General features: G+C 46.9%; 5 protein-coding genes and 3 long non-coding RNA genes across 17 annotated transcripts; 7 read left to right on the plus strand and 1 right to left on the minus strand.

Moving 5' to 3' along the window:
- Positions 1–1,900: 1,900 nt before the first annotated feature.
- On the plus strand, positions 1,901–39,336 carry LOC142070164 (EF-hand calcium-binding domain-containing protein 13-like). The gene is made up of 25 exons (XM_075123521.1): positions 1,901–1,996; positions 2,098–2,161; positions 3,187–3,202; positions 4,687–4,884; positions 5,853–5,931; positions 6,992–7,143; positions 7,759–7,844; positions 9,778–9,921; positions 9,996–10,067; positions 13,651–13,794; positions 15,059–15,130; positions 15,945–16,364; positions 17,416–17,481; positions 24,981–25,124; positions 27,687–27,758; positions 28,937–29,080; positions 29,993–30,064; positions 32,078–32,221; positions 32,552–32,623; positions 32,792–32,848; positions 33,731–33,874; positions 34,547–34,618; positions 36,767–36,910; positions 38,518–38,589; positions 39,152–39,336. The coding sequence occupies exons 1-25, from the start codon at positions 1,901–1,903 to the stop codon at positions 39,334–39,336; spliced, it is 2,931 nt and encodes a 976-aa protein (XP_074979622.1).
- A 3,846-nt stretch (positions 39,337–43,182) lies between these two features.
- LOC142070201 (uncharacterized) lies at positions 43,183–46,222 on the plus strand. Its single transcript, XR_012666208.1, has 3 exons — positions 43,183–43,255; positions 44,087–44,230; positions 45,430–46,222. It is a non-coding gene; the product is annotated as an uncharacterized LOC142070201 (long non-coding RNA).
- A 1,043-nt stretch (positions 46,223–47,265) lies between these two features.
- On the plus strand, positions 47,266–62,872 carry LOC125626572 (uncharacterized). The gene is made up of 12 exons (XM_048829661.2): positions 47,266–47,371; positions 47,470–47,613; positions 48,137–48,208; positions 50,397–50,540; positions 51,381–51,452; positions 52,193–52,336; positions 53,765–53,836; positions 54,913–55,056; positions 55,850–55,921; positions 57,804–57,947; positions 60,111–60,182; positions 62,694–62,872. The coding sequence occupies exons 1-12, from the start codon at positions 47,266–47,268 to the stop codon at positions 62,870–62,872; spliced, it is 1,365 nt and encodes a 454-aa protein (XP_048685618.2).
- A 722-nt stretch (positions 62,873–63,594) lies between these two features.
- Positions 63,595–125,526, plus strand: EFCAB3 (EF-hand calcium binding domain 3). Its single transcript, XM_048830419.2, has 35 exons — positions 63,595–63,659; positions 65,764–65,868; positions 71,389–71,460; positions 77,149–77,253; positions 77,723–77,794; positions 78,682–78,786; positions 80,125–80,187; positions 82,564–82,668; positions 84,238–84,309; positions 84,846–84,950; positions 85,606–85,677; positions 87,368–87,472; positions 87,989–88,060; positions 88,263–88,367; positions 88,621–88,692; positions 89,495–89,599; positions 90,143–90,214; positions 90,429–90,533; positions 91,174–91,245; positions 93,989–94,060; positions 95,339–95,443; positions 96,295–96,366; positions 97,888–97,992; positions 98,501–98,572; positions 101,528–101,632; positions 101,725–101,796; positions 103,872–103,974; positions 110,692–110,765; positions 113,724–113,867; positions 115,745–115,816; positions 116,553–116,679; positions 118,083–118,294; positions 120,338–120,522; positions 121,915–122,037; positions 125,044–125,526. The coding sequence occupies exons 1-35, from the start codon at positions 63,617–63,619 to the stop codon at positions 125,332–125,334; spliced, it is 3,561 nt and encodes a 1,186-aa protein (XP_048686376.2). The 5' UTR covers positions 63,595–63,616; the 3' UTR covers positions 125,335–125,526.
- A 1,405-nt stretch (positions 125,527–126,931) lies between these two features.
- Positions 126,932–160,437, plus strand: METTL2A (methyltransferase 2A, tRNA N3-cytidine). Of its 6 annotated transcripts, none has more exons than XR_007353806.2 (10): positions 126,934–127,099; positions 129,019–129,110; positions 134,240–134,619; positions 136,857–136,906; positions 139,778–139,838; positions 141,559–141,698; positions 144,917–145,023; positions 145,240–145,305; positions 155,355–158,840; positions 159,815–159,953. XR_007353806.2 is itself a non-coding variant. In XM_048829681.2 (10 exons), exons 1-9 carry the CDS (start codon positions 126,981–126,983, stop codon positions 147,910–147,912), a joined length of 1,188 nt encoding a protein of 395 aa, XP_048685638.2. In that variant the 5' UTR covers positions 126,934–126,980; the 3' UTR covers positions 147,913–147,916; positions 159,815–159,945. The 6 variants fall into 6 exon arrangements, 5 of the variants coding, with proteins under 5 accessions (XP_048685635.2, XP_048685638.2, XP_048685636.2 ...); XM_048829681.2 differs by lacking the exon at positions 155,355–158,840 and adding an exon at positions 147,740–147,916 and having other exon boundaries at positions 159,815–159,945; XM_048829679.2 differs by lacking the exons at positions 155,355–158,840; positions 159,815–159,953 and adding exons at positions 147,740–147,916; positions 149,250–152,091.
- Positions 160,424–162,959, minus strand: LOC142070205 (uncharacterized). Its single transcript, XR_012666215.1, has 2 exons — positions 162,900–162,959; positions 160,424–162,172 (listed from the first exon to the last, which is right to left on the minus strand). It is a non-coding gene; the product is annotated as an uncharacterized LOC142070205 (long non-coding RNA).
- On the plus strand, positions 162,060–164,070 carry LOC142070204 (uncharacterized). The gene is made up of 2 exons (XR_012666214.1): positions 162,060–162,187; positions 163,418–164,070. It is a non-coding gene; the product is annotated as an uncharacterized LOC142070204 (long non-coding RNA).
- Positions 164,071–165,684: 1,614 nt separating this feature from the next.
- TLK2 (tousled like kinase 2) lies at positions 165,685–224,189 on the plus strand. 5 transcript variants are annotated; one of them, XM_048829667.2, is made up of 22 exons: positions 165,685–166,226; positions 168,177–168,265; positions 180,622–180,693; positions 183,118–183,187; positions 184,355–184,398; positions 185,716–185,811; positions 189,474–189,641; positions 192,308–192,403; positions 193,929–194,021; positions 198,584–198,694; positions 199,679–199,815; positions 202,014–202,166; positions 208,440–208,506; positions 209,861–209,958; positions 210,355–210,436; positions 211,911–212,002; positions 213,526–213,615; positions 214,667–214,836; positions 216,398–216,536; positions 218,570–218,681; positions 219,708–219,815; positions 221,510–224,189. In XM_048829667.2, exons 2-22 carry the CDS (start codon positions 168,185–168,187, stop codon positions 221,681–221,683), a joined length of 2,253 nt encoding a protein of 750 aa, XP_048685624.1. In that variant the 5' UTR covers positions 165,685–166,226; positions 168,177–168,184; the 3' UTR covers positions 221,684–224,189. The 5 variants fall into 5 exon arrangements, with proteins under 5 accessions (XP_048685624.1, XP_048685625.1, XP_074979618.1 ...); XM_048829668.2 differs by having other exon boundaries at positions 168,180–168,265; XM_075123517.1 differs by lacking the exons at positions 165,685–166,226; positions 189,474–189,641.
- Positions 224,190–228,884: the final 4,695 nt, after the last annotated feature.

Consider the following 228,884-nt stretch of genomic DNA (forward strand, 5'->3'; position numbering starts at 1 on the left):
CCTGGCTGGGATGATTTAACTGGGAATTGGTCCTGCTTCGAGCAGGGGGTTGGACTAGATGACCTTCAGGGGTCCCTTCCAACCCTGATATTCTATGATTCTATGATTCTTCCCCTTAGCTCCTGTTTGCTCAGTGGGAGTTTCCCATTCAGACATACACACTCGGTTGGGCTGCGGTTAAAGAAAGCAGCCAGTGCCCAGCCTGCAGTCCTGTGAGTGGATTTCTCTTTGGTGAGCTGCCTGGTCTCTTTACAAAACTGGCACTAAGGAAAAACCTGAGAATTGCAACAGCTGGAGGCGGTTCACGCAGAGAATGAGGAGCGGCAGCAATCTAGCTAGAGATTGGGCCACTATTGTTTTGCAAATGAGACTTTAGATAAGGAAAATTGTGCTCTGATTGTCCTTAGGGGCCATGGCAGTAAAACCTGAGGCATGTGTCACCCCCTCACAAACCAGAAGATAACAGGTTAGAAGAGGTGCAAAGCGTCTTGCATGCCACAGCCAAGCATTCCTGTGTGGCCTGTCTCAGATCAGGGTGGAGCTGTGAAATGCCCTCCAGGGTGTGCTGCCAGGGAGATTAGCTGGGGCTCTGCACAATGAGAGAAGTCAGGCCCCAGTGCTGGCGAAAGGAAATTGAACCCGGCTCCAGGCAATGTAGAATTAGCAACATGGAAGCAGCAGTGAGACCCTGCCACAATTTGCAGGGATAATAACACTGTCTTGAGCAACCAGCTGCAGGGGACTGGTGGTGCTCCCCAGGGGTGTTTCCGCTGTGGAGGACTTTCTTCTGCAGCCGTTTGTACGTTTCCAGCGGCCCAGTGTCATAAACGCCCCCAAGACTTAGCCAGAAAAGGCAGCAGTGACTATGAAACAGCATCTCACGGCCAGGAGGGGAGAGCCCAAAGGCGCAGAGGCCAGGGAAGAAAGCAGAGAGCATTTTGGCTGGCGCGGGGGCGGCCCTGCATACCGTCTGCAGGGAAAGAGAGTGGGACCTTGTGAAATGCCACCAGCAGAGTTCAATAATCTGCCAGTGCCCATAGAAGTAGCTACAGAGCCTTCAGCCGCTGTGATCAGTGGGCATGTGGCTTGCTGGTGTCACAGCTGTTGTTTTGACTGGCGGGGGTGGGTAATCAGGATTCTGGGCCAGCTGGGAGTCCTGTGTGTTCACAGAAGGGGGCCGAGGGAATAGCCAGGAGGCCAGAGCGGGACAGGGACACCCACCCATCCACAGATGATGAGCCCTTGTCCTTGTCCCACAAAGGAGAGCTGCCCCTTTCAACGCTTTCTGGGCACCACCCAGGTCCTTTCGTTGGCGTGTTACCGGGGGCCTCCCACCTCGCTCCTCGTGCGGGGATGGATCCGCCACATACCTCATTGCCTGCTGGGGGAGACTGAGTGGGGAGCTGCTGAGCTAGGAAGCATTCGCCATGATCGCCCTGGCAGCTCCAGGCCGGATCCGAGCCCCACTCCGGCTGCTTTGGGGCACCCTGGCCATGCAAAGCTGGCCAGCTTCCAGACGTCTCCCCAGGAATGACACACAAGGCTCTGCTCTAGCGCCCAGCCCGGCCCCTGGCGTATGGGGTGTTTTGGGGTGAGCATGGGGACGAGGGGGAGTGGCCACAACTTCCAACAGATCTTGTCTGTTGGAAAGGCCCCTGGGGGCCATGGTGTAGCTAGGACAGCCCTGAAGCTGCACTCCATTGCTCCCAGGCTCCGGCCAGCGAGAAGAAGGCAGAGCCCTAGAGCCCTGCTGGATACAACCTGGCCCTGGCCCCTCCAGCTTCTCTCTGTCACCTGGCACACTGTGACATCAGGCCGGAACAGTGACATCAGGGAGCCAGGAGCGAGCTCGGGGCTGCACGTTCATCTCTTTCACGCTCACGAGGGGCATGGACTGGGAATGTTACAAGGCTCCTCTGTACCCTGCCCTGGTCCAGAGCCCCCAGGGCCCCTGCACGGAGCCAAAGCTGATGTCCTTTTCATGATCTTGTGGCAGGTGAGTAGGCCTTGGGGCATCCGCCCAGCCCTGCCGCATGGTGCCAGCCGTGCCCCCTCTCCCCGCCTGGCCAGTGCCACCCTCCAATATTCTGCTTTCAGCCACCCAGCCTAAGGCAGGCTGTTGCTCAGGAGTGTGAGTGCCAGGCAAAGAAGCTCCTGGAAGGTAAGTTGGGTTCTCGCTCGTAAACCCAGGGTGAGTTTAGCGCTAAAGGTTTAACGTGGACCTGTGGATTTGGGTAGCAGGGCCTTGTCCATTCTCCCACGGAGAGCTGAGGATCTCAGTTCAATCAGGAATGAGGGACCTGGTGTGCTGTGCGTGATGACTCCGCATTGGAACAGTTTGGGAGCAGCGGGTCAGGAGTGAGGGGCACCGGCAGAGCTGGGTGTGGGGAGACCAGGGCTGGGGTAACGGGGGGCTGCGGGTCAGGATTGAGGGGCACCGGCAGAGTTGCGTGTGAGGAGCCCAGGACTGGAATAGCAGGGGGCTTCAGGTCGGGATTGAGGGGCACCAGCAGAGCTGGGTGTGGGGAGCCCAAGGCTGGGGTAACGGGGGGCTGCGGGTCGGGATTGAGGGGCACCGGCAGAGCTGGGTGTGGGGAGCCCAGGGCTAGGATAGCACGGGGCTGCGGGTCGAGATTGAGGGGCACCAGCAGAGCTGGGTGTGGGGAGCCCAGGGCTGGGATAGCAGGGGGCTCCATCCCTCTAGCACATATGAGCCCCCTGATTGGCCACCTGCCCCACCTGCCTGCTTCCTTGGGTTGAACAGCCTGCTGCCAGCAGAGCTCTCACCCCATCTCCCTCCCCTCAGCAGCCGGAAGCCGCTTTCACAGGAGCAGAAGGGAGGAGCTAAGGAGCCCAGCAGCTCAGGGCATCCTGGCCCACTCCCTCCTGTGAGCAATGGGGTCAGGACGGTAGCTCTGCTCCTTGCCCTCCCTGCAACACCCAGCCTGGGAACTGGGGGTAAGAGCCCCTGGAGTTGCCTCCCCCAGCACAGAAGGGACATCCCAGTACAGCCCCCTGGAGCTGGGAGAGGGGTGTGAAGAGCCCCAGGGGATGCAGTGGGGAGACTGTGGAGCTGAACTTCTGGGCGCTGGGGGGGTTCTTTGGAAAACGTTGCCCGTTATCCTTACAATTGGTTCAGGCTCATTATGAAGAACTCTGACCGCTGTGTGCTTACCCCTGTCCCAGCTCTGTACATGCCGGGGTAAGTGCTATGGAACATAGACTTACAGCGAACTAACAGCTGGGTCAGGACAGCTTGTCACACCCCCGGGGGTGTTTATTACCACACACAGTCATTCCTGAAGCTGCAGGACCCTTTTCAGAACGCCCCTCCTAAAGCCACACAGGAATTAAACCAAACAAAAGTTTCCTCAACTTTAAAGATCGCTTTATAGGCTTGGTTGAAGCCCCAAGAAGCTACCGCAATGCAAACTAATTGCAGTAACCCCTAGCTCCGATCTAGCGCCTTTCATTTGCCAATCTCAACATGCTTTACACAGGACGGGGGCAGTATCATTGTCCCCATTTTACAGATGGGGAAACTGAGGCACAAAGTGGGGCTGTGAATTGCCCAACATCACCCAGAAGCTATTGGCAAAGCTGGGCATGGAAACCAGGTCTCCTGAGTGCCAGTCCAGAGCTTTATCCCCTAGGCCACATAATCTATGCAGGCGGCACCTTGCTGATTTAAGGGTCCACCCGTGCAGAGCATTATGGTACGAGCTGTGACTTTTCCAGCTGGCCACTAGATGGAGCCATTACACCTCAAGCACCCAGCCAGCAGGAGCCTTTACTTAGCAGCAGTTCAGGGACCGAATTCTGGCAGGTGGATGGCGGCCTTTGCAACATTGTTGAGGGATGGCGTTTCACAAAGAGGTTGGCTGTCAGTGGCCTGACTTCTGCTTTGTCGCACTAGCTCGTGGAGGAGCCCTTTGGGAACAGCCTCCTCCCTGCGTCAGGACTACACTGAAGCTCCAAGCACCCGTTAGCCTGACTCGCAGAACAAAGAGCCCCCGAGACATTGCAACCCAGAGGCGAATGGGCTCGCAATCCCTTTTTGTTTAGAAACCGAAGCCGATTAGACTGAGAGAAAGGTTTTAAAAAAAGGTCAAAATTGGAACAAAACATTTCAAACGTATCAAAACCAAATGCTTTGATCGGCCCACCACAAAACAACAACTTGGTTTTCTGCTTCGCAATCAGACTTGGACATTTTGTCCTGATTTGAGATGGGGGGGAAAAGTGTGTCCCACTCTCGCAAATACAGACGGGACGGGAAATCTGGTCCCCCCCATGCACTGGGGTGTGCATGTGCGTGTGTGCGTGCGCAGGATGGGCACACACATGTATGTGTGTGCACACAAGCCACCACTGGCCCCTACAGGATGGAGTCGGAACAGCTCAGCTGTGAGCAATGGACCGCACCCTGCCGTCAGCTAATGGAGATTTGTAGGTGACCGTCCATGAATACAGAGGCTCCTGTATCAGCCTGTCTCCCTCGGGTGGCTCCTAATCAGCTCCGGGGCAGGCTGACCTCCCCTGGGTGTGTGGGTGAGGAGGCTGCCTGGGGAATCCCCCATCGAGGCACTTCGCCCTGGGCCTCACTGAGGCTGCCGTGTGTCGGGCTGACGTGGGAGTGCGGCTGGCCATGGTTAGGGGATGTTTGGTTCTTGCCCCTTTGCTCAGATTTAAAGGGGCCGAGGAGGAGATGGAGCTCTGGGAGCCGCCAGACCAGCAGACCCTGCCGCAGCCACCCCGCTCCTCCGTCGTGCAGGCTTGGCAGCAGAACTCCGGCCATGGAGCAGCCAAGGGGAAGGCCGAGCCGCCGTTCTCCCCAGCTGCCAAGGCATGGCAGCAGCCCAGAGGCTCTCGCCCGAAAGCAAAGTAAGCGGGAGCAGCGCAGTGCGCCTTGTGGCCTCGGTCCATCCCTTCCAGGGCCTGGAGTCGTGCCTGGTGCTGGGTCCTTTCTCTTGCACCCAGCCTCAGTGATGTGTGGCTGTCAGCAGCCGAGCCCCCAGCACGGGGACCTTAATGTTAAACTCCAGGCCTGGGAGGGGAATGGCCAGACCCCTCCTTCCATTGAAGCCAGGGGGGCTTTCCCGTCCTTGAGGCCTGGAGGCCCCAAGCAGAGGTAACTGGGCTTCCCACCCACCTTCAGGTCTCCCGTGTGCGGGCAGGCTGACACTGGCTCTGTGGGGCTGTGATGGCCGTTCTGGAGATGTGCAGTGAGCCGGGACTGCATCCGCACAGCTATCCCGGCCACCCGTGGAGGGAACCAGGGCACCCCGAAGCCGAATGCATGGGTCCCTCCTGCTGCAGCCACAGGCCCGACGCCGTGGAGCATACACAGCAGGCCAGAGTCCCACATTGTCCGGCTGCAACTCTCAATCAGTCTGGCCTCCTGAGTCGGCCATCACTTAGCTCAGGGTGATCCTGTTGGCTTTTCCCCAGTGTGAGTTAGAGGGCTTGGGTTTCTGCCTGCATGATAGTCCACAGCTTCCCCTGCGAAGATGCAGCTGGAGGAACGCGCGTTCTCCTGGCCTGGTCAGGGAATGGCTCGCTGAGCCCAGGCTGCAATGTTCAGGTCCAGAGCGGGATCCCTCATGAAGTTTCCCCACAGCTCAGGCTCTTTGGAGTTGGGTTGTGGTTCGGCCCATGGTACAGACAGTCCCAAGCCAGGATCTGGTAGCTTGGCTGGGACCCAAACTTGCCCAAGATTTGACAAGGCCAGATCCAGCGTCCCTGCATGGGCTCCTCTTGGGTAAAACACAGCTGGCCTGAAAGACAAGGAGACACAAAGAGGCAGAAAATAATGCCCTGGCCCTAATCCCTGGGGTTTCTCGGTAATTCAGGCAAGATTCTGTACCAGCGACGCTGACGAGGCACGTGAGACGCAGGGAGTGTGTACCAAAGGCAGAAAAAGCAACTGAGGTGAGAACCAGCACGGCTGGTCCGTGTGCACACACGCACAAAAACACACACCTGCATGTACACAGACGGAGACGCAGGGGCACACACGCGTTCACGCAGTGATGCTCGCATGCTCACACAGACACGCCCCCCAGCTCACACTGGCGTGCACGCACAAACTGCCGTGAGCACATTTGACACCTCTGCTCCCATGTGGCCCCATGCACAGACAGATAGGCATTCGTGCTCCCAGGCGTGCTTACACGGTGAACGTGGCCCCCAAAAGGCTAGAAATGATTTTCCCTCACGGTGCTCAGGGGTCCCACCCTGCTCATGTTGCTCCCCCCTTTGTATTCCCTTCCCTGCTAGACTCTCCCCACCTCCCCTGTCACCACAGTCCTAGGCTACATGCTGGTTTTGTACCGGGATCGCTATGGCAGGTCGGGTGGGGTTGTTGTTTTGGTTTTTTTACTGATATCCTTATACCAGCACAAGCCCTCGTGTGGATGCAGTTATACTGGTGAATGTTGTACTGTGCAAGCTGCTGGCCTGTCCCTATGGCCCATGATGGGCTCCCTGCCACACCCAGAGTCTATTTCCAGTTTTATTCTCCTAACGCTTGGTTCTCGGGGGCTTTTCCCCTTTGCCCCTCTCAGTTCATTCTACCCTCCTCCTGAACCTCCTCCAGGCCATTGGCCTGGACGTTACCCTTCTCCGGGGCCTGCCAGAGGAGCCAGCCGCCTCTCTGCCGCTGCTCCTGCTAACGGAGCGCTCTCACATTTGGGAGGGCAGTCCAGGACCCTTTCCCAGCTGGGCCTAATCATGGAACCGGGCCAGCCAACCCCCCAGCCGATGGGGTCAGCTGGGAGGGTAGCCGGTCCACCAAAGGCAAGGCTGGACTTGACTCCCCTTAAAGGGCCATGCTGGTCTAGCTTATTCCCCCATTAGCTATGCTGGTCTAGGGCACTTTTCCCCTGTATGCTGGCGTCATAGGTCCAGCCACTCCCCAGGGAAGCTGCTCCACACCAGGGGCCTCTGCATGAGCCGCTGACTGGTGCAGAACCTCTGTTGTTGGCCCTAGATCACCCCCTCCTTTGAGGCGATGCTGAAGCAGAGAGCAGCGAGCAGGAGGAAGAAGAAAAGTGCGGACAAGGGGTACGGCCGGACTAGGCCACAGAGGAGCACGGCCCCCTCGCCCAGCTATCCCAAGCAGCACTTCTCCCAGGCGTCCAGGTACCGAACGGCAGGTGTCTGGCGTCCCTCCGGGAGCAGGAGACACTCCCTCCCCCTCTGTGCCTGGCATGAAGCGTCTCTGGCCGGCCCGCAGCCTGTTCCTCAGCGTTCAATGGCTGGGTGGGCTGAGCCGGAGCGTCCCATGCGAGATCGGGTGGGTGGCTCGGGGAAATGAGAGGTGGCCTTTTGCCCAGGGCCAGTGGTTCAAAGGCAGTCTAGCAACCAGCCAGCTCAGCTGCCGTGGTACTGGGGGACAGAGACAGGGAGACCCCACGGCCGTTTGCTGGCCTCTCTGCTCAGCTGGTGAGTCTCCATCCAGACAGATATCCACATATCTCCCTGCTCCTGGCCCTGTTCGGGGCCGTCTGGGGGGCGCCATGGAGCGGGAATTCCTGGCGGTCTCCTTCCCGCCAGACCCCTTTGGCAGCGGTCGCCACCGGCAGAGCACGGAGCAGGGCGGCTCAGCGTGATGCTGCTGCCCATGCTGGGCTTGTCCCCACCAGGCTGTGAGCCTTTCACAGTGACAAGGGGGTCTGAGATCTGCATCCCCAGAACCATTTGCGGTCAGTGACTCGGCCAACACCGAGACTCCGTGTGCATCTGCTTCTTTGACAGGAGGAGTAAAGTCTTAAATAACCTCTACATGAATCTGTATGAGGAGGTGGGGGAAGACGAGCCCTGGGCAGTGCAGAGAGTTGAAGGTAACCTGGACTTGTGGGTCGCACGTGTACTCCCTCATACCCCAGAAATTGAATCAGTTCAGAGAGGCCGATTGCAGCTGGCTGGGAAATGATTTCTTTGGTCCCTTCCACCAAAAAAAATGCTTGACAGAAATGAACAGGGTTTTTCATGTGCGGTGAAATTTTTCAGGTATTTGTTGAAAAACTAAATTTTTGTGGGGGGTGGAGAGGGCAGGAGGGGGGGGGGGGTTTCACCATTTTAAATTGTAACAGATCTGTGTCCCCTGTTCACAGGCTGTCCGTGCACTCAGACATGCTCAGGAAGATGATCTGAATCATGTCCAAGTTTCTGAGGGGCGGGGTAATTGGGAACAGTAAATGCTTTAAGAAAAACCCACGATTTTTGGAAGGGATGGTTCACTCTAGCTTCGGAGGCCGGGTGGCCTAAGAGATGGAGGCCTGGGTTCCATTCCCTGGTCTGCTGGGTGACTTGAGCAAGTCACTTCCCTGCTCGGTGCCTCAGTTTTCCCATCTATCAAATGTAAGGCTTTGTAAAGCTCTTGGAGCTGGTCAGAGGAAAAGCCAGCAGGCCCTAGGCAAGCGGCAGGTATTAACTGTTGGGGGGTCGGGAGGAGACTTTACCTGAGGACAGGTATCCATAGCTTCCTGTTGCAGGGGGTCTTATACCTTCCTCAGAAGTAGCTGGCACTAGCCATTGTGGGGGGCAGGATTCGGGGTTAGCTGGGCCTTGGGTCTGACCCAATCTGGCCATTCCTGTGTTCCTAAAAGGGCTGAATTGAAGTAAATTATGGACAACAAAGAGATGGCATTTTCCTGTTCCCTCTGTTTTCTTGGGTTCGTTTAGGCTGTTCACAGGGCCGCAGGCTTGTCTTCACTGAGAATTAGTTTGGGTCCACACATACAGACCCTTAACTGGAGTGCGGACTGCTGGGGCTGGCCCATCGTGGGGACAGGCTACAGCTGGATTTAGCACAACTTGTCAGCAGCTACCATAACTGCTCTGTGCAGCGTGAATGTTATTTGTCAGTGTGGCCACTGTCACTCAAGCCAGAGGAGTGAACTCGAGTGGAGGGAACTCACGGTGACTCTGCAGTGAACTCTGCATCAGGATGGGGCCCCAGGGTATTTGCTTGTCTCTGCAGCAGTCTGAATCATCGCTCAGAAGTAAAGATTTCCCTCTCGCTCCTCCCCATTGGCTTTTCCAAGCAGCCCCTTGGTTCTGGTATGAACAGCCTATTCGCATACTGCTGGGGAATCTTTTGGCATTGCAGGCTGGTTTGAATCTCGGGTCTGAGTCCACAGAAATCAGTAACATGAGTCTGTGTTTACCCTGGCTGATGAGATCAGGAGTTGATTCTGCATTGCATCTGGTGGGACCCGTGCTAACACCGTGTGCTCTTTGTCCCCATCTAGTGGCTAGAGGCTTATGAGGCTGCTACTTTCAGTGGCTAACGATAGTCAGTGAGTTAGCTCAGTGAGTCAGTAGAGGCTCCGACTTTTGTATCCAAGGGCCCAGGCAGCTCCCTGAAGGATCGTGCTTCGTGCTATCATTCACACCCTGTACATAGCGGGTGAGAAATGTGACCAGTCAGATTTGGTGGCTTGTGCACCTGCTGGGCGTAAACGGGAGGCCAGAGGGAATCAGTTCCCAGAATCTGGTCTGGAATTTCGAAGTGTGGTGTTAATGATCTCTGCTGATAGCCTGGGTTGTAGCCTCCTTGGTAAGGCACATCGGTTCCTAGAGCGAGCCTTGTGCAGATCCATGGCCTGCCCTTCTCATTGCCAGGCTCCTGGGAGCAGACTCTGAGTCCCTGTGGCTAGCTCCAGAGCCTGCATTCTGGCCAAGAGCAGGAAGATGCCCTCTGCCTTGGGCGTGTGCCCCCAGCCTTGGGCGCATGCCCTGACCCGCTATCCCCCGGCTTGCCTGCTCTAGGATTGCCGAAGGCCCGCTTTGTCTTCAACACCATCCGAAACGGGAGAATTCAAGTCAACGACCTGCTCCTGACCCTTCACATGCTGGGGATCCTCGTGACCAGCACTGAGATGCGGAACGTGCTGAAGACCATTGACATTGACGGTGAGTGGTCCCGCTTGGTGTCTTGCTGGCTTTTCCCAGCCCCTCCCCCTCTGACCCGCTCTTCTCTGTTGCAGCAAATGGGAACCTAAGCTTCACCGATTTCCTGGAAGCTTTGGATGAGACCTCGCCCTTTGCCCAGACTGAGGGTGAGTGAGGGGAAAGGAGGGGGAGACAGTGAGGCCAGAGATAGAGAGAAAGCAGTGGGACAGAGCATTGCATTGCTTCTCTGTAATTATCCATCCATCCATCCATCCATCCACCACAATAACCTAGCTGAATGTCATTGATTTTTTTCCCCAATACACCTAGTTATATTTCCTAGGGTAATCTGAACACCGTACAAGGCCCGGACCTCATTAGGGTGAAAATACAGTTGATACCAGCTGGATTCTACCCTGGTCTCTGTGCCAGTGTCCTGGGTGATGTTTCTCCAGATACAAAGAGCAAAGAGACTTGCAAACCAACAGAACCAAATGAGGAAGAACTCGAGTTCACCTTGAAGGTCCCATGAAAGAACACACTGTGATTATATGTGTGTGCTCATGCACGCATGAGTGTGTACATGGCCCTTCCAACAGTCTGCACTGAAATTTAAATGCACAGTATGTGAAAATAAACTACTCTGGTACGTAACTCGACCAGAGCTGGGCAGATACCGGATTTTTTATTTTGCAGGAAAATGCACAGTTTTGAAATGTTGTTTCCATTCTGAAACAGAACAAACATATAAAATGATGGGGTCTAAATTAGCTGTTACCACTCAAGAAAGAGATCTTGGAGTCATCTTGGACAGTTCTCTGAAAACATGTTTTCTCTGAAACCATCCACTCAATGGATGGAAAAAATTTTGAAGGAGAAAGTAGTTAAGGACATTGAGGTCAGTGGTAAATGGGACAAAATGCAACATGGTTTTACAAAAGGTAGATCGTGCCAAACCAACCTGATCTCCTTCTTTGAGAAAGTAACAGATTTTTTAGACAAAGGAAATGCAGTGGATCTAATTTACCTAGATTTCAGTAAGGCGTTTGATACCGTGCCACATGGGGAATTATTAGTTAAATTGGAAAAGATGGGGATCAATATGAAAATTGAAAGGTGGATAAGGAATTGGTTAAAGGGCAGACTACAATGGGTCCTACTGAAAGGTGAACTGTCAGGCTGGAGGGAGGTTACCAGTGGAGTTCCTCAGGGATCGTTTTTGGGACCAATCTTATTTAATCTTTTTATTACTGACCTCGGCACAAAAAGTGGGAGTGTGCTAATAAAGTCTGCGGATGATACAAAGCTGGGAGGTATTGCCAATTTAGAGAGAGACCGGGAAATCATACAGGAAGATCTGGATGACCTTGTAAACTGGAGTAATAGTAATAAGATGAAATTTAACAGTGAGAAGTGTAAGGTCATGCATTTAGGGATTAATAACAAGAATTTTAGTTATAAGCTGGGGATGCATCAATTAGAAGTAACGGAGGAGAAGAAGGACCTTGGAGTATTGGTTGATCACAGGATGACTATGAGCCGCCAATGTGATATGGCTGTGAAAAAAGTTAATGCGGTCTTGGGATGCATCAGGCGAGGTATTTCCAGTAGAGATAAGGAGGTTTTAGTACTGTTTTACAAGGCACTGGTGAGACCTCACCTGGAATACTGTGTGCAGTTCTGGTCTCCCATGTTTAAGAAGGATGAATTCAAACTGGAACAGGTACAGAAAAGGGCTACTAGGATGATCCAAGGAATGGAAAATCTGTTTTATGAAAGGAGATTCAAGGAGCTTGGCTTGTTTAGCCTAACCAAAAGAAGGTTGAGGGGAGATATGATTGCTCTCTATAAATCTATCAAAGGGATAAAGACCAGAGAGGCAGAGGAATTATTTAAGCTCAGTACCAATGTGGACACAAGAACAAATGGATATAAACTGGCCATTGGGAAGTTTAGACTTGAAATTAGACGAAGGTTTCTAACCATCAGAGGAGTGAAGTTTTGGAATAGCCTTCCAAGGGAAGCAGTGGGGGCAAAAGACCTATCTGGCTTTAAGATTAAATTCGATAAGTTTATGGAGGAGATGGTATGATGGGATAACGTGATTTTGGCAATTAATTGATATTTAAATATTCATGGTAAATAGGCCAATGGCCTGTGATGGGATGTTGGATGGGGTGCGATCTGAGTTACTACAGAGAATTCTTTCCTGGGTATCTGGCTGGTGAATCTTGCCCATATGCTCTGGGTTCAGCTGATCGCTATATTTGGGGTCAGGAAGGAATTTTCCTCCAGGGCAGATTGGAAGAGGCCCTGGAAGTTTTTTGCCTTCCTCTGTAGCATGGGGCATGGGTCACTTGCTGAAGGATTCTCCGCTCCTTGAAGTCTTTAAACCCTGATTTGAGGACTTTAATAGCTCAGACATAGGTGAGAGGTTTATCGCAGGAATGGGTGGGTGAGATTCTGTGGCCTGCATTGTGCAGGAGGTCAGACTAGATAATCATAATGGTCTCTTCTGACCTTAATATCTATGACTCTATGAGCAGCAGCAGTCAAAAAATTGAACAGAATGCTGGGAATCATTAAGAAAGGGATAGATAATAGGATAGAAAATATCATGTTGCCTCTATACACATCCATGGTACGCCCACATCTTGAATACTGTGTGCTGATATGGTTGCCCCATCTCAAAAAAGATATATTGGAATTGGAAAAGGATCAGAAAAGGGCAACAAAAATGATGAGGGGTATGGAACGGCTTCCGTATGAGGAGAGATTAATAAGACTGGGACTTTTCAGCTTGGAAAAGAGACGGCTAAGGGGAGATATGCTTGAGGTCTATAAAATCATGACTTGTGTAGAGAAAGTAGATAAGGAAGTGTTGTTTACTCCTTCTCATAACACAAGAACTAGGGGTCACCACATGAAATTAATAGGCAGCAGGCTGAAAACAAATAAAAGGAAGTATTTTTTCACAGAACGCACAGTCAACCTGTGGAACTCCTAGCCAGAGGATGTTGTGAAGGCCAAGACTATAACAGGGTTCAAAAAAGAATGAGATAAATTCATGGAGGATAGGTCCATCAATGGCTATTAGCCAGGATGGGCAGGAATGGTGTCCCTAGCCTCTGTTTGCCAGAAGCTGGGAATGAGCGACAGGGGATGGATCACTTGATGATTTCCTGGTCTGTGCATTCCCTCTGGGGCACCTGGCACTGGCCACTGTTGGAAGACAGGAGACTGGGGTAGATGGACCTTTGGTCTGACCCAGTAGGGCCATTCTTATGTTCTTAACAAGAACAAACATTCTCAACATTTCCTGTGCAATGAAATTCTGGAAAAGAAAAATCCATTTCAGGCCAATCGAAAAGTTTTGTTTTGCTAAAATAGAAATGTTTTGTACTGATTCTGATTTTGATTTAATTGGACATATTACATATCATTTAAAAAGGGAAACAAAAAGTCTTTTCGGAGCAGGAAATCAAACCGCTTCATCCCTGAAGGAAGCAGAGTGTTCAGATTTTCTTTCTAAATCAAATCATGTCAAAATTGACACACATCCCCAAACCATTTGGCTTTCAACGGCTCGGCATTTTCCTTCAGAGAATTTCTGACCCGCTCTAAACTAGACGCAGCTCAGCAAGCTCCTCGGGAAGAGGAGCAGCTGGCGGTTGTGTCCTGCTGCTGCACCATCTTCCTGGACCTCTCTGGGGCTCAGTAAGCTGCTGTTGTTCCCTGCATTGCCTGCAGCCTTCCAGAACACCTACCAAGCCTTCAGGAAGATGAGGAAGGGCCTGATCGCCGTCGACGACCTGCAGCCTGCTCTGAGCAGCCTGGGCATTGGGTTAAGCTTTGAGACGCTGCAGGAGGCAGTGAAACACGTTTACGTGAACAGTGAGTCTCTCACCTGTTGGTGCGTGGACACGGTCCCTGTGTGGAAGAACGTGTGATCCCTTCAAAGTAAAATGCCAGCGCCTAAGGCCAAATCCTGCCTTGGGCTGGAAGAGCCTTTTGCCTCCTGACCCCATGCAGGTAGCAAAGCAAGATCTTCCCTTAGTGCTCTCAACAGGTCCTGCTGTCATGATCCCTGGTGCTACCTGCTGGAGGGGTGAGTGAGACATGCACACTGCAGCTGGAATCATGCATGGTTCCTGTTCCAGGGAGCAGTCACGCACTGCGTGGGCAGGGTGGCTTTCATAGCCCCATTGCAGAGGTAGAGAATCCCAAAGCACATGGAGTTGCTAGGAGGCTGCTGGAAGGAGACAGCATTACAGGGCTAAATCCTGACCTGGTTTTCACCAGTGCAAACTGGGAATGACTCCACTGAAAAACATGGCGCTGCCCTGGTCTGAAACCAGCGTAAGCGAGAAAAGAAGCAGATACGTAAAGTCCTCTGTGTGTAGGAGGCTCTGGGATGGGAGGGAGATGCCCCTTCCCCTTCCCAGCGGCTGATGGGACTGGAAGTAACCTCCAAAGGACAGAATCTTGGCCCTCCCTGCTCCCAGCAGATGTGGCTGGGGAGGAGCCAGAGTCCAGTGCTTAAATGATCTGATAAAATTGAGCGTGGGGGGAGTGGGGACCTGTTGTAATCCGGGAGCAGCAGGTGTGGTAAAACAGTGCCGGACGGGCATCCCTCAGCCACCCAGCTCGGGTTTTCATTTTTGTGAGTATATATTTTTGGCAGGGTCTGTGACCCCTTGCGCCCTCTCCACACACCACTTGGAGTACTGGCAAAGCTCCCCACCCAGGTATGGCTCCTGGACCTCATCTGCAATCTTTTTAGGAGCCGCTGGCCGGTAGGCATCTGGTAAACGTGCCATGTCCCGTTAGGGTGACCAGATGTCCTGATTTTATAGGGACAGCCCCGATATTTGGGGCTTTGTCTTACACAGGGTGCCTATTACCCCCCACCCCCGTCCTGATTTTTCACACTTGCTGTCTGGTCACCCTACGTCCGGTCTAGCCATTTGCCTTACACTCCTGCCCTAGGTTTCTCTGGCTGAAATACTCTGTTGCTTGTGCCCCCGTATACCACCCAGCCCATACTTTCGGAGCTAGCTACCCCTCTGCCGTGTAGTGTCACTTCCCAGGAGGGAGGTGGATGGGGCCATCATGCAGAGATCCCGGCTCCAAACCTGGCTGGCTCTTTTCCTTGCAGAGGACAGGCAGCTGAACATCTTGGATTTTCTCATGGCCATGAGCGACCTCGAGCATCACTACGAGGATGTGGGTGAGTGAGAGGCCAAGGCTGGCCCAACCCTGGAGCGCTGCATAGGGTGGCTGCCATCTGGAGGCTTGAACCTGGGACCTCCTGAGCTGCTACAAGCTGAGCTGTCAAGCTTAGAACTGTCGTCGACTCTCGGCATCCGTGGATCTGGCGCAGAGAGGGACTGGGGCGTCGCACGGCGCCGAAGTCCCTGCGAGGCCCACTGGTCCTGGCTGCGGGTGTCAAACCTAGGTCCAGATTCACCCAATCCAGGCACCAATTTTATGCCACAGCACCGGGCTCGATGCACCTTTCCACGAGGTTTCAGTGCAGACCCAAGTGAGGCTCATTGGCTGTCACTCAGCTTCACGGTGGCACTTAGGCATCAAACTCAGAGCAAACCGGGGCAGGCGTGACCCTCAGCAGCTCAGGCTCAAAGCAGTTGCCTGCCTGTGCCCCTGCAGAGTGACCGTGACCCCCTTTCAAAGCTCATGCTGCCTGGATTTCACACCAGCCTGTTGATTTAGTTTCCTCACCAGTCCTACTCCATATCCTGGCTCAGGTCTCAAACTCCCTCCCTGCCAGTCCCCAACCAAGGCCTCCCCTCCCGCACAAAGACCCAATGGGAGAACGCCATCTGCCAATCAGCAAGCTGTCCGGAGTGTTCTCCGGTGTTTTGATTCCCGTCCCCCAGCCTCCTGGAGCTGTGTCTGTGCTGTGGGTGAGGCCCGCCTGTTGTCATGGGGTCCCTTCAAATAGCTAGGCCTTAAGCAATGTCCTCCCTTTGCCAGTGATGCAGATGGACTCAGGTGAGTGCCCCTGCCCTGTATCTCCACAGAATCCCCGGGCCTTTATGACACTTTGAAGCCCAGGAAGTCTTGGCGTGAATCTGACTTTGATGCAAAGCCCAGGGTTAGGAGGCGGACGCGGTTGTCCTTTGACGTCAAGTACCTGCAGAAAGGTGATGTGTCTCAGCCGGATTCCTCCTTAGCTCGTCAGCAGAAACCACCCAGGGCTGGTAAGCAGCCTTCATCCCCGCGACCAAGGTTCCTTTCCTTCCAAGAAAAGCTCCCAACTAGATTTGATGTGGAAGACAGGCTGGAGGAATCGCCTAAAACCACCAAGAGGCGTTTGACCCAACAGAAGCCTGCTTGGAGCACTAGTATTGATGAAGACCTAGAGGAATCTCTGGAAGAAGCGGAGAGCCCTTTCTGCCAGGAGAGGATCCAGAAGTCACTGCGATTCACTGGAGCCAGGGGTGAGCCTTTCAGCAAGTGTGCCCTGGTAGAGCACAGGTGGGCAGTCCGGCATGCACAAGCGTGTCCACGTGCATGGCTGGCGTCCGCTTGTGCGTCCGAGTGCGAAACAAAGTCGGCTCATTCGGAAACAAAATATTGTGTGTGAGCCCTAAAGTAGCCAGCTGGTTGGCTTGGAAGGAGAATTGACTAGTGGTTAGGGCATAGAGCGGGAGTCAGGGCTTCTGAGAACCATTCCCAGTGCTGCTACTGCCTTGTTTCATGAACTTGGGTGAGCCACCTCCCAGGATCTCAAACCCCTCTGGCCCCAATCCGGCTGAACGCTTAAGCATGTGCATAACTTTAAGCATGCGAGCTGTGCCGGTGAAGTCAGGGGGTCTATTCATGTTTGGCAGGGGGGGCAGCACAGAATCCTAGACGTGGCCCAGGGCGCTTGCGAGCTAGGAACCATCCCAACTGCCCTGGTAAAGGTCGTGCACTTTTTGCTTGGCTAGGCACAATGTTTATTTACAAATAGTACCCAGCTGGGCAAAAATTATAGGCAGACAGGGAAGAGGCCCGTAAGGATGTTCCCTGTGGCCCGTGCTTGGAACAGAGCATCCCATTCAGTTCACCTCTGGCGTTAGTGCTGGAAACGCCTGCTGGATTGGCTCGTCCATCTCCCTGCCAGGACCCGACAGTTCCCTGCAATACGTGTCCTAGGGACTGCATCCAGCCCCCATCCTGGATAGGGACCCCGTTGTGCTAGGGGCTGTACAAACATAGCCCAAAGAGATGGCCCCTGCCCCACAGAGCTTCCAATCCAACTCCACCTTCGAGTCCATTTGCCTCTCACTCCAATCCCCTGCGCTGGTACGTGACCGTGCATCTGGAACAGACGCCTTCTCCTGGCTTTTTGCCAGCGGGATGGGCTTTCAGGACAGGGCACAGAATGCATTCTGCTCAGCATGCCTTTGTTACTCCTAGTTGTACGCACAGTCACTTCATCCGCATTTCAGCTGGGAGGGAGCCGTCGCAGGTCTCCCCAGAACTGACCTGTTCTTTACTCTGCAGGGCCAGCGGGGATGGAAGAGCCAGGGATGGCTTCTGCTGGTGGCGAGTGTGTCAGCGATTATGAAGGTAACTGAAGGAGCAAAGGCTGAGAGAATTCACATGGATCTGATTTAAATCTACGGGTGGGGGGGGAGCATTTCTTTAAAGGGGCCTCAACTCAGCCTCCAATTTATGTGAGCAGTTTTATACCCACCAGGAAGTTAATTTCAAACACACTGTCTAGTTGATGGCAATGTCTAACAGCTAGATGGCCGTGTTGCCTGAGATAAAGCGCTGGACTGGGCCGTGGGTGACCTGGTTTCTGTTCCCAGTTCTGCCACTGGCCTGCTGGGTGACCTGGGGCAAGTCACTTCCCCGCTCCGTGCCTCTGTTTCCCCATCTGTACAACGAGGATCATGATCGTGACCTCCTTTGTCAAGTGCATTGGGATCTACTGCTGAGCTCCATACGTGGGTGTCGTTATGACCCAATGTGCAGGCCCAGTAAAGCAGCTAGATGGTTCCAATCTGCCACCTGCCTAGATGGAGGTAGGAGATCCGAACCTGAGCACCTGTGACATGACAGAGGATCTGGCCTAATCTCTCTATGCATACCTCCATACACCCATCTAGCTATCTTCAGTATTTAGGTGACCGGAGTACCTGAGCACATCCCATCTTTAATTTACGTGCAATACGTCTGTGATGGAGGGCAGGCCAGGGGTGAAAGTAAGAGGACTTACCGGTCCGCCGGAGTCCTGAGCAGGGGGCGTGGCCTCAACCGGAAGAGGCGTGGCCTCAACTGGAAGAGGCAGGGCCTTAAATCCCCGGGCCCTTTAAATCAAGATTTAAAGGGCCAGGGCTCCAGCTGTGGTAGTGGCGGCTGGGAGCCCGGGGCCCTTTAAATCACCCCTGAGCTACCAGCTGCAGAGGCGGCTGGGAACCCCGCGGTTCGGGGGCGATTTAAAGGGCCCAGGGCTCCAGCTGCCGCTACCGCAGCAGAGCCTGGGCCCTTTAAATCACTGAGGAGCCCTGGGGGCTCCCGGCTGCCATTGCTACCCCGGGGCTATGGGCTCTGGCAGAGCTTTAAAGGGCCTGGGGTTCCGCTGTGGTAGTGACTGCCGGAGCCCCGAGCCCTTTAAATCCCCGGCTGAGCCCTGCTGCCTGAGCCCTGGGGTAGCGGCGGCCGGGCTCCGTGGGGGATTTAAAGGGCCCCGGGGCTCCAGCCACCGCTACCGCTCCGACCCTTTAAATCCCCTCTGGAGCCCCGCCGCCGCTACCCCAGGGCTTCGCAGCAGGGCTCCGGTGGGGATTTAAAGGGCCAGGGCGGTAGCAGCGGCTGGAGCTCCGGGGCCCTTTAAATCCCTGCCGCAGCCCCGCCTCCGCTACCCCAGGGCTTTAAATTGCCATCTGGGAAAGCCGGTCCCAGTATGGCGCACCTGCTCTTATCGGTACTGTACTGGGGTGTACCGGCTCACTTTCACCTCTGGGGCAGGCCCATTACCCCATTGTACAGATCTCAAGGGGTCTCAGGCAAAGAGAAGCTCGGGGACTAGTCCGCGGTCATGCGGGAGTCTGAGGCAGAGCATGGAACTGACTGAGCTGAGGTCTCCTGACTCCCAGACAGTGTCACATTGCACCATCCCACCTCTCATCTCAGTGGGCATCGGCTTTGTCATTTTTTTTTTGCTAGAGGTTTGACAAGTCCAAGATGGCCTCACAATCCTAGTGTAGTCTACACTGCAATGCAAGCCCAAGGTTTGAACACAGGCTCAAGCCTAACTCCCTTCCATCTACACGCAAATTGCATTAACCGAAGGATCGGGAGTGGAGCCTCCAAGCCTGAGTCAAGCCCTCTTGCTTTGCAATGTAGATGCAGCCTCCTAGAATCATAGAATATCAGGGTTGGAAGGGACCTCAGGACATAGGCGCCGACTTCTGCTGGCGCCGGTGGGTGCTCGACCCCCCTTTGTCTCCGATGCTGTCCCGCCCTCTTCCACCCCTGTCCTGCCCCCATTCCAACCCCTTCCCCAAAGTCCCCCCCCAACTCCGCTCCCTCCCTGCCCCTGTTCGACTCTTTCCCCAAATTCCCACCCTGGCCCTGCCTCTTCCCATGAGCATGTCACATTCCCACTCCTCCGCCTTCCCTCCCGGAGCTTGTTACGCCGCGAAACAGCTGTTTTGCGGCGGCAAGCACTGGGAGGTAGGCAGAGGAGCAGGGACGTGGCGTGCTCCGGGGAGGAGGCAGAGGTGAGGTGAGGTGAGGTGGTGGGGCGGGGAGCTTGGCTGCCAGTGGGTGCAGAGCACTCACTAATTAATTTTTCCCCGTGGGTGCTCCAGCACCCCATGGAGTTGGCACCTATGCCTCAGGAGGTCATCTAGTCCAACCCCCTGCTCAAAGCAGGACCAATCCCCAACTAAATCATCCCAGCCATGGCTTTGTCAAGCCTGACCTTAAAAAGCCTCACTGAATTCGTGCTCTGGGAGGCCACCAAAAAGTATCCCGCAATCCCAGGAGCCAAAGAACCGTCTGAACAGTCAAGTTTGGTGGACAGTCAAGTTTTCCTACATTGCACCATGAACAAAGGGCTATAGCGTTTTGGGAGGGCGCTAGGAAGTCTGGGATATGGGTGGACTTGGGTTCGCATAATGCAGTGTGGTCATTGGAGCACCAGTTGGACCCAGGGTTCAGTAATTCCTAACCTGGGTTTACAAACCAGTGTAGACCCTCAAACCCTAGGGCAACAAACCGAGGGCCTGCTCACTCAAGTTGTACTGACTCTGGGCTTCCACTGCAGTGTAGCAAAACCCACAGATTTAAAGGCCGGGAGGAACCATGCTGATCCGCTAGCCTGGCCCCCTGCAAAACACAGGCCAGAAAATCCAGAGCCATGTCTCTGCCATGAGTAGGGGGCTCGCGCCCCATCAGGGCAATGGTGAGCGCACACAGAGTGTTCCAAGGGAGAGTGGTCGCTATGGTGAGAACAGAATGCTGGGCTGTCACATGGAATGCGGCTCCCCCGCGGCCGGCATCAGCAGCAGTCTCAGGGCCCCGGGTGCTCCCCTCTGATGGCAGCGAGCCGGCCAGCAGCTCAGGATGGAAAAGGCGCAGGAGAAGCGTGGCAGGGCACGAAAGCAGCTCAGCATGGCAGCCTCAAAGAGGAAACGGTCATGAGTGTGATAGCGAGCCCGACTGGCAGGACTCCTAAACTTCAGGGTGAGCAGGACCTGCCCAGCCTGGCTCGCATGGGACTCTTGGTTTAAAAGCTTGTGGAACCCAGGGGAGGAGAGTCAAAGGTGTCTCTTGGGTACGATTCTGGCTCTCTTACCATAGTATCTGCTGCTCTTTTAACAGATTTCTCCTCACTGCCACCCTGTGTGATTAGCCCCATTGGAGCTGGGGCACACAGAGACTAGGGGACGTGTCCGAGGTCACACAGCAAGCCTGTGACAGAGCCAGCAATTGTACTGGGGTCTGCTAAGTTCCAGGCAAGCTGCCTAGCCACGGGTCATCCTTCCTCACTCACTTCTTGTGCCAGGACTTGAACCTGAGTTCCGCTGAGTGTACAAAGCGAGTGAGACTCTTGGGGCCAAAGCGTTAGCAGATGCAAATGCCATAGAGAAAGGACCGAAGTCTGCTCTCATTCACAGTGGTGTAAATCTAGGGTAACTCCATTCACTGCAGTAAATGATGGCAGGATTTGGCCCCAGGAGTCCTGGGGTTGATGCTGGGATAAATGTGGGGAAAATGCAGTGTGGGGCTGCACTAGCTTATGCCCTCCTGTTAATTGCTTTTCACGCTTCCCCAATGCTGAGCCTGATTCCCCTACCCCTGCCCTGCACCTGGTGTCGTTGCTCACTTCTCTGCACAGGGGGTGCCACATGATACCAGTGCAAAACAGTTGTGTTTCATGCTCATTCTAAATCGGTGTGAATGGCATCCCAAGATGCAAGGAATCAGACACACTTAGTCTGAGATGAATTGGGCACGAGCATTTTGGTAGACACCTTTTGCCTTTGCTGCATTTGAAAGGACACATAGTGAACCCTGGTGCCCTGGCATAGCGGTATGGTGCCTCCTGAAAGTCGTCCTGCTGTTTCAGTTAAATACAGCATTGCTTTTCACTTCCTGTCCAGAACCATTGCATAGTGTATCTGTACACTGTCATGCAGCTGTTGCAGTCCACTCCAGAGATGCTCCATTTCAGTGGTGGATGATGTGTTTTATTTATTCTCACACACACACACACACACACACAAATCCTCTAAGATAAAAGACTCTATAAATATAAGTTTATTATTACTCAATAATGAAATTGGTAACTTCACTGGGCCCAACTAATGCCGACTGGGAAATGTCTGGGTTTTGTTCTCATGGAAAATTTCAGCTGCTCAGCAAAAAGTAAAATGCTGAACTATTTCACCCCAAACGTTTTGACTCTAAAACCCAGCCATGATGCCTCATGGGAGCTGTAGTTCCGGAGCTTCATTCTCCTCTTATAGTCCAGGCTCCTTGATCAGACTACCTCTCCTGTGTTGCACCACAGTCTCCCCTCATGCTGAGGGGAGGCGGTGCATCATGGGAGCCCCTGGCTTTGGTGTATCATGGGAGATGTAGTCTAGCCCATAGACAAGAATATGGGCATGAGACAACTGAACTACAACTCCCAAGAGGCACTGAGGTGGGCTAGCTGAGTAGACGTTCGCAAAAGAAAAGGAGTACTTGGGGCACCTTTTCTTTTGTGAATACAGACTAACACAGCTGCTACTCTGAAACCTGAGTAGACATTACTTGGTTTGGGGATATTCGCCTTTTGATGAAAACAGTCATTTTTCAGAAAAAATACAATGTAATCAACAATCCGATTTTTCTGTCACAAAACAGTTTAGATATGTAACCCTTCTGCCCGTCAGAGTTGGCAGCAACAAGGGCCGGGTTCAATATCTAGGGGATTCATTCTAATAACACAATGCAAACCAGCTCGAGCCCCCACCCAGTGACCTGGGACAAATATATACCACCCCCGCCAGGCGCCTCCAAGAGGCAATACTTCCCCTCTCGCAAGCACCTAGTCTGAGTGTAGCAAAAAGCCTTTTAATAACAGAGAGAAACAATGTGCCATTATGTTGGGGAAACACCACCAACAGGGTTCATAACACAACCCATGAGCAAAAACCCACCCCAAGCAAATTGGGGCATGCCCTTTCCCTTTGGTTCTTGAGTCCAGCAACCCCAAATCACCCAAAGTCCCAAAAGTCCAATGACCCAAAAGTCTCTGTTCCTGGTCAGGGCAGCCCCAGAGTTCAAAAGTTTATCTGCAGAGCTTTACCTCCCAACCTGGGTGGAGATGGGGGCGGGGGTAAAAGGCACCTGACATGATCTGAAGCTGACTGCCCCACAGCTCCATAGGCCTTCGCTCCGCTCCGCCAGCCGCCCCACGAACTGCTTTGCTCAGCTCCGCTCCGCGGCCCACAAGCAGCTCCCGCCGTCCCACAAACTGCTCCATCAGCCGGTCCGCAAACTGCTCCGCGTCCCACCAGCAGCTCCCACCGTCCTACGCACTGCTCTACCAACCTGTCCACAAGGCACTCCAGCCGTCCCACAAACTTCTCCACAATATGTCTTCAGACTCCCCCACTACTTAACACAACACTCAGTGATTTCAGCTCTTAGTCAGTTCAGCTCTTTGGTGAATTCAGCTTGTAGTAGGGGAGCCTCAGTGCTGGTGCACCCTTAGCCCAAAGTGAGCTCAGCAGCCTGTAACTAGACTCCTAACGGAATCAAAATTAGCTCTGATAGTCCACAGTAGAGAGAGGAGGAAGCGCAATTAGCATGTAAGGCCCTCACCAAGGGGCCCATACCACCAAGTATTAATACTTGTCCCCAACCTCTCTCAATTCACAGAGTTTTGGAACCCATGACCCTTGCCTAGCGAGTGCTACTTAGTTGATGGTGAGTCCCTCCATCATAACAAAAGGCCAAGCACAGTTCCCATAATCAGGGTAATAACTGTAAGCAGTGTCAGGATGAGCTCCACCCTGACATCTGGTGGTGAGGTGTGGCAAGTTGTGGAAAAGAACTTCAGGGGCCGATCTCATTTGCATAGGCACACCCACCCCACCTAGAATGAGGCCATAGCTGCCCAAATGGTCACTTTGGCTGCTGTGGGATCCCCAGTGTCTCTGTTATTGGGGCAGGAAGAATAAATTGTTATTACCCTGATTATGGGAACTGTGCTTGGAACTGTACTTGGCCTTTTGTTATGATGCAGGGATTCACCAGCAACTAAGTAGCACTCGCTAGGCAAGGGTCATGGGTTCCAAAACTCTGTGAATTGAGAGAGGCTGGGGACAAGTATTAATACTTGGTGGTATGGGCCCCTTGGTGAGGGCCTTACATGCTAATTGCGCTTCCTCCTCTCTCCACTGTGGACTATCAGAGCTAATTTTGATTCCATTAGGAGTCTAGTTACAGGCTGCTGAGCTCACTTTGGGCTAATGGTGTACTAGCACTGAGGCTCCCCTACTATAAGCTGAATTCACCAAAGAGCTGAACTGATTAAGAGCTGAAATCACTGAGTGTTGTGTTAAGTAGTGGGGGAGCCTGAAGATATATTGTGGAGCAGTTTGCCAGATGGCTGGAGTGCCTTGTGGACAGGCTGGTGGAGCAGTTTGTGGGACGGCGGGAGCCGCTTGTGAGCAGCAGAGCCGAGCCGAGCGAAGCAGTTCGTGGGGCAGCTGGTGGAGTGGAGCGAAGGCCTATGGAGCTGTGGGGTGGTCAGCTTCAGATCATGTAAGGTGCCCCTTACCTCTCTTCCCCACCCCCATCTCCACTCAGGTTGGGAGGTAAAGCTCTGCAGATAAACTTTTGAACTCTGGGGCTCCCCTGACCAGGGAAAGAGACTTTTGGGTCATTGGACTTTTGGGACTTTGGGTGATTTGGGGTTGCTGGACTCAAGAACCAAAGGGAAAGAGCATGCCCCAATTTGCTTGGGGTGGGTTTTTGCTCATGGGTTGTGTTACAAATCCTGTTGGTGGTGTTTCCCCAACATAATGGCACAGTGTTTCTCTCTGTTATTAAAAGGCTTTTGCTACACTCAGACTATGTGCTTGCGAGAGGGGAAGTATTGCCTCTTGGAGGCGCCCAGCGGGGGTGGTATTGTCCCAGGTCACTGGGTGGGGGCTCGAGCCGGTTTGCATTGTGTTATTAGAATGAATCCCCTAGATATTGAACCTGGCCCTTGTTGCTGCTAACTCTGATGGGCAGAAGGGTTACATAACAATTTATTCTTCCTGCCCCAATAACAGAGACACTGGGGATCCCGCAGCAGCCAAAGTGACCATTTGGGCAGCTATGGCCTCATTCTAGGCGGGGTGGGCGTGCCTATGCAAATGAGATCGGCCCTTGAAGTTCTTTTCCACAACTTGCCACACCTCACCACCAGATGTGAGGGTGGAGCTCATCCTGACACTGCTTACAGATGGAAAAATTTTGAGCCGCCAAGGAAGCAGCTAGTATCATGGGCACAGACATAAATAAATAACAACAGCGATTGAATAACCTGCTGTGTGTTCTCTGCCTTGCAGCCTTACAGGACGCCTTTGAGATCGTCAGCAAGATCAAAGCGGATAACATTGAGGTTGGTGAACTGCGCTGTACGCTGCAAACCATGGGCATCCCTTTCAGTGACGAAGAGTTCCAGGAAGCTCTGCAGAAAGTGGAACTGGAAAGTGAGCTGTCTGTCTGTCTTTCTGTTTTAGTAGAGCATGTGTGAGGGGAGGCGTGCACACAGGTCAGAATACAGCCAGCTGGTGCGTGCAACCATTCCAACCACCATGAGACCCCTTTGACATAAAGTGCCAGGGCTGGATTCTAATCTCAGTTACACCAGGGTGCAGGCTAGCCGCAGGGGTTTTCAGGACAAATATTTTGGTGGCTTCAGAGGATTGGTGGCCGCTCTCACACTTTTTCCTAAAATACTTAATTAACTTTAGGAAAAACAAATCAATATGCACATATACATGTCCAAATCATTGTAATTTTTTTATCACTAGCTAGTAAGTCTGTTGTGAAAAGTGATATTAACAAACACACAAGTATTGCTTTTCACAGCAGACTTACTCAGCCCTGTCAAGCCTCGGGACAAATTAAGCCCTGGATTTTGTGGGGGAAGGGGTCGGGGGAGGCAGCAGGGGCCAGGAGCAATGGGGGGGGGCAGGGAGGGGCTGGAGCCCGAAGCCCTGTGGCCAGAGCCTGCTGCCTCACCACTCCAAGGCTGAAGTCGGAAGCCTGAGCCCAACCGCTCCTGGGAAGGTGGGGAACTCACCAGCAGCCTGGTTCTCCAGCATTGTGCCCCAGGTTTCTCCAAAGGCGAGGGAGCAGGGCCCAACCCCTGCTGGTGCCCCAGCAATCAACACCAAGACAGAGCATCCAGGAGCAACAGGGAGGGAGAGGGGCCACTTGCCACTCCCCCTCCACCACCACCCCTCCCCATAACAGCTAAGGAGGCTGTTACCACAAGAAAAGCCTTTGGTTCTGGAGCTTGAGTTACTCCAAATCTGCACCAGGGTTGCTGAGAGCAGGACTGGCCCCCTGGACTGCAAAGCAGAGGATCCAGAGTCCCCATTCACTGCAAGCTGTAATTGCTCTCTTTGACCAGACTAACACATTGTCTCTATGTAACACATGTTCCACATGTGGACAGAATGCCTTAGCAGACAGAAATGCAAAAGTCCTATGTAGTGGAATTAAGCTCTGGCAATCGTGACCTGGGTTGACTCCGCTGGTGTAAATTGGAATAGCTCCACTGAAGTCAATGCAGTGACACCTCTTTACACCAGCTCAGCATCTGGCCCGTTGCTGGGTTTGCCCTTTGCTTGTGTTGATCAGGAGCTGCCGTATGTTACGGTGAGGCCTTGTCCACGTGTGAAAAGTTGCACTTTATTATCAAAATTGGTTTTAAATCAGTCTAGTAAAACCTTACAAACCTATAATGTTGACTCACTTAATCCAGTTTAACGCTTGTTTAAATTGGTTCAGCTTAATTCAGTAATTTACTGATGCAAGATAGGTTTAAACTGGGTTAAGTGCATTCAAGATGTGTTTTTAAAATCAATGCAGCTAGCCCACTGCAGCTTTTCTGAGATAGACCAGCCCTAAATTCTCCTCTCACAGCACTTTGATCCCAGTGTAACTCTGTCGACTTCAGTGGAGTGACTCCGGATTCACGCCAATTTGTGAACACATCCAGGTCCAGAGATCTGGCTTCTAGGCACATGGCTGAGCTGAATCATAGAATCATAGAATATCAGGGTTGGAAGGGACCCCTGAAGGTCATCTAGTCCAACCCCCTGCTCGAAGCAGGACCAATTCCCAGTTAAATCATCCCAGCCAGGGCTTTGTCAAGCCTGACCTTAAAAACCTCTAAGGAAGGAGATTCTACCACCTCCCTAGGTAACGCATTCCAGTGTTTCACCACCCTCTTAGTGAAAAAGTTTTTCCTAATATCCAATCTAAACCTCCCCCACTGCAACTTGAGACCATTACTCCTCGTTCTGTCATCTGCTACCATTGAGAACAGTCTAGAGCCATCCTCTTTGGAACCCCCTTTCAGGTAGTTGAAAGCAGCTATCAAATCCCCCCTCATTCTTCTCTTCTGCAGGCTAAACAATCCCAGCTCCCTCAGCCTCTCCTCATAAGTCATGTGTTCTAGACCCCTAATCATTTTTGTTGCCCTTCGTTGGACTCTCTCCAATTTATCCACATCCTTCTTGTAGTGTGGGGCCCAAAACTGGACACAGTACTCCAGATGAGGCCTCACCAATGTCGAATAGAGGGGAACGATCACGTCCCTCGATCTGCTCGCTATGCCCCTACTTATACATCCCAAAATGCCATTGGCCTTCTTGGCAACAAGGGCACACTGCTGACTCACAACAAACAACCCAGTTTATAGAGCCTGGGTCACCATTCAGTATGGTGATCCAAACAGGTATATCCTGTCCATCGTTAGAGCACGTGCCTGCTGTTGATCATACAATAAGACTGCTGGAGAAAATGGTCAGACAATCAATAAAAGGCCAGATCCTCTGCTGGCATAAATCAGTATAGCTCCACTGAAGTCTATGCAGTGACACTGATTTACAGCTTCTGAGAATCTGGCCCAAAATGTCTATTTTAGATGCTAGCCTGATTCCAGTGTGTTCCACAATCAACTCCTCTGTTTGTCTCTCTCCTCCTGTCTCTGTGTCTTCCCCATCACCTTGCATTTTGAACCGTTCTGTACACGGCAGAAGATGGGATGGTGAACTTCAATCGCTTTATGATGGCTTTGGCCAACACCCGGCGCTTCTCTGAATTTTCAGGTGAGTGGGGACCTGATAGGGCGGGATGATGGAGAGTCAAACTGTGCTGTGCTCCATAGTCCTGCCCTGCCCTGCCCCTTGTACACTCACTCGTACTGGTGCAAAGTGGGTCCATCAGCTCAGAATGGGTGTGTTTCACATTCACTTTGCACTGGTGTAAATGACGACACACTGTGCAGGGGGTCGGCGATCACTCAATACTTAAAGTGCTTACAAGAGCTCTGCCTTATTTGGAGTCTGGTTCCAACCGGCTGTGCATAACAAGATCTTCACAGGGCCCTGCCCAGACTCTGGCTGGGATGCTCAGCCCTTAATGGCACAGCCCTTGACACTATGCAGGGTAATGGAGAATCTGGTTCCATGTGATTTTCATTCTCTCTGTATAGAGTGGAGGGTCCCCACACACAAGTGCTGGCAGGGAATGGGTTAAGTCCCCCTGCCTGGATAGCGAAGGGACTCTGCTAACAGGGCGAGGGGTGGGGGCGGGGGAATGATTCACTGGCAGCAGACAGCTGATTGCCTAACGGCAGGGTGCACAAGCTGGAGCAGGGAGGAGATGGCGGGAACCCAGAGGAAGAGGAGCTGCTTAGGGATAGCTCCAGCAAACGACTGTTCTCTCTTTGCTTCTCCTGTCAATGAGCCCTAAGAAACGGGGCATTTTGCAATCACTCCTGTCGGTGCATAAACCGCACCACTGGGATGCTTGAATTCAGGTGAGGGGTGCAGATGCTGGAGTATTATTTATTATCCGCCTTGTAGTCATGGACCGGGACCCCATCTCACCAGGTGCCGTACAGACATGGAACAAAGAAACAGTCCCTACCCTAAGTCCCAGTGTAGACAGCGTTAGGTCAGATTCTGCCCTCGAGCTAGCTACTGCCTCCCGGGGAGGTGTCTACACTGAAGCGCTGCAGCCGCGTCACTGTAGCGTTTTAAGCGTAGATACGCCTGCAGTTAGAATGTATACACTACCCTAGTGCTTCCCTTGCATTGCACACCCAGAAGGACGTAGTCCCCATTTAGGCACCCAAACAAGTGGCCAGATTTTGCAGAGTTCGGTACATCAGGTACCCTAGAAAACTGGGCCTCATTTAAATGCTTAAATGGGAGCTGAGACCTCTGGAAAACCAGGCCCCTCCTGAACATCTGGGCCGCTTGTTCCCTCTGCATGTCCGCAGTGCTGAAAGACGCCATTGCCGCCCTCAGCAAGATCGAAGGTGACAAGGTGGCTGTGAGTGAGGTACTGTCCTATGTGAAGAACATGGGGATCCATTTATCCGACAGAGAATTCCAGCAAGCGTTGAAGCTGGTTTCTGTGGATGGTGAGTGCTTGGGGTCAGACAAGAAATTGACTTAGGACCACAGTCCCAAGTCAGTGTTGGCAACTCTAGCAATATTCAGTGGCTTTCTTAAAGCCCCAGCTCCTTGAGTCATGTGATTGTGAGAAGCCTGGCTTTCGTTCTTTAAAAAAGTAAGTTGCTAGCTCTTGCGGTTGCAGGGAAAAGCTTGAAAATGTGGCCTGAGTGCAACCTAGAGGCTTAGAACCCAGAAAGGAAATTAAAACCACCTACCGTTTCACCGGCTGTTCTGTGGAAAGCCAGCGTAGGAAGCCGAGGACAGGAGTGATGTGTTGGTCGGTGGTAGCCTATGTTGCTGTGGAGAAATGCTTCAGTGTTCTGTACTGGCGGGAGTGTACTAAGCACTGAAACTCCTCATGCCGCTCTTCAGACCACTTCTGGGATGCTCTGCCTGCTGGCTCCTGAGTGAGGCATCCTGGCCCAGGAGACGGCACTAGGCTAGGATGTGGTACAGGCTGGTTCTGTTCCCAGCTCTGCCACTCTCCTGCGACGTGGCCTTCCATGAGACACTCCTTTGCCTCTGTTTCTCCTCCCACCCTTCGCTAGACTGTAGGGGACTCTCTCTCTCTCACTGTGTGTTGGTCCAGGGGTGCCAGAACGGGGGGGTCAGGCCCCCCCCTTGCTTTTTACTGACTGTAAGGACGAGCGATGGGGGGAGAGGAGAAAGCAGGGGGCAGGGTCTTGTGGAGAAGGGCAGTGTGAGAGCAGGGCCTCGGTGGGAATGGGCAGTGTGGGGGTTCAGGGATGGGGCAGGTGGGGCCATGTTTCGGGCACCTGTGGCCCCCCCACTTTTAGCGCGCTTCCGCTACTCCTGTGTTGGTCCAACGCCTTGGAGGCGCTGTTGATTCGTAATCTGAGCTCTTCTCTCTATTGCAGCTAACGGGAAGGTGTATATTAAAGATTTTATTGAAGTCCTGACCAAAAGCCCACGGTTCTCCGAGCTGTTAGGTGAGTGGGAGCTCGGGCGGATGGGAAGGAACGCATGACATGGGCGTGGGCTCTTTCTGAGTGGGCTCAGATGCTCGTTTGATTCAGCAAATCTATTTCCAGCATTTGGTGACATTTGAAACCAGCTCCATTAGATGCTTTTAATAAAAGGGGCCTGAATTTCCCCTGCTGTACGCTCCAGGCAGTGAGGTGGGAAACAGGGCTGAATTTGGCCGTAAAAACCAGGTAGATTTTCAAGCTGTTGCATGCAATCTGGATGTACAGTCCTGATTCCAGATCCTCAGCTGGGGTAAATCAGCCATAGCTCCACTGAGGTCAGTGGGCCAGATCCCCAGCTGGTGGAAATTGATGTCGCTCCAGTCAGGTCAATAGAGCTACACCGATTTATGCATGGTTGACATCTGACCCCTGGGGTCTTAAAATGACTCCTTTCTTGCAGGTTAAGGGGTTAGCAAAAACTCAGTGTTAGCCAGCAAAACTCTTCCTGCGGATCAGCAATCCCCCATCAGGACAAGAGGGATTTTAAGGCTCTGGGACTGCACAAGAAATGGGAATTGGGCGAGCAGGGGCACATAATCGACCAGACTGTGCTCTAAGTCACACTGCTGCAAACCAGGCCTGACATTCACAGAATTATCCCTGATTTACGCCAGTGTGAAATCCCAAACAGGCCCTTGATTTTGAAGAGCATGATGTGGTGGAAACTTTTATTGCTCTTCAATTAAATATCCAAGCAGGGAAGGTAAAAAGGTGGATTTGCTTGTCAGAGGAACCTGTTATGCGTTTACTTGTCACCGAAGACGAGCCGAGAGCTTTGATCCGAATATAAAAACAGTCTCTGAACATTCCTAGCTACCTGCTCCCAGGGTGAGGGAGGTACTGCAGTGTGCATGTGTCGTGTACACGTCATCACTCACCTTCTGCCAAATGGGATGTCGGAGCTGCTCAAGTGTGTGTGTGTGTGAGTTTGATTATGTCACCCTCTAGCGGCTGCAGCCTACAGAGGCGGCTGGGTCTAATATCAGTTGCAGCACGAGAGATTCTTCTTCGCTGGAGTGTTCGAGGCTTGTGCTGTTGGAGCAGGCGGCTCTCAGTTCTCCGTCCAGTCCCACTCAGGAATTCGATGTCCTTTTCTTGACTAGCAAAGGCGGTCATGTTGGCTAACTCAAATTGGAGAGAGTCCAGCAGAGGGCAACGAAAATTATCAGGGGGCTGGGGCACATGACTTACGAGGAGAGGCTGAGGGAACTGGGCTTATTTAGTCTGCAGAAGAGAAGAGTGAGGGGGGATTTGATAGCAGCCTTCAACTAACTGAAGAGGGGTTCCAAAGAGGATGGAGCTCGGCTGTTCTCAGTGGTGGCAGTTGACAGAACAAGGAGTAATGGTCTCAAGTTGCAGTGGGGGAGGTCTAGGTTGGACATTAGGAAAAACTATTTCACTAGGAGGGTGGTGAAGCACTGGAATGGGTTACCTAGGGAGGTGGTGGAATCTCCTTCCTTAGAGGTTTTTAAGGCCTGGCTTGACAAAGCCCTGGCTGGGCTGATTTAGTGGGTTTTGGTCCTGCTTTGAGTAGTGGGTTGGACTAGACAACCTCCTGAGGTCCCTTCCAACCCTAATCTTCTATGATTCTATATTATCTACCTTGACTTCAACCTCATTTCCCCTAGCAAACATGTTCAAAAGTGTTAACCTCTGTCTACCCTAGAGGCAAAATCACAGTCGCTTACATGATGCCAACCACAACTTCTTTCCCTCATTCAAGACAAGGCCAGTGCAATGCAGCTGATGACAGTAAAGCCTGTATCGAGGGGTCAGATAAGAGCAGAGAACAAACTGGTCAATTTCCCATAAGCTAGTCAGCTCAGTGTGCAGAGTTCCCTGGTCTGGACCCGACACTGGGTGTCCCACTAGGGTATTGACCCTGGATTGGCTGCCATGTTCTAGCTCCCATTCCTACGGGCGCTAGTTTCCTACAAGCGGCCCGGCTGCTGTGTGCTCTCTCCATGTCTGTAGTGATGCGGGACACCATTAAAGCCATGAGCCGGATTCGGGGGGATCTGATTGATGTGCAGGACCTGGAGAGAACCCTGACCAACATGGGCATCCATTTAAGCAAGACAGAGTTCCGGGAGATGCTGGAGTCTGTGACTGTTGACAGTGAGCATTGCTGGGGCTGCCCTCTTTGCCTGGGGGAACCAGGTGCTCCTGCTCCTCGGCCTCGCATCCCCAGGCAGCACGGAGCCATGGAGCATCTTGACCCCCCCGCTGCATGTGCTGACACACTCGCCACCAGCACTCTGGAGGCAGAGGGGTCCCTAAATCACAGCCCTGGGTGTTTATCAGTTTAAGGGACTAATTACCCATCTGGGACCTCGTAAGCACCAATCAGAAGCCCCAATGTGCCCTACGTATGGCCGTTTTTGGAAGTCAGTCCCCGTGTGTCCAGGGCCACATCTGCCCCACGGCTGAACCTCCTTTGCCTTGCAGAAGATGGGAGAGTGAAGTTGGAACAGTTCATGGCATTGATGTCCAAGATGCGGCGCTTCTCTGACCTAGGAGGTGAGTGAGGGCCTGGATGGGAGAGAACATCGAGCTGGGGAATAGGGGATCCCACAGTGCCTGGCAATAGGGTGTGCATGGGCTGACAGCCAGGACATCTGGGTTCTAGTCCCAACTCTGCCACTGACCTGCTGTGTGCCTCGGTTTCCCCTCTGTCTGTCTTGTCAGGTCTTCAGGGCAAAGAGTGTCTGTTCAATGCCCAGCGTGATGGGGTCCCGATCTCAGGTGGGGCCTCTAGGCCACTGAAATGCCAATAACTGAGCCTGTGCTTCACAGAAAGGTCCTTCCCTGGCTCCGCCCATGCCTGCACAGCTGAAATGCTGGCAGAGTTTTGTAGCTGGAACCTACTTCTTCTCATGGCTTTCTGGGGCTGGCAGCACATGAGTTCTGCAGGCCTGGTCTCTATCTGCCCCAGGAGCCCTGTTCTTGGGGAGCGAAGCTGGGTTCCTACCAGCTGGAGCAGCCAGCATGTTCACCCTGTGGGGACTGCCTTCTGTGGCTAGCTTCGCCTGCTCCATTTCTTCACTTTCAGGTAACAGAGCTGCTGGCCTCAGACGGACAGTGGGTCAGTGGTTAAGGTCGTAGACTGTGACTTGGAATTGAACCTGGCTCTTCCCTCCTCTGCCCCAAACTTCCTGTGTGCCCATGGTCATGTCACTTCACCTCTCTGTGCCATAGGGGAGCTGGAAGGGTAAATACATTAAAGATTGCCAGGTGATCAGGCACTAGGTTGATGGGGGGGCATGGACTAATCCATTTTGCCAACACACATGGCTCCAGGCTATATAACACGGCTCTACCCGCCCCTGCTGGCCGGACCTTACCTTTATTTTCTATAGAGGGATGAGCCTGTTCTGCTTCCCCTGGGTACCGCTGTAGCCATCCTGTTCTAATCTGAGGAAAAAATGGAGCCCTCTCTTCTCATCTGGCATCAGGGCTGCAGGCAGGGCTTCCTAAGTGAGCGCTCTGGGCTGGAGTCACTGGCCTCCTTACACCAGTGCAGAGCTTCCTCGGCACGGGGGTAATTGGCTGTGTGCAGCATCAGGCAATGGAGAAGCACCCCCGGCGCTAGGCCCCAATCCCAACGCCACCTCTCCCTGTCCGCAGCCCTGAACAACGCCATCAAAGCCTTCGGTCAGATCGAGGGGGACCAGGTGAAGATCTCAGAGCTGGAGTCATTTCTGAGCCACATGGGGGTCCACCTAACCAAAGAGGAGATAGAGGAGGTGGCCAAGTCCCTTTCTGTTTCCAGTGAGTATTTCAATGACCTCAGTCAGAGGGTTCCGTGAGTCCCAGCATGTGCTTCGGTTTCCCTGCATTTGGCTGTCTGAACACACGGGGGCTTTCTCTTTGCGGGGCCGTCGTATGTGTTGGAAAGGACAAACTGACTCCTTAAAGACAGATGTCTGAACAGGCAGCATTTAACTCTTGCTGTGCCTTTAGCTATGACCTTGTGTTTCCCCGGTTAAATTTCCTTGCCGGCTGGAGTAGGAAATGGTCTGAGTTCTTGAAGCCTACCTCTGCTGCTTGTGGGATTCCTTCTCCTCCAGACAAATGGAAATTGATGTGAAGAACAGAGGAGGCCACAGAAGAAAATTCTGAGGCTTAAATCACCCTGGCTTGTGCCCCACCCCCTTGGGTAACCCAGGCCTGCTTGGTTTTGGGAGCAAGCTACCCCACTTTACATGACATGAGATGCAGCCTGCTAAGATCAAACCCATATTCATACACCAGATTGGATGATGTCACTCATCACTCTGGGCCTGATTCTGGTCCAACACTGGTGTAAACCCTAGATTAACCCCATTGGCTCCAGCAGATTTACTCTGGCTTGACTCCTGTCAGAGGTCAGAATCAGGCCCTTTGTCTTCCCTCTGTTGCCACTCCTCTCTCTGAACATCTGAACTGTGCTTTCCCCTGCAGAAGATGGGACCGTGGATATTAAAGAACTGATGTCAGCCTTGACGGGTACCAGGCGGTTCTCCAACTTCGTAGGTAAGAACTTCCCAGTGCAGAGTGGTGTGTGGAAGGCCATCCAGAGGATTGGGTTCTCTGTTTTCATATGGGTTTATATGCTGCAGTTCACCTGTTGCTATGGGATGTTGTGGTATCCGGGGCCTCACCCTGTCTGACCCTTACATCAGTGTAAGTTAGGAATAGCTGCATTGAAGCCAAAGCAAACCTGGTGGGAGATCAGAATCTGGCCCTGTTTGTCGTCTTTGTATGCCAGCTGCAGCCTAGCGTGCAGTTTAATCTCTGTGTTATTAGGAGCATTGAACACGTAGGGCCTGATTCTCCACTAGCCAGCCCCTTGGGTGGCCACTGACGCCAGTGCAAAATGGAGGGGTCAAAGGCCACACTCGCTTTGCACTAGTGTACATGACGGGACAAGGAAGGAGCAGGCCCGAAGTGGGTCCCAGGACTGCGGCACAGACTAAGGCCCTTTGTACCCCTCTGGCAAGTTAGCAAAGGGACCTTAAAGTGAGGGTATCTGACCCCCCACTCCAAGGCCTCTTGCACTGCCAACTAGGTGCCAAGCGGCCTGAGTGTTAACGGGAATGAGGCGTGCGAGGAAGTGCGGGGCCTGTTGGATCTGTGCTGATTTGGAGGCAGGGGCTCTTCTCTTCTCCCCAGCCCCCACCGTCCATGTTTCCGTGCAGTGCCTTGCGTCAGAAAGGCACTCGCTGAGTGTGCTATCCCACTGGCACGTCCCTAGGCAAGTCGGCATCTTTGGTGCTGGAGCCCAGCAAGCCAAGGCGGGCACCTCGTGACTGGTGACATCTCTGAGTGCCGAGTCACAGCCAGGAAGGCGTCTCTAGCTGTCACAGCTGAGCTGCCTTGGATCAAACAGAGCTTTATGCATGTGGGGCAGGGACTTACGCCCACAGAGCTTTGGGCATATGGGGCATACGGGTGCGGAGTGTCACACACAGCCACTACAGCTGGAAATCGGCATAGCTACGCTGACTTCCATGGCCCTCTGGGGGTTTTCACCAGCTGGGATCTGGCTCGGGTCTATGCACCCAGCTGAGCTCCATTGAGCACGACGGGGCATGCAGGGGACTCCTGTCCTGCAGCCCCGAAAGCACTGGCCAGTAAGGGCTGAGGAATTTTGCACATGCTCAGCACCCACAGCCAAAGGCAGATCTTCAGTGGAGCTCAGCATATCCAGGGCATGTTGTGGACTGAGCTCCTGTGAAAATCTCCCCAGCTTATGGGTTCTGAGCCCTTGGGAACCTAGTCCAATGAGGGGCATCCCCCAGGGGCATGATGAGGCTCACACTTGGCCTGAGTCCAATCTCCTCTACCCCAGTGTGTCTGGGGGCAGAATCCAGCCTCACGTCCTGTGACATGCCCGTCCTCCACCCCTTCCCCCATGCTCATGTGTGAGCTCTGGAGCAGGTGCGCAGGGCGCTAGAGACTGACTCCATCTCGGGCAGAGTGCATGACCATATCCATGTCCACGGGGCATCTCCTCCCACCGCGACCTGCCCTCTGCAGGGTGCCATGCTGGGCCAAGGCCCCTGAAGTGTTACCCTCCCACCTCTGACTTCTGGGGACAGGTCTGCTCCTGCAGGGGCAGGGAGTGCTTCCCGGTCAGTGGCGGATTACTTACTGGGCCAAGGGACGGCCAGGGAGCATGGTAAGCCCTCCATGCCCCAGCCCCGCTCCATGGCAGGAGCACCAGACAGGCAAGGGAAGCCCCCTGTGCGTCAACCCCGCTGCTCAGCAGGCACGCCAGGGGGAGGGGACTGCAGGTGGAAAGGGTAGGGAGGGGTCCCCACTTGCTCTGGCCCAGGGCTCCACAACCCCCTAATCCACCTCTGTTCCCAGTGATCCGCTGGGACCCTCTGGGGGGTGGAAAGTGGCTGCAGTCTCAGAATGGCTGTGAGAATGTGCTGATTCAGCATTCTCCAGGAAGGCTTCTTCAGAGCCCCATCCCCAGCTGCTGGCTGCCCTTCCGGGGCGAAAGCAGCAAGGTGGGGACAAGTGGCCAGGACCAGCCTCCGGGCAGATCTCGCTCCGGGACATAGGAGTGCAGCCTGGGAGGTGTGACTGGCACCAGCTAGGGGGCCTAGATCTGAAGTCCCTGGTTTTGGAACATGAGCACTCACGTGCCTCCTGTTCTGTGACCCTCTGCAGCGGTGCAGGAGGCCATCAGGGCCGTCAAGCATGTCAAAGAGGACGAGGTTGAGGTGAGCCACCTGGCGACCAGCCTGAGCACCTTCGGATTGCGCCTAGCCAATGAAGTGATCGGGCAAGTGCTGAAGTCGGCTCACGTGAACGGTAAGCAGAGCGGGGTGCGGCATGCGCTTTACTAATGCTTTGCCGGTGTGCACAGACCACCTCTCGAGGTTTGCAACCCTCTGAGATGCAAATCTCAAGTGTTGCCATCCCAGCATTACAGCTGAGGGGGTTGCCAAGGGGACAGTGGCAGAGTTCGGCCTGGAACCCAGGAGTCCTGACTCCCAGTCCTGTTCTTTCGCACTGAACAACCCTCCCGCTGCACCATGCTTCCAGGAGTTCAGTTGAAGACACCAATAAAACCTCTCTGAATCCTTGCTGTTTGCAGTCCAAATGGAATGTTCCTTTTGCTAAATTTGCCAACTCACCTTCCAGGACAAATCCGCTGCTGCATGAAGGCAGCCAGCCAGTTTGGTAGAGTCATAGACTGATATCGGGTAAACAGAATCAGGAATATCTGACGTCTTCACACCAGATTTCACTTCTCAGTGACAGCTTTTTGTGATTTCAAAATGTGAGGAGTAATGGGGGAATGAATTTGGGGAAGGGGGGATTGTTCCAGTTTTTGGATATAAGCCAGGAAAGGAATCCGATTAAGAGCACTGTACATGTCCGGATGTTTCCTAGCTACTTGTGACACAGTTATTGGGAATGTTCTGAGGACAGAACTGCAGATTAGGACTCCTGGGTTCTGTTTCTAGTTTCCCCACTGACTCCTTGTGTGATCCCAGGCTACGCACTTAGCCCCAGATCCTCAAAGGTATTTAGGCACCTAGCTCCCAGTTGAAATTAATGGGAATTAAGCACCTAAATACCTTAGAATCTAGGCCTTTATCTCTCTATGCCTCATCTTCTCTATCCTTAAAATGGATGTGATGACATTGGCTGACCCCACAGAGAGTCAGTATATAAAGTGTTACACGCCAAGTGTCCGAAGAGCTGTGTGTTACTGTTACGGGTTCCCCTAGAATGTGTGGGGGGAGCGTCAGATGGGTTAGGATTTTGTTACTTCCTCTGGTGGTGTGAGTTGGAGCTGAAAGTGTTACCAGATGAGAGAGCACAAGAGACAAAAATGGGGTTTGCCTGCTGAAGAGCAGCATGAAGCAGATAAAACGGGGTGCCTGGGGGAAGGCTTTGACTTCATGGGATAACTTGAATGGCAGGACATTGTAAGAGACCACCCAGGCTTGTTCTCTGGCTGATCTCCTGGGCCCAATCTCCCAGCTTTATATCCAGATCTGCATTCAAACTTTCCCAGATTCCAGCGGTGTTGAGATCAGGGGCCATGGTGCTCTGTGCAAGGCCAGGCAGGACAATGCCTTCTCCCCAGACACCCACCTTAAGTGCTAGTTTGCTGCGCTGCCAGGGTTCAGCCAAGGTTCTTCAGCTGGCAGCCACTTCTGTGAGGTTCTAAATTAAGTTCCGAGGGAGGCACGATAAGACTCAGAATGATGTGAGTTCAAAGCAGAGGCGATTCCAGCTTCCCCGTGCTGTGCACTCTTGAGATACCATAATTCCGAATGGTCCCTAGTTCCTCTTGCCAGGCGGGATGAGAAGACGTGTGCCAGCATTCTGGGCACTCCTGGGTCGCATCTGATGTTTGTTGGGAGCCTGTTCCCTTCCCAGCTGTCCTGCCTTTCTCCTTGCAGAGGCCGGGAGGGTCAAATTCACCGATTTTATGAGAGCTCTGTCCAGGAGTCAGCATTTCATCACATCACCAGGTAAGAGCCAGTCTCCTAATGAAGGGTGGACGATGGGCAGGGAGGCTAAACGGGCCATGGGTGTCCTTGGAACAGCCCCGTTCTTTCCGTGTGCAAATATACCCCACAATTCTTCACTTTGCTGCTCCATGAGTGTGAGGACTCCCAAGACATCCAGCATGCCAGGCAGAGAAAGACAGGAGCCTGAAGCTCATCCCACAATGCCCTGCAGCTTTGGGTCCTGTCTGGGGTGAGTCTTGCGTTGCTCACATCAACTAGGTCATTTGGGCTCAGCGATCCTGCTACCTCAGCTGTCCCGCCTGCTTTTCGTCTTCAGTGCTGGTAACGAACGTATCCAGAGCCTTTTCTCTGTAGTTACGTTGCTGTGCATTGGCATTCAGAGACAGGCCAGAAGGGATCAGCTAATCGGACCTCCTGCCCAATGCTGACCATAGAATTTCAGGATGGCACCTGTGGCCCATCCTCCTCCTCTCCCTGTAGCTAACCCAGTAGCCCTTGTTTGCAAGAGGTAAGTCCTGGCCGCTTGCTGACTGCATCTGGCCTGTTGTCTGTGCGCCCGCAGCCCTGCAGGAGGCCTTTAGCATCATCAGCAAGCTGGAGGACGAGAAGATTGGCATTCAGGACCTGAAGTCCATGCTGAACAACTTGGACATCAGTTTGTCCAGCGAAGAGCTCTCCGATGCACTCCAGTTATGTCCTGTTGACGGTGAGCATTTACCTCAGGGGGACGCCGTTTCTACTCACTGACATGCATCCATGGTCTGTGTAACAGAAGATCCTTGACAGTCTATAATCCCGCCGCTGTGGCCAATCACCTCCCACCATGCCGTGTGCTTCCTGATGTTATCATTCCTCTTTCCCCAGTGTTATGTCCTGGCTGGCGGGTAGGGGTCACGGTCACCTTCTTCCGGGGAGGAGCAGCGCTGCTCTGTAATGCTTCATAGACTCTGTACTGCTAAGGAGACTCTCCCGTAGTTCCAGTGGCTAGGCTTTGGGCTTATGGCAACAGGGAGCATCTGATTTCGGTCGTTGCTATGACGTTCCGAGCTGATGTGGCTGCAGGCGTGTTGCAGCAGGCAGAGATGGTAACGTTAGAGCGTTAGCTCGTCACTAATCAGTCTCCATGCGTGTTCTTTATCCCACAGACAGCGGGAAGGTGGATCTGAAAGATTTCATCAGGGGAGTGACCTACACCAGGCGCTTTGCAGAATCTGTGGGTGAGTGAGTGCTATGCTGGGCAGAGAAAGGAGCTTTGGTAGGAGGACAGGTTTGCTGATGCGCTCTGGCAATGCAAAGCAGCCATGCAGTTGCTCCAGCCAAGGTCCCGGCTGCTTTGCATGGGAGCAGTCACCCAGAACAGCTGGAGCACACTGGGGAATTTAGCCCCTAGACTGCAGCTGACGTGTCGTCTAATTGTCACTCTTTCTGGTGAGTTCATGCAGGCAGGCCCTGCTGCGGTCTTCAGGAATGTTTGTAATTCGGGCTGAGCTTGGCAGGGTTTCCAGAACCAGACTGAACAGCTGCCTTCTGATCCTGTGGCAAAGCCTTTGCTCCCCTGGAGGCCTGAATCTGCATCTTTCCCTTTGAGGCTCCTAAATCTCTCTACTGCGCAAAGCATTTTCCAGGTGCAACACTGCAAAGATGGAGCCAGCCCCAATCCCACCCTCTCTTACCCTTTGACTGTTGAGCAGCCATTGATCTAAGGCCCTGATCCAGCACTCGTTGAAGTCAGTGGGAATCTTTCCATTGACTTTTTAATGCAGCTGGCTCAAGCTGTGGTGAGGGGAAAGCGCACGGGGGTCATGCGCTCTAGCTGGGCCCACAGCAGCCCTGGGAGGCCTGGGGCTGGCATTGATTTCCGTGGGGTGATAATGTTTGAACTACAGGTTTCTGGAAGATTTTTAAGCCTTTGGAGCAAACGTACTCTGTTACGTGCTGTTGAAGTATCAAGAAGAGGCGTCATGAACCAGCCAATTACAAAACTCCCAGCAACTTCAGGGAGGCAGAGGCTATGGGGGAAATTCTGTCCTGTGCAGAGGGCCCAACATGAGGTCCGTGCATCACTTAAGTCCCACTGAAGTCCTCCAAAGGGAATGGCAATGGTGCAGAGGCCTGTGCATAGGGTGAATTTCACCCTGTAATAGCAAGATCCCCTCTTGGCCCCCATTTAGCAGCACACTTGGGCATGTGCTTGGCTTTCAGCATGGGTCTCGAGTGCATGCTTAAGCACTTTGCTTGAGCACTGCCACAGTGTCCCCGGGTTGATGACGTCAAGGACTGGTTCGATCATGGAGTCTGAGTCGTGTCCCCCCCACCGCCCCACCCCGAAGTAGTCCTCCCAGTGTGGGCGCAGAGACTTTCTCAGGACAGTGTATAGGAAGCTTCCTCTGCCATTGCTTTGGCCGTACCAGCCTCCAAGACTGTCTGGCCACCCACTTCTCTTTGCTGTCCCTGATGCCGTAGCAGTTATGTTTCATGGGTGCCCCGCCATGCGTTGGCTGTGTCCCCGCAGGGCTGCAGCTCACCTGCCTGGCCATCAGCAAGCTCAAGGATGACCAGATTGACCTCCACGACCTTGAGTCCACCCTGAGCAGCATGGGGCTCCATCTAGCAAAGGAGACACTGAAGGAGGTGATGAAGACAGCCAGTGCTGACGGTGAGCATTTCAACCCTCAGCGTGGGCTTCAGTGGGGCATGTCTTGCTTAAAGGTATGTGGACTTATGTCCTATCCCCTAGGGCTGGCGTGCACATGAACAGGCTCAGGCGGGGCATACCTCTGCAATGGATGTATGGTACCAGGGTGAATTTCAGCTATACCTACGTCCCTGTACATGTTTGGTCCCGTCTAGCAGGAGAAGGCCTCTTGTGAGGTCTGCCCATTTGAACCCATTGGTTTGTGATGGTCTAGCTGTGTTCCTCAAACGTTCATAGATGCTAAGGACAGAAGGGACTGCCTTGATCACCTGGTCTGACCTTCTGCGTAACGCAGGCTGGAGAAGAATTTCACCCACTGCTTCTTGAGTGAGCCCTTATCCGTCCAGAAAGAAGAGTGTCTTTGATCTCAGGAACTCAGTGTTAATCAGTGGGAGCCACCCTGCAGGCCAGCTTGAACTTAAGGCTAGAGGACTGTGTAGTTTAGGGGAATATTTTCAAAGGGATCAGGAGCAGTGAGGGGTGCAATTTCTATTGGAAAGAGAATGGGAGCCAGACACCTAACTCCCGTTTGTACGTTGGAGAATCTCCCCCACGCTCTTTAACATCCCTCCTTGTTCTCCCTTTTCCCCTCTCTCCATTGCTCCAGTTTCTGTGGGCAGTTCTTTGGGACAGGGACCTTGCCTTCCTACCCATCTGTAGGGCAACTAGCGTGACTGCTACTGCTGTGTAAATAGGGATGCACAATTAATAATAGTGCTCTATGTGCCTGGGACACGCATTCCCGATGGCAGCCTTTGATTGCCTTACCTTGATACAGATTGTCATAAATATAAAGGGAAGGGTAAACACCTTTAAAATCCCTCCTGGCCAAAGGAAAAGCCCTTTCACCTGTAAAGGGTTAAGAAGCTAGGATAACCTCGCTGGCACCTGACCAAAATGACCAATGAGGAGACAAGATACTTTCAAAGCTGGAGTGGGGGAGAAACAAAGGGTCTGGGTCATGCTTTTGGCGGGGACAGAACAGGAATGGAGTCTTAGAACTTAGTAAGTAATCTAGCTAGATATGTGTTAGATTCTGATTTCTTATAATGGCTGAGAAAATAAGCTGTGCTGAACGGAATGGATATTCCTGTCTTTGTGTCTTTTGGTAGCTTAAGGTTTTGCCTAGAGGGATTCTCTATGTTTTGAATCTAATTACCCTGTAAGGTATTTACCATCCTGATTTTACAGAGGTGATTCTTTTTACTTTTTCTTCTATTAAAATTCTTCTTGTAAGAAACTGAACGCTTTTTTTCATTGTTCTGAAGATCCAAGGGTTTGGGTCTGTGGTCACCTATGCAAATTGGTGAGGATTTTTATCAAACCTTCCCCAGGAAGGGGGGTGCAAGGTTTTGGTGAGGATTTTGGGGGGAAAGATGTTTCCAAATGACTCTTTCCCAATAATAAACCCGGTTAGACGTTTGGTGGTGGCAGCGAAAGTCCAAGGGCAAAAGGTAAAATAGTTTGTACCTTGGGGAAGTTTTAACCTAAGCTGGTAAAAGTAAGCTTAGGAGGTTTTCATGCAGATTCCCATATCTGTACCCTAGCGTTCACAATGGGGAAGGAACCTTGACACAGATACATTCCTCTTTCATTCAGAGCGTCCCTTGGAACGGCAGGGAAATTCTAAAACAGCATTTGTAATAGCAGTTCACATGCTGTAATATTGATACCATGGTGCTGTGGTTCTCAGCCTTTTCCATCACAACACCCCTCTCATGCAGCTGTGATTTTCCAATCTGAGCAGAGCTGGGTGACTGCAAACCCTTGACTCCTCTCCATCACCGGGGGGTCCAGGCTGAGAACCCCAAGATACTGCACAAAGGTTTTGTCTGTCTTTCTGTCTGCTAGTTTCTGTCCATCATTCTTTCCGCATCTGAACTTTGCTTTACCTTGCAGACAACGGGAAGGTGGATTTCAGAGAATTCATAACAGTTTTAACCCAGCTACCTCATTTTCCTGAAGCTACTGGTGAGTGCAGCTTGCAAGGAAATAAGAAGCGGGGGGATCAGATGTGGAATTTCATTTCAATCATTTGGGGCCAAATTCTGCTCTGTGACACCAGTCTAGATCTGGAGTTATTCCACCAACAGCAGTGCAGTTATACAGTGCAACAGTTGATTGCCCAGAACTTTCCCATCTACCCTGTCAGCAGGTGTTGATCCTGCTGGGAAAGGGTTAAGCAGAACTTACTCTGAGGCAGGTAGCGCCCGGATATAAGGGAGGTGGGAGTGGCTCTCTGCGGAAGGAAAGGATCAAGGGTATGGGCTGAGCAGTCCTCTGGGAGGAACCCTAGAAGCATCCAAACATGATGAGAAGGCTTGAGCAGAACTTTATGGGTCTGACCCAAAGCCATGAAGTCCTTCCCTTGGCTTCAATGGGCTTCACATCAGGCCCTTTGTTGTTTTATGGTTGGTTTCTTTGGGTGAGGCTCTCAAAAGGGGCCAGTGCCCAGCAGGAGACACCATAAAGGTTCCTGATGTTCAGAAAGTGCCCCGCACCCACCCTCTGAAAATCACTCCCCTTCTGTGGGTGTCTCAAAATGGAAGCCCCAAAAATCACTGGTTTCTTTTGAAAACCTCACCCGAAAACCAGACCTCAGGACGGGGAGGTGAGTTCGGATTCAGTGCAGTATATGGGCTGTAATTCTGGGGGAGGGCACCTGTGCATGTGGGGGAATGGGGAGGGGCGGGATTGTTTGGCGCCTGTCTTCCCCAATCCTCTCAAGAGTTAAGCAAGACAAATTTTGCACTGAAGCTCTTTTGTGGACAGAACTCTTTGTGTTCCCCACGCATGTTGCAGTACTGAAGGACACCTTCGATGCAATGAGCAACATCAAGGACAATAACATCTGTGTGGACGTGCTGGACTCCACCCTGGCGAGCATGGGAATCATTTTAACAGAGGAGGAACTACGTGAATTACTGGCGTCGGTTACAATTGCTGGTGAGCATGCCAGCTTGCTTTCCACTGGTGAACTGTGTGCTTAGGCAGGCCAGAAGTGAGCACGTAGGGCCTTTCCAGATGTCTGTGTGTACGAGAGCACGTGCCAGCCTGTAAAAGAGAAACATGATCTGTCATAAGCCTTCTGTTGTGCAGTTAGAATTCCTGATTCGCTAGTATATGAGATTGTAATAATAATACCCAGCTCTTCTATAGCTCTTTTCCTCCATAGATTTTAGAGTGCTTTACAAGGGAAGTCAGTAGCATTATCCCCATGTTACAGATGGGGAAACTGTGGCACAAAGCGATAAAGTGACTTACCTAAGGTCAGTAGCAGAGGTGGGACTAGCACTCAGCTCTCCTGAGGCCCAAGCTTGTGCTCTGTCCATTAGCCCAAACTTCTCTCTGAAGGTCGGGCAATACACATCTCCTGCTTATGGAGGTCTTCACCATAGCTGTGACTGTAAATTCATACAGATAAAACCAGCCAGAATTCTGGGCCTGATTCCCTCTCGCCTTGTGCCAACATTTATACCGGTACGAAAGGCGGCCGTTCCGATCTGATAACATTGTACACCCCCAGCGCTGGCTGTCTGCGTCACCTCATTCACCCCCTGTGCTCACTGTGTTCAGCAGAGCAGGTGACCACGCAAGGTGCTGGGCGATGGAGTATTGGGCCCAGAGTGAGCTTCAGTGGACTGACTCATCGCGCTGGAGTCTCATTGATACGAAGGTCCCTTTAGATCTCCCTGGCAGGAGTGAAGGGTATTTTACTAAAAAGAAAAGGAGTACTTGTGGCACCTTAGAGACTAACCAATTTATTTGAGCATAAGCTTTCGTGAGCTACATCGTTGCATCCGATGAAGTGAGCTGTAGCTCACGAAAGCTTATGCTCAAATAAATTGGTTAGTCTCTAAGGTGCCACACGTACTCCTTTTCTTTTTGCGAATACAGACTAACATGGCTGTTACTCTGAAACCGGGTATTTTACTGGCATTTTCAGCTCCCTTTGCACTGCCAGAGTGGGGTAAAGGGACCTTCATGTCGCTGAGAAGTGAGCTCTAAGAGAGAAGTGTCCCACTGAATCTGGACCTTTTGCAGGGCCCCTCCCCCTGAAACTAGTTGTGATGATGATAGCGCTGTGCGACCCACACGTCTCTGCATCCCCCCCCATAATGTCTCCACTACTCTGTGCCTTGCAGAAGACAGGACGGTGAACTTTAAAGACGTCATGATGTGCATGACCGGGACCCGGCGGTTCACTGAGTTTGAAGGTGAGCGGGAGCTTTACAGTAGCTGAAAATGGATGGAAGGTCAACACTGAGCTGTGAACGCTCCCTGGAGAAGCACCGGAAAACTCCAGCTTGGGGAGAGCACTGGTGTTTTTCACACACTCGACTAGTCTGAGCAAGATTAGATTTCTTCCTTGTGGGCCGGTTGTCGGCCATGTGCTGGCCTCAGTCCAGGCTGGGATTTCCAAAGCCGCTTAGAGGACTTTGGTGCCCAATTCCCGTTAGAAACCCATGGAAATGGGGAGTCCAAATCCCACTCCAACTCCTCCGCCGTCAGGATGGTGGGGTGCATGCGAGAACACCACGACAGCCCGGGGGCGCCAGAAAAACCATGTGCTGCTACAAAGCCCCTAGGTGAGGCTGCAACGGACACAGTGGCCCTGGCGCGAGGCGGCTCCCGCATGCATTCAGCTCGGTGGCAGAGACGCACCGGGCATGGTTTGCAGCCATCAGGGCCCTCAGTGACAAGACAGGTTTCGATGACTCTGTGGCTGGTTATGGAGCCTCGTTTAAAAAAAAAAAAAATAAGGGAAGAACAGAAAAAAAAAAAAAGACAAAAGTAAAGAAACGAGAAGGGAGGGGGAGAAGAGGCAAAAGGAGAGCAATGTCTCCATTTCCAGCTGCTAGGAATTCATCTCTTCCTGTGAGTCTGAGGTGCCTCTTCTCTGACACAATATTCGCTCTTTAGCTGCCTGGCAGCTGTGCCAAGCCGCTGTCCCTGGAGGCAGTCTGCTCTTCCAGCTAAGCTATCTGAGCCCTTTGGCTGCAAGCACAGGTATAGAGAACCAAGCTCTCTGTGTGCTGGGGAGTTCCCAGGAGGATGGGCTATAGCCCAGCCCACAGCTCTGGGAAGTCATCTTTAAGGAGGTATTTGGAATCGTAGCGGTTCTGTTGCCTGGCCCAAATCACTCTCTGTTGATGTAACAGCAGAGGAATTGCCGGACTGGATTCGACCAAGGGTCCGTCTAACCCAGTATCCTGTCTCTTTCAGGAACTAGTATCTGATGCTTCAGGGAAAGATTGGGACGGGGGGAACAACCCATCATGAGTTTACATAAGCTATTACCAGCAGGAGAGTGGGGTGGGGGGAGAGAAAACCTTTTGTAGTGATAAACACCCATTTTTTCATGATTTGTGTGTATAAAAACAAACATCTTCTGTATTTTCCACAGTATGCATCCGATGAAGTGAACTGTAGCTCACGAAAGCTTATGCTCAAATAAATTGGTTAATCTCTAAGGTGCCACAAGTACTCCTTTTCTTTTTGAAAATAATCCAGGAAGTTCCTTCCTAGCCCACTCACCCAGTGGCTGCCTTCTGCCCTGCAGCAGGAGGGGATTTAGTGCTGAGAATCTGTTATCCAGTTTAATGGAGGAATCGATGTTCTCATCCATACACCTCTCATCAAGGAAGGTTCTCATGTGGCTCGTTAGTTTTCTCAAATGCTCGTCCGTGCAGGGACTGATTCCTGAATATCTATTCTGGATTAAGTCCATATTCTGGAATAAGAGCGTCCACACATGGAGTTAATCAGGAATAGTCAATCCGCTTTAAAATCACACCCTACTTTATTCCAGATTAAGTTTCAGATGTAGACACACCCTTACCGTTGCCTCTGCATTTAGAAACCAGGGCTCCCCTTCCATAATTGATTACTTCGTTTCTACAGCAACCTTATATCCACAGTTAACCGTCCATTATTTGATTCTGGGGCTCCCCTTAAAGTGATACCCCTCTAATTTGGTGATGGGAGCGTGGATAGGAGACTTCCAGACTGAAGGGGCTCAATTCTCCATTGCCCTGTACTTTATGGAGTCGTTTGCACCTTGTGCCAAGCTGCCCTTCGGATCAAGTGACGTTCCACACCTGCTGTACCCCAGCGACTGCACCTGGCTACTTTAACAGAGAGCCAGGCTCAGAGATGCCTCTCTGCTCTCCCTGTCCCTGCAGCTTTGCAGGATGCTTTCAACGCGCTCAGCAAAATCAGCGGAGACAAGATCGAGGTGAGCAACTTGCCGTCGGCTCTGAAGGCCATGGGGATCCATTTGACCCCCAAGGAGTTGCAAGAAGCTCTAACGTCCTGCCCTGCTGACGGTGAGTGTCTGAAGGGTTCGTCTCTTGGGGTTTGGCAGGGCAAGTATGCTTGTTCTGCCCAGCCTGGGTGTATGTGGTTACTGGCTGTGTGAGAGTCTGAGGTGAAAGATGTGGGATCCTCTCTTCTTCTGGAATTGCCAGGGGGAGGGCTAGGGTTCCTGGGACCGTCTGAGGAGAAGGAAAACCAGTGGGAGGGTTAGGCAGCTGGGTGGTGCATCATCTCTGGTTTGCTGGAGACAGGCTGGTATCAATGCAGGACTGTGGGAGGCTTGGGGAAGGGAGTTAGGACCATGCTTGGAGGAAGGGGTCATAGGAAAATTTGCAGTTGAGACGCTCTGGGCCCAATTCCCGCCCTTGTAACACCAGGCCATTTCTGCAGTAACTCCCCCGAAGTCACTGCAGTTACTCCAAGTTTCCACCGGCGTAACTCATTTCCAGACTTGCCCTTCCGCCTGGCAGTCTCTTTGCCCAGTGTTGTCTGTTTGCCGTGCCTTTCCTTTCTGAGCCATTCTCTGCCTTGCAGAATCGGGGAGGGTGAATGTGAAGGAATTCATGAAGGTTTTGACCAACATCCCATGCTTCTCTGAATATGTAGGTGAGTAGCAGAGAAATCGGAGAAACAGCTTGGTCTGGGGTGTTGATAGATTGTATAGTCAGTTTCTTGACCCCACTTTGGTTTGTTATGATGGAACATATTCAAGAGACCAAATTAATAACAAGTGTCAGTCAGGTTTATTAATGGTGTACAGGAAAAAGGTTCTGTGGAATACTAGTCTCTGAGGAGCCATCCCATGTAGCGATGTTACATTCACCTTACACAGAAGCTGTGTCCCCAGCTGACTCATTTCAGCTGGTATTAGTTATCTGATGATTTTACAAGTTACACATCTCCTTACACATCACTAAAATCCAACCCACCAGTTTGTCCCAGTTCCCTAATTTGTTGTTTTGTGTTAGAGGGCTTATTCCTTCACCCACTTACTTCCCTGGTCCTTCTCGCATGAACAGAGAGCAACAATACCCAAAGTCCAAAGGTGCAAACAATTCGATGTTTATTGGGGTGAACTTCCAGCAAGCATGATTCCAGTTTCCTTCCTTAGTGTCCTCCTTCCCAGCTCTGACACCACAGAGCCTTACACCTGTGTCCCTGTTCCCATTCCTACCCTTAGCCAAACATGATTCCAACTTCCTTACTCCCATTCCCATTTCCCCCTTTAGCAAAACATGATTCCAATTTTCTTACCCCCATTCCCTGTTCCCATCTCCCCCTTTAGCAAAACATGATTCCAATTTTCTTACCCCCATTCCCTGTTCCCATCTCACACACCCACATGCCCACCCCACCCCCACCCACACCCAGTCACTTCCTCATTGACTACAGATTATATAGTAAAACTTGAGTTCTGCTTAGCTATACCTTAACCAATCATTTTCCTGAAATTTAACTAACCAATCCTAACATATTGTAACATGATTATGTAACCAATTATATCCCACCACCTTAATTAGTTTACCCCCAGCAAAATTAATTATACAGCAGACAGGAACAATCACAGAACCAGACAGAGATTATACAGACAAACAATAGCAAAGTGGGAACTACAATGATAAGACAACACAGAAGTGAGGATTTCACATCCCAGCTATTGATAAGTGAGTTCTTGCCAGACAGGATGCTATCAAACTAAGTTTCCTTTTACATTTTCTAGGCACTTCCCTTTCTCTGGAGGTGATAGGAATACAATCCTGTCCTGATAGTGCCTAACAGCCCAATAGCACCTTATTTCAATGTGACTAGTTTGGAAGGTGAGGATGTGACCGTTCGCTTCCCAGCTTATGGCTGCCTCTGCTGCTTAGCCAAAGGCCTGAGCCTAAGCACAGGGCCACAAACTGTCACAGTAAGAGAAGGCCCTTACACTGGCAGACAGTGGTTTTGATTCTTTCTTTTATACCTCTGGAACTAGCCAAGTGATAAGAATACACCTAAATTCTTAAAGTACAGGCCTTTGCAGACAGGCCTGAATATCTATATCCTAACATTTTGTTCCTGCCGTCTCTTTGTTCTGAATACCGGCATTCCAGGTACTGCTCCCTGAAAATCCTTCCCTAGCTTGTACTAAGACATAGAATGAATATATCTGTATTTTGACATGTTTCCTATATGCTTATTATGCCTAATGCCTTATGCAAATGCAAGGAGTTATGGGATAGTTAGCATAAGTGAACAGGATTATGGTATAGGCCAATTTAGGCTTTATCATTAATGCAATATTTGTGCTTAAGGTTATTGGTGCTTGATTCATATTTATATATGGTGCAGATAATACATATTATTAATATGAGATATATTTATGTGCTAGCCAGCATATGTTATTCGGGGGATAGGGCACTGGAGTGGGACTCCGGAGACTGGGGTTCTATTCCCAGCTCTGCCACTGGCCTGCTGGGGGACCTTAGTCAAGTCAGTGCCCTGCTCTGTGCCTCAGTTTCCCCTTTGTTCTGTCTTTTAGAGTGTAAGCTGCTCAGGGGAGGGACTCGCTTACTACTCAGGGCCGTGAGGCTCTGAATCTCTAGGCAAAACCGAAATATGAATTTCTATGGAGCTGTAGCTCATCTAGTCAAGATTGAAGGCTCTGTTTTATACATATGGCCCTATAAGTCTGTTGTTGTTTCCTCCACTATTAACAGACCCCTTTTGACAGCACTACTGAGGCTGCAGCCATTGCTTTAATCAGCCACCCCCTCTCTGTAACTTGCTTTTTACCATGGCTGTGTGTCTGCAGCACTGCAGGATGCCTTGGAGACCATCAGCAAGATCAAAGAGGATAAGGTCCCTGTTTCTCAGCTGGAGCAAATCCTGAACAGCATGGGCATTCATCTGACCAAAGAGTCACTCCAGGAAGGGCTAAAGACCGCTACTGTTGATGGTGAGCATCTCCCATATCGGCCCTTCTGCTGGAGGGGAACGTGGGCTTGGAGGTTCCACGTTCGTATGCCGCTCAGCGCCCGTGTTCTCTGCTGTGCATTAGATCCCACCAGAAGCCGAGCACGCTGGCCCTGATCCAGCAAAGCACTTATGCACTTGCTTGATGTTCAGCACATGAGCATGAGTCCCACCAATATCATCCAGTCAGGAAACAGAAATATACCACGTGACCTAGGGATCCAGTCACGCCTGCGTGACAGTCAGATGCCAGATATTCCCAACTAACTTACGAAGATCAAGAATTGCTTGTAGAAAATAATCAGCAAATAATCTATGACTTATTTGCCCAGCAATAGTAGGGAGTAGTGTCTGCCTGGGGCTTTCTCAAATGCTTCCTATGCATCTCCCAGACAAAAATTGTAAATAAATAAATGAGGAGGAAAGCACGGGGGGAATTCTATAATTAATGTGTGGGGAAAAGAGGCAATACGGTCCAATGGGCAGCACACTAGACTTGGAGTCAGGAGAGGTGGGATTGAACCTATTTGAGCAATTGGCCTGCTGGGTAACCAGGGGCAAGTCCAGACCCGTATCAGCTATATGCCTCAGTTTCCCCATCTGTAAATTGGAGGTAATTGTATGTACCTCCTTTGTAAAGTTCTTGGAGATCTCCCCATGAAAAGTACTATCTAAGGAGCTATTATTAAACTGTCTCTCTCATATGCCAATTTCCACAAATGCTGTGTTTCTGTAAGTCTCTATGAGACGCACTATATAAGAGCTAGGTATTCTAACAACAACAATAATATCCATCCATTGATGTTTAATTTGTATTTTACAGGGGATGGAAAGGTGAATTTCAAAGACTTTCTCACCTCCTTGGGTGATACCCAGAACTTCTCTGAGCTGGAAGGTAAGTGCGGGGTTTAGAAGAAAGGAAATAAAAGAGGCAAATTGTATAAATAGAAAATGATCCAGTCCATTAGCTCTGTCCAAGAACAACTTCCACAATCACCCATCTGCTACCAGCAGTGTACACCGGCAAAACTGTCTCCACGGTCAGCTGCAGGAGCAAAATGGGAGCCTGTTCTTAAAAATCAGGCCCGTTTGGTGAAATTCACCCTGAGCCAAGGCCAGCGCTCCACTAAAATCCCACTTAAGTTCTTGAAATGGCACTTAAGTGGTGCATGGATCCCATATATGGGGATGAATTTCACCTACAATGAATCACTCAGCAAATAGCACAAGGTCTCTAATGTCAGTAGCATTGAAATTCTCACCCGGCTTTTACAAGTCCTTCAGATCTGTCACTCCCAGTGCTGTGGCTCCCAGAGTCTGCTCTTTATTGCTATGGAAAATGAATCACCAGCACGTGCTTTATCTGTGTGTGCTAATGCACGAGCATACCTTTGTGTCTGCAAAAAGCCAAGTTTGCATGTCCCGTGGGAACACGTGAATAATTTGCGGGTAACACTGGATTGTCTTTGGCAATTTTTGCCTAAGAATCCAGGCGGATTTAAGAGATCTCTAGAGAAAAAGATTTGTAAATTTGTCTTCTTAGAGGTCAGTAATCTGGTCAGCCTGTCTTTAGTGCTATTTAACTGGTGACTCGTGGCCCGTCTAACACCCTGCCCCTTCCCTGTGTGTTTTCAGCATTGCAGAATGCCACCAAAGTTGTCAGCGGGATGCAAGGAGGTAAGATTCACGTGGATGACCTGAAATCCACCCTGGAAAATCTGGACATCTCGCTAAAGGAGGAGGAGCTCCAGGAGACACTGAAGGCCGTTGCTGTTGATGGTGAGCATTGTAGTCCTCACTCTGCAGACACCAGGTGCAGCCGGTGTTGGTGTTCGCATGCATTGCTGCAGACGTGGTGCCCGGTACTCATTATACAACAAGGAGGGCGCGTGGGCTAAAGGATGGAGCACTTCTGTGTGAATCAGGACTCCTGGGTTCTGTTGCTGCCTCGGACACTAGCTCCCTTGATGAGCTGGGGCTTGTCACTTTGCCTCTGTCTCTCTGTAAAACTGGGAGAATGATATTTACTTGCCACCCCGTGGAGTCCTGGAACGTCCTCAATTAATGTTTCTAAAGGGCTTTTGAGACCATCTGTGGGGAGGTCCTTCATCAGCACAAATAAATACCTGTCTCAGCAACTCCACAGCCCTCGGCACTGTAGTATCTGAGTGCCTCACAATCAGCCATGGCCTTTTGTCCTCACAGCACCCCTGTGAACAAGGCAGGGACCATTCCCCTTTTACTGAAGGGGAAATGAGACCCAGGGCATAGGCTCTGAGGTTTTTTCTTTTCCCCAGAGGTGCTCCAGAGACCCTGCCTTCACGCCACCTCTTCCGGCCCCCAAGCCCTTCCCACAGTGGCCAATCAGCTGATTGGGGGTGCCGCCAAACAGCTGCGGTTGGTGGCTGCTAAGCACCCACTTTTTTTTTTCCTATAGCCCAGGGTAGACTAAGCGACATGCCCAAGGAGACACCAGGAATCTGTGGCTGAGCTGGAAGTTGACTCCAGTTCTCTTCAGTCCTGGGGCTTGTCTACATGGCGCTGCAGTCCAGTTTACGGGGGGGGAGGGGGGTGAACTGCAGAGCACTCAAACTTGTTGCACTGTCCCTGCCCCATAAAAACCCCGCTGGCACGAACTGAAAGGTACCTAGTTCACGTTGATGTAGTCCTGTTGGAGAGCAACACATTCCACACCCCCGCAGCCTGGACTGCGCCGTGTAGACAAGCCCCAAGTCCTAGGCACTAGACCAGGGGTGGGCAAACTTTTTGGCCCGAGGGCCACACCGGGCTTGCGAAACTGTATGGAGGGCCGGGTAGGGAAGGCTGTGCCTCCCCAAACAGCCTGGCCTCCACCCCCTATCCGCCCCCTCCCACTTTCTGCCCCCCTCAGAACCCCCGACCCATCCAACCTGCCCTGCTCCTTGTCCCATGACTGCCCCCTCCCGGGAACCCCCCCACACTCCCTGTCCCCTGACTGCCCCAACCCCTATCCACCCCCTCGCCCCCTGACAGGCTCCCTGGGACTCCCATGCCTATCCAACCCCCACATTCCCTGTCCCCTGACTGACTCCACCCCATCCAACTACCCCCTGCTCCCTGTCCCATGACTGGCCCTTGGGACCCCCTTCCCTTTATCTAAACCCCCCCCGCCCCCTTACCATTCCCCTCATCCCTCTCCGCCCATCTCAGCTGTTCTGTCCCTTGCAGAGCGCGGGACCGTGAACCTGAAGGAGTTCCTGACGGCTCTCACCAGCATCCCGCACTTCTTGGACTCCGCGGGTGAGCAAATCACAGTTACAGGAGCGAGGGCCCCTTAGAAAATCCTGATCGCGCTCGCCAGCCTTGGACTGTCCCCGGATCTGAGCTCACCACAGAGCACCCACACAAAGCAATCTCCTGCGTTGCCCAAGCAAAGCCCTGAGCATCCCTCTTAACACGCGGTCCTCCTGAAGGGAAAAGCCGGAACGAAGAAGGAGGCGCTGGCAAACTGGAAGGGAAGCCAAGCTCTAGGACGGAAGTTTTAACACCTCTCCATTAGCGCAGCTCTATGTTGTATTTGCGAGAGGCAGCAAAGGGCAAATTTGCTCATTCCATTGGCCTACGTGGAACGTCCCCCACCCCATCATACCCCAGTGCCACTGAGAGCAGAACTTGCCCCGTGACAGGAAAGATTTTCAAATGAGCTTGGCCCCTCGGGTGCACGTTGGTTGCTGGGCCCTTTGGAACAGCTGGTCCCAACTGAGGCCACTGAGCACTTGGAAATCTGACCCTCCGTGTAAACTGCTTGTGGTGCTGACAGTCCTTGCCAGCCCACAGGCAAATCCTTTGCAGGGGCCGTTTCTCCTCTCACATCTTGTGAAGATTATTTTCCATAAGAGACAAAGATTCTGTGGCCCATTTCTAGGTCGATTTTTCCCTCCAAGGGATGCAAACACAGGGCCTGATCCTGGTCTTCCTGAGGGTGGTGTAAATCAGGAGTGACTCCCATCAGAATCAGTGGTGTTCCACCCCGAAAGTACATGTGTAAGCCCTGGCATGTGTCTGGTAGAGGGGCTTCATGGGACCTTTTTAACTCATTCTTCAGCGAGTAAATTCCCGAGCACATCGAGTCTCCTTGTTCTGCCCTTCCACACACCGGGGCTGTCCCTTACACCTGAGAGAAGTGAGCATATAGCATTTTATACCCACTTTGCATCAGTAGAAAAGGTGGACCCTCTGCTAGTGTAAATCAGCATTGGCTTGAGTGGAGCTGCTCTGATTTACACCTGCATAGATATTTAGGGCTAGATCCTATGCAAGGTATGCCAGGCTGTGGAGAATTGAGCCCCCCATAGCTGTCCGATCTTGACCGGCAGTGCTGCAGGACGCCATCAAGGCCTTCAGCAGGATCAAAGAAGACAAAGTTGATCTGCAGGACATGGGTTCCATTCTGGCCAGCTTGGGGATCAGCGTATCCAGTGAGGAGCTGCAGGAGGCTTTGCAGAAGATTTCCCCGGACGGTGAGCATTACCGCCAGCTGCCTGTTTTCCCTGGGTGCCACCTTCCCTGATGAGTCACCTGGGGAGCTGACACACAGAGGGAGCTTGGAAGATGGAGTGAGTTACACCAGCTTGGCCATTGCTTGATTCATTTAGACTCCCCTACGAATTTGGCCCTGTGTCTGTGTTGCCATGTTAAGGGCCGTGTCCATGTTAGAATACGTGGAGTCTGTGTGGTGACAGATCTGTGGTGGAGAGTCTTAAAAGAACAGTATCCCAACCCTGTCCAGGAGCCTTTGTCCCTTGCTTGTGGGTTGGGTCAAACATCGCTTGTTGGCTAATGCTAATCTCCACGGGCTGAAAACTTAATAAGGTTTGGGTGGGGGAGGAAAGAATTTCGGTGGAGTTGCAGAGAGCAGAATTTGGCCTGATATGTTTAAGACACAATGGCATCCTGCCAGTATTACATGTGCACTAAATGCACCTGCAAAATCTAGCACCGTTGTTGCCGGCTGATACAGAAATTGTACGTGTCTGCTTGTGTGTGTCAGCGTCACAATAACCTGGTTCTCGTGTTTTACACAATCCCATGTATTTATTTTTAGGCACATTTTCATCCCTTATTTATAGAAACTTTCTTAAAGTCACAACAGTCTTGCATCTAGGGAGATTTACTGCCATATCTGCTGTCCTGACTATCCATCATACTGGGTGTTAACTTTAAGGCGTTTTCTAAGTTAAACAAGAGGGTCTGTCTTCACGCTGGGTGTTTTGCCCAATGTCCATTCTGTCTGCTGTGTCCTCTACCTTGCAGAAGATGGGAAGGTGAACTTCAAAGAAGTTCTGATGAATTTGATAGACACCCAGCACTTCTCAGAAACTTCAGGTGAGTGAGAACAGGTATCCTTCAAAAGTAGATCTCCCTAGGCACATTTGTGGAAATCAAAAGGGCAGGTTCTGGTCTCATGACTTGGGTTTAAATCCAGACTAACTCTATAGACTTCAATGCACATAGTCTAGATTTATATCAATATAAATGAAAGGAGAATCTGGTGCCAAATATACTTATTATTTAGCTCCAGTGATCCAAGCAGATGTTCATTTCGGCTTCCTTTATATCTCATGGGAAGTTGATACTTTTCACCTTGTTCTCTAGCTTCATCTCCTGTTTAGAATGTTAGCAATACAGGTTACAGGTTAGCAATACAGGGTAGAGTTGATCTCAGCAGAAGTCCATGGACCAAATTCTCTGTACGGTTTGTAGCTACCAAATGCTGAAGCCTAAATTTTATGAACAGGAGTACTTGTGGCACCTTAGAGACTAACACATTTATTTGCACATAAGTTTTCGTGGGCTACAGCCCACTTCATCAGATGCATACAGTGGAAAATACAGTAGGACAATTTTATATACACAGAGAACATGAAACAATGGGTGTTACCATACACACTGTAACGAGAGTGATCAGGAAAGGTGAGCTATTACCAGCAGGAGAGGGAAAAAAAACAAACAAACCAAAAAAAAAAAAAACCTTTTGTAGTGATAATCAAGGAGGGCCATTTCCAGCAGTTGACAAGAACATGTGAGGAACAGTGGGGGGGGGGGGAATAAACATGGGGAAATAGTTTTACTTTGTGTAATGACACATCCACTCCCAGTCTTTATTCAAACCTAAGTTAATGGTGTCCAGTTTGCAAATTAATTCCAATTCAGCAGTCTCTCGTTGGAGTCCGTTTTTGAAGTTTTTTTGTTGTAATATTGCGACTTTTAGGTCTGTAATCAAGTGACCAGAGAGGTTGAAGTGTTCTCCAACTGGTTTTTGAGTGTTATAATTCTTGATGTCTGATTTGTGTCCATTTATTCTTTTGTGTAGAGACTGTTCGGTTTGGCCAATATACAGGGCAGAGGGGCATTGCTGGCACATGATGGCATATATCACATTGGTAGACGTGCAGATGAACGAGCCTCTGATAGTGTGGCTGATGTGATTAGGCCCTATGATGGTGTCCCCTGAATAGATATGTGGACACAGTTGGCAACGGGCTTTGTTGCAAGGATAGGTTCCTGGGTTAGTGTTTTTGTTGTGTGGTTGCTGGTGAGTATTTGCTTCAGGTTGGGGGGCTGTCCGTAAGCAAGGACTGGCCTGCCTCCCAAGATCTGTGAGTGATGGGTCACATAAACACCACCCTATCCCAGAAACCTACTGACTGCTGTACTTACCTACATGCCTCCAGCTTTCATCCAGACCACACCACACAATCCATTGTCTACAGCCAAGCTCTACGATACAACGGCATTTGCTCCAACCCCTCAGACAGAGACAAACACCTACAAGATCTCTATCAAGCATTCTTAAAACTACAATACCCACCTGCTGAAGTGAAGAAACAGATTGACAGAGCCAGAAGAGTACCCAGAAGTCACCTACTACAGGACAGGCCCAACAAAGAAAGTAACAGAACACCACTAGCTATCACCTTCAGCCCCCAACTAAAACCTCTCCAGCGCATCATCAGGATAGGTTGTAGATCCTTGAAGGATGACCCATCACTCTCACAGATCTTGGGAGACGGGCCAGTCCTTGCTTACAGACAGCCCTGGTGACTTGAAGACATCTAATTTGTTTAAGTAATTTTTAACTCGTTCTTTCCCTGTCTTAGCCTCTGATCCTCCCTCATTTTCACTGGCACATTAGGACACCACCCTGCGCTGATGCAGAGAGATGACCCAGTTAATGCTTTGCTTTATATTCTCTGCACATTTGCAGCCATGCAGGAGGCCTTGGATGTCATCAGCAAGGTTGAGGGTGACAAAATTGCTGTTTCTCACCTGGAGTCGGCTCTGGCCAACATAGGGATCACTTTATCCAAGGGAGAGCTGGAGGAAGCACTGAAGCATGCTACAGTGGATGGTAAGCAACCTTAGCAGGGCGGGTGCATCACCACATTTGTTTATAGGTGGCTAATCATGTGTATGGCACAATACGTGGGGTTGGTGAATACTCAAGCATCAATGCTGGCAAATGCAGGTGATCCTTTTAATGCAACATTTTCCACAGCAGCAAGGGAGATCCTTGCTCTGTCCAGTGGTCTGGTGCCGTTTCTCTTTGGCTGGGGAATTTAATTGTTCAGGTCTAGGTATCACCCAGCATCTGGAAACACATGGGGCATGTTCTGATGGGACCCTTTGTAGCTGTGGGGAGAGCAGAGGAACAAAGAGTCTCCCCTGTGTGTATGGCCAGCTCAGAGGCCTCTCTCTAATGCAGTCACTGTGTTCTGGGGTGCAAGGCACCCTGAGGAGGAAGGGCCATGGCCCTGGCCAAGCAGGGTGTTCGTCACATGTGCAAATACAGCTCTGCTTGCTTACGTGTGGCCGGGTCGGCCCCTCCATGTGGACTTGGAGCATTGGCCTGGGGCCAAGTGTCTCCTCTCGGCCAAGCTGACTTTGTGCTGTTGACACAGTGGTCAGTGGAGGAGGCAGGAAGCAGCTGGAGCGACGTGCCAGAGAATCCCCTCATGCAGGGTGACCCTGTGATGGCACGCAGCTGGCAGAGGCAGCGTCGCCCCCTCCTGCACATGCGCCGTCGCTGCTTCCTGCCCCAGACTCGCCCTCACTGCAGCAATAGATGTGGCCGGGGAGCAGAGGTGAAAGTAAGCCAGTACGCCCCGGTACGGCCTACCGGTTAGAGCAATTTAAAGCCCTGGGGTAGCGGCGGCGGGGCTCTGGCGAGGATTTAAAGGGCCCCGGAGTTCCAGGCCCTGCTACCCCCCGGCCCTTTAAATCCCCAACGGAGCCTGGCCGCCGCTACCCCAGGGCTCGGGCAGCAGGGCTCAGCCGGGGATTTAAAGGGCTCGGGGCTCCGGCAGCCGCTACCACAGCAGAGCCCCAGGCCCTTTAAAGTTCTGCCAGCGCCCAGAGCCCCGGGGTAGCAATGGCAGCCGGGAGTCCCCAGGGCTCCTCAGTGATTTAAAGCGTCCAGGGCTCCGCTGCGGTAGCGGCAGCTGGAGCCCTGGGCCCTTTAAATCACTCCCAAGCCCCGGGGTTCCCAGCCGCCTCTGCAGCTGGTAACTCGGGGGTGATTTAAAGGGCCCCGGGCTCCCAGCCGCCACTACCGCAGCTGGAGTCCTGGCCCTTTAAATCTTGATTTAAAGGGCCCGGGGATTTAAGGTCCTGCCTCTTCTGGTTGAGGCCAAACCCCCTAATCAGGACTCTGGCATACCAGTGAGTCCTCTAACTTACTTTCACGCCCGCCGGGGAGGGGATGTGCCCAGGGATCAAAGGGAGCAGTGGGTGGCTGAGAACCAGGGAGCCCCGCTCAACCTATGGCCTGCCCCTCTGTGCCCGCACTGTGCCCAGACCCAGTGGAGAATTGTGCCCTGGTTCCTAGGGTCCACTGCTGCTGCCATGAACGTGCATGCAAGTCCCACTGAACTCCATGGCACTCATGGGGCAGTCTGCCAAGCCCGAAGGGCATTGCAGGTCAGCTGGTGATCTAGTTGCTTCGGAGCCAGGAAACCTGCCTTCTAGCCCTGTTCTGTTATTCCAGGGCATGGGACCTTGGCTGCATGTGACTTGCCCATTCTTTCAAAGGTGGCCAGTGATTTTGGGCTGCGGGCATCTGACTGGAGACAGTTTGGGCCTGTGTTTCAGAGGTGTTTCAGGGCACCTCCGAGCCCAGCACTCTGGTACAGGTATCAGAGGGGGGGGGGTCCCTTTGGGGGGGGGTCCTCAGAACTGAGTCCCCCCCAGGTGGAACCCGCTGGTGAGGGTGTGTTACAGGATCTTCTCTGTTGCCAATCCACAGAGGATCTGAGTCTGTTACAGCCCCAGCTAGGGCTTTATGGCTCCCTAGTTCAAGCAGTAGTAGTTGAGACTTCCCTCTGGAGGTCTCCGGACTGGTTCAATCCCAGGTATCTTGGCTCAGATGGCGGCCTCCCACAAAGTCAATCGCTGCGTCAGAGAATGACCTTCCCTTCCCTGAGCCTCTGTTTTCCCACCCCTGTAACCGACGGTACAGCTGGGCGCTCTGCCTTTCTGCCTCCTCTCTACATCTGAACTGTGCGTTATCTTGCAGGAGATGGGAAGGTGAATTTTAAAGAATTTCTGAAGGGTTTGACCAGCACCAAACGTTTTTCCAGAACCTTAGGTGAGTGAGGAGCTGCGGTGGATGGAAGATGCTTTGCATCATGGAATTCTGGCTGTGTTTGCAAGGGTACCACAGTTCTCTATGGCATTTTAGGCATCTCTTTGGCATGCCCAGCTATCATCGTCTGTATCATTTGGGGCCAGATGAGAGACCAATCACGGATTCCTGTACCCAGTAGATCCTCAAGTGGTCAGTGCAGCTGGTTTATGGCCCGTTGGTGGCACAACACAGCTGAGGCTTCCTGGTAAATGGTATTTGCTTCATGACTGACAAAGAGCTTAGGACATGAAACACAAGAATCGCTTGACTGACAGTGCCACACTCTTAGAATAGTCCAAACTGTGATCTTCCAACGGGGTCTTAGCACCAGGGAGGGAGAATACAGAGCGTCCTGTCTCATCCCTAGTTTTATGTCTAGCTCTTTTCTCCCATAGCTTGCATTTGGCCCTACGGTGAATTCCGCTCCCCCACAGAAGCACGTTGCAAACATCCAGTGTAGACAGAGCCACCCAGTGTCTGACTACCATCAACAGATTGTAACAGCAATCAATGCCAGGAAGATCTTGGTGGTGGGCCCTTCTTAACCCAAGAGACGCTCTCTGTCCAGCAGAATGAGTCCAGCTGTCCATGGCTGAGCTGTTCCATGGAGCTCCTTTTCGTGCGAAGATTATCACCCAGACTTATCAGCTAGGACAGACCTACGACAGGATGTTCTGATTAGGCAGGAAGAAAAGGAGTACTTGTGGCACCTTAGAGACTAACCAATTTATTTGAGCATGAGCTTTCGTGAGCTACAGCTCACTTCATCGGATGCATAGCGTGGAAACTGCAGAAGACATTATATACACACAGAGACCATGAAACAATACCTCCTCCCGCCCCACTGTCCTGCTGGTAATAGCTTATCTAAAGTGATCATCAAGTTGGGCCATTTCCAGCACAAATCCAGGTTTTCTCACCCTCCGCCCCCCCCCCCACACACAAACTCACTCTCCTGCTGGTAATAGCCCATCCAAAGTGACCACTCTCTTCACAATGTGTATGATAATCAAGGTGGGCCATTTCCTGCACAAATCCAGGTTCTCTTACTCCCTCACCCCCCTCCAAAAATCACACACACAAACTCACTCTCCTGCTGGTAATAGCTTATCCAAAGTGACCACTCTATATAATATTATAACATTCATAAACCCGTCGGAGAACACTTCAATCTCTCTGGTCACGCAATCACAGACATGAAGGTCGCTATCTTACAACAAAAAAACTTCAAATCCAGACTCCAGCGAGAAACTGCTGAATTGGAATTCATTTGCAAATTGGATACTATTAATTTAGGCTTAAATAGAGACTGGGAGTGGCTAAGTCATTATGCAAGGTAGCCTATTTCCCCTTGTTTTTTCCTACCCCCCCCAAACGTTCTGGTTAAACTTGGATTTAATCTTGGAGAGTGGTCAGTTTGGATGAGCTATTGCCAGTAGGAGAGTGAGTTTGTGTGTGTGTGTGTGTCCCCGGGGCGGGGGGGGTGAGAGAGCCTGGATTTGTGCTGGAAATGGCCCACCTTGATTATCATGCACATTGTAGGGAGAGTGGTCACTTTGGATAGGCTATTACCAGCAGGAGAGTGAGTTTGCGTGTGTGGTTTTTGGAGGGGGGTGAGGGAGTGAGAGAACCTGGATTTGTGCAGGAAATGGCCCAACTTGATTATCATACACATTATTACCTATTACCAGCAGGACAGTGGGGCGGGAGGAGGTATTGTTTCATGGTCTCTGTGTGTATATAATGTCTTCTGCAGTTTCCACGGTATGCATCCGATGAAGTGAGCTGTAGCTCACGAAAGCTCATGCTCAAATAAATTGGTTAGTCTCTAAGGTGCCACAAGTACTCCTTTTCTTTTTGCGAATACAGACTAACACGGCTGTTACTCTGAAACCTGATTAGGCAGGGTGGCCTTAACTCATTTCCCCTTGTGACTCTTCTTCCCATTCTCCATGAGAAGGGGACCCAGAGAAGAGAGACTTAGTGAAGGAGAAAAGCAGGATATTACCATTGAGCTGAGTTACTCTGAGCTTTCCTACATCCCAGAGTTCACCCATCAATTCACCACCCCACTCCTCCTTCAGGGAGGGCAGACAGGGGTTACAGAGAGAGGAAACAAAGGGCTGAAAATGGGCCATAAATAAACTCCATGCGGGATGTGGCTGTCTCCATTAGGGACGTCTCTAAAGGAGACAGAACTCCAGTTACACTTAAGTAGACAGGTCTGCTTCCAGGGCCTGAACCAATGTCCATCTGGAAGTATTTCCATTGCCTTGGCTGGGCTTTGGATCAGACCTCTAGCTTTTGGTGCTGCTAAGAGTTCCCATTGAGTTCTCTTTCAAAGCTAAGAATTAGGGTCACATTTTCTTCTTCTCCAAGCAGCGTTCCCAACTAATCCCCTCCTCCCCCTGTCAGGAGTGGGCTGACTCTGCCGACTGGAGGCCTCACTACACCTTCTCTTCATGCTTGCAGAGATGGAAGGGGCCGTGAAAGCCATTGGCGTGATCAAAGAGGACACAGTGGACGTTCATCACCTGGAATCCATCATGCGCAACATGGGGATTCATTTAACCCCGGAGGAGATTCAGAAGGCGCTGAAGCATGTTATCTATGAGGGTGAGCGTTTCAAACAGCCTCCTGTTCTTTGGTGAGGCCTGTACTTTTTCTGGGGATGGGGAGGTGCTGTTTTTACACCTGTGAGGATACCTGGGGTGGGGTTCGGGTGTGTAGGGGCTACTCATTCCGTTTAAAACCAACTCCTGTGCTGTCATGAGCAAAATCCCTTCTCTGATCATTAACCTTTGACCTCATGCCCATCGTTCTAGTGGTCAGACAAAGTCTGCAATTAGTGGTCTATGACACAGTTGTCCTGTCCCTGGCTCGAGGATTTTAACAGACCTGCAGACACATCAGAAGGAGGCCTTGTCTTCTTCAGGGTCAAATCTGGGCTTTGGACATGGAGAAAGGCCCTTTCGTATCTCAGCCCCTCCGAGCTCCAGGCTGGGGGGAACCCCGAGAAGGTTTGAACGCTAATGAGCTGATTCACCACTGTGTTACTCCAAGGTGATGTGGGCACAACTCCATTGATCGCAATGGACCTATCCTGGTGTAAAACCAGCGTAATGCAATGGTGAATCCAGCCCTAAATATTCACTATGTCTGCCTCTCTGTTAGCGTTCAGGGGCTAAACTCATCCCTGGTGTAATGCTGTCAAGGTCAATGACAGTTTTAGGACTTTCAACAATTTGTCTGGAATTTTCCATCCAAAACCCTTTGGCAGCTTTGAACTTTCCCCCGTCCTCCTTTTTGACTTCGTATCTGTTCATCATTTTTTCCTTCTCCCTGACATGGATCATCTCATTGCAGAAGATGGGAAGGTGAATTTGAAAGATTTCATGATGGGTTTGACCAAGACCCGGCGATTTTCCCAAGCTGAAAGTAAGTGGAAACTGTAGTGAACAGTAGAGCCCTGCAGCGGGCCTGGGATCCCACAGGGCCTGCTGCCATAATAGCAGGAGCACGTAAAACATATTTTGTTGGGTGGATAAAAAAAAATCCTGTGGGAATTTGTGGGAAAACATTAAATCTCTTGGCTGTTTGTCCTAAATAGAATTTCAGCAACACAAAGCAAGTTTTTCTTTTTTTATTAAATAAAGATTTTAATACTTAAATTTAAGTGAGGAATAGAAAGAGATTTGATGTCTGTTCTAACAGGAGTTAAAGTATTTTTTTTACGTAGTTTGAACAAGATTTGTTTTATTCTTTTAGTGGTAAAAATTGTGTCTGAATTCCATTTATATATATGTATATACTATGTTAACTGCCTTTTTTTTTCCTAACGAGCACAGTGGAATCTGTGTCTCATGCGGAATTTGTGGGATCTAAGGTGTGAGCAGGTTACAAATGCAAGAAATGATGCAGGAGCGGGTGGGAGTGGGTATTGAGAGGCAGGATGAAAAAAATAGACCCGCACAGGGCTCTAGTTTAGTGTACTGGTATAAGGAAGAATAGATGGGGAGCCCTCTAGTGGCGCTCGCCATGTTCTGTGATGCTGCTAGGACAGCAGGATGTGTGTAGCTAGGTCTTGTGTGTTTGTGTGCAGTTAGGAAACACAGTTATTAAAGACCCAACAATGCCTTTGTGGTTTCTTCATGGTATTGGAGCTCTAGGCCTTATTCTGAGGCAGTTCTCTGGCCTGTGTTCTACACGGGGCAGACTACATGATCACACTAGTGCCTTCTGGCCAGTCTATGAATCTGTTGTGGTGTAAAAAGCAAAAGTCTCAGCAGAAACTTTACTGCAAACAGAGCTGCTGGAAAAACACATTTCAGGGGGAAATTTCCTCCCCCGCTTTTGTTGGTTTGCTTTTGCTTTTGTTTTTCATCAGAGTTTGGACATTTTCGGAACAGCTGCTAGAGCTGGTTGAAAAACAGGGGGAACAATTTCAAGAAAAGGGGGATGGGAATTTGTTTAGGCCATCTATTGAAATTTTGACATATTCAGAAGTTTTCCAAAGAGAGGGTCTGCAGGGTGGAAGCTGATAGACGGAGCCACGTCTCTGCATTTCAAGTGGTGCTCTCAGCGTTGGAGCTGTGTTTTCTCAAGATTATGTATTTATTTGCGTTACCTGGAGGCTGCAGTCATGATCAGGGCTGCTGTAGAGTGAGGGTGCCATCCAGACGCATAGCGAGAAATGGTCCCTGCCAGCAAAGTGTCTGAATAGACAAAGAGTGTAGGAGAAACAGAGGTGCAGAGAGAGCACAGAACAGAACTCGGGTCTCCTGAGTCCCAGTTCATTGTCCAACTGCTGGACAATACTGACTCTCCTCCTGCTTTGACTTCACTGGTGTGATGCAGGCTGATCTGGATCCCTGAGCTCAGAGCATTAAAAATTGCACAGACTCATGGGCTACCAGGCCAAATCCCAGCTCACTAGCCACAAAGGAAAAGAAAATCTGGCCCAATTAGTCTCTTCATGCCAGTTCCCCAAGTGCCAGGCTTCCAGGTATTTCCTTCTACAGAGTCTACCCCAGTTTAATTTACCTCTGCCAATTCTCTTGCTGTATACCCAGCCTGCCCTGCTCTTAAAGGGGCAGGCCTGTTACACAAACAAAGCCACTTCTCTGCATGTTGCCAGGCTGTTGGATGGCTTCAGGGCCAGCAGCAATATCCAACAGATTTTATTTGAAGAGAAGTTTTGGGCCTGGTTCTCCCCTCGTTTATGCCGGTGTCACTGCATATACTCCTGTAGCATTACTCCTATCTACACCAGGTGCACCTGAGGTCATAATCGGGCCCTTGGATTAAATCCAGCACCTTCATAGGGCGATGCAAAATGGAACAATCCACCGAAAAGGACAGAACAATCCCATGCAGCCTGTGTGAGGTGGTGTTTCAGAAGAAAGAACTCTGTTTTCCAGCCAAGGTTTCAGGACAAATCCTGCATTGTGGCAGGGAGTTAGAGTAGATGATCCTTGCAGTCCCTTCTGACCCTATGGTTCTATGATAGTCACAGAAACTGTTTTTCCTTCCCCTATTCAAGAGGACAGAGTTGATGTCCGGAACCTGGACTCCATTCTGGACAACATGGGGATCTACCTGACGAACGAGGAGCTGCAGGAGGCCCTGAAGAACGTTACAGTTGATGGTGAGCGTTGGAAACACTGTGTATTTTGGTGCAATGCAGACTCCTGTGGGGGAGCCCGCAACCGTATGTGCATTATGCCTCGTGCATGCCTTTGGCAGCAGTGAAGAAGAGCAGTTCTGGCTGCCCCGGGGCCCCTCCATCATGATGGAGGAGCTGCAAGGCCAAACATGAGCGCACGGCAGCCCCCGTGTAGCATGTCACAATGCCGCTCACGATGGAGGGGTGGTGGGGCCAAACCTGCGTGGTCTGTGGGGCACCCAGTACTGCTCCTCCTCGCTACAGGCCATAGGCCTGGCTTCTGCACCAGGGTTCCCACCCAGGGGCCTGCCTGGCATTAACCCACTTCCAGCAGCCCGAGTTCCCTCTTAGGGATGGGGAGAGACTGCACTTGGACGGACCAGGCTGGAAGGTGGGGGCTGAGCAGGTGAGGCCCTGGGGTCAGCAGCTGCAGTGAGGATGGCTCCATGGGGATTGATGGTAAATACTGGGGTGAAAAATTCTGGGGATGCCCCTGGGCTCCTGTAGGGTGTGAGTGTGGGTGGGTGGGTGGGTGGGTGAATACACAAGATTGTTGAAAGAAAATATGTGATCCATTTAAAACAACCCCCTAAAATGTAACTGGTAGAATCACCTCTCCAGTCCTCAGCGCCTGTCCTCTGGAAATTTAGGTAAGTCAGTTGGAGCAGTGGGATAGGTGCTCACAGGCCATTCTAGTCTGCAGCTCAAGAGGCAGATGAATTACACCTGATTGGAACAGGAATGGGGGGTTGAGAAATAGCACCACCCTGTTTATAGTTAGTAATCATAGAATCATAGAATATCAGGGTTGGAAGGGACCCCAGAAGGTCATCTAGTCCAACCCCCTGCTCGAAGCAGGACCAATTCCCAGTTAAATCATCCCAGCCAGGGCTTTGTCAAGCCTGACCTTAAAAACCTCTAAGGAAGGAGATTCTACCACCTCCCTAGGTAACGCATTCCAGTGTTTCACCACCCTCTTAGTGAAAAAGTTTTTCCTAATATCCAATCTAAACCTCCCCCACTGCAACTTGAGACCATTACTCCTCGTTCTGTCATCTGCTACCATTGAGAACAGTCTAGAGCCATCTTCTTTGGAACCCCCTTTCAGGTAGTTGAAAGCAGCTGTCAAATCCCCCCTCATTCTTCTCTTCTGCAGGCTAAACAATCCCAGCTCCCTCAGCCTCTCCTCATAACTCATGTGTTCTGGACCGCTAATCATTTTTGTTGCCCTTCGCTGGACCCTCTCCAATTTATCCACATCCTTCTTGTAGTGTGGGGCCCAAAACTGGACACAGTACTCCAGATGAGGCCTCACCAATGTCGAATAGAGGGGAACGATCACGTCCCTCGATCTGCTCGCTATGCCCCTACTTATACATCCCAAAATGCCATTGGCCTTCTTGGCAACAAGGGCACACTGCTGACTCATATCCAGCTTCTCGTCCACTGTCACCCCTAGGTCCTTTTCCGCAGAACTGCTGCCTAGCCATTCGGTCCCTAGTCTGTAGCTGTGCATTGGGTTCTTCCGTCCTAAGTGCAGGACCCTGAACTTATCCTTATTGAACCTCATCAGATTTCTTTTGGCCCAATCCTCCAATTTGTCTAGGTCCTTCTGTATCCTATCCCCCCCCTCCAGCGTATCTACCACTCCTCCCAGTTTAGTATCATCCGCAAATTTGCTGAGAGTGCAATCCACACCATCCTCCAGATCATTTATGAAGATATTGAACAAAACCGGCCCCAGGACCGACCCTTGGGGCACTCCACTTGATACCGGCTGCCAACTAGACATGGAGCCATTGATCACTACCCGTTGAGCCCGACAATCTAGCCAGCTTTCTACCCACCTTATAGTGCATTCATCCAGCCCATACTTCCTTAACTTGCTGACAAGAATACTGTGGGAGACCGTGTCAAAAGCTTTGCTAAAGTCAAGAAACAATACATCCACTGCTTTCCCTTCATCCACAGAACCAGTAATCTCATCATAAAAGGCGATTAGATTAGTCAGGCATGACCTTCCCTTGGTGAATCCATGCTGGCTGTTCCTGATCACTTTCCTCTCATGCAAGTGCATCAGGATTGATTCTTTGAGGACCTGCTCCATGATTTTTCCAGGGACTGAGGTGAGGCTGACTGGCCTGTAGTTCCCAGGATCCTCCTTCTTCCCTTTTTTAAAGATTGGCACTACATTAGCCTTTTTCCAGTCATCCGGGACTTCCCCGGTTCGCCACGAGTTTTCAAAGATAATGGCCAATGGCTCTGCAATCACAGCCGCCAATTCCTTCAGCACTCTCGGATGCAACTCGTCCGGCCCCATGGACTTGTGCACGTCCAGCTTTTCTAAATAGTCCCTAACCACCTCTTTCTCCACAGAGGGCTGGCCATCTCTTCCCCATTTTGTGATGCCCAGCGCAGCAGTCTGGGAGCTGACCTTGTTCGTGAAGACAGAGGCAAAAAAAGCATTGAGTACATTAGCTTTTTCCACATCCTCTGTCACTAGGTTGCCTCCCTCATTCAGTAAGGGGCCCACACTTTCCTTGGCTTTCTTCTTGTTGCCAACATACCTGAAGAAACCCTTCTTGTTACTCTTGACATCTCTTGCTAGCTGCAGCTCCAGGTGCGATTTGGCCCTCCTGATATCATTCCTACATGCCCGAGCAATATTTTTATACTTTTCCCTGGTCATATGTCCAACCTTCCACTTCTTGTAAGCTTCTTTTTTATGTTTAAGATCCGCTAGGATTTCACCGTTAAGCCAAGCTGGTCGCCTGCCATATTTACGTTCCTTTCGACTCATCGGGATGGTTTGTCCCTGTAACCTCAACAGGGATTCCTTGAAATACAGCCAGCTCTCCTGGACTCCTTTCCCCTTCAATTTAGTCCCCCAGGGGATCCTGGCCATCCGTTCCCTGAGGAAGTCGAAGCCTGCTTTCCTGAAGTCCAGGGTCCGTATCCTGCTGCTTAACTTTCTTCCCTGCGTCAGGATCCTGAACTCAACCAACTCATGGTCACTGCCTCCCAGATTCCCATCCACTTTTGCTTCCCCCACTAATTCTACCCGGTTTGTGAGCAGCAGGTCAAGAAAAGCGCCCCCCCTAGTTGGCTCCTCTAGCACTTGCGCCAGGAAATTGTCCCCTACACTTTCCAAAAACTTCCTGGATTGTCTATGCACCGCTGTATTGCTCTCCCAGCAGATATCAGGAAAATTAAAGTCACCCATGAGAATCAGGGCATGCGATCTAGTAGCTTCCGTGAGCTGCCGGAAGAAAGCCTCATCTACCTCATTCCCCTGGTCCGGTGGTCTATAACAGACTCCCACCACTACATCACTCTCTTGTTGCACACACTTCTAAACTTAATCCAGAGACACTCAGGTTTTTCTACAGTTTCGTACCGGAGCTCTGAGCAGTCATACTGCTCCCTTACATACAGTGCTACTCCCCCACCTTTTCTGCCCTGCCTGTCCTTCCTGAACAGTTTATAACCATCCATGACAGTATTCCAGTCATGTGAGTTATCCCACCAAGTCTCTGTTATTCCAATCACGTCATAGTTCCTTGACATCACCAGGACCTCCAGTTCTCCCTGCTTGTTTCCAAGGCTTTGTGCATTTGTATATAAGCACTTGAGATAACCTGTTGATTGCCCCTCATTCCCAGTATGAGGCAGGAGCCCTCCCCTCACAGACATTCCTGCCTGTGCTTCCTCCCAGTATCCCGCTTTCCCACTTACCTCAGGGCTTTGGTCTCCTTCCCCCGGTGAACCTAGTTTAAAGCCCTCCTCAATAGGTTAGCCAGCCTGCTGGCAAAGATGCTCTTCCCTCTCTTCGTAAGATGGAGCCCGTCTCTGCCCAGCACTCCTCCTTCATGGAACACCATGCCATGGTCAAAGAATCCAAAGTCTTCTCTCCGACACCACCTGCGTAGCCATTCGTTGACTTCCACGATTCGACGGTCCCTACCCAGGCCTTTTCCTTCCACGGGGAGGATGGACGAGAACACCACTTGCGCCTCAAACTCCTTTATCCTTCTTCCCAGAGCCATGTAGTCCGCAGTGATCCGCTCAAGGTCATTCTTGGCAGTATCATTGGTGCCCACATGGAGAAGCAGGAAGGGGTAGCGATCCGAGGGCTTGATGAGTCTCGGCAGTCTCTCTGTCACATCGCGAATCTTAGCCCCTGGCAAGCAGCAGACTTCTCGGTTTTCCCGGTCAGGGCGGCAGATAGATGACTCAGTCCCCCGGAGGAGAGAGTCCCCGACCACCACCACCCGCCTTCTCCTCTTGGGAGTGGTGGTCGTGGAACCCCCAACCTCAGGACATCGCAATTTTGAATATCTGTTGTTTTTGCTGTTTTTGTCAATAGCTACAGAAGTGATGTGAGAAAAATGGGAGCTGCCCCTTTAAGAGTCGGGGAGCACACTGGGAGTGAGCTTCTGCTGCAGGGCTCGAATGTGCGGGGGGGGGGCAGGTGCTGCTGCCGGCCCATAGCTGTGCCCTGGGGAGTTCTCAGCCTGCAAGAAGCTTCTCAAGAAAAGGTTTGGAGTCCCAGAATAAACAAAGTTTTCCTTGACAAGCTGAATCTTGGGATTAAGAGTCATAGAATATCAGGGTTGGAAGGGACCTCAGGAGATCATCTAGTCCAACCCCCTGCTCAAAAGCAGGACCAATCCCCAATTAAATCATCCCAGCCAGGGCTTTGTCAAGCCTGACCTTAAAAACTTCTATGGATGGAGATTCCACCACCTCCCTAGGCAACGCATTCCAGTGTTTCACCACCCTCCTAGTGAAAAAGTTTTTCCTAATATCCAACCTAAACCTCCCCCACTGCAACTTGAGACCATTGAGTCTAGCCCCCACAGCCTCATGACTCGGGTTTAGGGCCATCTGGGCCTCTGGGCACACCACGATACAGGCCTGCACCCCACAGCCCCACCAAAGAGATGACTAGGGCAGTTCAAACTTCTCTGAGCCATTGTTTCAGGCTCTCTACACACTCAGGCAGACTTCACTGCATCGGTTACACTCGGGTCACGTTTTTGAGGTTTTTTGCTTAACCTTTTTTCTAGGAACATACTTTTTTAATGAAGCTGAGAATCTAATGTAATCACATGACTCCAGGAGCTGGGGCTGCAGACATGGGTCTACAATGTCTGTGACTTAATCTGACTTTGTTCAAGTTTAGTGGAGGGCGGGTTATATTTCACTGTAACCCCCTTTCTGAGACCAGCAATACTCAAAATGCAATGAGAGGCATTATGTCAATGGGCACACCCCCAGCCTTGCCCACTTCTCCTTTGAGCTCTGATTGGCACATGCAATGGGCCTGCCTCTCTTAAGCACCATCTGTTGGCAACAAGGGCAAAATGCAGGTGCAAATGCCTTATTTGCATGCACAATTGAATGGTTTTCCATGTGCCGTTTAGAAGCACTTATTTTAAAATGCCAGCCACAGGGCCTGTATCTCCTCTCTTTTAACCCTGAACTCTCTTTCTTGCACAGTGGATGGGAAGGTGTATCTGAGCAAATTTCTGCAGGGCGTGAGAGCCCTCCGGAGATTCTCCCACAGTGAAGGTGAGCAGTGAGGAGTTCCTGTCAAAGAGGGCTGGACCATGATAAACAAAGCATGCTGCAGATATATTTATTGTGAATTCTCACAGTCCTGGCCAGTCCTGCAAGGTGCGGGGCACCCTTAACTTCGCTTGACTTCAGTGGCAGCTGATGGCATTCAACATCTCACAGGATCAGGCCCACGGACTGATGGCACAAAGATTCAATAGAGGTGGCACTAGGCTTGCCACCTTTCTAATGGCTGATAACTGGACCCCAAAGGCCCCTGCCCCACCTCTTCCCCCAAGGCCTGTCCCCTGCCCCGCCTCTTCCTCCAAGGCCCCAATCCTGTAAGCCGCATGCCACTGCGAGCCACACAAGCAGTCTGGCCTCAGAGGCAGCAGCGGCTCCTTCCTTCCATTTATGGTTGCCACCTTTTCCACAGATCAAAAAACCCAGATATCAGTGTGATGGGCAGCCCCCAGCATGCCACCTGGAACTGGGGTACCACTGAGCCCTCTGACCCACCAGCCTGGGCTCCCCCTCACACTGTGCTGCTCTGACAAGCTGCAAAGCCCTCCAAGCTTGCACTTCCACCAGCATTCACACAGGAAGGGACACACCAGCTGCAGTTACACACAGGCTCTCTAACCACCAGCTTCCCAGCCTTGGACCCCAGAGCAGTACCATCCTGCCCTGGTCAAATCTGGCCAGTATATGGGTTTAACACCCAGTCTGTCTCTCCCTCAGTGTGAAGAGAACAATGCACACTTGTGGTAACCAAGCAGAGATTTTCCCCAGGCACTCCAGTCAAAGCTCACTGGTTTGGATTAAAACATAAAATAAGTTTATTAACTACAAAAGGTCAATTTTAAGTGACTATAAGTGATAGCAAATGGATCAAAGCAGATTACCTAGCAAATACACAAAAAACGCAAACTGAGCTTTACACACTAGATAGGTAGGATATGAATTAGCAAATTCTCACCCTGAGTGATAAACAAACTGGCAGATTTTTAAGGCACAAGCTGCCTTTGCTTTGCAGCTTGGGTTTCCCAGGTTTTCATACACAGGCTAAAAATCCCTTTAGCCTGGCACCATCACTTCCCCCAGTTCAGTCTTTGTTCCTCAGGTGTTTACAGGTGTGTTGTTGTAGGGAAAGTGAGGTACCATCACAATGTCATTTTCCCCCTTTTATATCTTCTTCCCACTCGCTGGAAAGCTCTTTTGCTGTGACCTGGGTCAAACAGTTCCCACTGTGTGGCGCTATCTCTGAGAGGTTTCTGTTGCACACAGTTCCTGGGGTAATCCTGGTGCTTGTGTGCATTTCCTCAATGAGCCGTTAACATTGTTTGGCCTTTTTACTGTTGTACCCGAAAGGCTACTTGTGTGTCTTTTCAACCTCACAACATGCTTCAGCAACACCTACATAGCCAAACTTCCTAACTTCACATATGACGATAGCACATACAATCCAATGAGATATTAATATCTAGCAGATCAAGACTTTTAGAATGATACCTCACAAGACATACTTTGTGCAAAACATATCCTAATTACATGACAGTGGTGAATAACAGGGTGCCAGGGTGTCACACTAAGGGCTTGTCAAATGACACTGCAAGCCAACACCCAGACTGTCCAGGTGAAAACCGGATGGGTGACAACCCTCGGAGGCACTCTACCCTCTGAGTCAATATCCTACCGTGGCGCCGGATCAGGAGGGGCCAGGTGCTGCCAGAAGTGCCACCTTTGAAAGAAGACATAAATCCAAGGTCCTGATTGGTTAGAACTCCTTGCTGGCAGCTATTTGATGTGCATACTAACAGTTTTATTGAGCCTGTAAACTTAACAGAGTCTATTTTTCTTACATGCCACTAGATGATGATATTTATATATACAAATTGTATGCATCCTGTTATATATTCTAGATTTGATTTTGACAAATAGAGAGGAACTGGTTGAGATTTTGAAAGTGGAAGGCAGCTTGGGTGAAAATGATCATGGAATAGTAGAGTTCATAAGCTAAGGAATGGTAGGAGGGAGAACAGCAAAATAAAGACAATGGATTTCAAGAAGGCAGACTTTAGCAAACTCAGGGAGTTGGCAGGTAAGATCTCATGGGAAACAAGTCTAAGGGGAAAAACAACTGAAGATAGTTGGCAGTTTTTCAGAGACATTAAGGGCACAAGAACAAACACTTCCTATCTTTCCTACACAGTGGAATAATGGCAAGAGACCACCCTGGCTTAACCAGGAGATCTTCAATGATTTGAAACTCAAAAAAGAGTCCTACAAAAAGTGGAAACTAGGTCAAATTACAAAGGATGAATATAAACAAATAACACAAGTATGTAGGGACAAAACTCTACAAATACATTAGAAGCAGGAAGATGACCAATGACAGGGTAGTCCATTACTCAGTGGGGGAGCGGGGGGAAATAATAGAAAATGTGGACATGGCAGAGGTGCTTAATAGCTTCTTTGTTTCAGTTTTCACCAAGAAGATTGGTGGTGATTGGATGTCTAACATAGTGAATGTCTATGAAAATGATGTAGGATCGAGGCTAAAATAGGGAAAGAACTAGTTAAAAATTACTTAGACAAGTTAGATGTCTTCAAGTCACCAGGGCCTGATGAAATGCATCCTAGAATACTCAAGGAGCTGACTGAGGAGACATCTGAGCCATTAGCGATTATCTTTTAAAAGTCATGGAAGATGGGAAAGATTCCAGAAGACTGGAAAAGGGCAAATGTAGTGTCAATCTATAAAAAGGGAAATAAGGACAACCCGGAGAATTACAAACCAGTCTTAACTTCTGTACCCAGAAAGATAATGGAGCAAATAATTAAGCAATCAATTTGCAAACATCTAGAAGATAAGAAAATGGAGATTAGTGATAAGTAAGAGTTGGCATGGATTTCTCAAGAACAAATCGTGTCAAACCAATCTGATAGCTTTCTTTGACATGATAACAAGGGTGGTGGCTAAGCAGGAAGCAGTAGATGTGGTATATCTTGACTTTAGCAAAGTCTCTGATAGTGTCTCGAATGACCTTCTCATAAACAAACCAGGGAAATACAACCTAGATGGAGCTACTATAAGGTGGGTGCAAAACTGGTTGGAAAACCGTTCCCAGAGAGTAGTTATCAGTGGTTCACAGTCATGCTGGAAGGGCATAATGTGGAGTCCCGCAGGGATCAGTTCTGGGTCTGGTTCTGTTCAATATCTTCATCAATGATTTAGATAATGGCACAGAGAGTACACTTATAGAGTTTGTGGAAGATACCAAATTTGGAGGGGTTGCAAGTGCTTTGGAGGATAGGATTAAAATTCAAAATGATCTGGACAAATTGGAGAAATGGTCTGAAGTAAATAAGATGAAATTAAATAAGGACATATGCAAAGGATGGTACTCCATTTGGGAAGGAACAATCAGTTGCACACATACAGAATGGGAAATGACTGCCTAGGAAGAAGTACTGTGGAAAGGGATCTGGGGGTCGTAGTGCACCACAAGCTAACTATGAGTCAACCGTGTAACAGTGTTGCAAAAAAAGCAAACATCCTTCTGGGATGTATTAGCAGGAGTGTTGTAAGTAAGACACAAGAAGTAATTCTTCTGCTCTACTCTGCACTGATTAGTCCTCAGCTGGAGTATTGTGTCCAGTTCTGGGCACCACATTTCAAGAAAGATGTGGAGAAATTGGAGAGAGTCCAGATAAGAGCAACAAAAATGATTAAAGGTCTAGAAAACATGACCTATAAGGGAAGACTGAAAAAATTGGGTTTGTTTAGTCTGGAGAAGAGAAGACTGAGAGGGGACACGATAAGAGTTTTCAAGTATGTAAAAGATTGTTACAAGGAGGAGGAAGAAAAATAGTTTTTCTTAACTTCTGAGGCTAGGACAAGAAGCAATCGGCTTAAAATGCAGCAAGGGTGGTTTAGATTGGACATCAGGAAAAACTTCCTTTCAGGGTGGTTAAACCCTGGAATAAATTCCCTAGGGAGGTTGTGGAATCTCCATCACTGGAGATTTTTTAAGAGCAGGTTAGATAAACAACTGTCAGGGATGGTCTAGATAAAACTTAGTCCTGCCTTGAGTGCAGGGACTGGACTAAATGTCCTCTCAAAGTCCCTTCCAGTCCTATGATTCTATATAAAGATACCATTTTCCATAGACAGCTCTTGTAACACTGATGATTTACAGCATTTTAAAAAATGGCACGTATTGGAAGTATTACCCAAATGCTCTGGCTAAATTACATTCTAACAATCTACAATTCCCTTCTGGTTGTATCTGGATATAGTATTCCTCATTCCATGAGCAGAATTCGGCTTTCCCTTAGACCTTGCAACTTCCTGGCTGCAGTAGACTTGCATGCTATAAATGAAAGCAGAATTGGGCTGTCCAACTTTTGTGCAAGATTGGTACAGCTGCAAAGGACTTTCAGTTCTTGCCCCATGTTTGCACCTGGTCATCTCTTTCTCAAACTTTCAGCCCCCAAGGAGAATATTTTAGAAAGTTTGAGCAAACTCCTTTTAGCCATGTTTGAACATGGAAAGTAATACCAATGCAAAGTGACTGACTGCAAAATGCAAGTAGAGCTTCCTCTTTAAAATGAATACTGAGCAGGTTTAGTTTAATCTATAGTAAAACCAGCGCAAGTTTAGAAGTTGAAATGTTGTCTGTAAACAGCCCTTAATGAGGACTAATCAACCTTGCTAGGTTTGTGGGGGTGAGTTATACGTGATTGTAAAATCATTTCTGAGTATGCTTAAGTAGCATCAGCAAAGAATTTTTGCAGAGGTCGGTTAAACCTTAACCCTTTGGTGACATTGCGGTTCCTTATCTCTGCCCATCTGACTGGAACAGTCCTGCTGCTTGGACCCCTGACATGATAGAGATTATAAATATCTCGGTGAAACTGACATGGCAAAAAAAGATACCTTTTATCCAGGACACACAAAGAAATGAAGACCATTGCAGATTCTAGGACTCGATATCCACAGCTAGTGCAGCAAGCTGAGACATCTTGCAAACTCAATGGCTCTGAAATTGGTTTTAAATTAAGTTTTTGGGCTTGAGTTTTACTTACACTAAACATGCCCCATACCATTGGCAATCTGCAGTTTTGGCAATATAAAGGGACATTAAAGTTACAGAGCCTGATTCTGTACTGCCCTGCACCTTACACTGTCATGTACACCAGTGCAAAGTGGAAGGAAACTGCTATCAGGCTGATGTGGTAGCATTTCCCCACCTTTGCATGGGTGTAGATGACAGCACAAGATGCAGGGCAATGGGGAACCAGACACAGAATGTAAAGGAGCCCTGGTGTATATGAGAATCAGGCCCTGTGACTCCATTTGTCCCTTTAACTGCATGGCCTGATTGCTGTCTTCATGTAGTTTTGTGCCTTCTGCTCTTATTATTGCAAAGTCTTCAGACACTGGTGTTGCCAAAATCTGTCAATGCACCTGCAGGCAAGTGGAGATGTTTTTGGAGAAAGGCTGCAGGATTTGGCTTCACATTAGGTGGATGCAGGGTGACGTTATTTCTAAACTCTTGGTGATTAAAGCCGATGTCAAGCAAACCCCTTCCCAGAGTGGTACAAGCCAGAGCAGTAACCAGTGAATTTCCAGCCAACGTGCTATGAAAAGTCAGGCATTTTGCTATTATTTGATATATTTCTCTCCATCTATCCCAGGGGGAAAGGTTGATATCCAAGACCTGGACTCTCTTCTGGCTGAAATGGGGATGCACTTAACACAGGAGGAGCTCCAAGAAGTACTGAAGCATGCCATTGTGGATGGTGAGCAGCTTGGCATAGCGCTGTGTTGTCTGTAGACCTAAACAATCCGTGAGATCAAAGATTTTGGGGGGGGAATGTGTTCAAAGTCAGAACAAGAAGCTGAAATTTTAAAGTTTCCCACAAAATGAAAATTCAGAACAATTTCTGTTCAGGACCATTGAAACATTTCATCTCAACGTTCTCATTTTGGTTCACTTCATTTTTACTTCTGTATGGTATTAACATCATAGCCATAATATAGAAAACTGTAAAATAATATTTAAAATCATACTTTAATATCCTAGAAGTCAAACAAAAGGTTTCAGCGTTGTCCAAACAAAACACGACAACTTTTTCCCATCAAACTTCCATCAAAATTGACCCGTTCCCACGAAATGTTTTGATTTCAACAGAACAACATTTTTCAGTGGACAACTGTTCGGAACAGACCGCTGTCTCTTTCTGCCTCCCTGGCACTTTCTCTTTGCAGGAGACGGGAAGGTAAATGTGAGTGACTTTACGAAGAGTGTGATCAGCACACGGAGGGCTTCCCAAGCTGAGAGTGAGTCAAGACCTAGTGATAAAGTTGGATGAAATGTTGTAGACCTATGCCTGATTCTCATTTCTGACTCAACAGAGGCCCTGCCTATGAGCCACAGTTCAATAGTACATTTGTAACCCAGGCTCACTTGGGCTGTGTCCAGAGGTTTAGGATCTGCTACTGCCTGGTAGCTAACAGATCTGGTCCTTCAGCTCAAGTAGTGGAGGATTTATGCTTTGAAATTGAACATTTCAATTGTCACTAGTGACGATCTAGCCATCAAGAAAGGAGTTTTCATTTTCCTGGGTGCCCCGAATGTGAAACCTATCCCAGTGCCCAGCACAAGGTCTGAGCAACGCATACGTCCTACTTAAACGCTCCACATAGGATGTAAGTAGTGTCCAGACCCTCTGCACCTGGCAGAATTTCACCCAAATCCTCTGCTGCTTTGAGGGGAAGCCCAGGGACAAACCAGCCAAGAGAGTTTATTTATTAGGCCCATTGCTAATAAATTTACTGAGCAACACATCAAGCAGATCCAATAGCAGTCTGTCCACACTGAAGTCAGAGGTGTGACTGCAGCACATACACACCAAGCCAAGGATAGCGCTCATCTTTCTCGCCCCAATAACAATCGCAGTGAAGCCGCTGCAGTACAGGCTAGTCACTCGAGTACATACCCAGCATCCTGGCTGGGCTCGTACAGCCCAAGTGGCTGCAGCTTCACGGCTATTGTTATTCACGCTAGCTAGATGAGAGCTAGTGTGGGTCTGTCTACACGTGCTGCAATCACACCTTGGCTTGCAGAGCGGGCGTACCCTTCTGTCCAGTGTCCAGTCAATGTTTTCCAGCCATGTGAAACCTTGCTAGGATTTTAGCATTTAATCCTTTGTCTCTCGCCGTCCAAGGGGACAGGGTTGCTACGAGTCACCTGGACTTCATTCTGGGCAACATGGGGATCTTTTTAACTGAAGAGGAGCTCCAGGAGGCGCTGAAGCACACAGAAATAGATGGTGAGCATTACAAACATCTCTGGAGACGCATGTGCTTTCGTACTGATGCTCGTCCCAAGAGGGAGTTGGGTACATCTGTATAAAGGGATCTACTTCCCCTTGCTAGTGCAAACCAGGAGCCTCTCGTTGCTCAGTGCACTCTCACCCCATTCCTGTGGCACCATCAGCCAGATTTCCCTTTCCACGTGTATCCTCTGCACTTGAGTGGTTCTCAAAGCCTCCTGCATGCTCCTTCTCTCACCAGGGCAGGAGTGGGTGTGTCTGAGGACACACGGGCTTGTGTATGGTCCTCGTCACTTAGCAACATGTTCCCCTGTCAGGCTTCTCGCCACCTACTAGGCTGTAGTAAATAGGGCAGCTGCATAGTAGCACTCTCAGTAACACAGGATTTGTCCTTTGCGTGTTTAACCCGCAGGACTCTGTGCCAGTCTGTCCCAGAATGCCCATCTTCCAGAACGTCTTCTGGCGATGGAAATGCAGATAAATCCGTTACAGCCACTTGCAGGGCTCAGAAGAGCCTTTTCCCTCCCCTGCCTCTCATTTCCTTTCCCCTCCCGCTCACCCAGGGTTGGAGGGGAAAGAGAGGAGAAAATTTTGTACCACATGAAGTTAAAATATCTAATGCTAATTTCACTGGGCCCAGCCATCCCTTGCATTTCACCATGTGTAGCCATTCACGCCAGTGCAAATTGGGTGTGAAATGCTACCGGAATGACTTACTTTGCATCACAAGGGGCAAAGGAGAATTGGGCTCAGTAACTTTCATTATTTGCACAAATTTAGGCCAAAATTTTCCATTTGACAAGAAATTCCAGCATTTCAGAAACATGGGTTTGTTCCAAACTGGAATGAAAAGTTGAAATTTGTTGCAGAACGGAAAATCCAAATGAATTCTATTCAGAAACATCGGAAGATTTTGTTTCTCTAATGACAAATCACTTGGTTTTGACAATGCGAAAATGTTTTGGTTTTGATATGGTAAAAATATCCCTTTCAATAATGTCAAAACATATACTGTATTTTATTATATTTAATATTATATATACAATTAAATGAATATTTACTATAATAAAAAGTCTAAACAAAATGAAATGATAAAGTTGAAGCAAATGGGTTTACCTTATTGCTCTGAAATGTTTTGACATTATTGAAACAAAATGAGAGTCAGAATTATTCATTTAGATGGTTTCCAATGACAAATGTCTTTGAAATTGACATGTTCCCATGAGCTGTTTTGATTTTGACAAAAGTGCCTTTTCCATTGGGAAAACTGTTCCCTGCGCTTGTGCCAACCAGCTCTCCTGTTCTGCCTTTCTCTCTGCCTGTTCTCCCCTGCAGTGGAGGGGAAGGTGAATTTGAGTGAATTCATGAAGAGTGTCCAGCGATTGTCCGAAGCTGAAGGTGAGTGACGACTGTCAAACGAAGATGGATGGTGGATGATGACCGGAAGGTGTCACATGCTGTTCAGTTTTAGTTGCCTTTCTCTGGGTGTATGTAAGACAGTTCTACAGCATGCAATCTCCTGGATCTTTTCTCTGTACATAGCTGGAGACTGTGATATGATTCGATGTGCTGAAGAGTTTTGAGTCACTGGACTGATTGATGGTGCAAAGATTGACTGGGCTGCATTCTTCCCTCTTAAGGGTATGTCTCCACTGCAAGCCAAAGGGTGGTTGCCGCCCTGGTAGACGCACCCAAACTAGCATGGCTTAAAAACAGCAGTGTAGAAGCAGCAGCCTAGGCTTCAGCCAAGGCTGTACAAGCCCATCCAGGGTGCTGAAGCCCTTGCTGTTGTATCTACACTGCTATTTTTAGCCATGAATGCAGGTAAAGCTAGCACGGGTATGTCTACCCACGCCACTATCACCCCACTGATTGCAGTGTAGACACACCCACAGACTGGCCTGTCCTGATGTCTGAGCACAGGGTTAGAAAGAGATGCTGGGGAATCAGTAGGTGTCGCTCTCCCGTGGATCTCGGCTTTTGTACTGCATGCGTCACCGTGGTATCTGCTTCACCACAGCCCCGGCGTGGTGTTAAAGGGTTGCTGGAGGTGCTGCCTTTCTGACCAGAACTAAAATCGAGGTCCTGCTGGAGCTGTGCAGTTCCCCCTCCCCCCCGGATTTCAGTTTGTGAGCTCTGGGCATGTCAGGGCCAGTCGTACAGTCACTACCCACAGAGCAGGGAACTCTGGTCCAGGGAGGCTTCGTAGGATCATTAGCTGAGATTTTCAAAGCGGCCTAAGGGACTTAGAGGCACAGCTCCTATTGCAGTGAATGGCAGAACTGAAAACCTCAGCCATCACCTCTATGGGCACACCTCGGGGCCAAAACCTGCAAGGGACAGGGTGAGGCCTCAGAGGGATGAGAACCAGAGCAGTCGGAGTCAGGAATGCTGAGCGCCCGCCACTCCAGTTGACATCATTGGTGGGAACCTTTGGGCTTGATTCCTGTTTACACTGAGGTGGTTTTACACCACTGTGGTAGGGCAGAGGGGCCTTGAAATGAGTGTAAATAAAATGAACACCCACCTGGATGCCCTTTTACACCACCAGCAAGGTGGAAAGTGGCCTGAGGTCTCGTCTGCACACACTTCATGCACTGAATTAACCGGTTTGGAAACTGATTAAGTTAAATCAATACAGCCTCCTTGAGTGGACACTCTGAAATCCAACTGAGAGCCTTACACTGGTTTCCTTAAATGGGTATTATTTTTTTTTTACTGACTTGTGCCCTGTTTCTGTATAGCTCTCTTAATCCGAAATAAAAGCGTCCACACACAGGAGTTGCATCAGTTTAGAACAGGGGTCTCAAACACACGGCCCACAGGCCACATGCAGCCCATGGGGTTATTTCCTGCGACCTGCCCTAGGCACCGATTCCCCCGCCCCCCCTTTCCTCCCCCCAAGCATGCCGCGTCCCTGCTCCTCTGCCTACCTCCCAGCACTTCCCACTGCCAAACAGCTGTTTGGCGGCACTTAGGACTTTCCCTGAGGGAGCAGGGAGAAGCAGGGCATGCTCAGGGGAGGAGGTGGAGAAGAGGCGGGGCTGGGGCGGGGATTTGGGGAAGGGGTTGGAATGGGGCAGAGAGGGGGCAGAATTGGGGGGGGGACTTTGGGGAAGGTGTTGGAATGGGGGTGGGGAAGAGGTGGGGCAGGGGCAGGGCCTCATGGAAGGGGTGGAGTGGGGGCGGGGCCAGGGGCAGGGATGGAGCTTTAACCGAAGTAATTCTAAAAGTAAATGCATGTTTTGTTGTTTGAGTGAGGTACATTACTGAGTGTTTATATTTTATTACAGTTTTTAAAAAGTTAATACATTGACTTTTCATAGCATATTATATTACTCTTCATTTTTTTCATTTTTAACTATACTTTTGCATCATTGTATGAAAAGGTGTCAGTGATGCGGCCCTCAGGCCAATGTACTAGTCCTCATGTGGCCCTCATGGTGATTTGAGTTTGAGATCCCTGGTTTAGAAGCTGACTTTGCTCCATCAGTGCACAGATTGTGTGTATGCCAGCCCTTGGATCTGTTATGTTTTGCACACCTCTACTCCTGACTTTACACGGCCATAAAAAAAATCTCATGCCAGAATAGGAGCATTCAGTGACCTGGCTAACTCTGTGCTGGATAAAGGCCTTCCGAGCCCCCGGATTTCCCACCTAGTGTCAGATGGATAACGCTTCCAGCATTTACTGTCGTGAACCGGTGCACAGAATGACGTCTTCCTCAGAGACATGACACCATGTTATGCATTCTTTCCCCCCTCTATCCAAAGGGGAAAAGGTTGATGTCGATAACCTGGACTCCATTCTAGCCAACATGGGGATCCATTTAACTGATGAGGAGTTTCAGAAGGCGCTGGGGAGTGTTACTCGTGGTGGTGAGTAATGTGGCATGTCCCCCTCTGTTCTTCAGTGGAGTCTCTGCTGGAGCTGGGAGGGGAGGGGTGTGCACACACAGGTTGTCAGTGACCGGGACTTGGGCAGTCGGGCTTAGCCCTGGTCTACACTGGGGGGGATTGAGCTAAATTACGTAATCTAAACTAGACACGATAAATCGATCCCTGCTGGATTGCTCGCTGCCCGCTGATCCGGCGGGTAGTGAAGACATACCCTTAGTGGTTGGGTAGGAGTCAGTCGTCAGGAATCGGAGCCCAGCGTCAGAGCCGGAATCAGAAGTCAGGAATCGGCGCGAAGGGGCAGGACCAGGTCACCTGGATGATGTATCCCAGCAGATTAGGAGCTGCTGCAATGAATCACACAGACACAGTGTATCATTTTAAAGTAAGATTCCCTGGACGGCTGGTTTAATAGTGTAGCTTGCAGAACACGGCCTGCAGTGTAGCTAACGGCAGTCTCTAGACCCAGCCGAAACTGGAGTGGACTGACGTGAGCCGGCTGCTGGACTCCAGACTCTCCAAGACCAGCACGGCCCCCAGAGTGGATTCTCCACAAACGCTACGGCACAGGGAGGCCAGGCTGGGGCCACGGCAGGAGCAGGGGCAATCACAGTCCTCAGCAAATGCTTTGGAGCCGCTGTTGAGCTGCTGCTGCTGGGCTTTGGAGCTTGGTTGCCCGGAACCTGGCTCTGCTGCAGGCCCTGATTCCAGGGTTGCGCATGTGCACCAGTGTTCTGACAAGCGCACGTGCGTGTGTACAGGGTGTACACGCACACGCACACACGTGTCAGAACACGCAGGTCTGGAGTCGGTCTGCCTAAGGGATAGCTGATCCATTTCAGCTCAAACTCTCCACTGTGTGGGGGATGATCCCCTCTGGGATTGTTCATTTTTAGTCCCTTTCCCATGTTCCCATAAGTCCCATTTCCTCTTCTCCTAGCATGTATTGTTGGCACATTTCCTGCTTTTCAATACGGAGGGACAGCAGCGTGAATAAATCACTGAACCCCCTGCGTCGAGACGCAGAGAACTCGCCCCCTTTCCCAGCTCCACCTCGCTGTCAGGTGAAATGAACTGGGAAAATCCCGATTTCCCTTTGCAAATTTTCATGGGTTTTAGTTCTAAATACACAATAAATACACTTTAAAGCTTTCCTTATGCTGCCAGAGCAATGTAAATAGGCCACAGCCTTTGGGCATGTCTGCCCTTGGAGCTGGGGGTTTGATTCCTGGCTGGAAGAGAAATACTCACAATAGCTCTCATGGAATGTGAGAGAAATACTCTTACTCATGCTAAAAATAGAGTGTAGCCGTGGTAGCACAAGGGGTGGGAGGAGCTAGTGACCCGGAGTACTGGCCTGGGGTCTCAGACAGGTACGTACTCAGGGGGCTAGCCTCTCCTGCTGGTTGTGCCGCCGTGGTCACACCCAGTTCTTAGCACGCTAGCTCAGTCAGCGCTGGCATGAGTCTGTCTGCTCCAGCCAGGAATCTCTCAGGTGCAGACGTAGCCTCTACCTTGCCGTCTGTCTCTGATCTGCATTTCGTCTTGCAGCGGACGGAAAGGTGGATTTGAAACACTTTATGGAGAGCATGATGGGCACCCAGCGGCCTTCCTGGTGTGAAAGTAAGTCAGGGCTACTGCAACCCAAGTGGCTAAGGACGGGCGGGTGGACAAAGCTGCGTGTCAATGGAACAGTCACTACACCTGTCAGCATGACATTCCACGCATGTGGGTGGCACTGGATTCCTGCTTTATGATTGGCCGGAAATGTTGCCTTAGTACTGAGACCCATGTGGCTGATGGCACAAAGATTCACACATGCTGGGATTTTCAAAGGGACCTCAAGGAGTTAGGGTTCGACCTGGGAGTCGATGGGCATTGGCATCTAACGCCCTGGGGCACATTTGAAAATCCAGGCCCAAATGGCAGCCTCCCCTGAGATGCCATTACCCTCTGGGCACTTGTTGGGAGCTGGGGACATTCAGCACTTTGCAGGATGTGGTCCGAAGACAGCCCAGAACCAGTGCACCTGCATGGTTTCATCTTTGGGAAGAGTCATTTAAAGCCGAGCCCCAGCCCCTGAGGTCCGTACACCATTATTACTTTCTTCTTACTCTGGCAAACCTCCCCAATGATTAAATCTTCCCCACCTATCCTAGGGGATACAGTGGATCTCCAGAACCTGGACTCCATCCTGGACAGCATGGGGGTCCATTTAACCAATGGGGAGCTGCAGGAGGTGCTGAAACATGTTACTCTTGATGGTTGGTCTTTCAAAACTCACTCTGTGTTCTTTGCAGGAGGGGGGGACCCTAAAATCAGCAGAATTGACAGGGAGGGTTTGAAATCCTGCTCATGCATTGTGCTTGTCAAAACCCAGTGGTGTGATGTGTGCACAATAGGCAACAGGGACAATCAATCTGTTTAAAATAAATCCTGGGCCCAGATTCTGCTCCCACTTACGAAGGGGTAAATCTAAGTCATGCCACTGCCACCAGCGGACCGACTGACCGATTCCCATTTACATTAAGGCAGCTTTACCCCACCTTGGCAGTTTAAAGGAGCCTTAAAGTTGGATTAAATTTATATCTGCACCCACAATTAGAAGAGTTTAAAGTGACCACAGTGTAAATGAGAATTTGACTTAGGGGGGTTCATCTGGATTGACATGCCTGGAAAGGGGATCATGATCTGACCTTTTAAATGTCATACCCTCCCTTTTCCGATCTTAGAACTCTGACCCTTTCAAGAATGCCAGCCATTTTTCTTTTAGAAAGAAGTTCTTAGTCACTTATGTCAAAGTGTCTCCGTCCAGTGCTAACCGACCTGAACTACAGCAATCGGGTCAATTCCCATCTGTCTCTGTGTTCTTCCGTGTGTGTTGCTTCCTTTGACTCTGAGCTGTGTTTTGTCTTGCAGCCAACGGGAAGGTGAATTTGTGTGAATTTATGAAAGGAGTGAAGACTATCCAGAAATTGTCCCCAGGTGCGGGTAAGTGAGAAGCTAAAAATACAGATGGATAGATGGAACTGCACTGAATGAGGCAGGAGACACATGGTGGGGGGAAGTGCTATGTGATCAGGTAATTAAAGGCTATCTCCTAATGAATCCACATAAGGGGGCAGAGTTAAGGTTACTTAAGCAACCTTAGTTGCTGCTTTCCTCACTCTAGAGTATCTGACTTAGTAACCTTAGGCTTTGATCTTGTAAATATGCACAGGTCCGACTCACTCGCATGAAGTCTCAGTGAAGTCACGGGGTGAAGTTAAGCAGAAGCTTTAGTGTTTGTGGGATTGGGGGCTTAATAGTGTACCTTTAACTGAAGTTTTTGAATGTAGCAATAATAATCCGTGTGATACATTAGTGAGCTCTCCAGGATACAAACCTAAGAGAAACTGTGCTCGCAGATAACTACTTATCTAAAATGTAGGGGCTGTGCCGTGTGAAACAACGGAGTCAGTTAACTATCTTGGAATAATTAGCCAGAAGGGCAGGATTTTTAATGGATGGATTCTTTCCACTTCAGGTTTTTTCTTGATCATGTTGAGAGTTCTTGATTTATTCAGTGCCCAACTTGAATAGCATATGATAAGTTCTCTGTAGATTTGCAAAGAGGCCGAACGATTTCAATGCCAGTCTAAGGACACCAGAGAAACACTACCATGTTGTCAAACATAATGAATAACCAGCACCGAGAGCCAAATTCCGTGCAGGTTTCAGAGTAGCAGCCGTGTTAGTCTGTATTCGCAAAAAGAACAGGAGTACTTGTGGCACCTTAGAGACCAACAAATTTATTTGAGCATAAGCTTTCGTGAGCTACAGCTCACTTCATCGGATGCATTCAGTGGAAAATACAGTGGGGAGATTTATATACACAGAGAACATGAAACAATGGGTGTTACCATACACACTGTAAGGAGAGTGATCACTTAAGATGAGCTAATACCAGCAGGAGCTCCTCAGAGGTTCTTGTCAACTGCTGGAAATGGCCCACCTTGATTATCACTACAAAAGGTTTTCTTCCCCCCTTCCCCCCCCCCCCCCGCGTCTCCTGCTGGTATTAGCTCATCTTAAGTGATCACTCTCCTTACAGTGTGTATGGTAACACCCACTGTTTCATGTTCTCTGTGTATATAAATCTCCCCACTGTATTTTCCACTGAATGCATCCGATGAAGTGAGCTGTAGCTCACGAAAGCAAATTCCCTGCAGAAACTCCCTTAGACTTCAGTGGAATTGCACCACCAGCTCATAGACATTTAAGGTTTCAGTATCACTTACCACGTAGCACAGACAGGAAGGATGGTTTGGTGGCTGAAGGATAGATCTGGAAGCCAAAACACCAGGCCTGCATTCCCCACCTCTGCTGCAAACTTTGAGCCAATCGTCTAATGATGTGTGACCTTGAACAAACCACTTAAACGTGCTGTGCCTCAGTTTCCCTTCCCAGGGGGAGAGTGAGATTTATTTGACAACTGTGTGGAAAGGGCTTTGAGATCCTCACATAGAAGGTGCTAGAGAAAGACAAAGGATTATTGATATTATTTCTATATCATCAAATCTCTTGCGCGTCCTGGCTGCCCAAAGGGGAATAGGGCCTAGCTTAGTTGTGCGGGATGACTGTTAAATGTACAAGTCATGAACCAGTACGGATTCCAGTGTTATTTCCTCTCCGTTCCCAGAGGACAAAGTGGATGTGGGGCACCTGGACTCCATCCTGGCCGGCATGGGGATCCATTTAACCCAGGAGGAGCTGCAGGAAGCACTGAAGTACAGCCCCGTTGACAGTGAGCATGTCCACTCCCACTCTGGCTCCGTTTGTGTTGTCAGAGGCCCTTATGTGGGTCGAGGCTTTCTGCTGCCAACATGGTGGTGGGGGTGGCTGCTCCTTCCTAGAACTACCTGGGCATGTCAAAGGTGCTAACTCCACCCTCGCCTCACCCGTCTTCCCCCTTACACCCTCAGGCTGCTCTCTCTTGCAGCCAGCTCTTATGGCCTCAGCTGGGTAACTGGGAACAACCAGAGCATTGAGGTTCCCAGGCCATGGCCCTTCCCCTCCAGTTATTCCCCCCATATGCCTTCTGTGCAGGAGGCTGCAGTGGGGCAGGACCAGAGCCAGAACCCCATGTGGCCATTTCCTGTGTCCCCAGAGGTTCCTGAGTAGCTGGAAGCTGCCTTTGTGACTCAGGGGTGCTATAATGCAGGAGGAACAGAACCTGGAATCCCAGGCCTCACTCGCTCAGCTGCTTCCCTGCCCATGGCCAGGTCCAGCCCTTGTCTCTGAGTGGTGCTTTCCCTTGCAGGAGACGGCAAAGTCTTCCTGAGTGCGTTTATGAAGAGCGTGATGAATACGCGGAGACCCTCCCAGGCGGAGAGTAAGTGAGAACAGACGCAAGGCTGATGTGTCCTCACCCTGACATTTGGAGAGAGGTGTCGATGCGGTTAAAGTAGTATGCGGAGGGACTTGCATATTCTCTGCCCAAACCAACCCTGAGGTCCTCACTCCATTATTGCACTCTCCTGACTCAGTCAAGCTGCCCCATGGGCTAAACTGTACCTCTTTCCCATGTGTCCTAGGGGATAAAGTGGATCTCCAGAACCTGGATGACATCCTGCGTAGCATGGGGGTCCATTTAGCCAGTGAGGAGCTGCAAGAGGCTCTGAAACATGTGACTGTTGATGGTTGGTATTTCAAATCTTGCTCTGCGTTCTCTAGTGGGGGGCTTGAAATCAGCAGAAATGATGGTGAGCATTGGAAACCCTGCATTCCTCAGTTTTTCCATGTAGGATGAAGGAAGTTCTAAGTAAATGATGGCAATTTATCTCCTTTCTGTGCTAATCAACCTGAATTTTAGCTGATCAACCTGCCCCTCAGCTTCTGTGTTCTTTAGTGTCTGTCATTTCCTGTGACTCTGAGCTGTGCTTTACCTTGCAGCTGATGGGAAGGTGAATTTGGGCGAATTTATGGAGGCGGTGAGGACTGTCCAGAAATTGCCCCCAGGGGAAGGTGAGTGACCATCTAATAATCCAGAGAGAGGTTAGAAGAGAGTGACCTGAATGAGGCTGGTGTTCTCTGGAAAAAATAGGGTGTCATCATGTAGTTAAAAACCACCTTTTAATGAATCTGCACAAGGGGCAGAGTTAAGGTTATACCAGAGCCCTTAATTCTGGCCCTTCCTCACTCTTGAGTGCCTGCCTTTGTAACCTTAGGCCCTGATCCTGCAAACATGCACTGGTTTTGCTTTTCTCATGTGAAGTCTCCTTGAAGTAAAGTTAAGCACATTCAGGACTGTTTGTAGTGTAGGGGGTTGTAATAGCATTCATTTACCAGAGGACTTTGTATAGAGTAATAATAATTCTTGTTTCAGAGTAGCAGCCGTGTTAGTCTGTATCTGCAAAAAGAACAGGAGGACTTGTGGCACCTTAGAGACTAACCAATTTATTTGAGCATAAGCTTTCGTGAGCTACATCGTTGCATCCGATGAAGTGAGCTGTAGCTCACGAAAGCTTATGCTCAAATAAATTGATTAGTCTCTAAGGTGCCACAAGTCCTCCTTTTTTTAAAATAATACTTGTGATATGCTAGTGAACTGTCAAGGATACAAAGCACAGAGGGATTGTGCTTACCAATAACTCCTCATCTAGGACAGATTACTATTATTATTATATTATGATTCCTATATTGCCAAATCTCTCTCTCATCCTGGCTGCATGTAGGGGAGTAATGCATAGTTTAGTTGTCTGGGATGATTGTTAAACATTCAAGTACTGAACCAGTGCAGATTCCAATATTTCCTCTCCGTTCCCAGAGGACAAAGTGGATGTGGGGCACCTGGACTCCGTCCTGGCCGGCATGGGGATCCATTTAACCCAGGAGGAGCTGCAGGAAGCACTGAAGTACAGCCATGTTGACAGTGAGCATGTCCACTCCCACTCTGGACCGTTTGTGCAGCCGGAGCTGTTGTCAGAGCCCCGTTGTATAGGGCGAGGCCTCCTGCTGCCAACGTGGTGGTGGGCAGAAGCACTGTGGGAGTCTGCTCCCTCCTAGTGCTGCCTGGGCTTGTCAAAGGTGCTAACCCCACCCTCACCTCACCTCAGCTGCTCTTCCTCTTTAGATCTAAATGCTGCTCTCCCTTACATCCAGCTTTTTTGTCCTCAAGGGGGCAGCTGGGAACAGCTAGAGTGTGAAGATTCCCAGGCCATGCCCCTTCCCCTCCAGCTATTCCCCCCTACCCCTCTCTACAGGAGGCTGCAGTGGGGCAGGGCCATACAGCCAGAGCCCTATGTGGCCATTGCCTCGGTGCGCAGGGATTCCCGGGTAGCTGGAAGCTGCCTTTGTGCCACGAGGGAGCTATAAAACAGGAGGAACCGAACCCAGAACCCCAGGCCCCACTCGCTCAGCTGCCCATGTCCTTTTGTGGCCTTTGTCTCTGAGTGTTGCCTTCCCTTACTTACAGCAGACGGCAAAGTCAGCCTGAGTGCTTTTATGGAGAGCATGATGAGTACACGGAGACCCTCCCAGGCCCAGAGTAAGTGAGTACAGACACTCTCTGCGCTCATTCATTATTGGTGTGCCCCTGCCCAGACAGTAGGAGACAGGTTCAGATGAGAGTTAAAGTGGGGGGACCTTGCCCATTCTTTGCACAAGCCAAACCCTGAGGTCCTGACTCCATTATTACTCTCTCCTCACTCAGGCAGAGCTAACCCATAGACTAAATTATAGGACTTTCCCATGTAACTTAGGAGACAACGTTTATATCCAGAACCTGGACTCCATCCTGGACAGCATGGGGGTCCGTTTAACCAATGAGGAGCTGCAGGAGGTGCTGAAACATTTGACCGTTGATGGTGGGTATTGCAAACCACTGTTTTTTGGTCGGGCTTGAAGTCAGCAGAATTGATGGGGAACCTTGGAAATCCTGCTGTGTGTTCGTGCTGTGTGCTTGTCAGAAGACAGTGGTGAGATGTGTGCACAATACAGACAAGGGACAATCAGTCCTAGCCTCAGCTTCTTCTCCCACTTACGCCGGTGTAAATCTGGCGTAACCTCACTGATGTCAGTGAACTGATTGACTGATGGCCATTTACACAAAGGCCAATTTCCCCCACGCTCGCAGTGTGAAGGGGCCTTAAAGTCAGATTGAATGATATGTGTGCACTGACTAAAGTAATGTGAAATGACCATTGCGTAAATGAGACTCTGCTCCAATGGAGTTAATCTGGATTTACGTCACTGGATACAGGAGCAGGATCTTGCCCTTTGAATGTCGTGTCCACCCGTTCCCAGTCCCAGCACTGTGACCCTTTGCCAGGATTCCATCCAGTTTCTGTTTCGAATGAAGATAGTTCAAAGCAACTTACGTGGAAGTGTGTCTTCCAGTGCTACCTTACCTGAACTATAGCAGTGAACTCAGTGCTGCTCTGCCTCTTTGTCCTTCTGTGTGTGTTTGTCATTTCCTTTGACCCTGAGCTGTGCTTTACCTTACAGCTGACGGAAAGGTGAATATGGGTAAATGTATGAAGGAGGTGAAAAATGTCCAGAAATTGTCCCTGGAAGGAGGTGAGTGAGAGTCTAATAATAGAGATGGGTGGTAGATGAACGTAGTCTTAATGATGCAGGAGCCCTTTGGGGAAAAAAGTGTTATGTGATTGTGTGATTAAAGACATTTCCTAATGAAGCCACACAAGGGGGCAGAGTTAAGGTTACATCAGCTACCTTAATTATGGCCGTTTTAACTCTTGAGTACATGACTTCGTAACCTTAGGCCTTGATCCTGCAAATGGGCATAGACTGGACTTCTCACATTAAGTCTCATTGAAGTCCCACGGGTACCATCCATTAGTGATTGTGGGATTGGGGCCCTATTGGCGTTCTTTTACCAGAGGTTTTCATACATAATACTAATACTGGCAATGCGTGACTAAGCTCTCAAGGATACAAAGCTAAGAGAAACTGCTCTAACGGACAACTACTTATCTACGCTATTTTGGCTTGAAACAAAGGATTCAGTTAACTATCATGAAAAATTAATTAGAAGGGCAAGATTCTTAATGGATTGGATTCTTTCCACTTCATGCATTTTCTTAATGATGTTAGGAGTTCTTGCTTTATTAGGTGCACAAGCTGCATAACTTACGATACATTCTGGGTATTTGCTGATATCCAGGATGCTTTAAATGCCATCGTAAAGGATGTCAAAGAGGATAAGAGGTTTGTGATTAAATATGTTGCAGAATTTTTCTAACATAGTAAATAAGGGATGTGTAGGGCTAAATTCAGCCCTGCTATTACTCCCCTTGGCTTCTGGGGCATTACACCACTATCTCATAATAGTGAGATAGGTTTCAGTGTCATTTAGCAAGTCGTGTACAGAGTGAAAGAATTGTTTTGCCCATATGGATAGGTCATGAGGCCAAGGAACTTGGGTTCTCTTCCAATCGCTGCTGCAAACACTTGAGCAAAACTCTTTGTGTCAGGAACTAATCATTTAGTCTGTCTGTGCCTCGGTTTCCCCTCCTGTAAAATGGAGATAATTCTTCCCTGTTTCCCAGGGCAAGTGTAAGATGTATTTCACTAATCTGTGTGAAGTGGTTTTAGATAGTCAGATGGAAGGAATGTTTTTTTTATTATTGTTGTTATATTGTCGACTCTCCATCCCCATCCTAGCTGCACATAGCAGAATAATGCCTAGTTCAGTTGTTCTAAATGTTTCTTTAAAGACCAAGTGCGGTCTCCATCGCCCGAGGACAAAGTGGATGTGGGAAACCTGGACTCTGTGCTGGCCAACATGGGGATCCATTTAACCCAGGAGGAGCTGCAGGAGGTGCTGAAGCACAGCCCAGGAACTTATCCTTGCAACAAAGCCCGTTGCCAATTGTGCCCACATATCTATTCAGGGGACACCATCACAGGGCCTAATAACATCAGCCACACTATCAGAGGCTCGTTCACCTGCACATCCACCAATGTGATATATGCCATCATGTGCCAGCAATGCCCCTCTGCCATGTACATTGGTCAAACTGGACAGTCTCTACGTAAAAGAATAAATGGACACAAATCAGATGTCAAGAAATATAACATTCATAAACCAGTCGGAGAACACTTCAATCTCTCTGGTCACGCAATCACAGACATGAAGGTCGCTATCTTAAAACAAAAAAACTTCAAATCCAGACTCCAGCGAGAAACTGCTGAATTGGAATTCATTTGCAAATTGGATACTATTAATTTAGGCTTAAATAGAGACTGGGAGTGGCTAAGTCATTATGCAAGGTAGCCTGTTTCCTCTTGTTTTTTCCTACCCCCCCCCCCCAGATGTTCTGGTTTAACTTGGATTTAAACTTGGAGAGTGGTCAGTTTAGATGAGCTATTACCAGCAGGAGAGTGAGTTTGTGTGTGTATGGGGGTGGGGGGGATGTGAGAGAACCTGGATCTATGCAGGAAATAGCCCGACTTGACTATGTAAAGAGTTGTCACTTTGGATGGGCTAGCACCAGCAGGAGAGTGAATTTGTGTGGGGGGGTGGAGGGTGAGAAAACCTGGATTTGTGCTGGAAATGGCCCACCTGTTGATCACTTTAGATAAGCTATTACCAGCAGGACAGTGGGGTGGGAGGAGGTATTGTTTCATATTCTCTGTGTGTATATAAAGTCTGCTGCAGTTTCCACGGTAAACATCCGATGAAGTGAGCTGTAGCTCACGAAAGCTCATGCTCAAATAAATTGGTTAGTCTCTAAGGTGCCACAAGTCCTCCTTTTCTTTTTGCCCGGTTGACAGTGAGCATGGCCCCACTCTGGCTCCCACTCTGGCTCCGTTTGTGTTGTCAGAGCCCTGTTGTGTGGGTCGAGGCCTCCTGCTGCCAATGTGGTGGTGGGCAGAGGTGGTGGGGGAGGCTGCTCCATCAGCTTGTCAAAGGAGTTAACCCCACCCATGCCTCACCTCAGCCATCTTCCTCCTTAGACCCTCAGGCTGCTCTCACTTACACCCAGCTTTTATGGCCTCAAGGGGGCAGCTGGGAACAACCACAGCATTGGGGGTCCCTGGTCATGACCCTTTCCCTCCACTGCATAAGCCCTCTGTACAGGAGGCTGCAGTGAGGCAGTGACATAAAGCCATTGCCCCACGTGGCCATTTCCTCTGTGGACAAGGGTTCCCTGATGGCTGGAGGCTGCCTTTGTCACACTGAAGCAGTGTAAAGCAGGAGGAACAAAGCCCAGAATCTGAGGCCCAGCTTGCACAGCTGCTTCCCTGCCCATGGCCATGTCCGGCCCTTGTCTCTGAGTGGTGCTTTCCCTTGCAGGAGACGGCAAAGTTGGCCTGCGTGCGTTTATGAAGAGCGTGATGAGTACACGGAGACCGTCCCAGGCTGAGAGTAAGTGAGAACAACTGCTCTTTCCCCACATCCATCCCTGGTGTGCTCTGTTCTGGGGAAAGCCTGGTGCGGGTGCCCTCCTGCGTCTGACCTCAGCAGCACATGCAGATCCCTTATCATTGTAAAATCAGTTATTCTGAAAACCCTGAAGTAAAACAAAGGAACACAGCAGCTCTTCAATCCCATTCTCTGGTCCCTCACCTGACGGTTATTAGCCAGTCGGTCTCAGTTCCTTTGGCCTCTTCCAGGCCCCCACTCTCCAGGCCATCCACCTGAGAGTCCCAACACCCCCTCTCTCCCACGAGTCTTCTCCAGTAGCCCAAAGTCAGGTCTCCCCCTAGAGGCCTCCCTGCAATGTTCCACTCCCTGGCCGCCTGCCCTGTGAGTCTAATCCCTGCTCCTGGGGATCTTTCTCCAGAGTCAACCCCTCCTGGGCCCAGTATGGCCTGACCAAGCTGGTTCTTCCCCTCATTCTTCAGGGCCTCTGCATGAGCCTTCCTGCACTTTGCCGGGGATCCCCAGCTCTCGCCAGCCCTCCCAACAGGTTTCCTCAGAACGCATCACCGACAGCTCCCCGTTACTGCTCTCCTTCAGGCCTCCTGCAGCTCTTTCCTCGGGGAACTCTCTGCCACTGTGCCTTTCTCTCCTGTGTTCCCAGGGTCTGTCTGCACTGCATTGTATGTCCCGGGTTAGTAGAACACACGTTAGCAGCTTCTGGCTTTGTTAGCCTAGGAGTCCCCAGGTTAGGAACTGTTGAACCCTGGGTTCCAGCGTCTACACTGCATTATGTGGGCCTGAGTCCAACCCACCCATATCCCAGACTTCCTAGCACTCTCCAAAAACATGGCTGCTTTAGCCCTTTGTTCATGGTGCAGGGTGGGTAAACTTAACTGTCCTGAGAACAAAGTAAGTCTGCCTGGGGGATTGTGGGATATTTTTGGCAAATTCCCAGAGCACACATCCAGTGGGGCTGCATCTATACTGCAAAGCTGTAGGGCTTGAACCCTGGATCCCAGTTTGGCTCAGGCTCTGACCATCCACCACAATGGGCTGCTGGGTCCAAGCCCTGGGTTAGCACCATTTGTGTGTAGACAGAAGGGGGGTTAGGCTTGAGCCTGACTTTAAATGGCAGTGTAGACATGGCCTCTGACAGCTCTCATCTGTATCTTCCTTACACTCTCTCTCTTTCTCTGTCGACCCACTATATGTTATTACTCTTTCCTTACTCAGGCAAAGCTCCCCATTGACTAAATTAGACCTCTTTCCCATGTATCCCAGGGGATAAGGTTGATCTCCAGAACCTGGACTCCATCCTGGACAGAATGGGAGCCCATTTAACCAATGAGGAGCTCCAAGAAGCATTGAAACACGTGACTGTTGATGGTTTGTATTGCAAATCTTCCTCTGTGTTCTCCAGCAGGGGGCGTGAAATCAGCACAAATGGATGGAGAGCGTTGGAAACCCTGCTGCATGCGTGATTTGTGCATGTAAAAAGAAGTAACGTGATGTGTACACAACAGGGACAAGGGACAGTTGATCCAAGGCCCAGATTCTGCTCCCACTTACACTGGTGTAAATCTAGGTAATGCCACCATCACCAATGGATTGATTGACTGGTTCTCATTTACACTAAGGCCACTTTACCTTATCCTGGCAATGTAAAGTGGCCTTAAGGTAGGACACATTTATATTTTTGCACCACATCTAGAACAGTGTAAAGTGATCATTGTGTAAATAAGAATCGGGTCCAACGGGGTTCATCTGTATTCACACCAGTGCAAGTGGGCTCAGGATATGGCCACTTGAATTTCATAAGAATGGCCAGATGGGGTCAGACCAATGGTGCATCTAGCCCAGTATCCTGTCTTCTGACAGTGGCCAGTGCCAGATTCTTCAGAGGGAGTGAACAGAACAGGCAATCATCAAGTGATCCATCCCCAGTCATCCTCTCCCAGCCTCTGGCAATCAGAGGCTAGGGACACCCAGAGCTGGGTTGCACCCCGACCATCTTGGCTAATAGCCATTGTTGAACCTATCCTCCATCCTTCATACCCTCCCTTTTCTGATTCTAACTCCATGCCTCCTCCTCTCAAGGATTCCTCCAGTTTTCTTTTACAAGGAATAAAGTCTCTTGTCTGACCAGAACTTAGCAATGATGTCCATTCCCTTCTGCCTCTTTTCTTTAGTGTCTGTTTGTCATTTCCATTGACTTTGAGCTGTGCTTTACCTTGCAGCAGACGGGAAGGTGAATTTGGGTGAATTTATGAAGGAGGTGAGGGCTGTCCAGAAATTGCCCCCAGGGGAAGGTGAGTGAGAACATAATAACACTTATGTTTGGAAAAGGAGAGTACGCTGAATGAGGCAGGAGAAAATACTATGTGACCATGTAATTAAAGATGGTCTCCTAATGAATCCACACAAGGGGGCAGAGTTAAGGTTATGTCGTGGACCTTAATTCAGACATTTCCTACCTCCCTCTTGAAATGGGAGTAGATCAAAGTGCAGCTACAGAGCTTTTAGTGAATGGTAACAGGGTCCACTCCGCCAATTAGTGCATGGCAGGCTAGAGAGCTGTAGATTTACATACCAGCTTACTGTGCACTAACCGTCTGTATAGACAAGCCCTCAGTTAAGTATTGTGAAAAACTTATTAGAAGCGGGTTCTTTCCCCTTCTAGCTGAATAATGTATTTCATGTTTCCTGGGTATTTGCAAAGATGTAGGATGATTTCAGTGCCATCCTAGAGGATATCAAAGATGACGATGGTCACAGAGCCTTTTGCCTAGTTGTGTTAATTGAGCTGCACGTTGTGTCTGTGGCTGGCGCTGGGCTTCCAGCTGCTCCACGCAATTCTTCTCAAAGTCATGGGCTCCCACCCTTACAGCGTAGCGCCATGCAAAACGATCCATTGCCTGTTGCTCAAAGGTTGAGTCAGAAATGTTCGCTTGGGGCAGGTTTTGTTTCAGGGTGTCTTTGAAGCATTTCATCTGCCCTCCACGCTTACAGTTGCTTTAGCTTAATTCAGAATATAAGACCTGTTTTCATAGATGGGTCTCGGGCATTCAAATTACATGGTGAGTCCATCCCAATAGGGGACAAATCAAATGAGTCTAAATGCCAGCCCAACCCGTTTTCACCTCTTTTATCAAAGAGGATAAGGGGTTTGTGTCTAAGATACGTTACCAACGTTTTCAAACATAATAAATAACCAACACCTAGGGCTAAATTCATCGCTGCTGTAAATCTCTTATACTTTGCGGGAATTATGCTACTAGGCCATAGAATGTAAGCTCTTTAAAGCAGTGACCTTTTCTTTCCTGTGTATCTACAGTGCTTAGCAACGTGGGGTCCTCTTTCGTGACTGGGTTCCTAGGCACGACAATAATATTTTTAAGGTTTCGGTATTCCTTAGCAGGTCGTGCAGAGAGGGGAAGGACTGTTTTGCACATATGAATAGGTCTAGAGGCCAAGACACCTGGGGTCTATTTCTTCCTGTGCTGCAAACGCTTGGGCAAATCACCTAATTATATCTGACCTTGAATAAAAATGTAATTGCTGTGCCTCGGTTTCCCCTCTTGTATAAATGATGATACTTCCCTTCTGTCCAGAATGGGTACAAGTTTCATTTCATTCTTCTGTGTGTAAGATAGAGAAAAAAACAAAGGGTTATTGTTTTTATTATTAATGTTATCCTTATATTGCCAAGTGTCACTCCCCAGCCTGGCTGCATGTAAGGGAAGAAAGCCTGGTTTCGTTCTTCAGGATGATTCTTTAACATAGGACTAATGAGCCAATGCAGAGTCCAATCTTCTCCTCTCCGTTCCCAGAGGACAAAGTGGATGTGGGGCACCTGGACTCCGTCCTGGCCGGCATGGGGATCCATTTAACCCAGGAGGAGCTGCAGGAAGCACTGAAGTACAGCCCCGTTGACAGTGAGCATGTTCACTCCCACTCTGGCCCGTTTGTGTTGTCAGAGCCTGTTGTGTGGGGCAAGGCCTCCTGCTGCCAATGTGGTGGTGGTTAGAGTCTGCTCCCTCCTGCTACTGTCTCAGCATGCCAAAGGTGCGAACCCCATCCCCCCCGCACCTCCGCCAACCTTCCCCCTTAGACCCAAAGGCTGCTCTCACTTACACCCAGCTCTGATGGCTTCAAGGGGGCAGCGGGGAACAACTGAAGCTCTCAGATTCCCTAGCCACAATAGTTCCCCTCCAGCTATTCCACACTATGCCCTCTATCTAGGGGGCTATGTGGGGTGGCATAGAGTCATTACCCCATGTGGCAATTCCCTCTGCCTGCAGGGATTGCCAAGGAGCTGGAAGCTGCTCTTGTGCTGTAAAGCAGGAGAAACAGAGCCCAGAATCCCAGCCCCCATTCGCTCAGCTGCTTCCCTGCGCATGGCCGTGTCTGGCCCTTGTCTCTGAGTGGTCCTTTCCTTCGCAGGAGACGGGACAGTCAGCCTGAGTGCATTTATGAAGAGCATGATGGGTATGCGGAGACCCTCCCAGGCCGAAAGTAAGCAAGAACAGACGTGCTCTTCGCATCCGTTGCTGATGTGGCCTTACCTGGACTGTCAGAGAGCAGCGTATAGTCGCTCTCCATGTTTTTTTTTTCTGAGGACGCGGCTTCTCCTGCAGCTGCTTGTTCAGGCCTGTCTGTTCTCCTTGGGGAGCTTCTTTCCAGAACTGGCCTTTAAATACTTCAGGGGCTTTGATCTCATGGCCAGAGTTACAGACCCATCTTCTGATCTAGTGAGAGTGGGTGCGACCCCACTGACTTCAGTGGAGTTACTGTTGTTCACACTGAATCCAGCCCATGCTCCCCACTCTGCTGGCTGCCGTCTATCCCACCCTTCTTCTCGTTCCCTCTGAGAGGATTTCTCTCCTCACTGTAGCCAAAGGGCTTGTCTTCACGTACAGCGCTGCACGCACACAGCGGTCGCGGTTTAGATCTGGCCTAAGTGACTTAGGACCACAGGCTGGGATTTCAAAGGAAGCAAAAGTCGTTAAGTGGCCGACTCCCACTGAATTTCAGCAGGATTTAGGCACCTCCCTTCCTTCTGCTCCTTTGGAAATATCAGCACAAATCCCATTGTCTGTCGGTGCTTCCAAGGCCAGGTCTACACTACAGACCTCTAGCGGTATAACTATATCACGCAGGGGTGTGAAAAATTAAACGTAGTTATACTGACCTCACACCCCCTTGTAGACTGCTTCTCCCACCGACAGAGCTGCCACCTCTCGGGGAAGTGGAGTCACTCTGCTGACAGGAGAGCTTTCTCCCAGTGACTTAAAGCGTCTTCATTAAAGTGCTCCAGCAGCGAGGCGCGGCCGACACAGCGTTTTAAGTGTAGACCTGTCCTCAGTCACCTAGAGTGCACTTTAAAAGCCTTCGGTGTTGAATGTGACTCGGCTCCCATTGGCTTCCCTGGGCACCAAGTCAGGCCATTGCTGAGCACTTTGCTTTTCACAACCCCACCCTCCAAGGTCAGGCCAAGATTTTCAAAACTGGCTGCCCAAAGGTAGGCAGCTGGGCCCAGATTTTCAAGAGTGCTCAGTACCCACAAGTGAGCTGTGATTTCCAGTGAGCCCTGCTCCTGTCGGAGCCTCTAAAGGAAGTGGCTGAATTTCCAGAAGCGCTCAGCACTCACCCACGTCCCTGGAATTGAACAGGAGAAGATGGTGCTGATTTATGTTCCTCCATATGGACTTAGGCCCAACTCCTCAAAGCTACGTATGCCCAGAACTCCCATTGAAATCAATGGGAGTTAGACACCTACACTTTACCTTTGAGGATCTGGACCTTTGGGCACATAACTGCAGGCCCCCCCTTGTGAAAATACTGGCCCCAGTTTTTAATGATTTTGCACTTAGGAAAACCCTCCGCATTCCTATTGAATGAATGGAGTCCAGGGGGGTGGCCCCCTGACTCTACATGGGAGGGTGAGCGCCTCATGTCAGTCAGGCTTGTAGGATCCCCAGACCACCAGCTTTCATGCAGCTCCAGCATGCTTGGAGTCATACATTTCCAAAAGAACTTGACTTACCCTTGGTGGAAAAGATGTTGATATCACATCTTAAACCGTCCCATTGAGAACACAGGGAACAGGATCCTGGAAAAAAGCAGCAAGCACCGGGGTTACGGGGTTTAAGGGAATGATCCAGCAAATCCGACTCGCAAGAGTAAGGCCTCCAGAATTCAGTGAGGCTACTCGTGTGAGTAGAGACTGCAGGACTGAGCTCAACATTTGTTACCACCAGCAGTTTTGAAGAGGCAGAGTCTACCACTAAACATGAGCAGGCAGTTCCCACTGAGGTGCTGGCGATTTCAAAGTTCTTATTAAAACACGAGAACCAGCCGAGCCTGGCAGGGCTTTGATTCCCAGTGGCATTAACAGTTTTACAGTCATACAGGAGAGGTAGGATGGCCCAGCGCTCAGGGTGCTAGCCTGGAACTCCTAAGACCTGGGGTCAATTCCCTACTCTGCCCTAGACTCCCAGTGTGGTCTTGGACAAGGCACTTAGGGCCAGATTTTTAAAGGTAGTTAGTCATCTAAAGAAGTAGATAGGTGCCTAGTAACAGTTTTTTAAAAAAAATGCAAATCCCACTAAGCCCCGGTGTGCATCTGTAGGCCCCTAAATGCCTTTTAAAAATCTGGCCATTTAAAAAAAAAATCCTGCCTCAGTTTCCCCATCTGTAAAATGAAGAGAATAGCACTGCCCTGTCTCTTTAATGTTGTGAGGCTGAATACAGTAAAGATGGTGAGGTGCTCCAATAATCACTTTAGATCAACACACCTGAACAAGAACCTCACTTCCTGATCTACCCAAAGGGTCAAGCTCACCCCTGAGCAGAGGGCTTGCGCCATATAAGCCCTAGCTGGAGGTCTTTCATGGGATTGAAATGGCACTTAGCCCTTGTGCTGGCTCTCTTCTCTGCCTGGGGGAATTTCACCAGTGCCTTCAGCACCATCAGCAAAAGCCAAAAGGATCCTTCACTTAATATATCGCACTTCATTATTCAAACGTAGCAAACCATCAACTCACATGGGTGTGAATTCTGCTGTCAGTGTCTACACCCACACTGGTGTAACTGAGAGCAGAATTTGGCCCAAGATGCATGGGTTGGGTGCTGGGGTGCAGTTACACTGGCGTTACACCATTTTAACTCTGCTGGGCCAGATCCATTGAAGTCGATGGAGCTATACTAATCAACGGGATCTGGCCCCAGTGGAGAGACTTCTGATTTGCAACAGTGTCTGTGAGAGGAGGATTTGGCCCCAGTGGCCTTAATTGAGATTTTTTACATCTCAAAGAGGTGATGCCAAAAGGTCTAAGGGGACTCTGCTATTTCAAATTATGGGCTTCCCGGGAGGGAGCGGGGAAAGTGCACCGCGTAAGAATTCGGAGTGGTTGTCATAGCTACAAGAAAGCAAACAGTAAAACCCCTAATCCTTCTATCTACTTAAAGGGGACAGAGTTGATCCTGGTCACCTGGACTCCATCCTGGTCCACATGGGGATCTACTTAACCAATGAGGAACTGCAGGAGGCGCTGAAATTCATGACGGTGGATGGTGAGTCTTTCAGGTCTCCCTGTGCTGCGTGGTAGCGTTCGCATCGGTGCCAGAAAACTGGGCGAATGCCTGAGCCAGATTTTCCCTTACAGCCGATGGGAAGGTGAATTTGAGCCAATTCATGCGAGGAGTGAGTGCTGCCCAGCCAATGACCCAAGGACCCGGTGAGCAAGAGCTTTATTAAAGAGTCTCAGAGGGGTAGCCGCGTTAGTCAGTATCAGGAAAAACAACGAGGAATCCTTGTGGTACCTTCGAGACTAACAAATTTATTTGGGCATAAGCTTTCACGGGCTAAACCTCACTTCATCAGATGCATGGAGTCGAAAATACAGTAGACAGGTACAAATACACAACGCATGAAAAATGGGAGTTGCCTTACTGAGTGGGGGGATCAGTGCTAATGAGGCCAATTCAATTAGGATGGATATTGCCCATTTCCAACAGTAGACAAGAAGGGGTGAATATCAACAGAGGGGAAATTACTTTTTGTAGTGCTAACAAGGCCAATTCAATCATGGTGGATGTGTCCCATTCACAACAGTTGACAAGAAGGTGTGACTATCAACAGAGGGAAAATTATTTTTTGTAGTGACCAAGCCACTCCCAGTCTTTATTCAGGCCGAATTTGATGGTGTCCAGTTTGCAAATTAATTCTAGTTCTGCACTTGCTCATTGAAGTCTGTTTTTCAAGTTTTTTTGTAGAAGAATGGTCACTTTTAAGTCTGTTATTGAGTGTCCAGAGAGATTGAAGTGCTCTCCTACTGGTTTTCGAATGTTACAATTCTTGATGTCTGATTTGTGTCCATTTATTCTTTTGAGTAGAGACTGTCCGGTTTGTCCAATGTACATGGCAGAGGGGCATTGCTGGCACATGATGGCATATATCACATTGTAGATGTGCAGGTGAACGAGCCCCTGATGATGTGACTGATGTGGTTAGATCCTCGGGTGGTGTCCCTTGAATAGATATGCGGATAAAGTTGGTAACGCAGTTTGTTGCACTGATAGGTTCCTGGGTTAGTGTTTCTGTTGTGTGGTGTGTAGTTGCTGGTGAGTATTTGCTTCAGGTTGGGGGGCTGTCTGTAAGCGAGAACTGGCCTGTCTCCCAAGGTCTGTGAGAGTGAGGGATCGTCCTTCAGGATAGGTTGTAGATCCTTGATGATGCGCTGGAGAGGTTTTAGTTGGGGGCTGTAGGTGACGGCTAGTGGCATTCTGTTACTTCCTTTGTTGGGCCTGTCCTGTAGTAGGTGACTTCTGGGTACCCTTCTGGTTCTGTCTGCTGCTAAGCACCCTGGTCACTGTTCCTTTGCTCTCTGGCAGTTCCCCATGGTGACGTACTTAGAGATGGTAACGTGTGGGTAGAGGTTGGTGTCTCTTGAATGGCTTCTGCTGTCTGTCTCTCAGGCATGCCGTAAAACAGGCAAAAAGCCTCTCTGGGTCACAAATGTTGCTGGGGGTTACGGATTGTCTGGGCACATAGCATGGTGAGGTCATAATCACAAGGTCTAATGCCCATCGCTGAGCTGGGTTGGGAGCCGGTGAGTTGAATGAAGCTTGTGGCAATTGCCACGTCCTGGGCATCCCAAAGTCGATTGTGCTTTGTTAACCATCGTTTAACCTTTTTTACACTACCTCTTGCACAACAATGGGGACTTAGGACACTAGACAGTCAGGGTGGGGCAGTACTGAGGCCACAATTTCAGGTGTGTCATGGCAGGTTTAGCTGCTTGGCAGAAGCCCCAATGAGATCAGTATCTCATGGGGGGTAAGTCAAGGCTCTGGAGAGCTCGGAATACCTCAAGCCCAGGGCTGCTTAAACTTGGAGGAGTGTCATGATTCTGGATGCAAGTCACAGAGCTGACGGCCCCGATCCATGAGGTGAGATAGCCAGGAAAGAACAGGGAAACTAGCTCTTAGTTCCCCTACCCCTTATCTAGCCCCATTGCCCGTAGAATCTGAGTGCCTCCCAGGCATTAATATATTTTCCCTCATGACCCCCCTCGGGAGGGAGGAGAGTGCCATTATCCCCATTGTACAGATGGGGAAATGGAGGCACAAAGCAGCTAAGTGCTTGCATAGCAGCACATCACTCAGGGGTTCCTTCCTGAGTCTGTATAGTGGCCTTCCTCTTGCTACCCTCCTCCTTAAAGCTGTCTCCGGTCCCAAGCTCTGGGATCAAAGGAGGTTTAAAGTGGGAGGGAGCCTCTGACCCTCTCTACCTGTTTGTGTTACACCCCAGAGAAACCTCAGACGACCTTTGGCCTGGTCTCTGAAACCAATATGACACTGAAGTCCCTGCCGAAGAAGATGATGTTGAAACCCCTGCCAAAAAAGACCAGCGGGTGAGTGTGGAGGTGTCTGGGCTGCCATCACCATGGATTGTCAGGTCCTCTGAGCAGGATCCCTGCCTTCACTCCTGCCAGTAAAACACCCAGCATGCTTGGTGCAGTAATCAGCATTAATTACCCTTTTTTCCAGCTGAAGGAGCTGGCTCTGCTGGACTCTCCCATGCCTCCCTGTGGCTGTAAAACTGTGTGTGTGTAACTGAGTTTCTGTCTTTCCTTTTTTTCTTCTTGTTTGTATAGAAAATATAAACACATAACTAAATGAAACGTACAGAATGACATGCACCAGATAGAAATAACCTCTCAGTAACAAAATTCAACCTTCATTATTTGCAAAACCGGGGGGGTGGGGAAGCTGACCCCATACAGGTCATGGAGGGCATCAGTTAGTAAAGTGACTAATTAGATAAATGATACCATAACCTCTGAGTAACAGGAACTAATATATACTCAGCTGCAAACGTATGCAATTGTTTCATGTGTGACCACAGCCTCATACCTTTTCCAAGTGTTTCTATTAGGCAGAGTCACTTTTCCCATCAATGCAGTAGTAGGAAGGTCACTAAGCCAGTCTGTAAATGAAGGAGGAATTCTCAAAATAACTCTTTTGGCCACTAAAATAGTGACTGCAATCCACTTCTTACTGGTAACACGAACTCATTCATCACCCCTCAAACACATAGGCTTGGAGAAGGAAAGAGAGCACACACAAAGTTTTTGAGAGAGTACTGAATATGGTGTTCCAGAACATGTGCATTTCTGGACAGGTCTAGAAAATGTGCAAAAGGTTGGCACGTGGCTGTTTGCATATCCAGTATTCGCTGTGCATTGCCTTAAACACATGTTCTGGAGTCCAGTCGCGCCTGTTTAATGTCTTGTTCTGGAAGAATCACAAGGATAAAGAACTTGAAGTATCTTGCACATTAACCCAGATAGCCTTTATTCTCACAACGGAAACCTGGGAGGATACGTTCTTTTTCCCATTTTCCTTTGAGATTGAGAGGGTACTGTAAAGCATTACGCCATCTAAGTAATTCCTACAAAATGACTTTTGTTTCCATATTTGTTATCATCCTCTTCTAGAGGTGAAAGAGTTGAAATGGACCAATTGTCCCCTCTACCTGCATGAATCCTTGAAAATAGCTGCTGAAAGAAGGATGTGTGAGGCAGTAATAGAGGATATTTGTTACATGTAGAATTGAAGGAGGCCAGTCCATCATCTTGTATTACATCTTTAATTTCTGTTAATTCTTTTTCTATCCAAATTGTCTTAATCATAGAATCATAGAATATCAGGGTTGGAAGGGACCTCAGGAGGTCACCTAGTCCAACCCCCTGCTCAAAGCAGGACCAACCCCAACTAAATCGTCCCAGCCAGGGCTTTGTCAAGCCGGGTCTTAAAAACCTCTAAGGAAGGAGATTCCACCACCTCCATAGGTAACGCATTCCAGTGGTTCACCACCCTCCTAGTGAAAAAGTTTTTCCTGATATCCAAAAAGCATGGAGTTGGCCTTGATCCTGATGCATGTGTTATCCTGTAGTGGTACGAGAAGAGAATTAGTAAGATCGGATGCTGTAATCATCTTAGTGCATTGCAGGGTGCCCCATGTAGATGCAAAGATTGGACTTTTCCTTAAGGGTGTGGGTAGCCTCTTAAGGGATATAAAAGAAGAGAGGGAGCCAAATGACATAGCTAAGCTTTTTTCTATCTCAAACCAGGCCGGTGTGTATGCAGAGCAACTGGAGGGGAACCACCTTAAAATAGGACGCATTTGGAATGCTAGATAATACAGACACAGATCTAGCAACCCCCGACCTCCCGTTGTCCAGTATTTTTAAGGGTCTTGTGTGACAAGTGAGGCTGGTTTTTATCTCAGATAAATTGCATGATTAGCCTATTGATTTTAGCAAAGAGTGAGGGAGGGAAAGACCTTGAAAGGCAACAGGCTAATGATATAAAATCAATCTTGGGCAGATATTCATTCTGGCTATTTCTATTTTCCCCAGTAAGGATACAGGGAGGAGACACCACCTTTCTACATCCTTGGACAGTTGTTTTTATATGTAGTCCATATTTATAGAAACAATTTTGGAAAGATTAGGACAAAACACCTAAGTAAAGTTATTTCCTTGCATATTGGAAATGGAAAATGCTGAGTCTGAGAAGGATCTGGTCTTTTGGATACATTCGTTGCTTGTGATTTATTCCAGTTAATGCAAAAACCAGAGCTCTCCAGAAATGTAAGCTATACTCTATAACGATGAGATTAATGAGGATGGGTTCTTCAATAGTACAAAACTGTCATCTGCATATAAACTGATTTTGTATTCTTTCCTGTTTATAGTCACACCTTCAGTGTGTACATTGCCACTGGTTCAAGAGAGAGATTAAAAGGGAGAGGCAAGAGGGGACAGCCTTGTTGTGTCCCTCTTTCTAGTTGAAATATGGGAGAAATAATTCTATTAGTTGATAGTGCAGCGAGGGGAGAGTTGTATAATACACTCAGACAATTCAGGATATTGATGCAAATCCAATTTTTGTTTTGTTTTCTTAGGACATCCATTACATAAGGCTATTCAACCCTATCAACGGCCTTCTCTGCATCTAGAGATAGGGCTATGAAGGGAACATCTGACAGCAGAACTTGCTGGATCAATTGAGCGATTTTTCTCATATTCTCAGCAGCCAGGCTTCCTTTCATGAAACTACACTGATCTGAGTGTGTAATTGATGGGATGCGGCTGCTAAAATTTTTGCAATTAGTTTTCAATCTGTGTTGAATAGAGATATGGGACAGAAGTTGACACTGTTGCTACCATCCTTGTTCTTCTTTAATATTAAAGTAATTAAAGCAGTTTTCATGTTGTGAAACATGGTTCTCTTTTGGAATGTTTCAGTGAAGACCTCTGAAAGAATAGAAGAAAGCTGATTACAGAATGTTTTGTAGAAATCTGCCAGAAAGCCGGGGAGCCTTGCTGGAGTTTGTTTTTTGTAGCCTGTTCAATTTCTTGTGTTGAGAAAGCTTTGTCTGTAAACAACGCTTGTTCTGAAGTTAGGGTATTAAAAGGCAGGTCTTCAGTTAAATGATCCAATTGATTAGAGTCAGATTGGTTGTCTGATCTCTAGAAAGCTTGATAGAATTGCGTACATTGATTATTTACATCTGTTGGTTCCAGGATGGCCCTCCTGTCTTCTTGTAATAAGGAAGAAATATTGTTGTTGGCTAGTTCCATCTTAAATCTTCTGGCAAGTGGCTTACCTGCGTTATCTTCCCATTCAGAATATCTTTGTTTGACCCTGTTGAGTGTAAATTGAACTTGGCTGGATAAGCATTCATTATATTTATATTTGGCATTGATAATGTAGGAGGTTTTCATTATTTGGGTCCATCTTGTGTGTTTTCTCCAACTCATCTATTTCCGTGGCTGAAAAGTCTAGTAACTTGAGTCGTTCTCTCTTCTTTTGGGAGGCCTATCTTACGCACTCACCTCTTACAGTAGCTTGTAGAGCTTCCCAAAAGATGTAACTGAGGTAACCGAGTGCTTATTTTCTTGTATGAAGTGAGAGATGACAGAATCAACTGTGCAATTAAATTTTGCATCTTTTAGTAGCAGTGTGTTCAGCTTCCAGCGAAGACTTTAATGAGGTGTAACCAGCATCTATGGTAAGTATAATTGGAGCCTGATCTGAAATTATCAATAGTGCTTCCAGGCATGCTGGAATCAGTTCTGAAGACACAAGAAGAATTCAGTTCTGGAGTAAGAAGAATGTACTGCAGAGAAATACGTATAGTCACGCTCCGTGGAGTGTCTTAGTCTCCAAATACCTTTTAAATCAAGTTCATTCGTTGGTAACGAGGGTTGTTCTATTGTGCTTTGAGTGCTCGGTCTCATGTATTTGGATTTGTCCAGACATGTCTAGCATAGTATTCCAATTGCCTCCCAGTATTACAGGAGTGTCTTTTTTATTAAAAAGAATGTCTGCAATGTCTTTGAAAAATTCAGAATTATCTCCACTTGGATTGTAAATACTTCCTAGAATTAACTTTTTTGAGTTGAAACATCTTCAGGAAGAATGTTTCTTCCTTCAGAATCAAACCAAGACTGTACACATTGAAAAGTTAATACTTTTATGAATTAAGATGGGTACAAAAAGATCTGTAGTTAAATATCATGTGCCTTACAAATATACTTTGGAACAGAAAACAAAAAAAAGTAAGACTTAAAACAAGCCAGAATGGGCAAGTTCAGATCCTGATGGCTTCAGTTCTATCTCTCCTCCCCTCCCTATATTATCTAATAATATCCTAAACATCTCTAAATGCATATTTTAAGTCAAATCTTACCCTGTAAATACCATTGGGTAGTCTAAGAACATGTATAATGTTTTCCTACCTACAGAAGTTTTGATGTATAGTTATGTATGCATATGTATATGCAGACTCATCACAAGAAATTTACAATTGGTTTGGTAAATCAAATACAAATTAGTACAAAATCTAAATACGAAAAATACAACATAAAAAAAGGTTTCAGAGGAACAGCCGTGTTAGTCTGTATTCGCAAAAAGAAAAGGAGTACTTGTGGCACCTTAGAGACTAACCAATTTATTTGAGCATGAGCTTTCGTGAGCTACAGCTCACTTCATCAGATAAAAAAAGTTTCATATTCATAGTATGTCAAATGCCTTGCGCAAATTGAATAACTAGTGCTATTTAAGGTTAGGTTATAGTCTGTTTTACATGTCGTGAATACTGACTGTTCCACAAGGGACTTGTGGTTACCCTAACACAACCCATCAGAGGAAAAGCTAGTGAAGAGATTCTGTCCAGCAGTGCAAGCTGTGATGATTAGTGCAGATAATACTTCAGCCAGTAGATGGTGCTATATCCCCCCGCTTAGTGTTCACAGTGTTAAAACGGTTACTCTGCGCCTTGCGATGCTATACATTTGTTATTGCTCAGTTTTAAAGGAGATCAACTGAAGAGTTCAGCCTACCTGGTTATTTGCTAGGAATTGGAAGTTTGTGTAAGTGACTATTAACATGTCTACAGGGATACCTAGAAAAACAAACTTATTTTTAAACTTGTTGAGGTTTGCTTTGTATTGGTTTAAAAAAAAACCCATTCTGCTATTTGTTGGTCAAATCTGATCTCAGTCTTTGAAGTGTCTGCCAAGCTTCAGAAGGGGTTTGGCAAAATCTGGCGGTGCATGCTGAATCCATGGGGAAGGTGAATGGGTACTTGATCCTGTATCTGACGTTGGTCCCCCTCAGGATTTGCTTTATGGAATGCAGCCCTCTTTTTGTTAAGCTCAGCTGAGAAGTCAGGGAAAAGAGATTTTGTGGCCTTTGTACATAAGGGTTTCAGCTTTTCTAGCAGCATTCATTAATGGTTGTTTACCATTGAACTTCAGCGGCTTGAAGACGATGGGCTTGGGCTTGGGCTTGTCAGATTCCCACCATCTAATACCAGGCATTCGATGAGCCCTTTCAATGTCTAATGGGGGAAGCTGAGGGTGGATTTTAAATAGGTCAGGGAGCAGTTTCTGAAGAAATCTGATAATATCCGCCTTCTCCAGACCCTCAGCAATGACCAACAGGCGAAGTTTGTTTCTTCAAGTTCTCTTTTCTAAGTCATCCTGGGTTTCTTCCAGTTTGTCTAGTCCAAGCTTTAAGAAGGAGGCCATTTCTTCTTTAATTTCACTGGTTCAAGGGCAGCCTTTGGCAGCTAATTTTCCAAGTGAGCCATTTTGGGATTTTGCATCACACACATCTTTAGAGAGCCCTCGGATATCTTTGGAGATTGAATCCAGGCCTGTGAGGAATTCTTTCAGTGTCACAATATCCTGGGCTAGGTTCTGCTATGGCCTTCTAATCCCCCTTCAGCTGTTTGGGTGATGCAGGCTGAGGTCTTTAACTGCTCCTCATTTATTCATTGGGATCTGTCTTCAGCAGCTTGAAGTTTATCCAGGGGTTTAATTTAACCTTTTATGACAGAAACTTATTGCCAGTTTGCTAGGAAAGTAATGATTAGAGATGAATTGACATGCGGAGGTCCGGGACTAGGCAGCCATCTTCCTCACAGGTATCATGTGATCCTGGGATTTCATTCTTTCTAATGCTGTAACTTGGCAAAAGCTGGGACCCCCCAGATCAGCTACCTTACTACTGGTGCTTTCTCCCCACTGCTTTCCAGGGGAGGAGAGGGAGCAGGCTCACTGGGTGGGTGCCCAGCAGTGGCAGAGTTAAAGATGAATGGCTTGGTTTTTCCCAGGTGCTGAGCACCCACATCTCCTGTGGAAGTCAATGGGAACTGTGGGGAACTCAGTCCTTTGGGGATCTCAGCCCGTAAATGCCAAAGTCTTTATGAAGCCCTGAGGAAGTTAAAGGGATTGCATAAGAGGGCAGAATCAGACCCTAGCAGTGTCTCCAGAGTGACCCTACAGCATCTTAGTGGTATTCACATCTGTGTACAACTGATGTGAGAGCAGAATCAGATAATAAACTCTTCTCTGTTCCATGAATGCAACCCCTCTGAAGTCAGTGTGGTTGCACCAGTGTAGCTGAAAGACACATGTGGCCTCCTGCATCATATCCTGCCCTGAATCCATGCGCTCAGCTGCTCTTCCATCAACAGGAGCTGCATATCTGCAGAGGAATGTTGGTTTGCATCTTTTAATTGTCCTTCTTTCTTCTTGAATGTTGTATGGCAGGGAGCTATCTGGCATCCTCCTAGGCAGGAATAAGTGCAAAGCAGCGAAGAACCTGACCATGGACCAGCTAGAAGGTAACAATGCCCCAGTTATCTGTCTTTCACTTTGAAAGGCAGGTTGACAAAAAGACTGTTCAAGGTTTATTTTTTAGCTTGTTAGATCTTTATTTTTTCTACTAAAGTAGCAACTGTGGGGACAGCCCCCATCTGAGGTCAGGGCCCCCTTGTGCTGGAATCATAGAATCATAGAATATCAGGGTTGGAAGGGACCTCAGGAGGTCATCTAGTCCAACTCCATGCTCAAAGCAGGACCAGTCCCCAATTAAATCATCCAGCCAGGGCTTTGTCAAGCCTGACCTTAAAAACTTCTAAGGAAGGAGATTCTACCACCTCCCTAGGTAATGCATTCCAGTGTTTCACCACCCTCCTAGTGAAGAAGGTTTTCCTAATATCCAACCTAAACCTCCCCCACTGCAACTTGAGACCATTACTCCTTGTCCTGTCCTCTTCTACCACTGAGAATAGTCGAGAACCATCCTCTCTGGAACCACCTCTCAGGTAGTTGAAAGCAGCTATCAAATCCCCTCTCATTCTTCTCTTCTGCGGACTAAACAATCCCAGTTCCCTCAGCCTCTCCTCATAAGTCATGTGTTCCAGACCCCTAATCATTTTTGTTGCCCTTTGCTGGAATCTCTCCAATCCACATACTTCTTGTAGTGTGGGGCCCAAAACTGGACACAGTACTCCAGATGAGGCCTCACCAATGTCGAATAGAGGGGAACGATCACATCCCTTGATCTGCTCGCTGTGCCCCTACTTATACATCTCAAAATGCCATTGGCCTTCTTGGCAACAAGGGCACACTGCTGACTCATATCCAGCTTCTCGTCCACTGTCACCCCTACGTCCTTTTCCGCAGAACTGCTGCCTAGCCATTCGGTCCCTAGTCTGTAGCTGTGCATTGGGTTCTTCCGTCCTAAGTGCAGGACTCTGCACTTATTCTTATTGAACCTCATCAGATTTCTTTTGGCCCAGTCCTCCAATTTGTCTAGGTCCCTCTGGACATTGTACATACCCAATCCCTGGCCCAAACACCTTACAATCTCAGCTGACCAGACAGACAAAGGAAATAGGGCTGTCAAGCGATTAAAAAAATTCATTGTGATTAATCGTGCAATTTAAAAAAGTAATTGTGATGAATTGCATGATTAATCGCACTGTTAAACAATAATAGAATACCATTTATTTAAATATTTTTGGATGTTTTCTACATTTTCAAATATATTGATTTCAATGACAACACAGAATACAAAGTGTACAGTGCTCACTTGCACTGTAAAAAAACAAAAGAAACAATATTTTTCAATTCACCTCATACAAATTCTGTAGTGCAATCTCTTTATCGTGAAAGTGCAACTTAGAAATGTAGAATTATGTACAAAAAAATGGTTTATTTTTTAATGCAATGTAAAACTTTAGAGCCTACAAATCTACTCAGTCCTACTTCTTGTTCAGTCAATCACTCAGACAAACAAGTTTGTTTACACTTTCAGGACATAATGCTGCCCCCTTCTTATTTACAGTGTCACCTGAAAGTGAGAACAAGCATTCGCATGGCACTGTTGTAGCCAGCATCGCAAGATTTTTACATGCCAGATGCGCTAAAGATTCATATATCCCTTCATGCTTCAACCACCATTCCAGAGGACATGTGTCCATGCTGATGATGGGTTCTGCTCGATAATGATCCAAAACAGTGCGCACCGACGCATGTTCATTTTCATCATCTGAGTCCGATGCCACCAGCAGAAGGCTGATTTTCTTTTTTAGTGGTTCAGGATCTGTAGTTTCCGCATCAGAATGTTGCTCTTTTAAGACTTTTGAAAGCATGCTCCACACCTCGTCCCTCTCAGATTTTGGAAGGTACTTCAGATTCTTAAACCTTGGGTCGAGTGCTGTAGTTATCTTTAGAAATCTCACATTGGTGCTTTCTTTAAGTTTTGTCAAATCTGCAGTGAAAGTGTTCTTAAAATGAACATCATCTGAGACTGCTATAACATGAAATATATGGCAGAATGTGGGTAAAACAGAGCAGGAGACATACAATTCTCCCCCACGGAGTTCAGTCACCAATTTAATTAATGCATTCTTTTTTTAATGAGCGTCATCACCAAGGAAGCATGTCCTCTGGAATGGTGGCCTAAGCATGAAGGGGCATACAAATGTTTAGCATATCTGGCAAGTAAATACTTTGCAATTCCAGCTACAAAAGTGCCACGTGAATGCCTGTTCTCAGTTTCAGGTGACATTGTAAATTAGAAGCGGGCAGCATTATCTCCCATAAATGTAAAACAAACTTGTTTGTCTTAGCAGTTGGCTGAACAAGAAGTAGGACTGAGTGGACTTGTAGGCTCTAAAGTTTTATATTGTTTTGGGTTTTAATGCAGTTATTTTCCCAGAGCAAATATTTGTAATAAATAAATATAAAGTGAACACTATATACTTTGTATTCTGTGTTGTAATTGAAATCAATATATTTGAAAACGTAGAAAAACATCTAAAACTATTTAATAAATTTCAATTGGTATTCTATTGTTTAACAGAGTGATTAAAACTGCAATTAATCATGATTAATTATTTTAATTTTGTAATTTTAATTTTTTGAATTAATTGTGTGAGTTAACTGCGATTAATCAACAGCCCTAAAAGGAAGTGTCACTCCCTCTTTTGCAGATAGGGGACTAAGGCACAGGGGGAATAAGTGACTTGCCTGAATTCACACAGGAAACCTGTGGCAGAGCCAGGAGCTGAACCCAGGTCACATGAGTCCCATAACCACAAGATCCTCCTGCCTTTCCTCTGGTTTCATGATTCTCTTACCATATTGTTTCATTGACCTGGGTAGAATCTTTGTGTTGGCATAAAAAAAAACAACCCTAGGCATTATGTCCCTTGGTTTCCAAAGAGCATAGTACATGAAGTTCGTACATCCCACCTGACGTAACTGGTGGTACTTTCCCTACATGCCCACAGCTTTCCACCAGGCCTATAGTTTCTTCAGTAGGGACGTAGATGGCAGTATTGACCTAGAAGGCTTGGAGATGACTGCAAAGAAGCTGGGGATTAGTTTAACCGAACAAGAGGCCTACGATGAGCTGTCATATGCTGATATGGATGGTGAGTGTACACAATCATTCCTGATTTAGCCCACAGTGGTACATTCCAAGGGTCTGTGTTTGTGAGTGTGTGGTGTTGTGCTCCCTTGAAACTCCTGGCACTGGGGGAGAGCAGGGTGTGGTGCTAGACACTCTTCCTACATGTCACATGAAGCAGTCCCTGCCCTGGGGAGTTTACAGTCTAAATAGGCAAGATAGAGGGTAAGAGGAAGGAAGGATTAGGTCGGCATTTGGTGATTTGCCAGAGGCAACCCAGCGAGTCTGTGACAAGCTGGGAACTTGCACCAGCTCTTCCGCGTGCCTTTAACTCATCATCTCCTGCACCTGGTTACAGAACGTGACTCCTGTAGGGAGTACAAAGAAAGCACATTAAGGCTACATCAAGGGTGAGATCTCAAAGCCTCGAAAACCAGGAGCTGAGAGAGTTAAAGGTGCCACAACATCCTGACCTCTGCCCCCTGGGCCCTGGGCATTGGGATGAGGGGGTCCATCGCTTGCTGTCTGGCAGAGGTTTTTGCTAACTCCAGCTGGAGCAGTGGAGGGCCCGGTCTGTTACAAAGTGAGAGACCAACTCAGTGTGAAAGCAGGGCTCTTGCAGGGGAAATGGGCAAAGTGGTGGGCAGGTGGGGGCAGCTGTGCACAGGGCTAGCTCCAGGATGGGCAGGGAGTGCACGAGGCTGACAACATGCTGATCCAAAGGGGTAGGGGCCAAGGGAGGATGGGACTATGCCCGCCTCTTCATTAGGCAGCTCTGTGAAGGGCACCATGTGAATGGGTAATGGGAGTTTGCCCTGCAGCTGTGGCTGCTCCCTCAAGAGGAATCCTGGCTGAGTCCACAAGAATTCTTCCTTGGGCTGCCCTGACATTAGCACACATCACTCACACACACACACAAGGAGCCCAGACTAGAACCCCAGTCTTTCTGCTCCCAGAACCGCCCCTCTGCCAGCCAAGCTAAAGGACACCTCCCTCAGCAAGCATCCAAAGCAAGTCCCCCTGTGTCCTCTCTGTGACAACACAGACTCATACATACCCTCATACCCTCCTCAGCCCTTTCCAATGCAGCCAGTGGCTTAAAGCCACATTTGGGCCCAAAATGTATTGGCCCCTTTGGTTTCAAACTGGGATTCACTAAGGTTTTCTTCTCTTGTAGTCCTCCCCCCGCACAGCCCTCCCCCCTCCCATGCACACAGGTCAGAAGCAGGCCAGCCATACAGCTATCACTATGGGCCCTACCAAATTCACGGTCCATTTTGGTCAATTTCACGGTCATAGGATTTTAAAAATAGTAAATTTCATAATTTCAGCTATTTAAATCTGAAATTTCACAGTGTTGTAATTATAGGGATCCTGCCCCCAAAAGGGGTTGTGGGTGGGTGGGTTTCACAAGATTATTGTGGGGGGGGGGTTGCAGTACTGCTACACTTACTTCTGCGCTGCTGCTGGCTGCAGCGCTGCCCTCAGAGCTGGCCAGCTGCAGAGCGGCGGCTGCTGGCCGGGAGCCCAGCTCTGAAGGCAGATCCGCTGCCAGCAGCAGTGCAGAAGTCAGATTTCATGGGGGGGAGACCGGATTTCATGGTCCACGACATGTTTTTCATGGTTGTAAATTTGGTAGGGACCTAGCTATCACTCTCTGACACAGGCTCTCTTGAGCAGCATGGCCTCAGAACTTAGACAGACCCATGCTGATGACAACCAACCGAGTGAGGGAGGTATTATTATGCACTTGTCTAGCGTGGATCTTAGCAACAGAGCCCCTTCTCCACCAGCACTCAGGGGAAGGTGGTTGTAGCCAACCTGGCCTGGAGTAGGCCCATCACTACCCTGTCCCTGGGGTGAAAGGTGCTTGATCAGTGGGAAATGCTGTTTACCTTGCAGGAGATGGGAAGGTGAACTTCTCTGATTTTCTGACCATTATCAGCGACAACAAGCGCTTCATCCAGGCTATAGGTGAGTGCGGTGAACCGGGCCCAGCCAATGGGATTGGCCACAGTCCCCCCGGCGATGTTAGTGTGTGGCCAGAAAATCCCACTTGCATAGAGGCATTGGTGTTTCCTGAACCTTCGGGCAATTGGGAGTTCACATGATGTGGACTCGGACATCAGCATCTGGGGTACCACAAAGAACGAGCTCGCGCACAGCAGGCCCCCATTCGAAACAGCTGTACAAAGCCTTGACCATCCAGCTCAGGGGAGGAGGCAGCTGCTGAGCTCCATGCTGAGGGGCCTGTGGGCACAGAGAAGGGTGCAGGCACTGGCAGAACTCCCCAAGGTAGCCTGGCTCATGAGGAGGAATCACCAGGAAAGGGGAGTGATGACGGGGAGCCCAGGGACCCTGGGGCCTATAAGCAGGGTTCAGATAGCCAGGCTGTGCTCCACATACTCAATCTGAGTCTCTCTGGCTGGAATACCAGGACCAAATCTGCATCTTCCAAAGCGTAGGGGAGCAGCATTATCTGGAGATACTGTGCTTCCTTGGGCGATGGGAGAGGGCCGTGAGAAGTACCCCTTGCTAGGTGTAGCTAGCACTTGCCCCAGTGCACCAGGCAGGAGACATGCTCCCACACACGCATACACCATACTTGCTCAGACAAAATGTTGTTGGAGGTTCCTGGTGCTGACTGGGGTCTCTGAAGGAGATGGGTTGGTGGGGTGGGCGCTCTGATTGACATGCATCTCCTCCCCAGCCCCCGAGAAAGGCAGCATGGAGGACCTTGATTCCGTCGACGCCTCAGGAATCCTGTTCTTTGAGGTCCTGTCAAAGCTGGTGGAAATGTCAGCTCTGCCAAGGAAGGCCATGCTTGAAATAGTCAGGTGAGTGCTAAAAGCTCTAGCAAGGTCTCCAAAGAGGGGAAAGGAGATCTCCATTTCATAGGCTCGGCAGACTCAAACAGCGGGCCCAGGGCCAGACTTACAAAAGTATTTAGGCACCTAAAAATGCAGCTAGGCACCTAATGGGGTTAACAAAAGCCCCTAGGTGAGTTAGGTCCCAAACTTGATTGGAAGTCAATGGAAATTAGGCCTCTAACTCACTTAGGCACCTAGTGGAATTTACAGTAGTGGTTATCTGCATCTTTCCGTACCTAAATACCTTTGTAAATCTGGCCCCAGTTCTTTAGGCACATAAGTGAGCAGTGTACCTGTGTAGGCAAGGGCAGCCATATAAATGAGGACAAAACAGGGCCCTGTAGATGTATTTCATACCTCCCCCCGCTGCCCCCTGGAGAACAAAAACACACCTGTTCTATCTGCCGTATGGCACACACCAAAAAGCATATCCCTCTTCTCTACGTAGCCCTTATGACCTTACCTCCAGAACAGTGCCTAAGCCTCCCAGTCTGGCTGCTTGCATCAAGCTGGAGCGTTGTCTGCCGGATTCTCCTTGGCAAGCTACACCTTTCCAGGGTATGAAAGATGAGGATGGCTACAGGCTGTGTGAAGGAAAGCTGTGGGTAGCGGGGGCCGACCTCCGGGCTAAATCAGGATCGGCAACCTATCTTTAAAGGTGACTTGCAAAGAAAAAGAGGTGCTGTGGTTTGCTTCCTTATGATGGGTAGAGAAGGCCTAGAAAGGATTTTTTCACCCTTTAGGAGTATGGTTTTCAAGTCTTGCCTGTGCGGGTCTGGTTGGAGGACTTGGAGGTATGATCTCAGAGCTTTCTCTGCCCTTATCAGCAGGGCGGGGAGCTGAATCCTTAAGACAGAGAGCCCTTCTCCCAAGTGTTTTAAGATGCTTTGGAAAAACAAGGGCGCTAGACTCGGTTACTCTTCCTCTCAATGAACCGTCTCTTCCGCCATGAGCAGTCTTAACAGAAATCAGCAGGGTACAGTGCTATTCAGCCTGCACCAGGGTATCCCAATGGGATCCAAAGAGCGTTAATCTATCTGAGTAGAAATCCCTTCCTTCTCATGGTGAATCAGGATTCTGTTTCTAGATATTGCAGGTACCATAATCCGACCAGTTCTCCAGCTGTCCACAGAGTCTCCAAGGAGACGTAAGAGCTGAATTTATGCTAAAGTTAAAAAAAATTAAAAATAGGGAAAAAAAAGTTTCAAATCCTCCCCAGCCTCCTCTATGCAACATAAAGCAGGAAAAGGACACAAGCTCCATTCCCCTTTGCTAGCCCCCTTTAAAGAAGGCGAAAAGGGCTGTTCACTGGTTATAGCTGTCCTGTGTGCAGAGTGTTCGGTGACACTGCGCCATCTTTTGTCTTCTAGTTACTACCGGCAGAAGTTCCTGGCGTCCACTGGCAAGCGGGCCTGGATAGATGCTGGCAACTTAATGGATCATGGGAAGGGACTCCACACGCTCAAAAAAGCCCCGACTCCTCAGAGAGGCAAAGTCACTCCTATGTCTGCCTTTGCAGGTGCTGCCCGCATCTCAGTGATGAATGACAAAGAGCTGGAAGCCTATGTGGAAACCCTCAGGGGTAAGAACTGCACGTGGCTCAGCCACTTGTGTTTGTGTGTCTGAGTGGCACCTCCACTGAAATTCCCAAAGAGGCAGAAGGCCCATTTGGGGGTCACTGCTATTCACTGCAGCATCCTAAGTCCCCTCTCCCTACTGGACTTTTGGGCTTTGGATCAGGGCCTAGGTTAGCAAACATTTTTTTGCTACCTGCACCCACGCAAAATAGACACTGCTTGGACTCCTCTGGGGACTGCACAAAGACATGAGTGACAGGAGGAAGCATAATCTTGTAGTGAAAGTGCAGGACTCCTGGGTTCTCTTCCCAGCTGTGCCACAGACTCATTGGGTGATCTTGGGCAAATCACTTCAGATTTATAGAAGTGGCCACTGATTTGGGATGCCTCCAAGCCAGGACTAGAACCCAGATTTGCCAGTTCCAGATCGCTTATTCGATGAGAAATCAAATGGGGGGGGGGGGACTCTTCCAGGCTCCACCCACAAAATAAGCTCCACCCCTGTGAATCACCAGACTGACACCTTTCAAATGATCAAAATATGATCATCTGTTCTTTGAGCTGCACAGGGCACCTTGAACGTAGTTCCCCCTTCAGTGGGGCTTGAGTATGCCTCTGGGCTCTTTAGATTTGCTTCTTTCTTGATTGATAAAAAAAAAAATAGTCTCTCCCAGATGCCACCCATTGATGGCACCAAAATGGGAAGTCACTCACAATAAATTGTGTAGATCTCCTTTCTTACATGAGGAATGAAATCGTTGACACATGCATTATCAGAATGGTCACCATGTAGAATAAACATAAAATGGGAGAATTAAAGTTAGCTTAAGTTTGGTTAAAGAAATAGGGGTTGTAAAGAAAGGTCTTGAAAGTAAAGAGTTATAAGGCTCGTAGGAATGAAGTAGGGAGGCCGTCTGGTTCAAAGGATAACTAATGAGATAAGGGGAAGTCTCTAAAAAGGCTTCTGACCAGTACGGGTGACTGGTTTTAATAAGACAAAGAGAATCTGTTTCAAAAAGAGCCAACATGGCCCTTCCCACCGCACACACCAATGTTATCTCAAAAAACAGGGCCTATGTTAACCCAGATACAAAGGAAAACCTGTGTGTCAGCAAGAAGGAGGGGAAGAGATAAGGAGGAAAGGCCTTGGGGAGAAAGGAGGTTGTAATCTTGTCTGGATTAAGACTGGAAATAAGGGTGAACTGTCTCCAGTTGGCTTTTACCTGAAGTCAGTAATTGGCAATGACATCACTCGTTTGTTAAAGGGTACAAAAAAGTAAACTCTTCAAGGGTTCGTTGCTAATACTACCTGCCCACATCGGAGCGAACCAATATGCGTCTAAGCACCCTTGGGTGTTTAGCCCATTTGTAAGTATCTTGATCAAATGCTTATAAATGTTTTGTTACTGTTTGGATGTAGTAAATTGCTTATTATTCAGGCTTTGTAGGCATGTTTAGAGCAGTTGTATAAATACCTTTCAGCCTCTGGATTTAATAAAGGAATTCATGATAATATCCTGCGTAAACAATAATTCCAACACACCACTTAGCCCAAAGGAACCTTAAATAACTGCTTAGTTCTTCTTGGTGGCTGCTCAGTGTATAATAGCTCATGGGCTACCAAGGAGTCCATCTCCAGTTCTTAGGACCTATGGCTAAGACTTTCAGAGGTGGCCTCTAATTTGGATGTCTCCATTTATGGTTTCCCAACTTTAGATGCTTGTGGGTTGATTATTCAGAGGTCCTGAGCACCCACAACTCTTTGCCTACAGCTGGAATAGTGGGGGCTCAACATTTCTGAAAATTAGGTACTAGATCTGTAAAGTTGGGCACCCAAAATCAGAGGCTACTGGCTCATATTTTCAATGTGTTTTACGGAAAGTAAGGTACAAAAAAGGAGAAAAAGTGAATAGGGGAGATCTCAGAATGTGTGTAGTCCTGCCTTGGTTGGATTGGTCATAGAATGGGAAGAGCCAAAGGCTAGAAAACAGATGGTGGGTACTGTGTCCAATAAGTGATATCCGTTGTTTTCTTTGCCCCTTTGCTAGCAAGCACTGTCCCCTCCGACAGTCCTTATGCTCAGGTACCCATCTTCCCATTGCTTCCCAACCGGGATGGAATGACAGTACCGAAGCCAAAAAAAGACTTACAGAAGCTGGAGATGCAGAGAAGGAAAGAGCCTATATCATCGTTTGAAAACCACTTTTTCCGTAAAAGAAACTGGCTGCGCGAGGTAAGATAAGGAAGCAGTTAATCTATGTAATAACAGATGACGCACAAGGGCAAGTCAAGTCTGAGTTGTTGTGCTGTAGACTCTTCCCCATTGAAATGTGTGGGGTTAGCACACATCCTTTCAACACTTACATTCCCTTGGACTAAGTGGGTCAAATTCAATGATGTCAATGGGGCATGACTCTGCGTAAGCCTGGAGTTGTCTAAGGTGATGTAATATACACATTGAGGGTGACGGAAGGAAGTGTAAATTACACAAACTTAACTTCCATTTAGACCTTTTTAGAGTCATCACTGAATACGGCCAACAGAAAATTGTTCCCAGAAATGTTCTTGAAATTAATCTATGAGTACTGTGTAGTTTACCCTGCAGTTGGTGCAGCTGGCATACTGTGGCTGTATATATGTTCGAGATTAGATAAAGTGGGGAATTCTGGTGGTTTGTATATCTGGCATTCACCAGAGGTATAATGGATAGAATAGCTCTCCCCTTTGCAGCCCAGAAAGCCTGATACCTCTGGGTGACTATTCCAGGTAAGACAGGACACACTTTTACAAGGAAGCAAATACCCTTGATTTCTCTTAAACATATTAGGCTGGCTGAAAAGGGTGTGGGTTTGATTCCTGTCCTAAAAGATTTGAGGCAGGAGAGTCTGTCTGAATTCCCCCATGTTCCCATCTGCCACAGATATAAAGAATATATGATAACATGATCACCTGATGGGTTGTCTTGATGGGATGATTAAAGGAATGAACCCTGCCACGAATGCAGAAGAGAACAGCCGGCTGTCCGTCCCACAAAACAGCCTTGGTTTCTCACTTCCCGATCTCAAGATATGATCAAGTGACCCAGACCACACAAGACACTTACTGAGGATGTCTACTTTCTCTGTTATCCTCTGCAACACACACCCTGAGACATGTGGACAGCTGATGGGAAATCATGGCTGTGCATGACAACACTGAAAGATCTTTTCCAAGCAGCAGGCTGTGCTCCCTCCTCTTGGGGACAGTACTGGTGCATAGCAGTACTGGAAGTAGATAGGGCCAAACCCTGCTCTTGTATATTGCAGTGTAAATCTAGACTAGTAACCCCATTGACTTCAATGGATTTAGTCTGGATTTACACCAGTGTAACTGAGAGGAGAATTTTGCCTTGTACATATGCTCTGGTACCCTTGCATTGCTGAGCTAGAGCTAATCAGATCTCATACTTCAGCCTGGCTGCTGCAGGAAGAAATTTCCCCAAATGTGATACACTAAACAATTGGCCAGGTGCAGTAGAGAGGGTTTTGTTGTCCCTGAAAGCAGTAGGTCACAGCCACTGCCTGAAGCAAGAGGCCTGTCTTGATGGACCATTGGTAAAGCCTCTCTTTCTGTCTTTTTCAATCAGGGAACTGCGTTCAAACTTCCTGCTTCCTTCAGAGACCGGAAAAACGCCCTTAGTCTCAGCCCTCACTTGATGGAGAGGCAACACCGTTTGACTATAGAAGACCTGCGTGAGATACGACTAGATGTGAGTATGAAGTCTACCACCCCTTCCAAAGAATTCCTCCCTCTTTTGTCTCTGGTATTTTAGGAGATAACCAGTTTTACACTCCATCAGATCCTCGCCAATCAAACACAAGGCATTAGGAAGGGCCTATGGGGTCCCTTTCATCACCAGGGCACTAGTTTGGATGCTGACTGGGTTGCTAGCGATGAAAAGATGGCTATTTTGTGGCCTTTATAAAAAGAGTTCAGTCCTGGTGAAGTGGGGTCACATCACATGAACCAGCATCCATCCCAGCTGGCCTCATTGTTCTCCTTTTCGGAGGTCAAAGGAGATGGCTGTGGCCACCTAATACTACCCTTTTACCTAGCAGCCATCCCGTCAAGGTAGGGCTGAGACACGAGTGAGGGGCAGCATACGGATGTTTGCATTGCCATACTGCCCAAGCTATAGAGAAAGGACTTCAGCTCCCAGTGCTGTCAATCTGACTCCTTCCAGACAGAGAATAAGCAATGTCTCTCTGGAGTTTTGCTTGTTGAAATATAAAGCTGCTTAGTATATGGAACAAATTCAGACCTGATGTAAGCAAATCCTCTGCCACTGAAATTGCTGGACATGCGAGGTGCTCAGCATCTCTGAAAATCAGACCACTTTTATAGGGACTTAATTTTAAGTACTCAGATTGGAAACTCTGGCCCTGAGGTCCTCACTGCTCTGCATGGACATTAAAGATTCCATCTGCTATTTTCTGTAACAGTTAGAGGAGCTGACTCAGTCTATTTGACTTCCCTCCCCTCAAATTGTTCGCAACTTTTCAGACTGATTGCTGCCCTCTACCCCCAAAGGTGGCTGCATTTCAGTGGTGCTTTGAAGCCCTTTGAGACAAAAGGTGCTACAGAAATGAATGATAGTACAAATTACTGGGTTGCTGCTGGTTCTCCATACCCCTGTTCCACCCTGATTGTCTCCTGGCAACAATTCCTCCTCTCCCAGAGGCATATGCAAGAGTTAGGAGCAGCAAGTACAAATACATTTGGATATTACCACTTAGATACAGAAGCAAGGGGATGGGGACCTTAGAAATATTGTAAGAACTGGGGTATATGCACAACCCTTTATAATACAGGTTTCAGAGGAACAGCCGTGTTAGTCTGTATTCGCAAAAAGAAAAGGAGTACTTGTGGCACCTTAGAGACTAACCAATTTATTTGAGCATGAGCTTTCGTGAGCTACAGCTCACTTCATCAGATGTTTACCGTGGAAACTGCAGCAGACTTTATATACACACAGAGAATATGAAACAATACCTCCTCCCACCCCACTGTCCTGCTGGTAATAGCTTATCTAAAGTGATCAACAGGTGGGTCATTTCCAGCACAAATCCAGGTTTTCTCACCCTCCACCCCCCCACACAAATTCACTCTCCTGCTGGTGCTAGCCCATCCAAAGTGACAACTCTTTGCATAATCAAGTCGGGCTATTTCCTGCATAGATCAAGGTTTTCTCACATCCCCCCCACCCCCATACACACACAAACTCACTCTCCTGCTGGTAATAGCTCATCTAAACTGACCACTCTCCAAGTTTAAATCCAAGTTAAACCAGAACATCTGGAGGGGGGGGGGGGTAGGAAAAAACAAGAAGAAACAGGCTACCTTGCATAATGACTTAGCCACTCCCAGTCTCTATTTAAGCCTAAATTAATAGTATCCAATTTGCAAATGAATTCCAATTCAGCAGTTTCTCGCTGGAGTCTGGATTTGAAGTTTTTTTGTTTTAAGATAGCGACCTTCATGTCTGTGATTGCGTGACCAGAGAGATTGAAGTGTTCTCCGACTGGTTTATGAATGTTATAATTCTTGACATCTGATTTGTGTCCATTTATTCTTTTACGTAGAGACTGTCCAGTTTGACCAATGTACATGGCAGAGGGGCATTGCTGGCACATGATGGCATATATCACATTGGTGGATGTGCAGGTGAACGAGCCTCTGATAGTGTGGCTGATGTTATTAGGCCCTGTGATGGTGTCCCCTGAATAGATATGTGGGCACAATTGGCAACGGGCTTTGTTGCAAGGATAAGTTCCTGGGTTAGTGGTTCTGTTGTGTGGTATGTGGTTGTTGGTGAGTATTTGCTTCAGGTTGCGGGGCTGTCTGTAGGCAAGGACTGGCCTGTCTCCCAAGACTTGTGAGAGTGTTGGGTCATCCTTTAGGATAGGTTGTAGATCCTTAATAATGCGTTGGAGGGGTTTTAGTTGGGGGCTGAAGGTGACCGCTAGTGGCGTTCTGTTATTTTCTTTGTTAGGCCTGTCCTGTAGTAGGTAACTTCTGGGAACTCTTCTGGCTCTATCAATCTGTTTCTTTACTTCTGCAGGTGGGTATTGTAGTTGTAAGAAAGCTTGACAGAGATCTTGTAGGTGTTTGTCTCTGTCTGAGGGGTTGGAGCAAATGCGGTTGTATCGCAGAGCTTGGCTGTAGACGATGGATCGTGTGGTGTGGTCAGGGTGAAAGCTGGAGGCATGCAGGTAGGAATAGCGGTCAGTAGGTTTCCGGTATAGGGTGGTGTTTATGTGGCCATTGTTAATTAGCACTGTAGTGTCCAGGAAGTGGATCTCTTGTGTGGACTGGACCAGGCTGAGGTTGGTGGTGGGATGGAAATACTACAGTGACTGTAGTTACACTGAAGTTCCAGTGTAGTTACAAGGTGTAACCCATACAATTAATTTTCTGGTGAAAGGATTTTAACTAAGGATCTGTATTACTTCTTAGTAATTTCAAAGAATTGCATGAAGTGTGAAACCAAAGGGATAATAATAAATAAGTCAGTTAATCTTTCAGTTACATAAATTGGTGATATTTACTGGCATCTAATTGCCGTCAGTGCTTGATAAAGGGCATCCAGGATCTTTTTTTGACAACCTCACACTTCCCATCTGTGAGACTTCTGCAGTAGCTGGTTTCCATTTGGGTAAAGATCTGGCTCCATGCTATTCTGCAGCCTATTTCAACCTCCATCTCTTCTCCATAGGTGAAGAAGGTAACTGAAATGTATAAGCAGGGGATGGCACTCAAGGAGAGGAACAGGATGCTAAGACTGTGGCGGAAGTTGCATGGTGGCCAGATTGGGCTGGAGTCAGGGAACCACAGTTTCTACCACACTTTCTCCACCTACTCCTGGTCGTGGAACACTCACCAGGAGCTGGTGACACCTAACGAACTTCAGCACTACGATAAACTGTACCGCAGAGAACATTCCTCAGCCTGCTCTGATGACAGCGAAGTAAAGGGTGGGATAAGGAAAGGAAAAGAAAGGAAATGAGAAGAAAGAGCCATGCTGCTCCATTTTCTTAATATCACTGTTGACTACTATCATCCTCCCCACCCCATTCTTTTCCCCATAACAGTCTCAGGCTCTTACACAGGTCTGTCCGAGGGTAGGAAAGAGAACCGTTTCCCCTTTGCATACTGGCTAATACAATGAGAATTAAAAGAGAAACATGTTTTTCTTCTATCGGTCTCAGCTCTTTCTCTGTAACAATCACTGAATTCAGGAATATCACTATAGGGGTTACACAAGAGGATAGATTTGGGGGTGGGGTGTCAAGATTCCTCTATTCTATTCCTAGCTCTGCCACTGACTTTCTGTTCCTTGGTTTTCCCATCTCTGAAGGGGGGCTCACACCTACCTCAGAGGGAGGGAAGCTGTAGGGGATTCAATGACTGATGACCAGGGCTGTCAATTAATCGCGATTAACTCAAAAAATTAACTGCAGTTTAAAAAAATTAATTGCAATTAATTTCACTGTTAATAGAATACCAATTGAAATTTATTAAATAGTTTTTCTACATTTTTGAATATATCAATTTCAATTACAACGCAGAATAAAGCATACAGTGCTCACTTTCTATTATTTTTATTACTAATATTTGCAGTGTAAAAATGATAAACAAAAGAAACAGTATTTTTCAGTTCACCTCCAAGTACTCGCAAAAAGAAAAGGAGGACTTGTGGCACCTTAGAGACTAACCAATTTATTTGAGCATGAGCTTTCGTGAGCTAGTGAGCATGAGCTTTCGTGAGCTACAGCTAGCTCACGCTCAAATAAATTGGTTAGTCTCTAAGGTGCCACAAGTCCTCCTTTTCTTTTTGCGAATACAGACTAACACGGCTGCTACTCTGAAACCTCCAAGTACTGTAGTGCAAATCTCTTTATCATGAAAGTGAAACTTACAAATGTAGATTTTTTTGTTACATAACTGGACTCAAAAACAAAACAATGTAAAACGTTAGCGCGTACAAGTCCACTCAGTCCTACTTCTTGTTCAGCCAATCGCTCAGACAAAGAAGTTTGGTTACAGCTGCAGGAGACAATGCTGCTTGCTTCTTGTTTACAATGATACCTGACAGCGAGCACGGGCATTTGCATGACACTGTTGTAGCCAAGGTTGCAAGATATTTACGTTCCAGATGCACTAAAGATTCACATGTCCCTTCATGCTTCAGCCACCGTTCCAGAGGACACGTGTCCAGGCTGATGATGCTCGTTAAAAATTAATTAAATGTGTGCCTGCCCTCCTGGGGGAGAACGGTATGTCGCCTGCTCTGACAGGGCAGCTGTCACATGGGGGGAAAAGGAGCAGCCGGGCCCTTGCTCCCTGAAACCAAAGGCTGTGCGATGGGGGCTGGGTGACCCCACTGCTCTGGGTGGGACGGGCCCCTAGTCCCCCTTGCCCCACGTGGGACACATGACACGGGTGGGCGGTGACCTCACTGCTCGTGGGGCTGATCCCCCGCCCGGGGCCCGGCACGTGCGCGCGCAGGCGGCGGGCGGGAACTGGCGCGAGGGCGGGCGGGGCCCGCTGTTCCCGCCCTTCCCAGGCCGCCTGCTGGCCAAGGTAGTTCTCTCTCCGGTCGGACGGCGGGGGTCAGGCGGCGGGTTCCGGTTCCGGGTCGCGCAGCCTGTCATGGCGGCGCCCAGCGGGCCGGAGGAAGAGGCGGCGGCGGTGGCGGCCCCTGGGAGGAGGCAGCCGTTCGGGAGCCGCTTTCTGACCGACCCGAGCCGGCTCTTCCAGCACAACGCCTGGTGAGGGGACCCCCGCCGCCCCGAGAGCCGCCCTCGGGGTGGGCCGAGCCGAGACAGCCGCCCTGGGGGGAACGACCCCCCCTTTCTGCGAGCAGCTTCCCCCTGCCCGGGGGGCACCCACCCCCCACCACGCGCAGCCCGACCCCCAGCCCCGGGGGGCGCAGACACCCTCCTGCCGGCAGCGCCCCCCCAGCCCCGAGGGGTACTGATTCCCCCCTGTCTGTGCACTTGTGCAGACTCCCCCAGCCCTTGGGGGTCACTGACATCCCCTGCACACAGCACCCCCCAGCCCTGGAGGCACCAAACGACCCCCAGTCCAGAGAGGCAATGATCCACTTCTCTGTGCGCTCACACAGCCTCCCCCCACGCACAACCTCCCCCGGCCCAGTGGGCACTGACACCCCCCATGCGCAGCCCGACCCCCAGCCCCGAGGGGTACCGATCCCCCCTCTGTGCACTTGCGCAGACTCCCCCAGCCTGGGGGGCACCGACCCCTCACCACACGCAACCAGATCTCCAGCCCCAGGGGCACTGACAACCCCCAGCCCTGAGGGGCAATGATCCACTCCTCTGTGTACTCACGCAGCCCCGGGGGGGCGGCACAAACACCCCCCCCCACACACACACACATATGCAACCTCCCCCAGCCTGGTGGGCACTGACACCCCCCACGCACAGCCTGACCCCCCCCCAGCCTCGAGGGGCATCCTGCGAAACTGGGAGAACTGCCCCCCTTTCCACGTGCACACAGTTCTCCCCCCTAGGCCCCAGGGGAACCAAGCCCCCACCCGCCTTTCCGTGCAGACCATCCTGCCCCAGGGGAACCAAGCACCCCTGATGGGAACTGTTCCTTCTCTCCAACTGCACAACCCGTCTCCCTCCTCACTTGATGGTAGGGTGACCAGATGTCCTGATTTTATAGGGACAGTCCTGATTTTGGGGTCTTTTTCTTATATAAGCGCCTATTACCCTCGACCCCCGTCCCGATTTTTTTACATTTGCTGTCTGATTACCCTACTTGGTGATCCAGTTTTGGATTATGTGACTCAAAGGCGCTTCATAAATGTAAATCCTCAATTTCCTGTTTCCAGAAATGAGGCATTCTTAGGGATCTACTGTTCTGTTTCTTTAAGTCTTTTGTCTCTATCAAATAGTATTGAAAGAATAACCCATTTTAGGTCCTGAATAATTCTGCTAGGCCCCTACATTTCTTTGTCCTGTCTCCTTTGCATCATCTTGCTTCGCTCTTTTTAAATTATCACTTACTTTAATGCCTGCGCAGCTGTGTATGCACATTGAAACTGTCAACATGTTTTTAACATCTGAAAGTTTCCCTGTATCCAGTGCTATCTCTAGGGTATTCATGCATATTGTTCAATATTAAATCTGTGTATGAATTAAAGCAATTTAGTACATGACAGGAGTATTGTCTGCTTTGTCAATAAAGGGTGCCTATTTGTATCAAATGTGATAGTGATTTTGTGGTGTGGATTTGTGTCCATTGAAACTGGATGGGCATCCAAAACCATTCACATACACCTCTGAACAGCCATCACATGTTATGTGATCAGCTTTAGATCACTACCTAACTGGCCCAGAGTTGAATTGGAGACCTATAGATGAAAACCCTATTATAACCAGTTCAGTGAGCCGTCTAATTCCCTCCCTTTGTTTGCTTATTAAGAGTGGTTTTGGTTCTTAATTTACCAGATATTGAAATGCTGTTGCACTGCCAGCAGCCCCCCTCCCCCCCGCCATCTTAACCTTCCTAGCTAAAGCGGCAAAGAGTCCTGTGGCAATAATGTCTGTTAGTCTATAAGGTGCCACAAGAGTCTTTGCCGCTTTTACAGATCCAGACTAACACGGCTACTCTTCTGATACCTTCCTAGCTAAGTAGCTTATTTTATTTTTCCTAACAGGGATAATGTAGAATGGTCTGAAGAGCAGGAAGCCAGTGCAAGGAACAAAGTTCAAGAGAACAGCAGGCAGCTTGTTCCACAAGACAAACAAGGTACTTCTAGATGTCACTCTATTTCTTACAAATCTTGACGTATCAATACAATAGCTGACTATTCTAGCCAAAAACAAAGATTCATCTTCATTTATTCCCCCCCAAAATTTTCCAAAACTGCTGATTTTAAAGACTCAAAAAGAAAAGGAGTACTTGTGGCACCTTAGAGACTAACCAATTTATTTGAGCATGAGCTTTCGTGAGCTACAGCTCACTTCATCAGATGTATACCGTGGAAACTGCAGCAGACTTTATATACACACAGAGAATATGAAACAATACCTCCTCCCACCCGGTATTGTTTCATATTCTCGAACCCATCCAACCCCTCTGCTCCTTGTCCCCTGACTGCCCCAACCCCTATCCACATCCCTGCCCTCTGACAGGCCCCCCAGGACTCCACTCCCAACCCTCCCTGTTCCCCGTCCCCTGACCGCCCCCCACCTCCACCCCATCCAACCACCCCCTGCTCCCTGAATGCCCCCCTGGGACCTCTGCCCACTTGGGCCAGAGCAGTGGTGGTGTGGCTGTGGGGGAGAGGGAACAGCAGGGGAGGGGCCGGGGACTAGGCTCCCCGGCCAGGAGCTCAAGGGCCGGGCAGGACGGTCCTGCGGGCCGGATGTGGCCTGCGGGCCGTAGTTTGCCCACCTCTGATCTAGACCATCCCTAACAGGTGTCTGTCCAACCTACTCTTAAAAATCTCTAATGACAGAGATTCCACAGCCTCCCTAGGCAATTTATTCCAGTGCTTAATTACCCTGTTAGGACATTTTTCCTAATGTCCCATCTAAACTGCACTTACTTCAATTTAAGCCCATTGCCTCTTGTCCTATCCTCAAAGATTAACGAGAACAATTTTTCTCCCTTCTCCTTGTAAGAATCTTTTACATACTTGAAGACTGTTATGTCCCCCCTCAGTCTTCTCTTCTCCAGCCTAAACAAACCCGGTTTATTCAATCTTCCCTCATAGATCATGCTTTGTAGACCTTTAATCATTTTTGTTGCTCTTCTCTGGACTTTCTCCAAATCTTTCCTGAAATGTGGCACCCCGTACTGGACACAATAGTCTAGTTGAGGCCTAATCAGTGTGGTACTAAAGTTCTAAGCTGGTTCTTTCAAATTCCCTTCACTTGCTCAGACCTTGGTGCAGGAGATATTGGCGTATCCATCACTTAAACTCACAGTAGTTATAAAATCTGAATCAAGCTGGAGAAGCATAGCTCTGCAGCTAATGTTTTGGTTAAAGCTGCTCTAAAGTTCACCCAGCACCTTTCCTTTCCTACTCCTCTCCTTTCCTCTCCTACTCCTACTCTCTGCTGTCCTCTGCTATATCTTTCTCTCAAGAGCAAGACTAGGGATTTGGTTGATGTTACTTGTTATATCCCACCTCACACTTGGATGTAGCTAAATAGGAATAGTCTATGTTGGTATTTCTACAGAAGGCTGCTCCTGGGTATCGAGCTGGACTTTCTTCTTTAATTAAAATTAAAGGAGCATGAGTCTATTACATCTGTAAGGCAAAAATGCGATTTCGGATGGGGCTATTCAGGCCCTTTCCATGTAGCATTCCATTGTGTTCACAGTAGCAGGCTTTTTACTATGGCTAAGATTGACCCTCCTAAACGCTTGGGTCTAGATTCTCAAAAGTGCTCAGTACCCAGCAGCAGCAATTGTGATATCCAACATGCTGAGTTCATTTGAAAATTAGGCCATTAGAGAATACGAGAAAACTATCCACTAGCTTTGCTTACTCCTAGAGTAGAGGAGAGATGGTAACTCTGGCACTTCTGTGGGACTTAATATACTGCTATAATTCAGTGCATGGTACTCCGTAGTGGTATTCTAGACAGAATGGAATCCCTGCTGAAGCTCTTGTGATCTAAAGCATGGGTAGCTACACTACAGAGCAGTACAATGCAAAGCTGGATATTAGTCGTTACAGCTGCAGTATCTTGTCGAAGGTGGGCCTTCAGAATTTATTTTGAAGGAGAGGGGAGGGTGTCTGGGAAAGGGTATTAACTAGCTGGGGCATGGAAAAAGCAGTGTGGCTTCCACTCTTTCCCTTTGAGACAATAATTCATTGTGTCCATGGAGTCTCTGATTCCCTCCTCATCTTCTGTGGCCATTAATTTTTGTTTGGGGACATATTTCATCCAGGAGATTCCTCTCGTGTGAAAGGGTGAGTATGGGCTGGACTTTGGGGGTTGTCCTCACAAGGAAGAGCAGAGAGATCAGGACTTCCAACCAAGGAAAGAGATCTGCAGGAATCCAGCTCACACATGGACGTCGTCTCATACTAGAGTTCTGACTAAAGGGAATATTTTTAAGCATCTTATTTTTAAAGCATAATATTTTTAAGATCTTGAAGCAGGAATTATGGGTGAAGTTCATTGGGCCATGCTGGGAAAACGTCAAATTAGATGATTATAATGGATCTTTCTGGACGTAAAATCTATTTTGTGAGTGATACTTATCAGCTGGTCCTTGATTTCTTGTTCTTACGCTTCTACTAATAGTCTGCACTGATATGAGGTCTTTGTTGTTTTACAAACAGTAAGTGCCACAACATCTCTGAGGTAGGTAAGGCTTTATACAGGACTGCTAGAAGGACCACCACACTTCTGGGATAGAAAATAACCTCTGTCCAGTAATGCACAGCACTACTGCGTTATTCTTCAGGACAGGAAATGCATAGTATCTCATGCAGTGGCTATCACGGGAGGCATTTAGGTGAGAGGTTCTCAACCAGGCGTACAAGTACGCCTTGGGGTATTCAGACGTCTTCCAGGGGTTACACCAACTCATCTATATATTTGCCTAGTTTTACAACAGGCTACACAAAAAGCACCAGCGAAGTCAGTACAGACTAAAATTTCATACAGACAATGACTCATTTATATGGCTCTATATACTATATACTGAAATGTAAGTACAATATTTATATTCCAATTGATTTTATAATTATATGGTAAAAATGAGAAAGTCAGCAATTTTTCAGTGATAGCATGCTGTTACACTTTTGTATTTTTATGGCTGATTTTGTAAGCAAGTAATTTTTAAGTGAGGTGGAGCTTGGGGATACGCAGGACAAATCAGACTCCTGAAAGGGGTACAGTAGTCTGGAAAGGTTGAGAGCCACTGATGTAGGTAATTAGAATGTAGATCGCCAAGTTGAAATCTTGCCAAGATACCAAGGTTATCTTCCCCTACGTGTATGAACATGTGGAATTTTATTAGTACCTCATGTTTTCTCATCTGAAAGATGGCACCACTAGCACTGTACTTCCTTGCCTCCACATTAAGGCATTGGTTCCATGGAGCTCAGGAAAAACCACCAGCTACTGAATCAACAATACCACTTCCTCTGGAACTTTAGTGGTCTTTGTCTCCCATGTTAACACTGAATAGGCTTGACTCTGCTTAGTTTGAGATCTGATTGGATCACAGCATGAGGTTTTGGTTAAACCTGTCAGATGTTAAAATCTCTCTTGACTTGGATCTGAGGGCATGGCTCTTTGAGGCCCTTATAACTGAGATAAAGTTAGAGGGATTATTTTTATATTTAGTAGTTTGTGCTTCAAGATAAATCCTGCTAAAAATACACCCAGAACTGACTTTTCAATTCTTTGCCAAAACAATTTTTTTTTCCATTGCCGAAGCCTTCTTTTAGACAGAGACTGCATTTCTCTCCAGACATTTCCAGCCTTCTTTTCTTTATCCTCCTTCAGACCCCTCTTATACAGTTAGGGAGATTCCAGCCTAATTTTCTGTGTCGCAGGCTGGCTCGAGTAACTCCAATTTTAATGGATGCCCCTGCTTAAGCCTTCTATCCTTGGTGGGTGGTAGAGAAATAGAATGAGAACTGTAGAAGAGGGTGAGTAATCATAATCGTAGGTGAATTTTCTGAGTTCAGTAAATAACAAGTTACTGTCCAAAGTTGTTTAAGGGCTTGCATGTTGTTGAAATGCAGTTGGAGTCTGTGGCCCTCAGCCATAACACTTACAAGTTGATCAGCAGCATAAGGGCACTGAAATTAGTTATCTCTTCCCAGCACAATAGGCCAGGACTTCTCATGCCAGAACCTCACTTGAGAGAGAGGCTCACCACATTTGGAAGATGCTAATCAGTTCCTCATGCTGAGTCCATTTCCCAAGAGAGGAGGCAGCTCCAAGAACGGTATTAGGTATCTGAAATTTGTGCAGTCACGTCATGGAAATTTTCAGGCCATTTCTGATCCCATTAGAAACTAACTCAATCACCTCCACTCCACATCCGCAATAGAGAGGAGTTCTTCCTGCTCTTGCTCAGTATTGTGTTACTCATTTTATTAAATTGATCCAGGAGGTCTGAGAGATTAGAATCTGCAAGTGATAACACTCCCCACTAAGGTTTCTTGGCTGCATGGGGGAGCAGACATTTCCCTTAGTCTTCTTTTCCTGTCTGTAATCTCAGAAATGTCTGATGCTCTAAATTGCACAAAACACTGGAAAATAAAATACTGGGAGCAGTCCTGTGCTGGCCGTAAGACTAAGTTATAATAATGTTTGTAATTTCACACAATTGCAAAGCATGCTACAAATACCACCCAAGCCTTGCACAACCTCTATGAGGTAGCTGAGTACTACCCCATTTTTCAGATGGGAAGCTAAAAGGCCTGATCCCAAAATATACTAGGCACCTTCATCTCTCATTGATTTCACCGGCAGTAGTAGGTGCTCAGTACTTCTCAGGGGTGAGGCCCTAAATGACTTTCCTCAGGTCCCAGAGAGAGTCCGTGGAAGTGACAGGGAATAGGACCCAGAGGTTCTTTATCAGTTCTCGACAAATAGGCCTTTTCTATTTCAGTGCAGAGAAAATCCAGCTAGAAAGAAAGACAACTTCTTTCACAAACACCTTCCTTTTTTATTCCTAATGAGGTAGTGTGATGTCATAGCTGGGAAGAGGGCTGATCGCTCCTCATGCAAGGCAATTAGACTCAAATCAGGATGCTCCTTGATGAATAAGCCTAATTCTTAAATAAGTTGCTAAATACAGCATGGAGCTTGTGACCCCTGTTTGATTAAACTGATTGCAAGCTAAGAACTTTGACTTGTCTTCTGTTGACCTTTCTTCTGTGTCTTTGTTTACAGATGAATATGAGCTCAATGCTAATGAATACTGGAATGATTTCTATAAAATCCATGAAAATGGCTTCTTCAAGGACAGACACTGGCTATTCACTGAATTTCCTGAACTGGCACCAAACCAGAACCTAAGTCAACCTGAGGCTTCTGCATACAAAGATGGTTGCACCAGAAAACCCAGAAACACCGGGCGGGGGAGCTGTGGAAATGGTCTTTGTTCATTGGAAACCAGAATACAAGAGCATCATCAGTTGGACTTGATGAAAGACAGTAGTAATATCATCAACAGACTCGACACAGATGGAGAAGGAATACTGAAGTTGGGTGACCTGAAACTAAGTGATGGTGACTTCCCAGGATCCTCTGCCACTTACCGTATACTAGAGGTAACGTCAGTGAGTGAGAGAAACAGCATCTTTCCCAAGTGAATCAAACTTGCCGTCAGAATCTTTGTTCACGAAGGTGACAGACTTCAAACTAACATGTCGTCGTGTACAGCCTCACCAAATCCTGCAGCCAACACAACTTTACATACAGAACCAACCGTCTTTCTTACAAATCTATCCCAAAGCTCTTTACAGAAATGAATAATAGGAGAGAAGCTGTAACATAGGCAAGGAGAGAGCTTAATTTTCAGCTGAAATTTGATATGAGGGAAAGATTCAGGAAGGTTGCTGCAGAGGAGAAGGCTCTTGTACCAGCAGTAATGAGACTAAGCAAAGGAATAGACATAGTCACAGAGTTTGAGGCCAGAAGGGACCACCAGATCATCTCATTTGACCCCCGTCCCCATATTCCACAGACCACTAGCATTACCCAGCACCTGTACAATAAACCCAACAACCAAAATTAGACCGAAGTATTACAGCCCACAGGAGACTAAACTGTTATGTGCCACAGGCAGAGAATAGGATTGTCCAAGACCCCTGTAATGGCAGAGAAATGATTAAATGAGATATGCCCAGATAATCCTGACAAGTGATTTGTACCCACATGCTGCAGAGGAAAGCAAAAAACCCCCATAACAAGTGGGGTGTGGGAGGATAGAGAGAGGACCACAGATGTGAGATGGACTGGAGCAGCTCAGTGGAGGGTGTTAAAAACAAAGAGGAAAACTTTGAACTGAATTAAACCTGTTGGGTTTTGGTTCAGATTGGTCTTTGTGACCAACTAGTTCCCAAAGGGATCCTGTATCTGACTGTGTCCCACACTGAGGCCTTCTGAGATTCAAAATGCAAGTTATTACTATCTGATGTTAAAGTAATGGCTGAGGTCTCAGCATGAATTCTTGTTATGTAAAGAGCTGGTTTGTTAACCGTGTTCAGGAAGCTTTCCTCTGTCCCTGACTTCTGGGTTCTGCTCCTGAGTCTGTCTGACTTGAGTGACATAAAACTCTGAAAACTATATTGCAGACAAAACAAATCTTTGCAGTACAGCTAAGGAATTCTCAGGTAGTTGTGAGGTCTCAAAATGGTGTGATGGTTGTGATGTCATAGCTGGGAAGAGGGCTGATCGCTCCTCATGCAAGGCAATTAGACTCAAATCAGGATGCTCCTTGATGAATAAGCCTAATTCTTAAATAAGTTGCATAAAGATGCATAAGGGGTATCAACAGCATTCCTAGAACAGATTGTAGAACTCATCGGGCTAATAAACTATTAAAGCTGAAATATTTGTGCTGAGTTTGCCCACACAACCTGTCACTGTGGATGATCAGTCATCATATATCTGTGGCTGGTTCAGTTTAAGAGTTGCGTTAACAGCAGTGGCCCGCCACCTGTTCTGTTGGAGCCCTGTTCTCCCAGAGGTGAGTCAGCATAAATAGCTTTGCAGCTCTCTGCAGGATCCTAGCACCTAAAACCGTGTTAGAGGCAACTTTCCATGCTATTATACCATCTCTGCTCTCATATCCCACCGGTATGCTTTCTGCACCCGCTGTCATTTCAAACATCCAATAGTACATTCCATTCTACTTACTTCAGTCCTTCCACAGAAGTCCCTAAACATTCAGGAACAAAAGCCGCTGAACTAAATTGTATGGCTTCTCTTCTCTTCAAATGAAGGTGAGGGGCAAGGGGCAGTAGCACGGCAGGCCCAGTTATAACTAGGGATAGTAGGAGAGCCATCTAGAAAGGGAGACTGAAATAATAGGGTGCAACTATAACAGAAAGAAAAAGAGAGCAAAGCAAATTTCCTTCTCCTCCCCCACCCTTCCTCATTGTCTCTGTATGGAAATGAAACTGACTAACTCCTGGCCTTTGAGACTGCCTGAGTGACTCATACTGGTTGTTATGCTTGCAATTCCAGCTATAACAACTTTCAAGAATATCAGTGATCCACGCAATCTGCCAGACTGTTGGTAGAATTAGGTAGCTAGCTTGGTGGCTTCCTGTGGATGCTCGGCTGCAGGGCCTGATCCTGAAAGGTGCTGAGCATCTTCATCTCTTATTAATGGGAGTTGCAGGTGTTCGTTGCTGTTTGGGATTGGTCCCCAGTAGGTTGCTGGAACATCATTTTGTGGCTCGAGGGTGATGCTTTGTAACAGCTGCTAAGTTCAGACTAGAAAGCAGGAGTCAGTGAGGAAAACAGTACAGGTGTGTAACTGGCTGCTCTTTTTCTGCAGGTTGGCTGTGGTGCTGGAAATACGGTCTTCCCAATTTTGCAAACCAACAAGTAAGCAGCTTTGATTATTTATTACTTGTAGAGAAAAAATTAGTAACTGGAAATGTTGTGTTCCACTCCTTTTTTTTAAATGCATAGACCCATTGCATATAAAAGAGGCTAAACACTAACACACCCACTTGTAAATTCTGTCCATACACGTTTGAATGATTGAATTGAGGTTAAAAGGTTGCTGAGACTCCTTAGGATGCATTTGGTGGTCATGAAATTCTGCACATCCACTCATCTGTGGCTTTCAAAGCACTCTACAGACAAGCTTCCCAATCTCTGTTTTCCCTCCTTTCCCCCAAGACTTTAAGTATCAATGTACAGATGGGGATAACGGAAGCACAGAGGCACTAAGTAACTCAACCAAGACCACACAGCAAGTCATTGGTAGAGATGCGGATAAAGCCCAGTGCTCCTAACTCCCAGCTGCATGCTCTAACCATTAGACCCACTTCTTCCCTAAAACTTACTCTGCAAGTTGAATTGATTTTAAATCAACAGTTTTAATCCTAATTTAAATCAGCAAGCAGGAAACCTTGATTTAAGTCAACAATTTTAATCTTGCATAATGACAGGTTTCAGAGGAACAGCCGTGTTAGTCTGTATTCGCAAAAAGAAAAGGAGTACTTGTGGCACCTTAGAGACTAACCAATTTATTTGAGCATGAGCTTTCGTGAGCTACAGTGAGCTGTAGCTCACGAAAGCTCATGCTCAAATAAATTGGTTAGTCTCTAAGGTGCCACAAGTACTCCTTTTCTTTTTGCGAATTTTAATCTTGTTTTGCATTTGTACTACTTAGTTCTTTTCCTAAAGAAAGATTGCTTCTCATTGGCTGGTAACCATTAAAATGTTGATTTACTAAACTAAATATAGCCTTTACACTAAATCTGGTACTGCTTGTTGCTAACCAGGAGGATACACTATCTCAATACACATTTATTTAAGAAATTATATAGCTTAATTTACATTATTCAGATTCGTAATTTTTAATTTTTTTTATTGTGTTGGAAAATGGTGAATTTCTTTTTGACTAGATGAAGATTAATTTAGATGGAAATTGGAATTCAATTAAAATGCACAAATCCAGCATTTAAAATTTTTTTTTATTGCTTAAATACAACTACCTTATATATGGTGGATACAAAAGAAAAAAGAAAGAGGTAAATAGTGAGGTGGCAAAATTACATAAGATACATAAGAAAAAAGAAAGGGGTGAACGGCGAGTTGGCAAAGTTTGCAGATGATACTAAACTACTCAAGATAGTTAAGACCAAAACAGATTGTGAAGAACTTCAAAAAGATCTCACAAAACTCAGTGACTGGGCAACAAAATGGCAAATGAAATTTAATGTGGATAAATATAAAGTAATGCACACTGGAAAAAATAACCCCAACTATATATACAATATGATGGGGGCTAATTTAGCTACAAATAATCAGGAAAAAGATCTTGGAGTCATCGTGGATAGTTCCCTGAAGACATCCACGCAGTGTGCAGCAGCAATCAAAAAAGGCAAACAGGATGTTAGGAATCATTAAAAAAGGGATAGAGAATAAGATGGAGAATATCTTATTGCCCTTATATAAATCCGTGGTACGCCCACATCTTGAATACTGCGTGCAGATGTGGTCTCCTCATCTCAAAAAAGATATACTGGCATTAGAAAAGGTTCAGAGAAGAGCAACTAAAATGATTAGGGGTTTGGAACGGGTCCCATATGAGGAGAGATTAAAGAGGCTAGGACTTTTCAGCTTGGAAAAGAGGAGACTAAGGGGGGGATATGATAGTGGAATATAAAATCACGAGTGGTGTGGAGAAAGTGAATAAGGAAAAGTTATTTACTTGTTCCCATAATATAAGAACTAGAGGCCACCAAATTAAATTAATGGGCAGCAGGTTTAAAACAAATAAAAGGAAGTTCTTCTTCACACAGCGCACAGTCAACCTGTGGAACTCCTTGCCTGAGGAGGTTGTGAAGGCTAGGATTATAACAGGGTTTAAAAGAGAACTAGATAAATTCATGGAGGTTAAGTCCATTAATGGCTATTAGCCAGGATGGGTAAGGAATGGTGTCCCTAGCCTTTGTTTGCCAGAGGGTGGAGATGGATGGCAGGAGAGAGATTACCTGCTAGGTTCACTCCCCCTGGGGCACCTGGCATTGGCCACTGTCGATAGACAGGATACTGGGCTGGATGGACTTTTGGTCTGACCCAGTATGGCCATTCTCATGTTCTTAAGATTCTTAACACATGTTTAGTATTTAAAACTAACTGATTTATTAAACAAATGAAGTATTGCGTGTAGGTAGAGAATTGAACTGATTGTTTCTGGTCACCATTTCTTTCAGGAATTTAAAACTAGTAGTTTTCATCCTCTTACGCCTTGTTTTTATTCATGGGAGTTGAAAAAGCAGGAAAATTTTGTTTTTTATTTTTCCAATCAATTTCTCAACTTTGAATGAACTAGTCATTGAATTGAAATAGTTGAATAAATTTAAATGAAGAAAATATTCACTCTGCACCTGCATAAGAAACTGCTGTTGTCAAAAGATAGTTTAGCACTTCGACAAAATTTAGTTATAGGTGCTTAGCCAGTGACTACCACCACTTCAGTGCTTTGATTTTCTTTAAAACTTTGGCAGCAAACATATACTGCTTGAATATTTTTTACTTAAATGATTTTAATAGATTATAGCAAGTGTAGGTATTAATGTAGGTTGTCATAATTTCAAATTTAATTTTAAATAGGCTTATTTTTAAAAATAAAAACATATTTAAATTAACAATCCAGATTTTTTTATGTTCAGTTTTTATCCACCCTGAGAACCATATGAGGCACATGACTGTTTCTTGTTTCTTTTGCATTCATTTCAGTGATCCAGGGCTCTTTGTTTATTGCTGTGATTTTTCCAACACAGCTGTGGATCTTGTCCAGGTAAACTAAATATTGCATAAGTTCTAGATGAAGTCACAGCTAGGTGGAAGCAGCTGATCCTGTGCAGCATTTGCAAAGAACTACAATTAGCACTGCCTTTGTTAGTTCAGTTCTGCTGGTAGCTTGATATTTAGCTAGAACTGGATGCTGCCTCTCGGTGCAAGCAGATTAGGGGATCTGACCATTGGAGGCTGCAGGAAGGAAGGGAACAGGATTAAATTTAAAAAAAAAGGGGGGGGGCAGTTTAACAATGGTGCTGGAAGAATAAGTCTGCTTTCCCTTCTCCTGTTACCAGCATCGTTTTTCCAGACCAGATGCTGTTTAATGGGGTAACTGCTGAAGTTTTGACATCTTTCAAACTATTTCTTACAGCCTCAATCAATTAATGTTATTCTTGATTCACTTGTATCATTGATGTAACCACAGGTCTGGAAGCAGCATTTAATTGCTGCTGCACAGGCAGCTGGCTTGATGTCATGGTGGATGTTGACTTTGTTGTTTGGGGCAAGGGTTGACTTTGGCTATGGAATAGCAGGTATTAACAAACAAATCGGTTTAGAATGGAGTTTGGGAAACTTCGCTAGAGTGTTAAATTGACCAGCCAGTTTGATAGGAGAGATTGTGAGGGGGCGAAGGAAGGCAGCAAGGGGCAGCTGCTCCAGCCTGACTGTTGGTGCTCTCCACCTTCCCAAGTAGCCACAGAGTGAAACTGACCAGAGTCTGCATGTCACTGGGAGTGGGGTTGCTCCACATCTCTGTAGAACAGTCCCCTTCTGCTTAGGAATCTAAATATGGTTTTGAGAGCCTGGCATTAGATATCCTGGTTTGAAATGTTTAACCTAAGGGCCCAGTGCTATCCTACTGAAATCAGTACAAGTTTTACCATTGATTTCAGTGGAGCAGATTTAGGCCTTGACCCTCTGTGCAGCTATAACGGGGAGAATTCCAGCTTGATGGTATAAATCACCCATTTCTGGCCTTGATCGTTTGTGAGAGGTTTGACCTTAAAGCTGTTGCTGGTCCCACAGTCTGGCACTGCTTTTTTTGGTAGTAGTGAAGGACTGAATAGAGTGAGTCCAGAACTCATAGAATCATAGAATATAAGGGTTGGAAGGGACCCCAGAAGGTCATCTAGTCCAACCCCCTGCTCGAAGCAGGACCAATTCCCAGTTAAATCATCCCAGCCAGGGCTTTCTTATAACTCTGCCGTATCTACTTAATAATTTTCCATAGTTCCCCTCCACTTCCCTTTCTGACATCCCTCGAATATTCTAATTATAATAGCTGTACACACAGGGGTTATTCTGAAATGGACTCAAGGCCTCTGGGGATATGTCGACACTGCAGCAAAGGGCATACCTCCCAGCCTGGATACACAGACTCCGCTCTAACTCGTGTGCTTAAAAATAACATGTGGACATTGCGGTGTGGGAGATGATTCAGGCCAGCCAGTCAGGCAGGCTTGGACTATGGATGGCTACCCCGAGCCATCGCCCGTGCCGCAGTGTCCACACAGCTATTTTTAGCACTCTACCTTGAGCAGAGCTAGTGTGAGTCTATCCTGGGCTAGGAGGCACTAATCCAACTGCAGTGTAGACATACCCTGGCTCTTCCAGCTTTTCCATGTGAAAGTGAAATGGAGATTGTGCAGCCAGGTAGCATTGGTATTTGTGTCTGACAGTGTCTGTATCTTCTTGTGTTGCTCCTCTTTTAATTGCAGACCAATTCAGAGTATGACTCTTCCCGCTGTTTTGCCTTCGTTCATGACCTGTGCAAGGACCAAAGCCCATACCCAATGCCAGAGAAGAGTCTTGACATCATTATTCTCATCTTTGTCCTATCAGCTATTCTCCCAGAGAAGTAAGTCAGCCTCTACTAAAGCACCAGCAATTCACTGTAATGAAAGGAGAAAAGGCTGCACATGACAAATGCAGTCAAAGGTCCTTCATAGGGGATATTAAAGTGATATTGTCAGGTTAAAACTTCTGTAGTGAAATAATCCTTACCTGTGTTACTGAAACTCTAAATTTAACCTAATGTACTCATCATGCTGTGCTCTTTATATACTTTGTGCATTTCATTCCACTTGGACAATGAACAAGCAGTAGGGTCAATTTCACTTTATGGATTTGCCACCTTAGAGCAGTGCCCCAAAGTCTGAGCTGCAAATGCTACCAGGGAATGTCTGAATCCAAGTAAACTATTCCCATGGGCTTCTTTTTTTTGCTCCTGAAATGGCTTCTATTACTAGTAGGCTACATGAAACTTCATTTTATTTACATGCCTGCATTTTGGTCCTAAACTCACCGGGCAGTGTCATTTTTACAGATGAGCAAAGTGAGCACAGAATTTACAGGCAGTGTCCCCATTAACTCTGTGCTCACTTTGCTCATCTATAAAAATAGGTGTAGTATAATATTTACCTACCTCACAGGAGGTGGAGAGCAAGATATCTTACCTATATTCAGAATACATCAGTTGTACGTAGTGCATCTCATGGCAGGACAGAGAGACTCCTGGTAACAGTAGGAGCACAAAGAGGATTTCTTACTCTGATCTCTGGTCACATACCAACCCTGTGACTCTTTTGGCTTTCTTTCTATGGGTGTGACTAGCACAGCATGTGCTGCTGAATGTCCCCACGCAGGGCTTCCCATAGTTTGGCCTGGAAAGTACAATCATGGAAGGGAATGCTGACTCCACGACATAGTACAGATTATAGTAATGCTTTTTAAAATGGGAATACTTACCAGATAGTAACATGGTGTGAAGGTAAATGCAATTTACAAACCAGTATGTACTTAAATAATTACCTACTGTTCATTGTGTGGTTAGTGTTCAAGAACCTTGTCTGAGGTGACAAATCAGGACGCCTGAGTAGCCAACGCGATGTCATAATGCCAAATGCCTCAAAAACAGTGGTCTCTTCTTCCCATCTGAACCATGTCCAGGCCAAGAAGACATTAAACATCAATTTCTGTGGATTACCATTGATGCACAATCATCATCCACGGTACTTGGGGATAACCCTGGACTGCTCGCCCAGCTTCCATTGCCACCTTGAACAAACCAAAAGGAAAACGAAGGCCAGAGTCCACATCATACAGAAGCTTGCAGGACCATCTGGGGAAAGCGACGCCTGCATGCTCCAAATGTTGACACTAGCCCTGGTCCATTCTGCAGTGGAATACTATGCCCCAGTTTGGAGCGGACTCCCACACACCATTTTAGTGGACACTGAAATTAACGCCGTTCTTCGTATAATTAGTGGCACCCTCACATCAACACCACATCCATGGCTATCGGGACTAGCTAACATTGAGCGAGCAAATATCCAATGAGGCGCTGCGACAGTTATAGAGTACATAAAGATCATGGCAAATACCCCACTACCACTCTACCCTGACCTAGAACACCCGCCTTGCCACCGACTAAAATTAAGAAAATCCTTCTAGTCTCATGCCATAACCTCCTGGCAGACGATGGTCTGAAGCCGGGGTGGCTGCAGATGTACCAAACAAAAATCTAATCGACAAACCAACTGTGCAAGTGCCGGTTTTCTCCTCCCTACGGTGCATATGGACAGCTATAAACCGTATCCACACCTGACGTGGAAGATGTGCATAATTATTCCATAGATGGAAAGTAAGGAATTGCTGAAATGCAACTGTGGTATGGTGCAAACTGTCGGAAACATCATGGATGACTGGCCAATCCAAGTTTATCCTGGAGGTGTTGCAGCCATTCCCAGGGCCACCCCCCTCCCTCTGCTCTGGGCTGAATAAGAGACCCAACTGTAGTCATCCCTTTGCTTTCACTGTTTCACTATCGCCATACAGAAGAAGATGAGGACAACTGTGTGGCTACATTGTCTATATGTAACAGAGAAGCTGCTTGTGGTTAATAAACACATTATGATTAGTGGGCACTGCTCTGTGGCACTCATGGACTGTCTTTGAGTTCTGTGTTTCTACAACAGAGTCCTGGTCCGTGACAGGGGCTCCGAGACACCATGATAATACAACAAACAAAAATGAGTGCATTCGTAATTGGGCACCCATGGGATAACATTCTTCGGGGATGGCTGACACCTAGCATGGCAAAGCCGCTTTGAATGGTTCAGGCTCTCTTGGAGAGGTTGTTGGGCCAGATCTTATAGAGCTGAGCCCATGCCAGAGCATATGGAGATATGATCAGCCAAGCCTGGGAATGGGTTCCTGGGAAAGCTGAACCAGGGTATCTTATGTTTTGGGATCGCTTAGGCCCATGTTTCAAAGCTGCTAAGTACCAACAGTGTCAGCTGAAGTCCATGGTGGCTGCAGGTGCTAGCACTTCTGAAAATTCGGCCCAAGGTGCCACAGGTTAGACACTCACAGAAATTTCGTGGGTACGTTCATAGATTCTAAGGCCAGAAGGGGCATTATTATCTGACTTCCTGTAAAACACCGGCCAGAGCACCTCGCCCAATAATTGCTGTATCAAGCCCATGACATGTGGTTGAGCTGTTTAGCATATCCTCTAGAAAGTCATCCAGCCTTGACCTTTAAGACTTCAAGTGATGGAGGATCCACTACATCTCTATGTCCATTGTTCCAGTGGTTAACTGCCCTCACTGTTAGAAATGTTCTAGTCTGATTTTGTCTAGCGTCTAGGATTCCCGCCCAAACTCTCACAGGGAATCCATGCAGAACCATGGATAGCACTTGAGGATTCTGTGCTAAACCACGTGACCACTTCTTCTCATGTGATGCCATCTTACAAAAACCTTTTCAGATAAACAAAGTTATAGCCTAAAGTCCACGTGTATAGACACAATCCAGTTTATCAGCACAACTCCTGACAAAACCACAGCAATCTTCATATTCTCCACTATAAACCCGCCCTTTTAAAAACCTTAAATCAACTGAGCTGTTTAGAATGAGAATTTTTCACTCAAGTCATATTTTGTAAATAAAAGCCTAAACATAAAGGAACTCTGTCTCTTTGGTAAGCTCAACTCATTCTAATGTTCTGAGGGATGAAGGAAGCAAGCATAATTTTGACGGCTGTTGAATTTTCCTAATTTGCCCTTTTCCCAGGATGCAGTGCGTCATTAACGGACTGAGCCGGCTTCTGAAACCAGGAGGAATGATTCTGTTACGAGATTATGGTCGTTATGACCTGGCGCAGCTTCGATTTAAGAAAGGTATTTCCTCCTTCCCGTGCTCAAACCCTTGACACATCAGGTATGTGAGAGTGTCTGCAGGGGAGGCTGCCATGTCTAGGAGACAGACTGATAACTTCCCCTTCAGCACAGTGTGCAGTAGGGGGTGGGGATTGCCATTTGCCTTCTTGTGCAGCTGATTGGCTGATTTAAAATAAGTTAAGTGGATAATACTGTCCGAACAACTCTTGCCCCCAGGTCGATGTCTGTCCGATAACTTCTACGTGAGAGGCGATGGGACCAGAGTTTACTTCTTTACGCAAGGTAGAAGATTAGATATTGTATTCCTGACCTTCTCACCTTCCTCATTCCTTTGTGTGGGGAATTTCTGCAAACCCCCAGAGGCGAACAGCTGACTCAGACGTACCCTCCCTGGACCGGGCTGAAACGATAGAGGTTTATCAGTTGCATGGAGAACTGGGCCTGTAGATCATTGTGAAATATGGCTTAGTGCATTCCTTCATGTAGCAGAGAATCCTTCCCCAGCTGCCTCACATGCAGGGGGCCCTCTTGCAATGGAACTAGTGTGCTTGCTGCACTGAGGGGTGGGGGGGAAGAGGGGCAGGGAGCAGAATTTGAGGAGGTGTGGGGAGGGGCGTTCCCTGGATACTGTTGCACGGGAGAGGTTACATAGGGGTGGAGCCAGAGGGGCCAGCACTCTGAAGATCTTGCCTTCTGCCTCCCCCAATGTGGGGGCACTAAAGACTACTCTGGCTGCTGGGCTGGGGTAGCCTCAGCAGAACAACTCGTTGCTGCATCATGGGGCTTGTACTCTTCTCCACCAGTCACCCCTGCCCTCCAAACCCCCAGTCAAGTTAGTGATATCGGGCACCTCTATCCTACTGCTGGTAATCCTTAGTCAGGTCTAAAATGATCAGTGGATGTAGGACAGTGATACTGCTGCAACGAGCTGTTCAGTTCACTGCACAGGGCATATCGGTTACAGCTAAATAATTCTAAAATGGATGTTTCAAAAGGAAGAAAATGGCTGTCTGGCAAAGGTTGCAGCATGGCAGGTATGGGATAAAAGAGCACAAGCTGGGACTTGTTAGCCCTTTGCTACAGAAACACTGTAAAATCACATGCTCCCAGAGCTGCAGTTACACTGGATCTCTCCCCAGCACGACTAGGTCTCTGGCTTTACATGCAGCCAGTGCGTCGGGGCACCCTGGTACAAAATGCATCATGCAGCCTATCGCTTGTGTTTGGACTACTTGGCTATAGCATTGTTCTGGCCTGGAGGGCATGTGGTGTCTTGATTATCTACTCTTGATGTGGCTTTTCTGGGATGTTTTTGGATTAATGACCACAACCCATATCAGTAGGGCCCTACCAAATTCACAGCCATGAAATACATGTCACGGGCCATGAAATTTGGTCTCTCCCTGTGAAATCTGGTCTTTTGGGTGCTTTTACCCTGTACTGTACTGTACTGATTTCATAGGGCAGACAGGGGTCCTGACCCAAAAGGGAGTTACAGGGGAGTCGCAAGGTTATTTTGTGGGGAGGTCACGGTATTGCCACCCTTACTTCTGCACTGCCTTCAGAACTGGGTGGCCGGAGAGCGGTGGCAGCTCTGAAGAGAGAGCTCTGAAGGCAGTGCCCTGCCCACAGCAGAGTAGAAGTAAGGTTGGCAATGCCAGACCATGCCAACCTTGCGGTCTGCGCTGCTGCCTTCAGAGCTTGGGAGTGGTGGTGTCTGCTGACTGCGGGCCCAGCTCTGCAGGCAGCAGCGCAGAAGTAAGGGTGGCAACACCACACTCCATCCTGACTTGTGCGCTGCTGCTGGCGGCGACTCTGCCTTCAGAGCTGGGCTCCGGGCCAGCAGCCGCGCTCTCCAGCTGGCCAGCTCTGAGGGCAGCTGTGACCAGCCGCAGCACAGAAGTAAGGGTAGAAGTACCAACACGCCGCTGCCACGCCCCCCCCACCTCCCTCCCCACACACACACTAACCTTCCGAGCCGCCCACAACTCCTTTTTGGGTCAGGACCCCTACAATTACAACACTATGAAATTTCAGATTTAAATGGCTGAAATCATGACATTTACTATGTAAAAAATCTTATGACCATGAAATTGACCAAAATGGACCGTGAATTTGGTAGGGTCCTATATATCAGACATACAGGACTGTAAGCTTAACCCTAGAGCTTTACAGCGTAGGCCTGATCCTGTAGGGTACTGTGTGTCCTCCATTCCCAGAGACTTCAGGATTTGAGGGTGCTTAGCATCTTGATCAAGCCCCTTGAAAAACACATTCCTGTCTCAACTATCCCTAATCTTGGAAAGTTCGTCCCCTCAGGCATTCATGCATGGACAATGCCCACCTCTTCATTCTAGGGTTGCTGCTGTCTTCCCTTCCTCCTCCCCTTTGCTCTCTGTGATGCCGATCATCCAAGCACTTCTCTTCCCCCTCAGTAGAGCAGAGCAGAACATGTACCCCAAGATCGCTGTTAACTCTTGCCATGAGATGACCACAAGGGTTGGCAGACAAGGTAGAGGTCACGACACATTCAAAGCCGGCTATCATATGGTCCTTCCATTTGACTGTGGAATCAAAAGCACTGGATTTTTCCAGAACTTCCTTGAACATTCAAAGGAATCTTTTAGCTCCCACTTAGAGCAGTTTAACCTACAAGCAAGCGTTGATCAAATTAATGCTTCTGCTGTCTTAACCGCCTCCTCCCCACTCCTCCTAGATGAACTGGATGCTCTTTTCACCACGGCTGGGTTGGAAAAAGTCCAGAATCTGGTCGATCGGCGCCTACAGGTGAATCGAGGGAAGCAAGTGACGATGCATCGAGTGTGGATCCAGTGTAAATACCGCAAGCCCTTCCCTGCAGGACATAAGGAGAATGGGCGCGTTCATTAGCAAGGTGTGTCTATCACATGTGCTGTATTTGGACTTGCTGGGACTCTCCTCCTGTGAAGCATGTGGCACTGAGCAGACCTGCCATATCATGCTGAATTCTGGCGCCTTCTGAAATGACCAGACTAGTCGTAAGTTCACATGCTTTGTGTGCAAGGTGGAGCTAGGCTCAGGACAACTCCACAACAATATCTAGTTATTAGTCTTTGTTTTTTAAATTAATGGTGACTTACAATTTACCTAAGAAATGGACACTCACTATCTCTTGTTGAGCCCGAGCAAAATGAGTAACGAGTTCTCTGTCTTCCGAGTGTCTACATGAAAAGGAACAGGAGTTTGGACCTTATCTTCAGGTTTTGCAGTTTGCAGCACAGTGGGGTTCATTTCAACCATCTACTCTATCCACCCAGATCCTCTTGCCCCATCACCTTTTTGTCACTCGCTGCTCTAGATGTTGAAAATCAAAGTCACATGGGTTGCCCTAACAGTTTTAAAAGTCAGGCTGGCTAGTGAGTGCAGATCCATTCCAGCCCTGTGCTACTCATGCAGGCTCACATAGAGAGGATCACCTTCCATCCTACGTAAGGTAATCAACTGACTCGATGTGGTGGACGGTGTCTAGTAGTTAACTTAGTGGAAGCCTATCACAGGGTTCAAAAGCTGTCCTTGTGTTCCACGCCTTTGGGAGCTAGTTTATTTTTACTCTGTGGAATCTGATTTAAATAGAGTGCGAGGTTACAGCCTATGTTACAGTTATAAAGAACTGATTTACAGTAAACTTTTCCAGCCATGGTTTACACCACTACTTAAGCCTTTCCAAGCAAGCTCGTGTGCTGTACTGCAGCTGATCTGCGCTGATCTGCAGGGGGAGGGATAGCTCAGTGGTTTGAGCATTGGCTTGCTAAACCCAGGGTTGTGAGTTCAATCCTTGAGGGGGCCATTTAGGGATCTAGGACAAAATTTGGGATTGATCCTGCTTTGAGCAGGGGGGTGGACTAGATGACATCCTGAGGGGCCTTTCCAACCCTGATATTCTATTCTATGAAGATATCCAGGTTCAATTCAGTCAAGCACGGGGCAAAAATAGCATGCTGTGATAGGTGTCAAAGTATAGACCAGAACAGACAATCATTTCTGATTGTGGATTTTCACGTGTATAGAGTGGAGAAGGTGGGGGAAATTCCATCAAGCCTATGTTTAATTATCAGAATCGGACGAAGATGACCAGGTTTGAGGGGGGGGAAATGGCATTGGTGAGGGGAGGGACTAGAGGGGATTTGGGATGCTTCCAAGTAGCTGCTGGCTTGTGACCCTCCTCCTCTCCATCTACCTTCCCCTAGTGCCTACCCCTCTCCGGATCTCTGTTGGAGAGAATCCAGCCTGACACCTTCCTAATGACTAGTTTTGGCTGACATTGCTGCGGGGAGAGGAGCCAGGGCTGTGCCTATGCAATCTGGTGCACCTCACACGCCATTCCGCTCACAGTGCATATATTTTGATGGTGAGATGATCATGGGCTAAGAGTACCTACACAGGAAGGAGATGTCAGCTCGTTAGGGGCTGTTTCATCTCACTGACAAAGACATAACAAGAACCTATGCCTGGAAGGGTGAAAGAGGAAGTAGAAAGAGAAGAATTTGCTCCTGGTCCCTTAGAAGTCAATGGGAGCTTTGTCATTGAGACAGGACTGGGTCCATTGGCTTGACTGGTGCTGGGAGAGCCTACAGGCATCGTGATGACATCTCCTGCCACCATCGTCATGTTTAGGAGCCGGCCCTGTTGATTCGTGACACTGCCACCACACAGCCAGCCTGTCCCTCTGCAATTGTCATTCCTAACTCCGTCGGGTGATGTGTTCCTGAATACAGGTGCAAAGGTGACCCAACAAGTCCCTTGGAGCCTCCCTTTGACTGCTGTGCAAGCTGATGCTATTTTTGTGTTTTAAAGTCAGACTCCAAAACAGTTCTTTGGAAATACCTGGTTAATGCTTGAGAGAACAGCTGGAAGAAAATCTCTTGTTAAAGGTGCTACAATCCTGCTCCTTCTGTTCAGGGTTGAGAGAACTTTCAAACCACATGGATGGAGGAGGAGAAGACCAGACTAAAAATGCCTATTTCTAAGGCAAAAAACCTATGGAGAAGGCATCTTTCCTTCACAGATATTTAGGCTTGGCAGAATTCAATTTTGAATGTTTATGATTTAGATGGATATTGATATTGAATTTTATGCATTTTTATCAGTTTTCACAGTTGTGGGAAACTATAGGGGGTAAGACTATAGCAATTTAATGACCACAGGTGTTGAGATTCAAAAAGCTAAAGCTTTATAACTGTTAAAACACAAATTGTCCACCTCGCATATCAAAATATACCAAGTAAAAACCCTTAAGTCAAACTCTTAAGTTCTCAAGCAGCATTTTTCTTTGTCTATCTCTAAATTTCAGTTCTTATTGATGGAAATTCTTTTGTCTGTGTGTGTGTACAGTGAAATCATTTGCCAGTGTTTACTGATAAAGATCTAATCCTTCCAAGCCTACAGATGTTCTAAGTAGCAGAAAAAAGCACAAATCCAATTGTCCCTTTCCTTTACAGATCCCCTTTAAAGCGGAGGGATTGCCCCTTGCCATGGGATGGCCGCATTGCTAAGCTATAGCCCCGAGAGAACTCCTCAGTGTTTCAGAGTAGAAGCCATGTTAGTCTGTATCAGCAAAAAGAACAGGAGTACTTGTGGCACCTTAGAGACTAACAAATTTATTAAAGCATAAGCTTTCGTAGGCTACAGCCCACTTCATCGGATGCATAGAATGGAACATATAGTAAGATATATATACACATACAGATAAGTTGGAAGTTACCATACAAACTGTGAGAGGCTGATTAGTTAAGATGAGCTATGATCAGCAGGAGAAAAAAACTTTTGTAGTGATAATCAAGGTGGCCCATTTAGACAGTTGACAGGAAGGTGTGAGGATACTTAAGGAAATAGATTCAATATGTGTAATGACCCAGCCACTCCCAGTCTCTCTTCAAACCCAAGTTAATGGTATCTAGTTTGCATATTAATTCAAGCTCAGAAGTTTCTCCTTGGAGTCTGTTTTTGAAGCTTTTCTGTTGCAGAATTGCCACCCTTAAATCTTTTACTGAGTGGCCAGAGAGGTTGAAGTGTTCTCTTACCAGTTTTGGAATGTTATGATTCCTGATGTCAGATTTGTGTCCCTTTTATTCTTTTATGTAGAGACTCTCCGGTTTGGCCAATGTACATGGCAGAGGGGCATTGCTGACACATGATGGCATATAGGTAGGAGAACACTTCAATCTCTCAGTATTTCCTCAGTATCAGCCTTTAAAAAAAATTGGCTACTGGACTTGGAAGAGGTTTTAATATTTATAGAGTTAGTGCTTTACAGTCATTGAATAAGACAGGTCTCTGCCCTGAGGAGCTTACAGGGGAATGGACAATACCTAGACAAAAGTGTCTGCTTGCAACTGAGACTGGAAGTATAAATGTCTGCTTTTAAGGTAACGATTGCATCATTGCTCACAGGAGCTCCTTTTCCTCTGAGTCCTGGTGATGCTTGTCTCTTTCCCTCATCTCATCCAGGAGATCAAGTCAGGTTTAGGAAAGAAGAATCCTGTAATTCTCCAGCATGACATCCCTCTGCCTCTCGTCTAACCAACCCTGCCTTTGCTTAAATGTCACCTTTCCAGAGCCTACTGGCACCTGAGCCAGTTTCCTGCAGTCCCTTCCCCCCAATCCCCAGAGGGAGCTGTTCGTCTAGGGATAGTTTTATCTCCCTTGAAGGAGAGTTATTTACTGAAGTAAACAAACAGTATAATTGGGGGAAATTAAAGTAATTAGAAAAATTCCTTATTAATCACCCAAGGGTTTGTTGTAACATAAGGAAGGCTATTTCTTTCGTTATAAATTATTCATTTAAAGCTGATGGATCCCATAAAAACAGTTCACACTCTTTTAAAAGATATAAAATGAAGTTTCTTATGATTATTCTACTAGCTAAAAGGCTCTTACCACATCTGTCTGGTTTTAACTCAAGCTTCATGCAAAAACTTGCAACCATGTAAGCATGCAGCCATGAATGTAGCTGTATTTTTTTTAATCTTGTTTGTTCTGTTTTAGCATTTAAACAGGAACTTGGAATAAAAAAGTACTGGTTAAACATGATTTTGTTTTAGATGTTACTGGTCCATCAATGGCTATTAGCCAGGATGGGCAGGGATGGTGTCCCTAGCCTCTGTTTGCCAGAAGCTGGGAATGAGTGATGGGATGGATCACTTGATGATTACCTGTTCCATTCGTTCCCTCTGGGGCACTTGGCAATTGGCCACTGTCAGAAGACAGGATATTGGGCTAGATGGATGTTTGGTCTGACCCAGTATGGCGGCTGTTATGTTCTTGAAAGCAACAGGCTTAATGGCCTTTATTTGAACCAGGTCTACTACAGACCAATGGATAGGGCCCTACCAAATTCACAGTCTGTTTTGGTCAATTTCATGGTCATAGGATTTTTAGAATAGTAAATTTCATGATTTCAGCTATTTAAATCTGAGATTTCACAGTGTTGTAATCGTAGGGGTCCTGACCCAAAAAGGAGTTGTGGGAGGATCACTAGGTTATTGCGTGTAGTTCTTAGGCTGTTCCAGTCCAGGCCCTACAGAGCAGAGAACGCTGATCAGACTGAATTCCATGATGGTTTTATGATGTATAGAGATAAGATCATTAAACTTACTGTCACTAATGTCTTAGAGCAGGGATTCTCAACCTTTCTCTTTCTGAGCCCCCCCCACACACACATGCTATAAAAATTCCACGGCCCATCTGTGCCACAACAACTGGTTTTCTGCATATAAAAGCCAGGGCTGGTGTTAAGGGGTAGCAAGCAGGGCAGTTGCCTGGGGCCCCACAGCACAGGGGCCCCCATGAAGCTAAATTGCTCAGGCTTCGGCTTGAGCCGCGGGTGGCAGGGCCCAGGGACCCGGGCTTCAGCCCCATGTGGTGGGGCTTCAGCTTTCTGCCCTGAGCCCCAGTGAGTCTAACACTGGCCCTGCTTGGCGGACCACCTGAAACCTGCTCGTGGCCCCCCAGGGGGCCCCAGGCCCCTGGTTGAGAACCACTGTCTTAGGGAATTAAAAGCTAGGTTGGGTAGGTGGTTAGCAGCATCATGCTAGCTTAAAAACATTCTAAACATGTTGGTTCTGAAGCCCCTTGGTTGGAGAGATGGAGAGAAACTCAGTGTACTGGGCCACGTAGCCCATGCCTGTCTTCCCCTTTTACGTCCACCCCAGAAGCTACATTGTAAAATTGAATGTATCATTTCAATGACGTTTTATAGTCTGCAAAACTAATAGGTGACACTTACTGGTCCTTGACAACAAATGGACCAACTCAAAGTGGGTGTGGTTGAAAAGACGTCCTGATTGCAGAGAGTGCTACCATTGTCTGGAAATGAAGGCCTATTCCAACACATCTGCTGCCCTTGGAACAGCAAGACTCACTATGGTGCATATTACACCCACCCTGGTGAATAGGAGAGAAAAAACTCACATCCGCCTGCTCCAAACCCAGAGCTCCACTACTACATAACCTAAAGGAGAATCTCCGCTAACTAATATCAATATAGGGCATGTGCCATACAACTGAGCAGTTCTGATTTCATCCAGTACCGGGGGAGAGGGGAGCTGGTAGTGACTTCCCTATATTTAGGCTGCTTAACTTTCCACTACAACGGATTCTTGCAACCTTTTCTTTGAGAAGGGATCCCACAGCAGGTCTTTGATATTCAGTAGGAGGTGCCCTTAAGCCATGGGCATGCCTTTTCTTTGGCCCATGAAATTCTACCTCAGCTTTGGCCAAGATCTAAAATGTTCAAAACCATCATTTCCAGTCTCTCACTTGTGGGCCTTTGGAAAACTCTGGCAGCCTACCAAAATCACGGAGCATTCCGAGTCTGGGCTCATGCCTCCACTGAAGCAGCAGCACAGGCTGCATGGGGAACACCAGGGAGCTGTTGGAGCAGCTGTAGTGGAAAAGGGGGAGGAGGCAGGCTTCCCCCTGTAAATGTCCAGATCCACCACAAGGCCCCATTGGCCCCTTAACCTGCCCCCAGGGGCATCATATGGGGCTGGAACTCCCCCAATTCTTGGACAGAGGGAGAAAGAACTGGGCCAGACTCTCCCAACAGCCCATGGATCCAGCACAAGACAACAGCAGCCAGGCCCCTCTCTCTCTCTCTCCCTCTCTCGAGGGGCAGCACATGGGTGTGTGCATCATGATACAGTCTTTAATTACATGATCACTTGCTATTTTTCCACAGAACCCCTGCCTCATTCAGTGCATAGGATGGATGCACAAAGGGGTAGATTAAGGTTGCATGGGCAACTGTAGATCTGGTAATTCCTAGCTTTTGAGTACTTGACTTCTTTGCTACCTAAATAAGTCTTTATATACACATCCACCCACACATGCAGGAACCCCAGCTTTACAATATGATGATTTAACTTCCCACATACACAGTAGCTTCTGCCCAAAGGTCTAAGAACATAAAAAGCAGTTTGTTTATTTTAGCCTTCCCACACCCTGTAACATAGTAGGGTATTATTATACCCGTTTCACAGATGAGGGAATTTAGGCACAGAGATGTTAAGTGATTTGCCCAAGGTCACACACTGGCTCTGGAGAGAATAATATCCTCTTGGGTGGTCTGGGAACCTAATATTGAATGAGAGGCTTTCTTTCACATAAAGGGCAATTAGATCACTTTAAATGTCTGTGCAGATGAGTAAATGGAAAGAAGATGCAGTCACCATGTTATGTTCATATCCCTTGTCTCTGCCATCCTGGTAGAACAAGTGCTTGCTTGGTAAAGTTTAGTGACTGTACATTGGGTAACTGGAGCTGTATGTCCGTGTCTGTGTAAACAGGTGAAGGGGAGGGAACAACATAATTAAGAAATTTTGGTTGCCATTAACCTAGGTTGGATTCAAAGCTGTGACTTTGAGGTAAAAAGTCTCCAACGAGAGACTGCTGAATTGGAATTAATTTGCAAACCGGACGTCATTAAATTAGGCTTGAATAAAGACTGGGAGTGGATGTGTCATTACACAAAGTAAAACTATTTCCCCATGTTTATTTTTCCCCCCTACTGTTCCTCACACGTTCTTGTCAACTGCTGGAAATGGCCCACCTTGATTATCACTACAAAAGGTTTTTTTTCTCTCCTTTTTGGTAATAGCTCACCTTACCTGATCACTCTCGTTACAGTGTGTATGGTAACACCCATTGTTTCATGTTCCCTGTGTATATAAAATCATCCGACTGTATTTTCCACTGCATGCATCGGATGAAGTGGGCTGTAGCCCACGAAAGCTTATGCTCAAATAAATTTGTTAGTCTCTAAGGTGCCACAAGTACTCCTGTTCTTTTTGCAGACACAGACTAACACGGCTGCTACTCTGAAATCTACCCTATGGCTAATCCTATTGCTTCATGTTCAAAATGCATGAATGGAAAAGTATTTGGGGAGGACTCCATGAGTGCCTACTAAGCCAAACTCAAGGAGAGGGATATGGCTCAGAAGGATGGACCATCAAAGCGCGCAGACAGATGGACGGTTCTTCTGAAACATGTAACAAGTGCCATATATAAAGAATAGTACTGATGTCACAGAAGGCTCATCAAAGAATACAGTGATTGCCATTGGGGAAGATCAAAAGGAGGCAAGAGCAATATTTGGAAGAGATCATCTGGAGAGATGGATGCTGCAAAAGAGAGGATTCTGGCAGAGAAAAAGATGGTGTAGAAGGGCTTACTTATCCTCTTGAGTGAGGACATGTAGTTATTACACACATTGATAAATTTCCTATTGCTATACTATCCAGCCTTTACATCATCAAGAAAATACATTTATCCAAATTAAGGAGTATATATTCTGTCTCTCTCTCACCACTCAGTTCTTGTCCACCTTCCCCCAAACCATCAAAACCAGCTTCTTTATAAAGACCAGAACTGGGGGACTAGCCAACCTCTACAGTTCGTTAAAAACAAAAAGTTGAGTTTTGCCTCACATGCAGTTAGGAGCTGGATGGGAAACGGTTTTCCTGTCCTGTAAAACCGTTTGAGATCTCAAAACATTTTCCCATCCCAAATCCAGATGAAAAGCTGAAATCTCAAAACTTGTTGCCAGCTGAAAATCTGGAAAAAAAAATCAGTTTGGGTCCATCAGAATATTTTTGTTTTGATCATTTTGAAACATTTCATTTCGATTTCAACCGTTTTTACCATTTTTTTTTTACTTTCTACTAATTTTAGCTTAATTCTAAACAAAAAGTCCTTTAGAACCAGAAAACTGAAAATTTTCATTTAAAAAAGTCAAAAGGCAACAATTTTGACAGATTTTTCCAAAATAAAATTTTTAGTTTAAGAAATCTGTTGAAACCAGCCCTTTCCCCAAAAAAAGTTTGGTGTTGATTAATTGGATTTCTGATTTAAAAAAAAGTTTTGTTGAAAAATTCCCCACCAGCTCTATGCTCAGTCCAGAGCTGGCAGTTTTCCAGCAGCAGCAAATGCCATTGCGGATTGCCCATCAGTGAGAATGTTCAGGCACCTGCTACCACAAGGTCTTACCCTAGGACCCACAGTCTTATTAAACGTTTATTTTACAGTAGCACCTGAAAGGCCCAAACAGGATGGGTGGGCAGAGTGATGTACTAAGATACAGAGTGAAGTTGTAAGTTTCTAAGGCAGAAACTCTAACACCTAAACAGAGCAAGGATGGAGGGTGGGGTTATCACATACAAGCAAATGACCACTGGGATGAGTAGCACACTGATGAAGCATTATACTGAAGGTAAGTGCTGTGATGAAGTGTAGAGAGAGGGTGTCTGATATAACTGAGATGTAGGCTGTGTCCACATTAGATAATTGTATTCAAAAAATTCCCATCTGAGCTACCTACTTCAGCTGTATGGGTGGGAATTCTGATGTAAAATTCCTTAGTGTCAGAGCACTGAGGGTTTTACAGATAGTAATCAACAGCCTGAATTACACTTGTAAGTGTTTCGGAGTCAGTGCAGAGCAAGAACCATGGGTGTCGTATGCATTTATCCATCCACCCTATCTAAAATGTGTCATGCCTTATTCTGCACTAGTTTCAGAGTAGCAGCCGTGTTAGTCTGTATTCGCAAAAAGAAAAGGAGTACTTGTGGCACCTTAGAGACTAACCAATTTTAAATTGGTTAGTCTCTAAGGTTCCACAAGAACTCCTTTTCATTCTGCACTAGCTAAAGCTTCCGTGTGTCCTGCAAGAGAAGCCCCCAACTAGAGTGTGCTGCTATGGACTAGTCTGGAGTTGGCGAAGTCATGGATAGCCATGGTTTCATCTGCATCAGAGAAGGAAAAGATGAAATCTTGTGGCCAGGAAAGGATGGTTGTGGCCCAATTGTGCCAGGTGCTGTACAAACACACAGAAAAGGACAATCCCTTTTCCCAAAGAGTTTCATCTTGCTCCAGTCTAACAGACAAGACATTAGCAGATGAGATGAACAGGTAAGTGGGGATAGGGAGTGTGGGGACATACAGTCACAAGAATAGGATGTGTGCAATTCTTAGTCAATTGGGTGGTAATCACAGCTCACCACCTATTCATCTTGTCTGGCCTTGTGCATAACACAGGCCACAGAATTTCACTCGGTGCCTGCTCTGAGCCCAGTAGCTTGTGGTTGATCTACAGCATAATCTTTTAGAAAAACATCCAGACTGGGTTTAAAGAATCCAACGGATGGAGTATGGACCACGTTCCTTGGTAAGCTGGTTCTGAACCCTGCTAGAAGAGCAGGGCAGTTGCTGGCCTCCATGAAACAGAGAGTTGGGCCCAGATCTGCAAAGGGACTGAGACAGTGTGATGCTGAGCATTGCCATGCCTAACTTTTAGGCACCTAGAAAATCATAGGAACAGCCCTGCAATCCACAGAGCCTGAGTTAGGTGCCCAGACTCCTATACAGTGAAAGGGGAGAGAGAGGCATCTTAGCCCTGGTCTACACTATGAGTTTAGGTTGAATTTAGCACCGTTAGGTCGATTTAACCCTGCACCCGTCCACACGACCAAGCCTGTTTTGTAAAATCAATTTCTGTACTCCTCCCCGGTGAGGGGAGTTGAGCTAAAATCGACCTTGCTGGGTCGAATTTGGGGTAGTGTGGATGCAATTAGACGGTATTGGCCTCCGGGAGCTATCCCAGAGTGCTCCATTATGACCACTCTGGACAGCACTCTCAACTCAGATGCACTGGCCAGGTAGACAGGAAAAGCCCCGGGAACTTTTGAATTTCATTTCCTGTTTGGCCAGCGTGGCGAGCTGATCAGCACAGGTGATCATGCAGAGCTCATCAGCACAGGTGCCCATGGAGTCCCAGAATCACGAAAGAGGTCCAGCATGGACCGAAAGGGAGATACTGGATCTGATCGCTGTATGGGGAGAAGAATCTGTGCAGGCAGAACTCTGTTCCAAAAGAGAAAATGCCAATATATTTGCCAAAATCTCCAAGGGCATGATGGACACAGGCTACAACAGGGACACACAGCAGTGCCGCATGAAAGTTAAGGAGCTGAGGCAAGCCTACCAAAAAATAAAGGATGCAGACGGTTGCTCCAGGTCAGAGCCTCATACATGCCGCTTCTATGATAAGCACCCCTACCACTACCCCATCACTGTCCGTGGACACCTGCAAGGGGGAGTCTCATGCAACAGGGATGAGGATTTTGTGGATGAGGAGGAGGAGGTTGAGGATAGCACACAGCAGACAAGCCGAGAATCCCTTCTACCCGGCAGCCAGGAACTGTTCATCACCCTGGAGCCAATACCCTCCTAACCCTCCCAAGGCGGGCTCCCGGACCATGAAGCCAGAGAAGGGACCTCTGGTGAGTGTACCTTTGTAAATATAATACAGGGTTTAAAAGCAAGCGTGTTTAATAATTAATTTTCCCTGAAGACTTGGGATGCATTTGTGGCCAGTATAGCTACTGGAAAAGTCTGTTAACGTGTCTGAGGATGGAGCGGAAATCCTACAGGGACTCTAAAAGCCTTTGCAGAAGGTTTCTGGGGAGGTCAGCTTTATTCTATCCTCCATGGTAGGACACTTTTACCATGCCAAGCCAGTAGCAAGTAGTCTGGAATCATTGCAGAACAAAGCATTGCAGCGAAGGGCCCAGGCTTTGGTGGCATTCAAGCAACATCTGTTCTTTATCTCTTTGTGTTAGCCTCAGGAGAGTGATATCATTCATGGTCACCTGGTTCAAATATGGGAAATTTGTTTAAGGGGACATTCAGAGGTGCCTGTTCCTGCTGGACTGTTTGCCTTTGGCTGAAAAGAAATCATCCCCACTGTTAGCCACACGGTGAGGGGAGACCCGTTCATGCTGAGCTGTTCGCGTTTGGCTGACAGGGATCTTCCCTGATACTAGCCAAGCGGTGTGTGTGGGGGGTGGTGGTGAAGCAATCATCCCAGAGAATTGGGAGGGAGGGGTTGTGCTGCACATTCACCCTAAAGCCACAGTCCCTCCTTTTAAATGGCCAACCCAATGGGCTTTGCTTGGTATGGGAAAGGAGGGCGCTGCTGTTTGAAACTGTTCCCCTGTGTTACGAAGGCTGAAGAAGCTGAAACCCTTTGCCTTACCATGGTTTCCTGCAAGCCGAATTCTGTTGCCCAGCCGAGCACATGTGATGTCTCACACCAAACCGGCAGGCACTCAAAAAAGAAGGAAAATGCGACCTTGTACCAAAAGCACATGTGCTGTGTAATGTGAATTGCTTGATTCAGTGTGAAATAGTCTTCCCTTTGTTCTCTAAAATGTATCTTTTAAAATACTACTCTCCCTTTTTTTCCCTCCTGCAGCTCCAAATGTTTCTACGCTCCCCCATCATCTCCGTCCCAGAGGCTAGCGCAGATTAGAAGGCGAAAAAAACGCACTCGTGATGAAATGTTCTCAGAGCTCATGCAGTCCTCCCGCACTGAAAGAGCTCAGCAGAATGCATGGAAGCAAACAATGGCAGAGACCAGGAAAGCGTTAAATGAACGCGATGAGAGGAGGGAGGACCGCGATGAAAGGAGAGCGGATGCAATGCTGAGTCTAATGGGGGAGCAAACTGACATGCTCAGTCATCTGGTGGAGCTGCAGAAAAGGCAGCAGGAGCACAGACCGCCGCTGCAGCCCCTGTATAACTGCCTGCCCTCCTCCCTAAGTTCCATGTCCTCCTCACCCAGACGACCGACAACGCGGGGCGGGGAGGCTAGGGCCACCCCGCCACTCCACCCCAGAGGATTGCCCAAGCAGCAGAAGGCTGGCATTCAGTAAGTTTTGAACTGTAGTGTGGCCTTGTCCTTCCCTCCTCCCCTCATCCACCACCCCACTTCCCTCCAGTGCTTCCCTCCTCTCCCATCTCTCCCGGGTTACCTTGCGAGTTTTCCCCCTATTTGTGTGATGAATTAATAAAGAATGCATGATTTTGAAACAATAATGACATTATTGCCTCTGAAAGTGGTGATCAAAGGGGGGAGGTCGGTTGGCTTACAGGGAAGAAGAGTCAACCAAGGGGGCGGGTTTTCATCAAGGAGAAACAAAGAGAACTGTCATACCGTAGCCTGGCCAGTCATTAAACTGGTTTTCAAAGGTTCTCTGATGCGGAGGGCACCCAGCTGTGCTCTTCTAATCGCCCTGGTGTCTGGCTGTGCGTAATCGGCCGCCAGGCAATTTGCCTCAACCTCCCACCCCACCATAAACATCTCCCCCTTACTCTCACAGATATTGTGGAGTGCACAGCAAGCAGCAATAACAATGGGAATATTGGTTTCACTGAGGTCTAACCTGGTCAGTAAACTGCGCAAGCGAGCTTTTAAACGTCCAAATGCACATTCTACCACCATTCTGCACTTGCTCAGCCTATAGTTGAACTTCTCCTTACTACTGTCCAGGGAACCTGTGTATAGCTTCATGAGCCATGGCATGAAGGGGTAGGCTGGGTCCCCAAGGATAACTATAGGCTTTTCAACATCCCCAATGGTAATTTTCTGGTCTGGGAAGTAAGTCCCTCCCTGCAGCTGTTCAAACAGACCAGAGTTCCTGAAGATGTGAGCATCATGCACCTTTCCCGGCCATCCCACGTTGATGTCGGTGAAACGTCCCTTGTGATCCACCAGTGCTTGCAGCACCATTGAAAAGTACCCCTTGCACTTTACGTACTGGCTGCCAAGGTGGTCTGGTCCCAGGAGAGGGATATGCATTCCGTCTATTGCCCCACCACAGTTAGGGAACCCCATTGAAGCAAAGCCATCCACTATGACCTGCACATTTCCCAGAGTCACTACCCTTGATAGCAGCAGCTCAGTGATTGCGTTGGCTACTTAGATCACAGCAGCCCCCACAGTAGATTTGCCCATTCCAAATTGATTCCCGACTGACTGGTAGCTGTCTGGCGTTGCAAGCTTCCAGAGGGCTATCGCCACTCGCTTATCAACTGTGAGGGCTGCTGTCATCTTGGTATTCTTGTGCTTCAGGGCAGGGGAAAGCAAGTCACAAAGTTCTATGAAAGTGCCCTTACACATGTGAAAGTTTTGCAGCCACTGGGAATCATCCCAGACCTGCAACACTGTGTGGTCCCACCAGTCTGTGCTTGTTTCCCAGGCCCAGAATCGGCGTTCCACGGCATGAACCTGCCCAATTACCACTATGATGTCCAAATTGCCAGGGTCCATGCTTTGAGAGAAGTCTGTGTCCATGTCCTCATCAGTATCGTGATCGCACTGTCGTCGCCTCCTTGCCTGCTTTTGCAGGTTCTGCACATACTGCAAGATAATGTGTGAGGTGTTTGCAATACTCACAACAGCAGCAGTGAGCTGAGCGGGCTACACGCTTGCCGTGGTATGGCATTTGCAGGAGAGCAGAGTTGCAGTGGAAGCGGTAGATGACGATGGATGCCACGAGAATAGATATTTATATAGAACAACGAGAGGACCTGTGAGGTGGATTCATGGCACCAGGAGAGCAGAGTTGCAGCAGAAGCGGTGGAGGACAACGGTTAGCACCGCACACATTTCCTGAGGAAGAACACAAGTACCCGGGAACACATGACAGAAAACATGGAGAAATTCGCTATTGAGACAAGAGCAGCAGAGCAGAGTTGCAGCGGAAGCGGTGAATGATGACGATGACGGTTAGCAGTCCTACTGCACTCTCTGCTGACAGCAGTATGGCATCTGCATAGAAAAAAGGTGCGAAACGATTGTTTGCCGTTGTTTTCACAGAGGGAGGGGCAACTGACAACATGTACCCAAAACCACCCGCGACAATGTTTTTGCTCCATCAGGCATTGGGATTTCTACCCAGAATTCAAATGGGCAGCGGAGACTGCAGTGTAACTGTGGGATAGCTACCCACAGTGCAACGCTCCAAAAGTCGACGGTAGCCACAGTACTATGGACACACTGTGCCGACTTAATGCACTTAGTGTGGACATATGCAACTGACTGTATAAAATCGATTTCTAAAAATTGACTTCTGCAAGATTGACCTAATTTTGTAGTGTAGACATACCCTTAGACTGTGAGCCACAAGCCAGCATGTTATACAGGGAGATACCTAAGCTAGCCAACGGGAGATGCTGACCAGAAGGGGATGTGCTAAGCCATGCCCCCTCTCAGAGGTAGATACAAAACTAGGAGGGAGTCCTTGCCTTATAACCCTTAGCCTGTGGCTAGGGTACCCCCCTTTCTTTTGAGGGGGAGAAGGAATTTGAACAGGGCTTTGCCACTTCTCAGATGAATGCCCTAACTGCCAGGCAATGGGATATTCTGATGTGAGGCTTCCTCAATCCCTCCTCCTATTGAAATTGTTTCCGTTTAATGAAAAATTGAATAATTAAATATTAATTGGGGCTGAGAAATAGTTAGAATGACTCTACAGTGTAGCAGTTGGAGCACTCACCTGAGAGGGTCTGCAGACTGTTCAAATTCCTTCTCCCTCTCAGGAGGAGCGAGGACTTCAACCAGGGGTCTCCCACCTACAAGGTGAGTACACTAGGCTAAAGGTTAGAAAGGAGCTCCTTCCTCTTGTTTTGTGTGAGCTCACCTGAGGTAGCTTCTGGGCACACCTACCACATTGGGTCCCTGCATATGACTTAGATGGCAAAATGCCTATCTTCCCTGCTTTGTGAATTGCACTGGGGCTTAAGCAGGAGATAGCCGTCTGGGCAACTAGCGTGAAGCAGGAGTGCACATGCCCAGAGCCAGAAACATGAGCGCCTAGGTTCCTTTTACTGCAAAAACTTAGGGGCTGAGTGAGTTGAGGCGCCTACAGGTTTAGGACAACAGCCAAGCAGGAGTTTTGTGGATCACAGTGGTGCCTAATGGAACTAAGTACCTTTGTGGATCACACCCATAGAGCTAAGTACTCTTAGTATAGAATGAAAGTGCAGCTTGTCGCATCCCTCACTCTTCCCCCAGGGGCTCCACATGTTGAACAAGCAATATGAAGACACTGAACCCTAAGAGGCTCCACAACTGAGGAAAAGCAGCACGTGGAAGAAGAGCAATATCCTAAATCTCATCAAAGGAACGAGCAAAACCATACTGAAGTGACCACATCCATCCCACTACATGACTCAAGGCTGCTGGTATAACTAAATAGCTTTATAGAGAGGTTATTGGATCCTGCTGGAGTTGGCCTGCTTATTGATACAATTCTCTCTTGCTGATTTTAACTTTTCAAATGAAGTTTACTTATATAACTGAATGTTAACTCCAAGTGTCACTAAACTGTGGTCATTAGTTCCAATAATGTGGATGGCTTGAGAAACATAAGTACTACAGAAGTCTCTTTTTAGAAAAGAACTTTCAAAATAGTTTTTAGAGATCCCTGTCACTGTTTATGTCCCCATGGTGCATCTCTTGGTGGGAGGTGAAATTTTGCTGCTACTTCCTCAGATTGGATCTCCTGCTGCAAAATAGGTTAAAGCACAGGAAATGCAGTTTACGAGAAAAGCCAGACATTTTCAAAGTGATTTGCAGAGCAAGTTTCCCCCCTCCCTTCCTCAACTTACCGATTTTAACCTCTGTTAAATTAACCATTTTTAAATAAAATATTAGAAATTTCTTTACAGTGCTGCAGGTCCCTGCCTTTTCTTGTGCATTCAAATGGGATCTATCATGCCCTTAGTCCTACTCTATATCGTCAGATTTGCCAAACTGGCAGAGATTCCTGTTTGACTGTACATTTCTCTTTACTCTATTTGCAGTAAAACAAGTCTGATTTCAGTGACTGATTCTCCTTTGACATGCAGACATACTGACTAGAATACCTTTTCCATTACATTATGATTTTGGAAGGCAAATCTTTTATCCAAAGCCCCAGCAACTTCCTTTCCCGTCCTTAATCCACGCCTGCCTCCACTTGGACAGGCATGGCCACTTCCTTTCTGAAACCTCCCCCCCCCCCCCCCAATTTGTTTGCTTTTCAGAAAGCTGATTCAGCCTTAAAGCAGAGAGTTGCTATGCCTTTCAGTGGCACTTTACATTCTCTCTGATGATGCCCCCAGGATTTGGAAGAAAAGGGAATAAGAACAAACTACAAGGTAACCCACCACAGTAACCAGCCTAGTCCTTGTAATGTTGGCGTTTAGCAAGAGGCAATTGCAAGAGCAAGCCCCTGGCTTTAACAGCGCAAGGGAAGACGACAGTTAACATAAAGTAACTTTGTTTTCTTCGACTGCCCAGTCTGCTTTTTTATGTGCAATATCCCATATTTAATCAGAAGCTTGTCAAAAAGATTTAAGAAACGGCTCCTTGGGATGGCGGCATGCTTGTTTTCTGTTGTCTTTTTCTCAATTCCTCAGAGGCGCAATGATTGGGAGGTTAGGGATGTTCTGTATATAAACCCTTCCCGACAGGCCCCTTTGCTCCTCACCAGGAGGGAGTCATTCCGTGGGGAAGAGGAGACTGTCTTTGCAAACAAGGTCCCTTGTTGCTCAGGAAGAGGGAGGAATTCCCTCTGGGTGGAGATGGAGAGGAATTTTCCCTTCACGCCACAGGGAGTCAAGAGGAAAGCAGGGAAAGTGGATTCGTGCTGATCATCCTTATGCATCAGCTCGTCTCCTCCCTCTGTGCCTGGTCTGTTGCTGCCAGTGCTCATTGAAAGCCCCCTCTTGGCTGGGGGAGCAAAGCATCCTACCCCGAGTGTTAAGCATATCAGCCACCTGCTTTGCCCCTCAGCAGCAGTCTTGCAGTTCATTGGAGGGTGAAACACCCTGGGTGGGTGTAAATCTCCACCAATCCCCTCCCTTCTGCACTAATCCAATTCTGCTGACCCTCAGCCCCAACACTCCCCATGCAGGCGGGTCCCCTTCCTCACAGCATCCAGAGACCCCCATCCCAGACACTAGCTCTTTCACTTGGGGCAGGCACTAACCTCTCACCCTACCGAACCCCTCCTCCATGATGTAGCCCCTCCCCTCTACACTTGACCCCACTTCTCCTATCCGGTGCCCTGGCCCCCCATGCACACTCCTCTCCACCTGCACAAACTCCTACCCCCTCTCAGCCCCATGCACGGCCCCTCCCAGCCCCCATTAGCCCCTCCCCTTCCTGCATTCACCCCCCACCCCATGCACTCGCCCCACCCAGCACTGACCTCCCCTCCCCCCCTCCCGGCACTGACCTCCCCTCCCCCCCCAGCCGTGCAAATCTCGCGAGAGAACACGCGCTTTCACTAGTGTGTCTTTGCACCAATCGATCCCTATCGGGCCGGGCCGAGTCGGACCAGGGGGCGGACCCGGCCGCACCGACACCCGCCCCACCCCCACTAATCGCCGACTAGTCGGGCTGACCGTGCAGGGAGGGGGGTGCCCCGGATTCTCGTGCCCCCACCTGCGGCTCATTGGAGCCGCCCCCCCCTTCCCCGGGGCCTTTGTCCTCTGAGACTGTCGCCGCCCCCCTCCCCGGTCTTCGCGCACCTTAGCCGGGAGGGGAGTCTACGCGAGGCCGGGGATCCGCGGCCTCCCCGGCGCGGGCGAGGGGCTCGCCCCGCTTCCCCCGCTCGGAGCCGCCGAGCTCGCGTGGAGCCCGCTGCCCACAGCGGCGGGGCGCCTGGCTCAGGAGAGGCCGCGGAGCCGCCCCAGGCCTCCCCCTCCCGTCCGGGTGGCCGCAGCAGGTTCCCCCCGCCCTCCTCCTGCCCCCGGCGGCGGCGGGATCCGAGTGGGGCCCGGGGAGCTGCTGGGCCGGGCCGGAGGGGAGAGGAGCGGCGGGGGAGCAGCGCCAGGTGAGAGCCGCGGGGGGCTAAGCCCCGGGGAGGAGGGGCGGGGAGACGCCGCTGGAGGGGCCCCGGGGCGCGGCCCCTGCCCCGGGGGACCGGGGTCAGCGTGGCCTGAGGGCGGCCGGGCGGAGGCCTGTGTCCCGGGCAGGCGGGCGGGGAGCGGCCTGGGCCCTGGCGGTTGCTAGGGCGCTGCTGGGATGGGGGAGCGCAGGCCCGGCCCCGGGGGTGACGGGGGTAAGCGCCAGGCCAAGGGGCCGGCGAGGGCGGGCCGGGGCCGGGCCCGGCCTGTGGATCCCCGGCCTGGCAGTTGAGGTGGTAGCTGCCTGGGGTGGGAGGGAGGCCGGGAGGTGCAGGAGCCGCCACCGCAGCAGCAGCTGGGATCTGGGGGTGGGGGGAGGCTAAACTCATCCTTGTAAAAACATGGTCCCCAATGCCAGGCAGGGCCCCCCAGCTCCTGGGAAACACTGAGAGTCTGGGCTGCCAGCAGCTCTCCCCCAGGGGCATCCCCGAGCCCTGGGAGGCCGATAAACCCATGGTGTCAAACCTCTATAATACTCAGTACCCCTCTGTCCCAGCCCATGGGCACTATAGGGCTGGGACCCCCTGTCCAGACGGTCCCCAGGCCACTCTGCACCCTTATTTCAGATGACTGAAGTATCTGTATCTTTGTGGGCTTGCTTCGCTGTCATCCCACTTCTCCCATCTCTAGCTTTTCTAATTTCCAAATGAAAAGAGACCACTGACAGCTTCCTTAAATGCAGACCAGAGGATTTGATTAACCAGACGTCTCAATTTGTTCGGGGGTTTTATGCCTTGTTCAGGGTCTGAGTGTGTGTGTGGAAAATGCCCCCCCCCCCCCCCCCATGGATTTGCTCAGCGCCTTGGAACTTAGATCTGCAGCATTTAGAGGAAATGAGATTTATGGGGACAAAATGGGACAGTAAATTGAAGGAACAATTGTATGGTGGCTTTTGTAGAGGGCACTTCCTGCCCTTCAAGAACTTTCCGTGGAGCATATGATCTTTATACAGCAAATCTGTATTCTCTCATTTTTTTCTGTCTTTAGCTTATGCGGAGAAATGAAACTGGAACAGATATTTCTGGAACTTACCAACTTGCTCAAAATGCAGTTGGCAAGATGTGAATCACAGTTCTAATAAATTCTGCAGTTCCTCCCTTTTTTCCCCCCCAATTAACTCTCAAATTGTACATTTCAGGAATTAACCCAAACTACCCAAGGATGTGGTTTTTTTAAACCTTTCATATAATGGCACCAATTTTAATGGATCACCTGGAAGTACCCAGAAGCATCCAGCTATATGGGAGGAACTTGCGTGCTAGAAGTATCTGGTACATTGCCCAGTAAAGGGAGAGGTTTTAAAAAAAAGTGTCCTTCTCTCCCTCCCATCCCTTTCCTGGAAGAACCCAGGTTTTTGTGTCTGAGGTAGTTATCCCCAAACGCCATACAGCTACCTTTTTGCTTTTTTGATGTCTAGTGCTTTAGGGAGTGGCAGAAATAGAGAATTGCAGAGGGTGAAGGGTGTCTTAGGGTGAAGGGTGACTACCTCCGGTAGTCAGAAAACTCTAAAGACTTCAGCCATGAACTCTCCCTCTTCTCTGTTTCCTCTGCAACAAATTTAACTATCTACCCAATAGGAGAGGGTGGAATCATTGTTAGCAATAGAACTGGGGTTATTCAAATTAAGAAATTTCCAATAGCTGGTAATAGTGTCAAAAGATGGAGCTCTCCAGAATAGGCCCTTATTAAAATAATAACAACTTGATGGCAAGTCCCATTTTACTGCATGACCATTTTAAATCTATATTGCATGACAGAAATTATTTGTATACAGTCACATGGTACTACAGCTATTTTTGTGCATCATCAGTGCCACAGAAAATACGTTCTTTCCCTTTTCCTTGCATTGCGTAATATGGCATATTTTTCTCTCATAGCAGCAGAAATGATGGAAGAGTTGCATAGCCTGGACCCACGACGGCAGGAACTGTTGGAGGCCAGGTTCACTGGAGTAGGTGTTGCCAAAGTGAGTAAAAGTACCTGTGATAGCAGGCACAAATCTTGACCTATTTTGCACACCGCAGTTTTTTTTTTTACATAAGTAGTGCTGTTCCACTAAGGGAAAGTTGTTCATTATTAGTTTTGTTTTGTCCACTAACTTATTTTAAAGAGTGTGTAAAGAGGAATGTACAATACTAAAAATAGTATGAGGCAATTGCCTCTGTGTGCATAGACACTACAGTGTGTGTGAGTTTGATTTGTAATGAAGAGTTAGTTTTTAAGGTTAGCTCAATTTTTTTCAGTATAACAAAGGCCATGCACCGCATCATCACTTCTTTTGCAGGAGGCAGTGTAGCTCACCTCTTTCCTATCTCAAGGGCTTGTTTGGGAACCGAATATGAGTAGCTTAGGTGGACACAGTTATGATGAACTTACGTGTAACCAGGGTTAAGGCAATTCAATTCTTCTTTGAGAACCACTGAACTTATGTGAGCTCAGTTATATTCAACTAAAATTTGCTTATTCAGAGGTAAGCTTGCGTACTCTTGGGTTTGCAACCTGCTAGCAAAATCCTACCCTTCTTTTAATGTATGACTTTGTACCTGATCAGTAGATGCATTTCTTGAGTCAGGCATTCAGTAATAAGTTGTGTAACTCTCATCCTTTTGTTGGAAATATTACTCTTGGTTTTGATCTCCATATGTTTGTGTGTATAGTGTGTTAGCTCCTGTAGTATTATCTCTTCATTTCTCCCACCATTCTAGTTCTTAAGATGACAGTGGAACAGTGATAACATTCCAGTTTGCACACTTTAAACACACTGAGTTTCAGACCGTATCAAGCTAGAAAGGAAATATAACTAGATAACCTGTTGCTATAAAAGGTTTAGCCACCTGTTAGAATCATATTGGGAAGAGGGAACTCAGTAGCTCATTTACCTTTCTCTTATGAAAAGTACAAAATAAATACATCAAAGCTTGGAATGGTGCTATCCAAGTTTATATTTTGTTTCTGAACTAATTTATGCAGCAGTTGTATTATGAAGCCCTGGAAACAGATCAGTAAGTAAACAGTTTGCAACTTAAAAGAAGCTTACTAAGGCCTGGTTAAAAACTTAAGTTTTACTTTCAGTTAGGTATGTGATTTTTTTTTTAAACTGAAATAGTAATATAAGTAAAAACCCTAATGGGATGCAGTTTTTCTGGTATGAAGATGACTTGTACTGGTATGGTTATTCCCCTTCTTGCATGGGGTGAGCTATACTGATATATTGTGCCCATGCTTGAGCGGTGGTGGTGGTGGTGTTGGACCTCTTTAACTATACAAGTATACAAATATATACTTGTATATAAATATATATAACAAATATAGTTAAAGCAGTGCAAATTTCTAGTATAGACATACCCTTAGATTGTAGGCTTCTTGAGGGCAGGATCCCAGTCTTTTTATATTCTATAGTGCCTAAATACTTTGAGGAGAGTGTTAACTTAGGAAGCCACTTCTTACAAAGAGATAATTTTAAGGAGATCTAGGAAACTATACATTAGGAGAAAAATGCCCTTCCACTGTTCAGGTTAATATTGAAAGCTACCTTGCTAATTCTCATGCCATTGAACCATAAGTTGATGATCTCTCTAAAGAGAACAGGTTTCAGAGTAGCAGCCGTGTTAGTCTGTATTTGCAAAAAGAAAAGGAGGACTTGTGGCACCTTAGAGACTAACAAATTTATTTGAGCATAAGCTTTCGTGATGAAGTGAGCTGTAGCTCACGAAAACTTATGCTCAAATAAATGTTAGTCTCTAAGGTGCCACAAGTACTCCTTTTCTTTTTTCTAAAGAGAACAGGAATTTCTCATTATTTCTCAGGCTTCACAGCAGAGGCAGAATGTACAGTAGTAACTTTGTCTAGTATAAAATATGTACAGTACCACAATCTGTGGGTGTAATGTTAATCCCAGATACTATATGCCGCACTGGGTCAATGCTTTTTCAAAATCTATGCCCGTCACACTTGGCACTGGCATCTATATCTCAGTGTTTCAAAGTGAGCATGTTTGGAAACCCATGATATGGTTTTTAATAAACTTAAGGAAGATTTTCGCTCTCTCCAGTTGGGTGTGGAAGGAAAGCCACTTCAAATGAGTTAGTGCCATCTAGTGGGATTGGCACCGGCCTCTTGGGATGGAAGGTATTCTATTGCTGTTTGTTGCATAAAAAGAAGAAAGTAAATGTAGTCTCAGATGCTTTCCTATTGGGTGAGTAGGCCAGGCAGCTGTAACATTGAATTTCCTGCCTTTTATTAATTTGGCTTATTGCTTGGTATTTATTCATAAATATAAAGCACAAATCAGGCCTGTGCAAAATAAACAAATGCTAGTTTGTATTCTTACTAATAATTACAGCATATATAGGTTTTTTTACTTTTGTTCACTTGCAAAAATGCAAAGGGGAAATAACACTGTTTGTAAGAGTGTTTCTACCTGAAAACCAGTGTGGACTTGCACTGAATTTCCTCAGCCTCGGAAATTAAAGAACATGCCTTTTTAGAAACTCTTGAAATAACTGAAATCACAGGTGCAAGAAAGCAGTGTTTCTAGGCAGTTGATGGAACTCCATCTACGTGAAACAACCATGTAGCTAGACATCTTCAAAGCAATGGTGACTTGTTGGACACCTAGCATTGCTATACAGTTTAAATGTATTCCTTTACCAAATTCATGCCTATGTTGATTCAGGAAGGTCTTGCTTTGTGAATTCCTGACGTGAGCTGGTACTTAGTTACTTATTTAATAGCTCACATAGCTTAGGTTTCATTTAGCAAATGAACAGTAAAGTTCAATTGTGAGGCATACTTCTAACTAAACCTCTGTTTTCCACTTTGGGTCAGTCAGTGTTGAAGACAAGCCGTAGTTTGAATTCCTGTGGATAACATTTAGTTGTGTGTCTTCTCTTCTGCATTACCTTCCTTTATCTCACTGCTGGTAAGATGCAAAGTGGGATGGTTCCAAAGGATTTGCACCATTTCAAGGTATTTGTACGAGATATGAAGAGGGATAGCTAGTTGGGGGTGGGAAAGTGAACATACACTCCTGCCTTCATCATTCAGACTAAATCAGGACAGATCATTACTGTAACATACCCGTCATCCACCAGCCTGCTATTGGGAACCAATGTCCCCAAGTTAAACGTGTCCCGGTTTGCTATGTTGCAGCTGTGCTGATTCACTCACCATTAGGAGAAAAAAAAATTCTAAATTTAAAAACTGCAATACTTCAAGACAGCACTGACCCTCTTTATTTGGCTATAGTAATTATCTAGGTCCAAATGTGTACACTAGAATTCAAGAAGCATTGGTCTCTGTCTGTCACTACTGTCTGTGAATTTGCATGTAGGATACAATAAAGAGGGACATGAAAACAAATATAGCCTGAATAGTGTTTGTGTTGCAGGATATCTAGATAAAAAAAAAAGTATATTGTTTCCATAAAAAAAAAAAATATTTTTCAACCTGTTTTTGCTTTGTGAACCCTGTGTCTATCCAGAATTGCGTTTCCTTTATCACCAAAATAAGCTTAGCAACTAGACCTCTCAGTTTTAGTTGCAAAGTTACCAAGTAGAGGACTGAAAGTTGAATGGCTGCATTTTGTCCTCAGAGGGAAATAATGCTATCCCAAAAAGTTATTTACCATGTAATTAATGCAAACATTCATAGAGTAGGAGTTCTGAGTTATATAAATGGATTCATCGGCTAGCAAAGGAAGTGCCTAGGGTACTTTGTCTCCTTTTTATCCTGAAAACTTGATAATTATTTGGATGGACTTGAAATAAACAATAAGCATATATAACTACTAAAGCACAGAAATGGAAGTCAGATCTGGGTTCTGCTTCAGCTCTGTCACTGACTCAGTGTGACCTTTAGGTAAGTCACTTGACCTGTTTCTGCCTCAATTTTCCCATGCATAAAATGAGAATACAACCTTCATTGCTGGGAGGTAGTGATGGAATTAATCAGTGCTTGTAAAGCACTCTGAAATTTGTAGATGAAAGCTGCCATAAAAGTGTGCAAAGCATTAGCATGTGTCTATGCTACGGACGCTATACTGAGGTTTTCCTGTCGCAGGAACACCAACAGTGTAGGAACAACGTTAGCTCAGTTGACGGAAGCACTCTTCTGTTGACATAGCTGCGTCTACACCAGTGGTTCTCAACCCGCAGCCCTATCAGCACACAGCTGCGGCCCATGTGACATCCTCAGAGCCATACAGGTAGTATACATATTGTGTGGATGCGGCCTGCATAACACAAAGAGAGCTGCATACACGACCCAGAGTGGTAAATAGGTTGAGAACCACTGCTCTACACTGAGGGTTATGTCAGTCAGGGGTATGGTTTTATCACACCCTCAGCAATGTAGTTATGACAACAGAACTTTCAAGTGTAGACCAAACCTGAGAGATTGAAAACCAGGCAACTAATGAAAAGTGAGTCAAAGTTGTAAACTTACCTACCTCTCAAACGCAGCGGAGGTGACCTATAGAAACTTTGTTGGTAGCATATGTATCGTTTTAACTGGATGTTTGGAAAGGTCCAGATTTAACCAGTATTACGGAAGTTTCAAATATCACTTGTGTGTGAAGGATGTCTTTCTTATATAGAGATAAATAAAGCATGAAATAAGGAAGAATATTTGTGAAACATGTTTCATCTTAGGGCTGGGCTACTTACTAATTAGCACAAAAGTAATTAGATCAGCTGTAATTCACACCTTTTATTAAGCATCAGGGGGTAGCCTTGTTAATCTGTATCCACAAAAACAACAAGGAGTCTGGTGGCACTTTAAAGACTAACAGATTTATTTGGGCATAAGCTTTTGTGGGCTAGAACCCACTTCATCGGATGCATGGAGTGAAAATTACAGATGCAGGCATTATTAGCTTTTGACACGGTCTCCCACAGTATTCTTGTCAGCAAGTTAAGGAAGTATGGGCTGGATGAATGCACTATAAGGTGGGTAGAAAGCTGGCTAGATTGTCGGGCTCAACGGGTAGTGATCAATGGCTCCATGTCTAGTTGGCAGCCGGTATCAAGTGGAGTGCCCCAAGGGTCGGTCCTGCGGCCGGTTTTGTTCAATATCTTCATAAATGATCTGGAGGATGGTGTGGATTGCACTCTCAGCAAATTTGCGGATGATACTAAACTGGGAGGAGTGGTAGATACGCTGGAGGGGAGGGATAGGATACAGAAGGACCTAGACAAATTGGAGGATTGGGCCAAAAGAAATCTGATGAGGTTCAATAAGGATAAGTGCAGGGTCCTGCACTTAGGACGGAAGAACCCAATGCACAGCTACAGACTAGGGACCGAATGGCTAGGCAGCAGTTCTGCGGAAAAGGACCTAGGGGTGACAGTGGACGAGAAGCTGGATATGAGTCAGCAGTGTGCCCTTGTTGCCAAGAAGGCCAATGGCATTTTGGGATGTATAAGTAGGGGCATAGCGAGCAGATCGAGGGACGTGATCGTTCCCCTCTATTCGACATTGGTGAGGCCTCATCTGGAGTACTGTGTCCAGTTTTGGGCCCCACACTTCAAGAAGGATGTGGATAAATTGGAGAGAGTCCAGCGAAGGGCAACAAAAATGATTAGGGGTCTAGAACACATGACTTACGAGGAGAGGCTGAGGGAGCTGGGATTGTTTAGCCTGCAGAAGAGAAGAATGAGGGGGGATTTGCTAGCTGCTTTCAACTACCTGAAAGGGGGTTCCAAAGAGGATGGCTCTAGACTGTTCTCAATGGTAGCAGATGACAGAACGAGGAGTAATGGTCTCAAGTTGCAGTGGGGGAGGTTTAGATTGGATATTAGGAAAAACTTTTTCACTAAGAGGGTGGTGAAACACTGGAATGCGTTACCTAGGGAGGTGGTAGAATCTCCTTCCTTAGAGGTTTTTAAGGTCAGGCTTGACAAAGCCCTGGCTGGGATGATTTAACTGGGAATTGGTCCTGCTTCAAGCAGGGGGTTGGACTAGATGACCTCCTGAGGTCCCTTCCAACCCTGATATTCTATGATTCTATTATACTGACACATGAAGAGAAGGGAGTTACCTCACAAGTCACACCTTTTGGTTATCTTGGTTCAAATGTGTGTAAGTGACCCTAACTTGCAATGGAATTGGAAAGGATCAATTGTTTGCATTTAAAACTGAGAGAACAATTTATATAGCCCCTTCGCTTCTCTGTGGACTTGCAGATGTGGAAGTCGCACAGGTTTGGGTCACCCGAGAAGGATCATCCTGGTTCGGTCTAATCAAGTGTGCTTCTGCAGTTGAGTTGACAGGAGGTTTTAGCAGAGGTTGCTATTCAAAATTATTCTCTGTGACTCCCTGTAGATTTCATGTTACCTTTCACCATGAGGAGTGCATCCACTACATTCAAGCAGATGGTAAATGTACAAATAACTTTGGGCTGGTTCACTGTGGTTGAGATTGATGAGAACCATCTAAACCAAGTTGAGAGGATCACATATAGTGTTTTGCAAATTGTTGTTTGATGTCCACTTGGAGGTGGCTGAGGTAATACATTTATTTCACATTGGGGAATGGATAGACTTAAGCTGGAGCCAGACAAGGTGAATGCTGTTAAGCTAGTCCACTTCACTAAACAATGTCAGATGAGGGCTTTCCTAAGGGGAGTGGGTTACTTCCATCGTAATGTAAGCAAATACAGCTTGACTGCAACCCTTCCCATGGTTCTTCCAAAAAAGAAAATGACTGACAAGCTTGTGTGAGTTGCCAAATGTGAGCAGGCTTTCAAAACCCTTAAGGAAGATTCTTGCAGGTCAGTAGTGCTTTTGCAGCTAAATTACAATATGAAGATTGTGTTGTGTGCAGATACTTCAGATGTGGGCCTTGGAGCAGCACTGTCAGGTGAATCACAAGTGGGAAAGAACACCCTGCTTTTATATCATCAGGAAATTGCTTCCTCGGGAAGCAATGAATGCCATTATGGAGAATTGCCTTGCCATTGGGTAGGCCCTCCAAAAACTTTTTATTTAAATGGCCTATACTTCAAGATGGTGACTGACCCCCTATTTCCTTGCACTGGTTACACTAAATGAGTAGACTTAAGGCAAAACTTCTCCAGTGGAGTATTCTCTTGAAACAATACTCTTAAATTAGTCATCTGTAACACAGCCAAAAATGCAGTTCCATTGGACTTCCTAGTAGCAAGGAAGATCCTGGGCAAACTTATCCTGATGCCAATTCCTTCCTGTCACTTTTGGAAGTCCCTTCTTGAGGGTTAATTGACTCTACAATACATTGTCACTAGACTTTTTTATTTTGTTTTATATACTCTATGCCAAGTGTTTCCCTGCTTTCTTTGATAAGATCTTCTATCTTCTTTGGATTAATTCTGTACCTAATTTTAGTATATTTTTAAATTTTAAACAGTCACAGGATGAGTGGAAATTAAGTGCTGTACATTTGTTCTTATGTCAGACACATAGAGCTAAATAGGAAAAAACAGGAATATAGGAGTTGGAACTACATATGTTAGAATGGAGGGAAAAATCTAATATGTACAGACTCTTACTGTTTATCTAAACCTGTTGCTATAAGTAGTTTTGGTAAGCACTTGATTTCTTGTGTCGCCAGGAAGATCAGTGGGTGTCTGATTAGATGACTTGGGGAAACTCAAGTAGCATTGTGAGAAGAGATTTAGCTGAGAACTTCACGATGTTCCTTAGGCTTTCTGGGTCATCAGAAATCTTCCACTCCTGTTTAGCATGTATTCTAGTGGTCAGAAAAGGCAGTGTGCTGTAACAGAAGACTGGGAGTCAGGAAACCTGTGTTCTATTCCAGAGTCCTTTGCTGACTTGCCTTGTGATACATAAACCAGTTGTTTAACTTCAGTTCCTTGTCTATAAACTATGGTTAAAGCTTTGCAAAGTACTTTGAGGACCTAAGATAAAAGGTACTATATAAACCACTAGAGGAGGGTTTCACTGAGGGACACTTTTGTAGAGACAGGCTTTGATACATAATCTTGTTCCCTGTTAATCATTGTTCATCTTCTAGGGCTGCATTTTAAATACAGTGTATCTTGCTATTCATGTAGAACTGGAGCCTGAGTGTACCTTGATTTTGGCCGTTGTATGGGATAGAAGAATGGACTACTTGTCCATTCTCTCTTTCCCTGGATATTATTGGTAGGAATGTTATTGTTATTAATTGTTTTCACTAACAAGGTCAGCTCCCAGACTGCTGCGCTGGGCATCGCAAAATGGGGAAGAGATGGCCAGCCCTCTGTGGAGATAGAGGTGGTTAGGGACTATTTAGAAAAGCTGGACGTGCACAAGTCCATGGGGCCGGACGAGTTGCATCCGAGAGTGCTGAAGGAATTGGCGGCTGTGATTGCAGAGCCATTGGCCATTATCTTTGAAAACTCGTGGCAAACCGGGGAAGTCCCGGATGACTGGAAAAAGGCTAATGTAGTGCCAATCTTTAAAAAAGGGAAGAAGGAGGATCCTGGGAACTACAGGCCAGTCAGCCTCACCTCAGTCCCTGGAAAAATCATGGAGCAGGTCCTCAAAGAATCAATCCTGATGCACTTGCATGAGAGGAAAGTGATCAGAAACAGCCAGCATGGATTCACCAAGGGAAGGTCATGCCTGACTAATCTAATCGCCTTTTATGATGAGATTACTGGTTCTGTGGATGAAGGGAAAGCAGTGGATGTATTGTTTCTTGACTTTAGCAAAGCTTTTGACACTGTCTCCCACAGTATTCTTGTCAGCAAGTTAAGGAAGTATGGGCTGGATGAATGCACTACAAGGTGGGTAGAAAGCTGGCTAGATTGTCGGGCTCAACGGGTAGTGATCAATGGCTCCATGTCTAGTTGGCAGCCGGTATCAAGTGGAGTGCCCCAAGGGTCGGTCCTGGGGCCGGTTTTGTTCAATATCTTCATAAATGATCTGGAGGATGGTGTGGATTGCACTCTCAGCAAATTTGCGGATGATACTAAACTGGGAGGAGTGGTAGATACGCTGGAGGGCAGGGATAGGATACAGAAGGACCTAGACAAATTGGAGGATTGGGCCAAAAGAAATCTGATGAGGTTCAATAAGGATAAGTGCAGGGTCCTGCACTTAGGACGGAAGAACCCAATGCACAGCTACAGACTAGGGACCGAATGGCTAGGCAGCAGTTCTGCGGAAAAGGACCTAGGGGTGACAGTGGACGAGAAGCTGGATATGAGTCAGCAGTGTGCCCTTGTTGCCAAGAAGGCCAATGGCATTTTGGGATGTATAAGTAGGGGCATAGCGAGCAGATCAAGGGATGTGATCGTTCCCCTCTATTCGACATTGGTGAGGCCTCATCTGGAGTACTGTGTCCAGTTTTGGGCCCCACACTACAAGAAGGATGTGGATAAATTGGAGAGAGTCCAGCGAAGGGCAACAAAAATGATTAGGGGTCTAGAACACATGACTTACGAGGAGAGGCTGAGGGAGCTGGGATTGTTTAGCCTGCAGAAGAGAAGAATGAGGGGGGATTTGCTAGCTGCTTTCAACTACCTGAAAGGGGGTTCCAAAGAGGATGGCTCTAGACTGTTCTCAATGGTAGCAGATGACAGAACGAGGAGTAATGGTCTCAAGTTGCAGTGGGGGAGGTTTAGATTGGATATTAGGAAAAACTTTTTCACTAAGAGGGTGGTGAAACACTGGAATGCGTTACCTAGGGAGGTGGTAGAATCTCCTTCCTTAGAGGTTTTTAAGGTCAGGCTTGACAAAGCCCTGGCTGGGATGATTTAACTGGGAATTGGTCCTGCTTCGAGCAGGGGGTTGGACTAGATGACCTTCTGGGGTCCCTTCCAACCCTGATATTCTATGATTCTATGGTGTTGGAGGCATGAGGATATTTATCTCTTGTGATTTCCAAGAGGAGTGCTGCTTTGAGAGAAGCCTCATAAAGAAATTAAGGTAAAACTAAATTCGGTACTGCATTCTGAATTCTGTCCTTCAAGAAACTGATTAGAATTGAATAACTATTTTGTTGATTTGTGAAGCAGCCTCAATTCCAGCTTGCTCTTCCATAGCTGTACCTAGACCTTAATTAGACCTGCCATGTTCAGATGCAGAATACTTATTTCTGGTGATGGTGTCAAAGGTCAGAACAACACTGCATGACTTTCAGATTCCATGTTGAGTTTTCAGGGTGAGCAGTTAGGAAAACAACTTTGTTAACTCAAACTGAATAGGGATGGTCTGTGTACATCATTGAGGATAATTACACATCTGACATTTCTAGAGACCCTTTTCTGACTGCTCACAGCCTACATCATATTATCCCTCTGGGCTTTCCTAGTATACAAGTCAGTGGGATGAAATGTAGAACCTCCTTAAACAAATGAAATATCCTCCTGCAACGTGCCTTGAAAAGCTCAAATGTGGCATTTTAGGAGCAGCTGTTTTCTGTTGCTTAATCTCCATGAGTGAAATGGAGGCAGTGAGATTGTGGAAAGAGTGGGAAGAACGTTCACTTTCATCTTCATAATATTAGAAACCCTTAATGTGTCTGAGGCAGGGCACAAATCTGAGACACTTCTGTACCTAATAAGCTTTATTAAGGTGTAGAAGCAAAGCTTTAACATTGTACCAAATGCTGATGTCTTGATCGTACTGTTGAGGTTCAGGTTCATAAAAGGAAATGATGGATTTTAGAGAACATCATTTGTGAAGTTTATAAACAAGCTTTTTTACATGGGCAAAGAGATTAACCTTTGCTCACTACTTGCCATAAGTGCCATATTAAGTTTTACAGCCACATGAAGGCTGGGTCTGTATCTAAGGTTAGCAATGGCACTTCTGTTAAATCCTGTTATCAGGGGTTTATCACTTGGTCGTTTTAAAAAATGCACCCAGGTGGTAATTGGAGTACAAGTCTGTCAAGAACAACTTACTGTGAATAAATGTTTAAAACCAGTTAGATTTTAAATTGTCATGTGTTTTTGGGGGGGGAGGGGGGGAATCCATTTTTTTTTTAAAGCTTGAAACCATTTTTTGTGCTGATAAATGGTTTTGGGGAGGAAGTAAAGGGCCTTATTTTGAACTTTTGGGTTCTGACTGGGATGTATCACAACCTTAACTTTATTTAAACATAGTGCTGCTAGTACTCCTGGAATATTCTGTATATAAAGCTAAGGTGGGGGGAAGGGTTTCCTCACAAATCTGGCTTGGTCATGCTGTTATTTCAGCACAGTCTCCATTTCACTCATATGGAGAATTAACTTGGTATAATAATGAACTACTATGATGGTGCCTCTTCTGTGATGGCGTATCAAAGCTCTTGTTTTTGGGTGCCTCACAAGTAGAGCAGATATAGCTCTTACACCAAGGGAGGAGGTTTCTCTTGGCCAGACAGTGAAGCTTATTCTTTCAGTGAGCAATGAGGTGGTCGTAACGTTGAAATCTACAATGCTGCCTTTACACTGTTCCGGTTGGAAAATATGCTTAGTGTTGATTACCCTTTCTACTTGCTAATTAAAATCATGTTGTATCTTAAGCCTTTATATGCTGTTGCAACCCAACCCACCATCCTCCAGATTTAAGGGGTGAAAAGAAGTAAAAACAAAACCAAAAACCCCACTGGAAGAGTGGTTTTGTCCTGTCACTTCTCAGTAAAGATTTTGGATCATTAACGATGAATCTTGATTTTTGTGTCTTTGGAAAGATAGCCTAACTAATTTTCAACTAATTATTTGTGTGAGGGTATTACATCAAACTGCAACTGTAAATTTGCACTCCAGTTTCCGTTTAGATTGGATTTACTGCAGCCTTTGGACCAGATTTACAAAGGTATTTAGATGCCTGATGTTGCAGATAGACCACTAATTGGCTTAGGCACTTTTGCAAATCCCACTAGGTGACTATCAGCATCTTTTGGTGCCTAAATACCTTTGTAAGTCTGACCCAAAGGTAGCTTTCGGACGCTACTTTTTGGTGTGATGGGAGCAAACGTCTCTAGTTTGGGGTCAGTCAAAGATGACTGAAATAGTCTAGCAAGAGAAATCTCAACCAGTACCACTAACACATGACAGCAGTAATAGCCAGCTTGCCAAATGGAAAATACCTTTAAATTCTTAGTGCTGGGTCAAGCAGATGCTTGCTGGAAGAGCTGCTTTGCTTTACTATTCAGCAATTCAAAATGTTTTCTTTCACAAGCTAATTGTTTTAGACCTTTACTAATGTTACCAGGGTTGTTAGAATGTGATGTTACAAATGGGCATGAGAATGTCATTGCAAAGTGTTTTAAAGGCTGAGCTGAAACTAAGACATGTCCACAGTTTTCTTGCCTTGTATGAAAACTTTGTTTGTGTTTTTCCACCTGTAGGGTCCATTAAATAGCGAGTCTTCCAATCAGAGCTTGTGCAGCGTGGGCTCTCTGAGCGATAAAGAATTGGAGGTAAGCAGCCACTGTTCCTAATAGTCATCAGTTATAGGTTAAACGTGAATGGGCTAACAAAGCCCAGAATTAATTACATGAGCTGGAGATGAAGATTTCCTAGTTCAGGGCTTTTGTGTGGAACAGGCTACTAGAAGAATCTAGACTGAGTCCAAGTCGTATGGACGTTAGAGCATCCTGCAAGGCCCAACTAGTTAAGGTTTTCTCATCATAACAGGTGCTTTTCTTTATTAAAGATAAAGGAGGGTGGTTTTACTGCAGTTAGAATGGTGGTTTGTGAAACTAAGCCCTCAATTGCTGTTTTCAGTACTTGGTAGCTGTTTTCAGTTGCAGTTTTGGGCAGACCAAAATAAAAGGGAATCTGCGTGGAAAAGTCCAAGTCTTTACCTACCCTCCTTCGCACTTCATGTACGTGTGAAGTTTTAGAAATATGTACAAGAAGATAAGGATTTATATAAACTGACATGTAGAACGAAAAGGAAATAAGGCATGGTAGTATTACATGCTTCCTCTTGGTTACTTTCAGTATATTTGGATTAAGAACTTCAAAAAACCAGCTAAAACAACGAAGTTGAACTGCAGTTACTTTTTAATTTAAATTAAGATTGCCAGTTAGTAGTGCAGGATCTAAATTTAAATAGTTTGTTTAAACCCACGATAAGATAACTTCCTACTTCACTTACCAGCCAAGTGCTGAGTTTTGGATCATATTTCCCCTTTAATACATTACAGTACAGGTATCAAGTATCTGATGCAGTCAGTACTGTAGGAATACACAGTATCTCGAACTCTGGACTTGACAGGTAAGTAAATTAGGAAATGGTCTTCAATTATTTGAAGATCATGAGTATTAAATATCTACATATATTTGTTTTGCTCTGGCTTTACGGTCTACTTCTAGTGAGTTTCACTTAGATTAACTAAGGAGATCCAGTTGTCTGCCACTCTTCACTTTTCAGTCTGTGGTGTTTTAGCAGTGGATAGGTGATCTTATATATCCTTGTGCAATTGGGTGAATGCGAATGACTACTTAAAATTGAATTTGGTAATTTAAGGATAATATGAAGCTAAAATACACTTGCATTCTCCTGTTATCTTATTGACACTGTTATAGAGCCTTTGGAATCACTATTGCACTAGGGTATTTGTGAGATGCTCCTGTCAGCAGTGGAGTGCAGATTCCTTTGACTTTGTACTGAGTCAGCAGTTTCTTGTACCAATATTGTATCTACATAGTGGCCAGTATCAAAATGTTGTCAGTGAGGATCTGTTCATTGTACAGATGTTATCATTCTATAAAGTAGCACACAGGTACAGTAGCTACTCTTCATGTGTGTTTTTTTTTTAAAGCACCAAACCACCGTTTCTGCCCTCCCACCCCAAACAAAACCAAACATCTCCATTAGGGACTGCTGGGTTGGCATGTTATGGCCTCCTCCATTCCTGTGGATCTTAGGTTTAACTTCTGGCTGTGTTAGCTTCATTCCTTTATCTCTTCAAAGTGGGTAGGTTGGTTTCTGTGTTTATTGTGTGGACATCAGTTGCTAAGAACCATGAATCTTAAGTTTGCCACAAAAGTTTTGGCCAAGATTTCTCTACTCTTTATTGTGCAATGGGCACTGTGGCTTTCCTCCTCTGTAGTTCAGTGGTGGCTGACATGATGTGTAAATGTATAGCCTGGAAAAATTTTGGGCCCCTTTGGGATAAAATGTATGTGATAGAAATGACCAGTTTTTTCTCTATAGCAACTTTGATAGGCTTTTTCTAATACATAGAACTTCAAGTTTTGTTTCCTTGTGTCTCACTTTGTTGTGAAGTCCTGCTGAAGGAACACTTCACATCTGAAACACTTCACATCATGTGTAAATGATTTTTCATGTAACTTATGCAAGACAGCACCTAGGTACTAAGAGCACTAGAAATCAGTTATTGAATGGGCTGCAGTCGGGTGGGTGGGATTTTCAAAAAGTGCTAAAGTGACTTAGGAGCATACGTCCTATTGAAAGGCAAAGTAAACAGACTGGGCCCAATTCCCAACTGTCCTGCATTTTATGTAGCCATTTAGAATAGTGAAAAGTGGGTGTTAAACACCGCTGTTCTGATTTGATTGAATTCTATGCTCCATCTGCAGCAGACTAAAAGACTACATGATGTACAAGGCAATGGAGAATCAGTCCTACTATGTCTAAGATAGAAAATAATCTTTCCCTGTTCCCACCCCCTTCTGATTTCTGACATGTTCTCTTATCTTTGCTGTGCATAGGTCTGAAGATAGTATCTCTCTAAGTACTGAGTGCAAAAACTAATGCACTTGGGAACTGGAATGACCATTGGGGACCTGCAGCCTATTTGTTTAGTATTTTGGTCATTTTTTAAATTCTGGAATAACAGCAGAAATGTTAATTTTGAAGTATTTTTTAACAGACTCCTGAGAAGAAACAGAATGACCAGCGGAACAGGAAAAGAAAAGCAGAAGCATATGAGACCAGTCAAGGTAACCCATTCTTCTGACCCTTCACAGGATTTCCGACCAGCTGATAATTGGCCTCACTTTTTAAAGAGTCGTGGTGTCTAAGGAGAGTAATGGTTCATCTCAGGGGTGTGTCAGGCAGCTTATTAGGAATTTATTTGAAGTACTTGCAGTGATCGTGTAGTACTCCTTTGGGAGTCGTTCTTTCCATTGTAAGAAAAACATTCAGTCCTACAACAACTTACTGCAACATTTGTGTTTACTTCTAAACTCTAGAATTCTTATTGGAGATTTATGATGGGTCCACAGTGCACAAGGAGAGACTGGATGTGGGCCCTCATATGGGTTATGTGAATATCCTGTGCTTAGTCACATGGGAAAGGTCTGCAGCTGAAACCTCTCTCATTTTTGCTGTGCTTCAAAAAGCTTTCGTTCATTTTCTACATCTTGTTCCATGTAACATTGGAAACCTGCTTTAACAACCAGCTAGAGAACAAGTTGTACTCAAACGTATAAAACAGCAAATGTCGTCTTAAAGAAAAGAGAGTGAGTCTGATTTCAGTCTGAGCTCTCACGCTCCTCTTAGTGGGTGAACATTAGGAGGATGGAAGGAATAGTTATTCTGGAAATAGGAATCTGCTCCTACAACAAAATAACAGATTCTATTGATAGTAGACTGTACCTATAGTGTTTGGAAAGAGAGGTGGAACAACAGTTAAACTTTAATGAATCCGTATTAAATCACCATTATCTCTCTAGCTCTCATAGAATGATTGTGGGAAGCTTAATGTACTTGCAGTGAGTACAGTAAATTATGTAAAGGCAAAAGTAGATTGTGTATAGTAACCTTTATTATGCTGTTACCTTCAAGGAAGCTTTGAGAGATCCACATTGCACACTGAGAGCAAATATTTCCCTTGTTTGCAGAGAAACAAATGTCATCTAATTGGGTCTATGTCAATTTTGGAATTAGTCAAACTGTCAACTCTCCTAATTTAAAAAAAAAAAAAAAGTGTAGGGATTCTAATCCTGAAACTGACTATTGCTGGGTAGAAGCTCCTCTTCTGTACTAGGTGCTGTAAGAAGCACCTAAGTGTACATCTTTATTTACCGGAATAGGTTTCTCAAAATGGCATCAGATGTTTACATTTACAAATCAAGTTTTGCCTTCCTTCTCTGTTTCCCTTTCAGGAAAAGGCACGCCTAGGGGACATAAAATTAGTGATTATTTTGAGGTAAGCCTACTTAAAATTGAATTTTCAGAGAAATCTGTTCTTAAATCCTTGTTTGAGGTGTGTATATATATATATATATATTTTTTTAAATGGAAAACTACACTGTATCTTAAGTTACTCTCACCACTGCATTAAATCATAGCTTCTGGTGTAAGTCATTCACTGTATCAATCTGATAGGCTTATGAGTTTGATTAGGGCAAAATATTTGAATCTTGTTTCTAAATTAAGCTAATTTCTATTTCTTTAACTTAAACAATTGACTGACCAAATGTTATAAATAGCAATCACTTAAAACCGTTTTGAAGCTGACTTCTATTGGGATCTGAACCTTGCCTCATGAGAGTGAGCCCCCTTTTGGCAAGCACACTGCAGTTGTATTAAAAGCCCCAGTCCTGCAAAGGGGTCTGCCAATAGAGTCCCATTAACTTAAGTAGGACTGATCCTGTTCAGAGTTAAGCAGGATCTTAAGTCTTTTCAGGATCAAGACTAAGAAGTTAGCCACACTGAGAGACCAGCTCCAAGCACAGAATGGAGATATCAAAACAGTGATGGGTACCTCTAAAAACTTTAAGAAAACTCATTTAATATATATTCTTGGCACTTTTTTTCTTTCCAAGCATGTACAAACTAGAACTTGTTACTTTTTTCATCCCTAACAACTTGTTCTTCACTTTATTCTGAGTAGTTAGTTGGCTTGGAGTTAGCAGTGCTTTTGCTAGCACCTCTTCCTTACTGTCTTCAGACATTGCTGAGTTAAAGCATGGCACAGTCCATAGTACAGGAACATAGGAACTTCCATACCAGATCAGACCAGTGTTCCAGTGAATCTGATACCCTGTTCCTGACTGCAACAGATGATTCAGAGCAAGGTGTAGATCTTCTTCTCCCCGCCCCCTCACACACATGCGTGTGTACAGAGTGCACAATTAGACATACCTGCCATGGGGAAGATCTTCCTAAACCTGGATTGTTAGAAGTTGACTTATCCTGAACCATATCCCTTGATTTAAAACAAGAAATTATATCTAATGTAGCTGTGGATATTTAACCATTGAAAGCATTCACAATCCCCTCTTGGTATTATGGGCATAATAGATAGAGTTTGTGCTCATTTTCTTTTGTAAATGGCCAAACCTCAGTCAGTGAATTTTTTATTTTTTGTTGTCTTCAGTGTCCACTAAAACAGGTTGCTAGGGCTTATAAGGAAGGTCTTTATACTTAAGATAAATATGCAGCTTCTATCTCCTCCACCCCAAATCTTGCTTAAGCATAGTATCTTTATGAAGTGATTGATCATATGTATCTTTTTGGTCAGTTTGCTGGGGGAAGTGGTCCAGGAACCAGTCCTGGCAGAAGTGTGCCACCTGTCGCCCGATCCTCGCCACAGCATTCCTTATCCAATCCCTTACCAGTAAGTATTCCCTCTGAGGAAGGTGCTAAATGATGCAGTGGATATGCCCCAGACAGGAGATTTTTTCTGAACAAATAGGGCAGAATGTTACCACAGTTACTGAAAGGGACTTGGATTTTGTTTAGTCTCTGAATTAGATTCAGTGATCCTTCAGTCTATACAGAGCTAATAAACTGGATCATAGCTGTAAAACCAGCTGTCCAGGGCCTGATGTGGGCATGTTTGTTTCCAAGGAGCTAGTCCAATCTTAAACAGTTTATCTTACATACTTCAAACCCCAGATGCCATTTCTTGATACAGTATAGACGAGTTCTGTCTTAAAAGGTTGCGGATTGGCCTATGTTCCTAGTAGTAGAAAAAGTAAAAACTAACATTTTCCATTCTGTCATTCTGATGACTCTGCTTGTCTGTTGCATCGCTCTTCCTGCACAGTTTTGTCTTGTCTATTTCGATTGTGAGATTTTTCCAGAGAAGGGCCCAGCTTTCAATGTCTGCATGGTGCCTAGCTTAGTGTTATCCTGCTCTTCGCTGGGGTTCACAGAGCTGCTGAAATATAAATATATCCTTGTTAGTGCTGAAAAATATTTTATTCCACACTGATTTTTCAGATGTAGCTTTTGGGGGTAATCAGTAAAAGCTTTCCAATGTGTGTGCATGCCCATTCCCCAACTTCTTTCACTGAGAAAGTTTCATTGTGCCATTTGGTCCCTTTTGTAAGGTTCAAATGTGAAGAGAACCAATATTTTAAAAAACTTTAAAGATATTTCAGAAGCTGCTTTTCTGTTATGATCATGTAAGTACCGTTAAAAACCACCCTTTGAATATGGCCTGGACCTAATCCTCAATTTTTCTTGAGCATTAGGAGAACAGTGTGGCAGTTTGGAGTCTTTTCTGGAGCATAGTATACTGACAGTAAACCAGGTACAATGAAGCAAATGAGCTTTTCTGGCTGGTCTATTTTGAAGTCATTTGCATACCTCCTAAACTCATATTTGTCTAAATTCCAATGCTGAGTGCTCTGGGACCGTGCATTGTACCCTGCAGAGTGCCACAAAAGAGAGGGATTGGCCCTCAGAGTCCATCATTCATCACTGAATGAAACCCTTCCAGTGCGGCCTTAAAGTTAATGGGGAATTAAAACATAACAGCACCTCCCTTCTTTAAAAAGAAAAGTTAAATGCAAAAACCGCTTAATGACACCTCATGGAAGACAGTTTACATGCACAACATTCAAGACAATTCTTCTCCCCAGAATCTGGGATCCTGTGGTAAGTGCATAAGGGGCAGTCATTCCGTGAGTGCATTTTTTCGCATTTTAATATATTGAGTATATAGAAACCTGGAGAGAACCCGTCCCATGCAGTCAAAACTGATGTCACAGGCAGCATCAGCTAAGTCCATTGTCTTTTTTTTACAAAGGTGCTTGTCATGAGTCTGTTGGCAGAGCGCCCTCTTCAGAAGCTATGTGGGGAGCACAAGCATGCATGTCTAATTGTCTCACACCCATGCGCACTGCAAGGTGTGTCAGTTTAGCAGGGCTGGCTGGTGCTCAGCCCTCTGACTGAGGCTGCTTGGCTATTTCTTCCGAAATTTCATGGTCCCAGGTGAAAGAAACAGAACAGTCCACAATCACCAGACAAGGTAAAATAAAAGCATAAAGGAAAAGGAGAGCCTGTAGGTGGCTTCAATGAGGATATTGGCCTCTTAGTTCAGAGGGGTTGGGGCGGTATCTCAGTTCACCCCCGAGTGCACTGGTCTCCAGTGGAAGTCTCTCATTTGCCATCTTAATGCAGGGAATCAGTGTTCTGCTGTCTGCAAGGGCTGGGGCTCAGTTGGCTCTCATCCTCTCTGGGAAGCTCAACAGCCTGCTCCCTTCTCAGAGTTGCCCCCTTCTGAGTGGAGTTTCCCCCTTCTAACTCCTCCTCCAATGCTGGCATGATTTGCAGGTGTGGAAGGAAGGACCATCGTAGCCTGAAGCAGCTCCTTAACCGCTTCCATGCTGGTGCGGGGTTTATATACCCCGTCACAGTGCTCTTCAGATTCCTTGTCTTCAGTTCTGGTTCTCCTTTCTCCTGCAACCATACTTTAACTTTATGCCTGTATTGTGGTAGTAGCATGCATCTGTAAGACCACTGCTTTGGCTACAAAAGGAAAAACCAACAACAGTAGGAACAGGGAAAAAGAGGAGAAAACTGAATGTCGCTCCCAGTTTAGGGAATTAGTGTGTGGGTAAGGAAGGTGTTAAGCACCTTTTATTAAAAGACTGTAGTGGTTATTCACACTGCAGGGTAAGCTTGTCTGTGCCCTGGGCTAAGGGAGGAAAGGTAATATCTTTTAATAAGGTTGCTCAACTTTCCTAGACTATCCCTTGCCTACTTCAGATCCCTTTATCCCTCAGTTGCAGGTTGCAGATTTCACAGCCCTCTGCTCCGATTTCAGCTCTTGCAATGTCCCCATCCCACAAAGCTCTCTATCCGAAAGGAAAGTAGTGTTTGTAATGCTGGGCAGAAAAAACGTTTTGGATGAGCAGTTTAAAAAAAAAAAAGTTTTCTTTAGTTCATCTTTTAAAATCTGTGTCCTGCCTTTGCTACAATTGCCTAGAAGGAGAAGAGGCTGCTGGGTGGGAAAATGTGTAGCGATGAGGAGGGAGAAGTTTCCATATACAGTATTTTAATGAGGCAACCTGCAGTGCACTGCTTCGGAGAATATCTGATCAAAACTAAGTTTAGGGCCACCACAGTTTTCTGTGTCTGATTCAGCCGCGTTCTGTGCTGGTGCCACTCTTTTGACCCTGAGTACTGTATCAAACAAAGTTAGATGAGCAGTTCTCAGACTTTAAGACCTATCCCATCACACCTAAAACAATCTAGTACTTGGCATTCTGCTGTCGTAATTAATCAGTGTAACTAATATCTTTTCTTGTTCTGATGGTACCAAGCCATGCACAACAGTTAGAAACTCACTGTACAAGATGTGAAAGTGGTTTCTCCTTAGCTGCTATATATGGGTACTTCCTGAAAAGCTTTGAAATAGGGCTAGTGTTTACCTATCTTAGGCAGTTTATTTTTGCCATTAAAACAGGGGCCAGGTTACTATGACTCCTGGATCCTGATCATGGTTCAGTTGCTTATCTAGAGCAACTCTGCCTCGATTCACTAATCTGTAACATGGGTATACCTGCACCTCTTCTGAAGTTGGGTGGTTGTAAATGACTTTGAAAAGTACGAAGCATTTGTAGAATGAGGATGATACTGACCTAAAGTCCATTGAGATCTATAAGAGCTAAGGATCATTGTTCTGAGCCTTTAAAGAGTGCAAAGGCCTAAATTAAGATAGTCTGGTTAAGGCTTTGAGTTTCCAGCTCTTTGCTTGAATGGCCCCAAAATGTGCAGACGTGGAGAAGGGCAGTATTTCCGTTAACTAGGGGAATCCTGTTCTGCACGTTCACATGCATTGCAGCACATTTCAAACATGTTATTCCAGTCACTCCTATTGACCTCCGCTATCAGAGCGATCTTTCCAGGAGCCCTGCTTTTGTTAACAGATCCTCTCTTTGCTGGCTCTCCGTTCCTGAGCTGCTGCTTTGCTGACAACAGTTTTGGCAGAACCAGAGAATCCTTTTTTTTTAAAGGTTTATTGTATTTTTTTTAAATGTATTACAGCGGCGAGTGGAGCAGCCACTATATGGGGTAGATGGCAGTTCTGCAAAGGAGCCGCAGGAAGAACACTCTCCTCTGCCAACGCTGATGTCTATGATGCTGGCAAAACAGCGGCTTGAGAGTGAGCAGTTGGTACAGAGGGGAGCTGGCCTCTGTTTTGCTTTTGTTTCGGTGAGCAGTTTTTAAAAAACCCAAGCCCAGGGCAGAGGCTGTGTTAAGGGATTGGGAATGGGATGTGGAGTTTTTCAGCTCTTGGGCTCTGGTTTACATCCAGCCTGGGTTACTAGTGACAGTCTTTACCATCTAACAGCTGGTTCATGACCTATGTGAAAAGTTGCTTCCAGCAACTTTTGCCTTCTAGAGAAATCTGTCTGGTGTAGATGCTTGTATTTCAATTTAAGAAGCTAAATTGATAAAGCCGAAGTAGATTCCTGACTGATTTTAGGCTAAACCAACTACTCTCAAAGCTGGAGTAACTGCCAGTACGGCTGAGAGACCAGGTGAGTGAGGGAATATCTTTTATTGGACCAACTGCTTTTGGTGAGAGAGACAAGCTTTTGAGCTTACACAGAGCTGCTCTTCAGGTCTGGGAAATGCGCTCAATGTTGCAGCTAAATATAAAGTAAACAGATTGTTTAGCATAAGTAGTTAAACATATTTCAAGGGACAATTCAAAGGTGAAGCGGCCTGTTAACACCTCTCCAGTCATGGGGAAGTAAAGTGTGTGTGTGGGGGGGAAGCTGGCAGAGGGGGTAAGTGGGTTATATGGCTGTAATAAGCCATAAATCCAATGTCTCTATTCAGTCCATAATTTTTCAGTATCTAGCAAAATTGTGCATTTAAGCTCCCAGGCCAAACAAGGACACTTTGCCAGAGAAGTAGACCACATCATGGAATGGGCCACCCAAATACCCCAAGTGAACCTGCTTCAGTACAGAAATGAAACCCTCTCCAGCCACACACCTCTAGTTGTCATTTAATTGCAGCAAGTGAGGCTTAGGTTGGGCATTAGGAAAAACTTCCTAAGGCTATGTCTCTACTGTGCCCCTTACATTGGTGCCGCTGCAGCCAGGCCATTGTAAGATGCACAGTGGAGACAAAATAAAATCACGCTGAACGAGGGGTGGTAGCTTCATCCACAGGGGAGCGGCTCCCGCTCCCGTCGAAGTGCTGTCCACACAGGTGCTTTTTGTCATTAAAACTTTTGTCGCTCAGGGCTTTTTGTTTTTCACAGCCCTGAGCGACAAGTTTTAACAATGAAAGTGCAGTGTAGACAAAGCCTAAGTGTGAGGGTGGTTAAGCACTGGAACAAATTGCCTAGGGGGGTTGTGGAATCTTTGTAATTGGAGGCTTTTAAGAACAGGTTAGTCCATCACCTATCAGGAATGGTCTAATTATTACTTAGCCCTGCCTTGAGTGCAGGGGACTGGACTAGAAGATGACCTATTGAGGTCCCTTCCAGTCCTACACTTCCATGTTCATCACCCTACACTGGAACCCATACATTTTATCATCAAACAATTACAACCCATACTCGATGGGGACACCATCCTGAAAGAAATCTTTTCTGAATCCCCCTCTTCTGGCCTTCAAACAACCACCCCCTACCCAGCCTCACTAAGCTCATCATCAGAAGCAAGCTCCCCACAGACCAGAGCAGAACAACTCAAAGCAGCATCAGACCCTGCCAGCACAACAGATGCAAAACCTGTGGACATATCTCCACTGCTGCAATTATCAACATCCCCCACAGCACGCCATGGGTTCAAGATCCATGGGTTCTACACATACCTATCACGTGTGGTGTGCTAGTGAACTAAATACCCAATAATAACAGTGGGTGAAAAGAGACAACCACTGCACTCTCAAATAACCTTTCACAGAAAAAGATAAAAGACCTGTGGGTGAACACAGCACAAAGCGATAACTCTATATCTGACCTCTTCTAATCCTCAAAGGAAAACTGCAGGACACCTTCAAAAGATGAGCCCCTCCTAGCTTTTTTTTCTTTTCCCCACTGTGATGGAGAGGTGTTAACTACTTATGGTAAACAATTTATTCCACCTTATACTTACTGTGATACTCTTGAGTACATTTCCCAAACCTGAAGAAGAGCTCTGTGTAAACTCAGAAGCTTGTCTCTCTCACCAAAAGCGGTAGGTCCAATAAAAGATATTCCCTCACCCGCCTTGTGTCTCTAATTTACTGGGACCAACATGGCTACAACAACACTGCATAAAGACAGCTGAGAACGTTGATGAAATGTTACTGAAGTTATATTAAAGTTCATAGAAATGTATCTTTTGCAGGAGTGCCAACCCCAAATGTTCAAAAATCATGTCCGGCTCCCCAAAAATCATGAGATTGGCTTTAAAATCATGAGATTATGTCAAAATAACAGATTTGGTGTTTACTTGCCTGCTGCTTTTTGAGGCTGGGGGGGGGTGTGTGTGTGTGTGTGTGTCACATTTTGAAGCTTACTCCACAGCCACGAGGTCTAAAAACTCACTTCTTAAAGAATGAAGGCCAAAATTGTTGCACATCCACTTGACTCCAGGAGTTGGGGCTTTAAGGAAAACAATAATTATCATGAGACTTACGATAAGACCATGAGAGTTGGCAACACTGCAAGTTTTAACCGATTGAGCTGGGCTTTCTGGGAAGGATCAGTTTCCCTTCTCATAGCCCAAACCTCGGAAACATTTTTTAAATGGTTTTAGCTGAACGACATTGAGACCAGAAAGCATCTTCCATATAAAATGAGTGTGTGTTTGCATGAAGAATTGCAGTCACGTTAATACCTGGTAGTAGGTAATTATGCTGGCTTTCTGTTGCAGGCCCAGCAAGGCAGCCCCTCTTCTACCGGATCAGGGAACACAGAGCATTCCTGCACCTCCCAAAAACAGATTTCCGTCCAGCACAAACAGACACAGGTATAGGCCAACAAACTGTAAAGCATATTGCCCCCTTCCATCTAAGCTTTACATTTGGTGCAGTTCCGGCACTGGAGAAGAGAAGAGGGACATGAGTCTTGGTAGGTGGCAACCTACTGACTTCATCGAGGGACTGCGTTTGGACTGTTGGATCTGTTTGTGACACTGCTACTCTGTTGTCACCCTGAACGAGTCCCATGACCTCTTTGTGCCTGTTTCTCACTGTAAAATGGATACTTCCCTACCTAACTGATGATGGCGATTACTTGCTCTTTAGAACACTTTGGGACCTGATAAAAGACATACTCAGGGTCTAACTGATTTCAGTATTTGGGGTCAGGAAGGAATTTTCCCCCAGGTCAGATTGGTAGAGATCTTGTGGGATTTTTTTTACTTCCTCTGCAGTGTGGGTCACTTGCTGAGTTAAAGTAGATTAAATGGTGGGTTCTCTGTAACTTGATGTCTTTTTAAGTCAAGATCTGAAGTCTTCAGAAGCTCAGCCAGAGGTCATGGGCCTATTGCTGGCATGGGTGGGTGAAGTTCTGTGGCCTGTGATGTGCAAGAGGCGAGACTAGATCAGTGGTTCTCAACCTGTGGACCACTTGCAGCCTAATCAGCACAGAGCTGCAGCCTATGTGACATCCTCAGGACCATACAGGTAGTATATTGGATGCAGCCCACAATGGTAAATAGGTTGAGCACCACTGGACTAGATGATGATGGTTCCTTCTGGCCCTAAAGTCTGAGTCTAAGAAACAATTGCCAACTGGTACGGGCTGTTCTTCCCCACTGTACCCATAATTCCTGTTTATGTTACAGGGAATCCAATATGTAAGTTTTCAGAAACACAGACTTGTATCTGTTTCTGCTGTTAAAAGGGAACAGTTCAATTAGAGGAGGTTATTTAAAACGAGAGCATACAAATGGAAAACAAACATCAGATGTAATACTTCCCCACAAGGCCATCGTAGGGCTGTGTGAAGACTAACGTCCTGTCTAAGCCAATCTAAGATCTTCAATGTGCACAGTCTTACTCTGTCTACCTACTGAAATTTTAGCTTTGAACTGAAATACATTTGAAATCATGGCTGAGAGGCTGTGCATTTTACACCTCCCCTCATGCTAGCTGTGTTATTGCCTGGGAGAACATTGAAAACCGGAGGCCTTAAGGGCACTAAACAAAATTTGTGAATGCAATACAAGAATCTATATTTACAACAGAAGGTGGGGCTTTTGGAGCTCTTCAGATGCCACTGCGATTTCAGTGTTCCCCATGGCCAAATTTTCTAACACTTGTCTGCTCGTATTGTCTGACCTTTATGCTAGGGGTGTGCACCCTGTAGAATGAGAAGAGTGAAAATAAATCCTGGTTTCACCAGAGTTCTAGATTGCACAAAGCCCCACTTTCTAGAATAAACTATTGAGAACCATGACAAATGACCAAGACACATATATAGCAAGCTTTCTGTAGCTGAAATATTATCTGTTTTCATCTGACTTTGTTTTGTGATGTTTGTCTCTGCAGTCTGACCTCACAATGGAAAAAATATCTGCACTAGAAAACAATAAAAACTCTGACCTGGAGAAGAAGGAGGGGAGGATAGATGACTTATTAAGAGTAAGTGTAAACATGAAAAGGCTCTTGTAAAAACCTGCTTTTTGTAGCATCCTGGTATTGCAAAAGTGGAACACGTGCACAAATCAGGATTTTCTATACTACATTTGGGGAAACTGACACTTGTAGAGAAGGAGATAACATGAATACCTTTTCAAAGGATAATTGGCAAATTGGTTAGGCTGAGAATAGGAGTTCTTGAGGTAGAAGCTATAGGCAGGCTTGCCAGTATATGTAGATACCAAGTATAGCAATTAGGCTGATCTGATGGATACAGCTATTCTATCTCATTATTTGTAAGTAAAAGAACTTCTTCTGAAGAAACTGTTTCATTCTAAATGATGAGATCTAGGAGACTTGTCACTTGACTCTCAAAGGAAGCGATGGAAGCTATCCTCTAAATTAGAAAGCGTATAAAGCACTGGAGAAAATACGCAGTGGGGCAGGGAACCCTACCTGGAAGACTCCATCGGACATGTAGGCATGTTGTCTACCAGAAGAAAGCAAGAGTCAAGGAGTAGAAAGCAAAACTGAACTTTTCCTTTTATTCCAGACTCTTCTGTATTGAAAACATTCCATAAAAAATGCTTGTTTCTGACCACACTAAGGCCCTTATTCTGCAAAGACTATACTTGGGTGTCTGGCCTCCATATCTAGGAGAATATGTATGTGAAAGAGAGATGCTTTTTATGGCATGGTCAAAAACTTGAAAGATTTTTGTGGAACACTTTCAAATAAACCAGGATGACAAATAATTCTGTTTTCTAGTGACCTCAAGAGTAACTCCTAATTTTTTTTTAAGAGGCCTACACCACTTGAGGCTTAATTGGATGCCAAATGACAGATTTTTCTGTTTTTTAGGTATGTCCTTTTCTAGTCTACAAGGGTAACACCCATGCAACCTTGATGTTCTTGAAACACATCCCAGTTTCCAGAAAGAGAGTCTATAGCAGGGCTGACCAGCTGTGCCAGAGAGCAATCCTACAGCTGAAAGTGCAAAGGATGTCATCTTGCTGCTTCCCGTCAGTGTTCAGTAGAGAGGAATCATAGAATATAAGGGTTGGAAGGGACCCCAGAAGGTCATCTAGTCCAACCCCCTGCTCGAAGCAGGACCAAATCCCAGTTAAATCATCCCAGCCAGGGCTTTGTCAAGCCTGACCTTAAAAACCTCTAAGGAAGGAGATTCTACCACCTCCCTAGGTAACGCATTCCAGTGTTTCACCACCCTCTTAGTGAAAAAGTTTTTCCTAATATCCAATCTAAACCTCCCCCACTGCAACTTGAGACCATTACTCCTCGTTCTGTCATCTGCTACCATTGAGAACAGTCTAGAGCCATCCTCTTTGGAACCCCCTTTCAGGTAGTTGAAAGCAGCTAGCAAATCCCCCCTCATTCTTCTCTTCTGCAGGCTAAACAATCCCAGCTCCCTCAGCCTCTCCTCGTAAGTCATGTGTTCCAGACCCCTAATCATTTTTGTTGCCCTTCGCTGGACTCTCTCCAATTTATCCACATCCTTCTTGAAGTGTGGGGCCCAAAACTGGACACAGTACTCCAGATGAGGCCTCACCAATGTCGAATAGAGGGGAACGATCACGTCCCTCGATCTGCTCGCTATGCCCCTACTTATACATCCCAAAATGCCATTGGCCTTCTTGGCAACAAGGGCACACTGCTGACTCATATCCAGCTTCTCGTCCACTGTCACCCCTAGGTCCTTTTCCGCAGAACTGCTGCCTAGCCATTCGGTCCCTAGTCTGTAGCTGTGCATTGGGTTCTTCCGTCCTAAGTGCAGGACCCTGCACTTATCCTTATTGAACCTCATCAGATTTCTTTTGGCCCAATCCTCCAATTTGTCTAGGTCCTTCTGTATCCTATCCCTCCCCTCCAGCGTATCTACCACTCCTCCCAGTTTAGTATCATCCGCAAATTTGCTGAGAGTGCAATCCACACCATCCTCCAGATCATTTATGAAGATATTGAACAAAACCGGCCGCAGGACCGACCCTTGGGGCACTCCACTTGATACCGGCTGCCAACTAGACATGGAACCATTGATAACTACCCGTTGAGCCCAACAATCTAGCCAGCTTTCTACCCACCTTATAGTGCATTCTTCCAGCCCATACTTCCTTAACTTGCTGACAAGAATACTGTGGGAGACCGTGTCAAAAGCTTTGCTAAAGTCAAGAAACAATACATCCACTGCTTTCCCTTCATCCACAGAACCAGTAATCTCATCATAAAAGGCGATTAGATTAGTCAGGCATGACCTTCCCTTGGTGAATCCATGCTGGCTGTTTCTGATCACTTTCCTCTCATGCAGGTGCTTCAGGATTGATTCTTTGAGGACCTGCTCCATGATTTTTCCAGGGACTGAGGTGAGGCTGACTGGCCTGTAGTTCCCAGGATCCTCCTTCTTCCCTTTTTTAAAGATTGGCACTACATTAGCCTTTTTCCAGTCATCTGGGACTTCCCCGGTTTGCCACGAGTTTTCAAAGATAATGGCCAATGGCTCTGCAATCACAGCCGCCAATTCCTTCAGCACTCTCGGATGCAACTCGTCCGGCCCCATGGACTTGTGCACGTCCAGCTTTTCTAAATAGTCCCTAACCACCTCTATCTCCACAGAGGGCTGGCCATCTCTTCCCCATTTTGCGATGCCCAACGCAGCACTCTGGGAGCTGACCTTGTTAGTGAAAACAGAGGCAAAAAAAGCATTGAGTACATTAGCTTTTTCCACATCCTCTGTCACTAGGTTGCCTCCCTCATTCAGTAAGGGGCCCACACTTTCCTTGGCTTTCTTCTTGTTGCCAACATACCTGAAGAAACCCTTCTTGTTACTCTTGACATCTCTGGCTAGCTGCAGCTCCAGGTGCGATTTGGCCCTCCTGATATCATTCCTACATGCCCGAGCAATATTTTTATACTCTTCCCTGGTCATATGTCCAATCTTCCACTTCTTGTAAGCCTCTTTTTTATGTTTAAGATCCGCTAGGATTTCACCATTAAGCCAAGCTGGTCGCCTGCCATATTTACTATTCTTTCGACTCATCGGGATGGTTTGTCCCTGTAACCTCAACAGGGATTCCTTGAAATACAGCCAGCTCTCCTGGACTCCTTTCCCCTTCAAGTTAGTCCCCCAGGGGATCCTGGCCATCCGTTCCCTGAGGGAGTCGAAGTCTGCTTTCCTGAAGTCCAGGGTTCGTATCCTGCTGCTTACCTTTCTTCTCTGCGTCAGGATCCTGAACTCAACCAACTCATGGTCACTGCCTCCCAGATTCCCATCCACTTTTGCTTCCCCCACTAATTCTACCCGGTTTGTGAGCAGCAGGTCAAGAAAAGCGCCCCCCCCTAGTTGGCTCCTCTAGCACTTGCGCCAGGAAATTGTCCCCTACACTTTCCAAAAACTTCCTGGATTGTCTATGCACCGCTGTATTGCTCTCCCAGCAGATATCAGGAAAATTAAAGTCACCCATGAGAATCAGGGCATGCGATCTAGTAGCTTCCGTGAGCTGCCGGAAGAAAGCCTCATCTACCTCATCCCCCTGGTCCGGCGGTCTATAGCAGACTCCCACCACTACATCACTCTTGTTGCACACACTTCTAAACTTAATCCAGAGACACTCAGGTTTTTCTGCAGTTTCGTACCGGAGCTCTGAGCAGTCATACTGCTCCCTTACATACAGTGCTACTCCCCCACCTTTTCTGCCCTGCCTGTCCTTCCTGAACAGTTTATAACCATGCATGACAGTACTCCAGTCATGTGAGTTATCCCACCAAGTCTCTGTTATTCCGATCACGTCATAGTTCCTTGACATCACCAGGACCTCCAGTTCCCCCTGCTTGTTTCCAAGGCTTTGTGCATTTGTATATAAGCACTTGAGATAACCTGTTGATCGCCCCTCATTCCCAGTATGAGGCAGGAAGGAGGGTCCGGTGATTATTGTGAGAGCCTGGGACTTGAGACGCTAGTTCAGTTCACTGCTATGCTATAGACTTCCCATGTGACCTGGGGCAAGTTACTTATGCTGACATAAGCTGTAGTGTAGACATAGCCTAAATTATGTTGCTTGGGTGGGAGGGTGAATAAATCACCCCCCTGAGCGACATAAGTTACACAGACCTAAGTGCCAGTGTGGACATAATTACACCAGCCCCCGCAAGTGGCAATAGCTAAGCTGACAGGAGAGCTCTCTCCCGTCTACTTAGAGCGGCTACAGTGGTGCAACTGCACCACTGTAAACTCTAGTGTAGCCATGCCCTGTGTGTCTCTGCCTCAATTCCCGACCTGTGAAATAGGATATCCCTTCCCTACCTCCCACGGTGTTGATAGGTGCTCAGATACTCTGGTAATGGGACCAGATACATACTATGGAGAGTGGATTCACGTGATCTTTTATCTTGGCAACAAGTTGGCTGCTAATTTGCTTTTCTCTGACCTGTTCCCTGGAGCCAGCTGAGTAGAGTACCTTTCAAGGTGATACATGGCTTGGCTTTTTCAGGGCAGCCTTGAACACGGAAAGTTTGTATTTTGTCTTCATTGACCTTGTGTACTTTCTTTTTAGGCCAACTGTGATTTGAGACGGCAGATTGATGAACAGCAAAAGATGCTGGAGAAATACAAGGAACGGTTGAACAGATGTGTGACAATGAGCAAGAAGCTCCTTATAGAAAAGGTGAGCTGCTAGCTTTCCAAGTCTCTGTATCCAGAGCCACCTGGCTTTGGAAAACACACTCACTCTGTCATGCCTGTCCTGAACTCTGGAAACTTGCTCTTCAGAATGGAGTGAAACTTGTAGTCATTTGAAATACAGAATTAGAGCTGTGCGTTTTGAATTATTTCTCTGAAATGGTAATGGGCAATGGCTTTCAAAGTGCAGAGCCTTTTGGCTTTCTTTTGTCAACCTCAAAAGGAAACCAGCATCCATTCGTCTGAGCAGAATAGCCTGAGTTGTTGCATCTTATAATTCACTTGGCATTACTTGCTATGGATGGTTATGTAGGTATAAAGTAGCATCTGTGATCCTAGCAGTGCAAGAGAATACTGGAGGAGACTACACAAGAAGGCACCATGGCCCAGTAAATGGGAGCTAGGACTCAGAGCTAGGTGTCAGATGTGTTTTGTGACTTAAGGGAAATTGTTTAACTTTTGCCTGTTTCTAGCTGTAAAATGGAGAATGTCCTTGTAAGGTGCTTTGAGTCCTAGTGATGAAAGCACACTATAAAAATGCTAGGTTATTGCTTACCAGCTTTCAGCCTGCTTCAGTGTTAAAAGACTTCATTACAGTTAATGTTTTTAATTTAGTCCTTTTTTATATATTGTTAAACCATTTACATCTGATGCGTGAAGGTATCAGGAAATATTGTGGCAGTGTTGAAAACTTGTTTGAATTGCTTTAGTTGCGGCACTGATTGATCTTAATTGGGCATGACCTCCCGTCTGTGAAAGTGAGGGATTTGTAACTAGATGGAGCTGAATGTTTGTAGAACTGGTGCTGTGGAAGCTTCACTAACTGAGCTTTGCCAGTTCATCTTGATCCTTGTCAATGGCAATATTAAGAGTTGGCTAAGAACAGAGTATTTAAAATACTGCATAACTTTCAGCTCAAAATTGATCATTAGTGCTGCTGATTCAACACTACTGTCTTGTCTTCCTCCAGTCAAAACAGGAAAAGATGGCATGCAGAGATAAGAGCATGCAGGATCGACTGAGACTGGGTCATTTCACTACAGTCCGGCATGGGGCCTCTTTCACCGAGCAGTGGACAGATGGCTACGCTTTCCAGAACCTCATCAAGTAAGAGTAGAAGCTCTCGTCTTTTTCTCAGGAGGCAGAAAAGAAAATCCATCTCTCGTGCCTGTTATCCCAAAGCACATTTGGCTAATATGTGAGCTATATGAGGTGATCTCTACTGCCCTTTAGATTGAAACTGAGCTACTATTTGACAATGCACAAACAATACTCGACAATATTTTTAGGCCAGACAGCAAAGAATATTCTTCCAGTAAAAACTCTGTTGTAGTTTAGGGAGTCAGAATCTAATTACCAGAGTTGGTGTAGCCAGAACAGTGGGCTAATGCTGCCTCTCACAAAAAAGGCCACAGTGACTATAAGTAGTCATGGCCTCTATCTTACACCCATTTGAAATACAGAAAAGATAAAGATTGAATGAGTTAAAGGGACACAAATTATATAGTGCTAATTATTACCTTACCTATGCCTTCAGTTAGAAGTGACACTCGATTAAAACAAATTTACTTTTAACTCTTTTTGCAACTCTCTCATCTTGGAACATCCGTGAGGTTAGTCTCACTTCTGGTTCTTAATTCAGCAGTGTTTTGGCTGCAAGCCAAAGGAGAAGTATGTATGCGTTCTTTAACAAATAATGTAGACATTTCTCTTGGACTGAGGTTTTGTTTAAACAAACCGCCCCCTCCCCTTTTTTTAATACAAATATCTAAGTTTTTTGGCTAACGCCAAGTTGCTCCTTTTATGCCTAGCTTAACTGATGGTTTCTCTTTGACAGCAGTGCTTGTCTATGGTGAAAACGGATTTGCTTTATTAAGCAAATTCTTTGAGAGCAGCTAAAGATATAGAAGATGTTCTAATAGCAGTAAAATTCACACCTGTTTCCTCTTGGGGAGAGAGACCCGCCCATATTCTCAATGCACCTGGCCAACTGTGCAATGCTGGGTCAGGGGGGATAGGACTGAGGAGGAGGGCAGGAATCCAATCCTGATTCTGTCTTCAAGGTGTAAGCAGACTGGATTTTTAGATGGATTTTCACAACTGTGTGTGTTATGGTTGGTCGCACCAGGCTGTGTGTATTATTTTAAAGAAGTTTTAAAAGAGAAAATCCACAATACTTAACTTTTTTTCTGGCAACAATGTTCGGAGAGAAAGGGAGCTGCATAACCCAGGAAATGGAAATGACAAAACCCTTTTACACAAGTCATCAATAGAAGTACCCTGTAAATTCCTGCCTGGCCCAGGCCATTAAGTGGGACTTCCATGCAAATATATCTCACATGAAGTAATGTTTTATTTACAAGCATGCAAAGACAAGAGCATGCACAATCCTCTAAGATTGAGTCGCTTCTTTGTAGTCTGACTTGGGAACCCATTTCATCAAGCAGTGCACAGATGGTCCGGGGCTTTAGAATCTCCTTTAAGGGAAGAAGTCCTTTGTTTTCTTCTGCAAGAGACAAGAAAATAGAGGTGCTTTTGAAAGTTTTACCTGCAATCTCGAACTCCCATTTTGTGACTTAACTGCCAGAGTGTAATTGAAAGCTGATGGAACTTAGTCTCCTAAGTAATTTTGGTGCTTTTCAAAATTTTACCCTGTGTTTTAAATTAAAATGACAGGCAGTTTTAATGATAGCTTTCTTCTGCAAGAAGAAGGTCCATTATTGGTGGAACTGAAAAAGGTTTGCATTGCTTTAAGAAGTTGCCTTTAAAAGCTGGGGATCATTTGACCATAACTGTGCAGTAGAGGGCTCACTTTGCAGGGAAGGCAGTGATCTAGAATAGATCCTTTTGGGGACCTATGAAAAGTGAGTGGGGTAGCTGACAAAGCCAACCTCCTGTCATGGCTAACTATAAATCATGGTTCATTCCTGGGTTTTCTTTAAGATGATCACTAGTAGAGAGATCATCACTTGCATGCTTATTATGATTTGGGCGCAGGATTTAATCCGTTGGAGGGTTTCTCATATTTCAGCAAATGAAGACTCCCTCGCTCTATAAATTGACTAACCTTTATCAAGTTGAAGGATTTGACACCTCCCTCCCACAGTTGGCATGTCTTTCCATACCTTGTGTTAAAACACTTGATTTACTCATCCTAGGAGAAGTGATTTTGAAAATCATTTTGCTAATCTGGGGGGGGATACTAACAACAGCTATGTACATGTATTTAGTCATCTGTTTCCATTACTTGTATTTTTATAGTCTCTCTGCCCCTTTCTCGCCCCACCCCACTCCCTCTCCCCAAGGCAACAGGAGAGGATAAATTCCCAGCGGGAGGAGATAGAAAGACAACGAAAGATGTTAGCAAAACGGAAGCCACCTGCCATGGGACAGACCCCTCCCGCAAGCAACGAGCAGAAACAGCGCAAGAACAAGACCAATGGAGCAGAAAATGAAACGTACGTTACATGGCTTTGTATTGGGGCATTCCAGAGCAGCAGTGTTTTTATAGGATATAGCTATCTTCTGGGAAATAGAATACTGCATTCACTTCTAAGCTTTAATGTTTATCTCATAGACATTCCTTGTAAAAAAAAAAAAAAAAAAAAAAAATTGTAGAATAAATCTAGCATTCCAGAACTTGTGGCTGCAGCCCTAAATATTTTCCATTGGAGTGAAATAGGGATCAATGTTGCTCATAGTAAGTTGGGAAAGTAGAATTTTTTTTTTCATGTGTAAGCAGTATTTTTTTAAGCCTTGCAGCTGCATCTGTATCTAGCCTCAGACTTGAGAGAATAAATGATGCAAATTTTTTGTTCTCTGCTGAAATTTTCCCATCAGATTTATCAAATAATCTCTCTAGATTCCACCACAACTGTGCATTTCACACCTCCCAATAAAGAAATGGTATATGGGTTAGCAGTATTTATCCCGTTGGGCTTTCTTTGGAGGATTTCAAAATAAATCAGATATATTGGGGAAAGATTCTCCACATAATATAATACTTAAAGCAGTCCTTTCTGTCTCCAAAGCACTTGCCAACATCAGCTAATTCCACTGGTGGGGAGGCGAAAGATCATGCTCTCTCCTCTTTTCTCTTGTGCACAATATGTTGTTTTCAGTGAATTTATTGCTCTCAAACATGCCGTCTTGACCCTGCTGGGGACTAAAGCCATTTTTCTCCAGAACAATTTAGCACAGATAGTGGTGAGTCCAAGCTTTGCTGCCTCCCCAGTAGGTGTTGGTCCTTCTTCCAAGCCAGGATTATCTCTGAGGATGCGAGGGGTGGAGTTCAGTCTCCGAGCCCATTTCCTCCTTGTCTCTTCTACTGACACTACCAAGGTGATCAGTTACCAAGTGTGTTGGTTCTCTTGTGATAAGGAAACCTACCTACTAGGAAGTAGACTAATGGCTTATCTACACCGACCTATAGTATGCGGCAAGCTGGGGTGTGAAGCCACCATTCACTAGCCCTCCACAAGCTAACTGTCCATGTGCACCCTGCTGACGTGCATGAACAGTTACTTCGTGTGCTGTGATCTAGTCCTTCTTGAAACAGAACTAGTTAAAGTGCATTAACTGTTCATGCATGTCAGCAGGGTCCACATGGACAGTTTGGAGTAGGCTAGTGTGGGGTAGATTCACACCCCAGACTGCCACAGTCTGAACATTTGGGTAGACAAGCACTCAGTTCAGTTGATTATCTGGGGCTTCCATGAAGCACTTGGCTGCCAATAACCAAGGCAGCAAACAAACTTCTGACCTAATGGTGAAAGGCTCCATCCCCTATAACCCAAGCTTCCGAGCCATCTGTTCCCTCTCCCTGCCACTACTCTCAGACATCTCTTCATTCCTGCCATGTTTCTATCTCCCCTCTTCCCTTCAGAGTTCCTTTCATTTTGTGCTCCTTTCATTCCTTTCCTCTCTTTACTCATTCAGTCCTTATCCTTGGTTCCTAGAAAGGTCCATTCCACACTCGAGTCCCATGTAATCTTCCATAAATACAGTAAACCAGGATCATAATTTTGAATGGCTTTCTATATTTCATTTTGCTAAAATTGCTTTGTGGGGATTGCATGACTTAGTGGAGCTGATGAGAGCCCAGGGCCCTTTTCAGTCTCTATTTCAGAGTGTGCCCGTCTAACAAAAGCTGCCACTGCCTTTTGGCACTCATGATAAAGATGTCAAAGAACTAAACGAGCTAAACATGGAGAGAAGTCTCCTCATTAACGGGAATGGTGCTTCCTCTTTCATGGTTGATGTGTGGAGTCTGGTTGAACTGTAGTGGAACGTGTTACCTGTGCTTTAGGCAAATAGAGGGCTTCATAGCAAAGATGAATCCAAAACCATTAACTGTGGCTTATGTCACACATGTCAGTTGCTATATACTCCTTTATGGTAACACCAGTATGTATCAGCACACTCACTGAGGTCTGGAGGTGCAGACTGAATGTCTATATGTGATTTTTTTTTTTTAAATCTTAGGAAGAATAAAGACTTTTCACAGCTTGCAACTATAAACTTGAGGGCACAAGAGAATGTTTATGGCTCTTTCCCACTTCCTCTAAAAGATTTGCCACTTAGAATGTATGGCTAGTAAGACCAGGCCTGATGTTTGGGAGGGGCAAGACTTTTAATCAAGTGGTTTTTGTGCCAGATGCAGAATCTTAGGCTAGGTCTACACTACTGCGGTAAGTCAACTTACGCTATGCAAGTCCAGCTACATACCTTAGGTTGAGTTACCATGGGGTCTACACCGCAGGGTGTTGACGGGAGAAAAATCTCCCGTCAACTTACCTTACTCTTCTTGTTGGAGGTAGAGTACAGGGGTCAACTGGAGAGTGCTCTGCAGTCGATTTGGCGGGTCTTTACTAGACCCACTAAACCGACCGCTGGTGGATCGATCTCAGTGTCTATCCCTGCTGTAGCGTAGACCTGCCTTTAATGTAGTTAAGTTATGTATGTCCAGATGGTTCTGCTGTTTGTCATGCCTCATGAATAGCACCGATATTCTTCGAGTTTAGGGTGGCTTTTTAGCGGTTAGCACAGTTGCTGGAGACATCTTGTAAAGTTGGCTGGCACCAGGCGCATGTGGTCAGGGTGGAGTTTGTTAGCCTACGAAAACTTTGCTTTCTAAATGAGCTGGAGCAATTGGTATAATCAGGGTAAGCTCAGTTTTTACTAATTCGTTATGTTGTAGCCTTTGGTTCTAATGGAAACAATCCCTGATATTAACCAACATTGAAGCTTTCACTGCAGTGTATGGAGTCCCAGGCAGTTCAGGGCTGAAGTTGATATTCCACTAACCTTTCCCCTTAGGTCTCAGCATTGCAATATGTAAGAGATACGCAGGCTTCCCCCACTGTTCTGATAAGCTTTGCTAGAGTGGGGCAGTCAGAATTTTGAATGTTCTTGTTTCGTCAATGTACGTCAACATAGTATGAATCTGTGTTTGATTTTTAAAAGCAGTTGCCTGCTAACTAAGTATATTATGGGTATATGTCAGCAGTGGCCAAACTTCCTGACCCTCCAAGCTACATGCGATAATCTTCAGAAGTTCGAGAGCTGGGTGCACCTGCCAGGGCTCGGGGCCTCTGCCCTGTGGCAGGGTGGTGGAGCTAGGGGCTTCAGTCCCACAGGAGGCACCTGCCAGGGCTTGGGGCTTCAGCAAGAGTGGGGCTGAAGCCCTGAGCCCCATCAGGTGCCTTGTGCTGGGCTGCAACTCCTAGACACCCTGTCTCACCCCGTCCGTCTCTTCCCCCCCCTCCCCCCCCGCTTGGCAGAAGCCCCTACCCCCACCATCCTGCTGGAGGGCAAAGCCCCAAGCTCCCCCGCACCCTGATAGGTGGAGGATGTGGGAGGCTACACAAGCCGCATTTTAGGCACCCCTGGTTGTATTTAGGCTGGGGGGGGCACTTTTGCCCTACACATAAGTGTGTCATATTTTGATACTTTCAAACTGTTTACTTGTAGGTGATTCTTTTAATTTGTATTTAAATTTCTCCACCCTTGAAATAGTATTGTTTTGAAAGAGGGTTGTGCACATCATCTCCTCTTAAAGTAACTTTGTCAATCTTGTAAAATTCCCTTCGCATGCTTTTCAACTTCAAAATACCTTACAAAAATAACTTACTGCAAAAACTAGGATTTATTAACCTCATTGTATTGCCTTGGGCTGCCCCAGAAATGCAATTTCTGGCTGACAGTGTAGACAGTTCTGCAGGCTGAAAGTCTGGGGTTTTACCTACAAACCATTTCAAGGGTCATGGTGGATTCTCGATCACTGGCAACTTTTAAATTGTGATGGGATGTTTTTTCTAAAAGATCTGCTCTAGGAATTACTTTGGGAAGGTTCTCTGGCCTGTGTGATACAGGAGGTCAGACCAAATGGTCTCAATGATCCCTTCTGGCTTTGGAACCTATGGGGGGAAAATGGGGTTTTCCTTCAATCGCCAGTAATAATCTTTGAGTGTTTCCCAAATTCCTCTTCTTAAAAAATAGCCATTTGCAGTGTTTTAAAAATTGCCAGCCTAGTGAATTGTAAATGCCATTCAAATTCAGTGGGAGTTGGGTGCTAAGTCCTTTGGGGTCCTTTTAAAAATCCTACCCTCTTTAGAACTCAGTCTGAGGGTTTTGAGCACAGATATGTCATCTTGTTTAGGGTGCCTTAAAAGGGAGGAAGGGTGCTCCTGTGATAGGAGCATTGAGCCATGATTTACCAAAGAGTAGTTATGAAATTCAGTCACCTCCTGAAAATAAGCATCTATAATGTAAACATGGACAAGACTGTAATTTAAGGCAGGAAGCTGAATTTGTAGGGGGTTTTGTGGTCCAGTGTTTTCAGTAGCATAGCTCAGGCTGTCACAGAGCCCTCAGCTATAATGGAAGTAGTGTATTTCAAGTGTGTTTATATTAAATAGGACAGTGTTTATTTTCCAGCCACCTTGGCTTTTTTAAAATACTAGAAGCTAGCATGTAGCTATTTCTGGAAATACTAGGCCAGTGATAGTCATTCTATCGCTTGTCTGAAATAGGTAGATTGTCATTGTTTAATCCTGTCTATCTGTCTCTTACACACAGCCCACGTTTGGTTTATTCAATTGTTCAGGTACCCCAAATCCTGCAATAGCAACCAGTTGTCAAAGCTTGCTGGTTCAGTCTGGGAAGTTCAGTCTGGGAAGTCTTCTTTAAAGCAAAGTAAATTTGAGATTACAGAACAATCTGGATTAACTGGATCTGATTTAAATGTAGGTCATTTTGTTTCTTGAGAGCTTGTGTTGTAATCTGTTCTCCAAGGAAGAACTACCAATATGCCACACAACTTTTTGTTCTGAGTCCCTCTGTAAACATTAATGGTATTGGTTGTATTTTTTTAGTACAGTATGTTAATTTGGAATGTAGTGATCTTTCGCAGAAAAGTGGATTTACAAGGAGAACCTGCATCCTGAATATTGGACTAAACGCTTTCTCGTACAATGGTAAAGCAGGCAAATTCCAATTATACTCACTGTTCAACTGTAGCTGAATTATAGCTACCACTAAGGGGCACCCATTCAAGGAGCAGGTATATTAATTGGGAAATTAAGTAATCCTGGCTCTTCTGTTTTAAGGGCTAGCCATTGTTTTAGGAAATGTTTGTGGAGGAGGGCAGGTTGAGATTTATAAGGTCCTTCTAGGCTGCTATACACCCTCCTGCAATTGCCTGGCCTGCCCCACTGCTATGTCAGGCTGTCTCCTGCATGCCAGGAGGTGTACAGGAACAGAAGAAGCTAGAGATGGGCAGGATATGGCGCAGATCCCAGAGCTGTTCTGCACAGAAATGTCTGTGTAGCAGCATGAAGCTCAGAGAGTGGAGCTGCCTTCCAGCAACTCAGTACCACACTGAGTGTTAGGGAAGTGAGAAGCATAACATTGTGGAGCTGAGGAGGTGGCTAGAAGTTGGGAGGGAGTTGAGGCTTCTGTCAGGGGGAACAAGAGGAGTAGACAATTAAAGCTGTGTATTCCTGTCCACCTCCCTCCCCATATAAATCTTGTGGGTATAACATTGACAGCTTCAAGTAGTAGTGTGCTTTCTACACAACAGTCAGTTGGATCCTGAACAAATTCTGAAGAGATTGAAATTCATGTAATATAGCATCCCAGGGTAGTTCTCTGTAGATTTGTAATGAGATCTGATTGAATAGGTTTTCTTTTGCATTTTTATTTATTTTAAACACTGTTAAATTTCAGAAATAAAACAAATCAGAACATTCAAAAAGTGAAGGTTTCTGATGCAATGTTCAATATTTACAATATCTCCTCTTGGTTTTCTTTGTTAGGAGTAAACCTTAGTAAATTAAATATGTACCATGAAATAGACTTCAGACATGTGCAGTGCTCTATTACAGCATGTCAAGACTTGAGCACTATCTTCAGTATGAGAGAGACGGAAGAATGTGATATACAAATTTCAAACAGTCTGTCAGTTGCTGAAGGATACAGCATGCGATGCTCCTTCCTATAAGTGAGCAGATTATTAAATAAGTGTGTATTTGGCATGGTACACTGAAAATAGTCCATCCGCTGGACAGGAATTGCACTAGAATGGAACTTTACTTACCAGTGCCATGGTAAATTGGCTGCATTGAAGCTTATGTCCTGTTTAGACTAGCCTGGCTACCTGAAACTGTAATAGATACTGTGCTTACAAATGTGTGGGATATGTCTGTGACACTGTATTCTTATGTATGCAGGTTAACATTAGCTGAATATCATGAACAGGAGGAAATCTTCAAACTCCGACTAGGTCATCTTAAAAAGGTAAAGAACTCTTTACAGCAAAGCTCTAAGAAGCACTGGGCCAGCTACATATGAACAGTAGTGGTAGCTATCTTTGTGTAAGAGCTATTGGCCTGAATGCAAAAAAGGAGACAGGCACCTAAGTCCCAGTTTTGCCTCCACTGCGAAGCACAAAACTCTTGCTGAACCCTGTAAGCTTCTAAACTTACTCAGCACCTACGTTTTCAGGGTAAAAGTTCCCAGGTGCCTGTGTTCCTGCCTCTGGGCACATATATTGCTGCCTCCCTCTAGGCCTGAGGTCCCCAAAGTGTGGGGCGTGCCCCCCTATGAGGGTGTGGAGGAAACTCCAGGAGGTAAGAATGCTCAAGTCATATTTATCCTGTAGCTTCCTCCATTTTTACTACCAGTGGAGGAATCACAGGTCCACTTATTGTCAGTGTAATATGTAGCCCAGAACAGAAGAATCCATTTAGAACTTGACCTTTACAGAAAATGAAGTAATGCTCTAGGATTGTCTCATTGTCTGAGGCTGTGCTTACCCTCCTCCACTTTTGGGAACTGGATCATTTTTAATCAGTGAAAATAGAATACAAGTTGAAAAGGAGTGGAGTCTAATGTGATAATCCATGTATAATTTGAAACCTGGTGGATGCTGTCAGTAAAAGCTTATATATCCTGATTCAACCTTCTGTGTAAAAGGGCAGAATCAACTACTTAGAATCTTCCTTCCTTTCGGGGGTGAAGTTAAAATTACGTGCAGCACAGAAAGCCAAATCTCTGGGTAGCCCATATCCTCCCACTTCCTGGAGACATTTTAGTTTTCTGTGGCTTTTCTGGAAACCACTGGGCTTCTTATAAATCTGAAAAGATATCAAGATGCTGCTTAAGATATAACGCTACAGCTCTGTTCCAGAATCTGTGTAACTTTTAGGAGGGTCTTGGCTGTTTTTATCATCAGTGATACTTGTTAGACTCCACATGACACACTTCAACATTTCAGAATTACCTGCTGTTCAATCTTCCTATACAATTCTAGGATACCCTTTTTGTTTGCACCTAAAGTGTATCATTTAATCAGTGTGTTCCTAACTGCTGGAACTGAGGAAAACATAATTCACATGTTGGCTGGGGGAAAAGTGAAGAACTTTTATCAACTCCCACCTGTAGTTTCAATGCATAGTCACAAGCAAAACATCCCAATAGTTCTCCTCCCTCCCTCCCCCCCCCACACTTGCTATCTTGAAGTTGACTGTAATCATTGTTTTCATTTTACCAAACCAGTTATGTACTATTAAATTCCAGTTATTGTGTCCATAAATCAGATGAAACTAGCTACCCAATAATGTCTTGAACTTTGTCATCTTTTTTCATATAGGAAGAAGCAGAGATCCAGGCAGAGTTGGAACGACTAGAGAGGGTTAGAAATCTACATATCAGGGAATTGAAAAGGATACACAATGAAGATAATTCACAGTAAGCACTGGGAGGCATGTGGGGGAGAGAATAGGCATCAAATGGTAACTTCTCAAGGAAAGCTAAATTCTCTTAGGATACATTTGTCTGGTAATGGGAATGCACCATGCTTAATTCTGCTTTTAATATCCTGCCACCCACTGAGATATGCAGTGCTGTGCTGACTTAAAAGCATTTGTGTGTCAAATATGTAGGATTTAGTACTTTACAAATGACTTGGGAAGCTTTTGCAGTGTCAGTGGTAAATGACTATCCAATCATTTGAAAATTGGACATATATAACTTAACCACCTTTTTGAGTCTTAATTTGAAGTGTCCTCTCTGAGCTGTGTAATAGCTGTGATTTCTTATTAGTAGGTGGCATTACCATTGTCAATGTTAAATTGTCCTCTCCAGATTTAAAGACCATCCAACGCTAAATGACAGATATCTTTTGCTACATCTTTTGGGTAGAGGAGGCTTCAGTGAGGTATATAAGGTAAGTTGGAAGAATTAGTCTGTTATATTGTATTTTGAGTCTGCACAGAAATAGTAAGCAAAATCTGACATTTGTTCTCTCAAATGGAGAGTGTATGTGGTTGTGGGGGAAGGAATGTAGAAATACATGTCGCATCTGGCTTTGATTTAGACAGCAGACCTGATATTTAGTTTCTGTTCTCCGCAAGATTTTATTGAAACATGCATTTGTTGGAGAATGTCACACTGGTATGACCAGGAGAATGACATGCAATACCTCTTGAGACTTAAACAGGTGTTAGAAATCTGCTTTAAAAAGGTAGATTTGAAATGGCTACATTGCTTTAAATCTGACACGTTATTGTAAATGAAAGGAAAATAACGTCCTAGGCTTAACAAATGAAGGCTGTGCCATATATCCCTGGAAGTGTTTTGTATCCCGCCATTGACGTGCTGAACAAACAATCCTTAGCCACATGGATAAGGATTATTTACATGATGTTGTTTTGTAAGATCAAGACCTATGATTTTTAGACTAGGTCATGCTGCTAATTGGAGAGATTAAGAGATTAATTTTAAATAAATTGAAAGCATCTGTTTCCCCAAGCAACCCATATGTGCTCTGTAGTTCATAGACTAATATAAGAATCAAATTGATTAAAATATAACTGTATACATTCAAGTATTGGACACTTATATGGATAAATAGACTATCTAGAGCCATCATATTAAGTTTGAAAAGGGATATTGAACCTCATGTTTCAGGATTTAGGGTAATCTCTAACATTAGGGGTTAGAACAAGATTGGGTTGGGACACGATTATCCCACACCTGCATACAATGGGATGTCTTACACTGTACTCCAAAGCGTCTGGTGCCAACCACTGTCAAAGACAGGATCCTGGATTAGACGGAACACTGCATGGATCCAGCAGCACAATTCCAACATTTGTGTGTGCTGGGTTGCACTTTAAGATCCAGAGGGGTGAAAAATTTCAGCATGAGCTATGTAGCTGAACAATTTGGCTCTCCAACCACAAATAGGTTGAAACTTCTTCTACCTGGAGATGTAACATCTAGCAATGTGTATTAAACTAATATATGTCCTATGCATTTTTTAAAATTACGTACAAGTGACTTTGGTGGCTCAAGGCGTCGAGGCAGAGAGTCTTCCTTGCCAGTTCAAATCAAATATAGGTTGTTACTATCTCATGGCTGTTTGGCTTGTGTGAAATGATTAGTGCACTCAGTCTAGATCCTAGTGGATGGACTAGTGTGCCAAAATCACCAATTGTCTTACACTAATTGACTCCCTTATTGGCAGGTAAATTAAAGGACAGACTCTTAAGTTGTATTCAGAGTAGTTGATAGCATTAGTGACACGATCTACAGCATATTGCCATCTCTTCTTTGCTTTGGGACACTAGTATGGAATCTCTTGTTCACATTTGCAGTATTAATTTGAAATTTCAACTCTACTGATACTTTCTTTGTAGGCATTTGATTTAACAGAACAGAGATACGTAGCTGTGAAAATTCACCAGTTAAATAAAAACTGGAGAGATGAGAAGAAAGAGAATTATCACAAGTAAGTGGTGCTGTAAAGCCGAAATACCAGATAGCAGAACAATGCATTGCTGTTTTTTCCCCCTTTTTTGGCCTGAGAATTGGTTCCTATCTATTGATACTGACTAGAATATGTTTCAGAGTAGCAGCCATGTTAGTCCATATCCGCAAAGAAAAGGAGGACTTATGGCACCTTAGAGACTAACGAATTTACTTGAGCATAAGCTTTCATGAGCTGCAGCTCACAAAAGCTTATGCTCAAGTAAATTTGTTAGTCTCTAAGGTGCCACCAGTCCTCCTTGACTAGAATATGTATTTTAATGCAGCTAAATGTAAAGGTGTACATCTAGGAACAAAGAATGTAGGCCATACTTTCAGGATGGGGGACTCTATCCTGGGAAGCAGTGATTCTGAAAAAGATTTGGGGATGCTGGTGGATAATCAACTGACCATGAGCTCCCAATGTGATGCTGGGGCCAAAAGCACTAATACGATTGTGGGATGCACAAACGGGAATCTTAAGTAGGAGTAGAGAGGTGGTTATACTTCTATATTTGGCACTGGGCAACCACTTCAGAAAACTCTGTCCAGGTCTGGTGTCCGTAATTCCAGAAGGATGTTGATAAATTGGAGAGGGTTCAGAAAAGAGCCACGAGAATGATTAAAAGATTAGAAAACATCCCTTTATAGTGATAGACACAAGGAGCCCAATGTTGTTTAGCTTAACAAAGAGAAGGTTAAGGGGTGACTTGATTAGTCTGTAAGTATCTACCTAAGGAACAAATATTTAATAATGGACTCTTCAGTCTAGCAGAGTATAACATGATCCAATAGCTGGAAGTTGAAGCTAGACACATTCAGGCTGGAAATAAGGTGTAAATTTTTAAAAGTGAGAATAATTAACCATTGGAAAAATTTACAAAGGGAGGTGGTGGTTTCTTACTCGCTGACCATTTTTAAACCAATACTGGATATTTTTCTCAAAGATTTGCTCTAGGAATTATGTTGGGAAAGTTTTTTGATCTGTTATACAGGAGGTCAGACTAGATGATCACAGTGATCCCTTCTGGCCTTAGGATCTGTGAAACTATGACTTCTCCTCTCCTTCCTTACTGTTTGCTGCAAAAGTGAAGCCACTTCCTCCCACCTTGTTAGTATCACCTCAAATGTCTGAAATGAGCAAGAAAATTGAGTGGATGCTTGCAAAATAAGTGCATTGTTAGGGTCTGGACCAACAGTGGTGCTGTAAGTTTTCTTTCCCCTTAATAAGGGGATGTCTCTCTCTAATGACTTGGCCTCACCCATGCTGAGAACAAAAGTCCTAAACTCATTCCCATCTCCCCAGAGACACACGTGGGGAGTGTGCTTTCAAGAAACTGTACACCCTGGTTTCCTAGGATGTTTAATACTTTCTGAATTGTATGAATAAGCGTCCATTTGAATGTGGAACACTGAGAGCTGTGCCAAGATCATTATATCTAAAGCGCTTAATGTAGAACCCAAAGTAAAATCTCTGTTGCTAATGCCCAGAGTCTTGCCTTTCAGACATGCATGTAGAGAGTATAGAATTCACAAAGAACTGGATCATCCTCGAATAGTTAAACTCTATGACTACTTCTCACTGGATACTGACTCGTAAGTGATGTGTTGATGTATCTTTGCACTGTATTTGCCAAGTTCCCCACAAAGCGTTTGGTCAAAAGCCTTCCAGCAAAGCTTCGTGATCCTGCAGTCAGGGTGGATCAGTACTTTACACAGTGGCTCTTGTCACCACTGAGTATCATTTGGACATTAGCTTAGAAGTCAGAAAAGGATTATCCATTTATATGGATAATGAACACCCACAATTGCATAATAGGGGATAAAAATGTATAAGGGACCCTCATGCTTCACAGAATAAGGCAGCCATGAAGGGTGTGTCTGTATGGCTAGTGCATGGCACTAGACAGTAGCACTAGACAGTGCATGGCAAGCTTGGGTGCAAAGCTGCAGCACTCCAGCCTGCTGTGCTCAAATTGTCCATGTGGACCCTGGTGCTGCACATAAGTTTCTTGGTGCACTTTGCCTACTGCTCTCTGAAACAGTAGTATGCAAAAGACATTAACGAACTTTTAGTGCGCTGCAGCAGGGAACGCAGTAGATCTACGCCCCAGTTTGTCACGTGCTAACTGACCATGTTAAGGCCTATCAGTTAGGGCTTGTGTGGCCCTATGGGCAGACGGTTATGTAGTTGTCTAAATTATGGGGTTTATTACACCTTCTCTGAAGGTTTAGTGCTGCATCCTGTAGCCTAGACACACCATTAGTCTGATCTGTTATGGCATTTGTTCCTGTGTTCTTACACCCATTATTCAGTAGATCTTAGTTCTAGCACAAACCTATGCCCAAGTGAGGGGCTACAGGGGACGTCCATAATGAAAACACATGTACAAGAAGACTAGCTATTTTTAATGCATTCATGTTGCTTTGCCTAGAAAATCAGTTTTGCTCTGATAAAAGTAGATTTCAGATTTGGCTGTACGTAGATCCAAACCTGTTTCCTGTATGTCTGTGATGGAGGCATCTAAATATGTACAAGTTTGATGGGGAATGACCTAGTTGAGGAGATTTACACGGAAGAGTAAATACAAAATATTACCGTTTCTCTCAGGGAACTTAATTTTGGTGTTTGTTCTCTTGCCTTCAGATTTTGTACAGTGTTAGAATACTGTGAGGGAAATGATCTGGACTTCTACCTGAAACAGCACAAGTTAATGTCCGAAAAAGAGGCACGATCCATTATCATGCAGATTGTGAATGCTTTAAAATACTTAAATGAAATCAAACCGCCCATCATACACTATGACCTTAAACCAGGTATGTTATGAAGCAGAATGGCATGTGTTTACCCTCTTACCTCTTGTTAGCAACCTCTCCAGACCACTAAGGAACAGTTCCAATTGGCCAAGCCAGGGATAGGACCAGGTCTATTGGTACCCATTCCAAAACCTGGGTGCTTAGCTTGCAGCATAGAAGGGACTGAAATCTTGGTTTTGCTCTGTAAATGGGTATTGGCTCCTGGAGTTGCAGCATTAAGAGGGAGTCAAATTCCAGAAAGGAGCCTTCCTGTTCTGGACAAGCCCTTGTGCCATCATGTGTCAGGACTTGGTTTCTGTGACCTGGTTGTCCTTTGCTTTCCTGTGCCTCATCTTCCTTCATATAGATGCCCAATAATGGCCGGCACATTCCTCACTCTTGTTCTTTCCTTTGTGATGCTCAGTAAACGGCACCAAAAACTAACTTGGAAAAACTTGCTCAAAACTTGTTACTTTTATGGGTCCTCATAGCAATACATAGAGGTTAGATGGTGCTCTTGGAAGTCTGACCTTCCAGACTCACCGATGCCCAGCAAATCAGAAGTGTCCTCCCCAAATGTCGTCAGACAGTTCCCATCTGATAGACCATGCAGCTGAGAGAGCAGAGCTTCCTTGCTTGCCTTATCTGTTTGGGGTTGGATATGCTGGGTAACACCTATTTTTTACCCCAATAAAAGTTTTCTGTACTGGCGACAGTTCACTGGCATTGTATATCCTAGATCGGTGTGGTTTCTTGTACTGATTCAGTAGATGGTGCAATTGCACCAATTTATATTTTGTTGCCCTGTTTCTGTTCTTACGCTTCCCAAACCACTGTTTACTGGTGTCTGGTTGAACATGCTGCAGGGCTCTCCCAGCTGATCTACAGACACTGTGTAATTCTGCTTCTTCAAAAGTTAATAGCTTTGAAGCAGATTATACAGCTTAATCTGCTGGAAAGTTATGTGCTGCTGTTTCATTTAATCCGTAGCAATAGCTGATTCTTAAATGGATCTGGCCTAAGAATTGGCTATTTTTCCATGGTTCTGCAAATCGCTAGGGGGCACTATGTCATAGAGGAGAGAATTTCTGGCTGCTAAGAAGCCAAGGCAAATTAGGACTTCTGGATGGAATGAGTCACAGCTGTGTATATGTCTGTCATCCACTCTCCTTTCCCTGACCTACCCTCCCAACTCAACCAGTCTCCCTTATTGTTTTGACCTCTCCCTCAAGCCAGGAACCACTAAGGAGAAACTAATTGCATTGGAAAGCCAGGGTCTAAAGCCAAAAATGGGGAGGCAGGTGGGAGGTCAGAGACCCATTTGAGGATGGGGAGCATAGGTGCAGGACTTGGTGTGTTCTAGGTGCCAGGGCTCCTCTCAGGAGGACTTCACTGAGTCCTCAAACATCTTCTCCAGCCTAAAGGCTGCTTTAGCTGGCTGCATTTTGCAGGTCATGGTGCCTTTGTACAATGTGTCCATAATTTAATACCCCGTGCACTCCACTGCAGTTCTGGTGCTGCTTTTCCCTCTCCTCTTTCCATAATAGATATGTCTCTAAAAAGCTATTTTCCCTTCTTTTAGGTAACATTCTTCTAGTCAATGGTACAGCATGTGGAGAGATAAAGATCACAGATTTTGGGCTTTCCAAGATCATGGATGACGACAGCTACAACTCCGTTGATGGCATGGAGCTGACATCGCAGGGGGCCGGTACTTATTGGTAAGTATTCTATGTGGCTGATACCAACTGAGGGTTCTAGAAAACTTGCAAATAACCATTAAAATCCTGATGCTCCAGACTTGGAGTTTACTTTGAATTCACTTTCCTTGTTGTCAGTCTGTGTGTGGTGTCCATTGTACTACAGTGTAGCTCTGTAAAGCACTTTGAGATCCTTAGGGATGCTCTCAAACTAGTTACACACAGTGTTTCTAGGCTGCCGGCCTTTTCATCTTCAATGGGTTAGTATTTATATCTTTAGATAGCACCTCTTATTCAAAGGGCCTGACAGGACAACTATAAACTGCATGTACAACTACTGCTGAAATGCAACCAACTCTGGGGTGGAACTTGGCAGCTGTTTAATAGCATGTATTACCATGTAATTTAGGGTAGGAAGTGAAGAATCCCATACCCGCTTGAAAATGCAGGTAGACTTAGGAAGGCAGGAAGAATTTTCCAGTTGGAATTTAATCACCATCCTAGCGGTAACAGACTGACCTTGATAAAAAGTGCAATAGTGCTTTCAGTGCTAGGCGTGCCCAGGACTCCAGTTTCAAATTTCACATGAAAGACCGTATCTCCAGCAGTACAATGGCCCTAGCATCACCTTGTGGTATTGCATCAGTCCTGACTCAGAGGTTTGGACCTACAGTAAAAGCCGCTGAGTCCAAAGAAGTTGCATTTACAATGTCACTATTCACAGTGGTTAGCATAAACATTGTTCATGTCACCATAATTTTTTGCAGACATCTGTTATAATCTCATGTGTTCTATGGGTTTGTTCTCCTCAAATTCACTCCAAGCTGAGTCTCTAACAAGGACACAGCATCTAAGATTGCACTTTCAGAAATGTGTATTTTGGCTGGATGTTTCCATTGTGAAATTATTGTTAAAAGGACAATAAATACTAGATTCTAAATGAATGGGGGAAAGAAACCTTTGTTTTCTCAGCATGTGTGACTGGAGTTAAACTCTGCTCTGGTGGGGGGGAAGCATTCACTGCAACAGAGACTTTGCACAAAGGATGGACAATATGATGATGATTTGGGGTATTTATGGATTTTCTCCATCCTTATGCTGGGAATTTGTGGACTTAATGTGCACAAACGCATAGCTGAGGGGTAAAATCCCACCACATGACAAAGGGCCGGCCTTCCTCTTGAAACCAAAATGGCTGTGGGGTAAAGAAGCAGGTCACAAGTGAAAAGTGATTAGCTTGGTCTGTCTGTGATTAGCCTGGTCCCCAGTGGGCGTGCTTTGTGCATCACACTGTAGGGCATGATTGGCAGCCAGTTCTGTAGAGGTAATCAAGTGGATAGGTGCATTGGCAAACCTGTGCAGGGGAAGCTGCCAGTCTCCCTGCCTATGGCCAGCCAGTTCTGTTCACATGTTTCTAACTGTTTCAAATCACTGAACTCTCAGGCAGTTGCAGTGGTTCAGATGGGAGCACACTATGCAGCAGGTTCAGGTGCAGCCTCAGGGTTCACTTGTCAGTGAATCAGGAATTCATTCTTAGGACCCTTCTATACTGGGGTGTATGTTAGCTGCACTGGTGCAAGCCCCGCTGCGGGTGCACCCTGCTGGTATACAGCAGAGTTCACACTGTGTGCCTGCATTAGGGGGTTGTGCTGGCATGGCTACATCAGTGTGTTCCACTGGTGCAAACTTCCCTTCTCTGGACAAGCTATCCAGGCTGTCACTAAACTCTTTCCTTGCCAGCTACGCCAGGAGTTTGTGAGGCCAGGATGTTGTCTGTAGTGGTGGAGAAAAGCCTGAGATAAAAGGGAAGGTGTTGAAATCCAAGGAGTCCACTTACAAGACCTTTGTCGATAGGGTCCCTATTGAAAGCCTTTAAGTGACCTTCCCAAAGTCACACAGGAATTCTGTGGCAGAGTGGGGAACTGAACTCCGATCTCCTGAGTTCCAGGCTAGTGCCCTAACCACTGGGCAATCCTGCCTCTCCCATTGAAACAAAGTGACTGAATAAATCTGGATGTGCTATTGATGACCCTTTGTCCCTTCCTTCCAATCAGGTATTTGCCACCTGAGTGTTTTGTGGTTGGAAAAGAACCTCCAAAGATTTCAAATAAAGTTGACGTCTGGTCAGTGGGTGTCATCTTCTACCAGTGTCTTTATGGCAGAAAGGTGAGGAAGGAAGCTAAACTGCCTCATGCAGAGGTTTATGATGTCTTTGGAGGGGAAGAGTTGGAAGACTGGGGATAGAAAATAATTGTGCTAATGATAAAGAGCCTGAATGTTTTTTAAGGTAGTCCAGAAAAACCTAACTAACGAGAACACTTCCTGTTATTCCATTGGCTTTGATAAGCTTTTGGTAACTGAACATTCCACATGCAAAGTTTGATGGACGTGCCGCTTTTGTACCGTGTCTTAAGTCAGTGGTTCTCAACCAGGGGAACGCCTACCCCGGGGGTATGCAGAAGTCTTCCAGGAGGTGCATCAACTCCTCTAGATATTTGCCTAGTTTTACAACAGGCTACATAAAAGCACTAGCGAAATCAGTACAAACTAAAATTTCATACAATGACTTGTTTATACTGCTCTATATATTACACACTGAAATGTAAGTACAATATTTATATTCCAATTTATTTTATAATTATATGGTAAAAATGAGAATGTAAGCAGTTTTTCAGTAATAATGTGCTGTGATACTCTTTTTTATGTCTCTTTTTGTCAGCAAGTGGATTTATGTGAAGTGAAACTTGGGGGTACATGAGACAAACCAGACTCCTGAAAGGGGTATAGTAGTCTGGAAAGTTTGAGAGCCGCTACCTTAAGTCACACAGACACAACAGGCCAAGTGCAGCACTGGCAAAGCTGGAGGAACTCTTGACAATTTTGTTGGGAGATGGCCCTCTTGCATCAAGGCTGAAACTGCAGATCTATGAGCACATGGAGTTTCCTCCATTTTCTGAACTGGGGACACACTCTGGAGACAGTCACAACTCAGCCCCTTTGAATTTAAAACAACTGTGACAGAGCAGTCTGCTAAGCCAAACAGACAGGGGACCTGCAGTACCTTCATGGCACTCCTCAGCGGCTTCCCTAGAAAGATACTGAATTAGATAACTTCCCACCACAAACAGTAGCATCGTCACAGGCTTCAGAAGACACACTGTCAACTTAACAATTGTCCCTCTTGTTTCGTAGCCGTTTGGCCACAACCAGTCACAACAAGACATTCTGCAGGAGAACACAATCCTTAAAGCTACTGAGGTGCAGTTCCCTCCAAAGCCAGTAGTCACACCAGAAGCAAAGGTAAAATCTCTCTGCAGCAGGTGTGTGTCACTACCCAACACACTGAATGGCCTGGGGTTTTTAAAAAACTCATTGTGGTTAGCTAACACAGTAGTTAATCCATGAATCTCACAATGGTCTGAGCCTCTACTCTGAAATAAAGTGCCTTCCCTGGATCCACAAGAGCCAGTCAGCTCTCCATAATGAATCGAGTTTGCAGCTTGCTGTCGTTTTATAATCTCAGGTCTCGCCCATAGACACTGAACACCCTTAGGCATTTTTTTGGAGTGATTTGCTCAGTGTCGTTGGCCCAAATTCCCCTTATTCTCTGCACTGTGCAGCTGTTGTCTGCCTGGTAGCAGCCCTCTTACCCCAGGGATGCCTGAATTTCATTGCTGCATAACTTGTTCAGTGGTTCAGGATCCTTTGGATAAGAGAGACTTACAAATGACAGACTTGTCTGTCCCTGTCAGAGCGGACTCCTGGCTTGTGAGAGATTTGCACATGCGCAGGATACAGTGTGCCTAAATTGTCCATGGTGCACTGGTCAGCAGGTTGCAATTTAACAACGGCCGTCAGTGATCACACTGATGTCACTGTCAACACATGGAATGATCTCTGGTTTGGAATGTGGTAGCAGGGAGAGGTACCCAGCAGAGAGTCTTGTGCTTCCCTCATCACCACTGAGCAATTATCCTGTTTGTTTAATTCTTTAATGTGCATTCACCAAGGAATGACTGAAACTTGGCTAATATCGAGAGAAAAGAACAAGCTTGTTACACAAATAGGTCACTCCTAGCATGTTGTACTGGGAGATGGGAGACCTCAGTTCAAAGTGGGACTCTGCGTGGGTGTGTATTCTGAACTGTTCGGGTTTCATAGAATCATAGAATATCAGGGTTGGAAGGGACCTCAGGAGGTCATCTAGTCCAACCCCCTGCTCAAAGCAGGACCAATCCCAAACTAAATCATCCCAGCCAGGACTTCGTCAAGCCTGACCTTAAAAACCTCAAAGGAAGGAGATTCCACCACCTCCCTAGGGTAACGCATTCCAGTGCTTCACCATGCTCCTAGTGAAAAAGTTTTTCCTAATATCCAACCTAAACCTCCCCCACTGCAACTTGAGTCCATTACTCCTTGTTTCGGTGGGAGGCAGGCTTGCTTCCTCCCACTCAAGGAACCATCCTGGTGCTGTGTGCTCTGAAGTCACCCACCCGGGAGATGGACTTCTCACTGTAAAGCATCATTTGAGTTTAATTTAAAGTGGCCATCTACAGCTTTGTATTATGAACACACACTACAGCAAAACCCCCGCAGCACTCAAGTAATTATTCAAAAAGGAACCCTGCACCCACAAAAGCTCTGCACCCTTCATCTTCCTGGGAAACCTCAGACCTTCTCCAGAATCCAACCAAACTGATGATGAAATTGTGTTTAATTCTGACTCTAGGGCTTGCATAGTAAAGCAAGCGGTCAATTGGCATCATCCACACTGAATTCCTGTCACCCCCACAGATGGTTCCTCCCTCCCCAAAGCTAGGCATGAAACAAAATTTTGGGGGCGGGAGTTGTCGCTGTCCATGTGGTCACTTAATAAAGAATGTCAGTTCCCAGAGTTACTAGTCTGGCACAATTCACCAAGAAGTATTTATAAATAAAACTCCCCCTAACTCCTTTAGTCTCCTAACATTTGTTTGCCTTTTGGGCGTTCACAGGCATTTATCAGACGGTGCCTGGCCTACCGAAAGGAGGACCGGATAGATGTTCAGCAGCTAGCCTGTGACCCATACTTGCTGCCTCACATCCGCAAATCTGTATCCACGAGCAGCCCAGCTGGAGCTGCAATTGCATCAACCTCTGGATCATCCAATAACAGCTCTTCAAACTGAGAGAGACTAATAGGCCAAAAACTGCTTGAGAAACCGACACAGACTTTCAGAAACAGCTTTGGAATAGAGGAATCCGCAAGGGTCTCAAGAAACCTGTACCAGGTGCTTTTTTTCTCTTGCTTTTTTTTCCATCCATAGAGCATGACAACATCAATTCTCATCAAGGAAACCTTCAGCATCTTAGGCAAAGCCACGCGGATAGGAGGAACTTGAGGTTTATTCAGTAAATGACCACAGAGGATGGCTGCTCTGAGCGAGGGGGAAAAATATGGTTCCATGTACTGTGAACTTCTGAACACGCAGGCTTGGGGAATCCATGATGCACTGTGTGCTTCAGAGGAAGAATGTGGACTTTGGGGAAAAAGACTGGGCTAGTCCAGTGTTGATATTTAAACATTGTTCTTTCTTTTCATAAAGTTTAGGTAACATCTCCTGAAAAAGCTAGAAGCACCAAGGTTCAGCTGGGGATGGTATGACTCTTTGCCCTTTGGAGGGGAAAAAAGTTGATCCTGCCTGTTCATGGCACTAGAGTTAGTGTTTTACCCCTGATTAATTTCAGTTTTTTAAAGAAAAAGTAACAATTTTTTTTTTCTGAAGAAAAGTTTTCTGGTCATAAAGTGAAACCCGTATTAGCAGGTACGTGGCAATGTTAACTCCACTGATGGTGCAGCTTTCCACTTCTTTGACACGGCTTCTTCCTTGTGATTCCCCTTCTTACGAGGGGGGGCGAGAGAGAATACACAAGCCGGGGAGAAGAGGCCTCTGTCAATCTCTTGCTATCAGATTAGCATGCCGTTTGGAGCCTTGTTGGGTTTTCCTGCGGCTGCTTCACCACTCACACACTTGACGGTTGTCCCTTTTTAATTTATTTGAAGTGCTGGGCTTTTAAAATAAAGATTGTTCTGTCCATGTGATACTGTACTCATAGGACTGGGGAGCATCTGTTGACTAGTCAAGACAGATGGGAGGGGAGTTCAGAAGGAAAGCTCAGTCCCTCTGACGTGGGCTCACACAGTATTGTACATTTTGTTGTTAAACTTATTAAAACCTAAAGTTGAAGACTCATAAGCTCTCCTCAGTTAGGTGATTTACTATGGAAACCGCTTTCTCCCTTGCTTACCATTTTTCTTTTAAACTCACTGATTTTTAACTCTGTCGATGCCTCAAACAGATGAAAAACCCAGGGGAGGCATGTTCTAAAAATGAACAGGCTTCCCGATTATTTTTGTAATCTGTTTGAGGTGACCTCCAAATTGGGGCAGAGGTGTCCAGCTGTGGAATGGGAGCCTGTTGTCCCCATCCTGCCCCTTTTTCCCCCAAAGGAAGACTGAAAATCAAAAAAGTACAGCGCTTGGACATGTGGCAGCCAGGTTGGAATGTTCCTTACATGTGTGGCAAGAGGTTTTTAGCCAGAAATATTTAAAAATGCAGCATCCAATAAAAAGATCTGTATTGGGAGGGGGGAAACTGAGCAGTGTGTTACCACAACTTTAGGGTGTTGTAAAAAGTGTGTGTGGTGTAACCTTACTCATGCACAAAACTTCCCTTGTTTGTTGTGGATTGTTCTCTCCCTCTCTCTCTCTGCACAGTGCTTTCTGGATTCCTTCTCACACTATCATAGTGCGTTTGTTCTCTTTGGCGTTCGGTGCCTGAATGGAGTTCTCGTAGCTATCTGTGTTCTCCAGAGTGTGGCTTTTGCGAGAACTGCCACTTGTTTGCCTTACTGTAAGCCATCCTGCAAAAATGGCCGGGTTAGCCCATTCAGCAGCCAAGGAGTAGTTGGTTGAAATGCGAAGTAGTCTGTTGAAATTACACTGGCAGTCTGGGGAAGTACAGAATTCTGCTACAGCTTTGATTTTCTTTTCTTTTTTTAATGACTCTTGGGCTTCAGTCTGATGCATTCATCTGCAGCTGCATTAGGGTGGTGTTGAAACTCTTGTTTTTAAATAAAACTACATCTTTGAATCCTCAGCCACAGTCTTAGCCCTTTCCATTCCTGCTGTTCTCTTAGAAACAAGCTATTTAGTAAGCAGCACTTTGACATCATGTTCAGCCTCCATCAGGGAAGTCAGATCTGACATCTCATCCTGTCTGCTGAAGTTGGTTATTTGGCCTCCATCCGTAGAGGGGAGAATTCTAAAAGGGTTCTTTGTATCCCAGTCTGGTTGTTTCTTGGACATAGAGTGTGTTCTATCTCTGTGGGTGTGATTAGTTTTGTGTCGGATGCATTTATTCCTGCTGTGTGACACCTGAACAGGGCAGCGTTAGCCTTTTCTGGTGCTACTTGCTGTATCCAGTAAAGAACCCTGGTAGAATTCTAGCTGCCACACTTTTTGTTGTTAATATGGGTTTCACTTCAAGTAACAGGACCTTATTGCCACATGTGTTCATTTACTTAAAAAGAAAAAAAAAAAAGTGTCTGAAGAATTTGTAACTTAAACCAGGCCGGACTGTTTTGGCTCTACCCAGCAGACGAGACATGGATATTAAAATAAGTTTTAAGAAACCGAATTGCTTGACTCTTTTGATCTTGCTGTTGGTCAGTGCTAGCTTGGACTTCTTTCTGCCCTCATCATACAAGGGTTGTATTAATATATTACGGGGGGTGGGAAGGGATTATATTCTCAGTGCCAGTTGGTTCCATTCACACCAGCGGGAAGTAACCAGCCATAGTTGCCAATACCAAACTGAGGCACTTGTGAGATTTGCCTATTTATTGGCATTCCTAGCTTACACAGCAACTGATCCTCGGGATCTGGAACACCAGGATAAAATGTCAGACCCTGTCTTCTCCCAAACCATTTTATACTTCTAACTGCAACTGCTACATTGCTAAGCCAGTATGACTGACAGAACCCACACACACACACACCTTACGTCCACTGATGAAAAGTCTCACCAAAAATGGGGTCAGAATTACTTTGTAGCTTGGAGGGACAAGGGTTGTGGTGGCTTGACATGGAACAAGTGACGACCAGAGAGTGCGTAAGAGCCCATTCATAAGGATCCTGAAGAACTCTGCCTTTTGGATTAGTTAGTGCTGGGCTTGTCCACCTTAAAGTACAATGGAAAACCAACAAATAAAATACCTAGGCAACTACAGACGTCGTCTAAGCACATATCTGGATGAGCTGCCACGGTATCAACTCACCTTCCCAGCTCTGCTTCATGAGGACTTGGTGCCACTCGTCCACCAGAAAGAAGCTGATTTCTTCAGATGAGAACGTGATACAGCCGAGAACCCATTCATTCTGCAGTGAACCCAGCCTATATTCTGTCTCCCCTTCACTGGAAGTTGAAGTAGATTTCCAGTTGAGCATTGCACACGGAACAGCAGCTCCTGTTACGTAAGGTCAGTCGATTTTACGCAGTCCCCACGTCTTCAGTTTGCTGACCCATACCTACATTTTCAAAGCTGATTGGGCCAGCAATGCAGTTCTGACAAGTGGGGCAGTATCCATATTGGATCCATTCATGTAGGACTTGTGTAGTCCATATATCTATACAGCAGGCTCGTGCATTATGCTTAAAACCAAAGAGGGTGTTCACTAACTTAGGGGTCCGGACTCTTAATTGGTTTGTCTCATAAGTTGAATAGGACCCACATGCCATGTAATAAGAGTCACTGCTACAGAAGGTTAAGTCCTAACCCTGTCCCTGTTTAGATGACACTCCAGCAGGATCTGGGTGCAGGGTGTGGTGCACAAGAGCATATTCACATGCACTCTAGGAGACCTCATGTTTGCTGTTGCTCATTATTTTTATTACGGCAGCACCTACAGCTGACCCATGAATCATAGAATATCAGGGTTGGAAGGGACCTCAGGAGGTCATCTAGTCCAACCCCCTGCTCAAAGCAGGACCAATCCCCAACTAAATCATCCCAGCCAGGGCTTTGTCAAGCCTGACCTTAAAAATATCTAAGGAAGGAGATTCCACCACCTCCCTAGGTAACGCATTCCAGTGTTTCACCACCCTCATAGTGAAAAAGTTTTTCCTAATATCCAACCTAGACCTCCCCCACTGCAACTTGAGACCATTACTCCTTGTTCTGTCATCAGCTACCACTGAGAACAGTCTAGAGCCATCCTCTTTGGAACCCCCTTTGTTGAAAGCAGCTATCAAATCCCCCCTCATTCTTCTCTTCCGCAGACAAAACAATCCCAGTTCCCTCAGCCTCTCCTCATAAGTCATGTTCCAGTCCCCTAACCATTTTTGTTGCCCTCTGCTGGACGTTTTCCAATTTTTCCACATCCTTCTTGTAGTGTGAGGCCCAAAACTGGACACAGTACTCCAGATGAGGCCTCACCAATGTAGAAGAGAGGGGAACGATCACGTCCCTCGATCTGCTGGCAATGCCCCTACTTATACATCCCAAAATGCCATTGGCCTTCTTGGCAACAAGGACACACTGACTCATATCCAGCTTCTTGTCCACTGTAACCCCTAGGTCTTTTTCTGCAGAACTGCTGCCGAGCCATTCGGTCCCTAGTCTGTAGCAGTGCATGGGATGCTTCCGTCCTAAGTGCGGGACTCTGCACTTGTCCTTGTTGAACCTCATCAGATTTCTTTTGGCCCAATCCTCTAATTTGTCTAGGTCCCTCTGTATCCTATCCCTACCCTCCAGTTTATCTACCTCTCCTCCCAGTTCAGTGTCATCTGCAAACTTGCTGAGGGTGCAATCCACACCATCCTCCAGATCACTTATGAAGATATTGAACAAAACCGGCCCGAGGACCGACCCTTGGGGCACTCCACTTGATACCAGCTGCCAACTAGACATGGAGCCATTGATCACTACCCATTGAGCCCAACGATCTAGCCAACTTTCTATCCACCTTATAGTCGGTTCATCCAGCCCATACTTCTTTAACTTGCTGGCAAGAATACTGTGGGAGACCATGTCAAAAACTTTGCTAAAGTCAAGGAACAACACTACCACTGCTTTCCCCTCATCCACAGAGCCAGTATTAGTCAGGCATTACTTGCCCTTGGTGAATCCATGCTGACTGTTCCTGATCACTTTCCTCTCCTCTAAGTGCTTCAAAATTGATTCCTTGAGGACCTGCTCCATGATTTTTCCAGGGACTGAGGTGAGGCTGACTGGCCTGTAGTTCCCAGGATCCTCTTCCTTCCCTTTTTTAAAGATGGGCACTACATTAGCCTTTTTCCAGTCGTCCGGGACCTCCTCCAATCGCCATGAGTTTTCAAAGATAATGGCCAATGGCTCTGCAATCACATCTGCCAACTCCTTTAGCACTCTCGGATGCAGCGCATCCAGCCCCATGGACTTGTGCTCGTCCAGCTTTTCTAAATAGTCCAGAACCACTTCTTTCTCCACAGAGGGCTGGTCACCTCCTCCCCATGCTGTGCTGCCCAGTGCAGTAGTCTAGGAGCTGGCCTTGTTCGTGAAGACAGAGGCAAAAAAAGCATTGAGTACATTAGCTTTTTCCACATCCTCTGTCACTAGGTTGCCTCCCTCATTCAGGAAGGGGCCCACACTTTCCTTGACTTTCTTCTTGTTGCTAACATACTTGAAGAAACCCTTCTTCTTACTCTTAACATCTCTTGCTAGCTGCACCTCCAGGTGTGATTTGGCCTTCCTGATTTCACTCCTGCATGCCCAAGCAATATTTTTATACTCTTCCCTGGTCATTTGTCCAATTTTCCACTTCTTTTTTGTGTTCAAGATCAGCAAGGATTTCACTGTTAAGCCAAGCTGGTCGCCTGCCATATTTACTATTCTTTCTACACATCGGGATCGTTTGTCCCTGTAACCTCAATAAGGATTCTTTAAAATACAGCCAGCTCTCCTGGACTCCTTTCCCCCTCATGTTATTCTCCCAGGGGATCCTGCCCATCAGTTCCCTGAGGGAGTCAAAGACTGCTTTTCTGAAGTCCAGGGTCCGTATTCTGCTGCTCTCCTTTCTTCCCTATGTCAGGATCCTGAACTCAACCATCTCATGGTCACTGCCTCCCAGGTTCCCATCCACTTTAGCTTCCCCTACTAATTCTTCTCGGTTTGTGAGCAGCAGGTCAAGAATAGCTCTGCCCCTAGTTGGTTCCTCCAGCACTTGCACCAGGAAATTGTCCCCTACCCTTTCCAAAAACTTCCTGGATTGTCTATGCACCGCTGTATTGCTCTCCCAGCAGATATCAGGGTGATTGAAGTCTCCCATGAGAACCAGGGCCTGCAATCTAGTAACTTCTGTGAGTTGCCGGAAGAAAGCCTCGTCCACTTCATCCCCCTGGTTCGGTGGTCTATAGCAGACTCACACCACGACATCACCCTTGTTGTTCACACTTCTAAACTTAATCCAGAGACACTCAGGTTTTTCTGCAGTGTCATACTTGAGCTCTGAGGAGTCATACTGCTCCCTTACATACAGTGCAACTCCCCCACCTTTTCTGCCCTGCCTGTCCTTCCTGAACAGTTTATATCCATCCATGACCGTACTCCAGTCATGTGAGTTATCCCACCAAGTCTCTGTTATTCCAATCACATCATAATTCCTTGACTGTGCCAGGACTTCCAGTTCTCCCTGCTTGTTTCCCAGGCTTCTTGCATTTGTGTATAGGCACTTGAGATAACTCGCTGATCGTCCCTCTTTCTTAGTATGAGGCAGGAGCCCTCCCCTCTCACGCGCTCCTGCTTCCTCCCGGTATTCCACTTCCCCACTTACCTGACATGGTCAGGATCCCATTGTAGTAAACGCTGGACAAGCATAGGAAGAGGGTCCGTGTCCCAAAGAGCTTACAGTAGAAAGAAACAAAACCAAGGGAAGGCGAAAGGACGCGTAATCCCCATTTTAAAGGTGGGAAATGGAGGCACAGAATGAGCCTAGACTCTGATACCGTTCTTTTCAGCTGTAGATCTCAAATCACTCTATGAAGATCAGTATCATCCCCATTCATGAACTCCATTAGGCTCCTTGGAAAAAATCCCAGCTGAAGTGATCTGCCCAAGGGTCTTGGTCTTAGTGGAAGAGGTAGGAGAATGAATCCAAGCCAGTGCCTGACCCCCATCCTCTTCCTCCTATGTGTGTGCACCCAGGCCAGCAGTGTCACTACAATGCAGTGATGCCATTTTATACAAAAGATGAACGTTTGATTTGTTCCTTGAAACCAATTTTCTGTCAAATCTGCTTCCATGCCTGCCTCCGCAGTGCTGAGAGTTCTGGTCCAGATCAGCACTGAGTGA

This window comes from Caretta caretta, chromosome 27, assembly GCF_965140235.1.
Source record: "Caretta caretta isolate rCarCar2 chromosome 27, rCarCar1.hap1, whole genome shotgun sequence".
NCBI classification, from domain to species: Eukaryota; Metazoa; Chordata; order Testudines; family Cheloniidae; genus Caretta; species Caretta caretta.

Coding starts and splice junctions, on each gene's coding strand:
- LOC142070164 (XM_075123521.1), top strand. CDS start 1,901: ATGTTACAAGGCTCCTCTGTACCCTGCCCTGGTCCAGAGCCCCCAGGG. Junction 13,795..15,058: donor GAAACACGTTTACGTGAACA/GTGAGTCTCTCA, acceptor TTTTCCTTGCAG/AGGACAGGCAGCTGAACATC. Junction 34,619..36,766: donor GCGGTTCTCCAACTTCGTAG/GTAAGAACTTCC, acceptor GACCCTCTGCAG/CGGTGCAGGAGGCCATCAGG.
- LOC125626572 (XM_048829661.2), top strand. CDS start 47,266: ATGGGAGCGTGGATAGGAGACTTCCAGACTGAAGGGGCTCAATTCTCC. Junction 47,614..48,136: donor AACGTCCTGCCCTGCTGACG/GTGAGTGTCTGA, acceptor TCTGCCTTGCAG/AATCGGGGAGGGTGAATGTG. Junction 55,922..57,803: donor GCACTTCTCAGAAACTTCAG/GTGAGTGAGAAC, acceptor GCACATTTGCAG/CCATGCAGGAGGCCTTGGAT.
- EFCAB3 (XM_048830419.2), top strand. CDS start 63,617: ATGATGGGTTTGACCAAGACCCGGCGATTTTCCCAAGCTGAAA. Junction 84,951..85,605: donor GAAACATGTTACTCTTGATG/GTTGGTCTTTCA, acceptor TTTGTCTTGCAG/CCAACGGGAAGGTGAATTTG. Junction 101,797..103,871: donor GCCAATGACCCAAGGACCCG/GTGAGCAAGAGC, acceptor GTTACACCCCAG/AGAAACCTCAGACGACCTTT.
- METTL2A (XM_048829678.2), top strand. CDS start 126,981: ATGGCGGCGCCCAGCGGGCCGGAGGAAGAGGCGGCGGCGGTGGCGGCC. Junction 129,111..134,239: donor TGTTCCACAAGACAAACAAG/GTACTTCTAGAT, acceptor CTTTGTTTACAG/ATGAATATGAGCTCAATGCT. Junction 134,620..136,856: donor CCACTTACCGTATACTAGAG/GTAACGTCAGTG, acceptor CTTTTTCTGCAG/GTTGGCTGTGGTGCTGGAAA.
- TLK2 (XM_048829667.2), top strand. CDS start 168,185: ATGATGGAAGAGTTGCATAGCCTGGACCCACGACGGCAGGAACTGTTG. Junction 184,399..185,715: donor AAATTAGTGATTATTTTGAG/GTAAGCCTACTT, acceptor CTTTTTGGTCAG/TTTGCTGGGGGAAGTGGTCC. Junction 213,616..214,666: donor TTCTCACTGGATACTGACTC/GTAAGTGATGTG, acceptor TCTTGCCTTCAG/ATTTTGTACAGTGTTAGAAT.